We start from the raw sequence: 269,751 nt of genomic DNA on the forward strand, positions 1-269,751 counted from the left end.
TTTAAGCGCACAGCTTGGTGGCATTAAGCACATTCACGTTGTGCAACCATCCCCACCATCACCTCTAGAACTTTCTCATCTTCCCAAACTGAAGCTCTGTCCCCATGAAACCCTGACTCCCCACCCCTCCCCCAGCACCTGGCCCCCACCATCTACTTCCTGTCTCTGTGGATGTGACCCCCCCAGGGACCCCCGTGAGTGGAATCAGACAGTATTTGTCCTGTGTCTGGCTTCTCTCACTGAGCATCATGCCCTCAACGTTCATCCCTGTTGTAGCAGGTGTCAGAATCTCCTTCCTTTTTAAGGCTGAATAATATTCCCTTGTGTGAATGGACCACACTGTTTTATCATCTGTCAATGGCGACTTGGGTTGTCTCCACCTTTGGGCTGTTGTGAATCACATTGCTGTGAACACGAGCGTGCAAACATCTCAAGTCTCTTGCTTTAATTTCTTTGGAGGATGCACTCAGGAGGGGGATTGCTGGAGTGTATGGTGATTCCACATTTAATTTTTTGATGACCCTCCAGACTACTGGCCACAGCGGCTGTACCATTTCACCTTCCCACCAGCAGTGCACAAGGGCTCAGATTTCTCCACCGCCTCCTGACACGTTTTGTTTCTTAAATAGCAGCTGTCCTGGTGGGTGAGAGGCGGTATGCCACTGCGGTTCACATAAACTCAGCACACACGCAGGAGTCATCTGTGAATGCTGGGTGCCGCCTGCACCTGCCCCTCTGGCAGTGATGGACCAGGATTCAGGGTCAGATTGTGCTTCTACAGATTCTTACAGACGGCATTACTGGCCGTGTGCCTGGTGCCTGTGACACACCTGCTCAGCCGCACACCAGCTCCTGAAGGCTCCCCGCAGGCCGAGGTGGTGTACGTTCCCTTTTACAGATGACACGGAGCCTCGGGGCCAGGTGTGGCTTGCCCGGGGCCCCGTAGAGATTTCAGGGAGAGAGGCAAACGGGCTCCAGCCTTCACGGCCCACCAGCAACCTTCTCTGCAACCAGTTCCTGCCAGCTGACCTCCAGTGAACTCCCTCGGCACGGCCCGCGGAAGGGGGACAGGAGACCTTGCAGGCCCGCAAGGACAGGCGGCAGGGACAGCGTGGGCAAAGACGGTTGCGTGTCAACTGGAGGATCTTCCCAGGCCCAGCCAGGCAACCCCCTCTTCAGGGCTGAGTCATTAAAATGACAGCCCCAGGGGTGGGGACCCCACCCAGGGGTGCCTACCCTCACCCCCAGCCATAGGTGTGGCAGGTGAGCCAGGAGGAACCCCAGGACCCAAGGCGGCAGCTGAAGGTCCAAGGCAATGAGAACAATATCCCTGCTCCCCAGGGAAAAACCCAGAGCCCAGGAGGTGGCTGCCAGACATTGGGTGATCTCCAGCCCATCTCCTGGCCACCTGCCAGCTCCTGCCTGGGACTCCACCAGACAAAGAGCAACACCGGGGCCTCAAAAACTGGCATCTCCTTCCAAGCCACTGAATCACGGGGTGAGTGCAGACAGCTGGGGGCGTGGGGCAGCATGCCCCAGGCTCGGCACCAGGGCTGCCAGGGACCCCCCCACCAGGGCCAGGGCACAAGGGGCCCGGGCAGGTGAGGTGGCTCTTGGCCCCAGGGGAATCTCAGCCCAATTCTGAGGCCCTCTCATCATCTTCTGGACCCTCTGGAAACCAAGGGAGTGAGGACGGACTGGGCGCACACTGCAGACAGGAAAACAGCTCTGGGTGCTCTGGGGAGGAGGGCGCAGCTCCAATCCCCAGCTCTGCTCTGACAGGCTGCCTCGCGACCCCCCCCCCCCCCGCCTCACTTCTTGGGATCCACCAGCGGCCCAGGGGCTGCACCTACAACGTGGACCCTATCAGCAAGCAGGACTCCTCACCTGGCAGCTCCCTGGTCAAGGCAGGCCATGAGGGTGGGTGCAGAGCCCCAGCAGGGATGCCCACTAGCTAAAGATATGAACCAGGCGCTGGCCCCCAGCCGAGGTCATTACAGCACCTGCTAAGTCATGCGGATTTTCTGAACCATTAAGCAGACTGTCATTTGGGGGCAGCTTTCTGGAAGGTTCCATGGGCAGCCTCAGGGCCCACCTCTCGGCTGGGCTCCGGGTGCCAGCTGGCGGTGTCCCTGTCTCCCCTGGGCAGTGGGGGTAGGGCCTGGCTTCCCTCCGGCCCCTGACACCAAGAAGGTTCTGGTCAAGATGACCCTGGCCCAGAATTGGCTGCCACCCCAGAGCCAGCTGCCCTGACCCAGGTTGGGGTGACGGGACCAGTGTGACTGCACTGCTGTCCCTGAGTCACTCCTGCCCCTGGGGACCTCGTCCTGCAGCTCCCAGGATGCCCCTGCCCTGTCCCACTGGTGGCATGGTCTCTGGGTCATGGAAAGGCACTGGGGCAGCAGGTGAGTTAAGAGGCGAGAACCAAGGCTTCTCGACGCTAGATCTGAAACTCGGACGCTGTGATGGCTACGGCGAGGCCCCTGAGGCAGGTCCCGCCACCGGGGTCCTGAGCCCGGCGTGGGCACAAGGAGGCCGAGAGGCAGGATTTCAGCTCTTTTGTTAGATGTGGCACAGCACCAACATGACATGGGAGGTCACGGAAGGACAGCGGGTCAGCACTGGACCACGACCACTGGTGGGGGTGGCAAATCCAAATGACAGGACGCTGGCAGAGGATGGGCGCGGGCCTCGGGCTCTGCCAGCCAGTCGGGAGGGTCCCGGGGGGAGCCCAGGGGGCAGGTCCGGGTGCGGGTCCAGGCGCGGGTCCGGGCTGTGTGTGTGCTCACTGGGCCTCCCTTGGCCGGGGTCGGGTGCACGCGCTCACTTGGCCGGCCGAGTGATGATGCGCGTGGAGAAGTCAAAGAGGTCGCGGTTGATCTTGCGCAGGTTCCGCACCTCGTCCTCCAGCTCTGCCACGCGGATCCGCAGCTGGTCCTGGCCACCCAGCACGCTCTGGGGGAGGGGCGGTGGAATGCTCAGAGCGGGAGGGGGCCTCAGACATCCCACTGGCAGGCAGCGGGGCGAGGCTGGCACTGAGGGCCACCGTCCCCACGGTCCATGACGGGGGGTGGGGCGGGGGCACATCCCTTCCAACCCAGGCCCAGGCCCCCTGCCGCCCTTCCCTCCGGACAAGCCCCCATCTTGGGCCCCCGCCCCCATCTTGGGCCCCTCCCCTCCCCCATTTTGGGGCCTCTCCCCTCCCACCTTCTCCAACGTGCTGCACATCACCCCGTGCAGCTGTTCCGCCCGCTCCAGGTAGCTGGGCTCTGATCCCTGGAACAGAAGGGGCCGCATTAGCTGGCCACTCCCATCAAACCTCGAGGGACGTGCAGACAAACGGTCAGCTGGTGCCTCCAGCCCTGGGAGGGCTCAGCCGCCCTGTGAGATGATGGACCCTGCTGCCGCCCAGAGGCCATCCGTCTCTCGCTGGACCCTGTCTGGGCACGCTGCCCTGGGCCAGCAGCCCGGAGCCTGGCACAGCCATCCATCAGGCCGCCGGGAGGGGTGTGGACAGCCCCGCAGGCTCGTGTGACTCCGAGGCGCAGAGACAGCAGACAGAGCCTGGCCTCAGTGGGCAAGGCTGGCCGCGCTGAGGACAGGTAGGGAGGGGCCCCAGGGGCCTGGAGGGGCAGGCAGGCCGTCATGAAGGGGGTCCCATGGGCACTGGGGCTGTGAGCGCTCCCGCCGCCGAGCTGGAGAAGGTGGCTGCCCGTGCACAACCTCTGGGTCCTGATCGGCCCCTGGAACACCACCCTGTTGTTGTTCTCAAAGGGCAGCGTGGCCCGCTCCCTCTCTGGAAGGTTCCAGGGCTTCCTGAGGCCAGGGACCAGCCATCAGACTGGCCTCAACGACAAGGGCAGAGAAACCTCTTCAGCAAAGGAGCATGTGGAAGGTCCCCACCAGGACCCGACCCAAGGGCACCCAAGGCCACACGGCAGAGGCTGAGGCCCAAGGGTGGGGGTCCCTGCTGGGGGTGAGACGTACCTGCTGGTGGAGGCCCAGGCGCAGCGTGAGGCCCCCGTGGCGCGGCTCGTCCCCATGCTCTGCGCCCAGCAGGTGCTTGTTGAAGTGCGGCAAGGGCAGGCTGGGCCTGCAGTCGGAGCTCAGCATGCTGACGGGCGCCAGCACGATACAGGCGTTGGTCACGGGGCCTGGGGCAGGCGGGCAGGCAGCGTCGGGACCCGCCCTCCGCCCCTCCAGCCACCCACCTGGCCCTGACACTCCCGTGCATTCCCGTCCCCACCCTCCACGAGGCAAACCCTGGGGCCTTGCTCCAGCCCCGGGCCGCCCACGTGTGGACAAGGCCCCCCGGGCCCAGGGCCTCCAGGAGGGCTGCGTGCGCCCACCTTTGAGAGCCACCGTCCTGAGGCACTGCTGGCTCTGCACATCCCAGAGGCGCACCGTCTCGTCGTGGGAGCCCGAGAGTAGCACGCTGCCATCCGTGGACACTGACAGGCAGGTCACCTGGTTCCTGGGGACAGACAGGTCACCTGGCGCCCGGGGGAGGGCGGCACAGTGACCCCCCCCCCCCCACCTCCTGGTCGACCCCATCCCTGTACCTGTGCCCTCTGAACACCTTCCCGTGGTCCTGCTCCGGCTGGAAGCTCTTCTCTCTCTGCCCGGGCTGCGGAAGCGGGAGGGCCGGTGAGCACAGGGCACAGCTGCATCTCAGCCCCAAGCCGCGCACACCGCCGCCCCCCACGCCCACTCACCCAGGTACAGAGGTCGACCTGGAAGATGGAGCCGTCACTACCACCGCAGAACATGTGATGCTCAGCCAGGTCCATGGTCACGGCCATGATGCTCACGTCGAAGAGCACAGACAGCAGCAGCTCGCCGGAGGAGACCTCCCACAGCTGGGGGCAGGGACGGGGGCATGGGTCTGAGAGCGGAGTGGAGCGCAGCGGCCCAGCCGGGAGACTCTGGATGCCACAGGAACCTCAGACGGGAGCTGTCACCACGGGGGGCTCGGGGGTTGAGGGACCTGCTTCTCACGCTGGGACCCCTCGCCACCACCGGCTTCAGTTACTGTCAGCCCCCAGGCCACCACCAGGTCAGCCCTGGACTGCCCCAACCAGGGACAAAGACCTGAGGACTCCCTCAAATCCCCTGAGGCTTGGCCAGGAGCTGCCAGGTGCAGTGGCCGAGTGGGAACTTCCAAGCCAACAGAGGCCTGGACTGCCCGCCCCCCGCCCCCGGCCGTCCTTGAGGCCCCAGGCAGCGGGGGATTAAGAGCTGTCTGGAGCCACCAGCCAGCGGGAGGAGATGATGCTCTGGTTCCTATGGGCCAGGAACCCGCCAGCCGCCGGGCTCAGCTCACAGATCCACTGCAGGGGTCAGGGCAGGGCCCTACCTTCACTGTCTGGTCCAGCGAGGAAGTGGCCACCCGGGCCAGGGGCCCACCAAAGCCGCAGTGCAGGTCTGTGATGGGGAGGGTGTGGCGAGACCACACGTGTCGGGGGGCGGGGGTCCGGGAGGGGTCTGCCTGCAGCACGCTTGGGGGGTGGGGAGGAGCCGGACCTCAGCGGGGAGGGCGGCCCACATCTCGACGCCTTTATACCCTGTCTCCGGGCAGCAACCAGGCCCCCTCACCCGAATAAAAGTCCTGGGTAGCTGCCCAGGGCCCCGTCCTCCTGGCACCAGCCTACCTGACCTGGAGCCCCTTCCCACCCCGGGGCCTGGCCTCTCTGCACAGCAGGTTCCCCGCCCTCGTGGTTAAGGCCTCGCCCGGCCAGAGGCTACAGCCGGATGGGGAGCCGCCAGGGCCGGGGCTCTACCTGCAGAGGCTCCAAGCCAGCACCAGGCAGTCCTTGCCCCCCGAGACGAAGTGGCTGCTGTCCCCCGTGAACTGTAGGCACGACACATCCTGGTAGTGGCGGCTCAGGATGACCAGAAGGTTCCCCGTGGAAACCTGGGGAGGCGGAGGGGCACCGGGTCACGGGGAGCCCTGGGGGAGTGGGAGGGGAGAGGGGGGAGGGCCCTCCCCAAGCGGCTCTGAAGTGAACAGGGAGGCTGCGGGGCCGTGCCCCCTTGGATCCTGCGAGCACCTGTTCCCACCCTGTCCCCAGTGAGATGACACAGCCCCAGGGAAGGTGTCAGCAAGGGGACAAGGCCGAGGGGGGCTGGTGAGGGAGGGTCTCTCCAGGATCGGCTGGACCCAGGGGCGATCTTTGCAGCCACAGCTGCAAGTCACCATCTTCCGAACTGGCTGGCGGGGGGCACAGATGCTGCCGCAGGTTGAACTGTGTCCCCCAGACACACGTGTCCACGCCCAACCTCCGGAACCTGTGACCTCCCTTGAACGGGACATAATCTCTGAAGATGTAATCAATTCAGAAGAGGTGACGTGGGAGCGAAGTGGCCATTGTCTCTTTAAGACGGACACCTGGACACAGACACACAGCCGCTCACCCCGCTGCAAAAGGAAGGAGAGAGGCTACACACAGAGGCGGATACAGGCATCAGAAAGGCCCCAGCCTGTGTGCCAGCCTTCGGTTAGCCCCGTGGGGCGCCCCCTCGTGGCCACAGCTCACGCTGGCCAGGAATTCTCCAAGAGGGTGGAGAGCCAGGACCACACAGTGTCCCCCATCAAGGAAGCCAACCACCTGAGACATCTGCTGACGGTGGACGGGCCGCTAACGTCTGCCCACACCCCCTGCACCAGCTTGACAGCGAAAAGAAGGAGTATTTCTACCACAGGGCGACCTGTCTCAGTTTCTCTCCCTGCGCCTGAACAAGGCCTCTTAGTTTCAGAATCACATACTGAGGTTTAAGAGCCCTGGAGTGAGGTTACCAGCTCTCTCTCATATCCTCGGGCCTCACACAGTCCACAGAGAACAGTCGGTTCTCTTTGCTGATCTCTGGGGCAGCCAGGAAGGTCGTTCTGCCGGTGCCGAGGTCAGGAAAGGCCTTGTTCTGTTGCCTCAGATCCTGCACTGTCTACGCAAAAAGTGAGGTGAGCTTCCCCCACAAACGTAACAGACTGTCGGTGACAACTGGGTCAGTGATCTCAGCTGGCAGCCTGCGAGCGGAGCCCGCCACCCCGGTTCTGTGCTCCTATGCTCACCTCCCACAGGTATATGCTCTCTGTGATCCCTGCCAGAACATAGAGGCCATTGGGCGACGTGGTAAGACAGGTGACCGGTCCGGGGCACATGATCTTCTGCTGAAGCTGGTCCTAGAGAAAGAAGCAGCTTCTGAGTTTCATGCCCGATGAGGGAGCAGGGGGAAGCGAGGCGAGTGGGAGCAGCACCCAGACAGCTGGTAAGTCCAAAAGCACCAGAAAGAGGAGTGGGGACAGGGGTGGTTTGACCCAATCCATGGTTCAGGAAGGGGAGTGTTTGCTCCAGCTGAGGCTTTGCAGGGCGGGGGTGGAGGTGGAGGCCTGTGGATTCTCCTCAAAAGCAAGACAGTGCTGCAACTCCCCATGCTCCCAGTGCGGGAAGGTGGGGGGGTATCCAGGTTTGGTCCCCAGGGAACTAGATCCCGCATGCCCCAACTAAAGATCCCGCACGCGGCAACGAAGATCCCATCTGCCACAACTAAGACCTGGCGCAGCCGAATAAACGAATAAATACTTTTTTTTTTTTTTCTAAAAAGCAAGACAGTGAGTCTCTGGACTGGGGGTCAGAGGAACCGTCTGGCCACTAGGCTTTCGCCCCAGTCCTGCATCCCCTGAAGTCTCGCCTGGGATCGTAAGCGTCAGTTTCTAAATGTCTAAAATAAAACAACTTCTCAAGTTTGTGTGTGTACCACACCAGGCAGATCCGGAGCACTGAGCTTGCCGAAAGACATGGCAGCTGGCAAAAACACGTGGCGAGCAGCTTCAGGGGCTGCATTTCGAAGTTTCTGTAGGAGAAACCGTGGGCCCTAATGGCAAAAAGTAAGCGTCTTTTCAGGAGTGATAAATACACGAGTCTCCGGGCTCCCCTTCAGCGGGCTCCCCCAGGCCTCAGACCTTCACCCTCCAAGCCCACGATGCCCACGGAAACCCTACGGCAAACTCCTTTCAATTACACTTCCCGCCCCACGCCGGCTCCAGCGCAGGGCCCCCAGGAGACCCACACCCAGCTCTCCTTGTGCGCGTGCGCACCGCTGGCTGCCCCGAGGCCCGCCCGCCACACCTCCAAGCGGCAGCCCACCCTCAGCTCAGCGCGTGCGCGCAGCGCCCTAACCGCTCCCACCGACGCCGGGCGCGCGGCTCCCTCCCCCCACCAAAAAGCCCCCAGACCCGCGCGTGCGCAGAGCATCCTAATAGGATTCCCCACTTCCCACCGGGGTTCAGGGCCCGTGCGGCCCCCACCGCCCCCTCTCCCGACCCCAGGCCCCTGAGCCCCGCGCATCCCGCCACGGCGCCCAGGCGCGCGCCGCCGAACCTTCCTCTGTAGCTCCCAGGCGCTGATATAGTTCTTGCCCAGCTGCGCCGCCAGCAAGTACTCGCCATTGAGCAGCGCCAGGCCGCGAGGCCCGGCCTGGCCGCCGCGGTATGTGAGCAGATTGGCGCCCGAGTGCAGCTCCCACACGACGCAGCTCCACAGCTGGGCCGCCGAGTCGGTACACACGGCCACCTCCACGGGCGCCGCCATCATGCTTTCTCCACCGCCCAGGACATGCGTCATCACCAGCGAGACGCGGGCGACTGCGCCCTGCCGGCTAGAGCGGTGCCCACGTTGCCCGGCTCCCGGCGGCTGGCCGACGCGAGCGTGCGCACAGGACTCGGGGAGGGGACCCTGTGAATCAGGCGGGCTCTTCTTTCCCGCTCCGCGGAGAATCAAGGGACGCACAGCCTGGTTAGAGATCTTGGAAGGAGATTTCTTTCAAAAATAGATGGAGAAACCCAGGCCGAGGGTCTCCTGAGAGCGGTTAGTAGCTTCAGAGCCTGGAGGTCTGGTTTGGCCATTTCCACTGGGTGCTTTTGGTCAAGCACTCAACCTCTCGGATGATGATGGTGATTATTTTTAACGTGCGTATATTAAATACCGACTTCACAGGCCCGAATGAGACATTGCACGTAAAACAGACTACGCACCTAACATAACAGGTAGCTGGTGTTCAAAACGTAGTTAGACGCATATTCACGGATCCATCGTCCGCCTCCCCCGGACCTCTCTTCTTCGGGGGCCACAAAATCCACATTTTTATTTCGGCAACTTGGTGCGGGTCGAACAAGTCGCGAGCTCTGTCTGGGGAGCACCCAACAATCTCGTGTGAGCGCTCCCGGCCGCAGGCCACGTCTACAAACAGTGCATTTTAAAATGTGGAGTTAGTTGTTAACCTTTGAAAACGGGGAATTTCGCTCAGGAGTCGCGGTCTCATGGCTGTCTTGGGCGGCGTACCCACAAGCAACATTGGGGAGACTGGGTGCGGGGTGCGTCCCCCAATCCCGCTCTGCCATCCGGGAGGGGATGGTGGAGAGGAGAGCGGAGGAGGGGCCTTCCTGGAGGAGGAACGGCGCCCGGAGCCTGGGGCTCCGCAGCCCCAGGCCCGGCCGCCAGGTGGCAGGCTCGAGCCACCGACCGGGATGCCGGTCGGAGTTGCTCCCGGCCCAGGGGCCACAGCAAGAAGCAGCAACCGGGAGGAGGGGCGTCAGGGGGGACCTGCCTGATCTGGAGGAGGGGCTTCCCAGAGCAGGTGTCCTTAGAACGGGAACTAACAACCTGAAGAGAAAGAGGGGCAGAGGTGCGTGCAAAGGCCCTGAGGCAGATCATGGAGGGGGAAGCTGGATATGGGGACCTGGATTTTATTTTATCCCCGGCAGGGTTGGGGGGGAAGGACATGTGAAACTGAAGAACTTTTGTAAACTGGGGAGAGCTGGGTGTCCAAACCTCCAGAAGCTGCCAAAAGGGGACACTGAGGCAAGGACCATCTATTCCAAAGACAGATTGGAGCTAGAACCAACTGTTCCTGATTTCCACCCCCAGAACCAGCTGATGTTCCCTCCCTGCTTCCTCAAACTTTTTTTCTTTTTTTCTTACTGCGAGTAAGAAAAATGAAACACCTTAAATGCTAGTTTACATTTTTCAGATACTGTTTTCCCAAAACCACATCCTTCTTTGAATCCTGAATCCTGGGCATTCTGTGGAGCCCCATTTGAGAATGGGCACACTCTGCGACCCCCGGGGGTGGAACAAGGCAGCCTTCTTCTAGCCACCAACTCAGGGCTTGAACCTGGTCCTGAGCAGCGGAGCAGGTCACTGCACAGCTCTGGGCCTCAGTTTCCCCATGTGCAAATCAGGGATGCTGATTTGAGCCCTGGGTGTGTGTCCTCATCTGCGGAGGTCTGGCCTGGAAGTTTCCAAGCACCCAGGTTCCAGGACGCAGGGTGGGCCCTGCAGGTGCCGGTTGCAGGGGGACCAGTTGTGCAAACAGAAGTCGCTGCTGTGGTCACTCAGGCAGGGGCAGCCCCTGGCTCTGCTGGAGGGCAGGGCAGCTGGAGTGCTGGCCCGGCCCCCTCCCAGGCCTCTCCCTCCACTCCTCCTGTTTCCCCTCTGTCCCTCCGTGGGGGGACGCAGCTCAGCCAGGCTGCTGTGTGAGGTCAGAGGTCACCCCACCCCCAGCCTGGTTCCGGAATGAGGACAGACCAGTTGTGTCAGAAGGGCAGGACAAAAGCCACACTTTGGGGGCCTCTCGGACCACCCAGTCACCAGACCTCCTTGGTGCCAGCCTGGTTCCTGGTCCTAGACCCACTAAATCCTAGGCCTGGAGGGCATGAGGCTGGCGGCAGGAGCAGGATGGGGAAACTGAGGGACAGAGGTCTGCACAACCCCTCCGGGTCTAAGCCCCGCATTCTTCGTTCCCTACACATGTACTGAGAGCCTCCTGTTTGCAGGCCCAGGGTACACTGCCCCATCTCACGCCCTGCCCACCTGGGGCGGCGGGGACCCAGGAACAAACCCAGCAGCCCTGGCCTTTGTGGGGCCGCCCCGTTAAGTGCACTAATGGCGGAGGGGAAGGCGGATGACTCAAGCGAAAACCCTCTTCTTTTTCCGGCGTCCTTTCATCCAAACCTGCCTTTGGCTGCTGGTGGGCTCCCGCAGCTCTGCTGATCAGACATGGTTTTGAGTTTCACCTGGGAGGCTCCCTGGGCCTCCTCACAAGCACAGAGCGGGAGGCCCAGCAGGCGGGAGGCTCCTCGGGGATCTGGGAGGCTGGGGAGGAGGTGGCGGGGCCCGACCCCCTCCCGGCTTCCCCCCTGCCCCAGGGCTGTGTGACCTCAGGGCCTCTTGCCCCATCTCTGGGCCTCTTCAGAGGAGGAATGAAGATGCTGGACAGGCCGATCCAGTTTGCTGAATGGGCCTTTTTAAAACAAAAAAACAAACGAAACAAAAAAACACTTTTCCTTTACCTCCCTGGGGGGGCAGGGGGCTCTGAGGGGCAGGTGGGTTGACCCCTGTCCTCTGACCTCTCCAGGTCCCCCAGGCCCGCAGAGGCTGGAACCACGTGGATGGGCCACAGGGAGGTGTCTCCAACAGGAGTGAGTTGTTTTTCCTCACTCAACACAGACCTGGGGGCTGACCCCGGCGGGAGGGACCAGCCCAGGCCAGCCGTGGCCGGAGCAGGTGGCAGGGGAGCCATGTGGCAGGAGGCCCGCCCTGCCCACCATCCGGCCACGCTGACCTTGAGCCCGTCACGTCCTCTGGGCAGGGGGTGGGGTCAAGACATGGCTGAGGAATAGATGCCCAGAAAATCTTGCTGTGCTGGTTTGCCCGTGTGTGGGGTTTCCCTTCCACGTGTGCTGAGCCCAGGGGTCGCAAACTGCCCCGAGGGCTGAGCCCGCCCCTTGGTCTGCTTTCTTTGCGGCCACAAGTCAAGTGTAAAAATGTGGACTGAACCACAGCAGGAAGGCTGGGGGTTGGGGAGGGGGCAGAGTGGACCCCTGTCACGGCCAAGACTGCTTGGGCTGCTCCCAGTGGGCGTGGGGCAGCTCCGTGCATCTCACCCACATAAGGTCAGGGTGACACCACCCAGCACTGCTGACATGGGGGAGGGTCGTCCTCTGTGGGGCCCCGCCCCCCCCACTCGATGCCAGGAGCGCACACATCCCTGGACGTGGCCCAGTGTCCCCTGGGGGGCACAGTCCCTGCTGGACGCTGTCTGGGTCAGGCCCTGTGCCTTCTGCTGCCAGGACCCAGGGTAGGGGTGGGGCGACGCCCAAAAAACCACCACAGGAGCCATTCTCTGTTAAAAGAAGTGTTTTGTCTTGTTTTAATATTTCATCAGCTTTACAGGGTTACAACTGTCTTAAATATTTCTGAAGTTTAAATACAATCTGCATAATAATGTTATAAAATGTAAACTTTCAGTGTTCTTTTAAATTTCAAAATCACACCTTTTTTTTTCTTTTTTTCTTTTTTTGGTCTTTTTTTTTTTTCCCTCCCTTTTAATACCTGAATGTCCTGCAAAAACTGAAATAAATCGTCACAGGCTGCCCCGCCGCGGCCAGGGTGCGACAGGCTGGGCCCGGCCAGAGGTAGAGAGTAGTTTTACATCTTTTTATTAGAAGTTTTTTTTTTTCCCTTTAACCTGAGTTCAGGCGCGGTCCCCACGCCCTCTGACAAACCCCAGAGAAACTGAAATTTCACATGTCAGGAATGAAAGGCTGAAGTCATGTTTGCCAAGAAAAAATGCAGAAGCAAAATTAAGGGGGGGAAAAAAAAAAAAGGATGGTAGTGGGCAAAAATGCTAACAGTGAGAAAAGTGACTGTACAAACACACAACTATTACAAACCAACCCGCCACCCCGTGCCCCGTCCCGCCCCCCGCCCGCCCCCCAGCCGGACAGCTACAGCCCTGCAGCCGGTTTGGAGGTCACAAGGAAGGTTCTAGAAGCAGCCCTTCCACAAGCATCTCCAGAGCAGGGGAGCCCCTGGAGCCCCTCTCCACCCTGAGTTTGGGGGTCCCCACCCTCAGCATGCTGCTAAGCCCCACCTGTTCTGGAATGAACAGCACTCAGCCCCCATCCCCGTCCCGGTTTGCATAAGGGGTGCTGAGCAGCACCCCAGAAACCCCCACTGACAGGTAGCGGCGGGGTTGGGAGCAGGGGGGGCTGATGGGGGCGCCCCAGTCAGAGGCAGGGCCCCCTGGGGGCTGAGCGCCCACTGGCCCCGGGCCCCCCTCGCGTTTCCACGGCCGGTGGACTCCCCCCATCCTGGGCCCACGCCCCCCCCCATCCCTTACAATCATCAGCGTCGCCCAGCACCGCAGGCACACCCTGAGTTAGACCCGGGGGAAGGCGCCTCTCCTGCAGGACACCCGCTCCCCGAGACACACGTGGATCTCAACAGGACGCACGGGGGTGGGACCCTGAGCTGGGGGCTGGGGGCTAGGGGGGGTGGGCGGCCTGGCGGGGGTTTTGGCATCAAAAGTCAGACCTGAGGTAGAAAGAAACTCGCAGCAGAGACCCCCCCTCCCCCCCACCCACGCGGCCGGCAGAATGGGGGGCGGAGTGGGGGGGGCAGAGGGCAGCCGCCCACGCTGCTGCGGTCAGGTGGGGGGAGAGGAGAGGGAGAAGGGGGGGTGATGGCGAGAGGGGAGCAGATTGTGTCTGGGGACAAAAGGATCCCCCTCCCACAATGATTGTGCCGCTGCAGTGAGAGACGGGAGGGGAGAACCTTCCAGAAGGAAAAGCAGGAAGAAAGCCCCGCGTCCAGCGCTACCCCCTCCTGGAAGGGTGGGGGGCTTCAGCGACCCTGAGATATACCAAAGAAACGGGCTCCCTCCCAAAGACACACATCAGCCCTGCAAGGCAAACCCAAACCCAGAGAGACTGGGGGCGGGGGGAGGGGGGCTGAGGACCACCCTCACGGTCTCCAAGGCAACAAGATGACGCCGGGGTCTGGAGGCTGGAGGCGGGAGGCGGCCGGCGGCGCCCTCCCGCTCCGGGCTCGTTAGGCCGGGCTCCCTGGGCCCATTTAGAGGTTCCAGGCTCACCCTGGGAACAGCTGAGCTCCTCCCACCCCACCCCAGAGGAACGTGAAAGAGCGCTACCTTGTGGGAGCTACGGCCCCACCCAACAGCACCTGGTCCCCAGGGACCCCAAACCGCGCCTGGGCTTAGGACGGATGTGCAGCTCGCCTGGTGGAGACCTTCACCAGCCCTGAACTAATGCCCCCCAGCTGCGCGCCCCCCCGATGCCCACCTTCTGACACGGGGCACAGGGTCGCAGAGGGAGGGGCACGGCCCCTTCTCAGCCTCTATTTAGTTCCTTTAGTTACTGCAGGGACCCCAGGAAGTACGAAGGGACAAAGTGGAGGAGATGAAAATGCTGGGGGGAGGGGTGGTGTTCAGGGTGCCGTGGCCCCACAGAAACCCTGCCCTGAGCTAAGGCCGGCTCACCCGTGTCCCCCGCATGGACAAGTCTCCAAAAGCAGCCCTTTCAGGCAAGGGAGTCCCCAGGCCGTATTCATCCCTGAGACAGGAGCCTGGGGCTGACAGGCGAACCCCCTCCCAGCAATTTCTCCTTTCGAGTTAAGACTTTGGGGTTCCTGACTGAGGAGCCCCGCATGAAGTAAGAACAAGTACGGTGATGTCTACCATTCAGCATTCCTGCTCCCCTTTCCCGCGGACCCCCGGCATGCAGCCCCTACCACAGCACCTGAGTTCATCGGCTCTGCTGACTCTAGCCCAGGGATCCAGTGTCCTGGGCCCGCCAGCTGCCCACTGCGCCACAGGAAATGCACAACCGAACCCAAATCAGTCATGGGAAAAATAAAAAGGGTATTACTTTTTTCTTTTTTTTGCTTTTTTTTTTTTTTTTTTGCTTTTTCAAGTCCAGTTTCCCTGAATGAACACAAATATATAGATATATATATCCTTTTCCTAGGTTTGATTCCTCCCCCAAGAATAAAATAGAATATTTACAAAACAAAACCCCCGAAACCTCTTAAAAACCCTACAGACTTTGAAGTTCACTATTTCTTTAAAAAAAAAAAAAAAGTTCCCGAAAGCAACAAGAAAAAAATTCAACTGCTCTTGGCTCAGGGGTTTCATTCAACTCAAGGAGCTGGGTGTGGTGAGTGTGTGATGAAGAGGGAAAAAAAAAAAAGGGAAAAAAACAGATAAAAATGAAAAAACACAGTGCAGGGATGTATGAGGTAAACAGGATTGGCCTGTCCAAACCAGACACCAGTCCACGTGGGTCCGCTAGGGCTACAGGAAAGCCCTAGGAGACATTTGCCTCTCTTGTTTCTAATTTCCTTTGCTGCTCTCACAATTCATCTCTCTGAATGTCCGAAACCTGAGTAATTCAAGTGTTCCTTGGTTTTCCCCTGTTTTATTAAATTTTCTTTATATATATATATATATATATATATATGTATATATATATTTTCTTTTCTTTTTGGCGTCAGCTGTCGCTCCTTTGTGGATACCTCCCCTCCCCACCCGTATCTCCCGCCATCCCGGCCCCTGCTTGGCCCACCTGGACCCCCTGACCCGTCTGGTGGGCTCCCAGGGTGAGGAGTGTAGCAGTTAAGGCAATGAGTTATTTGAGGTAGAAGATGCGGGGGGTGCAGACAACCCTGCTGGCCCCGCCTGGCTGCCTGCGCTGCTGCTGGTCCCGCTGTTTGCTCCCCGGCTGCTGCCACCTCCGCCTTTGCTGGGAGCTGAGGGTGGCGTGGGGGCCGGCGGCTGGGCGAACAGCACTCCTGGTGCAAGGACAGGAGACAAGTCGTGGAGAATTTAAAAGATCATGTGACAGGTGCAAGGGATTCCTGAGCGCTGACCCCCTGTAAAGAGCGTGCCTGCCCCCCTACCCCCGGCTTGCAGGACACTACCATCTCCTCAGCCTCCCACCATGGGGGTCTTTACAGCCACCGAGCTGTTCTGTGTCAACATCGCCACCTGGTGGTCTATAGGAGCCATGGGTCTGATCACATTTTTTTTAGAAGGAACCTGGAAACATCATTTGCTATAAGATATATAACACAGGATATGTATTTCTGAGCACTTACTCTGTGCTGAGCTCCGTGCTAAGTATAGGACACAGACTATATCACTTGAGTCTCATGAGGGACGAGGTCTGGGCTCAAGAAGGCCACACCCCCGGGGGGTGGGGGTGGGGGCAACCAGGACTCGGGAGGGAGAGATGTGGTCAAGGTGGGCATGGGGGCTGGGTGGTCCTACCTGTGTACATGATTCCATTAATCTCTACTGACATGCTAATACTGTTGCTGCCATTGGTGTTGGTCAGGTTCGCAGCTGAGTCCTGGCGGCTCTCAGAGCCTGCGGGAAGAAGAAAAACCACCCTTTGTAATCATAAACCCACCTATGCAATGATCTGGGTGACGTGGGTCACCCACCAGACGTGAAGCTTCTCGAAGCGCTGGACAGGATCTCTCAGCAGCGCACACAGTAGGTACTCAATAAATACTTATTGAATAAGGATGTATTTGTCTCAAATTTGCTTTTTTCTTGATTAGAAGTATTTTTTCTTTTTTTTTAAATAATTTTTACTGGACTATAGCTGATTTACAGTGTGTTAGTTTCAGGTGTACAGCATGATTACAAGTCTTAAGTGGTGTCCCCACACCCAAATCATGTCATTCTTTTTTTTTTTGGCTGTGCCACACGGCTTGTGGGATCTTAGTTCCCCAACCAGGGATTGGACCTGGGCCCTCGGCAGTGAGAGCGCAAAGTCCTAACCATTGGACCGCCAGGGAATTCCCCATGTTATTCTTTTTTTTTTTTTTTTTTTTTTTTTTGCAGTACACGGGCCTCTCACTGTTGTGGCCTCTTCTGTTGCGGAGCACAGGCTCCACGGCCATGGCTCACGGGCCCAGCCGCTCGGCAGCATGTGGGATCTTCCCGGACCGGGGCACGAACCCATGTCCCCTGCATCGGCAGGCGGACTCTCAACCACTGCGCCACCAGGGAAGCCCTCCATGTTATTCTTTTTAATGACCACAAAGTATTCCAGACTTGATTCAAGAATTCCCCTACTGATGGACACACTAGTGACGTCATGCAAATAACTGCAGTGAACGTCCTTGAAAACCTGTGTTTCCTTGTTTCCCTACATTAGTTCTGCTCTAGATGCCAAGCAGAATCACCCAGTCATGGGGCAAGCACATTTTCTATTTTTAAAAGAGATTGCCAAGTTGTCACCTATTTACGTTCCCACCAGCAGGACCAATGGGGCCCCTTTCCGCACATCCTGACCAACGTTTGATATTATCAAACTCTGACGGGTGAAAAACGGTATCTCCTCGTTAACTTGCAGATCCCCAACTAGATGGAGTTGAACGGTTTTTCCTATGAGTTTACGAGTCAGAGCTGCCCATTTCTTCTACTGGTTTGTCTGCCTTTCTATCTTACTGATCCGTAAGCACTCTTTACACGTGGTGGCTACGGGGCCCTTGTGCGCATGCAGGAAGCACAGAGGGTCTGAGCGCCAGGGTGGTACCTTGGCTGTTGATCCGGATGCTCATAGGCAGCTGGGCCGTCATGGCCAGAAAGTTCTGCTGTAGCGCTCTCTGCATGAGCCGCTGCTGTTCCTCTGCCACCAGGGCCATCTTCTTCTCAGGAGGCTCCCCAGACTCCAGCTTCTCCCGGAGCTGCTCCAGGGCGGCTGCCTGGGCCGCCACGGCTGCCTGGGCCGCTACTGCCTGGGCTGCCACCACGGGGTGACCTGCCAGGGAGACTGGCAGGCGGCCGGGGACCGTGATGGGGATGGCCGAGTCCTCCTCTGGACAGGAGAGAAGAGGGGTTGGTGGCCAGAATGGAACAGAGGTGGCCCAGTCCCCACCTCCCACCCAAGGTAGGAATGTACCCCCTTGAATACCTCCACCGATGGGGTGCTCACTTCCTTTCCAGGGAAGTGTACAGGTTTTTGAATAGACACAAGTGCTATAAGATCCTTTCTAGTATCAGGCTGACATCAGATACCAGCATAATGGTAATATAGGTCACGGAGACAATACTAGTTACAGTGACAGTATCATAGTAGTATTTAGCATTAGTGTTATAGAGAGACCACAATAGCACATGTTACATATAATACTAGTTATGACAAGAGCTCACCACATGTCTTGTCTAAAGCACTTAACGTGAACCGTCTCAACAATCCCATAACCACCAAGTCACCCCTTTCTCCACTTTACCGCTGAGGAAACCAAGGCTCAGAGAGGATGGATAATTTTCCTGAGGCCACAGACCTGGAGAGAGGCTGAGCTGAAATGAAACCCATGCAGCCCAACTCCAGAACCAGCTCCTAACCATTCCCGTCCTGTGGTTGAAACAAACGTCCCCGTGGTTCCCACCCACTGGTCCCACTGTCTCCTCTTCTGACTCTCCCTCCCGTGTCTATCCCTGGTGGCCTGGGGCTGCCTCTCCAGGAGGGTCCCCACTCCAAACTTTGCAGTTGCCAGGCCCTCTGCTCTGGAGTCTCTGCAGCCCTTTCTGGTTGCCTCCCGCTCAGCTGAAAAGAGCCCCTGGGACCCATCAGAACCAGCTTTTCCTGGCCCCCTCGGTAGCTCCATTAGGTCCGAACCTCTCACTTATCCGCCCCCGTCCTCCCTAGCTCCAGCACAGGACCTCGCATGCAGCAGATGCCTAATGACATTCACGGGTATCGCTGCAACTCCCCAAGGCTGGGGGGTAAACTGAGGCTCACAGAGGCCGGAGGGAGCTGTCACTGGTGAGACCCCATTCACCTTAGATCTGACCAGCCCCAAATTTTCAGGGCGCTGTGAGGATCACCTCGGATCCCCGGGCCAAGCTTGGAAAGTAGGGAGTCACAGCTCATGTGGCAAATGAGAAATGGAACCTCGGACAGGTGCACCGACCTGCTTGAGGCTGGGCTGCCACATGTGTTAGCGAGGATTCAGAGACTTGCTGGAAGAGGGGACTGTGATCGGCTGGTGATGTCTGCCATGGATGGGGATTAGGGGTGGGGGGCTGCCAGCTACCTGCAACCTCAGGCCTGTTGCACGCTGGGCATTTTACACACTGCAGGCTCCCCAACACCCCCAAAGAGAAGGCATAATTTCCCCCACTTTACGTGTAAGGAAAGCTGGGCTCAGCAAGGGGCAGTGAGCTGCCCAGGGGCACCTAGCAATAGCTTTAGGGGTGGTTAAAGAGTCCATTTGGGGCTTCCCTGGTGGCGCAGTGGTTGAGAGTCCGCCTGCCGACGCAGAGGACACGGGTTCGTACCCCGGTCCGGGAAGATCCCACATGCCGCGGAGCGGCTGGGCCCGTGAGCCATGGCCGCTGAGCCTGCGCGTCCGGAGCCTGTGCTCCGCAACGGGAGAGGCCACAACAGTGAGAGGCCCGTGTATCGCAAAAAAAAAAAAAAAGTCCATTTGATGACCCACACGACACCCTTGGTGTCTGGTGGGACAGTGTGTTCAGGAGAATTCTAAAGCTCAAAGGGAAAAGAATACAGTGATCAACTAGTAATGTCCGCCATGTGCAAGGGACTAGAGAGAACGACAGCGATGAAAAGCATCAGCCTTGGACTTCCCTGGTGGCACAGTGGTTAAGAATCTGCCTTCCAATGCAGGGGGCCCAGGTTTGATCCCTGGTCAGCAAACTAAAATCTCACATGCTATGTGGCCAAAAAATAAATTAAAAATCAAAAAATTAAAAATTAATTAATTAATTAAATAAAAACACCAGCCACAGGCAAGTGGACTGGGCTACAGTAAAACAGTGATTAATCAGTAATGTCTGCCACGGGTATAGGATGGGAAAATTGGGCTTGATTTGCCATGTCTGCCTTGGCATAGAACTGGAGGAAAAAATTATCGGTTCGTGATGTCTGCTGAGGGCACAGGTTCAGGGGAAATGAATTGATTAGTGATGTCTGCCTGCTACGGGGCCTGGGGCTGGAAAAATGGCAATTGATTAGTAATGTCTGCTACGAGCACAGCATAAGCAGGTTGGCTGCCTTCTTACACACCAACTTTGGGGTCTATCATCCCAGTTACCCAGGGAGGGGAAAAGGCAGTCCCCTCCCTGGGACACACCGCCAGGCTGAAGCTGAGTCAAGATCAGGCCCCAGGCCCCATGCAGCCCTCACCTTTCTTGATCTTGGGGGCTGGGGTGATGGAGCTGCCGTTGGTGCTGGCGGCCAGGCCCAGGGAGGACACAGGGAGCTTGGGTGAGGAGAGCATGCCGTGGGCCCCGCCCGGTGAGTAGGCGAAGAGGGAGCCCCCAAAGCTCTGGCGCCGGCCCTCCCTCCGGTTGCTGTCGATGGCGGCCTGGAGCTCATTGGGGTTGCTGAGGCCACGCTTCTCACACTCGTAGGGGTACAGGTACTTCATGTACCTGCAGGCAGGGGCAAGGGGACAGGATGGCACCTGGGATGCCTCTGGGGTCTGCATAAAGCCAAGCCCCGCTGCAGCACCAGCTCCTCAATCCCCATCCCACATCTCTGCCCGGAAGCAACCGGCAGCCCTCCAAGCCGTGGTCCTTGCCTGTGCTGTTCCCTCTGTCTCAATACCTGTCCTGTGACATGTCCCCAATCCCGTCCCCACATCGACTACCTGCTATTCCTTCAACACTCAATTTGCATAGCCTCAGAGCCAGGACATTCCACCCTCCACCCTGTGGTCTGGCCGCCCCCCGCCCCCCCCCACTCCTCCCTGCCTTGGGTCCTTTCTGCCCGGACGCTGCGGGCGGGCACTCACTGGGTGCGCAGCGTGAAGGCGGCACTGGTGATGGACGTGGGCAGGTTGAGGCCCTTGGTGATCTCCCGCCACAGCTTCTTGTTGATGACCTCCACCAGGCCGCCCTTCTCCGTCACCAGCACGTACAGCATGAACAGGTCGAGCACCTGTTTGGCCATGATGGGGATGCGGTTCACGGGCGTCCCTGCGGGGAGGGGGGGTGCCGTCACCTGGGGTGGTGCCCGACGTGTCGGTGAGCGCAGGTCCCCTCGGCATAGCTGACCTGGGGCGGCTCACTCTCTTGGGGGCCGTCCCGGACGCTGTGAGGGGTGGAGCAGCCTCCCTGCCCCACCCACTGGATGCCAGGAGAGGATGCCAGTGTCCCAGTGTCCCCTGGGGGGGGGGCAGGGTCACCCGGGTGAGACCCCTGCTTGCGAGAGCCCTGAGGAGGCAGCTCTGCCTCAGTCTCTCCATCAGTGATCTGGCCTCATGCTGCTCTCACCTGGGTGGGTGACGGGGGAGCTGCAGGGCCAACCTGGGGGCCCAGCAGGAGAAACACAGCCTTTGTTATTCCTCCTACAGACACGACAGCTGCCAAAACAACTCTGCTGTGTTGGGGGCTTTGCAGTGGGGGAGGGAGGGCTTGATTAATCCACTTTGCAGCTTAGACACTGGGGAGGTGGGCCAGACCTGGGAGGGAGGGAGGGAGGGAGGGGGGGGGTGGCCCAGCCTCGGGAGGGGGCTCCTCCCTACAGACAGCCCTGCTCCCATCTTACACCCACCCCGATGCTCCAAGCCCCTGCACAGCCATCTCCCTGTCACCCAGAAGCCCCAGCCGTGGGAGCCCTTAGGTCTCAGCTTAGCCTGCCTGGCACCATCATGGCTGAGGGTGGAGAAGCCCCCACTTAAACCTCTCTCCCTGGCAGGGAAAGTACGGGTTTACTGTCTGTGGCCCCCACCTGCTGTCCTGCTCACATGGGGTCCCCCGGTGCCCAGCCTGGCATACAGCAGGTGCTCAATAAACAACAGGGAAGGTTGAAGGCCCCCACCCCAGCCCTGGGGGCATGCTTGCCGCCCCTGCAGAGGTGGCAAAGGGAAGCTCCAGGGTGGGTTCCTGCTCCCTGCCCCCACCCTGGACAATGCCCTGTACCCAGGACCCTGCTTCCTGGTCCCCCCTCTACAAGCTGGACATCCCGGAACCACCTCCTGCCAACCTTGGCCACTGCCGGGCCCTTCCTGGGTTGCAAAATCCCCAAGGAATGAAGACCTTCTGGAGGGGGTTGAGGAAGATGGGCCTCAGACCCCCACGCTACCCACTTCATTTTCCAGCCCAGGAAGGATAGAGAAAAGCAACGCCAGGTGTCAGCAGCACACCCAGCCCCACAGATGCGCCCACAGCGCCCACCTGGCCCACCCAGGACACTGGTTTAGGCTCTGCATTGGGAAAAAGAAGGAATCACACCAAAGCTCCTCCTGGGACCCTGCGCCCTGGTCCGGCAGCCTGGCGACGGATGTTTATAGAAGGAGTGGGGCTGGGAGAGCACAGAGAGGCACTGATGGAGGCGGGCGGGGGTGGGGGGGCGATAAGGAAGGGCGGAGAGGTTGTCAAGGAAACCGCAGGAAGGTGGGGTGCAGGCAGGACCCCTCCTCCATGTCCAGCCCCCAGAGAATTCAGAGAGATATCCAGTTGAAGGCTTTTACTTTGTGATGTGCGGGAAAAACTACTTTATTATGGGATGCAGGACATGGTATCCAGATTCTCAGCCCCAAAGCCCCCGACCCCAATTATAGAGGGGAGGATTCAAGAGGAAGGTAGGGAAGAGAGGGCCTTGGAGCTGGGTTTTGAGGGTTGCATAGGAGTTTGTTGCTTCCTGTCCTCCAGGAGCACCTGGCTTGGTGAGGGAGACAGGGCTGGACACAGACCCTTGAAGCCCTGTGTGGCCAGGAGCTGGGGGCCCCAGAGGACCCCAGCCTCATCACTCTGGGGCAGCTCACCATACTTCCTCCGTGCCTCCAGGACACCGGGAGCCCAGTCTGGGGCAAAACGGGTGGGCTCTGGGCCTGGGAGCTTGGAGCCCCGTGGTGGGGGGAGGGGGAGCGGGGGGCTCAGGTAGGTGTGGACGGGATGATAAAGGGTGGGTCGATCTCTCTGACCACATGGGGGGTGGGGGGCGGCGGGGGGTGGGGGGCAGCAGGCCTGGCGGGGTCTGGATTCCTCCACCCCCGGCACAGGAGGAGTTAATGTGGAGGCCGCAGCCCCCTCCCCTTTCATCTCCTTCCCTTCCGGCCTGGGCCTGGTTGGGCCTGTGTTTACAGAAGCTGCTGGCAGGGAGGGGCGGGCAGGGGCCCTGGACAAAGAAGCCGCCTGGCTGGCCCCTGAAACAGTCATAGCGCATGCAGCTCCCCTGCCCGCCCCACCCACCCCCAGCAGCCCCGCCCCAGCCCCGCCCCTTCCTGCTTCTGTGGCTCAGAGGCCCTCTCCCCTCTCCAGGCCTCAGTTTCCTTCCCTGAACAGTGGGGGTCGTGATAACCCTGCTGGGGGTGTGTGGGGGGAGGAGGTATCAAGGAAATGAGCCCCACACGCAGTGGGTGCTCCTGAGACCCCTGGCTGGCTGGCAGCTCTGAGCTGAGGGAAGGCCCTGGGGACCCTCTGGGTGCCCTCCTCCCCCATCCTCCCTGGGCCTGGCTCACGCTGAATGCCCCCGACGCCCCCCCAGCGTCTGGGCCGTCCGTTTCCCCACCTGGACACCCACCCAGACCAGTCCCTGCTCCCCAGGCCTGGCCTCCGTCCCTGGTCGTCTCGCTGTTCTCAAGGCCGCGTCTGGCATCCGCCTCACCCCACACCCCAGGGTGTAGGGGGATACAGGTGGCTTGGGTCTGGTACACTGTTGGCGCATAATAACTGTGGACCTGGCACTCAGCACATCTGGGGCACTGCCACACGGCGGGGAGTGTTGGTGGCCCACCTTACAGATGGGGTAACTGAGGCCCCAGGTGGGAGCAGGGAGGGGCCGGGACCCAAACCTCCCACCAGTGGCGGCAGGAAGGCCAGACTCTAGCCTGTGGGGAGCTTCTGTCCTGCCACCCAGCGTCCGCCCGCCTGCCTGCCTGCCTGGGAACGCAACCCTGCTCCCCAGACAGAGGCCAGCCCCGCTGCGGGGGATCCGGGGAGCCAGGATCTCAGCGCCCGGGTCTCAGCAGCAAGGGAGGAAGCCTGGACTGTCAGTTCCGGGTTGGGGCCCTGAGAGCCCCCCCGCACCCAAGGACTTACCCCTCAGACTCTCACAGCTGTCTCTCCCCCATCAGACCCTCAAGGCTGGGCTGTGTCTCCTGTCAGATACCCAAGGCAGGATGGTGCCTCTTCTCTCAGACCTCCCCCGCCACCATGGCAGGGCTGTGTCTCCCCCCTCAGGCATCTCTTGGATGCCTCCGGCCACGGAGAACTCACTCACAGCCTGGCTGACACACCTGCCCCCGGCAGTGGGCAGCAGGGCCCCCTCTCCTGCGTGCTCATATCTGGGACTTCCCGGCGGGCAGGCCTCACCTCGCTTCTGCATGAAGCTGAACAAGTCATCCAGGAACTCCTTCCTCTTGGGGTCCCCGTCCAGTTCGTAGAGCTGCGACGGCAGGGAGGGGATGGATTAGTTGGTGCCAGAGCTTGGGTGTGGGTGCCACGTCCACATGGCACGGAGGGCCAACCGAGGGGTCCCGGCCCCAGACCCCCGGCCCCCCACAGTCCAAACATCTCCTGAGGCCTGCCCCCACCACTATCAAACAAGGACCGAGACACCTGTCCTGGGGCGGCCGTAACAGCTGACCACACACTTGACTTAAACCAGAGATTTATCCTCTCCTGGCTCTGGAGGCCAGCCGTCTGAGATCAAGGTGCGGCAGGGCTGTGCTCCCTCCAGAGGCTGGGGCGGGGGGCAGCTGGGGGGGGATCCTTCCTGCCTCTTCCAGCTCCTGGGGCTCCAGGTGTCCTGGGCCTGTGGCTGCATCACCCCGGCCTCTGCCTCTGTCTTCACGTGGCTTCTCCCTGTGTCTGTGTGTCCAAATCCCCCTCTTCTTATGGGGCATCACTCACTGGCTTTAGGGCTACCTCATCTCCACCCGTGACTAATCACATATGCAAAGACCTGATTCCCAAATCATGTCCCGTTCACAGGAACCTGAAGCTCAGACTTGAACATGTTCATTTTGGGGGGCACAATTTATCCCACCTAGACCATCGCCACCGTGAGGATGGTGGACGTCCGGTACGGTCCACTGAGTCACACGCATGTGCTCCTGAGAGGTGGCCCATTTTGTAGCTGAGGACAGAGGCAGGCCTGAGCCTGGAGTCAGGACTCTTGGGGACGCTCAGCCCAGGCTCTGTCCTGCGCACCCGCTGCCTGGGTTCACCAGTCACCGGCGTGGGGAGAGGGCCTCGGTCTGGGCTATCAGCGGGGCAGGGGGTCCCCAGCCTCAGCTCCCAGGTGCTGGCAGGCAGGGGAAGCCGGCAGAGATAATTAGAGAGCAAAGTTGGGGGGGGGGATTTACCAAGGGGGGCAGTGCAGATAGCAGGCTTCAAATTAAGCTTTGGGGAATGCAGTCCCCATGGCCACCTGGACACAGAGCAAGCGGGACTGTGTGGGGCCTTGAAACCACCAATTAGCCCCAGCTGAGACAATCGGTCATCAGGGCCCAAGAACACACTGGTGCCCAGCTCCTGCGGTATGGGACATCCCCGGGCCTGGGGAGGCAGGGTCCTCGGGTTGGCTACCCCTCGGCCACCTCGCCCCTCTCTGGGCCTCACTTTCCCCATCTGTGTAATGGAGAGATAGTGGGGCACGCAGGGTACAGGCCGGGGCGGGGGGCGGTGGCGGCTGCCAGGAGCCCAGACCTGGGTGGTCGAGGCCGGGCCTTTGTCTCCACCCTGCCAGAGGCCGGCTGGCCAGCTGCATTCCTGCACTGATTTATGGTGGCCAGGGAGGCCCCGTTTTTCCTCCTGCCTGAGGGGTGTGGGGCCTGCAGGTGGACCTTCCCGTGGGCGTGCACCCGCTTGGGCCGCCTCCACTGCCCCTGCCCCATCCCCATTCCCCCTGCCCGCACAGCCCCCAGCACTGTGTGCGCCCCTCGGCCCCTTCATCAGATCCCCACGATTCACAGCCTGGTCCAGTCTCCTGTCTGTCTGCCCGGCTGGAACGTCGGGGATTTCGTCTGTTCTGTTTTCAAAGTCTAAAATGGGGCTGAGCACACAGCAGCTGCTTAATAGATGCTCGTTGAGTGAACCCTGATTTTCTCGGCCGCAACGTGGGCCAGGCTGGGCACAGAAGATCAGAGAGACTTGTGGGGAATTGCCCTCAAGTTCCCATCTACCCGGAACCTCAGGATGGGACCTGATCTGGAAATAGGGTCTCTGCAGATGACATTAGTTACGATGAGGTCCCACAGTAGGGTGACTGGTGTCCTTATGAGAGGAGGAGAGACGTAGAGACACATGGGGAAATAGAGGCAGAGATTGGGGTGACGCCTGGAGCCCCCAGAAGCTGGAAGAGGCAAGAAGGACCGTCCCCTGGAGCCTGAGTAACGCCCAGCCATCCCCTGGCCCCAGACGTCAGTCCTCCAGAACTAAGAGTAAATCCCTGCTGTTCTAAGCTGCCCAGTCTGTGGTCATTTGTTATGGCCGCTCCAGGAAGCTCACCGGGGACCACCGAACCTCAAGCCCTTCCTGACGAGGGGGCGACATCTCCTCTCTTGAGATCCCGACCCTGGTGGAGGGGGGTCCACCCGGCATGAAGCCCTTCCTGGGCCCAGCTCCCACAAGAGATCACAGTGCCCCTCCTGCCTCAGTTTCCCCATCTTTCAGAGACAGTGGGTGATAAACACAATAGCTTCACCCTGAGCTCCTGGAACCATCAGGACCCCCATATTCCAGGTGGGGAAACTGAGGCTCAGGGCAGAGAACAGCTGCTGGGCAGAGGTGGGCTGGCTTGGTGGGGGGCCGTTAACTCCCAGGCCAAACGGTGGGCGGGCTGCCGTGGCGCGGCCAGCGAGGCCATAAAGGGGGTGGGCAGGCTGCCGACAGAGAAGGAAGAATTAATGGCTGTTGCTGTGGGCAGCCAACAACAAAGACGGGCAGTAAAGGCCGCCCCAGCTATATGGGGCTCTGGGCCCAAGTTCCGCACCCCTGCAGGGTGTGTCCTGCCCTGGCCAGCCAGCTAGGGCTGCCCACCAGGCCTCAGGGATGGGGGAGCTGGGGGCGGTGTCCAGGCCCCCCGTGGTGGTGTCCAGGCTCCCCTCGTGAGCCCCTGGGCCCGTCTGCCTGTCCTCACAAGGCTCTCAAGCCACGCAGCTGGGCCACAACAGATCCTGAGCCACACCCAGGCCTCGGGCCCACCTGGGCCCTCTGGCTGAAACCCTGACCCTTTCTGGACGGACCAGGAGGCACTGTCATACCCCGAGCTGCAAACCCAGGCTGGAGGTTGGGCAAAACCTCAGGAAACACCCCCGCCTTGGGCTGAGGCCCCAGATAAACTGCCCCAGTCTCCCCTCCCCAGAGCCTGATTTCCCCGGGGCCACTGGGCGCTCTGATCACGGGGCCACCTCCACCTCCCGCCAGTTCTGAGGACACCCCGCCTCTCTGCAGCCACGGGTCCCAGAAGACCTGCCAGGGCCGCTCCCAGCTGACCTCTCACCAGCCTTCCCACTGCTTCTCAAACCCGCCAGGGGCCGCAGTCCCCCCTCCAGGCCTTTGACCTGGCAGCTCCTCTCCTGGAATGCCGTCCTGGCTCTGTCCTAGCTCTGTCCCCGCGGGCTTCCCCGTTGTCGCCCAGGTCTCTGTTCCCACGTCGCCCTGGAGAGAAGCCCCGCGTGCCTGTGCTCTCACTTGGAGCACATGCACCGATTACAGGCGACTCTCCTATGTACCCCATTCCCCCGCACCACCAAGCCACATGGGTTGACACACTGGTATGGTCTCCTGTCCACCTGCCCCGGTAGGGTGTTTGGGATTTTGTCTGCTTGGTCGCCAGGATCTAGAATTGGGCGCCCAGCAGCTGCTTCATAAATGCTCGTTAGGTGGACCTTGATTTCTCCGAGCAACGTGGGGGTGGGAACCCCTATCCTTTCCCAAACCCGAGATGTGTCCGTGCACAACCCACACTTCGGGCCACCTGCGTCCTGGCGTCGGGCAGACAAGGGTCTTGGGGGCACTTGGGAGTCTGCCCTGCTGGGTTCACAGCCTGTCCTCCCCAAGCCACATCTGTGAAGGCGGTACAGAACCCCGAGGATGTGGGTGTGGACGTGTGGGCCCGGGCTGGGGGCTCCCACAGAGGCTCCCAAGCACACACCTCCCTTCCCGTTTTCCACCTGCTGGGCGGGGTCACCGGGACAGGCCCCTCCGCCGGTCTCTGCTGTGGCTGGGCCCCTACCCAGTGACGGAGGGCATCCATCCGCTAGTTACCAAGGCTGGACTGCCCGCGTGTCCATCTTCCCCTCCCCGGCACCACCCACTTCACAGACGGGAAACTGAGGCACAGACCAAGCAGAGCCAAGCCCCCACCCCTGCTGAGCAGCCAGAGGGGCCTTCCCGGGCAGCCCGGGAGAGACTCTCCCCCGCCTTACAGTCTCCCATGGCTTCCCATTGCCCCCATCGAGGATCCCACTTCCCCTGCGGTCACTACTGGCCTGTCACCTCCTTGCCCTCACCTCCCTCTGCTCGGCCCCCTTGGGCCTTGTCATGCTTTCTGAGCAAAAGCCACAGGCCCTCACCTCAGGGCCTTTGCACCTGCTGCTCCCTCCTCTGGAATGCACTTCCCCGGATCTCCGCAAGGCTCCCTCCTTCCCCTCCCAGCCCCTCCTCACCCTCTGACCCCGGCCTCTGCCTCAGTTTCCTTTGCAGCAAAGGCGCCACCCAGCCTCATGCCACACATGGATTTCTCAGTGGGCCCTCGACCGCGTCGGGAGGATGATGAGCGCAAAAGGCCACCTGCCTCGCTCTGGGCCCAGCCCAGGTGGGAGGGGGAGGCTGGTGGGGAGAGGAGGGGGTCCCCCGAGGGACCCCGCCACCCACCCCTCCGCAGAGGGTGGAGGGGACAGTCTGCAAGGAGGAAGCAGATAAAGCAGGACAGGCTCCGGGTCAGGGAGTGGGCAGGGGAGGCGGGGGAGGGGCCAGGGAGGCAAAAGTGAGATAACCTCCCCTCCCCCAGGTGCGCGAGGGGCAAACAGGAAATTCTTGTTTGTGGCGAAAGGTGAGCATTTTCACTACCACCAGCTTCGAGGAGCTCCCAGCCAGGTCAGCGGGTTGTGCTGCGGACCAGGCCTCGATGGCCCCCGGGGTGGGGCCCCCTCCCCCGAAGCCGCCCTGCGGGCACAGCGGACCCCTCGGGAGCCAGGGCACCACGCGTGCCCTGGGTCCACCTGCCAGCCTGAAAGAGGAGGACAGGCCCGTGGCCTCCATCAAACCGCGAGGGGGGACCTGGTGCAGGGGGGAGGGGCGCCCCCAGGGCCGCCCACACGCGGGAGACCCCTCCCTGGCACCGTGTCCCCAGCTCCAGCCTGCACGGGCCCAGGGCGGCGACCAGCCCAAGGCCGAGGGGCCCCAGCTGTAAAGAAAGCACCCGCTCCAGGGCCCCCAGGAGGAACTTTGCCCCCTTAATGGTGTCCGCTCAGCCCCCCTCCCGACACCCAGGCGGCTCCAAAGTCCGCGGGGCCCTACCTCGGATGCATGAGGCCACTGGGCGGCAGGGGGACTCCAGGAGTGAGGCCATGTCCTTGGACGGCAGATACAGGGACAAAATCAGGAGAAACCTGGAGCGTTCGGGCGACTGGAGACCCCCCCAGCCCCAGAGAGGGACAACCTTGTCCCTGGCAGCCACCAATGTGGCAGGGAGAGGCCCACAGCTGGGAACAGGTGGAAAAGGCCCCCTCGTGGTTTTTTTCTTTTTTTTGGCCCCACCGTGTGGCCTGTGGGATCCTAGTTCCCCGACCAGGGATTGAACCCGGGGCCCCTGCAGTGGAAGCCCCAAGTCCTAACCACTGGACCGCCAGGGAAGTCCGGAAAAAGGCCCGTTTTTGCACTTGTGTCCAATACGGCTCATATGGGCAACCAGAGAAGGATGGCTCCCCCCACGGCCAGAACGGCAGGAACAGACACCGTCCATATGTGGGGACCATGGGGACCCCGCTGGAACCCTGGCCCTCGGAGGGGGTCTGGGAACGGACAAGGATGAACGGCGGAGTGAGGCGTCAGGCAGGGCTGGCGCCGCCCGGGAGCCTCAGGGCCTTCATCTCACCTACCTGGTCCTGGATCGTTCAAAAAAATATTTACGGAGGTGAAAGTCACGTAACACAGAATTCACCATTTTAAGGTGAACAATTCAGTGGCCTTTGGTGCACTGAACATTGTTCTGCAACCACGACCCCTATCTAGTGCCAGAACCTTCCATCATCCCAAAGGAAGCCCCGTCCCCATCAGGAGTCACCCCCTGCCCCTCCCCAGCCCCTGACAACCAGGAACCCACTCTCTGTCTCTGGGGATCTGCCTGTTCTGGACGTTTCCCATCAGTGGAATCACACCCTGTGTCCTTCTGTGTCTGCCTTCTCTCACTGAGCATCGTGTTCTCAGGGTCCATCCACGTGGTAGCGAGTGTCGGGGCTTCACCCCTTTTCACGGCTGAGTGATGCTCCCGTGTGTGGATGGACCACATTTGTTTATCCATTCACCACAGATGGACATTTGGATTATTTCCATTTTTTGGCTATTATTACCAATCTCACTATTTCTATATTCTTTGGGCTTTGGACAAGAACTGATTCATTGTAACTCCTGTAAGCAAAGTGAAACTGCACTGAAAGAGCAGACAAGCCCGCACAGCTGGTTTTTATCCCTCAACGTCCCCCCACAGAACACCCAAGAACAATAGGATGACACTTCCTCCTTGCAGCCCCCCAGGGTGGAGAGTCTGGGGAGCTTTTAATCTTTACATCGAGATCAGGCTGTGTCTCCCCTGCTCCGAGGAGGCCCCTGGCTCCCTGTTGCTGTCAGAAGAAGCCAGACCTCCTGCCTGCCAGGCTGTGGTCCTGGCCCCCCAGATGCCTGCACCTGGTCCCTCCCCAGCACTGGTCCCTCGCTGCTCCCAGCCTGCTCCTGCCCGGGGCCTCTGCATTGCCGGTCCCCCCACCTGGTTCCCCCTCCTGGCGGCCCCACCCCAGCTGATAAAGCCCCTCCTCACATTATCGGGCCCTGGGAGGCCCTGCGCCCCATGACTCAGCGCTGGCAGCCGTTACCCAGGTGGGCAGGGGCTGGGTCCCTGGGGGCCAACCAGCCTCCCCCATTCACAGAAACGCCCACGCGCAGGGCTGGGGGACGGGACGGGGCAGGGCACGGGTGGGGCGGGGGCGGCACCCACATCCCCCACGGCCCCTCCCCTCGTGCCCACTGAGGCGGCCAGGGGCTTCCGTGCGGGTCTCGGTCCGGCACTGGTGCCGCCCTGCTGTAGCCCCGCTGTAACCATCCTCTTCCGCAGCCCAGCCCAGAGGGTGCGCTCCTGCCCCTTCTCGCCCCCTCCCCAGACACCCCGGGGCAGGGACAAACGGATGGATGGATGGATGGATGGATGGACGGATAGATGAAGTCTGGCGCGGGGAGGCCGGGTGGGGCGGAAGCACCCGGAGTCTGGAACCCTCCCTGTCAAGCCCTCGGGGCTGCGGCCAGGTCAATCCATCTTGCAGCCGTGACTGAGCACCTTCTGTATGCTTTTTTTTTTTCCTGGGCTGCACTAAACTGTTTGCGGTGCACGGCTTGCGGGATCTTAGTTCAAGGGTTGAACCCGGGCCCACAGCAGTGAAAGTGCAGAGTCCTAATAACCACTGGACTGCCAGGGAATTCCCAACCTTCTGTATGTTAAGGCCCGTGTTGGATGCCCAAGAGAGACCCAGACAACCCTTGGGAGCCCCAGGCCTGCGAGGGGGACAGCAGGAGTCACACACGGGCAGGGGGAGGTGGTGAGGGAGGGGGGCGTCTTTGGAGCCGGCCATCCCTGCGGCAGGATGGGGGAAGGGCAGCCTTGCTTGCTGCTGCACACAGTAGGGGCTTAATCAGTGTTCACCGGGCGACCTCAGGCTCTTCCCACAAGTGCCCTCCTGGCGCACCTGACCCCTGAGGCCACCCACCCCCGCCAGACGCAGGGCCACATGGCCCTTTCATTTCCCGTCAGCGCTCCAGGGCTGCAGGGGCCCCCACTGGGCCTGCAGGAAATTGGGGAAGTGATTCTGGGCCAGGCAGAAACATCTGCCAGCTTGGCCAACCCCCACACCCCCAACCAACCAGCATGTGCCCCCTCTCCGAAAAGACACGGCACCCCCCCCCCCCCCCACGGAACAAATACTAATAAAGGTTCCAGAAACAAGTCAGAGAGCCTGACCACGAAGCTGACGATTAAAGGCGCTTCTTCCTGGATTTCCAGGTGGTGAGGTTCCGGGGAAGTGCCCTCGTCTCTGGGTCAACCTTTCATGTAACTGGGGTCTCCTGGAGCCTCAGTCTTCCCACCTGTGAAGTGGGCAGGGTGCACCTGGGTCCTCCAGGTGGGGGACGAGGGAACCATGGGAACAGATTGCGCAGAGAGAAGAGTCTGGCTCCAGGAAAATGGGTGGGGCGTTGGGGGGCAGGGAGGAGGAGCCACCTTGGTGGCAGGACAAGGCTTGTCACCCGCCAGCTCCATGTCACAGCTGGGGATGCCAGCAGGCCCAGCACTGAGGACGCACTCAGGATGGGGAACCATGAGGAGAAACTTCTAGGAAGGCAGCTGCCCTGCGGCATGCAAACGACATGCAAATCCGGGCGGGCCGCCTCCCATCCACCTGGGAGCCCCCACCCACAGGCCTGGCTCTGAGCAGACTGCTATCTGCATGGGAGCCCATTTCACAGACAGGGAAACCGAGGTGCTGAGAGAAGGCCGCAGAGCTGGACTCGAACCCAGTACTGAGCCCCTTGGTGCCTCTGGACCACCTCAGAGCCTTGTGGGGCTGGGGGTGGGACCCTGCCCGAGACCGCCTGGCACTCAGGGGGCACCGGGCAAATGCTTTGGAGTCAGACAGCCAAAAATCCAGAATCTCCTCCCTCTTCATTCCCTCCCTCCCTCCCGCCAGCAATTACGAACCCGATGTTGCATGCTGCTCTCAGGGCGTTTCGTTTGGGGGTTCCAGGCCCCCAAAACCCAAGGACGATTGTCTAGCTGCCACTTAGCTGCTGGCTCAGGGTTCTGAGCCTGGCGCCCGGGGATTAAAACTCCTACCATGGGGTTTCTTCTGAAAGGAAGCAGCCCTGTTTCCCTGCAAAAGAGCCGCCGGCAGCGGGGAAAGCACCAGAAGGGACTCTCCTAGCGGTCCGGCTGTGCGTGAGGATCCACCTGCCCAGGGAGCGAGGGCCCCGTCACTCCCAGCCCGGGTTCGCGGGAAGGAAGTGCAGTAGCATAAGAGAGCTGATTGCTGCCCCTCCCTGGCTGTGCTGACCGGGTCCCCACCGTCCCCGGGCCTCCCCCAGACAGCACAGGAAGGAAGGGGGGTGCTTCCCGCCTCCCGCCCAGGAGTCAAGAGGAAGGGGCCCTGGACGGCTCAGGGCTGGGGGTTCCCGCCCGGCACACCTGCAGGAGCCCCTGCCAGACTCCAGGCCGATGGTAAAACAGAACCTGCCCGCGGCGGCCAGCGGGCTCAGGTTGCCAACAAACCCGCCCGCCGACCGCAAGAGGGGGACTCTGCTCCTGGAACATCCCGCCGCCCAGGGAGCAGCTCCTGCAGGGAATGAGGAGGACAGACGAGACCCACGCTGGGCACCCGGGGGCCGAGCTGGTGCCCACCACGCCTGCTCTCCTCCACCAGGACCCTCGGTGACCGGTAACCGACAGTGATGACAACAGAACACCAGCTCGGACACTGCCCCTGTTTTCCAGACGGGGAAACGGTGCCCAGAAGGAGGGTGTCAGGAGCAGCTACCACCCGCACCCCAGCTTGGCTGGGCTCCCCCCAGACGGCAATGGCATCGAAGAAAAGAATAACCCTCAGGGACTCCCTGGTGGGCCAGCGGTTAGGAACCTGCACTTCCACTGCGAAGGATGCGGGTCCAATACCTGGTCAGGGAACTAAGATCCCGCAAGCCGCGCCCCAGAGGTGCCCTCAGGCCCCACTTCTCGTCCAAGAACTGGGCACCCTGTTGGTGGATGCGTGCGCCAGCTAGAGGACACAGGGAGGGGCCGGGCAGGCCGTCGGCCGGGCAGGGTGCCAGCTGAGGCAGGGGCCGCCAGGCCGGGAGAGGGTGGCAGCCAGGCCCACGCATGCCGTCCGCTGGGCACTCACGGGAAAAGGGCAGCTGGGAGTAATTACAGGGTGATGGGGGCAGGTGGGCAGATGAGGGTGGAGATCGGAAAGAAGAGAGGAAAAGGACAGAGGGTCCGTCTGTCCCCGGCCAAGTTCCAGGCCCGGCTCCCCCATGCCAGGCAGGGTGGCCTGGGGGAGTCACACGAGTTCCAGCCTCCAGCAAGGCCCCAGGCCCAGTCAGAGCCCCGTGGAACAACATAACGGAGCTCGTCCTAAAAGGGGGGATAAAGTAAAGAAGGAAGGGCTTCCCTGCTGGCGCAGCGCTTGCGAGTCCGCCTGCCGATGCAGGGGGCGCGGGTTCGTGCCCCGGTCCGGGAAGATCCCACATGCCGCGGAGCGGCTGGGCCCGTGAGCCACGGCCGCTGAGCCTGCGCGTCCGCAGCCTGTGCTCCGCAACGGGAGAGGCCACAACAGTGAGAGGCCCGCGTACCACAAAAAAAAAAAAAAAAAAAGAAAAAGAGAAGGAGCGGGCGGCCCACCCCGACCAGAGTTGGCAGCCCCTGGGGCTGGGGGCGACCCCCTGGGTAGGGGCCTCACAAGCCCGGAAGACCCACACTGGAAGCCATGGGGTGGTGGGCTGGGGGACATAACCTAACAGGGCAGAGGCTGGGGTGGCCACGGGGACCCTCAGAGACCCCTCACGGGGCAGAAAGAGAATGTGACACAGCCCCAGGGCCCACGGCCACTCCAGCCTGGACAGAGATGCCCCACCTACCCCCAGGGACAGTAGCAGGAGGCACACCCCCGCCTTGAGAGAACCCCGGGCCCCGCCCAGACAGACCACATGGCCCCCCCACCTGGACCTCTACGTGGCATGGACCCGGGTCTGCCCCATGGCTGCACACGGACCCTCCCAGCCCTGTTTGGACGCATGCTCCCACCCCGACACGTGGACCCTCAGCCCTGCCCGGACCCAGCAGGTCCCACCACCTGGCGTGGTCTCCAGGCGCATATGGACACACCCGTCCAGCCAGACTCAGACACACAAACACAGACACACCCTCGTCCGCTGGCTGGCTCTCAGATAATGGCCCCAGACGGCCCGCCCTCGGCCGAGGCACCCACCCGGCCCCCACTGCTACGTGGCCACAAGGGCGGCCACTTCTGTCTGCTTTGTTCACAGGTGCATACCTGGTGCCCAGAATGGGGCTGGTACACAGCAGGCACTCCATACATGCCTGTGGAAGGCCCAGACTCAGACACACACGCACACGGGTGCCCAGCCCGGCCTCTGCGCCGTAGAGCAGTCCCATGACCCCGTGGACCACACGGTCGGGGTCCCCTAAGGAGGCCCCACGGCCGGGCAGGCTCCCTGAGAATCTGCCCGGCATTGCTGAGCCCCAAGGATCAGGGACCCAAAGCCCTCACTGGAGTTTGTACTCATTTCCTGGGGCGGCAACAGGCCGGGGGGCTTGGCACAGGGGTTTTTTCTTACACGGCTCTGGAGCCCAGACATCCAGAATCCAGGTGAGGCAGGGCTGCGCTCCCTCCAGAGGCGCGGGGGAGGGTCCTCCCTTCCTCGCCCAGCTTCTGGGGGCCTCTGGGCTTGTGGCTGCATCACCCCAGTCTCTGCCGCCAACGTCACACGGCCATTTTCTGTCTCTGTGTGTCCCTCCTCTATTTCTAAGGGCACTGGTCACCCTCCTCCACTGTGGCCTCATCTTAACTGCATCACACCTGCAAAGACCCTATTTCCAAGCAAGGTCCCCCTTCTGAGATTTTGGGCAGACGTGCCCATTCGTGCCCCCCGATAGGTTTCTTCCTGGAATTAGGGTTTCATCTGTTTCTTGCTCATTGTCTGGAAGGCGGGGGTGGCGGCAGGCGGCGCTGACTCTGTGTCCGCCACACCCCTCGGCCCCACGAGACCCCCGCCGGCCCTGACGAGGGGCACGGCTGCGTCCCGAGCTGGGGCCTTCAATAGGCAGATTGGTTACCGTTTAACCCCGTGACCCCCAATTGTCCTCTGGCCGAGCGCAACTGGGCGAGCAGAGGAGGGCGGGCCGGCCCCGCCCCCACGTGTGCCCACCCACAGCCCACAACCCCAGCTGCCCCCGGACCCTCCCGGAGCAGTGGATGGCGTCTGCAAACGGGGTCGCTGGGCCTTCCAGAGGGCCCGGAATGCCCCTCCAGGTCACCACAGGGGGTGCTGGCTCAAGATCAGAAGGCTCGGTGGGTTGAAGGGTCTTTGTCTCAGGTGGGGAAACTGAGGCACAGAGCACGTGAGCCCTGCTCGGCACCCCCCGACTGCACCTCTGGATCAGACAGGGCGCACCCCTGTCCGAGATCACACAGCACGTGAGAGGAGGAAGGGATGTAACTTGGCGGTGGGACCCCCTGCAGCCCCTGAGGCCCTGGTCACACCTCGCGGCTCCCTGGGGCTGCGTCAGCAAGGCGGCTCGGGAAGCCACGCGGACGGGCGCGGGCAGCTGACCTGTGCCCGGGCCGCCGATTCAAGCCACTGACTGGGGCAACGTGACTTTCTGGCTAACGGTTAATGGGCCCCACCGCACGCTCAAGATTCCCGAGACACGGGGCCAGCAGGGCCGGCGGGGGGGGACGCAAGGCTCACACACGGGCACATGTGCATGCACACACGTGTGTGCTTGCAGACCCACAAGCATACAGCCACGTGCACGCAAAACAGCCACGGGAAAGGGTCACCTGTCATCCACCGTACAGACGTGTGGAACAAGCAAAGCGCTGGGATCGACACGCTCGGATACACAAGCTCAGCCACCCAGACCTCAGGACACACTCACAACACGTCCACACGTGCCAGGGCCAAGTCGTACGGGGGTGCACGCAGACGTGCACAAACACTCCAGAAACGGGGACACACAAGCAGGCGCCTGAGGGGACAGATACACGAGACACTGCAGATGGGTCCACGTGGCCCCAGACCATGCACACAGACACACGCGTGGCCACGGACACCACAGGGGGGCCCAAGACGCCCCCAGAGCCCCGGCTCTGCAAACAGACACCGACACACACGGGGTCCCTCGAGACGGGAACCCCCAGCCCACAGGGACCCCACGCAGCCACCACGTCCCCACGCACACGCGCTCACCCAGGTCAGCGGGCTGGACCCCCCGTGCACCCCACGCCCGCCGGGCACCACGTCCTCCGGCACCATGTGTGTCATTAGAAAGCGTGGGGAGGGGCTGGGCGCTTGGCGGTGGCCACCGGGGTGGGGAGCAGCGGTGGGCGTGGGGGGCCAGGCCACAGCGGCAGTGACCCCTCGGCGGTGACCGGGCAGCCGGGCGGCGGCGCCAGGGCCAGATAAGGCTCTTCCGGCTGAGTCAGTGTGGTTCCCAGGGCTGGCACGGGTGGGGGCACAGTGCCAGGGCTGCAGGCGGCATCCTCCCCACGCCCGCCACGGCCCATCTGGCTCCACGCCAGCAGCCGCAGTGGCTTTGATGAGGTGGGCGCTGTCCCAGGCGGGCAGAGCTGGGCTCCCGGGGGGTTTCCTGGCACCGGTCCCGCCCCCAGCACGGGGCCCAGGGACCCCGGCGCCCCAGGAAGACGCTCAGCGCCAGAGCTGGCCTGCAGGACCCATGGGCCTGGGCCCAGCCCACGCTGCCCCAAGCAAACCGGCTCAACGTCATTGGGCTCAGAAGCCAGTGCCTGACCTCCAGCCTGTGTGCCTAGAACACACTCCACCAAAAAATTCTCCTCCTCCACCCTGGTCCCACAGGACCGGCTGTAGCGCTGGCCTCTTCCACTCCTGCCTGGACTGTGGAGCCCAGAAGGGTTCTCCCAGCGTCCCTCTCCCTCCCCCAGCACTAAACCATGCTAAGGCCCCCCTCTGAGCCCCCCTTTGCTTTGCCCTAATGTCTGCCCACCCCTACCCCTCCCACTTTATGTTCCAGCCACGCCATTCCAAGATGCAGGCCCTAACCCTTCTCTTTCCATCTGGCCAACTCTTACATGTCCTGCAAAGCCCCAGCTCCAAAGCCCATTCCTCTGGGCAGCCTTCCCTCTGGCTCAGCCCTGACTCTTCAGGGCTGAAGTACGTGTGTCCCTCTCTGGGCCCCCAGCCTCCGGGGGCTCCCAGGTAGGATGAAGAAACCATCTGTCACCTCTTCCCGGAGACCCGGCAATTCCTGCTCCCTAACCCCACCCCATTCAGCCCCAAGCAACCCTCACGAGCCCAGAGATGTTCACTGCAGTGTTGTTTACAACAGGGAAACAGGAAAACAGACCAGCGTGCTGGTGTCAGCTCCACAAGGGAACCCGCAACGGCTAAAAAGAACTCGGCTACTTGAAACACTCTGATGAAACAGACAGATGCAGAGTGAAAATTATGAGAAAAAACGAGAAAAGCAGTACGTCCAGCGCAGCGTCTGGCAGATCCTGGCAGACCCCCAAGAGACCACACTTCGATACCTTACGCGTCACATTTCTGTGTAAACGGACAGAGAAAGGCCTGGGAAAACCGTAGCTGCTGCCAGCTAGGTCACAGAGGGGGCTGGCAGGCCTCAGGCCTCACTGGAATCCCTCCCTTTTTATCCCCCACCGGAATGGTGTCAAGTGTCACTTCTGGCATCAAAAAAGGACTTTAAAAATGTATATATGTGTACCTTCCATAATTTAAAAAAATCGAAGTGAGGCGAAAAGAGCAGAAAAAAAAAAAACCCAAAATGTGACCCCGGCCTCCTGCTGAGGATGCATCTGAGGCCCAGGGCTTCACCCCAAGTTGCTTGAACCCATTTCCGGGGCCACACACTCTGGGGTGGAGGAGGACACCCACGGGAATTCAACAGGCCCCAGGAGGCCCAGGGAGGGGAGAGGGGACGGGCGGGGTCCTTTCCTGCCTGGGGGCCTGTGTGTCCAGGCACCGGGTCCTGACACCCTGCTGTTGGGCCCTGGACCAACCGCCTCCATTTCAGACGAGGAGGGCCACCCGGGCTCCCCCGAAACCTGCAGCCAGGGGGGCGTGCCCCCTGCCCCTCACCATCTGTCCACTCCTCCAGTACACCCTGGGGCCGAATCCCAGCTCTGACACCTCCCCCGTGTGACTGTGGGCAAAGCTGCCTGACGGCTCCGTGCCTCAGCTTCCACCACTGTACGACGGGGCAAACACAGCGCCCCCCGCCTCATCACGAAACCAAGGTACACGAGACACACGCGAGACGCTCCACCTGCCGCCTGCGCACAGTTGGGCGACAAATACCACCTAGAACTGTCATCTCTATACCTCTGAGCTCATTTACAAGTTGTGGGGAGCAGACACGACCTTGGAGAGGAGGGAAGATAATCATCCCGACCTTTAATGCAAATCGGAACCACAGTGAGATTGCACGCCACCCCGCCAGGACGGCTGGAACCAAAGTCCTAACCACAAGCGTCGGAGAGGACGTGGAGAAACTGGAACCTTCGTGTGGCTGGCGGGGATGCAAAATGGAGCGGCCACTGTGAACAACAGCTCCTCAGGAGGTTAAACACAGAGTTACCACATGACGCAGCGCCTCCACTCCTGGGTACGTGCCCGTGAGGACTGAAAGCACGCGTTCACGCACAGACTTGTACACGCACGTTCACAGCAGCCAAAGGGAGAAACGACCCAGTATCCGGGGGTGAAAGAATGGGTAAATAAAGTCCAGGATATACATGCGTAGAATGGAACATCACTCAGCCACAAAGAGGGGTGAAGCCCTGACACTCCCACTACGTGGACGGAGCCCCAGAACACGATGCTCAGGGAGAGAAGCCAGACACAGAAGGACACACAGGGTGTGATTCCACGGATGGGAAACGTCCAGAACAGGCAGATCCACAGAGTCAGAGAGTGGGTTCCTGTTTGTCAGGGGCTAGAAGAGGGGGTGGGGGTAAGAGCTAAAGGGTACATTTTAAAAGGTTTATTTTTGAGGTGATGAACATGTTCTAAAATTGACTGCACAACCCCACGAATGTACGAGAAACCACCAAATCGCGCTTTCGACAGCTGAATTATGTGCTAGGTGAATCTTAAGTCAATAAAGCTGTTAATAAAAACCCCGGCGTTTGAATCATCGAAGCTACAGCTTCAAATGCTTAAGTGGCTGAAGCTCTGCAGTTAAGACTCCGCTTGCTTAAAATCCCACGGTGGCACAGCCCTGCTGGTAACAGGAAACCACCAGGATTTCACCAGGGTGCCATGCCTGGTGGCCGCAGGCTGAGATCCTATTCGCTCCCCATGACACGCGACGATCCCAGCCAGTGCTGGCCTCCACCAGCTTGAGTCCCTGGGGCCCCACGGCAGCGAGGTTCCAGGCTTTCAAGGAAAGATTCCGTGGCCCTGAGCCCGCTGCTCCCGGCCCCTCCCCAGCCTGGCTGCCCCCCAGACCCTGTAGCCGGCGGCAGAATTTCACGGCTGTCGAGGGTTTTCGGGCGGAAGTCAGGCCTGGGCCCTGCCAAGACCGGGGAGGAAGAGGCAGTGATGGTGCCAAGCAGGCGGCCGGCCGGCCCGGCTGCCACGTGCCAGGAAGGGGGTGGGGCAGGCGCCAGAGTCAACACAGCCCCCGACATCTGCTGGGCTGGCTGAGCCCAGGCCACTGTTGACACTGGCCGCACAGATGCCTGGCCAGCTGGGCGGGAGGGCAGTGCTGGCAGCTGGACCTGGCACAAACAGGCAGGCGCAGGATCCTGGCGCTGCAGGGCAGCCCCCCGCCTGCCCACAACTTCCCTCAACCCCCACCGTCTTGGAATCCAATTCCATCCCCCGCAGGGCCCAGCCGGGCGGCGGCATCTGGCCTCCACACACAAGCCAAGCTGCATCCTACCCCGGGGCCTTTGCACGGGCTGTTTCCTCTGCCTGCCGCACCACCATCCCTCAGTGTGAGGGCCCAGCTCCTTCTCCGACCGGGCCTGGAGCAAGTGCCACATCCCGAGAGGCCTCCCCACATCCTCAGCTGGATGCCAGGTCACGTCTCCTCACCCCTTCCTCCCCGTTTGTTTACGGACCTTCTCTGAGTCCAGCAGGGGAGCTGTGTATCCAGTAGGCGCTCTGTAAGCGTGAGACTGACTGTGTGACCTGGGTTCCCTGGGCCCCTTGGGCCTCAGTTTCCCCAACCGTGCCCTGACCCTGGGAGTCCTCGAGACATCATCATCGTGTCCAAAGACTAGCGGGACGATGGCCCCTGGAGGCCCTTTGTTCCTGATGGGCCGAGGGGGCTTTGCGGCCAGGACACCTGATCCCTGGACTCCGCCTGGCCTGGCCACCCAAGCCCCGTCTCCCGCCAGTGTTGGGCCACGCAGCAGAAGCTGCTGGGCGGGGCCGGGGCTACCTGTCGACCCCCAACCCCACAGGGGCTGCGGCCTTGTCCCTTCCTCTGGCCTGGCTGTGACCCTGTGAGGCGGGGGGTGGGAGGTGTCTGGCTCTGGTCCCCAGCCTGGGGCTTCCTGATGGTTGGACTCAGGGCAGATGGCAAATATTCGGCGAGTCCATAAATATAACTCGCCCATGAGGTTCCCGTTTGTGTTATTTTGACACCAGCAGACGTCAAGAGCTCGGTTCTGGGAAACCCGTCCCCCACCCCCAATGCCTCGCCCCTGTTTTCTTATCTGCAGAACTAGACAGACGGCAACCCAGCCACAAGCAGCTCCTCAAGAAGAGGAGGGAAACTGAGGCAGGGAGCAGGGTCGGGGGGACCCCGATCCCAGGCACTGGCTCAGGCTGGGGTCCACACGCAGAGGAAAAGCCTTCAGGCGGGAGGGGGCAGCCGGGGCCACGCGTGGGGAGCGGCCAGCCACGCCCTAAGGAGATGACGTCTGCTGGCTGTCATCCCACCCCTTGGCACTGCCGCCCGCGTGCCAGGACCCAGCCGGAAGCCAGGCAGCCCCACCCATCCCGAGATGCCTGGGCAGGGGATTAACCTTCCTGCCCATTCCTCAGGCTGGCCTCCTGCCTCGGGGCCGCTGCCCTGGCCGTGCCCACCCCGCGGGCACCGTCCCCTTCTGCCTTTATACCTGCCCCGTCCCTCCCGTCACAGCCCCTGGCTTGTTCCTCTCACGCTGTGTGTCCAGTTTCCAGTTCTGTACTTTATCTGAGCTTTCTGAGGGTTGCCAGAATCCCAGTGCCCTTTTCCCACACGGCGGCTGGGCCTCATGGTCCTTCCAGGAGGATCCCACTGCCCATCCTGGAAGCCAGCACGGAGGGAGGGTGCCCCAAGGCCATACACGGCCACCTCCCAGCTCCCATGTGCCTGGCGCGTCCGTAGCCTCAGATGAGGCTCAGGCGCTGGGCCTGGGAGGTTAGGTCCCCACCGTCCACTCTCGGAGGTCGGGGCAGGGCCCAGCTGGCCTCAGGCTGGAATGCAAGCCCAGCCGGCCGCCCCGGCCGCCATCTGGTTTCCATCTGCCCAGCCCAGCGAGGCCCAACTTCAAAGGATCCCCCGCCCGGCCACTTCCTCTGCCCTGGCCGCCCGCGGGGAAGGCACCAGGACGGCCCGCTTCCTCCCCACCCCTCTGGAGCCCCCAGGAGCTGCTCGGCCGTCCACACCGACGCGGCCAACCCCTGCTCACCCCCCTCTCCCCAGCCACAGGCTCAAGAGACCAGACTCGACGCCACGGACGAGGCCTCTGGCCCTGCGCCCCTGAGCCCCCGCCCCTGCCCGCCTGCCAGCCACACCCATGAGCCCCACGGAGCCTCGTCCTTTCCCAGGCCCGGTCCCTCTGCTCAGGACCCCCTCCCTTGCTCTATCTCTCTGCTTGTTCTCTGGTGCAGATGGAGCCCCCTGAACTTCCCCCTCGTGTCCCCACATGCACGCGTTTACCAGCCAGCCCGTCCCACCCACGTACACGACCCCACACCGTGGCTTCCACGAGAACGTCTGACCCCCTGGCAGCGACTGCCCACAGCCCCTGTTAGGACGCGAGGCCCACCTGCTTGAACTGCTCCTCGTACGTCCAGTCCCCGTGGTCCGGCGGCTGCAGCTGTGGCACTGTGTGGGCAGCCCCTCCGGGGAGGGCCGGGCCAGCCCCCGGGCGCTCCTGGCCGCCCAGAGCCCGGGGCCCGCCATCACCGCGGTACGCCTGCAGCGGCTGGGCCTTGCGGGGAAACAAGGATGCGGGGCCTGGGCCGGCGGAGCCGGGGGGCCCGAGCCCCCCCTCGTCCTCGTAGTCCTCGTCCTCGTCCTCGTCCTCGTCTCCCAGATCCTCCTCCAGCTCCTCCTCTTCCTCCTCCCACTTCGGCTTCCTGGGGCAGACACGGGGCGCGGGTCAGGGGAGAGGGCGAGGCCCGTGCCGCCTCCTGCCTCGTTTTCCCTGTCTGGACGTGGGTGAGCAGCCCCACGTGCTCTGGTTGTGAAGAGCGCCCGTGAGGAGGCCAGCTCAGGCCGTGGGCCTTACTCTCCTTGTCCCCAATCAGCTCAGAGCAACTAGAGGTGCTCCTTGGGCATAAACCCCAGCCCCTGCCCACCTGCTAACCCCGTCTCCCCTCCCGTCCCCTCCGTCGCACAGGCTTCCTTGCTGGGCCTTGAAAATACCAACCCAGTTCCTGCCTCGGGGCCTTTGCTGAGGCTGTTCCCTCTGCCAGGCATGCTGTTCCCCGCTCCCCCTTGCCCTTCCCAGAGGCTGTCACCTCCGCAGGAAGACCTCCACCCACCACTGCCTGAAGTTGACCCCGGCCCCAGCCACCCCCCTCCCCAAGACCCCTGCTTTATTTTCTTGGCACCTCCGATCACAGCCTGCAATCGCCCTGCTGCTTTGCTCGTTAAACGTCTTCTCAGAAGGCTCCCACTGGGGTTTTGCCAGCGCCCCGCTCAGGGTCTGCGTCAGACCCCGGGGAGGCACGTCCGGGGGCAAATGGATGCTCACTCTGCGTAGGTTGCACCCGGGCTACGGCCTCTATCATCTGTCCCCGCCACTAAATCTAGTACAGCCTCGCCAGGCGATAGGGGCCATTGGCCACGTGTGAGTAGCTCCATTTAAATTAAGGTGAAATAAAGCTACATGAGGAGATCCCAGCCGCAGTGGCCACACTTCAAGTATCTGTCAGCCTTCTGAGACGGGTGGCCCCGATCCTGGGTGGTGCGGGTGGAGAAATGTCCACCGTCCCCCGGGAAGTTCTAAAGAACGGTATGTCCTGGGTGGACAGCAGGACAGGGGTTTTGTCCTTCCTCTATGGCTGTGTCCCCAGGGCTGAGAGCCGCCGGCACGTGGCAAGTGCTCGGCGTGGGGGGCCCACACACCCCAACTCACAGGTCATCGTCGGAGCCCTCGAAGTGGCCGTCACCTTCGGGGAGGCCGGCCGCCTCCCTGCCTCGGCCGGGTGCGGGGGGAGAGCCTGGTGCCCCCTCTGGGGCCACGTCCTCGTCCTCTGAGCCGGGGGGCCCATCCTCGGAGCTGCCTGGGCTGGGCGCGTGGCCGAGGCCGGCGGCGGCGGCTCGCATGGCGGCCAGCGCGGCCATCTGCGCCCGCTGCATCCGGGCGCTCTCAGGCTCCCTGTCCTCGTCCGGGGCGGCCCTGGCACGGGCCGGGGGCCCGGCCGCAGGCTCGGGGGGTGGCGGCGGCGGCGGCTGCCGGGCCTCCAGCTCCTGGCGTGCCCGCTGCTGCCGCTGCAGGAGCGTCTCCATCACGGCCTGCAGCTTCATGGCCCTGCGGGCCGGGCCGCCCCGGGCACCAGGGCGGGGCGGCGGCGGGGGCGGCCCCTGGGGGGAGGGGGCCCGGCCGCACTGCAGTGTGGGGGCCGCGGGGGAGCCGGGGCAGTGCAGGGTGGCGGGGGGCAGGGGCGGGGGCCGCCGGGCTCAGGCTCAGGGCTGGCGGGGCATGCCAGCGGCAGGCGGGCGACGCCTCCTTCTCACACCGGGAACTGGGGGGCGGCGGCTGGCGGGTGGCTCATTCACGTGTCGGCAGAAACCTGGAGGGGACAGGAGAGACCGTCAGACCACGCCTGGGCTCCTCCCCACTCAGGTCGGACCTCAGAGGCCTCTGGGAAAATTGTTTCCATCCACGCCCATCAGTGTGCAAACCTGGGGGCCTCCCTGGAGGTGGAGGAGCACGTTCGTCCCATCTGCCCCCACTCTGTCCACCCTCCAGAGGGCTGGGAAGCAGGGGCACCCCGCACTGGACTCCCGAGGGCCTCGAGTCGGCCCCCACCCGTCTGGGCCACAGAGAAACACTTAGTGGACGACAGCACCCCAGGGAAAGACCTCGGATTATAGCTTCATAAACAGAAACAGGGGAACAGAGCATTTCTGGCTTCTGATTGGCTACAGCCAGCTACTGGGCACCAGAGTTCTGGGTTCCGGTTCTGAGTTCTAGGTGCTGCTCACGGCCCAGGGGGCTCCGGGCATCTCACAAGCACGATGGCCGACCCAGATTGAGCACCTACTGTATACAGGCTAAAGCTTCCCCACTCATGTTCTCACCCCATCCCTAAACCTCAGTCTCTCTAGGCCTCAGTTTCCCCATCCGCAAAATGGTGCCCGAATGGCACCCACCTCGCTGCGCCCAAGCAGGGATGAAGCGAGTGTGTGATGGTAAAGGCGGGAGCACAGCAGGCACTCGCTGGACTTAGGGAAGGAGGCTGGATGGTCCCCATTTCACGGATGGGGAAAACTGAGACTCGGAGCTGCCCTGCTGGAGGACACACAGCAGGTTCCAGGCAAGGCTGGGAGTTGAACCCAGGTCTGGGTGACGTCAGAGCCTCCCACGCGGCCCCCATGTGCCTTCTGCAGGGAGTTCCCCTGCCCTTTGGGACCCCAAGTGGGGCCAAGGTCCCAGAAGGCAATGCGCTCTACCTCCAGTCCAGGGTCCCTTCGGACCACTGCCAACCTACCTTACCAGGGCCTCAGGCGGGCTCTGGGTACAGATGTCCCAGAGCCCTGCACAGCTGGGCACCACCGAGGACAGGAGGATGCAGGTCCCACCCCAGCCCCACTCACCCAAGCCCAGGCCACACCCCCACCCGCCCAGGCCGCCAATAAAACAGACTAGGCAGAACCCAACAGGCTCGGCAGTGACACCACGGATGGTACATCACAAGAACACAGGAGGGTCCAGGAGCCACTCCAGCCAACAAATGAATCCCCAAAGGCTCCTGAGCAGCTCCTGGGGCAAAGGCGGCCCACACACAGGAGGGCCCAGCGGCCAGAGGCTCCTGGGAGCGGGCGGACACTGGGTCACCAGGCTGGCCGCCCTTCCGGCCCCTCCTGTGACCTGGTAAGAGAAGCCTGACGACCGCCCCCCCCCAGGGGAGTCTTGCAGTGTAGGCCCTCCCAGCCTCCCCAGTCATGGGAGGGGCCCTGTCCCCAGTGCTGGGTCTTCCAGCAGGATGGGTGAAAGGGCAGTGCGGGAGGGGGGGGGCAGGTAGGGGGTCCCTGTGGGAAAGTAGGGAGGGACCTGTCCCCGAAGGGCCTCAGTATCTAGCGGGGCAGGGGTCCCAAAGCACAAAGACCCTCTCAGAGGCCATAGTGCTGGAGAATGACCAGCACAGCCTGCCCTTAGAGGCAGCAGGACAGCACCCAGCCCCCAACCCCCGGGGACAGGCGGTCACGCCCCCCCCACCAGCCCCAAGAAGTGCTGAGGGGACACTTCTCACCCAGTGTCTAGTCTGGTCTGCTGCCCCTCCCCCACCTTTGACAACTTCAAGATGAGCCCCCCCTCCCCACGGAAACGCTCTGGGCAACGCCCCCCCTCTTTGGGGGGCAGAAGGAAGAGGCCAGAGGAAGCCACGCCCCCTCAAGCCACCACCCCCCCCCCCCCCCACACACACACACAGGCCTGCTGGGTTTAATGACCCTTCCGGGTCCACGGATGGGGGAGGGGAGCAGGGCAGGCCACCACGTTGGGGCTGGTAGAGGGGGCAGGTGGGAACCCCGGAGCCCCCCTGGGCTCTAGCCTGGGCACCCCCCCCATGGCCGCCATTAACCCTAAGCTGGTGACGCCCACCCCCTCCAGACCCCTCCCCCCCAAGAGCCCTTTGTCCTCAGGCCCTACCCCCACTTTATGACAACCCTAGGGGAGAGGCATTCCCTGGCAGGGACCGGGCGGGGATGGGGGGGGTGCTGGGTGGCCCTTGGGACCTGGATGGGGGGGCAGGGAGGGATCTGGGGCCACACCCTCCCCCCCCCATGCCTCCCGGAGAGAGAGGTCACCCGCTCGGCCCAGAGCTTGCAAAACACGGTTATTTAAAGAGTTGTGCAAGGCTGGGGCCCACGGGTGGCGAAAGGGGGCCCTCACTTCACGAAGGGAAGAGGAGGGGGAGGGCGGGACAGAAAGCTGGGGAGGGGGCTAGGAGAGTCCGGAGGGGGCGGCCCGGAGGAAGTGAGAAAAGAAACACTGAAAAGGGAGAAGAAATAAGACGACAGAAACCCCAGTCCGATTTCAAAGGCTTCTTGGAAAGCGGCCGATTTGCATGGTGGGGGGGCAACCCCTCCGGGCCGGGCGACTGAAAACGGAAGATTATTGACAAACCGGCCGCCCGGGGTCCGCGGAACGTTGGAATTGACCAACGCGCGCTCCCCGAGCTTCCTGCGCCCGCTTTTGTGTCTGGGGGGGGCACTGAACGGGGCACAGGGCGCTTTTCCCGGGGATCCCCGCCAGAGAGTCAGGGCCCGGGCAGAGCCCACCCCAGCCGCGGGCCCCGTGGTGTCCCCTCCAGGGGCCCCTTTCTGCCCCAGAGCTGACGCTTTATAAATAAACCATCCAGGCTGGGGAGGGTCGCCAGGGAACTGCCCTCCCCACCCGGCGCTCCCACTCTCCTCGGGGCTCCCGAATAAAACACCAATTCCAACGGGAGTAGATGAAACAACCCCGACCACAGCCCCCCGCGCGCGCATAGAGACCACTTCCTTCCGCTGGGAGGGGGCGCACACGCTCGCGACCCCCGGTCACCCCCGCGCCCGCCCCCGTACAATATGGCAGGGGGTGAGATCTCCAATGGAGTCGCAGAGAAAACCACACCAACTCCGACCCACTGGGATCGCCTTTCCGGCCCTGGACCCCCACCCACGTCCCTGACCAACTTTGGGGAGCCCCCTCATTGGCTTCCAGGGCGCGCGGCGCCCACCCGGGAGAGAACGCGCGATTTAAAAGTCCGGCCCACCCCTGCCCCAGCCTCACCGCGCGGGGCCCGCTCGGGGGGCGCAGGGCCCACTCGGGGGGCGCATGCCCCACGTCTGGCGTCTGGCCCTGCCCCGGCCGCGCCTGGCCTCCAGCCCGGGCCGCGAGCTGCGCGCTGTTGGCTCCCGGCCACCGCCGGGTTTGTGCCGCGCGCCGACTCACCGAGTCTCCAGCCGAGTCCGCGTCTACACCCCCCACCGACCCGATTGGTAAAAGTCTCCCCGCGCGCGGCCTCCCCCGCCCCTTCCCTCCCCCCCCCCACCGGCGCGCTCACCGCCCCGCAGACAAATCACCGGGTGACAAATCGCTCTCAGATGCAAATACCTCGCCGGTGATTCAGCGCCGCGGCTCGGAACGCGGGGAGGGGTCTCGTGAGGCCCCCTCCGCCTTCCCGGACGCCCCCTCGCCCCCCGCGCTTCGTCCGACGACGCTCGACTAGCACAGGGGTGCTGGGGAAGGGGAGAGAGTGGACGGAAATTTTCACGTCGCGGCCCCTTTAAATGATAATAAATAATAAAAGGGAAGGGGAACAGGGACGCGGTATACCCCGCCCCCTATCTAGGGACAGTGGGCAAAGTGCGCGCCGCGGGCCCGAGCGTACATGATGCCGAGGGCGCAGGCGGGGCTGGGAGCGCCCCAGGGGGATAGGGAGGGGAGGAGGTTGGGGCTCTGTCTGGATGGGATTTGGGGACGCTAGCCTGGTCCGGGACCCCCCCTCCCCATCTTACCGAGCGCCTAGGATAGACCTACCGGGCTCAGAGTTTCACCCCCGCCCCTTAGACTAAGCAACTCGAGACTTCACCCCCCTAGAGTGGTGCCTCGGTTTCCAAGTCTGTAAAATGGGGATTAGAGACTTGATAAAGGAAGGAGGGAGCTGCGGCGACGGGAAAAGAGAGCGGGGCGGGGTCGGAGGAAGGGAGCGAGGGCCCTGCGATTGGGGCGCTACACGGTGGGGAGGGGTCTGGGAGAGGGCGGGGCTGCCAGGCGCGGGGGCACCGCACTGTCAAAGGCGTGGGGGTGGGGAAGGGCGTCCAAGATACCTAGGAGGGCTCCTCTCGAAATCCTGTTGACCCCTGCCCACCCACCCCCACCTGAGGTTCCCATCACCTCTTGGGAACCTGACTACCCAAACCTTCTAGGAGGAGAGACAAGATTATCTTCTTGGTAATAATAGTTGAACAACAATTTCCACTTTTAGAGCGCTCGGTTGTGCGGCCAGGTGCCCAAGGCATGAGGTTCACATTTTTGTGTAGCAGAGACTCTTAATGTCCCCATTTCAGAGAGCGGGAAACTGAGGCCCAGGGTCGGTTGGGGGAGGTGGGCTTGGGGTTGTGGACTCAGGTGGGAGGTGTGAGCCCCTGAGGCCACGCCTGCGAGCTAATCGCAGGGGCCCAGGCTCCAGCTCAGATAAGAGCCAAGTGGGAGCATTGGAGGGCCGGCGGGGGCCACCCAGAGGGCCCTCACAGGGAGGGGCCAGAGTCCCTGATCTTTAGGGGGGGTTGTGTGCAGCCCCCCCCCCACACACACACACACAACGCACAGCATTGCCATCTTCTGTGGGTAGTCCCCCTCTGGACATCACCCGCCCCCATCCGCTCTCTGGGGAATTCCCAAGCCCAGGGGATGGTGCAAGGGAGCCACCCCCAGCCCAGGGCCAGAGTTCTGCCTGCCCCTTTCATTTACCCAGCCTTCCAGCCCCTGGGCTGCCCTTAGCCTAATGACAGCAGGTGGCAGGGAGGCCTCCACCTTGAGGCTATTAAACTGCCAACCCCAGCTGCCTGCCCCGCCCCTGCCACCAGAGGGGCAACAACTGCCCTGCCCGAGGAGGGGGGAGCGTTTGGAGACCCAGGTGAGCTGGAAGAGGGAAGCCACCCTTTAAGGGCCAGGCCCCAGATCAGTTCCAACGTGCAGGAAAGCCCCCTCTCCACCAAAGGGCCAAACCTCAGAATGCCTCCCCTCCCCCACCCCAGGCACGTGCATGGGCCTCCCTGTGTCTCAGTTTCCCCCTCTCTAAAATGGGCCAATTTAAATTTATTCTTCCTACAGTGGTTTTGAGGATGACATTCCCCTCTGGTCAAAGGGAAGGGGTAGGGAGGGGTCTCCCGAAGGGCAGGAAGTGTGCCACTCTGTCCCCCATTTCCCAGAGGGAAGTGGCTGTCTCTAAGTAGCTGGGTGCAACTTCCCAGAGGTGCCTGGCCCGGAAGAGTGAGGAGCTGCAGGATTCCCAGCTGCCTCTAGTGAAGGGGGTCCTATTTTTAGCCCAGCAGGGAGCTGGGAATTGATACCAGATTTGCTGGCTCTACAAGGGACGGGCAGAAGGCCTGGGCTGCACCTGGGTCCTGGCTGTGTGATTTTGGGTTAGTACAAACCCTGCTCTGGTCTCTGTTTCTCAAGCTGGGAAATGGGAATGCTGCGACCCCCAGCCCTCTAAGGTTTCCTGGCCAGACCAGCTTGTGGGGGTCCTGTAAATACAAGCCTGATTCTCACTTAGCCCCTCAGACAGTCACTCCTCCTGCCCTCCATTCAGGCTGGGGGGTGCAGCATCTTTTTAAAAGTTCTGGGACTTCCCTGGTGGCGCGATGGTTAAGAATCCGACTGCCAATGCAGGGGACAGGGGTTCTATCCCTAGTCCGGGAAGATCCCACATGCCGCGGAGCAACTAAGCCCATGCGCCACAACTACTGAGCCTGTGCTCTAGAGCCCGCGAGCCACAACTACTGAGCCTGCGAGCCACAGCTACTGAAGCCCCCACACCTAGAACCCGTGCGCTCCACAACAGGAGAAGCTACCGCAATGAGAAGCCTGTGCACCGCAATGAAGAGTAGACCCCGCTCAGCCCCGCCCGCCGCAACTAGAGGAAAAAAGCCTGCGCGCAGCAACAAAGACCCAAGGCAGCCATAAATTAATTAATTAATTAAATAAAATAAAAATTCGCCCAGATCACAAACTGCCCTCCTTCCCACATATATTCCCCCTGAAACATATTTCTGCCTCAGGGCCTTTGCCCTGGCCATTCCCCTGCCTGGACCACCCTTCCCCAGCTGTGCTTTTTCATTCAAACTGGAACCTCACATCACCTTGTTTTATCTTCACCCAGGCTCTTCTGTTCAAAACAGCTGCAGTTGTTTAACCTCCTTAGCCTTGATCACGGCTGGTTGCATCTCCAATCCTGAGGTTGGGCCGGACACATAAATGTTGGTTGAACGAATGAATTCATGGGTCCCCTTCTGTCCTCCCTCACCCCATGGTATTTTTGGAGTCTGTCTACACAGAGGTGGAGGGCAAGTTAACTATTCACCATCTCAATCTCAAAAAAAAAAAAGGAAAGAAAAAGAAAGACCTGAAGGGGATGCTGGGCCCAGCCCCAAATCCCAGAACCCCGACTGGCCTCCAGGTTGCCTTGTCCCTGTGAACCGGGGTCTATGAAAATGTAATTATAACTTCTTTTAAAGTAAGAAGAGAAAAGCAAGTATAATTATAAGGAATAGATAGTCATGAATCCAGCCTAAAGTAATTGGTCACTATACCAACACAGCTGCAAAATAGAATTTTTAATATTTTTTCATAGAAGGGGCCCAGAAGACCCAGAACATTCATAGTGCGGCTCTGCTTGACCCATTTTGCAGCAGGGACACTTTGAACCGCTGGTCCAGGTTGCGATACGCATGAGCGACTCCCCCTAGGCCCTGGGGTCCCTCTGTGGGGTGGACCCAGGGAAGCCAGGACCATCCGCGGGGTTCGCGCGCCCCCTGCCGGGAACCTGTGGACTGCAGCCGGGGGCGGGGCTTCCGCCGGAGGCCGCCAGGGGCCGCCGTCTCACCTGTAAACGAACTTCCCGGGTCGGACGGGGAAACGGAGGCCCGCCGAGCCCTTCCTGTGGCTCCTTAGAAATGTTCCGGGGTAGAGTTGCCGGACAAAATACAGGACTTGTAGTTACATATGGATTTCCAATAAACAACGAATAACTTTATTTTTTTTTTTATTTTTTATTTTTTTAACATCTTTATTGGGGTATAATTACTTTACAATGGTGTGTTAGTTTCTGCTTTATAACAAAGTGAATCAGCTATACATATACATGTGTTCCCATATCTCTTCCCTCCTGCGTCTCCCCCCCACGAATAACTTTAAATGTATCCCAAATAAATATTGCACAGGACCTAATGATACTAAAAGTTTTTTCACTGTTTATCTGAAATTGGAATTAACACCTCTCCCGGCCCGCCCGGACCCCCGGGGCTTATCCCCATGCTGTGGCTTCGGGTCCCACCCCCACCTCACCCCCTCCCAGTTCAGCTGCACCAGCTGAGCTCAGGTCACATTTCCTGGTCTCACCTCCTCCAGGAAGCCTTGCTGGAATCACTGCCACCAAGGTCAGGCTCACAGTTACTCACAAAGGGCACACATATCTCCTTCGTAACCTTTCTCACTGCTATTATTTGCATCTCTCTAGGTAGTTCGCCACTCACTGGCCCCTTTGCTAGACAGGGGCTCTGTGTGGGTAGGGGTCAGAGGGTGCCTCGTACATAGAGCCTGGCACGCAGAAGGGGCTCTGAAAACTGCCCAGCTGAACAGACTTGAGGATAAACCAAGGGTCTGCAGTTTTGGAACGATACGTCTTCCTGGATGTCCCTTTAAACCCTTTAACTTCATTTTTAAAAAAACTTTTTCGAGATCATTGTACATTTTTTAAAAATATTTCTTTAGCTGAGCCGGGTCTTAGTTGCGGCACGCAGGATCTTTAGTTGCGGCATGCAAACTCTGAGCTGCAGCATGCATGTGGGATCTAGTTCCCTGGCCAGGGATGGAACCCGGACCCTCTGCATTGCGAGCGCGGCGTGTTAGCCACTGGACCACCAGGGAAATCCCAAGATCATTGTAGATTCTAACGCAGAGATATCTCTCTCATACCCTTCACCAGGCTTCTCCCAACAGTGACATTTTATAAAACTGTAGTACCACATGGAGATCAGGATATTGCAATCGCTACATCCCACCCATGGATTCGTATTTCCCATTTTCCTTGTACTCATGTGTGAGTTTTCTCTGCAATTCTATCAGCTGCGTAGGTTTGTGTCTCCACCACAGTCCAGGGGCAGAGTGGCTCTGTCATAAGTGTCCCTCATGTTGTCCCTTTCCTGTCATCTCCTCCCCTGGCCACCACTCATCTGCTCTCCGTTCCCATATTTCTGTCACCTCAGGGACGTTACAGATGGAATGGTACATCATGTAACCTTCGGGGACTTCCTTCCTACACTCAGCGTCATTCCCAGAGATCCACGCCGGGTGTGTGTGTATCAACAGTGTGTTCACAACTCAGACCTGCTGAGTGGGCGTGGACGGACCACGGGTGCACCTATCGAAGGATGTCTGGGTCATTTCCAGTTTGAGGCTATCACAAATAAAGCTGCTATGATCACATGAGTACACATTTTTGTGTGAACAGAAGTTTTCATTTCTCTGAGATAGGTGCCCAAGAGTCCCTCTGGAACTGTGTTCGGTTGTTTTTGTTTTGCTTTGTTTTTTCGGCCGCACAGCTTGTGGGATCTTAGTTCCCCAACCAGGGATCAAACGTGGGCCCTCAGCAGTGAAATCATGGAGTCCTAACCACTGGACCGCCAGGAAATACCCTGGTTTTTTTTGTTGTTGTTGTTTGTTTCAAATTCCTTTTTCACAGGAAATCCTGCCACTCATTCCCTGAGTCGAGTTTTGCGGGATGAGGCGAGGAGAGGGAGGGAGGTGGGCAGGGCCTGTGGGCAAAGGGGAGATTTCACCCTCATGCCCGGCCTGGTACAGAGACCAGGACTTGAAGACCAGAACAAGCGAGCTTCAGGCCAATGTCTATGTCAGAATGGAATGGCCTCCCCTTCTCACATAACATCTTTGCAAATTTGGGCTCTTTGGAGACCTAGGATGTCCCCAAATAATTTGGAAGGATGGGGGCCCTCCAAGAGATGGGCAGTTGTCCTTCAGGGTGACTAAGACTGAGGCCTGCAGGGCCTCACCCTAACCCTCCCCCTGCCCAGCAGGCACACGCAGCTCAACAGACCCAGAGGTGGGTCTGTTCCCCCCACCTTGAATCTGGGTGTGACACTTACAGCACCCAACAATTCGACGTGGAAGGAGTGAGGCTCTGCGGCTCCCACCTCTACTTGGAAGTTTACGCCAAGGCATAAGCCTGACTTTCCCCAGACTGCCATGTTGGGAGGAAGCCCAGGCAGCCTGTGGAGGAGTGCTTGGCTGCCAGCGTGAGACCAAAGCCTTCTCCGGCCTTCCTGGTCCAGCCGCTAGGTCGGCTACTCACTCAACACCACGTGGGTCACAAAAACCGCCCAGCTGAGCCCGCTCACTCACCGAATCGTGAGTGGTAATACACTGATGCTGTTCTACGCCTCTCTGTTTTGGGGTGGTTTGTTACGTACTGCTGATCCTGTGTCTCCCAGGGACGGCTCTGTGCACTGTGCTCCAGGGAGGCCTTATTTATTCAATGACACCCATTATTTTCCAGCCAGGATTCTGGACGCTCACCTGGTAGCAAGAAGAGCACCTTTCTATCAATTTTAAGATGCACATCGTGTTCACTTTTTAACATCTCTGAAAATGGCATGAATCTTACAATTTTACAGTCAACTGCAAGGCAGTGTCTGAAAATGTCTATCGATACTTCCTTGAAAGTTCCAGAAAGTGCCGTCAGCAAACCATCTTCAACTTCAGGAAACACAGAGATAACGATTACAATATCAATAGTGGCAAAGCTTTACAAGAGCTCAGAACATTCTCACTATGATGAACATGGGCAAAAATAAAGACATTAATAGCAGAATTACAGCAGCTCCTGTTCCAGAGGGGCTCATCTTGATGCCCCCAGAGAGGGCTCAGAGAGGGGCAGCGTGCTCCCTCAGGACACACAGCCTGCGCGGCCCCAGCCCACCGCTGCCTGGCTTCGGGGGCCTGGCGGGGGCCTGGTGGGCGGTCAGGCGGTGCAGCTCGGTTTGGGGGGCGGCCGGGTCCGAGGGTCCCGACCGGCGGGGCCGCCGGGGAGCGCAGGGGCAGACGCGGCGGAAGGCCTGACGGAAGTGGGAGCCCAGGAAGGCGTAGAGCAGGGGGTTCAGCGCCGAGTTGCTGTAGGACATGCAGTGCGCCCAGATCTTGAGCGCGTAAGCTGCGTAGCTGCGCGGATGCCAGGCGCCCGCCGGGCCTAGCGCCTGCAGCACCAGGAACAGCTGGATGGGGCCCCAGCAGGCGGCGAAGAGCAAGACCACGGCCGCCACCAGCCGCGAGACCTTGGCCCGCACAGCGCCCGCTCGCTCCGCCAGCAGCTGCCCCTGGGGAGGGGGGGGAGGGGGTATGAGAGAAGGCGAAGGACCGGCAGGGGCGACACCCAGGGCTCTCCGCTACTTGACCCTCTTAAATTCCGCCGCCCCCGCGCCACCCTCCTCAGATGCACCTCACTCCCCTCTACTGTGCCATCCCCCCATCTCCTGCCCGGCCGCGCCCCCATCCACCCAGCCGCGCACCTGCAGGGCGCTGTCGCCGGGCGCGGGGCGCACGGCGGACCGGCCCAGGTGGCGCAGCATGGCCCCGTAGCAGGCGCAGGTGGCGACCAGCGGCAGCAGGTAGAGCGCCAGCAGGTTGTACAGCGCGAAGGCGCGCTCGAAGGAGCGGCTGGGGAAAGCCTCGCTGCAGTAGGTGCGCGGTCCGGGCGAGAGGCGATGTAGGGCGAGAACCGGCGCGGACACGGCCGCGGAGCCTGCATCACAGGCCCGGCTGAAGGCCTGGCCCGGGGGACGAGGGGCGCGAGGGGGCCCGGGCCCTGGTCTCCCCGGTGCCTCTAACCCCGGTTAGGGTTAGGGTTAGGGCAACGGACATGGAGCGCCTCCCAGGCGCGCGTCTGCCCGGGTCCCCGCCCTCAGTAGCCCTCGCAGGGAATGCCATTGCGTCCATTTCCCGGATGAAGGAGCGAGGTCCGGGGAGAAGCAGTGAGTGTGTGTGTGGAGTGTGAGCCCAGGGCACGAAAACTTGTCCCCCCTACCCCGTGCGGCCTCCGCGCTGCACTCACCCGCCCAGATACTGAGGCTGACAGCCAGCGCCAGGTGGGGCGTGCGGCGGTGCAGGGCGCGCAGCGGGAACACAGTCACGTACCAGCGGTCCACGCTCATGGCGGTTAGGGTGGCGCACGTGGCCTGCACCGAGACCTGGGAGGGACGGGAGCCCAGCGTGTGGCCCCCTGCCTGGTCTGGACCTTTCCCTGTCTGCGCCCTCCTTGCGGGTCCCCCACCGTCCAGCCACTCGAATACAGGCAGGACCTGTCCCGGGAGGGTCTCCAGGGCCCACAAGTTGAAGGGGCAGGAGAGGAGGGGCTGTCAGAGAGGAGCCCAGGGTGGTGGGGGAGGGCGGAGTCATTAGGGGTAGGCTGAGGCCCCCAAGACTGAGACCAGGAGAGGCAGATGCATCCTAGGATCCCGAGACGGGTGGGGCAAGAAGTAGCAGGGCTCCGAGCGCCCGCCACCCCACTCCCCGCCCAACCCCCATTGTCCCCCGTCTTCCTCCCTCCCACCCAGTCCAGGCTCCACCTGCTCCAGCCCCACCCACCCACCCCCAGACTCTGTCCCCGCCCCGCCCACCTCCACGCCCCGCCCACCTCCACGCCCCGCCCACACCGACTCCTCCCCCTGGCTCGCGAGCCCCTTCCCCCAGCCCGCTTGCCCCCAGCCCACGCACCTGTTGGATGTAGTTGAGGAACTTGCACATGAAGTCGCCCAGCACCCAGGCGGGCAGCGGGTAGAGCAGAGCGGTGAAGGGCACGCAGCACAGCAGGAACGTCAAGTCTGTGACTGCCAGGTTGGCTGCAGGCGGGGGACGCGCGGGTGCTAGATGTGGGGTGCATCTGCCTAGCCGCCCCAGCGCCCTGGCCCAGCCCACTGGGCCTCGCCTTTGTCCCAGTGACCAGCAGGGTGGCTCGCGAGGCCCCCAGAGAGGTCCCAATATCCGTGGGCAGAGAAGTTGGGGCACCCTCCTCTCACCCTTTTATGTTTCATACACCCCCCAGCAGGGGCTTCATAGCTGTTCAAGTAGCAATGGACCCTGCTCACCCCTGTGGGGGTTGCGAGTAGGCCCCCGCCCCTCTGAGCCTCAGTTTTCTTACCTGAAAATTGGGTAGAGTGGTGTTGCCCAACAGCCAACATAGAATGGAGAACACTGACTGAGTACTCAGCCGGGTAGGGCACCCCCATCACACAAATGTGTAAACTGAGCCTCTGGGGCAGAGGGCGCAAAGTGGGGGCCCGCGGGCCGCGCGGTCTTTCCCCCACTCCTTTTATTCATCGGACACCATGTTATAAGAACCACATTTCAATCGGACATCTTCCTTGAGTGGCATGGCCAGCGCTCCATGGGCCACACTCTCCAACCTCCCTTTTAACTACTCCGGCCACCGTGGAACCCTCCAACGCCAGAGTTTGCGACCTCCAGCTCAAGGTACAGGGACAATAGGGAAAGGACAGGGAGCCCTGCAGGGGAGAGATCCCTATCTAAGAGGACTCCGACGCACCGCTAGGGGCGCCCCTGGCCACTCCGCCCTCGTGGCGACCCCCGGAACGGCCCGCAGGCACCGCGCGGCGCCTGGGCGCTCACCGATGTAGAAGTTGGTCACCGTCCGCATCTGCTTCTGGCGGCAGATGACGAAGATGACAAGCGAGTTCCCTGCCAGGCCCAGCAGCATCAGCGCGCCAAAGAAGAGCGGCACTAGCCAGGCGTCCACGGGCCACGGCGCCGGCGCCGGGCCGTCCGAGTCGTTGGCGCCACAGCCGGGACAGCTGGATGCGTTGGCCAGCGCCCACCAGGACGCGTTGGGCCCGGACGTGGCCAAGGAGCGCATTGCCGCCCTCTTCCTCCCAGCCACCCTCTGGGATTGCGCCCAGGGATGGGGCAGTGACTCTCCTCCCGGCTGCCCTCCTGGGATGCGCCACAAGGTCTGGAGCGCGGCTTCGCTGGACTCCGTGGATTCTCCGCTGGCGCTCAGCCGCCGCGCGTTTATACCCCGCATCCCACCGTGTCCCCGCCTTCCCGCCTCTCCTGCAGCCGCTGGCCACTCCTGTGCGACCTGCGGTTCACCAGCGCAGCACCCTTCTCTCCCATTCCCTCCTCCCCCCCCCCCACCTTGGGGGTCAGGATAAGAGCACAGGAGGGGGGAGGCTGGAGGAGGGGCTTGGGGCGGAGCAGGGGTGAGGTAGGCTTCCCACAGGCTGCTGTGGACCCGGGAAGGACCGATCCTACCCCAGGGGAGGGAAGGGTAGAGACCCACCAGCAGGAAAAGCAGGGGGACAAAGCTGCAGAGTCTAGGGAACGAGGCAGAGGCCATGACTTTGACCTTCCATGGGGCTGGGGCTCCCGGTGGGTGGGCCCCACCTGGCGGTGAGGTCAGCCCTCAGAGGTCCTCCGTATCTGCTGCCAGGGTTTGCCCCAGGACACTGGCGAGCCATGGAGGTTCAGGGCAACAGAAGGATGCCCGGGATCTTGTGGTTAGAAGATGCCTGTTCTTAACCTCAAACAAAACAAAAGAAGAACAAAAAAGGAACCAAAACTCAACCTCCCCAGGACTTTGCTGCGAATCAGACCCCTTGAGAGTGTCCACCTCCCACCTAACGGGCACTGATTGGCAGATACCAGCACGGGGACACAGACACCTGTGCTGCTGGTAGTGGGAACCAGGTGGAGGGAAGTTTATAAAGGATAATGTTGATCCCCAAACCCACACCCAGAAATGTACCCCAGATACTAGCCTGTGAGGCACGAAACAGGGCACTGGGATGTTCTAAGTAGCAAAAGAAAAGATGATGCCGTCTGTGTAAAAAAGACTAAAAGGGGGAAAAGAAATGAATAAATATGCGTGGGCATCAAAGGGCATCACATATCTCCAGAAGGAAGTACTAGGAGCCTGGGGGGGAGACAGGCTTCGACATCATTCTTGACAATGGCCTAAAAATTCAGAAAAGGAAAAAAAAGTCCCTTTGGGGTGGTAATGAGGGCCAGGTTAGCATGAGGAGACCCAGGGATACTCCACGGGCATGGAGGAACTGTCCTGGGGAGACTGCTGAGTTGAGTGGGCCTGGGAGAGAACTCAGCAGGGGGCTGGACCTTGGAGGGGGCCTCGACGGGGGTGGGGGGGGGTTGGCAGCAACGGCTCATGGACTGGCCCAGGGTCTGGGAGGGTGTTAGGAAGGTGACGACAGGGACTTGGCAGTCCAGTGGTTAAGACTTCCCGCTTCCACTGCAGGGGACACAGGTTCGATGTCGGGTCGGGGATCCCACATGCCAGGCTGCGAGGCCAGGAAAAAAAAAGAAGGCGAGGACAGGAATGAGTGAGGCCCCAGAATCACGGCAAGGCCCAGGCTACGTCCTGTAGAGTTAGCACATCTGTCGAGCAGCTGGTCATCATGGGCCAAAGCCGCAGACCAAACATCCCGGCCCCCAGATCCCCCGCCCAAGCACTCCCCCCAGAGGTACCATCTCCCAAGTTGTATCACCTTGATTTTTTCATATTTATCTACATGAGGTCACACACTGTGTGCTTTCTTGGGTCTTGTAATAGTTCCTCCTCCTTTTTCTTTTTTTATTTTATCCCCTCTTGCTCTTTATACGTTAAAGCAATCGGGTTGTTTGTCCTGTACAATTTCCACCAGGCTGGATCTGGGGGTTGCATCCCTGTGGTGTGTCTTATCGTGGTCCTAGTTCCCCATTTTTCTTTTTTTAAATTTACTTATTTATTTATTTAGTTTTGGCTGCGTTGGGTCTTTGTTGCTGCACGCGGGCTTTCTCTACTTGCGGCGAGCGGGGGGCTACTCTTAGTTGCGGCGCGCGTGCTTCTCACTGCGGTGGCTTCTCTTGTTGTGGAGCACAGGCTATAGGCGCACGGGCTTCAGTAGTTGTGGCACACAGGCTCAGTAGTTGTGGCACACGGGCTTAGTTGCTCCACGGCATGTGGGATCTTCCCGGTCCAGGGCTCGAACCCATGTCCTCTGCATTGGCAGGCGGATTCTTAGCCACCGCGCCACCTGCGAAGTCCTCCCCCCCCCCCCCCCACACACACACTTTTCTTGTAGAATGAAGGGTGGATTCTAGATTCTAGAGCAGGTTTAATTCTCTGTTCTTAACTCTCGGGTCAAAAACCAGGTCTGTCATCAAAGGGCCCCCCCACCCCCGTCTCATCGGTCTGTCCCTTCTCCTCCACCTCTATTCTGCTCCTCCCCCCTTCACCTAGTACCCTGCTCTAGCCATTCTGGATGCCCCAGGGCCTTTGCACTGACTGTTCCCTCTGCCTGGCATACCCCTCCCACTTTTGCAGGCTGCCAGTCCTCTTTCCAAAGGTCTCCACTTCCCTAGCCCAGGGCGGGGAGGTCCTGTTCGATCACCGCTGGATCCGGAAAGCACAGCCCCCACCCCAAGGACTGTGAGCATTTGCTAAATGAATAAACTCTAAAAGTCAGAAGGAGGTGGGGTTAGCTTTGTTCTATTTTTAGAGAAGAGTAGATTGAGGCACCCAGCCAGGACTCCAGAGGCTGCACTTTACAGAGGACAGGGAGGGGTCTGGTGGAAGGAAAGCCCTGTTGGTGCCGGGTGGGGGTAGCATGGGTCATTTCATCTGTCCAAGCCTCTGAAAAGGACGTCCGCTTCCTTCCTCCTTCCCCAGGACTCAATTTCGCCATCTGTCCCCCTAGGGCTGGGTGCCGTGCCCACAGCCCCGCCTGGGCGCAGGACAGGCGCGGTCTTCTGCCCCGGTTTCCCCGGGGCTGGGTGCCGCCCCCTCAGTGTCCCCGTCCGTGCCTCGGGGTTGGGTGTCCCCGGCCCGCAGCTCGGGCTCGGCCGGGACGCGGCCGCGACTCCACCAGGCGCGTCCAGCCTCCAGGCTCCGCCCCGCCCCGCCTCCGGCCTCCCGTCACTTCCTGCCCGGCCCAGAGAAGGCCCTGCCGGGCGGCGGCGACAACAGCACCGGCGTGCAAGCTATGGTGGCGCTGGAGAACCCGGAGGGCGGCCCGGAGGAGGCGGCGGCGGCGGCGGCGGGGGTCGCCCCGGGCGGGCGGCGGACGCTGTGAGCGCGGCCGGCGGGCGGGCGCGGCGCGCTTCCGGGCTCCGGGGTCCCCTCCTCTTACCCCCTCCCGGGCTGCAGCCCCCGGCCCGCCCCGCAGCCCCCGGCCCGCCCCGCCCCCTTTCCTGGGGGGTACCCCACTCGGGTGGAGCGGGGTGGTGGTGGGCTTTGTTGTCAGTGGGTGTTTCCCGGGGAAACCCCATCCCCGTACTTCCGGGCCTTTGCCGGGGCGCAGGGGGCACCCCCGTGTCCGCGTGTGCAGACCCCCGGCGCCCGAGCTTCGGGGGTCCCGGGCGCCGCGTCGGGTGAGGCGGTGCCGCTGCGCGCGGTGTACCCGGAATCCACGCTGGCGGTGTTCTGGGTATTTACCCACTTGCGGCTGTTCCTGTCCCCCAGCTGGGGATTTACCCCCCAGCCAGTCCTGTGTATCCGGCGGGGTTGTGAGCCCCCCACTTTCCGGTGGACGCGCTCTTTGTTTTTCTCCGGGTGAATACCCAAATGAATGGGGGGCTTACAGACCCGGGCCAACACGAGCCTGTGTGTCCTGGGACGTGGACTGGAGGCAGGTGGGCGGCCCCATATGGGTATGCCCCCCTCCCCCAGGTTCGCAGGTCTCTTTCTAACCCGAGTGTTGGTGCAGAAACCCAGGTGGTCCACCCTGGCTGCTGGGGTTTCATTTCTGCTTCTTCGTGTGCCCTTCCTAGTGGCCCCGGGCGGGCTGTTACCCCTTCGGTGCCTCGGTTTCCCCATCTGTAAAATGAAATAACAGCGGTCCTCTATTTAAGGGTCTGGGGTCAGTGACCCTGCACTTGGAGGTGCCCAGCAAAGCGGAGGGTCCATTCTTTAATAATTATCTTAAATAGTTCACTATTGTAGGTGTTTTGTTATTTTAAAATAATTTTCTCATTTTGGTATTTTGTGATTGCTTTATTATTATTATATTTGTTGTTACTTTATTGTTATTATTACCCAGAAGCTGTACTGGTCTCTACAGATGTGGTTATTTAAGGGGCCTTAACCCACTCGAAGTGGGTATTTACCTGCCAGGTGGGTCCCTCCAACCTGCCCCCATCCCCCCTCACCTCCATTCCCGGGGCGGGAGAGGGTGGCTGCTGCTCCTTCTGTCTGCCCATCCCAGCCTGAGTCACCTCCGCTCTGAGCCCTCCTTGGTTTCCTGCTAGAGAAAGTAGGTTCCTCTTTGGCCTGTTCCTGGGGGAGGGGCAGGTGCCAGAGAGAGAGTGTGTTTGCCTAGGAGAGTGGGTGTTAAAGGCCCCATCTCAAAACCCTCAGGGAGAATTGGGGGAGGCAAAGGAACCTGTCCTCCCCAAACCCAACCTGACTTAGCAGCTGTTTCCACTGTCAGGCCTGCCCACCCCTGTTGGACGCTGGCCCCTGCCATGGTGCAGACATTTCCCAAGGCCTGCTGGGTCCAGGAAGCCTCACATGCCCCATCTGGGTGGTCAGTTTCCCCATCTGTAAAGTGGTCTCTTTGGGTGGCTGGGGAAGCAGATGAACTGGCCCTTGGGTGAGTGTGTAAACAGAAGTTCGGGTATTCATTCAACAAACAGCTATTGAGCACGTGCTGTGGGCCAGGTGCTGGGGACACAGGAGCAGCCAAGAGGGACCTTGTCCTTATCGTGCGAGTTAGTGAAGGAGGTGAGAATTCAGGAGTAAACAAGTATGAGGACGGGCTGGTTTCTGATGCTAACCGGTGAAGCCGGAAACGGGGCTGATTGGGCTAGTTGGGGGGTGGGGCAGTTTCTCCCAGGAGGTAACTTTTGAGCTGGGACCAGAAGGAGCCAGAGAAAGGGTTCTTCAGGCAGGAGGCTGAGCACATGCAAAGGCCCTGAGGCGGGCTGTTCCAGGTCAGCTTGCGATGCAGTAAAAGGGCCCTGTGCCTGGAGCAGGGGCAATGAGGCGGAGAGAGATGGGTGTTGATGTTCTGATGTGGATGTATATTATATAAAGTTTATGCTGTCCTCCACCCCTCCTCCCCAGCGTTTATTACAAATCTGCTGCCCGCTCCGCCTGCCCACTCTGTGGCCCCAGGCTCCTGCTGGAATCTCCTGGAATCAGAGAGGGTAGTGAGGCCCCAGGAGGCCGTGGGACCAGGCAGCAGACCTGCAATGCCAGGCCGGGGAGAGGCTGGGCCTTGTCCTGAGGGTGCTGGGGAGCCACAGGTGATGGTGGAGCAGGTCAGGGAGCAGCTGGATCTTTAGTCCAGTGGGCTGTGGTCTGAGGGGTCCAGCGAGACCTGAGTTTGAGCCCCTCTGACCACTGTGGCCCCAGAGGGAAGCAGGAGGCTGAATGGTTCAGGGGAGTGGTCCTGTTCAGACCAGGTTCGAATCCTGGTTCCGCCCGGGTCCCAAGGTGACAGGGAGCCCCATTTCGTGGAGCCCCATGTCCTGAGGGCCCGAGCTCTCTCACTGAGTCCCACCCTGCTCTGAGGTTCCCCGACAGCTCCCCCCGGATGTGGTCCTGTTATCTGCCCCGCCAGGCCACCGTCCTGGCCTCCGTCCATCTGCGGGGTGGAGACACAGGCCCTGGAGCCACAGCGAGGCCGCAGCTGAATCTGGAGCTTGGGGTGGGGGTGCCTGGGCCTCAGGAAGATTGCGTCCAGCCTCAGAATTGTGGGCTCTGTACTGACTTGAGTTGCCCTGCCCTGTCCCAGCTGCCCTCTTTGCAGCTGTGGGGTCTCGGGATAATGACTTTGCTCCTCGGTTTGCAAATCTGTATAACGGGCATCAAAACAATAGTACTTGCCTCCTGGCGTGATGGTGAAGGCAATCGCTTAACCAGGCTGTGATCAATGGTGTGGCCCACGGGGTGAGCTCCCAGTCACAGGAGGAAACCGAACAGGTGGCAGCTTGGGGAAAGGTGTGTGTCCTGGTTCCTCTTGGCTCTGAGTGCCCCCTCCCAGACCAGCAGGGGCCATCGCTATCCCCACTTTGCAGAGAAAGAGCTGAGGCTCCAGGTCACACAGTGGAGCATCCGTCGTAGCTGGGATTCAAACTCAGGGCTGAGCTTCCAGGCTCTACCCCTGCCTGCGTGTCTCCTAGTCTCCTATTTTTTTTTTTTTTTTTTCCTTTGGCTGCACTACGCAGCTTGTGGGATCTTCTTTCCCCGACCAGGGATTGAACCCTGGCCCCGGCAGTGAAAACGCCGAATTCTAACCACCGGTTGTGTGTCTCCTATTGTGCCTGCATGAGTTTACCCATCAGATAATTTTTCATAGATTTTTGCCTGAAGTGTCATCCGTGGAGCCTGCCCCACCCCAATCTAAGACAGGGCTGAGTCTCGTCAGCCTATTTGCTTCGTGATCAAGATGTAACAGCCTTTCTGGCCAGGGCAAAAAACTTAAGGCTGGGGACTCTTTACATATGTATAGACCTTGGTGAGTGTGGGCTTCAATCCTAACTTCTTTGAGGCACCTTGTCCCACTGTCCTAGGACTTCATGGCATTTTCTAGCGCCTGTTTGTGGGGCAGGGGTCATGCTTCTCTGTTTAATTTGTGTCTTAGGAACTTTGAACACTAGGAAAGTTTGAGTGGAATTCTGGACTCTGGGTTCTACTCAGTCTTGGAATCGTGAGATTTTGCTGGAGACCTGATTGGGCAGTTATTTTTTTGAGCATCTACTGTATGCCAGGCAGGGCTACAGTGGACACCAAACTCTGCCCGCATGGAGATCACGGTGGGTGGTGGGCAGGGTGGTGGTAGAACGTGTGGCCATCAGGAGAACAGAGCAGTGAGGGGGCGGGTCCCCCTGAGGAGGTTTGAGCAGAGGCCAAAAGGAGATGGGAGTGAGCCATTCGGAGCCTGGGGTGTGGGCACTGGGCGGGGGCACAGCTGGTGCAGAGGCCCAGAGGCCGGGCTGCCTGGCGGGTTGGAGCGGAGGCGCAGGGGGAGGAGGAGGGGGAATCCTGGCACCCTAGACCCTCTTAGGCTGAGTCCACCACCGGCTCCCCAGCGTGAGGGTTTCTGAGCCGGGTGGGACCCTCCTCTCAGCCTGTGGTCAGGGGCTGACCAGGGAGGAGGCCCTGCAGCTTCTTGCCCGGAAGTTTCCATTCAATATCCCCCCCTCCCTCCCGCGTGGCCGTCTGCTGCCTGGCCCTCGGGTCCCCAGCGGGAGGCCCGCTAATCCACCTCCAGGATTAGTGCTCCGGGTGGGGGTGGGGGGAACCACTCTGTCCACCTCCCCCATCCAGCAAGGGGGCCCCTGGGGCGTGAGTCAGGTGGGCCGGGGCATCACCTTAGCGCCTGGGGGCCGTTTTCTGGGTTATCTTCTGTTGGAAGCGTGGGGTTGGGGGTGAGGGGACGCTGCATCAAATGAAGTCTCGGGAATCTCCCAGAGGAGGGAGACTCGGCCTCACCGGCTTGCAGCTCAGACCTGGAAGCCTGGGGGCGTGGGCAGCAGCTCTCTTGGCCTCCCACCCAATGTGTGGCTCCCCTTCTCTGACCCTCGGTTTACTAACCTGTCCTCAACGGTCCCTGCTTCCCGGGTGATGTGACGATGAGACACAGTGACATTTTAAGGGCTGCACATGTGATAGGGGGTGAGCTTCCCATTGTGGAGGGAAACCAAGCAGGGGATGGCTGTGAGAGAGTGGCGATGGTAGGGTTGTGCCTGGGCGTCCTGGTCTGTCTTGGCCCTGAGGACTGCCCCCTCACACCTGGCCCACAGGCCCCTTCCGGGCTGCCTGCCCGCTCTAGCCAGCTCCCAGGTGAAGAGGCTCTCGGCCTCCAAGAGGAAGCAACACTTCATCAACCAGGCTGTGCGGAACTCAGACCTCGTGCCCAAGGCCAAGGGACGGAAGAGCCTCCAGCGCCTGGAGAACAGTGAGCAAGGGTCGATGGGCGCCTCCTGGGGGCTCCTAGGCCTCAGACAGCAATGGTGTGCATGTTCTGTTATCTGAGCCTGGCCCTGAGCTGGACGAGAGGGAGCTCTGGGCATTGGAGCTGGGGCTTTAAAGGGGGTGTAGGAGTTCAACAAGCCAAGCCAGGGCTAGGTAGGAGGAGTTCTGGAGGCTGGATCGTTCCTGTGCCTTCTGGGAAAGACAGCTGGAGCGTGGAGGAGGGGAGGCTGGTGAGAGTAAAGGCCCTAAATATAGAGGTGTGGGGGAGGAAACATGGTCCTCTGGACCCCGTGGAGCCTGGCGGGGGGGTGGGGGGGGCTCGGGGGGGGGCCTGAATGCAACCCCCAGCCCAGAGACCGTCTGTTTCCATCTAGCCCAGTACCTCCTGACCCTGCTGGAGACAGACGGAGGCACACCTGGCCTGGAGGATGGGGACCTAGCGCCCCCCGCAGCACCCAGCATCTTTGCAGAGGCCTGCAGCAACGAGACCTATGTCGAGGTGGGGCCCAGTATCCTGCCCTGGGTTCCCCCGCCCACCACCAGGCACTGCCTATGCTGGACCCTGTGCCAGGAGCACCCATCCCCTCCCTGGTCCCTTGATGAATACCCTGGGTCTCCTTCCAGCGACCTGAAACCCACCCACCCCAGAACCTTCCAGCACCCGTGGTTCATCTGCTTATCACACTTGGAATTACTGATGGGATTGGGGGCGTGTTTGGTTCATTTCGATTCCCTGCCCCACACAGGTGGGTCCGCAAGTGCCCCACGAACTCCTGGCCGGCCCGGTGGTCACATGTGTGCACAAGGAGTATTTCTGTGCACTTGTGGCCCCCCCAATGTGCATTAGCCAAATGGGGAAACTGAGGCTCGGGGGCTTGCAGTCATTAGTAAGGGCCTGCCTGCCTCTCTTCCAGGTCTGGAACGACTTCATGAACCGCTCTGGGGAGGAGCAGGAGCGGGTTCTCCGCTACCTGGAGAACGAGGGCAGGAGCAAGGCGCGGAGGAGGGGCCGGAGAGGTGGGCCTGGGTCGGGGGTGGGGAGGGCGGGGTCAGGGCAGGTGGGGAGGAGCCTGGCGTGTGGGCGGGGCCTGCGGCTCACTCCCACCTCTGCCCCACTGCATGGACTCTTGCAGAGGACCCGGCCTACACGCCCCGCGAGTGCTTCCAGCGTATCAGCCGGCGTCTACGAGCCGTTCTCAAGCGGAGCCGTATTCCCATGGTGAGTACCAAGCCTGGCCTTGGCCTTGTCTCTTTCCACTTGCTTGGTCTCTTTTGAAGGCCCTTTTTCTCAGCTTCTCAATCGGGCGGGGTGAGGGGAGACCAGTAACCCAGTGAACGTGGTGTGATGGAGCAGACAGGGCAGGATATAGACTAGTGAGATCCGAGTGCAGGACCCAGGGCTGGGCAAGGGTTCTCCTTGAGGGTGGGAGGGACAGGGGCAATGAAGGTGGGTTTTGAAGGATGTGTAGGAGTTCACCAGGCCAAAGACTCAGAGATTCAAAGGTTTGGATGTGTCTTGAGTGCCTGGTATCCTTGGAAACGGTTAAGTAGCCTCATGTAGTGAATCAGAGGCCACATTTGAACCCAGGGCTTTGGGCTCCAGAGGCTGTCATGGATGTGGGGGGCCTGGACATCTTGGCTAGGGCCCTGGGCCTGGGCATCTTGGCTGACCCCTGGGCCTGCTTCTCCTGCAGGAAATGCTGGAGACCTGGGAGGAGCGGCTGCTGAGGTTCTTCTCTGTGTCCCCCCAGGCCGTGTACACGGCCATGCTGGACAACAGGTGACTGGGTGGGTGGGGGTGGGCGCCGTGAGCTACCCTGGTGTCTGGCTCTGGCCACTCAGCATCCATTCCCTGCAGCTTTGAGAGGCTCCTGCTTCATGCCATCTGCCAGTACATGGACCTCATCTCAGCCAGTAAGTGCCTGGCGGCCCCTGGGACCCCAGTTGGCTGATTCAGTCTGGGGGAAACCAAGGCTGGGCTTCCCCGGGGTCTGCTTACTCGGTGGCAGGCTTTGGAAGAGGAGGGACAGCGTGAACACAGAGGGGGCAGTGCGATGCTGCCTTGATTCATCAGAAGCACCTGTACCTCTGGCCCCACAATGGACGATGCTGTGCACATAGACTCCCCTCCACCTGCATCTTCGGGGCTGGGGAGAGAGGGGCCTGTGCGGGGCTGATGAAGCTGGGCCTCCAGGGACCCCAGTGTCTGCAGAGTTCGCATTTAGCTGTAGCCCCCCTCCACTGTGCCACACATGTGACTTCTGGCAAGTCCCTTCTCCAGCCTGTGTGCCCCTTTCACGATGGGAGTGATCTTGGGACACAGCCCACCCCCACCCCTCCATGGAGGGTCCTCGCAGACCCTTGCTGGCCCTCAGCATCCCATCGGGTCCTCTGTCTCCACGCCCGTCTCTCTGCCTCCTGCCTGGAGTTGCTGAGGAGACAGTTTCCATGGCAACCCCAGGATGGTTCCTCTCAGGCTGCCTGGGAGGGAGATGCAGCCCCCACACTTGCTTTTGTTCCCACTGGCTCAGGATGGAGGGGCTGGACTGGGGGTGCCTCTCTGCGGGTGTGGAGCCGTGGCCTGAACATAGGAGGTGGGGCCTGGCAAGATGGGGAGCAGGGGAGAGGGAGCCGCCGGGCCAGAGGCTGGGAGGTGGGCCCAGCTTGGGTTGTGTATAGCTATGGTTCAGGTTTTGGGGTGGTGGGAGGTGGGTGAAGGGAGGTTGGTGGAGCCTGGGCCACCGGGGGCCTAGGTGATTCCCTCTGAGGGCAGGGATGGAGGTGGGAGACCAAGGGTCAGGGCGGGACCCTCGTTCAGTCCCCTTGGCCTCGGGCCAGTGTGTCTCGGTGGTGCGTGCGTCTCTGTGCGCGTAGGACACGGGATAAGTAACGGGAGAGGAAGGAACAGCTTGAGCTGCTCTCAGCGCCTGGCCTGGGACCTGGGGGGTCGGGTCAGCCCAGCTCGTGGGGACCTGGGGCAGGACAGGCCGAGGGCTGGGCTCCTGTGTGCCACAACCCTCGCCTTCCTCCCTGTCTTGCCTGTCCCCCGGCAGGTGATGACCTGGAGGGCAAGCGGCAGATGAAGGTCAGCAATCGGCACCTGGACTTCCTGCCTCCGGGGCTGCTCCTGTCCGCGTACCTGGAGCAGCGCAGCTGATGGCGGCCCTGCCCCCGGCCCCGCCTCCCCAGTGCCAAGACCTCCCGTAACATCACTGAAATATCTTTATTATTTTTGGAATTTTCCCTTGGAAACGTGCTCTTCCCCTTGGGGTGGCTGCCGCACCGCACCCCTTCCCCGCCCAGCTTTCCGGGTTAAAGCTGGCGACTGGGCTGCCCCGCGCGAGCACAATTCACCCTACTCCCGCCCCGGGGCCTGGACTCGGGAGGAGATGCCTGGCCTGGTCACTTCCCTGTCCCTTCCTGGGCCAGCGTTTTTGGCCCTGTGTGAAGCTTAAGCGAGGAGGGAGAGGCTGGGTTTTTATCATTTTTAATGAATTTGGCGTGATTTGTTGTAGATTTTTAAATTTCCCTTTTGCGAAGAAAAACCAAAAACTTGCCCCAAGTGATAAATTGGGGGGCTTCATTCCAGTCCCTGCTTGACCCTCTCCCAGTTTTTGGCTTGGGTGGAGGGTCTCTGGGGCCCTGCCCCTCGCCCTGGGAGCATTACATTTGGTGTGTGTGTGTGTGTGTGCGTGTGCGCGTGTGCATGTGTGTGCCCCGCAGCCCAGGATGGAAGCTGCGTCTTAAAAGCTGGTGTCAGCCTCTTTTTGGAATGTGTGTTGCCCTCGCCACTCGCCTTTGGTGGCTGTTAGGGCCCCGTCTGCTCTGCACACCCCCCTTCCTTCCTACTGAGGATCTGGGACTTCCAGCCAGAAGCCTCTACTCTCAGACTGTCCTGTTCCTCCCTCCATGTCCCCTTGCCCCTGCCCCCAGCCTGGCTCTGGGGTGTCCTCGTGCTGGTCACCCTGGCCTGGCACAGGAAGCAGGGCTGGAGACTGCACCCCTGCCCTGCACCCCCGTGTGTGTGGCTAGTTGTGCTTTGGGAAAGGTGGAGCGTTCAATAAATTTCTGGTGCTCTGGTCTACTGCTGTGGGGTTTTCCTTTGGGGCAGGGCTGGGGGCACGACAGGCACTCACGATGCCCTTGTGTCCTGGTCATTGAGGGATGCAGGCCTCAGGGGATGAAGCTTGGTTCTGAGTGACAACCCCTGTGGAGGCAGGTGTGTGGGGAGACTCTGTTAGGAGTGGCCCGACCCTTGGCTCTGCTGCCCTGGCTGGTCCCCTCCCAGGTGCCCAGGCTCAAACCCCAGCTCTGCCACCTTCCAGCTGTGTGACCTCCAGAAAGGTCACTTGTGGGACTTCCCTGGCGGTGGTCCAGTGGTTAAGACTGCACTTACTTCCACGGCAGGACTGCGGGTTTGATCCCTGGTTGGGGAAATAAGATCCCACGTGCCCCGTGGCATGGCCAAAAAAAAAAAAACAAGTCACTTGTGTGAGCTTCCTGAGTGGCTGAACAAAATACACCACACTGCAGCTTAAAACCACAGGAGTTTATTGTCGCCTGGTTCTGGAGGCCAGAAATGCAAGATCAAGGTGTGGCAAGGCCACACTCCCTCTAGAGGCTCCAGGGAGTGTCCTCCCTGCCTCTTCCAGCTTCTAGGGGCTCCGGCCTCCCCTGGCTTGTGGCTGCATCCCTCCAGCCTCTGTCTCCATCTTCACGTGGCCTCCTTCCTGTGTCTTCCTTCTGTGTGTGTCTGGAAACGGCTGTGCATCCTGCAGGATCCCCCAGCCTGGATTATCTGCTGTTCTCTTGTGATCACGCTGAGGGAAGTTCCCTTCTCACCCGGCCACATCAGGGGTCCCTGCTGCCCACAGGGCTCCTCACTACTGACCTCACCCCTGATCTCCTCCACCTCCCTGAAGGCGGAGTATCTATGTTGATTACTGGAAATTCTACCGGGGAGATTTGTCTCTATTCCCCTGTGTATTTGTTTATTTAACCATTTATATCAGTACGGACGCCTGGGCATTTACTTTCTAGTTTGGGTTATAATCCAATATTCCTTAATTTTATTCGTCAGGTTGTTCCAGATTCGGCTGCTGGGAGCCCTGTCTGGCTCCTGTGTGTCACTGAGGCACTCCCATAGTTGCGGGGTTTTATTTATTTATTTGAGCACCCTCCTTACTTTCTGCCGCTACAAGACGCAGAGGGCTCCTCTGCATATTCTTGCTTCGTCCTAGAACCAGCCCTTTCGCCAAGGAGCCTGGTTCCTTTCCCTGGGGCACCGTTTTAAAAACCAAGATCTGGGCGCTGGGTGTGCTGTCTTCCATTTTAACAGGCATTTTAAAAGTTCTACACATAGATGCTAAATAATGGAAATCCCAAGGGCTCGTACGGAGGACACAAGGAGATACTTGAGTAACCCGCTTCGAGGCTCTCACCTGTGAAGGGGACCAAATTTCCGGCGCCCAGAGAACGGGCTGGGGCTCCGGGCACGGATGTCGGGTCTCTAGGGGAGTTCACAGCCTGCCTCCAGAACTATTAACGCGAACTCCGTCCTGTCCTGGCCTCTGGCTGGTGCGTGGGTTTTTTCCCCCACCCCGCTACTCCAGCCGGGCCCCCAGACAGCCCGGCCCCCGAACCTTTGCCCAGGCGGTGCCGGTCACCCGGTGCACGCTTCCCTGCAATCCTAGGTCTTTCTGGAAAAGACCTTTCAAACTGGGGAGAGTCCAACAGCAATAGAACCAATTTTTGGAAAACGAATTGCGGATGGGGTTTGAATCCAGAGGGACCCTCAAAGTGTTAAGGAACCTCACTTATAGAACCCAGTTATAACACCGCGGATACCAGAAGAGAAAAAGCAAAATATGGAACGCTTCACGAATTTGCGTGTCATCCTTGCGCAGGGGCCATGCTAATCTTCTCTGTATCGTTCCAATTTTAGTATATGTGCTGCCGAAGCGAGCACAGTGGTACGTTTGATCCCAGAACTATTTAGAGGGCATAGAATATGCTCTTTTACACTAAGGGCGAACTCCATTAAAAACCGGTTCAGCCATTCGTCCCTTCTTTTATGATATTTGTGCAACAATACCTTAACCAAATGGGGTCATTCACTGAAATTGAGAAAGTGGTTTTTGTTCCACCAAATATGACTCAGGTGGCTGCTGGGAATCCATGATCGCATGCAAATTATACTGGAAGAGGGGCGGAGCCGGAGCCGCTGCCGTCCCAGAAGTCTCTGGGAAGCGGCTGCGCTGCGCGGGCGAATCTTTGCTCCTGGGAAGATGGCGGCGGCGGAGCCGGGGCATTAGGGCAAGTGCAGGCTGCGGCCACCCGCTCGGCTGGACGCACAGGCCGGCCCGGTGAGTACGGGGTTGGGGGCTCGGGCGGTCGGCCGGCCTCCGGACGGCGCCGCGGCAGCGGGGAGCGCCGGCCGGGGAAGGCGGTAACTAGCGGGCCCGGGGCGGGGCCTGTGGGGTCAGAGGGCGGGCCTGGAGAGCAAAGGGTGCTGGGTACGCGGCCTGAGTGCGCTGGGCGGGGTCTGGGGGTCGTGGCGGAAACTTGGGGGATCCTGAGGCGCCCCGGGGGTTGGGGCATCCGGAGCAGGGGGAAATCGGGGCGGGACCTGGAACGATCGGGGGAGGGGCCTAAGGTTATACCTCCCCGCGGAGGGCCTGAGGTGCGTTGGGTGGGGGGGCTTGGGGGCGCGACCTGAAGGGCCAGGTGTATGGAGGCGAGGCCTATGGGGTGGTTTGGGAGACCCTGAGATGAAAACAGAGTTTGGGCCGGGCCTGGGGACACAAGGGGCAAATTGGGAGTGGGGTGTGGAAAGCAAATACTGTAGGGGGCGGGGCCGGAGGGCTTTGGGGGCAGAGCTTAAAGACTGTTGAAGGGGCTTGTGGGCGAGGCCTCGGTGTTCCCGGGCAGGGCTTGAAGAAGCTTGGGGCCTGGGGGTCGTGATTGAGGAAGACGGGGCCGATCGTACTCCCAGTCTCACTGCGCTTTAGTAAAGGTGAAAAGAAATAAGCTTAATCGATGCCCGGCGCATGGAGCGCGCTGAGGAAACGTTCACCGTTCCCGTTGTTAGTTACCTGTGGAAGCCCTGCACCAAGCTGCTGCCCGGCGCCCTCCCTGCCTCTGTCAAAGGCAGCCCCACCGGTGCTCTTGGGTGTCCGTGGACTCCTCCTTAAGGATAGACCCGTGTCCTGCCCTACCGCTCCTCACAGCTTGCACTGTCCCCAGCTTTGTTCACCTGGACCAGTGCAGTCACCCCCACCCTGTCCCGCAGCCTCGCCCTCCAGACAGCCAGAGTGGCCTGTGAAACATAAACAGGCGTCAGCCCTCCTGGGGCTGCCACCTCCCTCAGGGTGAAACCCCCCAGGCCCTGCACGACCTGTCGCGTCCCCTCCCCACCCTTACTTTGCCCCGCTCCCTCACTCACCCTTTTCCTGCCCCGCAGGGCCCCGTGCCACTCCTTGAGCGCCCAGGCTCAGTCCAGCCTCTGGTCCTTTGCACTGGCTGTTCCCTCCACCTGGCATGCTCTTCCTTCAGGCTGCTTGCCTCGATCCCTCACACCTCCACCGGGGAGGCCTCCCTGGCCATGCATGAGTAAAATGCAGCTCCCCCGCCACATGTGGGGCAGGGGTTGAGTCCACTTTGTCCCCCGCGGTAACCCAGTGTCCAGCACTGCCCTTGGGGTCCTGCAGATGCTGCGTGAACATCGATGACAAGCCAGTCTCCCTGCCGCAGGAGCTGGTGACTGTCCTCCGTGTGTGACCTTGGCAGGTGGGCACAATGGACCTGGCTTACATCTGCGAGTGGGAGAAATGGCCCAAGAGCACCCACTGCCCGTCGGTGCCCCTGGCCTGCACCTGGTCCTGCCGTAACCTCATCGCCTTCACCACGGACCTGCGGAGTGACGACCAGGGTGCGCCAGCCGCTCCCCTGCCCCCCACCCCCCGGCTCCCACAGGGTCTCCTCCTCCAAGACGAGGGGTGGTGAGGGGTGCAGAGGGCCTGGAGCCAGGGGCGCTGGGATCACCCCGTGGGATGGCAGGGCCCAGGGGTGGGTGGCCCCGTGCAGCTCGCTGAGGCTCCTGCCTGAGTTTTCCAGACCAAACGTGTCACCGCCTGACTTTGAGGTGCACTCTGCCAGCCGGGCCTGTGTTGTCTCTGCCACTGAGTGACGTGCACTCGGGAGAGGGAATTAGAAAAACACAGAAACTTAGGGTGAGGGAGAGAACCAGCCGTTAGTTTCCACGGAGAGACGCCCACTGTTAGCATTTGGGGTTCGTTTTCTTCCGGTGCCGTTTTCTACGTCTCCTTTGCCCCACTGGAGGCAGGGTCACGGGCCGCGGGCCGCTCCATCTCTACTCGGGCGGCCGGCGTGTCAGCAGCGGCTCCTGAGTCCCCGTGGCCGGGGCTTTGCTTCTTCCTCCCTGATGCCCCCGGGGTCGTCGGGCACCCGGCTGTTGTTGCCGTGTTGAGCACACCGTCCTTCACAGACCTGACCCGCGTGATCCACATCCTGGACACCGAGCACCCCTGGGACGTGCACTCCATCTGCTCGGGGCACAGCGAGGCCGTCACCTGCCTCGAGTGGGACCAGTCAGGTGAGGGCAGCTCCCCTTGATCTGTGGGTTTGCGGGCCCTGCTGTGCCCACTGCTGCTGTCCAGAGTCCTTTCCGGACTCGCCTGTGCCCCTCCCTGCTCTACTGCCCCCAGGCCGGCCTCTCCCACCCGGGCCCCTGATGGACAGTGGCGGGGGGGGGGGTGTCTTGTGACGCGATTTTGGCCCCTGCCCCGCACAGGCTCGAGGCTGCTGTCTGCTGATGCCGATGGGCAGATCAAGTGCTGGAGCATGGCCGACCACCTGGCCAACAGCTGGGAGAGCCCCGTGGGCAGCCTGGTGGAGGGGGACCCCATCGTGGCCTTGTCGTGGCTGCACAACGGTGTGAAGCTGGCCCTGCACGTGGAAAAGGTGGGTGTCCTGCCTGGGGGCGCGGCTCCTCCTCTTGTGTCACCAGCACCCTTTTGGTCCGCCTCGCCCGGGCCCGGCTCACACCTGCCATGCAGGGTCAGCACCCGTGTGGCCAGCAGCCCCCGTGTGACTGACGTGGTGAGATCCCAGAATTCCTGCCTGTACCCCACGGTTCAGCCCAGCGTCCCCTTGAGAGGGGAGCCGCCTGGGTCCAGGGTGCTGAACTCAGATCGCGATGCCGCGCCTCACCCGTCGCTTTCCTCACCATCAGGTGAGGCTGCCGCTGGCCGTGGTGAGGGTTCAGCACGAGAAGGCTTGGGAGGGCTCGGTGGGGCGGCCAGGGTGCACGTGGCCTGCTCTGCCGGCTGCTCCCCAGAGCCAGGAGCCCCTCCTGGGTTGGTGCTGTGGGAAGTGGCTTTTCTCCCATCCCTTCCCCACGTCTGCTCCCTGTGCCCGGTGCAGGGCCTGGGGACAGTTACTGTCAGCACCTGGCAGCAGCCGCGGGGGAGCGGGGGCAGGGGCTGCGTGCTGCCTTCCCTTTGTCTGTTCTCCTTTGTTATGTAACAGCGCTACTGAGATACAAGTCGCTTAGTATGGTTCACTCACCTGAAGCATACAGATTGGTGGTTTACTTAGTATCTTCACAGACTAGTACAGCCATCACCGCACTCAATTTCAGATCATTCCTTTTTTTTTTAATATTTTCTTTCTTTATTTCTTTTATTTATTTATTTACGGCTGCGTTGGGTCTTCATTGCTGTGCGTGGGCTTTTCTCTAGTTGTGGCGAGCGGGGGCTACTCTTCGTTGCGGTGTGCGGGCTTCTCATTGCGGTGGCTTCTCTTGTTGCAGAGCACGGGCTCTAGGCGCGCAGGTTTTAGTAGTTGTGGCTCGAAGGCTCTAGAGCTCAGGCTCAGTAGCTGTGGTGCATGGGCTTAGTTGCTCCGCGGCATGTGGGATGTGGGATCTTCCCGGACCAGGGCTCAAACCCCTGTCCCCTGCATTGGCAGGCGGATTCTTAACCACTGCGCCACCAGGGAAGCCGCAGACCATTCTTTTCAACTCAAAGGAAGTCTGTCCCCGTTAGCCTCACTCCCCTTCCCCACCTCAGCCCCTGGCAACCATGAACCCACTGTCTGTCCCTGTGGACTTGCCCGTTCTGGACGTTTCCCATCAATGGAATCACACACCGTGTGTCCTTCTGTGTCTGGCTTCTCTCATCAGCGTCGTGGTCTCAAGGTCTGTCCACACTGTTGCGAGCATCAGGGCTACTGTTCGCCTTACCACCAGATACCTTTGTCTCTAAATTATAAGAGACGGATGTGCTCATTTAAAAAGCTCGGGCATGCACGCGGCTCTCGCCCGTGATGTTGCAGTCAGGCGTCTATCCCCTCTTCCCTTGGTAGGAATTCTGACTGCAGGGCTTGCTGCCTAACCTTCTGGACCTTGTTCTCTGTGCGATGTTTCTTTTTCACACTGCCAGCGTCTCTCCTCAGGGGTCATCGGGGGCTTTTGCTTCTTTCTTTCCAACAGTGCCAGCACCTCCACGTCTGGAAGACTCTGTTGGGGCCGTGGTCAGCCCTGCCCTCCCTGGACGCCTGGCCCTGTGGGTCTGCTCCCCAGACAGAGAGGGCACATACTCTCCCACTGCCCAGAGAGCCCTGCTTAGTCTCCAGCTCGTGCTGTTTCAGTGACAGACACGTTGCCCGGATTGAAAGGAACCCGGCGTGCAGGCTGCCCCCGGGCCCGCCCGGGTGGAACGCTGGGAAAGGCCCAGCCAGGGACAGAAACCAGGGCCGGGGCGGGGGTTGGCTGGGGGCCCGAGGGCCCTTCCGAGGGGAGTAGGAACGTTCCTGCCCAGGATCGGAGCGGTTTCCACAATGGGGTGGTTGTCAACTCGAACCGAAAGCCGGGAAGAGGTGAATTTTGCTGTACGTTAATTGTAACCTAGACCAGGTTTGGAAAGGTGACACAGCAGTGGCAGCTGTACTTTGCAGCACAGCCGGAATGCTTTACCTCCAGGGTCTGTAAACTGCAGCCTGCTCGCTCGCCCACCTTGTAAGCAGTCTCACTGGCGGCTGCTTCTCTCTGCTGCAGACGCAGGGAAAGAGCTGAGTGGTTGCAGCAGACCACTTGGCTCGCAAAACTGAAAATACTGAGTGTTTGACCCTGTGAGGAAAACATGGTGAGTCCTGTCCTGCGCGTGTTTAGCCGTGTCATCCTCACCACAGTTCTCGGACATACAGATGGGGATACTGAGGGTCAGAGAGGCCCGTGTCACACAGTGCTTGAGTGGCTGAGGCAGGATCTGAACTCAGGTTCATGCTCTCGTGCCTTCTGCCACATGGTTCCTCCACGTTCCCAAGGGTGTGACTCCCAGAAGGGCGTCCTGGGGTCACAGAGGCAGACCCCTGAAGGCCAAGTGCATGCCCGGGGCCGGGGCTGCCCCGAGCTGACCCCTCCCCCTCCCCCACAGTCGGGCGCCTCCAGCTTTGGCGAGAAGTTCTCCCGAGTCAAGTTCTCGCCGTCGCTCACGCTGTTTGGGGGCAAGCCCATGGAGGGCTGGATTGCGGTGACAGTCAGCGGCCTGGTCACCGTGTCCCTGCTCAAGCCCAGCGGGCAAGTGCTGACCTCGACAGAGAGCCTGTGCCGGCTGCGTGGCCGCGTGGCCCTGGCCGACATCGCCTTCACGGGTGGTGGCAACATCGTGGTGGCCACGGCAGACGGCAGCAGTGCATCCCCAGTGCAGTTCTACAAGGTGTGCGTGAGCGTCGTCAACGAGAAATGCCGCATCGACACCGAGATCCTGCCCTCGCTGTTCATGCGCTGCACCACTGACCTCAACCGCCGGGACCGGCTCCCCGCCATCACCCACCTCAAGTTCCTGGCCCGAGATATGTCAGAGCAGGTGTGCCCGCCCGGCCACCCTGTGGTAGGACCGCTCGGGGCTAAATCCAGGCGTGGGCAGGGCTGGTCCTTCCGGAGGCTCCAGGGCAGCATCGGTTCCCGCCTTTTCCAGCTTCTAGAGGCGCCGCACCCCTGGCTCGCGGCCCCTCCTGCATTCTCACAGCCAGCAGCGCAGCATCTCCCGTCTCTCTCTGCCTCTGACCCTCCCGCCTCCCTCTTATAAGGACCCTGGGATGACGCTGGGCTCCCCGTGAATCCAGGGTCATCCCCGTCTCAGGGGCCTTAACTTAATCCCACCTGCTAAGTCCCCTGTGCCCCGTGAGGTGACATATCCACAGGTCCTGGGACCATGACGGGGACATTTCTGGGGGCGAGGTTCACCCAGCTGCACCGGGGCCCCCTCATAACCTTGCACTGATCAGCACCCAGCTTCATGAAGTCCCAGTACGTTTCCCCGGCCCCCTCGTTTCTCGCCGGGGGTGCCTTGAGCGACTGCCTTCCCCAGGGGAGGCGGGGTCATGGGGGGCAGGTGCGGTGCAGGCTGGGTGTACGTGGGTCGGAGTCCGCAGCGGCTGTGAGGCGGGTGCCGATGTGAGCCCCGTGGAGCAGCCGGCGGCCCGGAGAGGGTCCAGGCCCCTCACCGAGCCGCCCGCCCCCCCAGGTGCTGCTGTGTGCGTCCAGCCAGACCAGCAGCGTGGTGGAGTGCTGGTCTCTGCGCAAGGAGGGGCTCCCCGTGAACAACATCTTCCAGCAGCTCTCGCCCGCCGGTGAGTCCCGCTCCAACCGGCCAGGGACACGCAGCCTCCCAGGAGCCTGGGGTCCTCTGGGAGCCCTCGGGTAGAGTGAGGCACGGGGGTGACCTGAGTTTGCCAAGAACGTGCCCGCCACTCCCTTTCCTCCCTCTCTGTTCCGACACCCACGTGGAGCCCCGAGTCCCCTGCCGGGACTGGCCCCCCTCCTGACACCTGTGTGGCCGGGAAGCCGGGGGTGAACCTGCGGCCACGTGGGGCGTGTTCCCGCTGACGGCAGCGCTGTTGGCCCTGGAGTGGCCGAGCGGCCATGTCAAGAGGCCCCTTGAGGCTCTGTCTGCCCGCAAGGTGGTTGCCTAAGCTGCTCGATGTGGCCTCGGAGGAACTAAATGTGAAGAAGGTCGTGCTGCCTTTCCTGAGTGACGCCGCGGGGCGGCAGGGCCACAAGGGGTCCCAGCCCTTCCCTCGTCCCTCCTCTGTCCTAGTAGCTGTGGGCGCGGCCGTCAGGCGGGTCATGGCCCCCACGCACACCGTGGGACCTTGTCACAAGCGGGCCCACATCTCACGTGAGAGGGTCGTCACCCCCGGCAGCGGGTCGAGCCTTGTCCTGCTGCAGGTGTCCGCGTGCCGAGCTCACCCGCACCTCCTCCCCCCACCCTGCCCCTCGTCCTAGCGTCGCGTGGCCTGCGGGCTCTTGGACCTGCCTCTTCTCCTACCTCCCTGCCTTGGCCCTAAGCGCCCCCCGCCAGCCCATCCTCCCTCTCAGGCCCCCGCTCTGCCAGCCACCGTCCAGCCCGTGCTCCAGGGGTTGGCCTGACTTGGGTGGACACGGGGGTCCAGGTGGACTTGGGCAAGCAGCTCAGCCTCTGACAGCGGCCACTCCCCTCTGTAAGCTAGGAATGGCCGGGGCCGCCAGGCTGGGTGTGGGTGCGGGTGCCTGGCCTGCTCGCCCTCCCTCCCTAGGCATCGCCGTAGCTGTCACCGTTACAGCTGTGCTCAGCGTCGTCCCTCGCTGGGCCTCGGTCTCCCTGTGGGATGACGTTTGCCAAGAGCCCCTTTGCGCTGGGCCGTCCAGGGAAGAGCTCTTAGGGCACAGGGGTAGAGGTGAGCTGTCACAGCCAGCTTTGCCGTGTCACACGCCAGCCCCAAACTCTGGCTCAGAACCACAGCCTGGAGGGCGGTGGGCCAGGCCGCCTCCGCTGCTCCGTCCTGGTTCCCTGTGTCTGCCGTCACCCAGGGCAGCTGGGGTGCTGGCCGCTGGCTGGGCGCCTGGGCTCACCTCATTGTCACCTTGGAGTCCAGGTGCACGGGCGCCACTGAGCCTCTGCTCACATCACGCCCGCAGCACCGGGGGCCAAACCCAGATTGACGGGAACCACCCCACCCCTTGCTGGGGGGCTTCATCATCACACTGAGGGTGTGGGCGCAGGGAGGGGCCCGTCTTGGGCACCTGTCGGTCCAGCTCATGGGGAGAGCTGGGGTTCCACCCAGGACCTCTCAGACCACAGAGACAGAACCCCGTGCAAGCCGGCCGAGTCACTGGGGAGTTTTGGGGTTTGTGTGGCGGCAGGGTCGGGGGTGGGTTCCCCTTCTCAGCACGTTGGCTCCTTTGAGGGGACAAGGTGGAGCTGCCCCCGCCAGCTGACAGCCTTGCGGCCCAGGCGGGTGCCTCCTCCTGTTCCCGTGAAGGCCCAGGACCGGATCCTTTGGGGTCCCCCACCTCTCCCCCGACCCCAGTCACGTGAGCTCGCTGGGTCTCCAGGAGGGGCAGGGTGCTGGGTCAGGTGCACCCTTGTCATGTTTGTCTCGTCTTCATTTTTTTTTTGGTATTTATTTATTTATTTTTGCGGTACGTGGGCCTGTCACCACTGTGGCCTCTCCCGTTGCGGAGCACAGGCTCCGGATGCGCAGGCTCAGCGGCCATGGCTCACGGACCCAGCCACTCCGCGGCATGTGGGATCCTCCCGAACCAGGGCACGAACCCGTGTCCCCTGCATTGGCAGGCGGACTCTCAACCACTGCGCCACCAGGGAAGCCCTGTATTTATTTTTTTATACAGCAGGTGTTCATTATCTATTTAGTATATATTAGTGTATATACGTCAATCTCAATCTCTCAGTTCACCCCACCCCCCCCGTCTTGTCTTCATTTTGTTGCTCTCTGTCCCCCCCACTCCCTTTTAGTTGGTGACAAACAGCCCACGATTCTCAAATGGCGGATCCTGTCAGCCACCAACGACCTGGACCGCGTGTCCGCCGTGGCGCTGCCCAAGCTCCCCATCTCGCTCACCAACACCGACCTGAAGGTGGCCAGCGACACCCAGTTCTACCCCGGCCTCGGTATGGTGTCTCAGAGCCCCCGGGGGAATGGGGTGGGCCCTGAGCTTGGGCTTCCGTCACAGGGTCCCGGGAGCCTAGCCCCCGGCCTCACGTCAGTCCCACTGGGGACGAGGGTACTGCTTTCAGGATCTGATGGGCTCAAAGGGCTGTGAGGCCACCGTCAAACTGTGCTCTTTACTACGTAGAGGGCTGTTAGCAGTCCACAAGGGAGAGGCTGGGAACTTGGGGAAGACTTTCCAGATAAGCTTCCTTCCCATGCCCACCCCCACCCCCGTTGTAGTAGCTCACGTGGCGATTCTGGGTTTGGGCCCTGGCGTCTGTGACCCTGGGTGAATCAGGCTGGCCATGTTGGTGCCGGCCCAGGGCAGCCCCCCAGCCCCCTGCTGTAGATTACGGGCTTTGGGTTCTACAAGCCCCTGAGCTTACTGGCCTCCGTTCCGCCCCGAGGCCCTTTGTGTACATCAGGCCCAGGCCCTTTCCATCTGCTGTCCTCTCCGCCTGCCCCTCCCACTTGTCCCCCTGGAAGTCACCTGTTGCCTCACGTCGGCCAAACTTAGTGCCGGCTGCAGGGGAGCGGGGCAGAGGTGCCCAGACAGGGTGCAGTCTGCTCCACCGATTCGGGGGCCGGTTAGCCAGGACTGGACCCCACTGGGGGGGGTGCACCCCAGTGGCTCAGGGCTCACGCCGCTCCTTAGCACAGCCTCTGCTGGGCGTGGGGGCTGCCCCTTCCCATTGTCCAGAGCTGGGTTCGGCCGCCTGACCCTGCATGTGCCCCCAGGGCTGGCCCTGGCCTTCCATGACGGCAGCGTCCACATCGTGCACCGGCTCTCGCTGCAGACCATGGCCATCTTCTATAGCTCCGCAGCGCCCCGCTCCGTGGACGAGCCGGCTATCAAGCGTCCTCGGACCACGGGCCCCGCCGTCCACTTCAAGGCCATGCAGCTCTCCTGGACTTCCCTGGCCCTCGTGGGCATCGACAACCACGGCAGGGTCAGTGCTGTCCCCGGGGGACTGCTGTCTGTGGCGGGGGGCCGCACTTAGGAAGTGGGGGCCCTTAGGGTGCTGCTCCTGACATCAAGGAGTCCTAGGCCCCCAGTGCGCAGCAGGTGCTCTGCGAGTTGGCCTCCTGGTTCCCAGGGGAACCTGTCCATGGCCTGGCAGGAGGGCGGGCAGCCTCACAGCCACTCTCACACACTCACGCTTTCGCTTACACCCGCCTCTGTGTTTGCACGCTCATTCACACCCTTGCACGCTCACACCTCACGTTTGTCCTACTGGCACGTTCACACACGTGCACACGTTTGCACACTCACCCACGTGCGCGTGCCCCCAGCCCCCCGCAGTGGGCTCCTGCGAGTTGCTCTCGGGCACCCTGTAACTTCTGTTCCAGCCCCATCCTCGGTGTCTCCGGGTGGTGGGTTGGGCTTCTCGGGAGCACGAAGTCTGTGTTCCCAGGGACTACACGGCCCCCAGCTGGACCTGCAGGCCCCGTCACCCGACAGGCGCCCTGCTGGCTAGGAGGCCCTTCAGGCCCTATGTGGGAATCGCCACAGCTATGGAAACCTGGGGCTTGTGGCCCCCGTTCACTCCACGTGGCTGGGCTGTGGCTCTGCAGCCCTCCCGTGTGACAGGACAGCGGGCAGGCCTGGGCCCCGCGCTGGCCGTGCCCTCCCTGCCCCCAGCTGCCCCTCGGGCCCCGCCCCCTCACGCCCCGCCCTCCTCCACAGCTGAGCATGTTGCGCATCTCGCCCTCCATGGGCCACTCGCTGGACGCGGGGCTGGCCCTGCGGCACCTGCTCTTCCTGCTGGAGTACTGCATGGTGACTGGCTACGACTGGTGGGACATCCTGCTGCACGTGCAGCCCAGCATGGTGCAGAGCCTGGTGGAGAAGCTGCATGAGGAGTACACGCGCCAGAAGGCCGAGCTGCAGCAGGTGCCGCCCCCCTTGGCTGCTGCCCCGTCCCTCCGTCCGGGTGACCCGCAGGCCGGACGGCCCACCTCTCGCTGCCACCTCAGCCCAGCAGTGCGTGGCTGTGGGCCTGACGCCACCTGCCTCTGGGTGGCTTTGGAGGCCTTTGCTTCTGTGATGAGAGCACTAAATGGGGGTTTTACAGACGGGTGAGCCAGAGAGAAGTGATCGTTCAGACGCCATGGTGGCGCGCCTGTAAAACCCAGACCCCCCCCCGCTCCGAGTTCAGTGGGGCATGCAGAGGTCAGCGCTGCTAAGCATCTGAAGTTGCCCTCTGTGCCCGCCGTCGAGGAGAAAACAGGAAGGAGAGATCCCATTCCCATTAGCAGCCTGCTGAGATGTGCGAGTGCTGGGCCCGACCCGGGGAACAGCGCAGGACGGAGCTGGGTTCAGAGCCAGGGACGCCAGTAGTGATCAGATCTCTTGTCATCGGGCAGAGCTGTGTGCAAGCATTTTTTTTTTTTTTTGGCTGCACCCTTCATGCCTTGGGAGATCTTAGTTCCCCCGCCAGGGATTGAACCTGGGTCCTCTGCGGTGAGAGTGCAGAATCCTAACCACCGGACCACCAGGGGATTCCCTGTAGGCAAGCATCTTTCTGTTTTAAGTCCTCCACTCATCCTGGGAGACAACAGGTTTCAGGAACTGTGGGGGGTAGAGCGGAATCTGGCCCCACCCACTTCATGCCAGGAGTGCCCCCAGTCGTGAGGTGTCCCAGGTGTGTCCCTTGGGCCCCTGGGGCACACGCGCCCGCAGGTTGAGACCCTGCCATCCTGTGAGGAAGGTCCTCCTACCTGGTTACGCCATGAGGAGGGCAAGGCCCAGAGAGGGTTAGCGGCTTGCCCGGCTGCCCCAGGGCCTCGCTCTCCCCGGCTCCTCAGGCGCGTGCCCCGCCCACTCACATCCTCCGCCCCCCAGGTCCTCTCTACCCGGATCCTGGCCATGAAGGCCTCGCTCTGCAAGCTGTCGCCCTGCGCAGTGACCCGCGTGTGCGAGTACCACGCCAAGCTCTTCCTCATCGCCGCCAGCTCCACGCTCAAGTCGCTGCTGCGCCCGCACGTGCTCAACACGCCCGACAAGAGTCCCGGCGACCGGCTGACGGAGGTCTGCGCCAAGATCACGGATGTCGGTGGGTCCTGCCCCGTCCTGCGGGCCGCCCTGGCTGCTGAGGACCCCTTGGCCGTCGCGCACGTTTGGGGCGTCGGGGACACGCGGTGGGCGTTAACGGGAACAAAGATGACCCAGCCTGGGGATGGCGTCCCCAGGGGCACTGCCTGTGTGGAGGCCTGGAGGCCGGCGGGAGCTGCAGGGTGCCCGGCACAGGGGGTCCGAGGGGCGGGCAGAGCGATCTGAAGGCCAGCGGTGGACACCCAGAGCCCCTCCCTCCAACCCTGCCCTCCAGGTTCCCAGGCTCAGGCAGGCCCGTCCCTCATTTGCTTGTTCACGACGTTGGTGTCGGCCTGTGGGGGCGGGCTCAGCTCACCGTGCGTGCTAATGGGCGCACATGTGAGGTTCTGGCCGCCCCTGCCTGCCTGTCCCCTCCCAGACATTGACAAGGTCATGATCAACCTCAAGACGGAGGAGTTCGTCCTGGACATGAACACGCTTCAGGCGCTGCAGCAGCTCCTGCAGTGGGTGGGCGACTTCGTGCTCTACCTGCTGGCCAGTCTGCCCAACCAGGTGCGCCTGCACTCCTACTTCGGAGCCCCACCCCCCAGGAGCCCCGCCCCTGGCCTTGTCCTCTGAAGCCCCACCTCCCTGACCCCGCCCCTCCCAGGAGACCCCTCCCCCCGGGGCCTGCTGAGGTCCTAGGATGCGGCTCACGCTGAAGTAAGCAACCTGGGCCCTTCTGCCCGTAGGGCTCCCCGCTGCGGCCCGGCCACAGCTTCCTGCGGGACGGCGCGTCGCTGGGCGTGCTGCGGGAGCTGATGGTAGTCATCCGCATCTGGGGCCTGCTGAAGCCCAGCTGCCTGCCTGTGTACACGGCCACCTCCGACACCCAGGACAGCATGTCCCTGCTCTTCCGCCTGCTCACCAAGCTCTGGATCTGCTGTAAGGCGCCCAGCTCTCTACTCCCGTTCCGCCACCAAGATACAAGCCCTGGCCGAGTCCCCCCACCAGAATATAAGCTCCCGCAGGTCAAACTGGCTCTGCCGTGGCCCCCACTGTTCCCCCGGCACCCGACACAGGTCCAGGCACGGTGTGTGCTCATTAAACATCAGCCACTCTCAGGCACCTGTTTGTCTTGTGTCACCAGGTCGTGTGTTTCTGTGGCCAGGCTCTATCGTTGTCACATCCGTGATGCCAGGAAGGGCACCCAGTGTTTGCTGCATATTTTTTAAATGAATAAGTGGGTCCCCATTTTACAGAGGAGAGGACTGAGGCCCGAGAAGGGGAAGGAGCTTCCCAGGGCCACTCAGGAAGTCGGGGCAGGGCTGGGGCCTGCGCCTGGTGCTCTGTGAGCTCTGAGGAGGCCATGATGCCTCCTGGGTGGGCAGCCCTCCGGGCAAGGCTGCTGAGCAAGATATCCCCGTGGTCCCCTCCCCGCAGGCCGCGATGAGGGCCCCACGAGCGAGCCGGATGAGGCGCTCGTTGACGAGTGCTGCCTGCTGCCCAGCCAGCTTCTCATCCCCAGCCTGGACTGGCTGCCCGTCAGCGATGGCCTCGTCAGCCGCCTGCAGCCCAAGCAGCCCCTGCGTCTGCACTTCGGCAAGCCTCCCGCTCTGCCCGGCAGTGCCACCAGCTTGCAGCTGGACGGCCTCATCAGGTGCGTGCCCATCTCTGCCTCGGGGCCTTTGCACGTGCCGTGCCCGCTGCTTCCTTCCAGCCTGACCTTAGCGCTGCTCCAGAGACTCCCCCACCTCCACCCTCTCTCCCCTCCTGGTCACTTCCCTCCATCCAGTCGCCTCGGCCTGTGCTGATCTGTGCCCTCGCTTGTCTGGGTGACATCATCCTCTCTCTGGTCTGTCACCGCCTGCCTGGAGGGCCCCACGTGACTGACCTTGGTTCAGAGTTCGAGCTGACGCCCCAGTCCCCCACGGTAAATCGCACTGCAGCCTGGACTGCCTGGTGGGGCCCAAGGCCCCAGGGAATCAGAAACCTCTCAGGCAGACCTCCCAGGGCTTAGAGGTGACTTCAGGAGCCATTCTTTGGAATGTGTGGGGTCTGGACAGCCCACCCCTGCTGAGTGAACTCACGACTGCCCGGCAGTGCCTTGGGGTGGGCGTTTGTCCCCACTTAACAGACGAGGAAACTGAACCTCAGAGATGCAGTCGGGAGGCAGCTGGCCAGGACCCAAACCCAGCACCCCACGGGCCGCCTGCCTGAAATGGTGCTCGAGCGATGAATCCCCAAGTGGAGGTTCGCGTCCCCGCCTCCCCGGGAAGCGCTCTGGACCTGCCCTCAACACCTTCTGTGTTTTCTTGCACGTCTCGCTGTGGGCGGAACAGCCTGATGAATCACACGCTGTGGTTTGTGCTTGGGTTTCAGAAAAAACTTTACAAGGGGAGGTGGCTGGTCGCACAAGGGGTTTCACGCTCTCAGAAGTTTTCAAACGTGTGATACGAGCGTAACAGGCCGACCCACCCCAGCCCCAGGTCCTCTCTGAGGGGCTCTGGGCGCCAGGCTCTCAGACGTCGTGGCGGTTCTGGGCCGCCACCCCGACCCCCGGGCTAGTGGTCTGTGGGCGGAGGGCGTATAGAAGCCCTGCTTGCAGACTCTCCCTGTTCCCCGGCGAGTGTGCGTCACGCACGCTTTGCCTTTAAGAGATGGAACTGTGCTGGCGTGTGCGTGCGTGCATGCGTGCGTGCGTGCATGCGTGCGTGCGCGTGCGTGTACACCCTCTAGCCCCTTCCATGCTCCTCTCTGTCAGGGCGCCGGGCCAGCCCAAGATGGACCACCTGCGGAGGCTGCACCTGGGCGCCTACCCCACGGAGGCCTGCAAGGCCTGCACCAGGTGAGCGCTGCAGCAGACGCCGGGCCCGCTCTGTCACCGGTGGTTTCCCACCTGGGAACGGGGGTCCCGGAGTGCCTCCCTTGTGGGGCTGCTGAGCGGGGGCCCCTGCGGTCTTCATAAAGGGCCGGGGTGGCCCAGCGGTGAGCGGCTGACCGGAGCCTGCCCTTGAGGGGCTCCCCAGTGACCTGACAAGTGCAGACATGAAGGAGTGACTGCAGCAGTGCTGCGCTTTGCAAACGTGGCCCCGAGTGCTGCCAGATGACCCCAGGGTCACACCACTAGGGACGGGCTGAGCCAGGACTTGGACCCACAACCCCTCCTCTGTCCACTGAGGGAGGTGAGGGGGTGGTATCTGAACTGGGATGGAAGGATGTGGAGGAATTAGATCAGTGTGGGGGGACTGGGGGCTGCAGGGAACAGCATTCCTGGCGTGGAACAGCATGTGCAAAGGCCCTGTGGCCACCACCCAACCTTGCCTAGCGCCCCACCCTCCTGACTCCACCCGCAGGTGCGGCTGTGTCACCATGCTCAAGTCACCCAACAAGACCACAGCCGTCAAACAGTGGGAGCAGCGCTGGATCAAGAACTGCCTGTGTGGGGGGCTCTGGTGGCGGATGCCCCTCAGCTACCCCTGACTGCGCTCAGGCCCCTGTAAGTGGATTCTTTTTCTTTTCTTTTTTTTTCTTGTCTGGTGAATACGGTCTTTAATTATTAGTTGGATAATTTTTCTAAAAATTTCATTGTAGTTGATTTACAAGGTTGTTAGTTTCTGGTATATAACACAGTATATAAATTTATATATATACATATATGTATACACACACGTTCTTTTTCCTACTCTTTTCCGTTATGGTTTATGACAGGATATTGAATATAGTTCTTTGTGCTATACCATAGGACCTTGTCATTTATTTTATATGTGTATCTTCTAATCCCACACTCCTACTATATCCCTCTCTGCTTTGGTACCCATGAGTTTGTGTTCTGTGTCTGTTTCTGTTTTGTAAATAAGTTCATTTGTGTCATATTTTACATTTCACATGTAAATGATATTGTATGATATTTGTCTTTGATTTCACTTAGTATGATAATCTCTGGATCCATCTATGTTGCTGCAAATGTCACTATTTCATTCTTTTTATGGCTGAGTAATAATCTGTTGTGTGTATGTGTGTGTGTGTGTGTATATATATATATATATACATATACCACATTTTCTTTATCCATTCATCTGTCGATGGACACTTAGATTGTTTCCATGTCTTGGTTATTGTGAATAGTGCTGCTGTGAACATTGGGGTGCATGTGTCTTTTTGAATTATAGTTTTGTCTGGACATTTGCCCAGGAATGGATCATATGGTAGTTCTGCTTTTAGTTTTTTGAGGAACTTCCATACTGTTCTCCATAGTGGCTGCGCTGCACCAACTACATTCCCACCAACAGTGCAGGAGGGTTCCCTTTTCTCCACACCTTCTCCAGCATTTGTCATTTGTAGACTTTTAAATGATGGCCATTCTGACTGGTGTGAGGTGATACCTTGTTGTAGTTTTGATTTGCTCTTCTCTAATGTTTAGCGATGTCGTGCATCTTTTCATGTGCCTGTTGGCCATGGGTATGTCTTCTCTGGAAAAATGTCTATTTAGATCTTCTGCCCATTTCTTTGATTGGGTTGTTTGGTTTTTTAATACTGAGTTGTATGAGCTGTGTATTTTGGAAATTAAGCCCTTTTTGGTTGCATCGTTTGCAAATATTTTCTCCTATTCCGTAGGTTGTTTTCGTTTTGTTTGTGGTTTCCTTTGCTGTGCGGAATGTCAGTGGATTCCCAATGGGTTGAAAGGAAAGGCACGCTGTCCCCTTGCTGGTCACAGAGCAGCCACGCACTCCAGACCTTCACTGGGTGCGTGAGACAGTGCCACCCTTGAACTATGCTTTTCGGCCCTTATCAGCTGCGCCAGCACCTCTGTAACCGGCAGGGCAGGTGAGGACATGGCCTGAAGCCTGAAGTTGGCACCCTCGGCCCAGCGGGCCCTGCTCTTTCTTCCTCGGAGCCTACTGGCGGATCCGGGTGGAGGGCCTGGCCGCATGGCCACCGTAACAGGTGGTGACTGAGACCTGGCCCTGCCCTGAGGATCTCACTGGCCCGGGCAGAGCCACGGCTGTGTCCCGACCCCTGGGACCCCAGAGCTCAGTGACCGCCCTGGATTTCCCAGGTCCCAGCTCAGAGGGTCCAGGACAGCTCAGGCCTCTGTCCTTCAGAACATCCCACACGAACCTGCCGGGTGTCCAGTGGCCACTGTGACACCAGCCCGGGTGTCTGCTTCGGGTTCCTCACCTGTACCTGTCACTGCTGAGCCCTCGCGACCACCGTCTCTGACCTGGGCAGGCCCAGTAAACGTCCCCACTGGGTGGCCGGTGTCTTGTCGGTGTCCTGGGTGCCACCCGGCAGCCCCCTCGCCCCCGGAGCCTCCCTCCCCCTCCACAGGCATGTGGTTCCGCCCGTGTGCGCTGCTCTCCTGCTCTGTCAGCATTTATTGAGCACCTAGTGTCTGCCAGGCACAGGGGTCCCTGCGTGGGGTGGGGGGGAGCGGTGGGCTGGACGTGGGTGGGGGCTGCTCCCCGCGCACATGAGTGTCTCTGTCTCTGCTTTCCCTCTGCATCCCTCCCCCTCCCCCCGGGTTTCCTGAGCTCCGCGGCCCCCAGGGGTCCTGCTTCGCCAGCAGCTGCTTCCACCCATTATACCTGGCTCCCTGCGGCCCGTGCACAGCGCCTGCCTGTTAAGTGGTGATTGATTGCTTCTTGTTTTCCTCTGGAGGAGCAAGGGAGGGCGGGCCGGCCCGGCGCCCCGCAGAGGTCGACACGCGGCAGCGGTGTCTGTTGGGCTTTCTGGGGCCGGCAGCGCTCCAGGGGCCCCATTACCTGGGCCAGGGGCCGCTTCCCTGCCGGCCCACCCACCTGCGGCAGCAGCACTTGGCGTCTAGGTCCTGCTGTCCGAGAGGTGCTTCTGCGGGGACTTGTGGGGACCCGGAGCTGCTGGCCATGCCGGGAGGGGTGGAGACACCCTGCCTCGGACTCACCTCCCGTGCTGCTGCCACCGCCTTCTGTCCCCTTGGGGAAAGGGGACCCAGGGCGGCCTCCCTGGTCGAGGGGCATGTGGTCCACAGTCCTACATATTTTTTCTCAGCCTTTTTACCCCATTTGACCATGTTTTTTTAAAGCAACTTGTGTTTCTCAAGTCATTTGAAGTCTTTAAACCAGTTATTTGTCTTAGAAAAATGAACCTGTTTCTTGCACTCATGTTTCATTGGTTAAGGTTAAGTTGTGGGTACTTACACCCCGGCCACCATCTTTGGACGCTCCCTGGAGGGCGGGTCCACATCTCCTCCCCTTGGATCTGGGGCTCGCACCTGTTCCCACCTGTCCTGTGCAGGGGAAGTGACCCCGGGTGACCCTGAGGCTGGTGGGAACCGGCCTGGCTCCTGGGCCATCATCCTGGAGCCTCCAGGCCTCTGGTCATCTAGGTGGTGGGACAGGGACACGCACCCCTCCCCCCCACATCCTTGTGACCCTGACCCACACAAGCTGAGCGCAGTGATTGGCGAACGGGGATGGCTCAGCGTCGCCGAGTTTGGGGCAGTTTGTTACGCAGCAGTGGATAAGCGGAACGCTCCGTGAACTGCCGTGACAAGCCCAGTAGGCATAAGCGGGCCCGGCTGTCCAGAAGCGTCGGGCTCACCTGGGGGCCATGGGGGGGGGCCCTGCTGAGAGCCCTGCTGGAACGTTCCTCCAGGTTGAGAGGGGATTTGTGGGTGGGGATGTGCCCTTGCCCCCCGTCCTGCCCCCACCATGTGTCCACACGGGTCCCCCCCTCTGGGGTCAACAAGGGCAGGTGTTACTGTGACAGGGAGAGGCAAGTCAGTCGGTCGGGCTGCGTGTTCACTGTGCCTCAGCCGCCTCAGAGCCAGGCCCACGGGTCCCAGCTGCAGGTGAGGAGGCCGAGGCCACCATCCTCCGGAAATAGAAGCGAGAAGCTGCTCTTGACTCCCCACGGCAAGCGGGCTCCCGTCTGCAGTGGGGGGGGGGGGGCACGGCCACGTGGGCCACCCTCCCTGCACGCTCCCCCTCCCCCTCCCCCCAGCATCTGGGGGGAAATTGCTAGAAGAGGCCCTGCAGGGTCACAGGGCTCTCAGGCGGCTGTGTCACAGGGACTTCTGAGTTTTCATGTGACTGCAGAAACCCCCCCACGGGGTAGAAAGCATGGAGCCTATGTCTCCTGCCTGGAGACCCCCAGATCCCTCCCCCTCTGCCTGCCCCACCCACTCCATCTGGTCCTGCTCTGACCTCAGGGCCCGCGGCTCACCAACACGGACAGCCTAGTCTGGTCTGTAGCCCCCGCTAGTGGTGCCAGGTAAAATGCAGGACGACAGTTAAATCTGAATTTCAGACGAACAGTGAGTACGCTGAGAGCCCCAGGCCCGTCTTCAGGATGACTCAGGAGTTCCATCCTGTGCAATGGAATATTTGACCCGGTTCCTAGGAGCAGGGCTGGGTCTCAGCTGTGTCTACACAGTAAGCACTCAACAAGTGCTTCCATATGAATGAACGCTCCATAGCGGAAAAGCAAAAACTGGCCATAGGTTCCAATTCCAGTGCCTGGTGGGGCACACGACCACCTCTCAGACCCTCAGTCTCCTCGACCAAAGAGAGGTCAGAGACCCCCTTTGTGGACCAGGCTTAACACCTGGGGCCTAGTAGGTGCTGGGCTTCAGTGGCCCCTCGTCCAAGTGGGAGAGAGGGCACAGGGCCTCAGGACCTGGGTTCTGCCCTGTCACCTCCCAAAGGGGTAAACAGAGCCAGGAGGACAGTGAGTCCCCTGGGCCTCCAATCAGTGGAGCTGCTCTGGGACACCAGTCAGCTTTGCTCAGTGAACCGCGCAGCACCTGGGGCTGGCCTATGAACGCAGGCCCTGTGGCTCTGCGCTCATTTCCAGGCTTTGCTGTGTGACGTCAGGAGAGTCGCACGGCCTCTCTGAGCCTGTTTTCCCATTTGGGACACGGTCCTAAGAACACAACTTCTCTGTGTACCTAGATCTCAGCCCAGAGCAGGGTCTTGCACATAGCAGGCCCTCACTTTCTGCTCGGGAAGCAAGGACCAAGGGGACACCCACCCCCATTCGTGCTCCTCCCTGGGTCTCCGGGCGTCTCTCCAATTTCCAGGGGAGAGTAAGGGCGCCACCGCGTGGCCAAGACGTGAAGCGACTCCTGGCAGCTCCAGCCCGGCTTGCAGGGCGTGGGGTCTCCGGACTTTTGTCCCCGAAGATCCCTGCGCCAGGCACGCCGTCTCTCAGCCTTTGGGTCACCTCCTGGCACCGCATTACCAGGACGCTGCCGCCCCCCTCAGTTTGGCTCGCCTCCATCCGCTCCCTCACGCAGCGTGCAAGCTGTAAAGGCGGACCAGGTGCAGGAGTGGATGACTTTATTGCTCGGGCCCCCGTGACCGCCGCCCCTCAGGTCCTCCTCAGGCAGCTGAGCCCTCAGCCATCACTCCGTCGATCCAGGCCACGTAGCTCGCCACGCGCGTGTAGATGCCGGGCTTCTTGTGGTTGCCACAAACACGTGAGCCCGAGGTGACCACGCCCTCGGCCACGCCGCCGCACACCAGCGGGCCTCCAGAGTCACCCTGCAGGGAGCGATGTCATGAGGTCCGGTGCAGGGCCGCCGTAGGCGTCCGGCCCGCCCTTCGGCGTCCGGTCCGGCTCCACCGGCGCCTGCTGCAATTCCCCTCAGCCCGCCGGTCCCAACAGTTGCCTCGCTCGTCAATCTCAGGCCCCGCCCACCAAGGCCCCACCTCCGCCGGCTTTCGGCTCCGCCCCTCTCCAGGCTCCACTCCGCACTCCGTCCCACGGAAGTGGAACAGCCCCCTCCTCCGACCCTGCCCCACTCCTGGCCCTCTCCAAGCTCGGGCCCCAACTCGTCCGCACCCTCTTCCAGATCCCACCTCTCCTCCCAACCCTGCCTAGACCTCTGGCCAGCCACGCCCACCCAGTCTGAGTCATTGACCCTCCCATCTCAGCCCCCACACCTGCCTCAGGCCACGCCCACTCTCCTGGGGGGGGCACTCTGCGAGCTCCCCCGCGCGCGACCCGCCCTTTCCATCAGCCTCGCCTCCCGTATTCCCGCGCGCCCCGCCCCTTCTGTTGGCTCCGCCCCCAGCTGGCCGCGCCCCCCCCCCCCCCCGCCTCGCCCTCCCGAGGCCTTGGCCCCCACCCCTCTACTGGACCAGCCCCGCCCTTGCACCTTGCAGCTGTCCCGGTGTCTGCTCTCCGCGCACATCATGCTGTTGGTGATGGTGCCGTCATGGTACTTGCGCAGGTTGCAGGTGGCGCGGTCGAGCACCGGCAGGAGTAGGTGCTGCAGGCGGTCTGGCCGCCGGCCAGCGTGGTTAACCACGCCCCAGCCGGCCACGTCGCAGAGCGTGCCGGCCGCCACGTCGCGGTCCTTGCGCTGCCAGGGCAGGGGCTGCACGTAGGGGCCCAGCACAGCCTTCTCAGAGAGCTGGGGGTTGGGGCGGAAGGGGATGTTAGGGTCGGGGCGGGGGCGAGGGCGAGGGCCCCGGGGCAGCAGGGGAGACTGGGGCTAGACTCAGCAGACCTGCAGCAGGAGGAGGTCGTGGTCGATGGTGTCCGGCCGGCTGTCTGGGTGGGGCACTGCGCGTAGCACGTCGTACAGGCGCTTGGAGGGCTCCGGCTGTGACAGGGAGTGCGCGCCCAGGAGCACCTGCACCTTCCCGTCGGCCCTGGGAGTGGGGTGGACCCACCATCAGAGTCACGTTCCCGCCCCACCTCACCCCACCCCACTCCACCCCGTCCCGCTCTTTGCCCCAGGCCACTCACACATCCTCCAGGCAGTGCGCTGCGCTCATTACCCACTGCTCGGCCACCAGGAAGCCTCCGCACACGTGCTTGCCGTTCACTTGCACGGATGCCATGTAGGGCCGCGAGTGGGACATGGCCTCTCGGCCGCCCAGGATCCTGCCGCGGGGCTGAGCCGCTGGAGGTAGGCAGGTCAGCGTGAGGACTTAGGGGGTGACTGCAGCCCCCCCCCCCCCGCTAGGATTCTGTCTCTACCCCGAGGCGGCTCCAGCACGCCTCAGACCTGGAATTCCATCCTTACAATTCTCCCCGACAGAGTTGCAAACTCCGGGGGGGCCCAGGGAGGAATGCCCGAGAAGACAGATGATAGGGAGTGACCGAGTCTGGGGCAAATGCCATACCTACACATTGGGCCTGAGGCTGCAATTTAAACATAAGGAAAGCCGGACTGTCCAAACCCAACACCCCTGCCAGCCATTACCCCTCCAGCTGCCGGTTTTCCAGTGTGTGGAAAGCTAGGTTCAAAGTTTTGAGAATTACCCCCGGTGGTCCAGTGGTTAGGACTCGTTGCTTTCACTGCCGAGTGCACGGGTTCAATCCCTGGTGGGTGATCTAAGATCCCACAAGCTGCACAGCCCGGCCTCCTCCCCACCAAAAAAATAAACCACCAAAATTTTGAGAATTCCTTGGTTTTCAGAGGCTTCTGTTCATGTGAAACCTGCCCCCTCCCTGCCCACTTAGGGGGGTTGGAGGACAGTCCTGTTTGACGGAGCAGGCCCCCTGGCTGACCGCCCTGCAAGCTGGTGGCCCCCAGCGGTCACCGCAGGCCCAGGTTCACTCACCACACACGGTCGCCCCGAGGAGGATCAGAGCCGCCAGGTGCAGGGAGCGGTCCGCCATGATGCTGCAGTGGCCTTGACACTGATCCAGGCCAGGCCCTGGGGGTGCTTTTATGAGGGTGGAAGGGGGCGGGCTCTCGCACAGGCCCTATCAGCTGGGTGGGCAGCAGCCCAGTTGGCATGGGGAAGCCACCTGTCCACCCTCCCCAGGGGCGTGGTTGTCTCCCACGGACTTTGTACCAAGAGTATAGACAGGCTGCTGGGCATGCGTCCCGCCTCTGTGAGCCTGGCCCCAGGCACAGGGGCTCCTGTGGGGAGCAGCCCCTCAGGATGGGCGGCAGGCAGAGCAGAGGGAGGGACCTACACCCAGCCCCACGGCCCCGTCTCTGCAGAGTGCCTTTGCAGCCCCAAGGTTTCACAACAGCAGCTGGGAACCACAGTTTGTAAACAGCCCACTTCCGCATTTTCTGCTTCTTTCTCTTTCTCTTCCTCCTGCAACTTGGAGAGGAGGTCGGGTGGGGGTGGGGGAGAGGTCATCCAACACCCTTGTCCCTGTTGCTGTGGCTCTGGAGCTTGATACCCCAACAAGTAGAATATTGGAAAGGTGGTGTGTATGGGGCAGCTGGAAAGACCATTGGATACAAGTGACAGAAAAACCGAGGCAAACTGGGTGGAGCCTTTTACAAGGAAATTACGTGGAAGGTTCATGGGTCTACCTTCAGGTGTAGCTTGATCCAGTTACATGAACAAGGTCAGGTTTCTGCCTTTGGTTCCTCCTTTCCTCCTTGATGGCTTTTCTCCTCACCAGGCTCCCCTGTTGTGACCCCAGACTCGGCCCAGGAGCTCAGTCAGCCCCTCCGTAAATTCCCCATCACTGTAGCCGGAATCTCAAGCCTGCCTCTGACTGGCCGAGCTTGGATCGCATGCCCCTATACCGTCACTGCGGGCAGGTGATGGCAGGTTCTGAGGAGCAGAACCTGGGTCACATGGCCCTCTATAAGTTGGGGATGGCGGGTCAACATCTCGTGAACCTACTACTAGTGGGAGATGCTGCGTGTGACCAGAAGGGTGGGGAGGACCTCAGGCTGCTCCCAGTGGGAACAGTGCACAATCTTTTCCCCTCTCCTTCTTTTCGTGGTGAAAAGAAAAATAGAGAACAACATAGCAAATGTGACTTGTTAGATCCCAACGTGTTTTCTTACTCAAATCAGAAACTCTGAAACGAAAGCCCATTCGCATGTGGAGTCCAGATTATGTAAGTCAGAGTGTTGGAAATTGCAACAAAATTTGGAAATGACCCAACAAGACAAGATGGTTCAATAAATAACCCTGCTCGTCCCCGGATGTTTTGTTGACATGGAAAGACCGCCAGGGTGTAGTATTTATTAAGTGGAAAAAGTGATTGCAGGGCAGTGGGTCACCTTTCTGAGCCGCTGGCACCCAGGGGGAGGTGTGCCCCGGTGACAACCTGCGGGAAGAGCCGGCAGGCAGAGGGAGCAGCAGACGTTAACGACCTTGAGGTGGGACCCCCCCCCGGGGGGGGTGCTGCAGGGATCGGGTATTTGAGGATTTGGCACGAGGGGACAGAGAGGGAGTGATTTATCCTGGCCCCCTGGTGTGGGGTCCGGGGTGGGGGAAGGGGTGTCACCTGATGTTAACTTCTCTCATTTACTTGCTTGGGTGATTGTTTCCCACGCCATCAGACTGTGAGCCGAGTGATGGCAGAGGCCACATGTGTCGCGGCCCCCACCTGTGGCCCTAGGAGGTTCCTTCTCAGGCTCAGAGGCAGAAGAGGGGTGTAGGCTGGCCGTCTCCCCCAGGGCTGTGACTCCTTCGGGGCTGGGTGTTTCCTTGTGAAACATCTGCGTGGCTTTGCCCCCCGACCCCTGCCAAGGCAGAAGGCTGGGGAGGTGGGGGAGGGATTGTCTCCCCACCCAGTGAGGCCAAGGCTGGCCTGGGACCCCAACCCCTGGCTGGGTCCTTCCCAGATAGTGTGCCTCACTCTTCCCCACAGGGAAACTGAGGCTCAGAGACAGCAAGCAAGTTGCCCAAAGTCACAGAGCCGGGACTCAAACCCAGGCTCCTGAGCGTGGCTTCACAGCTCTCTGCACCTCCACTTCCTCATCTGTAAAGTGGGGCAACTCATAGGACCTGCCTCGAGGGCGGAGAGGACCAGTTGAGTGAATACTTGCAAAGACTCACAATGATTTCTATGCCTTGTAAGCACTCATGAACACTCGCTACAGTGCTTTTCATTATCGCCACCTGCAACATTAGTTTAATTATGCTTGATAGGAGGAAAAACCAGAAATGGCAATCAGTATCCTTTTGTAGAGGGTGGGGAAGGGACTTCTTACCCCAATGCCCTGAATTAGCTGCCACCTGGTGGCAGCGTACTCGTGACATGCCCAAGACATTCTCCTGAGGACTTTCGACACTCGGTGGCACAACCAGCAAACCCCCAGACACATTCTGCAAAACAGAAGGTTTTTATTGTGCTAGGTGCCACATGACGCTGCATGGGAAGGGCCCAGCCAGGGGCGGGTCAGGTGGGGTGACAGGAGAAGCCCCTTCTAGCAGGTCCTGCCCGCAGCGTCCCTAGGGTGGAGGGAGGGGCCGTCATCGTCACCACCGTAGCGGCGGATGATGGAGTTGATCCAGTCTGCAAACTTGGCGACGGAGGCAAAGGCGTCTGGGAAGGTCCCGGAGCCGCAGCCCCCTCGGATGAAGGAATCGATCCCATGGACCAGCCTGTTGCAGACCAGGGGCCCGCCGGAGTCCCCCTGTGGAGCCAGACAAGTTCGGGAGTCTGGGCTTCCAGTCCCCACCCTCACACCCCCACCCACCCCCTTCAGGGTCGGGGACTCCTTCCACGGGTCTGGCTGTAGTCCTAGTTGCTGCAGCCTGGATGGGAGCGCGGTGGTGGCTCGGGGGGACATGGGGTACGTACAAAGCAGATGCCGGCATGCCGGCCTGGCACCAGGGTGCACACGTTGGAGGGGCGGCAGAGGGCTGTCACCACGGTCACGTTGAGCTGCTGCAGGACTGGGGGCGGTGGCCGGTTCGTGTCCAGCCGGCCCCAGCCCATGGCCACACACTGCACCCCTTCTCCCACGCCTTGGTCCTGGGCGGGCAGCTGGGCCACCTGCACATTGGTGTTGATGGTGGCCATCCTGCTGAGCTGCAGCAGGTGGGATGGAGCAGTGGCATGTCACAGAGGGTGGGGAGTGACGACCCTCACCTCTCTGGGCCCTGGTTTCCCCACCATGGTCCTGGAATGTTTCAGAGCAGGACACCCACCCTGCAGGTTGCCTCCCACTTCAAGCCTCAGTTTCCCCGTCCGTAAAGTGGGAGCAGTCACCGTGGCTCAGGGCATCCCTGGATCTGTCTTGAGTGCAATAAACAGTAGGTAATAGGGCTTCCCTGGTGGCATAGTGGTTGAGAATCTGCCTGCTAATGCAGGGGACACGGGTTCGAGCCCTGGTCTGGGAGGATCGCACGTGCCGTGGAGCAACTAGGCCCGTGAGCCACAACTACTGAGCCTGCGCGTCTGGAGCCTGTGGAGTATTTCTCTGTTTTACAGAGGGGGAGACTGAGGCACACAGAGATGGGGGCGACACCGGGTCTGCGCCCGCCAGCCTTGTCCCCCAGGCTCCTGCCCCTCCCCCACCCTCCCCAAGCCTCCCACGGGCCTTTGCACCCGCTCTTCCTGCCCCGCCCCCGGCCACGCACCTGGAGAACCGCGATGTCGTTCTCCAGGCGCAAGGGGTTGAAGCCGTTTTTAAAGACCCGCTGGACCCTGAACGTCTGCCGGGTCCGCTCTTGCCGACGCAGGTTATGTGCCCCCAGCACCACGCGCACCGACCGGTGGTTCCTGGGGCGGGGGGACAGGAGGTGATTGGGGCGCCCGCGGGGTCGGGAGCGGCGGAGAGACCCCGCCCGAGCGTAGGAGGACCTGCAAACCCTCGCGCCTTCGCCGGAAGGCCCCCCCCGGGCCCGCAGCACGGCCCGCGCGACCCTCGCGCGGCGGGCGCACTGGAACCCGAGATGGGAACGCGCGGGGACACTCACATGCCGTTCAGACAGTGCGCGGCCGACAGCACGAAGTTCCGCGCGATCAGGGTGCCGCCGCAGAAGTGGCGTCCGCGCCTCTGCAGGGACGCCATGAAGGGCCACGCGTGCGGCCTGGCCGGCCGGCCCCCCACGATCTCCGAGGCCAGCGCGGGGCCTGGGGGCAAGGGCGGTGGCGGCGGTGAGCGGCGCGGAGGAGCCCCGCCCCCGCCCGGGAAACCCCCCCCCCCAGGACCCCACCGGGTCGGGTTCTTGCCGTGCTTGTCGCCCAGAGAGGGGAGGGGGCCTGCACGGTCCCCCTGCCAGGGCGCAGCTAGATCTGGACTTCACCCGCTGGGAGTCCCCAGAGACCCCGCTGTTCAGACCTCACCACTCAGGACCTCAGCCTTCTCCTTATCCCAGCTGTCACTCCCCATGAGGATGAGGGGGCCGAGAGGGTCCCCAGCAGGTGGAGAGGCAGGACTGGACCCCAGGGACTGACCCGGGCCCCGCTCACCGCCCAGCAGCACAGCCAACAGGACAGCGGCCAGGGCAGGGCTGGAGGGTCTGCAGCTTTGGATCATGGTTGGGCGGGAGCTCTGGCGTCTCTGCCCTTTGTGCCCACCTGCCCCTCTTATAGCCCCCATGCCCCAAGGCCGTTGCAGTTGCCCGTGGGGGGGCCTGGTGCCCCCGCTTCCTCTCTGCCCATCCTGGGACGTGGGGGACGAGGGGGTGATGGGAGAACAGGGGGGAGAGGATGTGTGCAAGGGGCGGGGCTGGCTCCAGGAGGGTCCCCAGATCAAACTCAGGATGCACAATTAAACTGGAACGTCAGATAAGCTTTTTTTTTTTTAGCATAAGTATATCCCAAATATAAGCACAGGATGTACTTACGTACAAAGTTAGTCTTTGTTTATCCGACATTCAAAGTTTGCTGGGAGTACTGTATTTTTGCTAAATCTGACCACTCCGGCCCAGAGGAGTTGGCTGGGACGCCCACGTGCCTCAGTTTACCCAGGGCAACGGCAACCATGTGCACGCAGCCCTGTCCTGACATTTGGGAGCTGCCTACCCAGTGAAATGGTGGGGGGACTGGGCTTTGAACCCAGGTGCCCACAGTGCACAGCTGGAGGGAGACTTGCTGCCTATTCCTCAGCCTTGGGTCTCCCTCTTGGAGCCCGGACTGGTTGCTGTTCCTAACGGGGAACTCAGTCCCACCTGGGACCTGGTCAGTCTCTGGGGGCCCTCAGAGGTTCTGGGAAGGAATCCCTCCCACCCCCACCCCACCCGCACCCCTCTGAGCTTCTCTGAACCCCCTTCCAGCCTGAGGCAGAGGAAAAAATTCCTGCCCAGACCTGGAGGCTGGATCATGGATCTCCAACCAAGTTTGAGAACTTCAGCCTGGACCTTGGATGAACTCAAGCCGAACAATTGAGATGGGGTCCACCAGGGCCAGTTCCCAGCCCCGTGGCCCCAGTTCAACTCCCCCACCCCCACCCCGTCCCAGGCTGCTCCAGCTGCAACTGTTGTAGCCAAGGCTGTCGCAAGAAGCAACGTTCTCCTGGCTCGGAGCAGGGTTCAGGGGAGGGAACCAACGGATCCATCTGCAGGAACAGGCGGGCGGGGGCCCTCAGGGACACCCAGAGGCGGGCTGGGGCTGGAGTCCAGTTTGTCCCTGGGCTCCTCCTTGGTGTGTGGCCACAGGCAAGCAAACCTCCATCTCTCCCCTCTCGGTGGGGTCCCCACCCTGCTGAGTTAAAGTTACCATAGAGCACTTGGTAAGCACCTGCTGTATACATAACCCTGTTTCCAGTGGGGGTGGGAATAATGGAGGAGACCGTGACTCAGGCAGGGAGACCAGATTTAAACAAAAGCTGCATCTATATGGAGCACCACCTGTATGCTATTTCCTCACAGGTCATGGTGGCTAAGCTTGTGGACTCTGGGTTCAGATCCTGGAGTGGCCACTTGCCCACTATGACTTCAGGCTATGGATGTAACCCCTCCATGCCTCAGTTTCCTCATCTGTAAAATGGAAGTTATAGGCTCCCATCTCACAGGATTGTCCTGAGGATTAAATGAATGAACTTTTTGTAAAGTTCTCAGATGAGAAAGTGCCGTCCTTGAGGGCTTGTTAACCATTAACCCTCTTCCAAAGGGCACGGTGCTGGTTGCCTTGGGGAGCGGGGCTGGGCATCTGGGGGAGTTCTGATTCACGATCAGAGCCGTGATGCCACGGGGAGTCTCTCGCTTGATCCCCGTCACACCGCAACAGGAAAATGATGCTCTGCGTGTCCTTCCCACGCTGTTGGGAGCCGCCCTGCTGTCCCCGAGGTCCCCCAGGTCGCATCTGCCCAACATCCTGTTTATGATTCCTGTGGGTCTGTCCCCTGAATCTCAACAACCCCGGCCAACCTCCAGCAAATCAACCCAGGCCCCTATATCCCCCAGCCTCACCTCCCCTTCTTGGATCTGATCTTTGGTGTGCAGAACTTTCCTCTGTCACACACACACGTACACGGGCTCATGGAAAATAGAAAACAGGCTTCCCTGGTGGCACAGTGGTTAAGAATCCGCCTGCCAGTGCAGGGGACACGGGTTCGAGCCCTGGTCCGGGAAGATCCCACATGCCGCGGAACAACTAAGCCCGTGCGCCGCAACTACTGAGCCTGCGCTCTAGAGCCCACGAGCCACAACTACTGAGCCTGAGCTCTAGAGCCCGCGAGCCACAACTACTGAAGCCCGTGAGCCACAACTACTGAGCCCGCACGCCTAGACCCCGTGCTCCACAAGAGAAGCCACCGCAGTGAGAAGCCTGCGCACCCACCCCAATGAAGAGTAGCCCCCTCTCGCGCAACTGGAGAAAGCCTGTGTGCAGCAGCAAAGACCCAAGGCAGCCAAAAAAAAAAAAAGTTAAAAAAAAAGAAAGAAAATAGAAAACACCCGGGGCTGTTTTTTCTGGATCTTTCTGTTCCCATCAATGGGCTCAATCCAACATTCCCTCCAGCAAACCTCATTTACCCCCAGTGCTGGGCACCAAAATCCCTCTGGGCTTTTTATAGAAACCACTTCCCTGCCGCTGGCCCGTGGGAAATGCAGAAAATTCCCGGCGTTCCCTCAACACTTATCAGCTTGCGTTTCCCAGGATTTCGGCTTTGCCTCAGGTCTCAGCACACCCTTGCTCCTGCTGAAGTGGAAAACCAGTCTCATCTCCTCCCCTGGGGTGGTCGGCTGAGGTGTGAAACAGTTAAAAAGGGGGCAGCCCTGGGGGTTCTGGCTCCAGCTTGAATTCGCATGCTGCCACCAGATGGCGGCAGAGTAAATCAGTAACAAAAGAGCTGCCTTCCAACTCTGGTGTGTCCGGTGAGCTGGTTGGCCCCTCTCTCTGAGCCTCCACTGCCTCATTGCCGTGGCCACGTGCCCTCTCCACGGCTGGCCAATGACCCCTACCTCTGCCTGGCCTCAGGCCTCTCCTCTAGACCCCAGTTCATTCTGTGGCCCTGCATGCTCCATCCCTGCCCCCTCCCTGACCTGCTCTCCTTCCCCCACACCCCCAAGCTTGTCCTGATGCAGGGCCCTTACACTGGCTGTGCCTTGCCTGGCGACACTTCTCCTTTTGTTCGTATTCAGGCATTGCTGCCTCCTTCAAGAAGCCTCCCTAATAGCCTTTCTGCCTGCCCCTGACCGGTCAGGAGCCCCACAGGCCCTGGGCACCCCGTGTTATGAGAGCTTGGTCCTCAAGTGGCCCCAGAGCTAGGAGACACAGAACTGGACAGGACACCCCTAGCCCTGAGGGCCAGGGTGGGGCTCCTTGGACACTTGGGAAATGTCTGGAGTGACTCCGTTTTCCAGATGAGGAAACTGAGGCACAGAGAGGGGCGGCAACTTGCCCCGGGTCACACTGGCGGGGCTGGGTTAGAACCCACGTCTGCGGGCATCTGGGGAGTGGGATCCGCTGTGACCTGCGCCCTCTTCCGACTTCCAGGCCTCTGTTCCCACCCCCACCCCGAGCTCGGGGTTTGGGGACTCGGACGCTGAGGACCCTGGGCCACTCTCCCCCACATCTCCCTGTGGGAAGGACACACAGGAGCCAGGGGGACGGTTCAGCTTTTATTGATGCACCGTGGGTCTGCCTGGCTCCCAAGAGCCGGGGGCGCAGGAAGGGGGGCACGGGCGCAGAAGCAGACCCGCCGCGTCTCTCCACAGCATGGCCTCAGTGCCCGGGGGTGGGGGGGGGGCTCAGGGGCCGTCCTCGCCCCCCGCGTTGCTCAGCACTGAGCGGATCCAGTCTACGTAGAGGGAGACGCGAGCAAAGAAGTCCGGGTACTGGCGGGTGGCGCATCCCTGGATCACAAAGGAGTCCATGCCCTGGATGACACCTTCGCAGATCAAGGGGCCGCCCGAGTCTCCCTGGGGAGGGTGCAGGTCGATCAGTCACTCAGGCCAGGCCAGCAGCCAGATGAGGCTACCTCAGGGGAAGGGGCCACGTAGGAGTGAAATGTTTCCAGTCTAGAATTTTCTTTAAAGTATGTGGGTGAGACAAGGAGGGGAGGCCCCTCTGGAGGAGAGAGGGCATTTATTGGCCCCCTGCTATATACCTGGACCCCAGAATTCTGGGTGTGGCCCCAGGAGCGGGGCTGGGGCACCCACCCAAGGGGGGGCTGCGGAGTGGAAAAGCCCCCAGACCCATGAAGGCCCCGTTACCCCCTCACGATGGGTGTGCCCACCTTCCAGATGGTGTGACGGAGGCACCCGCCTGCCTGCCCTCCCTCCCTGTCCCGGCTGTCCCTGCAGCCACCGAGCTGCAGCCCCCAGTACATACAAAACAGATGCCAGCGCTGCGCCGGGGCACAAAGGTGCACACGTTCTGTGGCCGGCACAGGAAAGTGACCACGGTGACGTTGAGCTCCTGCAGGACCTGGGGCAGCGGCTCAGGTGCCCAGGCGGCCCCAGCCCACGGCCAGGCACTGGGTGCCGTGGGGCAGCAGCTGGTTCTGCTGGGGGAGCTGGGCCACCGCAACCTGGGGGTTGAGGGTGGCCGGGCGGTCCAGCTGGGACAGAGGGCGGTTGGTGGGCAGTGAGTCTCCAGGACCCGCAGCCACCCGTGGACGATTATCTCAAAGTGCCTCCTCCAGGCCTTTGCACATGCTGTTCCCTCCGCCTGGCTCTACCTCAGGGGTCACCTCCTCCAGGGAGGCTGCCCTGATCACCCTCCAAACCTGCCAGGGCTCAGTTTCACATTCCCCGAGGCCATGAGACTCCCCTTTGCAGCATTGGTCACTGTTGCGTTCATTCACTTACGAAGCACTTATTGAGCACCAACTGTATGCTTGATCCTGGGCTAAGCCCTGGGGATCCTACCTCTGCCTTCCCGGAGCTGATCTTTGGGGCTGGGAGGGGCCAAGAAGAGAATGGCAGGCGGCAGAGTCAAGGGAAACATAGCCCAGTGACGGAACAGTGTATCGGGGGAGGGGTGGCTGTCACTCAAGTAGGGTGAGGGGAAGCTTCCCTGAGGAGGGGAGGCTGGTGCCAAGGCTGAGGGTATCTGGGAACAGTGCAGGCAGCAGGGAGGGGATGCAGCTGGGCAAAGGCTGGGGGCGGGGCGTGGGGGCATCCCGCTTGCTCAGAAGGTGGTGACTGGCTCTCTCCCCACCAGGCCGTGTCCCACGCCCGCCGGGGCTCCTGTACAGTAGGTGCTGGAAAATGAATGAACGGGGGTCCCTGGGCCCTGCTGGCCCCGCGCACCCGCCTGCAGGAGGAGGACGTCATTCGGCTTCTCCTGTGGGTCGTAGTTGTTCTCAAACAGGCGGCTGATGCTGAACCTCTGCTCGGTGGGCTCGGAGGTCTGCAGGCTGTGCGCCTCGCTGGGACCCCGACCCCCCCACGCGCCCCCCCCCCGTCCTGAGGCCCAGGGTGCAGCCCCTCAGGGACTGCCCGCCGTCCCAGGAGACGCCCCCCCCCCCCCCGCGTCTGCATCTTGCCCCCGAGGGTTGGACCCCTGGCTTGAGCTAATCCTCCTGGGGCTTCAGGGGGTCACGTCGGACTGGGGAGCAGGGCAGGTGCCTGCCTAGTTTGGGATGAGAGGGTTGGGCAGATGGACGGAGGGGCTGAGACCAGGCAAGCGGAGGCAGGCCGCGCCTCGCCCCCTCGGACCCCCGGGGCAGCGCCGCGCCCCCTCCCTCGGAGCACCACCCCCTCCCCGGGCAGGCCCGCACCGCGCAGGCGCACTCGCTCACACGTTGTTCAGGCAGTGGGCTGCGGTCAGCACGAAGCGCGGGTGGATCAAGGTCCCCCCGCAGAAGTGGTTGCTGGGGAACAGCTCCAGCGACGCCATGTAGGGGCGCGAGTGGGGCTGGGCTTCCCGCCCATCCACTATCTCCGCGGCCCGGGCTACACCTGGGGACGCCGGAGTCAGCGGCCGTCGCCTTGCCTAACGCCCTCCGCGGCTCCCTGGACGGGGGACCGGCCCCACCCCACCGCCCCATCCCCCGCCCAGGGAACCCAGACTGGGGTCGGAGGACGAGGGCAGAGCCGCTGTGTGGCCTTCACCAGGCCCGGGACCCCTCAGAGCCTCCGTTTCCCCATGTGCAAATTGGAGGTCCCATAGCAGCACAGGGCGGCTGGGGGCTGTGGAGGGAAGAGGCCCGGGCCCGGGACAGTTAGCGCTGGGGAGAGCCCGGTGGTCATTATCATTATTATTTCTGAAGGCTCCCAGGAAGAAGCGGCGCCCAGTCCTGGAGGTCAGGAGGGGGAAGAAGCTGGCAAGATGACCCATCTTGCAGATGGACAACTGAGGCATGAAAAAGCCTCATCAGGATGAGGGCGGAGGGGTTCCCTCACTCCGGTTTTTCCTCTGACATGTGCGTCGTTCACTCGGTGACACATTCGTTCGTGCGTGCACACTTACTGAGTGCTTGCTGGGTGCCAGGTGCTGTCCAGGGATTCTGGTTATATTGAGTCCCTAGGACACCTCCCTGGGCAGGAAGGACTAGGTTTTGCCCATTTTACAGATGGGGAAAGAGAGCTACGTATCCCAGGCCCCCCCTTTCTCTCCTCTCCTCCCCTTGAGGCATTCATCCCAAGCAGCCAGCTGAGCTGGGTCCTGCTTCACTTTCCCCATCTGAGCCGTGAGGGCATGGGACAGGCAGATGGACGGACGGACGGACTTGGGCCCCACGCACCGCCCAGCAGCACAGCCAGCAGCACCGGGGCGAGGGCAGGGCTGGAGGGTCTGCAGCTTCGGGTCATGGTTGGGCCATGCCCCCTGCCTGCCCACCCCCTCTTATAGCCCCAATTCAGGGAGGCCATTAGGGTTGCCCCACACCTGGACTGGGCGTCCCCACTTCCTCCTTCCAGCTTGAGGGCTGGGGAGCTTGGGGGTCAAAGCTGCACCCCCGGAAGCCTGCAGGGGCTTCAGGCTCAGGCTCGGGGTCCTCAAGAGATGCAGGAAGGTGGCTCCCACCCACCCCATGCGGGAAGTCCTCTGGACAAGGGGGCTTGTGGCCACAGCCCTCACAGTGACATGCACCCCAGCTTCCACACCTCCAAGGGGGCACTGCCTGCCCCCAGAGGGTCCCTGTAGCCCCAGCAAGGTGAGATGTGGCCGACGTGTGCAGGGGTGGGATGAATCCCACTCAGCAGGACAGAAAAGGGGGTGAGGGTCTCAGAGCCCTGCGCCTCCTGAGACCCACAGGATCATCTCTCTGCCCTCACTTTGTCTGGGGGAGTCGCTCTTCCCTCTAAGGCAGAGCTCTCACCTGGGGCGATTCCTCCCCCAGGGACACCTGGAGATATCTGGGGTCACCTGTGGTCGTCACGACTGGGGGGCTCCTGGCATGCAGTGGCTGGGACCAGCGATGCTGCCCCACACGGGAGGGGGCAGGGGGAGACTCTGGTGCCGGGAGACATTTATTTATGTATCTATTTATAACTGACTCATTATTATGAAAAATTTAAACCTACAGAAGCATAGATAGAGGAGCTCACGGAATTTGGGGGCCAAAAAAAAGTTGTTAAGCTTTTCATTTTGAAAGCATTTCACGCTTACAGCAGTCCGCAGAATTCCCGGATGTGCTGCCCCAGCTTCCCCGGGGCCACGTCTTGCACAAAGTTTGCCCCCTCACAGGCCGCCTTGATTTCACAATCAGCCAGTCTCTGGTCCAGGATCCCCCACCCTCGCCTCCCCGAGTCTCCTGGGCTCTGGGGCAGCCCCTCAGCCTCTCCTGGCCCTCATACCGTGTCCTTGGTGGCAACCTGGTGGGTTTTTGGGGGAACGTCCCTCCGAATGGGCTTGTGCGGGGTCCCCACACGGAGATGGGGTCTGCATACCGATCGATGGTCCCCAGGACATGGGGCATCATCTCTGAGGCGCCTGCGTGTCCCTCCCGCCGAGTCACACTTTCCCCTTTGGAATGAATGAACGTCTCTGAGGCAGAAACACCTGCTCTGAGTTTTGCCCACAAAGGACTCCTGGAGCAGCCTGCGTGCCTCACTGCTTCCCGCCCTGCGGGTGGCTGCCCCTCTGCCGATGCGTTTTTATTTTTTATCTTTTAAATTTTATTGAAGTAGAGTTGATTTACAATATTGTGTTAATTTCTACTAAACGGCAAGGTGACTCAGTTATACATATATATATATATATATATATATATATATATATATTCTTTTCTTTTCCCCCCCCAGGCTCTTTTTTTCAAATTAATTAATTTATTTTTTATATTCTTTTCCATTATGGTTTATCACAGGATAGTGAATATAGTTCCCTGTGCTCTACAGTAGGACCTTGCTGTTTATCCATCCTATGTATAATCGTTTGCATCTGCTAACCACAAACTCCCAGTCCATCCCTCCCCCACCCCTCTCCCCCTTGGCAACCATAACTCCGTTCTCTATGTCCATGAGTCTGTTTCTGTTTCGAAGATAAGTTCATTTGTGTCATATTTGAGATTCCACATATAAGTGATATCATATGATATTTGTCTTTCTCTTTCTGACTTACTTCACTTAGTATGATAATCTCTAGGTCCATCCATGTTGCTGCAAATGGCATTATTTCGTTCCTTTTCACGACTGAGTAATATTCCATTGTGTATATATACCACATCTTCTTTATCCATTCCTCTGTCGATGGACATTTAGGTTGTTTCCATGTCTTGGCTATTGTAAATTGTGCTGCAATGAACACTGAGGTGCATGAATCTTTTTGAATTATACTTTTGTCGGGGTATATGCCCAGGAGTGGGATTGCTGGATCATATAGTAACTCTATTTTTAGTTTTTTGAGGAACCTCCACACTGTTCTCCACAGTGGCTGCACCAACTTACATTCCCACCAACAGTGTAGGAGGGTTCCCTTTTCTCCACAACCTCTCCAGCATTTGTAATTTGTAGACTTTTTGATGGTGGCCATTCTGACCCGTGTGAGGTCAGAATTCACACCTCATTGTATTTTTGATTTCCTCTTCTCTAATCACTAGTGATCTTTTCATGTGCCTGTTGGCCATCTGTATTGCCGAAGTGTTTTTAAGTCACACATCAGCCCAGTCACTCGGGAAAGGCCGCCGGGCGTCTGGGACTCCGCAGCCCTGGGTGTGGTCCTGACATGTCTCCACAGAAACCCGGGGCTGCTGTGCCTTTTGCTTTCAGAACTGGTTTTTCTCGTTTGACAAGAACATCTCTTCGGACTGGCACTGTCCGGTCCAGCGGGGCAGGCTGCTTGGTGCCTCGGTTTCCCCACGTGTACAATGGGGTGATCGTAGTCATAGTCCCTCCCCCAGGGCGACAGCTGGAGGATTGGATAAGTTAGAGTATTGGAGTGTGTGGGCGCGCAGTGAGGTGTGGTGAGCACAGGTGCCGGCCCTGTCGCTGTCACCCCACCACTCCCTTCCTTTTTCTGCTGTGCTTCTCCCCGTCTCAGCCTGTCCTCTCGGTGGCTGGGCCGGGTCAGCACGTGCCTCTCTCAGATCCGGGCTCTTCTGGGGCCAGACGCGGGGCGGGTTCACCCCAGGGTCCGGAGTCCCTCGCCTTGGTTCACATTCTGCTGTGCTTTGCGATTCTGGGCTAGAAACGCCACCTCTCTGGGCCTCGGTTTCCCCATCTGTTAATGCTGGGGAGTCATGAGAACAACCCCACCTCAGGGGCTGACTTCCCTAATACAGTTAAGAACTTGATAAAGGGGATACACACAGGGGAACATCACTCAGCCCCGAAAAGGAGAGAGACACTGACACTCGCCACAGCGTGGATGGACCCTGAGAACACGATGCTCAGTGAGAGAAGCCAGACACAGAAGGACACACAGGGTGTGATTCCATTGATGGGAAACGTCCAGAACAGGCAGAGCGTTCCTGGTTGTCAGGGGCTGGGGGAGAGCATGGGGGTGAGTGCTCATGGGGACAGGGCTTCTTTTCAGGGTGGTGAGAATGTTCTGGAATTAGAGGTGGTGGTTGCACAACCCTGTGACTATACTAAACGCCGCTGAATTGTTAAGCGGGTGGGTTGTATGGTAGGAGAAGTACATTTCGATAAAGCTTTAACTGAAAAAGAAAAAGAAACACACACACACAACCTTGCTAGGTAACTGCCCACAGGGTCCTGGCCGGAAGCTCTCACTCCCCAGGGAGCCTCCCGGTGGGTTGGGTGGGGGGTGGGGGGGAGGGGAGTCACAGCATCAGACAAGACAGGGGGATGGCCCGGGGTCCTCCTCGCTGCTTCAGGCCTGGGGTGGGGGCAGGCAGGTGAGTGCAGGGCTGGGGGGCTGCCTGAAGGCAGAGGCTTGGGAAGGCACGGGACTGGGTGGGGAGCTGGGGCCACCGGGAGCCCTGGGGGTTGTAACTGGGAGGGAGGGAACCATCGGGGGCCTCTGGGGGTCGGGCCGGCAGGTGGAGGGGAAGTGAGGCTGGAAGCTGTGGCCTCGGCCCCTTCCCGCTCCAACTGTGGCTGGTGCAACAGGCAACGGCCTCGCCGGGAACGCGGGCTGGGGCGGGGCGAGGGGGCAAGCGGACCCGAGCCGACCCACCCAGGATCGAGGGAAGGAGGGCGGGAGAGGCTCAGCCTCTTTGTCTCTGCCTCTTTTTCCTCTTCTCTCCTGAAAAAGGAAAAACACTCCTTTCTTGAGGGGGCCAGTGTTGGGGGCTCCAAGCTGAGACCATATGCTCTTGGACCGCAACACCCTAGGGCCTCAGTTTCCCCATCTGAACAATCAGCAGGCGGGACCCCTGGGACCCTTCTGGGCTCCTGAGCCGCTGACATTCCTCTCTGGGCCTCAGTTTCCCCTTCTATAAAGCAGGGCCCATTCTGAACCCCCAATTCCACTCCTGGGTACAAATCCATAGCATTGAAAATCGATGTTCAAACAAAACATGTACACAAATGTCCACAGCGACGTGATTCACATTAGCCAGGGTGGAACCAACCCAGAGACCATCGATGGACGATGTGGATATACATCCCTCCACACCCGGGAACATCACTCAGCCGTGAAAAAGTGTGAAGCCCCGACACTCGCTACCACGTGGATGGACCCTGAGAACACGATGCTCAGTGAGCGAAGGCAGACACAGAAGGACACACAGGGTGTGATTCCACTGATGGGAAACGTCCAGGACAGGCCAGTCTACAGGAACAGAGAGTTAGTGGTTAGTGGTTGTCAGGGGCTGGGGGACGGGGAGGAGAGGTGACTGCCGATGGGGACGGAGCTTCTTTTTGGGGTGATGGACAGCGGTGAGGGTTGCACAACCTAGTGAAATACACTAGAAACCACTGAATTGTTCCCTTTAAAAGAGTGAATTTTATGTTATGTGAATTTCACTGCAACAAATTATGAAAAACAAATAAACAGACCCAGGTCCCACAGACCAGGCCTGTAGGATGGGGTGAGGGCCTGGCACACAGCTGGTGCCCAATAAGCGTCAGCAACGCCAGTGGTGATAGGAGCTCCCTGGGCCTCGGGCTCCCCATCTGTAAAATGGCTTAATGGCAACACAGCTAACCTTGGTGGCCGGTGAGTGTGGGCCATCGCTGGGGGCTTCTGGGGCAGTGAGTGGGTGGAGGGTGCACGGTCAGGGCAGGGGGCTCGGGACCGCACAGACCCCAACACCACCCCGCTCGGGGCACAGCGCCGCCCCTTCGAGCCCCTCCCCTCCCCTGCGTGTTGGGGCGTCAGCAGTGCCTCCAGGAGAAGGGCAGAGCTGGGCATCTCCATTTTGGCCCCGACGCCGGCTGGGCTGAGCCCCTTCCACAGCTGTGTGCTACCCGCCCGCCCCGGCCTTCTGTGGTCTCCCCACCGCCAGCCCGGAACACGGGATCCTTTGCAGCCTCTTTCCCTCGAGCCACGTGGCAGGACCTGTCCCCGTCTGTGCAAGGTGACACGTGGGCAGCCCCCAGGGCGGCACCTGTTTCGGATGCCCGACCCGTCCCTGCCACCCCGTCCCCCCAACCCCAGACGAGACACCGCAGACGGCAGGCTTCGTGATCACCCCCCTGGGTGAAAAGCCCACCTCCCAGGCCAGCAGGCATTTCTCATGCACTGGGTGAGGGGCAGTGTTTCCACATCGTCAAGAGCCTTCTGTGTTTCTTTGCTGTGAACTGTTTACATCCGGGACCCACTTATTTTACTACTGGGCTCTAATTGTTTTCCTTACTGATTTTAGGTGCACGTTATATGTATTATATTATAAATATATAAGATAAATATATTATAAATATAGATGTATAATATTTACACAATGGATTTGGTATATTTTATTATGAGTTATTAAGTATATATATATATATATATATATTTTTTTTTTTTTTCGGTACACGGGCGTCTCACCGTTGTGGCCTCTCCCGTTGCGGAGCACAGGCTCCAGACGCGCAGGCTCAGCGGCCATGGCTCACGGGCCCAGCCGCTCCGCGGCATGTGGGATCTTCCTGGACCGGGGCACGAACCCGTGTCCCCTGCATTGGCAGGCGAACTCTCAACCACTGCGCCACCAGGGAAGACCCTAAGTATATATTTTTAAAAATACAAGTACAATATATAATAAATACTAATATGTAATGTAAGGTATGGTTTAATTTTTATTTTAATGAAACAATTTTATTTAGTTTAATAAGCTATATTATGTGTTTTTTGTTTGTTTGTTTGTTTGTTTTTTTCGGTACGCGGGCCTCTCACTGCTGTGGCCTCTCCCGTTGCGGAGCACAGGCTCCGGACGCGCAGGCTCAGCGGCCATGGCTCACGGGCCCAGCCGCTCCGTGGCATGTGGGATCTTCCCGGACCGGGGCACGAACCCGTGTCCCCCGCATCGGCAGGCGGACTCTCAGCCACTGGGCCACCAGGGAAGCCCCTGTGTATTATGTTTTATATATCATTTATATAATTATTTTTATTATGTTTTGTATGTTATTTATACGATTATGTTTGTCATGTTTTATATATCATTTATATAAATATATAAATACATATATATATATATAGTTTGGCTGCACCGCGGGGCATGTGGGATCTTATTTCCCCAACTAGGGATCCAACCTGTGCCCCTTGCAGTGGAAGCGTGGAGTCTTAACCCCTGGACCTCCGGGGAAGTCCCTATAAAATTATATTTATTATTTAACATTTATATTTTAGTTCCTTTCACATAAGGCTCTTTAACCGATTCAAGTGGCAAGTAGTCTAAAGCCAGTTTCTCGGATTCAACCAACAGCAGATCAAAAATATTTGGGAAGGGCTTCCCTGGTGGCGCAGTGCTTGAGAGTCCGCCTGCCAATGCAGGGGACACGGGCTCGTGCCCCGGTCCGGGAAGATCCCACATGCCGCGGAGCGGCTAGACCTATGGCCGCTGAGCCTGCGCGTCCAGAGCCTGTGCTCCGCAACGGGAGAGGCCACAACAGTGAGAGGCCCGCGTACCACAAAAAAAAAAAAAAGTGGGAAAAAAATTTCCAGAAAGTTCTAAAAAGCGAAACTTGAATTTGCTGTAGGCGGGCAACTACATTTACACAGCATTTACATTTTATTAGGTATTTTAAGTCATCTAGAGATGATTTTAAGTGCACTGAAGGATGTGCGTAGGTTACTTGCAAATATTACGGCGTTTGATATAAGGGACTGGAGCATCCGCGGGTTTGGGTATCCACTGGGGTCCTGGAGCCAAGCCCCTGCAGATACTATGGGGTGACTGTATTCTCGACCAAAATGAGAGACGGTTAAGGGGGCCTGGAATCTCACAGATGTGGGTTCAGAGCCCACTCTGGCTGTGTGGCCTCAGGGTAGTCACCCAACCTCTCTGAGCCTTGGCGCCACTTCCGTCAGGTGGAGATAACAAGAGGCCCTGGTCCTCAGGGCTGCGAGCGGATTCTGTGAGTGGAGGCCCCTGGGGTGGATGCCACTCTTGCCGGAAGATGTCCCTGCGCTCGGCCCCCAGCCCCTTCCCGCCCCCGCAAAGCAGAAATCAGGTACTGTGGACAGAACGGGAACAGATCCTTTATTAGAGTCACGACTGCGCGGGCCAGGGTGGGGCTGCGGGATGGGACAGAGGCGTGGGGGGCTGGCTCCGTGGCGGCTCACGCGCGCCCCACCGGCTGGGCTGGGGGTCTGTCAGGCTGGCGCACATCCGACTGGCTGGTTTATAACCGAGTCGATCCAGTCTCTGAAGAGTGCCACGCGGGCGAAGAAGTCGGGGCCCCTGCCGCAGGGCCCCCGGGACCAGGAGGCCACGCCGTGCGCCAGGCCGTCGCAGATGAGGGGGGTGCCCCCGTCCCCCTGCAGGGCGGCAGGAGAGTCAGGGCATCCCAGGCCCAGCCCCGCTACTCTGCTCCCACCCAGAACCACTGCTCACGCCACCCACAAATCCTGTCCCCGCCCCTGGCCCTTGGCACGTGCCGTCCCGCTGCCTGCACGCTTTTCCCTCAACTTTGCTGGGTTAACTCCTACCTGCAACTCAGGTCTCACATGCCCCCAGGAACTTCCTGCTGCCCGGGGCTGGGCCTGTCCCGTGCACGTCTTTGTCTTGACACCTGACTTCCCCACCCACAAGGTCTGGGAGCCCCTGGCTCCACACGGGCAGACCCTACCCTGTCCTGCTCCCTGTTGTGTTTCCAGCCCCCAGCCCAGAGCCTGGCACTTGTCCTTGCTTTTCCCACCACCTGGGGCCCACCCCAGCTCACGCCCAGCCCGTACCAGGCAGATGCCGCCCTGGCGGGTGAGGACGCCGGTGCACACATTGTTCGGGCGACACTGGTCCGACGGGGTCACAGTGACGTTCACGACCCTTGGGACTCGGGAGAGACGCCCTCTCTGCCGTCGGGCGCCCCAGCCTGCGACCTGACAGTTGGTGCCAGCTTCCACCGTGGCATTCTGTGGGGGCAGTGGTACCACTGCCACGGTGCTGCTGGTGAGGTTGGCCTGACGGTCCAGCTGGGGAGGGAAACTGAGTCAGGAGAGGGCGGAGCTGGGGACCAGAGCCTCACGGGGCCCAGCTGGGAGCCAGGGCGGCAGCTACATGAGTTTTGGTCTGTAAGGTGGTTTGGGTCCTGGCCAAGTGACTTTACCTCGCTGGGCCTCTGGTTCCTCCAGAGAAGGGATCAATCGTTCTTATCGCAAAGGGGGTTGAGAGACCCTGAAGGTGAAGCGCTTGCCCAGGAAATGCAGATAAAACAAGGCACCATCCCCCATCACAACTGACAGAAGATTTTAAAAAATCATATTATGCAGTGTCAGTAATGATGCGGAGAAATGGGCAGTTTTAAATTCTGCTGGTGGGAGGGTAAGTGGGCCCAGCTACTGTGTCCAGGATCAGAGGATGGCTGAATAGATGGTGCACTTGGCTGTACGACTTAACCACAGGCTCCGTACACGTGGCTCGTCCCTCCTGAGCCCCCCAGGCCGTCGTCAGCCCCCCACCCCCCACCCCTCTCCCCACCTGCAGCAGCAGCACGTCGTTCAGGTTCTCTTGGGGGTTGTAGCCGTTCTCGCTGATGCTCCTGATGGAGAAAGTCTGCCGGGACCTCTCCCGCCGCCTCAGGTTGTGGGCCCCCAGCACCACAGTGGCAGTCCCGGTGTTGCTAAGGGCAGGTGGGGGCAGACACCAGGCTGGGGCAGTCCTGGGGGCTTGTGGGGAAGTCCCTAACCTTCCACACCCGCCCCAGGGCCCGGGCATTGATGGACAGCAGGTTTGCAAATAAGGCAGGGAATTACTAGCCCGCTGAACCACAGCCCAGGAGCCAAAGGAAGGACAGCAGTGATGGTCAAGCCTCCTTGCTTCCTTCTGCAGCCGTATCTCCCCTCTGTTTCCAGATCGAGACCCTCCTGGGCCCCCTTTCCATCCTGGGTCCCCCCATTTCCCTCTCCAAGCCCCTCAACCCTTCCTAAGACCCCTCCCCCTCGCCAAGACCCTCTCCTTCTCACTTACCAGGCACCGCTCCCCCAGGAATCCCCCGAGCTCTCTCCCTCTCCGAGCCCCCCTCCCCACCCTGTGGCTCCCTCCTCACCGGCTTTGGAAGCAGCTGGCGGCTGTCAGGATGAAGCCGGGGTGGATCAGGGCGCCCCCGCAGAAGTGCCGCCCTTGGGTCTGAATGGAGGCCAGGAATGGGAATTCCTGCCGCCGGGCCTCCCTGCCACCCACGATGTCCGCCAGCGGGGCCGAGCCTGGGGAGAGGGTGCATTGCAGCTCCCCCGGTTTCAGCCCCATCCCTGGGGAGACCCCGGCCTCCCGCCCCCCTGTTCCCTAAAAGGACAGGGGCCCACCCTCCCAGGGCTGGTCAGGGCCAGCCTGGCTGTGCGGCCTGGGCCAGGTCACTTTCCCTCCCTGAGCCTTGAGTCCAGGGAAGCAGGGGCTGGCGCCCGCTGGTCCCTCCCACCAGAGCCGGTCCCCTGCAGCTGGACCCCTGCATGGATGGGGACGTCTGGCCTGGGACAGGCACTCACCAGCCCTGGAGGTCGCCAGCAGGCTGGCCAGCAGGCCCAGCAGTCTGAGTGCCGTCATGACGGGGGCCGATGGGGGTGGCTGGGATGGTGGCGCCCTTATACCTGGCGCCTTGGCCATCGGCACACCCCCGACCCAGGGCCCGGCCCCTCCCGTCAGAAACAGTTGCCCAAGGCCTCCAGAGCCAACCGCTCCTGGGGCCTGCCTGGGCCCTCCAACTGCCCACCCTGTGCCCCGTCCTCCCGTCTGTACGGTGGGCGACCCGTCAGATGTGGGTGAGGCTGACACCCAGCCGTGCCACTCACAATGGGGGCTCCGCTTGGCTTTCCAGCCTGAGTGCTGGAGGTTCCACCACTGCCCTCCTGTCCTGGCTTTTGCATGTGTGTGTGTGTTTTACTGCTTTTTATTTTTTTTAAACAGCTTTATTGAGATATAATTCGAGTACCACACAATTCATCTGTTTAAAGCGTGCAATTCCATTGTTTTTAGTATCTTCTCAGAGTTACGCAGCCACCACCCCAATTTTAGAACATTCCATCACCTCAGAAGAAGCCCCGTCCCCATCAGCAGTCACTCCCCCTCCCCTCCCCGAGCCCCTGACAACCAGGAACCCACTCTCTGTCTGTAGACTGGCCTGTTCTGGACATTTCCCATCAATGGAATCACACACTGTGTGTCTTCTGTGTCCAGCTTCTCACTTACAGGGTTTTTATCTGTGGGCACCTGGCCGGGTCACTCTCCCGCCCTCAGTCTGTGCATCTCTAAAGTGGGCAGGTGCGGCCATGGAGCCCCCAGAGCCAGGTGGTCCTGGAGAGGTTGTCTCCCCTTCTGAAGCAGGGTCTTCAGAGGTTTCAGGCACTCAGAGCCTGGGCAAGAGATGAGGCCAAGGGGAGAGAAAGACAGGGTTGAGTATCCAGAATATATAAAGAACTCTCCCAACTCAACAACAAAAAGACAAAGAATCCACTTAAAAATGGACAAAGGATTTGGATAGACGTTTCTCCCAAGCTACGCAAATGGCCAACATGCCGTGAAAAGATGCTCAAAATTATTAGTCATCAGGGAAATGCACAAATCAAAACCACAGCGAGACACCACTTCACACCCACTAGGATGGCTGGAATGAAAAGGGCAGAAAAAATACAGTGTTGGTGAGGAGGTGGGGAACTGGAACCTCAGACAGGCTGGCAGGGATGTAAAGTGGTGCCGCGGGCCGGGGAAGGCCTGGCGGCTCCTCAAAACGTTAATCACCGAATTATCATATCACTCAGCAGTTCCACGCCTAGGTGCGTGCCCAAGAGGACGAAAGACAGGGCCTCAGAAACCTGCACACGTGTGTTCACAGCGGCCAAATGGTGGACGCAACACAAGTGCCCTTCAACAGACAGACGTGTCCCTCCACACATGGGAGCATCACTCAGCCGTGAAAAGGGGTGAAGCTCTGACACTCGCTACCACGTGGACGGACCCCGAGAACACGATGCTCAGTGAGAGAAGCCAGACACAGAAGGACACACAGGGTGTGACTCTGTTGATGGGAAACGTCCAGAACAGGCAGATCCACAGAGTCAGAGAGTGGGTTCCTGGTTGTCAGGGGCTGGGGGGGTTAGGGGGTTAGGGGAATAATAGCTGAAGGAAATGGGGTTTCTTTGGGGGAGACGGAATGTTCTAGAATTAGCTGGCTGCACAACTCTGTGAATGTTCCTTCCAAAAACCAGCGGATGTGATGCTTTAAGATGGGTGATCTTATGTCATGTGAATTTCACCTCAATTTTTTATTTTTACTTATTTTTGACAGCTCAATTTAAAAAAAATAGGATTTATTTCCAAGGAGACACCAAGAGGTTGGGGCTGGTGGTGGACCCCACGTCTCAGGACACTAGGACACCAGTTCCTGTCTGGGGCCTCGAGGGGGCTCTCGCAAGGCAGGACTGGGGAGGGTGGCGGGAACAGGGGTCAGGGCGGACTTGCAGTCCTCCACCCAGCCTGAATGGTGGGGTTCTGGGGCTCAGGCCTGGTCCCTGCCGAGTCTCACGGTCCCACCGCCCAGCCGTGTCCCCCGCATGGCCTCTGCCTCAGACCAGTGTCCCCCCAAGTTTGCCTCCCGTCTCCACTCTCCCTGGATCTCACCTGGGCATCCTCCCTCCTGAGGGCCCAACTTGCCGCCCACCCTGTCCTTGCCCGTGGACCAGGCTGCTGTCTTGCGCAGAGCACAGCCAGAGAGATGGGTGACTCCAAAGCCCACAGGTCCATCCCTTCCTACTTGGGTGACCTCAAGGGCCCCTCTCTGGCCCTGTTTCCCTGTCTGGGTACCAGGACGTGAACAGTTCCTGCCACACCCCCAGTAGAGCTGTGGTGAGCATCGAGTGGGTTAATACGTGCAGGAGTCTTTGAGCAGCACCTAGCGTGCTCAATCCCTCTTCCCTGCTCTAAACTCTGCCATGGCTCCCTAGTGCCCCAGAAGCAAGTCCAGGCCCTACTGCTGGGCCATGTGCCATCACAGCCGAGCCTCGCTCCTCCACCACTGGGGATCGACAGGAAGAATACCCCCACCTCGGTTCCTGATACTCCCCCAGACCCTCTCCTGTTGCCCTGAGCTGTCAGGAGGGTCTCCCAGGACACCCCTTCCTGCTCCTGCCCCCCCCCCAGGAGGCCCCCAAGAGCGATTGCCCCACTTTCCCCTCCTCCCGCCTCCAGAGGGCTGTTTGTGGTCACCTTTCAACACCGGGATTCCCAACGGCTGCCCAGCCCAGGCTCCGCCCCTGGCTGGCAGGGAAACCGAGGCCCAGTGGGCATCAGGCCTGGGGAGGCAGGACAGAGAGCTCCGGTGTGCCCCATGCGCAAAGCGGCCTTGTTATGCCCATTTCCAGGTGAGCAAATGGAGGCCCCGGTGCGATTCAAACCCTCTGGGCCCCACCCTTAACCGCGCATACAGTCATCTTTGAAGACACATGCAGCTGAGTCTCTTAAAACAAGAAGGGCCACGGCCAGGACCAGGTTGGAGTGTGAACAGCTGCGTGCGAATAAAGCCCAATGGCTGCACACACCGGGTTATCCATCCGTGCAGCCCTCACCCCCGACCTTAACTGGACGCTTAACTGCGGGATTGATTTTGGGGGTCTGTTCCAGTTCTCAGCGGGGCCTGGAGACCGTGGACAGAGATTTAAGTTCCCGGGGGCCTCAGCTTCCCCACTTGTCAAATGACGGTCAGCTGGTCCCACCCCGCATGGCTGTGTGTGGAAAAGAGGAAACACCTGCAAAAGAGCAAGCGCTGCCTAAGTGAGCCTCACGTGAATTCACCACGAGGGCCCCGCCGCCGCCCGCGCATCCCGGGGCATCCAGGGCCGTGCGTCCTGGATGCTGTGGGCCCGGCGAGGGGCCGGGTTTGGACGAGCGGAGAGAGGACCCCGGCGGGGCGCAGGGGACAGGTGGGCGGTGCGCGGTGCGGGGGCCCGGGAGTGAGGGCGGCCCCCCCCCCCCCAGCTTCTTTTGTCTCCCGAAGGCTCGGGCGCCCGGGAGCTCGCCATGGAAACGCGCGCCGGGAAAGGGGGGCAGAGAGGCGAGAAACCCGGAGACCAGGACAGTCTCCCAGCGCCCGGCCTCGATGGGGCTCCCCGGGCCCATCCGAGAGGTCCGGGAGGGGAGGAGCCCGCAAACCCCGGCCCATGCCCGCCCCCGCGGGAGACCGAGACCCCGGAGACCCAGAGACTAAGGGCGCGGGAGCAGGGGGCGCGGGGACGGCGACGGACGCGCGCGGCGCCCCCGACGCGTCGAGACAAAGAGCCCCCGCCCCTAGCGCCGCCTCTAGGCCGCCGGGCGCGGGGTCTCGGGCCGGGCGGGGCCCCTCCCTCCCCGCCTCCCCTCCGCCCCCGCGGGGGAGGGGCCGGCTTTGTGCTAGCCGCGCCGCAGCCCCCGTCGCCGCCAGCTCCGCCCACAGAACGCCGGCGCGCCAGGTGAGGGGCCTTCGGGCTGAGCGAGGACCCCACCGCTCCTCGGGTCCCGAAGGCCCCCGCCCTGACGCGCGGGACGGACCCCGGCCCGGAGGCCCCTCGGCCAGGCCGTCTCCGCCCTCTCTGCCGAGCCCCCTCCCGGCTCCCCATCCGGAGTGGCAGCCGGAGCGTTGGGCAGGGCCGCAGTGCGCGGGGGAGGCCGGGGGCTCCCCTCTCCCCGGCCTCAGTTTCCCTGGGCGGTTCCTGCGCATCCTGGCCCGCCCCTCCTCCGCGGGCGCCGGGCTCCGCGTCCCCCCAGGGCTCAGTCTGCGCCCCTCCCTCCTCCAGCGCGGCTTCGTCCCCTCCCACCACGGCCTGTGGCGCCCCCGGCACCATGATCTCGACCAAGGAGAAGAATAAAAGCCCGAAGGACAGCATGACGCTTCTGCCCTGCTTCTACTTCGTAGAGGTGAGTGGGGTGGGGGGTGGTCGCGCTGGTGGGGGAGGGGCAGAGGCCTCAGTTCCGCCGGTCCTCGGGGACCCCCACGCCGAGGGACGGGCACAGCTAGGGTGCCTGGGGGTGCGGTGGGTCAGAACACTTGGGCTCTGTAGGACGAGTAGGCGTTGCAGAGCCGCAGAAGGCTGTCCTGCAGGAGCTGGGCAGATGCTGGGAGGCGGGGCCTGCAGTCTGGGGTACGGGTCAGCAGCGCAAATGAAGGGGCTGGAGCAAGGCGCTGGGGGCCGTGGGTGGCGGGGCGCGGGGTATGGATGCGGTGTCTTCCTCCAGCGTGAGGACCGGAGGCCTGAAGGTCTGAGTTGAAATCCCTCCTCTGCTAATGTTGGAGGCTCCTGCACTTCGCCAGGCTCTGATAGAACAGGCTGGGCACAGAGTGAAGGCCTCGTGAGTGTCTAAAAAGTAAAAGACGGTAAATGCAGCCACCTGGCACATACTAAGCGCTAATGACCAGACAACGCGTAGCCACACTTAGATGGTTAGCACCTGGGTTACCCACAGTGCACCCTGCTTGCCGTGCCGGGAAACCCAGCTCCAGCGAGGGGCCCAGACAAGGTGCGGGTGGAGGGGGGGGCGGGTCACCAGACCTGAGCAAACAGCATCCCCTGCCACCCTGTGCAGGGTCACCCAGGCTGGTGGGCACGTACCTCCCCAACGGGCAGGAAATCTGATGATTCCTCAGATTTGCATTTGAATCCTCATTACAGTAGGTTGTACCTTCTCAGTGTTCTCCAGGCATCACGGAGACAGCACCCCCACTCCCCAGGCGCCTACCCACCTCCACTTCCCACTACTCTCCCCTGTGTCCCCTCCCAGAAAACCTTTCACACCCATTGAAGTCCACCAAATGTGCAACCTCCCCCCACCACCTTTGCAAACACAAGTTCCTGCCCTTGGCTTTTTTCTAGCGGAGATCTTTGCTTACCATCGTCCCAGGAAATGGTGCCCCATCCTTTTTCACCGCCATGTAGTACTCCAGTGCTGGGCCCCAGCCCCAGGGAGTTGGGCACTCGGGTGCTTCCGAGCCTTTGTGTCTCACAGACATTCCTAGAAGGAGACTCTTTAAGCCCTTTGGCCTGTGTCACCCCACACAAGTGTGCAGAGCTTATCTGCAGGGTACCTCCCTGGGGAGCAGGGTGTGGTCACTCGGGAAAGACCCCAAAGTCCTCCCACGGAGGCGCCCGCGTGCGCGCCTGTTTTCCCGCAGTTGCGTCTACCCCAAGCGTTAGCGGCGTCTGGATTTGACCGACCCAGTGGGTGAAAAACCATATCCCAGTCCCGGTCTGCATTTCCTTTACGGCCAGTGTTCCATTCCTTCTTTTTTTCTTTTCTTTGTTTTTAAACACACACGCCCCCAAAGCAAGCAAGTTGGCTCGACATCGTGGGTGTGTGTGAGTGATCTTCCTTTGGTGCAGAGATACGCGCTGAGGGGTTCCTGGTTTTCAGCCGAGGGTCTTGGGAAGCGGTGAGAGGCGGGTGGTGGGATTCCGGAGGCACTTACAGGCCCTCAGGTGGTGGCGGGCTCTGATGGGGGACCCCCACCACCCAACCTGCCACGCGGGGCCGCCGGTTCTCCCTCCAGTCTGGTCCGGCGGGCAGATGCGGGCAGAGGCTGGAGGAGAAGCAGGGGAGCCGGCCAGGCGTTATAGCCACACGGCTTGGGACTTGGAAGGTCGTGCGGGGTCTTCAGCACGACCCTGTCGCGGAGAGATTTGGTGATTTTAAGGCGCTTCCCAGTCCCCACGTAAACCCTCTTTGTGGCCTGACGCTGTCTGCCCGCCAAGCCAGATGACCCTGACCGTGATCACGGAGGCAGCCGCTAACTGCTGCTAATACCACTACAGGCTCCACGTGCGCCAGACTCTAAGCGCTTTCAGTGTATTTGCTTATCCAGTCCTGCATTGAAGCCCTGGGTGGTGGCCACTTTATTGGTCCTGTTTTCAGCTGGGGAAACTGAGGCGTCAGGAAGAGGTGGAGCCAGGATGCAAGCCCAGGCAGGTGGCTTCATTTAACTGCCTTGGGCCTCATGCCTACATGCAGCAGGCACTCAATAAACGCTCCTTGCACACCAGCCCAGCTCCTGCAATCCCACCTTTGGCACTTCCCCTCTGGGAGCCCCCGGCCAGGGCTGCATGGAGGGCCGAGGCCCCTCTCAAGGCGCCGTACAAATCGAGTGGAGGTGGGGGCTTCCCAAGGCAGCTGGGCGCCGTTAGGGGCCTGCCTACTCTCTGGTCCCCAGATGTGCCAGCCCCACCTGGCCCTGGTGGGGGTTTGAGTTTGAGATCCTTGGACCAGAAGGGGAGGCAGAGGACACCGGGAGGTTCTGCTTCCATAAGAAGGTTCCACTGGAATCTGCTCAGTAGCTTTGCAGCACGAGTGGGTGAGTGAGTGAGGTGTAGATCCTTTCCCCCTGCCCTCCTCGGGCGCCATGTCTGCGACTTGGTCAAACGCAGCTCAGTTTTCCTGAACCTCAGCCTCCTTCCCGTTCGTCACGGCTGCTGTGAGCAGGAGTGTCATGTGTGCTGTGTGCCTGTCACCTGAGGACACATGATCAGGGTGTGCAGAAGGACAGTTGCACAAATGAATGATTCAAAGAATTCGTTCATTTATTCAGCACCTGCCATGGACCAGATGCCCATCTTCTCAGGGCTGAGTGTGAAGTTGGCACATAGAGGTACAGGGTGCAGAGGAAATAAAGCAGCGCAAGGGATGGAGAGGCTGGTGCCAGGGAGGGAGTCTCCGAGGAGGGCCAGACACCCCAGAGGAGTGTCTAAGTGCGTCCTTCTATCCCTGAGAGGAAAGGCCCAGAGGCAGGAACCTGTCTGTTGTTTCTAGGTTGTTCAAGACAGCAAGGGTAGCTGGAGGAGAGAGATGAATGAAGTGGTGAGTGGGTGGATGGATGGACTGTTGGATGGGTGGGTGGTATGATGGGTGGGTGGATGGATGGATGGATGGAAGAAAGGAAGGAGGCAAGCATGAGTGGGTGGATGAATGGATGGTGGATTGGTAGATGGATGATGGAAGATGATGTATGGAGGATGTATGGAGGATGGGTGCTTGGATGGATGGATGGAAGGAAGGGAGGATGGATGGATGGGTGATAGTTGGATGGGGGAAACGGGTGGGTTGATGGATGGATGGGTGGGTGGAAGAAAAGGAAGGAAGTATAGGTGGATGGATGGATGATGGGTGGGTAGATAGACGGATGGGTGGGTGGGTGGGTGCATTGATGGATGGATGGATGAATGGATGATTGATGGATGAGTGGAAGGGTGGGTGGGTTGATGGATGGATGGGTAAGTGAAGCAAGTATGAGTGGACGGATGATGGCAGATGATGGATGGATGATAGATGGATGGGAGGATGGATAGGTGGATGGCTGGATGAATGGAAGGAAGGGTGGGTGGATGAACGGATGGATGGGTGGATGTTGGATGAATGGATGCTTGATGGATGAGTGGATGGGTGGGTTAATGGATGGATGAGTAAGTGGATGGATGGATGGTGGATTTATGGATGGATGATGGCTGGCTGGGTGGTCGGCTGGATGGGAAATGAATAAATGGATAGAAGCATATTGGAAGTTGATGGACAGAGGGATGGGTGTTTGAATGAATGGATGATTGATGGATGAGTGGATGGTTGGGTTGATAGATGGGTAAGTGGATGGATAATTGATTTGTGGATGGATGGAGGGAGGGGTGGATGGAAGGAAGGCTGGGTGGATGGATGAATGGTTGGGTGGAAAGATGAATGGATGCATGGGTGGGTGAGTGGATGGAAGGAAGGAAGGAAGCATGAATTGGTGGATAGATGGATGGATGATGGAAGATGATGGATGGATGGATAGAGGTGGATTGATTGATGGATGATGGAAATTAATGGAGGGATGGATGATGGATGGGTGGATGGATGAACAGATGGGTGGGTGGGCGAGTGGTCAGATGGATGTAAAATGAATAAGTGGTTACATAGATGTTGGAAGTTGATGGATGGAGGGATGGGTGTTTGGATGCATGAATGATTGATGGATGAGTGGATGAATAGATGATGGATGGATAGTGGATTTATGGATGGATGATGGTTGGGAGGAAGGATGGATGAGTGGATGCATGAATGGTGGATTGATGGATGGATAGGTGGGTGGAAGAAAGGAAGGGGGAAAGGAAGGAAGTGTAGATGGATGGATGGATGAATAGGTGATGGATGGATGGGTCGATGGGTGTGTGGGTGGGTGGATTAAAGGATGAAAGGAAGGAAGGATAGGTGAATAGATGGATGGATGTTGATGGATGGGTGGGTTGATGGATGGATGATGGAAGATGGATCAATGGGTGGTAGATGGATGGGAAAATGGATAGGTGGGTGGGTGGATGGATGGATGATGGGAGGATGGGTGGATGGGTGGACAGATGGGTGGGTGGTTGGATGGATGGAAAAAGAATAAATGGATAGATGGATATTGAAGTTGATGATGGATGGGTGTTTGGATGAATAGATGATTGATGAGTGGATGGCTGGATAGACAGATGAGTAAGTGGATGGATGGTGGACTTATGGATGGATAATGGATGAGTGGGTTGATGAATGGATGATGGATGGATGAGAGGATGGGTGGGCTGATGAATGGATGGATGAATAGGTAGGTTGATAGATGGATGCACAGATAGATGGGTGGATGGGAGAGTGGATGGGTGGATGGGTGGGTTGATGGATGGATGGGTGAGTAAGTGAATGGATGTATCGGTAGATAGGTGGAAGGAAGCAAGCAAGCAGGAGTGGATGGATGAATGGATGGTGGATTGATGGATGGATGCTGGAAAATGATGGATGGATGAATTATGAAATGGAAGGAAAGAAGGAGAGGTGGATGGATGGTGGATTGATGGATGGATGATGGATGATGGAAGATGGATAGATGACAGATGGGTGGGTGGATGGATGGAAAGAAGGACGGAAGCAAGCAAACAAGGGTTCATGGATGGGTGGGTGAAAGAGAGGAAGAAGGGAAGGGAGGAAGGAAGTGGAGGTGGGTGGATGGTTGGGTAGGTGGGTGGATGGATGGATAGATGGGTGGGTGGGCAGATGGATGGATAGAAGGAAGGATGGATGAGTGGATGGTAGTTTGATGGATGGATGATGGAAGATGATAGTTGGATGGTTGATATATGAATGGGTGGGTGGCTAGGTGGGTGGGTGAGTGGAAGTAGGAAGTATGGATGGATGGATGATGGAATGGTTGGGTGAGTGGATGGAGGTGGATTGATAGCTGATGGAAGATGATGGAAGGATGGATGATGGATGGATGAATGGGTGGGTGAGTGATGGACAGATGGGTGGGTGGGTGGGTGGATGGATGGGTGGGTGAATCTGTGGATGGGTTGATGGATGGATGAAGGGGAAAAAGGAAGCAAGCATGGGTGGATGGTTGGATGTTGGATAGAAGATTGGGTAGATGGATGGATGGGTGGGTGGATAGATTGTGGATTCATGTATGGATGATGGGAGATGATGGATTGATGGATGACAGATGAATGGTTGGGTAATGAGTGAAAGGAAGGAAAGAAGGAGTGAAGGAAGGAGGTGTAGGTGGATGGATGGAAGGAAGGAAGGATGAGTGGGATGGATGGATGGAAGGAAGGAAGCATAAGTAGGTGAATGAATGGACAGTGGATTGATGAATGAATGATGGAAGATGATTGATGGATGAATGGATGGATGGAAGGAAGGATGAGTGGGTGGATGGATGGTTTGATGTATGGATGATAATGGGAGATGTTGGACAGATGATAGATGCGTGGGTAGATGGAAGGAAGCAAGCAAGCATGGGTGGAAAGATTGGTGGGTGGAAAGATTGGTGGGTGGAAGAAAGGAAGAAGGAAAGGGTGGAAGGAGGCATAGGTGGGTGGACAGATGATGGATGGGTAGGTGGAGGGAAGGATAGGTAGATGGGTGGGTGGGTGGATGCATAGGTGGATGGGTGGGTTGGAGGAAGAATGAGTAGGTGGATGGTGGATTGATGGGTGGATGATGGGAGAGGACGGATAATGACAAATGAATAGATGGATGAACAGGTGGATGGATGGGTAGTGTGTGGATGGATGGAAGGAAGGAATCAAGCAGCATGAATGGGTGGGTGGATGGATGTAGGTTTGATGCATGATGGATGGGAGGATGGATGCGTGAATGGATGGGTGGGCTGATGGAGGGATGGGTGGATGGTTTGATGGGTGTGTGGGTGGGTGGATGGATGGGTGTGTGGGTGAGTGGATTGATGGCAGGATGGATGTATGATGGATGGATGGAAGGAAGGGAGGATAGGTGGATGGATGGACAGATGAGTAGGAAGGTGGTCTGATGGAAAATGAATAACTGGATAGATGGATGTTGCAAGTTGATGGACGGGATAGGTGTTTGGATGAATGGATGATTTGATGGGTGTGTGGGGTGGGTGGATGGATGGGTGTGTGGGTGAGTGGATTGATGGCAGGATGGATGTATGATGGGTGGATGGAAGGAAGGGAGGAAGGGTGGATGGATGGACAGATGAGTAGGAGGGTGGTCTGATGGAAAATGAATAACTGGATAGATGGATCTTGCAAGTTGATGGACGGGATAAGTGTTTGGATGAATGGATGATTGATGGATGAGTGGGATGATGGATGGATGGAAGGAAGGAAGGAAGGATGAGTGGATGGATGGTGGATTGATGGATGGATGATGAAGATGATGGATGGGTGGGCGGAAGGGTGGGTGGGTGTGTGGTTGAATGGGTGGATGGAATATGGATAAGTGGGTGGATGGATGATTGATGGGAGGAAAGATGGGTGGTCAGATGTATAATGAGCAAATGGATGGTTAGATTTTGGAAGGTGATGGACAGAGGGATGGGTGTTTGGATGAAAGGATGATGATTGTTGAATGGGTAGATAGGTGGTGGTTGGATGGATGAGTGGGAGGGTGGGCTGATGGATGAATGGGTGAGTAAGTGGATGGATACACAGGTAGATGGATGGGTCGATGGAAGGAAGGAAGCAAGCATGAGTAGATGGGTGAATGGATGGTGGATTGATGGATGGATGTGCATGGATGGATGGATGGATGGGAGAAAGGAAGGACAAGAGGATGGATGGATGGTGTATTGATAGATACTGGAAGATGATGGGTGAATGGAGGGATGATGGGTGGGTGTGTTGCTGAATGGATGGATAGGTGGGTGGAAGGAAGGAAGGAAGTGTAGATGGATGGATGATGGATGGGTAGATGGATGGATGATGGGTGGGTGGGTGGATGGAGGGTGGATTGATGGGTGGATGATGGATGGGAGGCTGAATGGGTGGGTGGATGGGTGTTCAGATAGATGGATAATGAATAAATGAATGGGTAGATGTTGGAAGCTGATGGATGGGTGTTTGTGGATGAATGGATGATGGGTGGATGGATGGGTGGACGGGTTGATGGGTGTGTGGGTGGGTAGATTGATGGATGGAAGGAAGGATGAAGGGATGGATGGGCGGATCAAAGGAAGGAAGCATGAGTGGATGGATAGATGGATAGAGGTGGATGGATGGATGGATGATGGATGGGTGGGTGGGTAGGTGGATTGATGGATGGATGAGTGGGTTGATGGATAGATGGTTGGGTGGACTGGTGGGTAGATGTATGGATGGGTGAGTAAATGGATGGATAGATGGATGGAAGGAAGGAAGGAAGCATAAGTGGATGAATGAATGGATGGTTGATTGATGAATTGATTTTGGAAGATGGATGGATGGAAGGAAGAATGAGTGGGTGTATGGATGGTGGATTGATGTATGGATGATGGAAGATGATGGATGCATGGATGTGTGGGGTGATGGATGGATGGATGGGTGAGTAGGTGGATGGATGTATGAATAAATGGATGGAAGGAAGAAAGGAAGCAAGCAAGCATGAATAGTAGATGTATGGACGGTAGACCGATGGATGGCGGCTAGATGGAAGGATGAGTGGATGGATGGATGGATGGATGGTGGATTTAGGTTAGGAATAGGTGATGGAAGATGATGAATGGATGGATGGGTGGATGCTGGGTGGATGGATGAATGGAAGGAAGGATGAGTTGACGGATGGTTGGTGGACTGATGGAAGATGATGGGTGGTTGATGGATGGGTGGGTTGGTTGATGGTTGTGTGAATAGATGGATGAAAGGAAGGAGGAAAGCAAGGAAACAAGCATGAGTAGATGGATGAGTGGATGGTGGATTGATGGATGGATGAATTGGTTAATGGATAGATGGAAGAAGGAAGGAAGGAAGGATAAGTGGATGGATGGATGGTGAATTCATGGCTACATTATGGATGAATGGATGGATGAATGATGGATGGGAGGGATGAATGGATGAATGATGGATGGGGTGATGGTTGGATGGGTATGTGGGTTGATGAATAGATGGGTAAGCGGATGGATGGGTGGGTGGGTTGGTAAGTGGAGGGTAGTAAGTGTGGGTGGATGGATGGATGATGCATGGATGGGTGGGTGGATGGATGGAAGGAAACATGAGTGAACGGATGGATGAATGGAGGTGGATTGATGGATGATGGAAGATAATTGAAGGATCGATGATGAATGGATGGATAGTGGATGGATGAATGGGTGGATGGATTATGGATGGATAGATGGGTGGGTGGGTGGATGGGTGGTGAGTGAAGCAAGCATGAATGGATAGATGAATGGATGGTGGATTGATGGATGGATAATTGAAGATGATGGATTGATGGATGGGAGGATTGGTGGATGGATGGAAGGGTGGGTTGGGTAGGTGGGTGGGTGGCCAGATGGATTGAAACTGAATAAATGGATAGGTGGATGTTGTAAGTTGATGGATGGAGGGATGGGTGTTTGGATGAATGGATGAGTGGATGGGTGGGTGGGTGGGTGGATGGATGAATGGGAGGATGGATTGGTGGGTGGGTAGGATGGTTAGCTGGAAGGAAGGAAGGGTGGATCAATGTGTGGGTGGATGGGTGAGTGGTTGGGTGGAAGCATGAATGGATGATGGATGAATGGGGGGGTGGGTGTTGGATAGATGGATGGGTGGTTGGGTTGATGGATCGATGGCTAATGGGTAGGTGTGTTGATGGATGGGTGAAAGGAAAAAAGGATGCAAGCATGGGTTGATGGATGATGAATAGATGGGTGGATGGATGGGTGGGTGGATGGATGGAAGGAAGCATGGGTGGATGGTTGGATGATGGATAGATGAGTGGGTGGATGGATAGATGGGTGGTTGGATTGATGGTGGATTGATGGATGGATGATGGATGGATGGATGGGTGGGTAGGTGAGTGGAAGGGAAGAAGGAGGGAAGGATGGAAATGTAGGTGGATGGACATACGTATGGATGGATGGATGGGTGGGTGGGTGGGTGGATGGATGGATAATAAATAAATGGATGAATGGATGTTGGAAGTTGGATGGATGGATGGATGGTTGTTTGGATAAATGAATGATGGATGGATGAGGGGATGGGTGGGATGATGAATGGATGGTTAGATGTATGGATGGGTGAGTAAATGGATGGATAGGTGGATGGAAGGAAGGAAGCTTAAGTGGATGAATGGATGGTGGATTGATGACTGGATGATGGAAGATGATGGATGGATGGATGGATGGATGGGTGGGTGGGTGGGTGGGTAGGGTTGATGGTCAGATGATGGACTGATGGATGAATAGATGGGTGGGTGGATGGGTGTGTGGGTTGGTTGATTGATGGATGGATAGATGGAAGGAAGGAAGGAAGCATGCGTGAACAGATGGATGACGGATGGATGCATGGAAGGAATGTTGATGGATGGGCTGATTAGTGGATCGATGAGTGAGTTAGGGGTGCAGGAATGGCTCTGTTGGATGGATGGATCTGTGGATGTTACCCAGATGGGTGGTGGGTCACTGGATTGCTGAATGAGCTGATCCGTGGGTGAACGGCAGCAGCACGGACATGTGGATAGGTGGATGAATCAGTGAAGGGACTGAATTCATGGGCGGATGACTCCGTCAGCGAGTGTGGCGTGACCCTGGCCAGTCCCGTTCCTGCAGCTGCCCATAGTGGCGTCCTCCGTCGTGTCTCTCTACTTCCTGGAGCTGACCGACCTCTTCAAGCCGGCCAAGGTGGGCTTCCAGTGCTACGACCGCGCGCTCTCCATGCCCTACGTGGAGACCAGCGAGGAGCTCATCCCACTACTCATGCTCCTCAGCCTGGCCTTCGCTGCGCCTGCGGCCTCGGTGAGTCCTGGTGCGGGGTGGGGCCGGCTGTGGGCACCGCGGCCGGGAGCCCGACTGAGCCACCTCCCCGTCTGGCAGATCATGGTGGGCGAGGGCCTGCTGTACTGCATGCAGTCCCGGCTGTGGGGCCGCAGCGGGGGCCCGGGCGGGCCCGAGGGCAGCATCCACGCCGGCGGCTGCAACTTCAACTCCTTCCTTCGGCGGACGGTGCGCTTTGTAGGTGAGTCCCCCACGGCGTCCGCACGCTGAGGGGGGCGGGTCTGGCCCCAGCTCCCGCGCCCGGCCCTAACCCTCCCACCCCGCAGGCGTCCACGTGTTCGGCCTGTGTGCCACAGCCCTGGTGACCGACGTCATCCAGCTGGCCACGGGCTACCACGCACCCTTCTTCCTGACGGTCTGCAAACCCAACTACACCCTGCTGGGCACATCGTGTGAGGCCAACCCCTACATCACGCAGGACATCTGCTCCGGCCACGACACCCACGCCATCCTGTCTGCACGGTGAGCGTGTCCGGCCCCCGTCCCGTGGAGCATGCAGGGAAACTGAGGCAGGGGCCCAGAGCTGGTGGGGCTCACCCGGGTGCCTCTTGCAGGAAGACCTTCCCATCCCAGCATGCCACTCTGTCTGCCTTCGCTGCTGTCTACGTGTCGGTGAGTCCCGGCCGGCCCAGCCCCATGCCCTGGACACCCCACCAGGACCGGCTGCCCTGACCACCCGGCCTGCCCCCCTGCAGATGTACTTCAACTCGGTCATCTCGGACGCCACCAAGCTGCTGAAGCCCATTCTGGTGTTCTCCTTTGCCATCGCGGCGGGTGTCTGTGGCCTCACCCAGATCACGCAGTACCGCAGCCACCCCGTGGATGTCTATGCCGGCTTCCTTATTGGTGCTGGCATCGCTGCCTACCTGGTGAGGGGCTGAGGGGAGAGGTCTGGGTGCCCAGGGGGAGGTCTGAGGGGGGAGGCCAGCCCCACCCTGGGGGACTCTGCTGAGTTTTGTCCCTTGGTAGCTGGAGGCAGAACCTCACGGGCCCAGACCTGCCCAATGTGCAGAGTGAGCGACCTGAGGCCAGAATTTGTCCCATTGGGAGAAAGGCGGACTTCCCCTCTCGGACTCCCCCTCTCGGACTCCCACGGCAAGTCTGTGGCTTGCTGGGGACCCTGGTCTCTGGCTGCCGGCCCCACGCCCAGCCCGTGTCTCATCCTTAGGCCTGCCACGCTGTGGGCAACTTCCAGGCCCCGCCGGCAGAGAGACCAGCGGCCCCGGCGCCTGCCAAGGATGCGCTGCGGGCGCTGACCCAGCGGGGCCACGACTCGGTGTACCAGCAGAACAAGTCCGTGAGCACCGACGAGCTGGGCCCCCCCGGGCGGCTGGAGGGTGTGCCCCGGCCTGTGGCCCGCGACAAGACCTCACTGGGCAGCCTGAAGCGGGCCAGCGTGGACGTGGACCTGCTGGCCCCACGCAGCCCCATGGGCAAGGAGAACATGGTGACCTTCAGCCACACGCTGCCCCGCGTCAGCACGCCCTCGCTCGATGACCCCGCCCGCCGCCACATGACCATCCACGTGCCTCTGGACGCCTCGCGATCCAAGCAGCTCATCAGCGAGTGGAAGCAGAAGTCGCTGGAGGGCCGCGGCCTGGGGCTGCCGGACGAGGCCAGCTCTGCGCACCTGCGGGCGCCAGCGGAGCCCATGGCTGAGGAGGAAGAGGAGGAGGAGGACGAGGAGGAGGACGAGGACGAGGAGGGGGAAGAAGGGGGTCCAGCCCCGCCTTCACTGTACCCCACAGTCCAGGCACGGCCGGGGCTCGGGCCGCGGGTCATCCTCCCGCCGCGGGCTGGCCCGCAGCCACTGGTGCACATCCCCGAGGAGGGGATCCAGGCTGCGGCAGGCCTGTCCCCCAAGAGCAGCGCAGCCGTGCGGGCCAAATGGCTCATGATGGCAGAGAAGAGCGGCACCGTGGTGGCCACAGCCTCCACGCAGCCCCGCGTGGCCAACCCGCCACGGCTGCTGCAGGTCATCGCCATGTCCAAGGCCCCAGGCGGGCCGGGCCCCAAGGCGGCCGAGACGGCCTCGTCCTCTAGCGCCAGCTCCGACTCCTCCCAGTACAGGTCGCCGTCAGACCGTGACTCCGCCAGCATCGTCACCATCGACGCCCATGCGCCCCACCACCCTGTGGTCCACCTGTCTGCGGGTAACGGGCCCTGGGAGTGGAAGGCGGCGGCGGGCGGTGGGGCCAAGGGGGCTGAGGGGGAGGGCGGCTATGAGCTGGGGGACCTGGCTCGCGGCTTCCGTGGGGGACCAAAGCCCCCGGGCGTGTCCCCAGGCTCCTCTGTTGGTGACGTGGACCAGGAGGAGCCGCGGTTTGGGGCCGTGGCCACCGTCAACCTGGCCACAGGCGAGGGGCTGCCACCGCTGGGTGTGGCCGACGGGGCCCTGGGGCCGGCCAGCCGAGAGTCGACACTGCGGCGCAAAGCGGGCGGCCTGGTGCTGTGTGAGCGGGAGGCCGTGGAGGCAGAGGCGGAGAGCTACTACCGCAAGATGCAGGCGGCCCGCAGGTTCAAGGACTGAGGGTGGGGGCGGGGCCGCGCAGCAGGGGGCGGGGTGGGGGGGTCTGGCCGAACTCAGACGTGGGGCCCCATCAGACAATAAAAGGCGATCGTTGAGCGGGGTGCGGCTTTTTGGAGTGTCATTTCGGTCGCAGGGCCCAGCAGGCAGACCCGGCCTCCGGGGCCCTGCACGCGCAACTGGGGACAGGGATCTGTCTGGTGGAGTGCAGATGTGGGGCCCCATCTCCAGGCCCCCTGAAACCCCCAAGCGAGAAGTGAGGGGAACAACACGGCTGAGTTTACACAGAGGAGGAAACAGCAGTGAAACAAACAGGCCCAATAAAGAGGGAAATCAAGTGCAGGATACAGAGAATTTATTCAGAGTCCAGTACAGACCGGCCAGACCACCTCCTACATGTGGACAGGAAAAAAGAGCCTACAGAAAAGGTAGGAGTTGTTATAAAATTGCTTTAATTCAGTTCTCTCCGCATTACAAGCCGGCAGCGGGCAGTGGCCTGCCATGCTCCTTACAATACTGAGCCTGTAATTGCTGTTATCAAAATATACATCTGTGTCACCATAAAAAAACCGCAATTGCTGCCCCTCACGTCTTACAACAGGTATAAAAAATTATAAATATTTACACCCTTGTTCCACCCCGACATGGAAACTTGAGGCCCAGGCCCTGAAGGAGGGCCGGCCAGCACAGGGCCTGCGCGGGGAGCCCCTTGGACCCGTGAGTGCAGGACAAGGCGGTAAAGACCGGAAGGTTAGGGCTGCTGTCCCACCTCCTGGGGTCCCAGCATTAGAGGCAGACAAAAAAACAGAAACAAAACTTTGGTCCAAAATTTGCAGGAAAAAAGAAACCCTGAAAGTTTAAGAGCACTTGTCCTCCGGGACAGAGGACAGTTGTGAGTAAGGCATCGGCAGGTCGCAGACGTGCCGGCCCCATTGTGTCTGCCCTGGAAATTAGATCCTGCCCTGCGACTCAATGACAAGGAATAAAATAAAAGTACAGTATACAAAGTCATACCACGAGGAGAAAATTTAGGTTACACTCATACCATTTTTATCATCTTGCTATATAAAACGTTATTTAAAACTATTTTTTGCATATAAATGAAAAAGATTAGAATATTTGGTCAACTGGAAATATTGCTAGGCACAGGTGTCTGCAGCTGCATCGAAGCATAATACAGAGATTATGGTGGAAACAAAGCTGAAGAAGCGACGGGGAGGGGCCCTGGGGCTGGGGGGGCAAATGATACAAGGATTGGGGGCGGCCACACCTGGCCACCCACGGTCTCCCACCGCAGCAGGCACACGATCCCATGGGAGGCCGACCCCCCCCCCCCCCAGGCCCCCAAACCCCTACGCGTCTGCTACCCCAAGATAGGCCCTGCCAGAGCAGTGGGTTTAAGGCACAAGAAAGCCGAGTGGAGGTTTGGGAGCGCCCGCCACACAGACTACAGAAGGCACGGGCAAGGGGCCGGGCTGGGCCTCCACGGTCACCAAGAGCCTGAGGTTGGCACCCCACCTCCCCCAGGTGAGCAAGTGAATTCGATTTAATTTCTTTTAAAAACAGGTAAACTGATTTCTCTTTAAAAAAATAAAATCTCTGGTCTTTTTTTAAGGTCACTTCAGCTGCTTTTTAAAGTGGCTTTTTTTCTGGAATGATGGAAGTTGTCGCCGGGTGCCCGGCAGGCTGGTCCTTGGTGGCGGCCTAGATGGTGGACTTGGAGAAGGACACCCGCAGGTGGTGGTTCTCACCCAGGTCGTGGTTGTGCAGGTCGATGAGCGCCTGGATGGCCTCCTCCACGGAGCCCATCTGGATCAGCGCCATTTTGCGGTCCTTCCTGCGGGGAAAACGAGGGGGACACAAGGAGGCGTGAAGGGCCGGGTGGGGCAGGGCAGGCCCAGGGGCAGCGGGGCGAGGGGGTGGGGCTGGGCTCACTGGAAGAACTTGAACCCTTTCACGATCCCGCCGTTGCTGGAGAAGAGAATCTTGAGGTCATCCTCAGAGATGGAAGGCCTGCAGGGAGAGAGAGGGACCTGAGCCACTCCGTGGAAGGTCAAGGCCATTCCCTCAAGACAGCAGCTGAGTGTCCAGGGAAGGGTGGGGTCTCCAGGAGCTTTTTAGGGGCCCCAGAAATAGGTTATCAGAAAATGACCATGAGCATCTGAAAGGTGCACTAGAAGCAGAGAACACACTCGGCTGGGCCTCCAGCAAGGCCTCCCTACGGCCTGTGGAAGCCCCTGGAAGCGGGAGCATCCCAAGAGACCTCTACAGGCACTCACGGGATGTTGGAGAGGTGCAGGGTGCACTCACGGGATGTTGGAGAGGTGCAGGGTGGCCGAGGGCGGGAAGATGTTCTGGAAGTTCTTGGAGCCGGGCTTCTTGAAGCGGTGCAGGGGCGAGTTGCCATAGTCCTTGGTCAGGCCCTGGTCCTCCTGGCCCTCACGGGGCAGCTGCACGTTCTGGTGCTTGGAGAGTGTGATGCGCACCGGCTTCCCGTGCAGCTTGTGCCCATTGAGGTGGCTCATGGCTGGGGGGGAAGACAACACAGGACCCACGTGACCCAAGGCCCCTGGCCGCCGCCGCCGCAGCCCCCCAGCCCCCCGGCCCGGTGGCCCTGCAGCCCTTACTTACCCAGCTGGGCCTGGCTCCCGTCGGCCATCTGCACCAGGGCGTTCTCCTTCTTGTTGAACAGGATCTTCACCCGCTGCACGTCGCCGTACACGCCTTCGAGGGCACAGGGACAGACTGCTGAGCCGCCCGGGCCCCGCGGCCCCTCCCCGCCGGCCCCGCGACCCGCACTCCCGCACAGGGCTGGCTCTCCCCGCAGCTCTGCTATTCTGCCTGAGAAGCTGTCTAGTCACAGGGAGCGTTACCGGGAGGGCTGCCTTCAGCAAAGAAGCCCTGAAATCCAGGAAAGGCCAATTGCCAAGAACCATCCTGCGGCTGCTACCGACACATCTACTCTGCCAATAGCATGCGGGGCCGTAAACCATGCTCTGGAGTCCAAATCAGTAGGCAAAGCGCAGCCCAGACAGCACGCTCGGACGTCTCAGAGCGTGACAACCACCTCAATTACACGAAAACAAGATAATAAAAGTGGGAACGATAACATACCGAAAAGAATAAAGAGGCTTTGGGGTGTGACTCTCTTTAGAGGACAGCAGAGCAAGGCAGCGAGGGACAGGGAAAGGGAGAGGTCAGGGGGCGAGTTGGAATCGTCCACCACGAGGAGGCAGCCCCGCAGGCGTGCAGGTTGATGGATGATGAAGTTGTCAGGATGTTAATATTCAAGGGCAGGTTGGTTTCCGGAGAGCAGGGTTTGAGGGGAAATTTTGTTTTTATTTATTTATGGTTTTGTTTTGTTTCAAGCAACAACAGGAAGCAGAAGTACCGTGCAGTCAGTTGGCAAAGAAATTCCGGATCAGGGCAAGAAAAAAAATTGGGAAAGGGGAAGGGGAGAAAAGAAAAAAAGTAGCAAAAACACAGGTCAGTAAATACATAAGAAAACACGCGGTGTCCCATCAGTCAAGACCACACACACTACGAGCCACGCGCCGGGCGGACAGCAGGAGTGCCCCCCGCGGGGAGGAGACGGCGCCCGCCCGCCCCCCCACTCCCCCAACAGGCCCTCCAGGAACTGTCTCCCCGGGGCCCGCACCAGGGCCTCCAGTCAGGCTCACTGGGGTGGCTGTTAGCAGAGAGCTTGGCTAGAGGAGCTGGGACAGGGCTCGAGAGGCCGCAAGTCACACATGCTCAGACAGGCAAGAGAGCAGCTCATTAAAATAAACAGGAACCCCGTCTCTCAAGAATCAAAATATCTCGAGCCTTTATCATTTCATCCCAGCTCCCTGAGCTGAACTTGGCCACCGAGACAAGCACAGGCCTGGCTGCCACCTCAGGGACCGTGGCTGGTGGCCTTGGCTTGCACCCCCTCCCCAGAGGCGCCCCGCAGGCCCCTGCAGACCGAGGTTGGTTGGGCTCGAAATTGCAAAACTGCTCTCGTGAACACCAAATACTTCAACTCTCAGCATCATGGAATTAGGAACGTACATTGAGATATTAAGGAAAACAGGAGGACTCCAAGCGCTGCGGAAAGGACGCAGCAGTGAGTGACATCAGTGCAGAGAGGAGAACAGCGTGACACCTGCAGGCACTGGCCAGGCCAGGGGACCCGGCTCCAGGGGCCCCAGTGCCTGGGGGAGGGGCTCAGTCTGCACTAGGACCTGAGAGCAAACTCCCAACTCCTACTTCCGAAGTAGGAGTCCGGAAGGACAGCCTAGAAGAGCCACATACCTCGGGGTTGAGGTTGCTGACCAGCAGGACAGCATTTCCTGCCCCTGCCAGGCCTGGGATGGCGATCCGGCCCGCCGCTGCTGCCGCTGCCGCCGCCGACGGGATGGCCAGAGGAGCCAGGGCCCCGTGCACGTTAGGGACGGAGAGGCCTGGAGGGAAGAGGCAGTCAGATAAGCAGCGGCGCCCACCTTGTCTGAGACAAAAACGCGGGTCCTGCCCATCCTCATGCAAATGGAGACACGTAGGGGTGGGGTGGGGGGGGGGCGGCTGGCCCAGCGGCACGGCACGCCTGCGGCTCCTCGCTTCTCGTGGCACAGACCGTGCTGGCTTGACCGTCTACATGCGCCAAATAGCACAGAAAGCTCCAGCTCCTCGGATGCAGGATTGAGCCCAACGGCCTCGGCCGTGCTCGCATGCAGGTGCCCGTCACCATGCAAATGGCACGCCGGGCGGGACAACAGGCTCAGGACTGTCACGTAGGTGGGCGCCTGGCCCCCGGGAGGGATGCTCAGGTGTGCCCACCCAGCTCACGCCGCTCGCTTACCAGGCCACTTAAACGCACCTACTAGGGGCATATCCCTCCAACCACCGTGCGCTGGTCCTCACGGGCGCTTGAAGGGAACCAGACCAGAGACTGTGGGGTCAGCGGGCTCTCTGCACGGCCCTGCCCTACGACTGCCCTGTCCAGGCCCCGTGGGGAACCTGGAGGCCTGTGCCCAGGAAGGTGGGCTCCCCCCGTGACTGCGCCACGTCGGCTGCCGTGGAAGCAGAGCTACGGGAGAGGTGTGGCATGCAGAGGCGGTGGTGGGGACGAGCGTTTGAATACCTGCGGCTTGAGGAATGGCAAAGGTGGGAGGGAAACCAGCTCCTGCGTACGGAGAGGCTGACATTATACCAGGCGCACCTAGAAACAAATGAGACACTAATCATCGCACCCACGGGTGCGAGCCGGCTGCCAGCGCCCCACTCGGTGGGTTCTGGGCTGGTGCTGTGTGGGCATCCGGGAGACGGGCGCCTAGGACCGAGCTACGCGCCCTGCCCCCCACCCCGCCCTGCTGCCATCCCACCACCGGGCATCTTACCGAAGGCTGCGGCCATGGTCTGGTCCAGAGAGGGCTGGCTGTCGCCGGATGGCAGATCGGGGCGTGTATAGTCGCGGCTCTTATCGTTGTTGTACTTGACGTTGAGGCTGGTGAGCTTGGAGAAGTCGATGCGCAGGGTGCAGCAGGCGTTGTAGATGTTCTGGCCGTCCAGCGACTGCGGGGGCAGCAAAAGGGCTGTGAGTGGGGGCCGGCAGCCGGCAGCGCGGCTGCCCCGGGGCCACTCACCAGCTTGGCGTGCTGGGCGCTCGCGGGCTCGGCGAACTGCAGCAGCGCCTGGAACTGACTGTTCTTGGTGAAAGTGATGATCTTTAGGACGGTGCCGAACTTGGAGAAGATCTACGGGAAGAGCACGGCGGAGGGATTGGCCTCAGCCCGGAACCAGCCCCTCCCGCAGGCTGGTGCCACCCCGCCACCCCCCTGCCTCACCTGGTGAAGCACATCCAGGGTCACCGGGTAGAAGAGGTTCTCCACGATGATCCTGAGCACTGGGCTCTGTCCAGCCATTGCCATCCCCGCGTCCACCGCCGCGGCCGACGCAGCCAGGGCCAGGTTTCCCGACTGAACTGAGTTCACCGCCTGCAGGGCCGCCTGGGCCCGCTGTGGGGGCAGAGCCGTGAGTCCCATCAGCCCCAAGGCCACCGCCCACCCCACCCCCCTCCGCCCGCAGCCCAGGGCGCGCACTGCCTGGTTGGGCGAGCTGTCTGTCTTGAGCTCCTTGTGGTTGGAGAACTGGATGTAGATGGGCTGGCCGCGCAGTACGGGCGTCACCGACGTATAGTAGTTCACCATGGTGTTGGCAGCCTCCTCCGTGTTCATCTCGATGAAGGCCTGGGGGGGGGGGGGTCGTGTGTGAGCCAGGCCTGGACCCGGGAGGCCCGGCGACCACCCCAGAGAAGGCCTAGGCCTTGTACCTGGTTCTTCCCTTTCAACATCAGGAGATTGGTGACCTTCCCGAAGGGCAGCCCCAAGGAGATGACCTCCCCCTCAGTGACGTCACTGGGCAGCTTTCGGATGTGGATCACCCTGGAGGGCACGCCTGTGCTCCTGTTGTCCCCTTTGAACTTCTTGCTGTCGTTTCCATTTGCTGCAAAAGGATGGTGTGCATGGCACGAGGCACTTCCTGGCTCCCCTAGAGCAAGGGACCCCTCTCCTGGTATCGGCTTCCTCCCAGCTCTGGGAGGCTGCTGGGACAGGGAGGTCTCCACACCTGGCTCCCGGGGAAGTGAGGCTCAAGGTCACCAAGGCCAGGACCAACCAACCCCAAGTGCGCTCCTCAGAGACACAGAGGAAGTGCTCCCAGGTAAGGCCGCAGTTAGGGTTACCTGTGGAGGCCGAGTTACTGCTCATGATAAAAGGTCCGTTAGTGACACAGGCAGAGAAGAGCTCGTCAGATCCCCGCTGGAAGAGAGGGGCGGGTTGGAACCGAGCCGCATCTTCACCGCAGCGCCCCCCAACCCTCCCTACGGGGGCCCAGTGGTTCTGCACCCAAGACACAGCTCCTTTCCCCACCTGCGGAGCCCCTGGGGGGTCTTTCCCCAAGCAGGGCCAGCGTCTCGTCCCCTACAGGGGCTCTGCGCGGCCCGTCCCCCCACCCCCCATGCCTGGGGTCTGCACGGGCTCAGGCTGGCTACCCCGAGGCTCGGCCGTCGTGCTCTCAATCACCACAGAGCCACTCAAGGCCCACGAGGACAAAGCCCCCTTGTCACACACACTGCAGCCACCCGCTCAGCCGCAGGAGTCTGTCCTACTTTCCAGTCTGAGGAAACCGGAGCCCGATGACCAGAAAGGCCACCTCTCCAGGCGGCGGGCACCTTGGTGACAAACAAGAAGCTCCCCAAGTGCCCAGCCCATTCTCTCTCCAGAAACGACTAGTTGACTCATTAATCTCAATGCAATTGAATCAACTCCCAGAACCAGGTAAGATCGAGCCCAGGGTGAAGAAGCAGACGGGGGCCCTCCTGCCGGGTGAGCACAAAACCCCACCCGAGGGGCAAGGAGACCCCACTGGGTCTGGCTCCCCTCAACAACTTCCGGACACGAAACCGGTGGCCTGAGAAGAATTTCCCTGCCCTAGGTGCCCTGCGGCCTCCCGGCAGAACAGCAAAAACCAGCCTTTCTCAGGGCCAGACCCTCCAACTGCCATTTTCGCCAGCTCGTCCCTCCTCAAGAACACCTTATCTCTGCCCTTCCCTCAGGCCAGCTTAACTGCCACTTACAAACAAAGATGCCAAACACCCAGGGTCCTTCCCACCTTCCTGTGGTCTAGCACCGAAGTTGAGTGGGACACTCACACCCCACCCTGCCCCTCGAGACAAGCCGAAGGAAGCCAGGGAGGTTCAAGGTCTGCCCCTCTGGACAGGAATCGGGCACATGGCAACGCTGCTGGGAGCAAACAGGATGCTCTGGGCCACCCTGGCTGCTAGGCCACCTGCTACGGGCATGACCCTGAACCCAGACCCCACGCCGGGCGGGCGTCTGCTCCCCAGGGCTCAGGGCTGAGATGGATGCGCAGAGGGCCAGCACCTGAGCCCGTGGAGAGGCTGCAAAGGCTCAGACTCCTGCCTGGTCTTAGAGTCCAGAAAAGGACCCAGAACCGCAGACCACTTACGGGCTGGAATTCGTTATAATGAAGCAAAATGTTAAAAACCCCAAGCACTCCAGGCTGACCTGACCCGTCACGCCCCAGCTCACTTTCACCAAGTGGACCTGGGCGCTTCAAGGCTCAGAGCAGTAGACCAGCCCCAGCCGTGAACGAAGGGCCACATGAGAACCCAGGCAGAATGCCCCTGAGCCACCGAGGACAGAGTCTCCCCTGCCTAAGTGGTAGGAATGTGGACTTGGAGCCCTGACCCGCCCCCTGACACACAAAGGGCCCCCGTCCAGAGCTGGACAGGGACGGGGCACCCAGGCAGATCCCACACACCGGCTGCACAACCTTAAAAAGAACATCTCGGCTCCTGTCTCTGACAGGTGACAAGCAGGGCCGGGATTCCCTCAGGAGTGGGGCGTTCTTGGCCCCAACCATGTTCTCACAGCAGACGGCCTGGCACGCCTACATCTGCAGGGTCTGTGGGGCAAGCCCCACCCACTTGGCCGCCCATATCCCCCAGGCCTCCCTCCCAGACGCCGCCCCCTCCCCCAGCACGGGGTGGGGGGGGGGAGGCGGGCAGGCGCACGTGGTAACCAGTGGCTCCACAGGAACAGCCCACTGGGGCACAGCCACTCTGCAGGGTAGAAGCCTGGGGGTACGTGGGCCAGTCCACAGTGTGGGGGAGCTCTTCCCAGCTGCTGCCGTAGGGCCCCTGCCCTGAAGTCAATTCAGCACCAACAGCAAACGACCACCGCGCCAGGAACAGCGCCTAGAGTCCCCTTGCTTCTTCATTGATAGCTTACACACCAACACCCCTGGCGCCTCATTTGGGGCCCAGCTTATCCTGAACCTGAGGGAGAGGACCAGGCTGCCCTCCCGGTGGGTCCCCCGGTGCACGCACCCTACAGGCTCAGGGCCTCTGTCCTGTGCAGCCAAGACCCCCGGGGCATAGGACGGAGGAGACAGCCCCTGGAAGAGGTGCTCCGGCTGAAGCGGCCCCCAGAGAAGCAGGGGGAAGGTCCCCGTGCCAATCACAGCACTCCGGATGAAGTCCCTCTCCCTCCTCCCGCCACCAATCAGGTTTTATCTGCAAGAAGATCGGGACAAGCGGTGTGCAAAGACAGTCCGCCTGGGAAAACCGAAACCAGCCCAGGCACGGCGGCCACCAGACCAGAAACCAGCTGCTACCTGCTCCTCAGGACACCTGGCCACCTACTGGGCTCAGGACACACGGCCCGAGGGGGGACACTCTGCCCCCGCCGTCCTGTTTCTCTGAGCAAAAATTATCTGAACGAGGACAGCCTCAGAAGCAGCCTGGAACTACCCCAGAGCCCCCTGAGATTCTCTGGTCCCGCCCCCCCCCCCCCCCGACTAGCTGCTTGAGGTGCAAACAGACTTCAACTTTACCCACACGAAACCGAGGACAGAAATCCCGTCACCCTGCCGCGCATCCCACCTCCAACCGCAAGCCGTTCTGAGCTTGAGGGCAGGGCAGGGGATCCAGAAATCAGACTGCTGAGGGGCCGCCCACCCCCTGCCCGAGGCAGGCTGTCCAGCCTAGGAGCAGCAAGCCGGGCAGCCCATGGTGGGAGCGGGCGGAAGGAGGAAGCAACGTCTCAAGCGCCTACCTTTGTACCAACTGCTATGTCTGGGACGATGCTGCGGAGAGAAAAAAGGAGACGTCAGCCAGGGCGCCCGCCACATCCCGGCGCCCGAGCCCCCGCTCGAGGCCTTCGTCAGCTAGAAGGCCGGGGCAGGGAAGCGAGCCGTCCGCCCTTTAATCGCCACTTGAAAAGGAGCCATCATTGTCCTCCGGCTCCCTCCCGGCAGGACCCCGGCCCCGCCTCCCGACCCGTCCAAAGACAAAGACACCCCCCTCCACAGGCCCTAGGAGAGACACTTGATGCTGGTTAAGGTTCAGGTGCTGCTGTTTGCTTTCTAGAAACTGGCAGTGCTTGGGGGACGTTTCCAGCAGAAGGCAGGCCAGTAAAAAGGCAACTCAAGGGCCCGAGATCAGAGCTCCGGGCCCCACGGGGCCGAGAAGGGGGCAGCTCGGTGGAAAGGATCAGATAGAGCTGACACGAGTTACTCATCAACCGGGCTCCACGTGAGCGGACTTTCTCCCCCCCCCCCCCCCCGCAGAGCAGGCCCCGCTACGAAAGGCGGGGCCGGGGGAGAGCACAGCTGCCCCGGACTCCTGGGTCCTGCAGCCCAAGCCCCACCCCCCACCCCCGGACAGCAGAACCCTCCGAGGTCGTCTATGTAGTGAACAGAAACTGACAACAAACTAACGACTCCCAAAATATCAGTTCAGGAGAGAACTTAGCCAGCAACGCCCCTCACAAGGTCACCTGGCCTCCAAGGCCTGGCGGTCCCGTGACCAGAGCCTCTCATGATGTCACACAACATGTCCCCCGGCCCAGCCTCGGGCCCGGCAGAGGGCCCCGGGGCCGCCGGCTGCAGAATCCCCCTCGGGCTCTCAGGGAGGGGGCTCCCACCACAGCCTCGGCTCGGGACCTGCCCCATCCTCACCCTCCGCCTCTACGGCGGAACCTCCACCTCTTGCCCTCAAAAACCTCACGGGCCAGCGACAACGACTTTTAAAAATTTTAATGAGTCAAGAAAAAACTTCCCAGAAAGACAAACAATGAAAAGTACGCAGTTTCCCAACTGCTAACCCAGGCCGCCTGGCGGCTTCCTACTCCCAAGCGAGGGCTTCGGACACAGCAAGTATTTTACGTAAAACGGCCTTTCTGGGAAAGATTTTCCGACCTTCCAAAAAGACGGCAGGCCAGTGCTCGCTTCGGCAGCACATATACAAAAAGACGGCAGACCAAAAAGGAGCTGCACCCGGAAACCAGGCCCGGCTGCCTAGGTAACACCACCACCGCCAAAAGACTGCAGATGCGCCCCCAAACCAGATTACGGGGGGCGATGGAAAAGACAAAACTCGAGAATTTGACCAGACGTCCAAGAAAACCGAGCACACGGCCCGCTGGCTCGGGAAAGGGTTCTCTGGGCAAGTCCACCCCAGCCAAAGCGGAAGGCAGACCACGAGGAGATCAAGTTCCTCTTGCTGCAGCAATTTTTCTAAAAGGTTGGCCTCAATTCAGGTTGAAACCTATCATTTCAAACCCGAGACACCGAAGGCACGTGACCCTCCGAGCACTTTTAACCGCCCGCCCCGCCCGGTCGGGCCCAAGAGAGAAAGGAGAGCTGGTTCGAAGCACCCCACCACAAAATACCCGCAACTGCCCCTGAACGCTTCCCACGGGGTGCCAGACGGGAGAGCGCAGTTCCACCGGGTTCCACCCCTTCCCGAGAACAGAGCCCCGGCCGCCGCGCGGCCCGGTCCCCTCCCGCCCCGACACCTCGGCACGCGGGGAGCGGGCTCGGGTCCCGAGCCGCCCCGCCCCCACCGCGCCCGGGGCGCTACCCCGAGACGCTGGGCTGGAACAAAGGGGGCGGCGGAGGGCCCGCGCCCTTCCGGGCAGGAGGGCGGCGTCTCCGGCCGCGCCCGGGCCCGCGGCGGGCGGGGCAGGCCGGGGCAGTCCGCGCGGCGGGAAAGCCCGCGCACGCGCGCCAGAGCTGCCGGGAGCGCGCGAGGCCGCGCACGCGCGCGGAGACCATACGGGGCGCGCGGAGACCATACGGGGCGCCGGAAGGGCCACAAGACTCTCCAAGGGCGGCGCGTGCGCGCAGAACCCGGACGGGAAGCGAGAAGAGCCGCGCGGCCGCCGCGTGCGCACGGGACAGGCCTCGTTGGCACCGGAAGCGGGCAGGGCTCCCCCGGACCCCTGCCGCCTCGCGCCCCTGGCGGCCCCCTCCAGGGCCTCACCCGCGCCCCAGGCCGGGGGGAAGGGAGGGAACCGGGCGGCGCCCCGGGCCCGGGGTGGAGGCGGAGCGGCGCGCCAGGACCGTCGCCCCGAGGAGGCCGCGGCGGCGACGAGAAAGAGACTGGAGCGCGAGAAGGACAGGGGGTAGAGCGAACGAGTACTACTCACCCGTCCATTGCACACACAGGAGACCCGCGGGGGACGGAGTGGAGGCACCGGAATAGCAGGAACCGACCCAACGGCTCTGAGTTATAGACTCACAAAATGGCGGAGACGCCCGAACACGTCCCCCGCGCGCTCTGCCCATTGGCTCCTGCCGCGCAGATGGGCGGGGCGAGCGCCGCGGGACCCCGCCAGCGCCTCCCAATGGCTAGGAAGTCGCTTGAGGGGTGGGGCCACAAACAGTGGCAGGCGGCCATTGGGGAAGATGGCCATCCGTCAGGGCTCGAGGCGGAAACGGCCCGTGGAGTCGGGGGAGGGGCGAAGAGGTGAGGCCACGTGATTGCGCCAGAGCCAGTGAGCGAGCTGCCCTCCTGCGTGGGGCTTTGCTGGAGAAGCCATCTTAGGAGTGGGTACGTGGCGGGTCAGGCGGTGGGAAGCGTGCTTCCCCCAGGCTGCCGCCATCTTGCAAACGGGCAGAGTCCACCTCCACCTCGGGCGTGAGAGCAAAGGGAGGCGCGTCGCCATCTTGAAGTAGGGCAGGAAACCTCCAGGGCGCCACCTTGCTTGTGGGCACCTGGCCGAAGTCCATTTCGAACTTAGACGTTACCCTTAGGTTAGCACGCGAAGTGGCGGCGGCCTAACGCGTCCCAGAGGCGCCGGGGTTGTTTCCACTGCTGGCCACCAAGCTTGTGGCACGATGTGGCCACGGGTCGCCCCTGACTGTCCTTTGTTTGCCCCAGAGCAGCGAAGCCCGACCACGGTCTCCTCGCCTGACTGCAGGAATGGGAAAATTGAAGCCCGGGGGGGGCACGGCGGACGCCGCCCTGCCTGCCTGCCTGCAATGGAAGGAAAATGAGGCCGGGGGCGCACGGACAACACCGCCGTGCCTGCCTGCAATGGGGGGGAACTGAGGCCCGGGGCGCACAGAGCAGACTCCGCCGTCAAAGGACGTTCAGGACTGGACGGGCCTCCATCCCAGCAGCAGAACACTCCAAACTTATCTCGGAGAATGCTGATTCCAAAAAGAGTTGAACAGGGTTGTGGGTGATAGGGGAACCCCGGGAAAGGTGCCGGAAAACAGGGCCAGCTGGGTGGGGCGAGTGGGGGGAGGGGCAGGTGGAGTCAGGGAGGCCGCGGCAGTCCGGTACCCCAGGCTTTTGGAAGCATCCAGGAGATGATGGGCATGCCGGGCTTCCTTGTTCCCAGCGTGGAGCAGACGTTCAATAAATAGAAGAAATTATCCTGAATATTGTTTGCTATACGTCTCGTGCAGAAAAAAGGATTTTTAATTGGCACAAGCCTAAAGAGGGAGAATGACACTTGTTGTTTCCGTAAGTCGAGGTCAGGCCTTTGCTCCCGCCTCTTCGGTCGGTTTTAGCTTGGGCGGAGTCATGGCAACAGCGTCCATTTTAGGGCCGCGCGGGCCTGGACGGAGCCCAGAGACCGGGGCTGCCGAGCCAGAGGGCTTTCTCGGATTAGGGGCGGCTGCCGATTTTCACGGAGGCCTCCGCCTTGCACTCCTTGGCCCCTTCTTTCGCTGAAGGCCATCTGAAGCCCAGGAATGGCTAATCAGGAGTGTCCCGGTGGATTTAGGAGAATCCCCAACGCATTCCTGTGGATTTGCTCCCTCCAGGACTCCTGTCGCGCTCCGCTCTGGGTACCACCAGGGGCAGTTGCTCATCTTTGTTGCCTCGGTTACTGGTGCCAGGGATGGGCCCTCTTGACAGCAGGGAGGATGGTTGGAGACATGGGAGTGTCGCAGCCCAGAGGGAGAATGTTGGTGGACCCTCCACCAGGTTCCTAGCACGGATCTAAATGGTCGCAATCTATTAAAAGCCATTTCTGCTCACTGCCCTCCAGGCTTTGCTCAGAGTCAAAGCCCAAGTCGACCTCGTGGCCCCACAGACCTCTCACCCGCAGCCGCCTTTCTGGTTTCTGACCGCATTTACACAGGCCCCCTTTAAGAGGTTGTTCCCTTCTGGAAGGTTCCTCCCTAAACCCACTCCCTCCTTTTACTCCCTGCCCTGGGGCCTTCGCGCAGAGGCCCCCTCGTCAGTACAGTCTCCCCGACCTCTCCCTTAAAACGGTTGAGGATTTCTTTCTCGCCTTCCACTGGAACACGAGGGAGAGAAGACAGCCCCTGCCCGGATCGGAATCCACGCTGTTACCACCTTTACAAGGGCCACAAACCAGGCGGCGTGAAACAACACAGATTTATTCTCGCTTGGTTCTGGAGGCCAGAAGTCAGAAATTGAGGTGTCAACAAGGCCGAGCTCCCTCCAGAGGCTCCAGGGGAGGGTCCTTCCTGCCTCTTCCGGCTCTGGGGGCCCAGGTGTCCTTGGCTTGTAGACAGGTCCCTCCAGTCCCTGCCTCTATTGTCACATGGTTCTCTTCTCCCTGTTTCTCTGTCTCTCCTGTTTGTGACTCTAAAAAGGACCCTTGCCCTTGGATTTAGAGACCACCGGGATAATCTCATCTCAAGGCCCTTAATCTCACCTGCAAACACCCTTTTCCCAAACAAAGTCATGCTCACGGGTTAGGGGATTAGGATGCAGACACACCGTTTTCGGAGCTGTTCGTCAGCCCAGGACAGCACCTGGACCCTGGACCAGCCATGAAAGACTGCTGGCAGACCTTCCATGTCTGCAAGGGGGGGGGGGTCCAGGGAGCCCCCAGGCCCTGCATCTCAGTTGGATGGATGCCCTGGTTTATTGGAGAAACCCGGCTCCCCTGTCTGTCTGCTCCCTGCTCAACCCTTCTGCCCGGCGGCCAGCTGGCTCCCTCATCAATGATTTAGGGTGAACGTGGGTGTGTGATCCCCTTGCAATTGAGAATTTTGAAAAGGATATCTTCTGTGGCAGGGGCAAGGGAGGTGGGTGGCAGCCAGATGGGGGTGGAGGGCCAGCATCCCAGGCCCTGGCGGGGGCGGGTGGGGGGAAAGGCTGCTGGGTTTTATTTCTCTTTACAGATCTGATGGGGCTGCCTCAGTTTACCCCTTTGTCAAAATAAGGGGCAGGGTTAGGCCAGTGCCCCCTTCCTTCCCACGGGCTTTCACTAGTGTTTCAAATGGAAATGGCTTAATAGTCTCGGAATATTTGTTCCCTGTGTTTGTTTATTCATTGCCTTGATTACAACAGCCGTAGGGCCTGGGTCCAGGGTGGGTGGGGGCCTGGGTTCCACATCTCCCCTCCCCTCAGAGGCCTCCTAGCCTCTTTGACCCATTTTCCAGATATCTGTGGGACTGAGCTGGGGGTAGGGGGTGCCAAAGAGGCTACCCTGCAGCCCCTCCAAGCTGGAGCCCCCCCACCCCAGTCCCCAGCTGAGGGGCAGAACAAAACGGTTGGCTCGGGCCTGGGAATATTCACGTCGGAATCTGTCTCCCGCCCCTTGACGGGGGTCCTTGGGCAACAGCTGACTCCACAGCCTCAGGCCCTCAGGCCAAGAAGCAAACCTTATCTGCCCAAACCAGCAAGCCAGCCTCTCCCGGAAGGACCCACTGTGTCCCCAGGCCCTGCCCGGAGAGGGAGCTGTCTCTCTGCCCTAAGTGCCTCCACACCCACCGCCCGGTCCACACCCTTGGGAGCTCAGCCTGGGCTGGGTACCTCCCTCCAGGCTCCAGTTTTAAGTCTTGGATCCTCTGAGTAGGAAATACTATGTTTCCTTTTCCCAAGCCCAGAGAGGCTGGGTGAGCTGCCTGGGCCTCTCAGCCAGGAAGAGGCCCCCCTGTGGTTTACCCAGGCTGCTCCGCCTTTATGGGGGCACCAAGGAGGGTGAGCAATAGTGTGGCCGGTCCTCAAATGGTCAATGTAGAGTTACCACCTGACCCAGAGATTCTCCTTGGTATCTGCCCAGCAGAAATGAAAACACACGTTCACACAAAACCTGAACATGCACGTCCACAGCGGCACGATTCACAACAGCCCAAAAGCGGAAACAACCCAGGTGACCATCGACAGGTGAAGGATAAACACCACGTGTCCCTCCACACAAGGAAAAGTCACTCAGCCACGCAAAGGGGCGAAACACCGACACTCGCTGCAATGTGGACGGACCCTGAGAACACGATGCTCAGTGAGAGAAGCCAGACGCAGAAGGACACACAGTGTGTGATTCCATTGATGGGAAACGTCCAGAACAGGCAGATCCACAGGGACAGAGAGTGGATTCCTGGTTGTCAGGGGCTGGGAAGTGGTTGCCAACGGCTGGCGTTTCTTCCCCCGTGATGAAATGTTCTAAAATTGATCGTGATGATGGTTGCACAACTCTGTGAATAAACTGAAAAACCACTGAATTGTGCACTTTAAAAATGGATGGGCAGTGTGGTTATGTGAATTATATCTAATAAAGCTGTTTTTAAGAAATCATTAGGATGAAGACCGGAAATGCCAGCTTTGGCAAGGATGGGGCAGGGGGAACTCTAAACGCTGCTGGGGAGGGGGAAGCAGTGCAGCTGCTTTGCAAAACAGCTTGACAGTTTCTTGAAAAGTTGCCTGTATGCCTCCCCTAAGGCCAGGCACTCTCGCTCCTGTGTGTTTACACAAGAGAAACGTGTAGAAATAGTCAACAAAAGCCTGGACAAGAATCTCCATAGCAGCTTTTAAAAAAGTACGGAACAGACAAACACTGGAAAGAACGGAAGTGAGCAGTGCGCAAAGGATGGAGACGTGCTGTGCGGAGGGTCTCCGGCACGGGGGAATCCACGCGGCAATGGAGAAGCACAGAGACCAGCCGGGTAGACCTCTGTTCCAAGTATACAAATGTAGTCCAACAGCAGGCAAAATGCACCGACAGTGCCAGAAATTGGGATAGGGCGCTCTTGGGGGTCAGTGGCTGAGAAGGGCAGGTGGGGGGACCTGGGGACTCATGGGAGTTCAGTTCGCAAAATGCTTTGTGATTGGGGTGCTTTCCTGCATGTAAATCGCAGCTCAGTAGAAAGTCTGCTTAGAAAATCCTGTTGATTCTCATCATTCTCACACTCAGGGTCTGTGAAGTCACAGCAAACACTGGGTCGGGAAGCACGGAACCCCGGCTCCTGGGGGAAATGCGGGTGAGAGTCCTGCCAGCCTTTGGTCACAACAGTGTCACCAACCCGTCACACATACCTGTGTCCCGCGAGTTTCTGTCTGCAGCCTCCTTATTTAACATATATTGATTCAGTAGCCAGCAGGGCTCTAGAGCAACTTACGGCAAATACTCGCATTTTATCCAAAAGGCACATCACGGCTTTCTTGTGCTCAGGGACACTTGGGGGCCAAAATCACCCACAAAAAGCACTAAATGTAAAAACTTTTAGTGCCCACCTGCTCACCGGCCACAGGACATCTCTGTGGTCACAGGAGGGGCCAGCGGGCCAGCCTGGGGGACAGCTGTCTCTGGGTACTTCTTTCTGCTGCACCTCTTTGCGGGGCCAGAGCCCCCCCTTCCCAAATGCCCCTCGCGGCTTCTCAAGCCCCACACATGCTGTGGCCGGCGCTGGGCACAGAGCTGAGATTCAGCCACACTGCGGGTCATCTCCCTGCTTCTGGACGTGCGTGTCGGGAGAGGTAGTAGAGGACGGAGCAGGGCCCTGCAGGGACCGGAGGGGGATCCGGGAGGGCTTCCTGGGGGAGGTGTGTCAGATGTGGTGAGCAGAGGGAATGGCACTGAGGGAGGAGAGGGTCTTAGGGTGAGGCGGGGGCTGGCTGGGCTGCCCATGGATTCAGGGTGGGCAGCCACGCAGCGGGGGTGAAGCACCCAGACACGTCGTGTACCCCTGACCGAGGGAGTGTCCCGGGGGGTCGCCAGGCACTGAAGCTGCCCCAGTGCAGGAACAGGTGGGGATGGGGCCTGGACCACCCTCCCAGGCTCTCTACCTCTGCAGAGCAGCCAGGAAAGCTGCAAACATTAAAACAATTTTCTTTTTTTTTTTTTTGCGGTACGCGGGCCTCTCACTGTTGTGGCCTCTCCCGTTGCGGAGCACAGGCTCCGGACGTGCAGGCTCAGCGGCCATGGCTCAAGGGCCCAGCCGCTCCGCGGCATGTGGGATCTTCCCGGACCGGGGCACGAACCCGTGTCCCCTGCATCGGCAGGCGGACTCTCAACCACTGCGCCACCAGGGAAGCCCAAAACAATTTTTCAATTGAGATAAAATTCATACTATAAAACTATACATTTGAAGAGTCCAATTCAGTGGCATTGAGTGGCCACTGAACAGCCATTGTTGTCTAACCATCACCTCTATCTAATTCCAGAACATTCCATCACCCCAAAAAGAATCCCATCCCCATCAGCAGTCATCCCCACCTCCTCCTCCAGCCCCTGACAACAAGGAGCCCACTGTCTGTTCTCTTTGGACTTGCCTGTCCTGGACGTTTCCCATCAGTGGAATCACACCCTGTGTGTCCTTCTGTGTCTGGCTTCTCTCACTGAGCATCGCGTTCTCAGGGTCCGTCCACGTTGCAGCAAGTGTCAGTGCTTCACCCCTTTTCACGGCTGAGTCATATTCCTGTGTGTGCATATGTGTATACACCACATTTAGTATTCATATGTCAATGGAGAGTCGTTTTCCCCCCCACTTTTCTGCAGTTGTGAGCGTGTGTGTACAGGTTGTTGCATGGACGTACGTTTTCGTTTCTCTTGGATAAATCTGTGCTAGTTTCCAGCAGCTGCCGTAATGAATGATGCAGATGGGGGCCTGAAACAACCAAAGTTTATCCCCCTGCAGTTCTGGAGGCCAGAAGTCCAAGATCAAGGATTCAGCAGGGCTGGTTCCCCAGGCCTCTCTCCTGGGTCTGTCAATGGCCATCTTCTCCCTGTGTCCTCACGTCGTTGTCCCTAATCTCCCCTTTTTATAAGGACACCAGGGATTAGGTAACATGTTGGATTAGGACCCACGCTAATAATCTCATTTTAATTCAGTCACCTCTGTAAAGACCCTGTTTCCAATAAGATCTCATTGACAGGTACTGGAGGTTAGGGCCCCAGGATATCTTATTTTGGGGAGGGGGTGGAGGGCATGACACGATCAGCCAACTATAGACCCTCCGGAGTGGAGTTGCTGGGTCGTATGTATGATGATTCTGAACTTAACCTTTGGAATAAGCATCAGACTGTCCAGAGTGGCTGCCCCAGCCTACGTGTCCAGGGCTCTGATTTCCCACGTTCTCTCCATGTCTGTCTTTATTGGTGAATTTCCTCAGTTTGTCTCCACGTCGTTTGTCTCCTGGTACCCCTGCGGTACCAGGCCCTCCAGGCTGTGCCGGTCTCACGAGCTCTCCTGGAGGGGGCCCCTGAGCAGTCGTGGGGAGTCCGGGCTGGGAGTCCTGCAGGATGTCCCCAGGCTGGGTTTGTGCAGTGTTTTCTTGTGGTTGCACCGGGGCCATGGGTTCCCCGGGGGGAGACGTCAGAAGGGAGGTGCCCTTCTCACCCATCACCCCAGGGGCCCCTGCTGCCGACCTTGACCTGACCTCCTGGCTGCTCTACGGAGAGGGGGGGGTTCCTTCCCCTGCACGCTGTCCTCCTGGGAAGTGTCTCTGTGTGCAGCCCTCACACAGGGCGGGCCTGGGGTCTCTCTATCAAGCCACAGCCCAAAAGGCCCGGGGACTGCTGCCGGGCACCAGGTGTGCCGAAAGCCCGGGCCTCCGGGAAGGTGAATGACAACCCCATGCATGACTGAGGGCAGCAGCAGGAAACGGGGGCGGGTGTGTGGGGGTGGCGCAGGAAGGGGCTGGGACCTCACTCAGGGGCCACATCTAACCCGGGGGGGTGTAGGGGGGGCGACACTTGGAGGGCTGGGCCCAAGTGTGGAGGAGGGACCCACAGAGACCCCATCAGAGGCTGAATCGTGGTCCCCAAAAGCTGTCCACATCCTGACTGCCAGCACCCATGAACACGACCTTATTTGGAACCAGGGTGGCCAGCTGCCGCAGGAAGATGGTCCGTCATAGCCTGCAGAGGAGCCGGCCCGCCCGCACCTTGACCTCACGCTTCCGGCCCCCAAACTGTGAGAGAAGAAATGTGTGCTGTTTTAGGTCACCCGCTGCGGCTCTTGGTGGCGGCAGCCACGGGAAACTCACTCTGCCTCAGGGAGGTGGGGGCTGGGCGGGCGCTTGCAAAATTCATGACAAGGACGATGTCTCGATACGGAGGGAACGTGAGCCGGGCTGTAAGCGATCCCGAGGCCACCTGTTCACCCGCTGCCCGCCTGTCCTTGGGGTCATGGAGCCGCAGGCACCGGCTGGGTCAGGGCTGCCCAGGGGGTCCCGGCCAGGTGCGGGCACAGGGGGTGCTGCAGGAGCACCCAGGAGCAGAGACCCTAGACCCAGCCTGGCAACCCCTGGGGCTGCCGCGTCTGGAGCCTGTTCTGGGAGAGTCCGTCCCCGCCTTGTCCAGACCTTGGCCTCTGACACTGGGCAGGTGTGAGGCGGTTCAAAAGGCCAAACCAAGTTGAAGTCCAGAATTAACTACAGGAAAGCAGCTGCTCTCACCTGCGGAGTTTCTGCCCCAGGGGACACTGGGCCACATCTTTGGGACATCTGTGGTCATCACCATGGGGGGCTCCCGGCATCGCGTGGGTGGGGGCAGGGAGGCCGCTCCACACCCCACAGAGCCCGGGACACCCCACAGAGGATGCTCGGAGCCGAGGAGACTGGCCCAGACCCTTTGGTGCCTTTGCATGTTTTCTGGGACAACGGGGACCTGCAGAGGGATGTCAGCTCAGATAAACGAAACGCTCTGGGGTCTCTGTAGTCCTGCTCCCTGGGGGCAGGGGGTATTCTGGTAAGAAGTTAATTCTGGAAGGATCCAGGAGGGGGGAAGGACCGTGCCCCCCCCTAGGCAGGCCGTGGGACTCCAGGACAGAGGAGCAGCAGCCCTCGGGTTTCACGGTAGGTAACACATGAGACCCGTGAACCTCGCGGGAGTGACATCAGTGGCATCAATAGTTTATAGCGGGAAACGGACACTTGATCCCGTGTTGTGGCCAGCTGGCTCAGGTGCCTCAGGGCCGCCTGCCGGGGAGGCCCCTGATGACCCACCCGGGGGACAGGATGGGCCCCTTCTCAGTCTGAACACCCCAGCCGGCGTTTGGTGCCATGGTTTTCAAAGAACGCTCCCCTTCCTGGAGTGGAGACGTTATGTCACCAATCTGTTCTCGTTTTGACAGGCCACGGGGTGGGGGCTGCTTGGTGCTCACCCAAAGGGGACGGAGCCAGAGCACTGGCTCCGCATTCCTCTGCATCTCTGCGTGGACACTTCTGCAAAGACGGACAACCAACCAACAGGCACATGAAAAGATGCTCAACCTCATGAGGAAAACGCAAGTCAGACCACAGTGACACGACACCTCCCGCCCATGAGGGTGGCCACCACCCACACGGCCATCACCACCCACCCACGAGGATGACCACTGTCCACACGGCGGTCACCTCTGGCCCACAAGGGCGGCCAATGTCCCCACAGCAGTTACAAGTGTGGGCCAGGGTGTGGGGAGGCTGGAACCCTTGTCCACAGCTGGTGGGAGATGAAACGGTGCAGCTGCTGTGGATGACAGTGGCCGTTCCTCCAAAGGGTAAAAATAGAGTTACTGTGTGGCCAGCAATCTCATCGTAGGAATTCCACTCCAGGAAAATGAAAACAAGTCCGCATAAATACCGTACACAAGTGTTCACGGGAACGAGGTGAACGGCAGACAAAAGGTGGACCCAACCCGAGTGTCCATCAAGGGACAGATGTGTCCCTCCACACACGGGAACATCACTCAGCCATGCACGGAAAGGGGTGAAGCTCTGACACTCCCTACCGTGTGGACGGACCCTGAGAACACGATGCTCAGTGAGAGAAGCCAGACACAGAAGGACACACAGGGTGTGATGCCAGTGATGGGAAACGTCCAGAACAGGCAAGTCCACAAAGAGTTAGTGGTGGTCAGGGGCTGGCGAGGGGATGGGGTGACTGCTGATGGGCACGGGGCTTCTTTTTGTTCCTGAGCATTTTGTACGTATTTTTTCTGACTTTAAAATTTATGTATGTTAAATACTTATTCTACACAATTAGACAACCAAACAGAAGAAAACTAAAAATCGTCTGTAACACCCGGCCCCTCCCCAAGTCAACAATAATTGCCTTTAACATCAGAGGTTTTCCCTTCAGAATATTTCCTGGATCTATTTATGCTGTACGGGAAACGTGTACGTGTGTAAACATAGATGTGCAGATATTTACATATCTGTACGTATGTATGTATATATACAATACATATACACCGTATACATATGTATATATAAAATTGGGATCACGCTAATATTTTCCAAAACTTGCCTAAAAATTACTAAGTGTCATTGTAGCAAGTTCACACAACCCTGGAAGAATAAAAGATAAGCGTGCAAAGCTCTTCTTCTCTCCTGGTCCTGGCAGATTCCTGCTGCTCCAAGCCCACGCTGCTCACTTCCAGGCATTTTCCACATCCCAGGATCTGAGGGAATCATACGATCGTTTTTCTATTTTATAAGGTGGCACCATGTTCCTGGCTGGTAGGCAGTTTCTCTCCTGTGGTTTTTAAATGGTCCTCAAGTCTTTCGTATCCATTTCTCATTGATACATTTAAAAACCAGCTCAGGGAGGGGGTCTCCCAAGCTTAGGCAGGAAAACATTTAAAAATAGAGTTGTAGGGGACACGGGTTCGTGTCCCACTCCGGGAAGATTCCCACATGCCGCGGAGCGGCTGGGCCCGTGAGCCATGGCCGCTGGGCCTGTGCGTCTGGAGCCTGTGCTCCGCAACGGGACAGGCCACAACAGTGAGAGGCCCGCTACCGCAAAAAAAAATAAAATAAAATAAAAATAGAGTTGATGCAGAGAGGGAAACAAATATCCCAGGAATCTGGAGGTAAAACTGTTAACTGTTGTTACATGGAGCAGGGTTTTTTTTTTTTTTTTGCGGTATGTGGGCCTCTCACTGCTGTGGTCTCTCCCACTGTGGAGCACAGCACCGGCAGCTCGGCGGCATGTGGGATCTTCCCAGACCGGGGCACGAACCCGCGTCCCCTGCATTGGCAGGCAGACTCCCAACCACTGAGCCACGAGGGAAGCCCGTGGAGCAGGTTTTTAAATTCTTACTTGGTACTTTTATTCTGTTAACCAAGGAGAGAGATATGTCTCCTTGTTAAGATGGTTCCCCTTCATTTTCCTTTCCACTTATTTGATACCCTGAAACTTTCCGGATGATACTAACATGTCTTCTGAAACATCGTTTTTGTTGTTTTAATGATGGTAAAAGAGACAGAACATGAAATTCACCATCTTAACCATCGTTAAGCGCACAGTTCAGTGGTACTAAGCATATTCACATTGTGGGGCAGCCATCCCCACCATCCATCCCCAGAACTTTCCGGAAACATCTTTTTTTTTTTTTTTTGCCGCACCCTGTGGCTTGCAGGATCCCCGTTCCCCGACCAGGGATAGAACCCAGGCCATGGCACTGAAAGTGCCGAATCCTAACCACTAGGCTGCCAGGGAATTCCCTGGAAACATCATCTTTAACTAGAGCTGGATCATGGTTGAGATGCCGAACGACCTTGGCCAGCCCCTGCCGAGGCCACGCCCCTCACGTCCTTCCCTGGCCCCTCACGAGGGTGGCTGAGCTGGTTACTCTGAACTCACTCGGGACTTGCGGGTGGGCCCAGGTCTGCGCACTCTGGCTCTGTGCTCCCCAGTCCCCCAGCCCTGCTGACCTGGGACCTGCTGCCTCCCCCGGGGTCCTCAGCGGCACCCTGCAGCCAGCCCACTGCCCCTGGGCCTTCCTATCAGAGCATCAGAGCTGGACAAACAACCAGAAAAACCCAGAAGGCCTGGGGTGATCACCTTTCCTTCCCTACGATCCAACATTCTTAGCTTTTTTTTTTTTTTTTAAAGAAATTCACATTTTGCAACCCACCCCCACCCCAAGCCTCTCTGTGGAGCCAACAGGGTTTAAATTCCCGCCCATTATCCTGGAGGAACATTCTAGAAGCAGTTGGGCCAAGGAAAGCCCCACCAGCTTCCATCACCCCTGTTTTCTTGGCGATTTCCTTTTTGCTGAAGATAAAATAGGTCCCAATAATAAAAACAAACGTACCGAGAGGCTTGTATTTATCTCCAAAGCACGGCCTCTGGACTCCGGAATGTTCTTGTGTCATTTCCAGATATTGTATAGGGTTCCGGCAGAGACACGGGGACACAGCCGGGACAGACCAGGCCAAGGCTCTAATAGAAACACAGCTTTTAAATCCCTGTATGCCACTGACAACCTGCGAAGTTCACGGTTATTTCTCCCTGTGAAAATCTGTCTCTGGAACCTTCCACGGGGGTTCTCCTACGCCCCAGACCTTGAAGAATTCAAACCACCAAGGACTCCCCGCCCAGACCCCCAGGTCCCCTTACAGGGAGGCCGGCGGGATCACAGAGATCTTGACCCCAGACAAGGAAGGAAAAGTCCTTTGGTTCCCCAGCACTGTCTTTGATAATTTTCCCCTTTTTACTTCCGGTTGAGGAATGAGGTATTAAGCCAAAGAATGAAAGAAAACCAGGGGGAGGGTTTACGGCAGTTTTAATTGCTTTTCCAAGGTTGTTAATAATTGTCTTGGTTGCCTCGTGGAGCGCAGAGGCTGGGGGGAGCCGGGGTGGGCCGGGGGTGGCCTCCATCCCTCAGCGGGTCCTGGACTGGAGGATGCAGGCCCAGGGCCCCACCCGCGAGGGGGAATGGCCGCATTCCTAGCATTCCTTCTCTCCTTCCCACATTGTTTGTTTGTTTGTTTTAAATTAGAAGCCGCCAGGAACTCCTTTTGCCTTTTGGATTCTGCTGTCCTAGAACCACCGCCTGGCCGAGCCACAGAACCTTCTAGCGCCCTCCCAGGCCCACCCCCCCCCCCCAGAGACACCCACGCTGTGGGTTATCCTGCATCTCAGTGTGCGCGGGGACCCGCAGGACCTCAGGCCCACGGAGCAGGCTGCCTCCCCCGCCCGCCCCGATCTCCCCGTCAGGACCTCAGCGCTCCAGCCTGGACTGCTCTGCCGCCTCCCCCCACCCGTTACGCCCCCCACGTGGCTGTGGGCGGGAGGAAGATGGAAAGGAGATTCTGCCGCTTGCAGAGCAGGCTGGGTCACGGAGGACACCAAGGCCTGGACAAAGGGAGGGGGCAGAATTTCAGACGCCAGGTAGTCAGCTGACATCCAGCTTGCCGGCGAGGAAACCGAGGCAGGGGTTACCACCTTCAGTCCGGCGGCCCCTGCAGCCCCTCCACTGAGTCCAGGCTCTATCCCCAGCACCCAGTGGGCACCTAAAGAGGGCCAGGCTGACGGCGGTGGGGCCGTGGGGCCGGCGGGCGGTTTGGGGAGCTGTTTCACTGCCCTGAGCCTCAGTGGTGTCACCTCTAAAAGGGGGGCAAGGTTCGCCCCTCGTGGGGCTGCGGTGCTCTTGTCTGCAGACCCCGGCCCGTGCAGTGAGCAGAAGCCCCGCCTGTGTGACCCTGACCTCCTGACCTCCTCTTGGAAGGAACAGTAAGACCAAACCGGATAACACCTGTCAGGCCTCGGGGGCTCCGGCCCTCAGGTGGGACACCAGCAGAGTCAGCGACTGCTGTAGTAGAAATGGGATTGTTTCCACGAAATTGGAGAATTCTGGGCAGGTTCACGCGCACAGCAGGTGCTCATGCTTGGGGCCTTTATTATTGCCCCGAGCCTATCACCTCTGCCCAGCACAGGGCGGGCACACAGCCAACGGAACTCTGACACTGAACAAAGGAAACCTCATTTACAGTGGAGGTTTCCCTACCCCTACCCCTCACCCCCACCCCTGCAGACTCCAAACATGAGGAAGGTTATTTCTTCTCACCAGCAGGAGAAGGAGGCATTTCTCCCCGCACGGCAACAGCCCAGCCCAGCCAGCCACAGACTTCACAGCTTAGCCAATGAGAGACCATCACAACTCAGCCAATGAGAGACCACCATAGCCCAGCCAATGAGAGACCATCACAACTCAGCCAATGAAAAGCCACCACACTCCCAGCTCCGAGTTTCCTCCAATGGGCTCTTTGTTTACAACAGCCCCCCCTCACAACTCCCTATTCTCTATAAAAGTTTCCTCAGGTTTGTTCTACAGACTAGCCTGTGGCTTCCTGGATCGTGTATCCAGAATTGTACCTGTTTGCCGTTCCCGAATAAACCCGTTTTGCTGTTAAGATATCTGGTTGTTTTAGATTTAAGGTCAAGTTTATGATCATGGAGATCCCATCTGGGAGTAAAGTTGTTTTGAGCATTTTTAGTCTTTTTTTTTTTTTTGCCACTCCGTGCTTCTTGTGGAATCCTAGTTCCCTGACCAGGGATCAAACCCAGGCCGTGGCAGTGAAAGCTAACCTAACTACAGGACCTGGCGGTCCTAACACTGGACCGCCAGGGAATTCCCAGAATTGACCATTTTTAAGTGCACAATTCAGTGGCAGTACATTTGCAATGCTGTACAATCATTACCTCTAATTCCAAAACATTCCATCTCCCCAAAAGGAACCTGGTCCCCATCAGCAGTGTCTCTCTACCCCCTCCCCAGCCCCTGACAACCACCAACCCACTCTCTGTGGATTGGCGTGTTCTGGACGTTTCCCATCAGTGGAATCACACCCTGTGTATCCTGTCTCTGGCTTCTCTCACTGAGCATCGTGTTCTCAGGGTCCATCCATGTGGGAAGGGGTGTCAGGGTTTCACCCCTTTACATGGCTGAGGGACGCTCCTGTGTGTGGAGGGACCACATTCGTGAACCTGTCCATCCATCGATGGACACTTGGGTTGTTTTCACTTTGGGGCTGCTGTGAACAGTTGTGAACACATCTTTGTTGGAACACCTGTTTTCAGTCATTTGCGGGAAAGGCCTGGGACTGGCGTTACTGGAATGGACGGCAACTTATGTCTTACTTCCGGAGGAAGTGTTTTCCACAGGGGCTGCCCCGCTTTACTTCCTTCCCACCGGGGAGCAGGATTCTTCATCTTGTGGACAGAACATGAGCCCCGGGGCTCAAAACAGCAGACGCTGGCTTCTCCCGGTGGCCCCCGAGGCTGCGCTGGGGTGGCGTCAGGACATGGGAAGGTACGTGTCAGACCACATGGGAGTTTCCATCATTTGAGGGCTGTGTGCACAGGAGAGAAATTGGGAAATTTGGACAAGTTCAGGCAGCCCGACGGTGAGTTACCACCTTGGACTCCGTGGGCCAGAAAAACCTGCTGGGGACGTTTGGTGCCCCACTTTCCCGAGTCTGGAGGCTCCCGTCCCCGAGAAGCAAGGATTCGGGGGGCAGTAGCTGTCCACTGTGGCTGCCCCACTGGCTGCTCCCCAGCATCTTCTGCCTGGAGCAGGGGAAGATGAAGGGGGAGCGGGGAGAGGGAGGGGAGGGGGGAGGGGAGGCCCGTGCCGGCAACCCCCTTTGCGACCTCCCTCCAGGCCTCATGAAGCTGGGGAGACTGAGGCTCAGGGAAGTCTCTGGGGTCACTCAGCTTGGTGGGACTTGGAGCGGGCTCTGCCTAGCCCCTGCCTCCAGCCGGCCCCAGGCTCAGCTCCGGGACCAGCAGGGGCAGTAGGCCATCGTCCCCGCCCTCACGCGGTTGCTGGTGGCGGTGGACATCGGTCCAGAGCTCCAGAATTCAATGAGACCCTTGCATCGAGTGGCCTGAGCTCTGAAGAGGTAAAAGCAGGTGATGCCATCCACACAGAAACTTGCACACCAGTGTTTATAGCAGCTTCATCCATAACTGCCCAGACAGAAAGCAACAAACATGCCGTCCAGCAGGTGGATGGATGGATAAACGCTGGACGTCCAGACGATGGAATGTGACTTGGCGCTAAGAAGAAATGAGCCATGAAGCCACGAAAAGACTCGGAGGAACCTTAAACGCACACGACTAAGTAGAAGAAGCCAGTCTGAAAAGGCTACACACACACTGTGATTCCAACTCTGGGACGTTCTGGAAAAGACAGGATTCTGGAGCCGGGAGAAGGATCAGTGGTGCGGGGCTTGGGGGGAGGAGGAATGGATAGGTGGGGACCAGAGGGGTTTAGGGCAGTGAAACGATGCCGTGTGATGCTGTAACGGTGGATATGGGTCAGTGTACATTTGTCCAAACCCACAGAACATCCAACACCAAGAGTGAACCTGAGTGTCATTACAGCCTTTAATTAATAATAAAGTATTGATAATGCTCATGGATTGAAACTCTTGTAACACACCAACACCAGACATTCATGGCCAGGGAGGAAACAGCAGGGAAACGAGGGTGAGGCTGTGCACGCAGGAACTCTCTGCAATTTCTGCTCAATTTTTCTGTAAACCTAAACCTGCTCAAAAACCTAAATCTAGTGTTTAAAAAGGGGCGGATGCATGTAAGGGCAGAGCAAGGGAGGTCCAGATGCGACAACAAAATAACAAACAACCTGTTTTTTTTTAAAAAAAAAACGGGCAGAGGATCTGAATAGACATTTTTCCAACAGGTACATGAAAAGATGCCCAAGATCGCTAATCATCAGATAAATGCAAACCAAAACCACAGTGAGATATCACCTCCCACCACTCAGAATGGCCATGATGAAACAAATAATAAGTGTTGGTGAGGATGTGAAAAAAGGGAGCCCTTGTGCACTGTCAGTGGGAATGTAAACTAGTGCAGCTACTGTGGAAAACAGCATGGAGTTTCCTCAAAACATTAAAAATAGAATTATCATATCATCCTGCAATTCTACTGCTGGGTTTTTATCTGAAGAAAACAAAAACACTAATTCAAAAAGATATGCGCACCCCCGTGTCCACTGCAGCATTAGTTACAATAGCCAAGACATGGAAACAACCTAAGTGTCCGTCGATGGATGAATGCGTAAAGAAGACGTGGTACCTATATATACAATGAAATATTATTCAACCTTAAAAAAGAAGGAAATCCTGCCATTTGTGACAACGTGGATGGACACAGAGGCCATTATACTAGGAGACAGAAGTCAGATGGAGAAGGACCTACGGCGTGATCTCACTTAAATGTGTACTCAAAAACACATCAAGCTCATGGAAGCAGAGAGCAGAACGGTGGTTACCAGGGGCTGGGGGGTGTGGGTGGTGGGCAGTGGGGAGATGCTCCTCAAAGGGAAGAAGCTTTCAGTTATAAGATGAATAGGTCCTGGGGGTCTGAAGTGCAGCACGGTGATGATAGTTAATAATATTGCATTGGTACTTGACAGCTGCTAAGAAAGCAGGTCGTAAAAATGTTCTCATCACAAAAGCACAGGTACCCACTTGAGGCGATGGCTGTGTTAATTAGCTTGATCGGGGTCATCGTTTCACAATGTAAACATATATCAAACCATCACATGCTGCACGTTAAATGTACACAATTTTTATTTGCCAATCATACCTCAGTGAAGCTGAGGGGAGAAAGTGTTTGCTCCTAGAGACATGGCTTGATGGAATTACGTGAAATGATGAGCTGGGACAGGCTTTTAGAAAAAAATATACCCTGCTGTATTGTATAAATTAATTTGTGCAAAAAACTAGTAAAGATATTTTTAAATTATGCAGAGAAAGATTAATTATACAATTATACAATTCAATGCTTTCTTGCATATTCAGAGTTGTGGGACCATCACCTCCATCCAATTCCAGAACATTCCATCACCCTAAAAAAAAAGCCCCGTCCCCATCAGCAGTCACCCCATCCCCCTCCCCAGCCCCTGACAGCCAGGAACCCACTCTCTGTCTGTGGATTTGCCTGTTCTGGACGTTTCCCATCAATGGAATCACACCCTGTGTGTCCTTCTGTGCCTGGCTTCTCTCACTGAGCATCGTGGTCTCAGGGTCCGTCCACGCTGTAGCGGGTGTCAGGGCTTCCCTCCTTTTCGTGGCTGAGCGATGTTCCCTTGTGTGGAGGGACCACGTCGCAATCACCCGTCGTTGGTGGATGGGCATCTGGGTGCGTCCGCCTCTTCCCGTAGTGCTCCGGATGTGGGTGAATTTGTGTGGACTCATGCTTTCACTTTATTTCCACCCAGGAGGGAGACTTCCGGGTCACATGGAAATTCCACATTTGACCTTTTTTAAAAATAAATTTATTTATTTATGGCTGTGTCGGGTGTTTGTTGCTGCGCGCGGGCTTTCTCTAGTTGCAGCGAGCGGGGGCTACTCTTTGTTGTGGTGGGCTGGCTTCTTATGGTGGTGGCCTCTCTTGTTGCGGAGCATGGGCCTAGGCGCACTGGTTTCAGTAGTTGTGGCATGTGGGCTCAGTAGTTGTGGCTCGCGGGCTCCAGAGCGCAGGCCCAGCAGCCATGGTGCATGGGTTTAGTTGCTGCGCGGCATGTGGGATCCTCCCGGACCAGGGCTTGAACCGGTGTCCCCTGCATTGGCAGGCGGACTCCCAACCACTGCGCCACTAGGGAAGCCCCTCACATCTGACCTTTTGAGGAACAGCTGGCCAGCAGTTTTAACGTCCAAGACCCGTTCAGGGCTGGGAGGGGGTGAGGCGGAGCCTCCTCGCCGCTCCCTGGGGTGGAATCTTCATCCTGGCAACGACTTATAGATGAGAGCAGCTCGGTGAAGCCAGGAGAACTTTCCATGGGTTCCCATTATAAATAGGGCTGGTGTGCCGGCCGGCCACCCTCTCCCGAGACTCAGAACCAGGTATCCCGCTCAGACCAGCCGCCTGGGTGTGGTCAGGGCCACTTTGGTCCTCAGCCCCCAGCCTCCCCAGCGCTAGTCCCTCTGAGGGGCTGGAGCCAGCCACCGGCCTCTGGACAGATGCCCTGTGGGATGCTGCCCACCTGCTCCCACCCCCCACGCTCCTTCGGGCCCCCCGCTGTCCAGCTCTTCCTTCTTTCCTTGTCCTGAACCGTCCGTCCCCAAGCTCAGGGCGGGGCCTCCATCCCGGCAGGGCGTCCCTCACTGGAGCCCCCAGCAGAGCCCTGTCCCTCCCAGCCCCGAGCCCCTGGGGGCTGCGGGCATCCGGGTCCCCCTGGGTCTCCTCCGGGCCTGGGGGGCCTGTCCTGTCTGCCTTCCGGGGAGGTTTATAAAGACCAGCGCCCACGGTCAGAGTGTCTGTTCTCTCCGGTCAGACTCCACCTCCGTTCCCCTGTGCCCACCTGGTCCATTCCCTCCTGGCTCCTCAGCAGCGGACGTGGGACCCCAGCGCAGCTCCGCCCCGTCCATTTTACAGGCAGACACACTGAGGCCACGGGGGGTGGGGGCGGGATGCTCCTGGGGGGCTGCGTCTGCGGGGAGGGGTCAGGCAGACTGGGGGACGCCCCCCCGCCCGGGGAGACCTTTCCACAACACTCTTAGGCAGCAGCCACGGGGTCTGTGGGGCGGCTGGGCAGCCCTGGGGGAGAGGGCAGGGACACGGAGTGGATGCCCCGTGCTCCGGGATGGGGGGCGGCATTGAGGCCATGAGGCCGGGGGCGCCCGCAGGGACCCATTGAACGCTCGGTGGCCGCTGGCCAGGGGGACCGAGGCCCTGCGGCGACTCTTGCCCACCAGTGACTCTACCACCGTCCAAGGGGCCAGACTGTCACCCACATCCCTACATGGACAGTCTCGTGAGGATTCAGCGCCCTAGGGCGCCCGCTCCCCCTCCTCGGTTTCCCCGGCGCGTCCCCGGGAAGGGCAGGTGGAGGTCCGGTTCCAGCAGGGCTCTGAGCCCCAAGGCAGCCAGCGGAGCCACCAGAACCAAAGCAGGTCATAGCTGCACGTGTGTTACGTCCATCCAAACCCTCGCATGTGTACGATGCGTAATTACTTCTCGAAGGATCCCGAGGTCCGCGGGGGGTCCTGGGGATGAGGGCCCCGAGGCGGGCGGGGGATGGGAGACACTGCAGATTCTGGGCCGGTTAAGCCACGTGTGTGGCAGGTTTATCCTATGACGCATTGCAAAATCCCGATTCTAGCATAGGGACCTATATTCAATACCTTGTAATAACCTAAATGGAAAGCAATCTGGAAAAAATATATATATATATATAACTGAATGACTTTGCTGTACACCTGAAACTAACACAGTATTGTCAATCAACTAAACTTCCAAAAAAAAAAAAAGTCCTGATTCTGCTCTGCTCTTGTGACCACGATGTCACGGGCAGGCCCATGGGAACATCGCAGGGCCGCTTCCAATGTGGGCGCCCAGCTGAAGTCACTCATACCCGACAAAGCAGCTTAAAAATACATATAATAACTCCAAATAAAAAAGAGAGAGCGAGGGAGAGAAATGAAAGAAAAGGAGGAAAAACCGGTGCCCTGCGCGGGTGTGGGGATGTGTCTGGCTGGGAAGCACCTGGGCTGGGGCTGAGGCTTGGGGAGGGGCCTGGACCGCCCTCCCAGGCTTTCTACGCCTGCGGAGTTGACCTGACACTAACACAACCTTGTAAATCAACTACACTCCAATATAAAATTAAAATTTAAATTTAAAAAATACTGAGATAAAATTCACATAAAATTGTACATTTAAAAAGTACTATTCAGCAGCATTTAGTGCATTTACACTGTTGTATAACCATCACTTCTATCTGATTCCAGAACATTCCATCACCCCAAAAAGAAGTCCCATCCTCATCTGCAGTCACTCCCCCTTCCCCTCCCCAGCCCCTGACAACCATGAGCCCTCTCTCTCTCTCTCTCTGTGGATTTGCCTGTTCTGAACGTTTCACGTAAATGGAATCACACACTATGTGTCCTTCTGTGTCTGGCTTCTCTCACTGAGCATCGTGTTCTCAGGGTCCACCCACGTGGTAGCCAGTGCCAGGGCGTCACACCTTCTCGTGGCTGAGTGATGTTCCCACGTGTGGAGGGACCACATGGTGTTTATCCGTCACCTGTGGATGGATATTTGGTTGGTTTCCACCTTTTGGCTGTTGTGAATGGTGCTGCTGTGAGCGTACGTGTACAAGTTTTTCTCTGAATACCTATTTTCAATTATTTGGGGTATATATATCCAGGAGCAGACTTTCCAGACCCCAAATGTTTAATGCCCAGAGAGGCAGGGCGCCTATCACTCAGTGCCTCCTGGCTGCCCACTCTGGCTCCTCCCAGCAACCCCCCCAGGAGAGGAGCAAAGAGGACCCAGCGCTGGACATGGAGACCCCGTGTGGGGGATGGGCCCCAGCCGCAGCGTCCAGCTCAGGCCAGGTGACCGAGGTCCTCCACAACCCCTGCGTGTGGCCACGTCCTCACTCCACACCATGTAGTTACATGACTGACCCATGAGGGTGGCCAGCCGGAGTGGACGAGACATAAACAGTGGCCTCTCCGTCCCCAGCCTTTTCTATTTGCCTTGGCAGGAAATGAGGTTTTGTAACTTGAAATTGAGGGTTTCATGCCAAACCTGCAAATCTGCTCAGAAATACCCTCACGTGGGCCAAGAGGTGTGTCTTCTGGAAACATCCCTCCCGAAGCAAGGGCAGAAGCGGACAGCTGGGGCTGCTGCCCCAGGTGACCCAGGACGAGTCAGGGTGCTTCTGGGAACCTCCGTCTCTTCATCTGTGAATGAAGCCGATCTCATTCCCTCTGCCCTCTGCGTGGAAAAGCTAATGCTACTGTTGGTAAACTCTCTCCCCCGTGACTCATGAGCTGAGCCTCCTTGCATATAAAATTTATTTCTAATTAAAACATTTAGTCTTTTATTTTAAACAAGTGAGTCTGTCCAATTACACCATTAGGAGAGTCAAAAGGCAAAGTGCAGAGTGGGGGGAGATGCTTGCAGTGTATAATCCAGCGAAAGACTAGGGTCTACAATATGTAAAGAACTCTTGCAAAAAAAAAAAAGAACTCTTGCAAATCAATGACAAAAACCAAACTACCCAACTGAAGAAAAATGGGCCAAAGACCTCAAAGGTCAGGTCCTGAAGGACACCCCAATGGCCAATGAGCTTGAACCCCATGTGGCCTGCCTGCAGCGTAAGACCTCAGTGAGGGGCCACCTCACTCCATGAGAACCACTGGAACCAAAAATACGGACAATGCTGAGTGTTGGCCTGGACCAAGAGCAATAGGAACTTTCTGATACCTCCGACAGGAAGGTGAGAGGGGGCAGCCGCTTTTGGAAAAGCTCTGGAAGCGTCTTCTTTTAATTGAGATGTAATCACATACCATAAAGTTCATTATTTTAAAGTGGACCATCCAGGGATGTGTAGTACATTCTGTAGAGTTGTGCGACCGTCACCACGGTCTGAGTCCTGAGTACTTTCATCACCTCAGAAGGAAGCCCCGTCCCCATTAGGGGTCACCCCACCCCCTCTCCTGCAGCCCCTGGTGACCGCTATTTACTTTCTTCCTCTGTGAATCTGCCTTTTCTAAGGACTTCATATAAATTGACTCATAATATTTGTCCTTCTGTGTCTCGTTTCTTTCACTCAACATTATGTTTTCAAGGTTCACCCACACTGTAGCAAGAATCAGTGTTTCAATTTTCAATGGCCAAATAACATTCCATTGTACAGATGGACCACAGTGTGTGTATCCAGTCATCAGCTGATGGATATCTGAGCTGTGTCCACTCTGTTGTGCACTGTGCTGCTGTGAACATGTGTGTACAAGGGTTTGTCTACATACCTGTTCCAGTTCTTTGGGGCACGTACCCAGGAGTGGAAGTGCTGGACCACATGATCATTTTTTTAAGAACGTCCAGACTGTTTTCCTCTTGTCGCATTTTACAGATGAGGAAACTGCAGCTCAGAGAAGCTAAGCTACAAGCCACACAGCCGGGACCCAGACTCCTCCCTCGCCAACTCTCCTCCTCTCCATACTAATTCCTGCCTCATCCATGAGATACCAGACACGGGGCAGGCTGATGGCGTGGTCCAGATGTGGAGCCTGAGGGTGAGAGAAGAGACCAGGCCTGGGGACCCACAGTCAGCCTGTGGGGCAGGAAGAGTCCTCACCAGCTCCAGGCCACCTCTTGAGCCACTCACCTCCCCAGCTGGGTGCTTCGTTTTATGAGAAGCTCCCAGTGGGCTTCCCTGGTGGTGCAGTGGTTAAGAATCTGTCAGCCAATGCAGGGGACACGGGTTCAATCCCTGGTCTGGGAAGATCCAACATGTCATGGAGCAGCTAAGCCCGTGCATCACAACTACTGAGCCCGTGTGCTGCAACTACTGAAGCCCGTGCTCTGCAACAAAGAGAAGCCACAGCAACGAGAAGCCCGCTCACCGCAACAAAGAGTAGCCCCCGCTCGCCACAACTGGAGAAAGCCCACGTGCAACAACAAAGACCCAACGCGGCCAAAAATAAATTAAAAAAATAAATTTATTAAAAAAAAGAAGCAGCAGCAGCTCCCACTGCAGAAATCAGACGCTTGTCCATGGCTGGTGGGATGTAAAATGGTGCAACAGCTGTGGAAAATAGGCAGCGGTTCCTCAAAAAGTTAAACATAAAATTACTGTATGATCCAGCAATTCCACTCCTAGGTATATGCCCAAATGTATACATACATACACACACACAAACCTACACGCATCTTCATAGGAGAACGATTCATAACAGTCAGAGTGGAAACAACCCAAATGTCCATCAACAGTTGATGGATACACAAATGTGGTCCCTCCACACACAGGAACATCACTCAGCCATGAAAAGGAGAAAAGCACTGACACTCACTACAACGTGGACAGGCCTTGAGAACACGATGCTCAGTGTGAGAAACCAGACGGAGAAGGACACAGTGTGTGATTCCATTGATGGGAAACGTCCAGAACAGGCAGATCCACAGACACAGAGTGGGTTCAGGGTTGTCAGGGGCTGGCGGAAGGGGTGGGTGTGAGTGCTGATGGGGACGGGGGCTCCTTTTGGGGTGATGGAATGTTCTGGAATTAGATAGAGGTGGTGGTTATGCAACCTTGTGACTGCACTAAAAAGACACTGAATTGTATATTTAAGGTGGTGAGGGGTTTGTTTTCTGTTATGTGACTTTTACCTCAATTTTTTTTTTTTTTTTTTTTTTTTTTTTTTTTGCAGTACACGGGCCTCTCACTGCTGTGGCCTCTCCCGTTGCAGAGCACAGACTCTGGACGCACAGGCTCAGCGGCCATGGCTTACGGGCCCAGCCGCTCCGCGGCATGTGGGATCTTCCCGGACCGGGGCACAAACCTGTGTCCCCTGAGTCGGCAAGCGGACTCTCAACCACTGCGCCACCAGGGAAGCCCCCTTACCTCAATTTTTAAACAATGGGGACAGCGAAAGCGCTTTGCTGATAATGTTCAGGACCCCGCGAGCTGGGGCTTGTACACGGAGAAGCACGGTGTCCGGATCGCAGTGAGTCCTTCCCAAGGGCTGGCCCATGTCGGCCAGCATCCCGTGCGTTCTTTTCAGCACCAAAGCTCTGGGAGCCTATGGTACAGTCACCTCATGACCACCCAACCACTTTCCAAATGAGGAGACCGAGGCAAAGAGGGGGTGAGCAAGGTACCCAAGGTGACCAGCTTAGCAGGAGGGAATCTGGGCTTGAACCCAAGCCTGGGGGCGGGGTGTCACAGCGCCTCTCTTTCCCAGCAGCTTCCAGGCTTCCCCTTGGTCTGCCCCTGGGACCAGTGCTGTGTCACCTGGACTCCACATCAGAACCCGCCACCACTGGCCTGCGCCACTGGGGTGCCCCCACTGCCCAGCCCCCCCGCTGCGGGCTGGAAACCCGACTCCCATAAACAGACAAGGGGGAGACCCAGGCCAGGCAGGTGGCAGCCCTAGGGAGCCCCCTCCTCCGGGCATCAGCCAGCAGACATTTATTCAGCACCTACTGTGTGCCGGGACCTGGGCACTTGACCAGATGGCCTCATTTCGCCCCGTGAGGTCGGCGCAGGAGGGGACCTGAGCCCAGAGAGGAGCTCTCCCCTCCCCACCCCAGCCCCCGGCCCGTGGCCGCCTGGCGCCCCCCCAGGGGCCTCGGACAGCCAGGCTGCGTGACGGGGGCCTGTCGGCGCTTCCCGCTGGGCCTGGGAGTCCTCGTCTGTTCCTGACTCACAGGCTGAGGGTGCAGCCTCCGTGGGCGCAGTTGTTCACGCAGTATTTACTGAGCAAATAGCACATGGCGGGGGGCAAGACGCGCAGCGGGGAGGAACCGCGTGCAGGGGCATTTGAGGACGAGTGTACCTGGGGGTTCTGGCATGTGCAAAGGCGCCGGGACGGGTGTGTTGCGCACACACCCACAAGGAGGCCCACGCGGCTGGAGCTCAGGGAAGGCCGTGCAGGACCCGGGGGCGCGGAGGTCTCGGCTCTCACCCGGAGGGACGCGCGAGCCCCCAGCGCGGCTGGCAGAGCAGGGACGCGCCCCGCTCGCTGCTCACAAGTGTCCTCTGGCGGCTTCGGGGAGAACAGGCCGTGGGCGGCACCGGGAGACGGGGGCGGGGGGAGTGGACTGCGGGGGTCCGGGAGGGGTGGATGGGGTGGGGTAGGGTATATGTTGGAGGAATGGCGGGGGGATGGGGGGATAGGGGGAGGGAATGTTTGCGGGGGAAGGTGGGGGAAGCGGTGGAGGATGTGGGGTGGGGGATGGTAGGGGGATGGGGGAGGGGTGCTGGAATCCAGCCTGGGTGGGGGTCGCGGAGGGCGAGCAGTGGGTGGGTTCTATTTCCGAGGCCTAAAGACCGCAATGATTTAGAACGGTTTCCCTAAGCGCACACAAAGGTGGGCTGCTGTGATTTCCTGCCGCTGGTCTGACCAGCACTTGGAGACTTGAATGAATGAATGAGCGAATGGCTTGGAGACTGTGCTGTCTGTGGACTTCGGCCTTCGGCCACGTGGAGCCCCAGCAGGTTGTGGAGGGAGAGAGGAGTGCATGGGGTCTCTCTCAGAAGCCCCTGGGCCCCACCCCACCCTGCCTTGCTCCGAATCCCACCTGACAACGTGCCCATAGTGGGGACCTGGCCAACGAGCCCCCCCAATATTACCTCCACGTCTCTAAGAGTTCTCTCGAGATGCCAGAGGCTCTTTGCTATCCAGACACTCAGCTGGTCCCAAGCAGGAAACCAAGGCAGGAAACACCCTTTGCAGGGACAGGACTGTGGACAAAAGCATAATTTCTGTTTGGAATATAAATAAAATGTACGTATTTAAGCCTCAAATAACGCCGTTTCAATATGCCCACTTTTCAATTTTTCGACTTTGTTCAACTAGTGTTCCAGGAAAAAAATAAATAAAAGATTTTTAAATACATAGAAACACATATAGAAGGCAACTCTTTTCCTCTAATAGGGCTCCGTGCTGCTTTGCCCACACCCCTCTTTCTTACCTCCACCAGCTCGGGTCGTTCTCTGGGTTGGGGGCTGCGTTTTCTCCAACCTGGGCCCTCGGGGATTCTGGGAAAACGCCAGCCAATTAGAGGAGTGGGAAGCAGGTTTCTCGTGCTGGGTGAAAGCGACTGCTGCGTTGTTGGTGTTTTTCCGCCCTCTGGTGGCAGCGTGCATTTGCTCCCCTAGGCCTTGATAACAAGAAGTTGCACCTGAGTCCCTGATTATCTGGCGAGGATTCCTTTACTTGGTCCGTAAAGCAACAAGAGCTAACATTTATGCAGCCCTGACTGTGTGCCAGATGCCTGGTAACCCTCATAACCACTCACCTTGGGAGGGGTCACTGAGACTACCTCTCCTTACAGATGAGGAAACTGAGGCCGGCAGAGCTGGGACTTGAACCTGGGGCTCTCAACAGTGAAGAGGGACCCAAATACCCTGTTTGGGGGCTGGAACCAGCTGAGCCGGAAGCTGTCCTACTTTGACTGTTCACTTACGCGAACCAGTAGATCCCAGTATTACCAAAGCCAATTTGAGTTGACTTTGCTTCAGCCTTTTTTTTTTCTTGCAATCCAAAGACCTTTAGTCAATCGACCCAATCCCCAGGTGAGGTCACATTCTGAGCTTTCACTGAACATGAATTTGGGGAGGGGGACCTTATTTAACCCACAACAGCAACTGCCTTTGAAAAGTGGGGTGCTGGGGCCCTGCAAACAGCCTCAGAGCTCAGACCCCGTTTCTACCCCGAAATTCAATCCCGCTGGAAGGCACTGCCTGGAAATTTGCCGCTGGGTATAGGCATAGCCCTGTGTGAGAGGCAGATGGAGTGGGGGAGCGTGGCAGGGACTGGAAAGTTAAAAAAGATGTAAAGGAGGATTTATTTTTAAAGAAACTTCTCTCAGCAAGGCCCTCGCTAATTTTTATCCAATTATAGTTTCTTCTCTTGTGGAAGAGGGATGTGGTGAAACACAGTGGGAGGGGCTCTCCCCACAGGATCTGCTCGTAGCTGCCCATACACAGCCATGCACAGCTTTCTCAAGAAAAGCAAGAAATCCAGATCTTTATTAAAATTTCCTGATTTTTAAAAAAAATTATTATTTTTTAAAAATTTATTTACTTTTGGCTGCGTTGGGTCTTCGTTGCTGTGCGTGGGCTTCCTCTAGTTACGGTGAGCAGGGGCCTTTCTTGTTGTGGAGCGCGAGCTCAGTAGTTGTGGCATACGAGCTCAGTAGTTGTGGCGCACGGGCTTAGCCGCTCTGTGGCATGTGGGATCCTCCCTGGCCAGGGCTTGAACCCGTGTCCCCTGCGTTGGCAGGCGGCTTCTTAACCACTGCGCCACCGGGGAAGCCCTCCTGATTTTTAAACATTGCAAATTCTTTAAAAGAGAAAAAAAAATTTTAATGTTGATGGCCAAGAGAGGCCTGTGTTCTGAATCCAGCCCCCTGCCGCCCGTTTGAGATGTCGAGGGCGAAGAGGAGGAACTGGGGATGAGGTTCAGACCCAACTTCTCCCACCAGAGCCCACGCCCTAAACCCCATGCTAGGTCCCCCCAAAATGGCCCGAATTCTGAATTGTCCTCGTGTACACACCGTGCGCAACCCCCTTGAGTGTGGGTGAGACATTATTTGGTAAAGGTGAAGGGCTTTTTCAGAGGCAATCAAGGTCCCCAAATCAGCTGACTTTGAGTTGATTGAAAGAGAGATCTTCCTGGGTGGGCCTGGCCTAATCAGGTGAGGCGTTCATAAAAGTCTGGGGAGCAGCAAACAGCCATGTGCTGAACCGCTGGTGGAGGGGGCCGTGTGGCAGGGACCTGGGGTGGCCAGCAAGGAAACTGGACCTTAGTCCTACAAATGTAGAATAGTAATTCTGCCAACACCCGAAGGGGCCTGGAAGCAGATGCTTACAGATGAGAACGCAACCCAGCCAACGTCTTGATTACAGCCCGGTGGGACCCTGAGAAGAGGACCCAGCCACCCTGTGCTGGCCTTCTGACCCTCAGAAACTGTGGGGAAATACATAACTGTTTTTAAAGCAGCTAAGTCGGTTCGTTTGTTCCACAGCAAATGCTAAGTAATACAGCCAATCTGCCCAAAGTCCCTTTTCTGCAGTAATCAATACCCAGTCTCTAAGCTACCCACTCACACAGCCTAGTGATTGAAAATTAAATTTTCAGGCAAGGCCAAAGAGCCCCTTTCATCCTTCCCTGCGTGCCATCTCACTGCTGTGCTGACTCACGTGTGCTATTTTTATTTATTTATTTTATTTTTGGCTGCGTTGGGTCTTCGTTGCTGCACGCGGGCTTTCTCTAGTTGCGGCGAGCGGGGGCTACTCTTCGTTGCGGTGCGCGGGCTTCTCACTGCGGTGGCTTCTCTTGTTGTGGAGCACGGGCTCTAGGTGCGCGGGCTTCAGTAGTTGTGGCACATGGGCTCAGTAGTCGTGGCTCACGGGCTCTAGAGAGCAGGCTCACTAGTTGTGACGCACGGGCTTAGTTGCTCCACGGCATGTGGGATATTCCCGGACCAGGGCTCGGACCCGTGTCCCCTGCATTGCCAGGCAGATTCTTAACCACTGTGCCACCAGGGAAGTCCACGTGTGCTATTTTTGACCTGCCTTTATGAACGTGGGCACATCTGTGACCTAAGACAGTAGGGGGGATTCTCTGTGACTTTTGCCTTGGACATTGTCCCCTCAACAATCAGGGCCTTTGATGGATTCCCCCTATACCAGGGCAGGACCTGCCTCTTTCCCGGGAGGGCACTGGGTGCCCCATACTCTGTGAGGACACTTCTGCTGGATGTCAGGCACGGAGGCGCCGCCGCTTTCTCCCTCATACACGAGCCTGCTTGTCCAGGAGCACCGATGGGGCCCCAAGTGTCACAGCTGGCCCTGTAGCCGCTAAGTGGGTGTCTGCACATCTTCCAGCCCAGTACGTACAGCCCGTCACCTCCAAGGGGCAGCGTGACTGACGTAGGGTCCACCTGCCCCTCCAGGTGGAGGAAGTGCCCGTGGCCACCCAGCCTTGCAGTCCCCATCTGTCCTGACTCAGGGCTGGTCACACCCGTGGCGTCGCCAGAGGGACAGCGGCCAGTGTGACACAAGCATCATGCTAATGCTAGTGCTTTGGAACCTGCCTCTCCTGCTGTGCCCGGGGCTCCTGTGAGCACCTTGGGGATGAGCCCGCCAGTCTGACCGAGATCCGGCCGTGGCGCCCTGTCCAGGGCGGCCAGATTCAGCCAATACAAACCCAGGACGTCCACTTACATTTGACCTTCAAAGAGACAATGAGTGATTTTTATTTAGCGTAAAGATGTCCCAAATATTGCACGGGATATACTTATACTGGAAAAGTCATTCATCATTGGCCTGATTTTCAAATGGAACCGGGTGTCTGAATGTTATCTCCCATCCCTCCCCCTGCCACCCTGGGCGATAGACGTGTGGGTGAGCGTTCCCTCAGGCCAGGCAGCACCTCCATAGCTGACCACAGGATCATGAGCTCGTAGCAGCTGCTGTTGGAGCACTGAGGGCTGGGATGGTTGTCACACAGCAGAAGTTGACGGATACACACAGGGAGTGAGCCCCAGAGCCCGGAGTGGCAGCCCGGCTCCTGGACCCTGATCCCCACGTGGTCCCGCAGGAGTTAACTAAGTAAGAGCGATGCTGCCAGAGAAGGTGAAAAACGCTGAGAGTGAGCAAGGGTTCTGGCTTTTCAGTTGGAAACTCGGCTTGTGTTTCAGCCTTTCTAATGGCCTTCGAGAAAACTCCCTCCCTCCCCGGCTCATATACCCCAAGCTGGGAGGAAACCAGGAAAGACTGAACAGCGGCGGGACCCGCAGACCCAGGCTTTGTCCCCACTTCGGCCCCCATCCAGACAGAACCCCCCCCCCCCTTGGGAATTGCACTAAGACTTCATTTAAACCTCTCGCCCAGAGCCTTGTGGGACGGCAGCCTGGCAGGTGGATAGAATTCTCTCTTCGTTCCTTAAGGGCAGAGGCCGGTGAGAAGAATTAAACGAAAAGTGAATCATCAAAACAAGACCTTCCCACCAGCCTCATCGAATCAAGAACTTCAAGGACGCTGCACTTTTCAGGACACTCCTCATCTTTTTAAGCCAGTACGTGCATCATTCCTGGATTGTTCCCAAGGGGCTTCTGAGGTCTTCAAGCGAGAGAATACTTTTCTCTCTCTCTTTTCAAAAACTTGTGGTGAAATACACGGCACATAAAATTCACCATCTTAACCATTTTCAAGCGCACAGCCCGGTGGCATTAAGCACATTCACGTTGGGCAACCATCCCACCATCACCTCTAGAACTTTCTCACCTTCCCAAACTGAAGCTCTGTCCCCATGAAACCCTGACTCCCCACCCCTCTCCCGGCCCCTGGCCCCCCACCATCTACTTCCTGTCTCTGTGGATCTGACTCCCCCAGGGCCCCCCTGTGAGTGGAACCACACACTGTGTGTCCTTCTGTGTCTGGTCAGCAGAATAACGGCCCCATGACGTCCCCGTCCTGGTCCCGGGAACTGCAGACGTGTCATGGGGCAGAGGAGACTTTGCAGGTGGGATTGAGTTAAGACCCCTGAGATGGGGAGGACCCTGAATGCCCCGAGGGGCCCAGCGTCATCCCAGGGTCCTTATAAGAGGGAGGCGGGATGGTCAGAGGCAGAGAGAGACGGGAGATGCTGCGCTGCTGGCTGTGAGGATGCAGGAGGGGCCGCGAGCCAGGGATGCGGCACCTCTAGAAGCTGGAAAGGCAGGAACCACTGCTCCCCTGGAGCCTCCGGAAGGACCAGCCCTGCCCACACCTGGATTTAGCCCCGTGAGACCCGAGTCGGACTCCTGACCCCCAGGACTGTCAGAGAACCAATCTGTGCTGGTTTAAGCCCCCTGTTCACGATGACTTGTTCCAGTCACCCCAGGAGACTCACATCCTCAGAGCAGGGGGACCAGGGGGACCGACCCATGGACACCAGGGTGAGGATGTGCTGGGACATGGGGGAGGACCTGGCGAGACTCAGGCAGGTTGTATCTAAAGCCCCAAAATGCTTTCCTGAAGGGCGGGGGCCCACATTTGGTTCCTGGGGCTGGAACCCCAGAGAAGAGCTGACCTTGGCCACCGAGGGGCACGCCGCCGGGCCCAGGCGCTCCCCATGAGGACAGATGCCCTCCTGCCTCAGATGGCCTGTTCTGCCCGAAGCAGCCCCCCTCGACCTCAGCTACCCCTGCCCCGGGCACCCTTGGAGACCCGCAGCCTCAGCTATTTCAGGCCACAGAGCCTCCCTGGCCCGCGTGGGCCGCTTTCAAGATGCAGCTCTTAGAATAGCTGTGGCCGTTTTCCCTGCGGCGACTGCAGGGGAAGGAGTTTTAAGGAGGAGAGGGGCCGGGGGCAGCAGGAGGGGACAGGCCCTGCTGGCTGGTTGCCACCAGTTGCTCCTAGCCTCTGGAGGCCCAGGCCGGTGGGAGGAGGGGGCTGCCATCGGGGTCATTCTGGGGTCAAGGCCAGGGGTCCCATCACCATCCCCGTGGGTGGGGGCGGGAAACAGAGGCAGGGCAGGTGGAGGGGCCCCTTGGCCACACAGAGGGGCAGCAGAGCCAGGTTTGAGTCCGCTGCCCATGGCCTTGCCCACGATGATCTTCTCTGCGGGGGTTGTGCCCCCGGTACACACGCGGAGCCTAACTAAAGACCCCTCCACCGGTACACACGCGGAGCCTAACTAAAGACCCCTCCAACTTCCCCTGAAGCCAGAAGGGCTGGGGACTCCGCAAGCGCTTAATAAGTGCTCCGAGCATGACTGACGGGGCCACGTGGGAGAACTGAGACGGTCACTTGCTCACTGAACAAGCACTGCTTGAGCACCTTCTGTATACTACACTCAGGGATGTGGGGGACAGCCCGGGTGGGGTAGGGGCAGAGGCAGGAAGCAGCAGCCCTGGGGGCAGTGACATCACCCAGAGAAGTGAAGCAGGCAGAGGGGGAGGGAGAGGTCCAGGGCGGCCGACCACACCAGGCGGGGGACGGCCCCGCAGCTGCTTTATTTCATGGGGGGACAGAAGGACCCCCTTCACACCCCACGTCGAGCGCTTTTCTCTGTCCGGGGCTGGCCCTCAGACTGGAGGTTTCCCAGGGCTGGAGCAGGGCAGGTCTCCCCTGTTAGATTGGGATGTCCCAGAAGACGGAGCTGAGCGTCTCCCCTCTCAGACTAGCGGGAACAATTACATCTGGAGGTGGGGGATTTGGTCTCCTTCTTCCCCGGACCCAAGAGCGTTTGGCAACATCATAGGGGCAGAAGGAGTCATCCCCAGCTTTTGACCCAGAAAGCACAACGATTTCTGCAGGAAAAGAAAAGCGGAAAAGAAAAACCTCAAGCCCAAAAGTGCGTCCACCCCTGGGCTTGGCAGCATGAGATTTGAGGTTCTTGGATCTGGATTTAAAGAGGAACCTATGTCCTAAGGCGGGGGCTCAGGACGGTCCGCAGTTCCCAGGGCCCAGGGCCCAGGGCCCAGGGCAGGGCAGGGCAGGGGGTGGGCGCCCGGCCCCAGGCTCAATCCTCATCCTCGCTGGCATAGATCTGGGCTTCCCAGCGCTCCGCCATGGCGTTCTTGTGACGGGTTACCCGTGTGGCCTCCAAGACCTGCAAGAGGAGGCACGAAGTCCCCATCGGGGTCCTAACGCCCCCAAAAGGGGGTCCCAAAAGGTCCTAGCTCCCCTCGCTGCTAACCCATAGGAGAGGCCTAGAGCAGGGGTAAAGCAGGACCATCCCCTCCTCTGTTCCAGACCCTCTACTCCTGGTAATAGTGCCAAGGAATGTGTTAACTCATGCTGAGCTCCACGGTAGGGAAATGCCCGGGTCTGGCATTTTGGACTCAGCTCAAAGAGGGTCACAAATGTATTCCACAAATCCACTGAGGTAGCTGGCCTTCTACGCATCTCAGATGAAATGCCTCCCTCAAAGAAAATGCCCCTGTCTTGGGCCGAGTCAGCCCCAAAACCATCTGGTAAAGAGGCGGCACATGGAACCTCTTTCCACAATCTATGCTCATGACAGGCATCAAAAGCAGGTCACAGAAAAATCCACCTCAGGCAGACACTATCAATCAAGAAGGTATCCAGGGAAATCCCCACACCCAGAAGAAGGGCTTCTGAGGGCCCTGACGCAATAGGGCAGGGGGCACAGATGTGGGAGGGAAAGGCTCAGGTCCTCGCCCCCAGGAGCACACTCACCTCCGAGTTGACTTGGTCAGTGGGGTTGAGGCCGGCATACTACAGGAAAGGAACATATGTCAGCCCCCAGGGCCCTCTAGCCCTGCCCACCCCAGAGCCCCCCTGGACTCAATACACAGCCCCCTCAGTCACCACTTGGGGCAGAAGGGAAGGTGTTCCCTGCCCACCGTGGTCCCCCCAATCACCCCAAACTCAAAGCCATCCACCATGCTGCTCTCCTCAGTGAAGCCTCGGTCCGTCATTTGCACCTGTTTTCTCTTTGTAAACATCATCGTAATAAAGACAGTTGACATTTATGGAGCTCTTGCCGTGGCCAGGCCCTACTCTAAGGTTGGAAGGGCGCTGTTCTTATTATCATGCTCATTTTACAGAGGAGGAGACTGAGGGTCAGAGAGGAGTAGGGTCTTGCCCATCACACCGCTGGCAAGCTGCAGGGCTGGGCCTTGAACCCAGGCCCCTGGGCTCCACTCTGCCCCAAACCTCTGGGCCAGTCTCTGAGCACCAGATTGGCGAGGCTGGAGCTGGTGTTATTCTCCATGGTGTCAACAGTACCCGCCCAGGGAGGAGAGGGCCTCACGGTTAGGAATGTGGGGTTTGGAGTCAGGCCTGGGTTCAAGTCCTGGCTTGGGAGCTCAGACTGTATGACCCTGGGCATAGGCGACTACGGCTTTCTCCAGAGAACGGGCCACAGGACATCCCTCCAGGGTGTTAAAAGCACAGTGCGTGCAGAGCTCTGAGATATCCCTCATGAGGTGTGGATAATAATCAGAAATAACAATGATGATAATAAACACATGAAAATAATAAGGGTGATTTTGATAGATTGCCACAGCTCTCCTCCTCCAAGCGGAGCTGCCTCTCAGCCTTTGGCTCAGGGGGACAACCTCATGGTGGGGACCCTGCTTATGTGGCCCAGACATGAAGAGAGGCCCAGTTTACCCATCGTGCACCACACGTGTGGGGGACACAGGCGCACAGTCATGGGCAGGGCAGTGAGGGAGGCAGGTGTCAAACCCAGCTCACCCTTGAGCCTTACCTGACCTTCCCTGGCCCTAATGGGGAGCGTCAGACCTTGTCCAGGCCTCCAAGTGCATGGCAGGGCTCGAGACTCACCCACTGCTCATTCTTCTTTCTCTGCCTGGGGGCATCCTCAGGTGAGGCCTCTGCCGTCCACACCAGGCCGGAGTGCAGGTGGATGGGGGTGAAAAAGTGTGACTCAGACACCGAGTAGCTGTCCGTGATGCCTGGGGTAGGGAAGGAAAGAAAGGGCATCAGGGAGGATCCCGGGGTCTCCTGAGGGCAGAAAATTCGTCAGACCCCAGCCCAAGGGACACAGAGTCTGGCTAAGAGGCTGGACCAGTTAAGGAGATGGGTGAATGGACAGACAGAGCAGACAGCAGGTTGCAAAAACTGATAGAGTGACCAACATAGCCAGTTAGGAGAAACTGGATCGACAGATGAGCCGACCACACAAGGAGAAAAACATTAAAAGTCACACGGGGGGTATTTTGCCTTGACAGAAAAGGAGCAATCGACCAAGAGGCTAGGACATCTGTAAACCTTTATGCACCTAACAACAAAGTGTCCAAATGCATAAAGAAAAAGCCCAAGGCCAAGTTATTTCTCCAAAAGCTACTGCTTAAGCAGACAGACCAGCCGACCGGGGTAGTAGACGAAGTCCCCCAGATGCCCCCCAACCCCCAGCCTCTCCTGGCACCCTCACACTCCTCATGCCACCCTCCTCTGCTCCAACCTTTGAGACTCTGAGCAAAGCAGCCCTTCCCAGGACCCTGCCTCACCAGATGCGCGGGAGGAGCTCCTGGAATCTTCGTCATAGCACTCGTCCGGAGGCAGGGAGAAGACCTCAGGGTACAGAGCGCTCCGCCGCTCGTCAGCCACCTCCCGCTCCCGCCGCAGGACACTCTCCACCTCCCTCTCCAGCAGCTCTGATGACTGGGACTTCTGTAGCCTCAGTGCCGGGGCCCCAGCCACCTCCCAGCCCCAAACTCGGGGGGCCTCAGCTTTCTCAGGCTCATCCGGGACCCCGAACCTCAAGGGACGCAGGCGGAAGTACTCCCATCGCACGACACCCCTGTTGGCACACAGGGGTCCCTGGGGAGGCTCCTGCTTTGTGCTTGCAGGCTTTGCAGAGGATCCCGAGGGATGCCTCTGAGACCCCGTGGCCTTTGGAGAGCCTACAGGCCTGGCCTCATCGGCAGAGAGACCGCTGGGCTTGCGGTAGGTGTGGAAGGCTGGGGGTTCTCCCGGGGGCGTCCGGGGGCTCAGGAATGGCTGGTAGGCATCAGGTGGGATGCGGTTCACCTTCCTCACCTCTGGTGTGGGGCTGGCTGCGCTGGCATCTGGGGTCGCGCTGAGGATGGAGTCTGCGCTGTGGACTCTCCTGAGGATGGGCTGGGGGCCTTCGGAGAACCAGTCGGATGTGGACGCCCGGCCCACCTGCAGGCCCTCGCGCCGGTGGTCCTCCTCGCGCTGCGACCCCTGAGCAATGTCCCGCTGCACGTAGAGCGACGGGCGCCCCCTGTGCGGCCGCGGGGCCGTGGCCGGGCTCGCCCTGCTCAGCAGCGGCCTGGCCGGGATCTCCAGCAGCTCCTGCTGGCTGGCCGCCCGTTGCAGCCCCCGCTGCTCCCGGAGGTCTGCCTCCCGCTGCTGGGCCAGCCGGATCTCCCGCTCAATGGGCGTCTCCTTGGTGGGTTCCGGGGACCCCTCTTGGGACCAGGAACCAGGGTCATCCGAGGCTTGGGCACCAGAGCTGGCGGGTAAACCGTGGACCCTCTTCTCCTCCGTGACCACCTCCTTCTCCTGAGGCTTGACTGGGACGACATACCCATTGACCAGGGGTGGCCCGTTCAGGGCCTTGGAGGCCTGGCTGGCCCCAGGTGGTGGGATCCGAGGAACCCCCGCACGGGCGTGGGCCGCCCCGGGTGGAGCGCTCCTCTGCTCCAGGCTCAGGAACTGCCGCCTGGCTGCCAGGAAGTCGATCTGCTCTGTGTCAATCACGTTCTCCTCCAGGGGCGTGGACTGCGGGCGGCCGGGGCTCCTGGGCTCCCCGTGGTCAGAGGTGCCATGGAGCATGGCCACCGTGTCACTCTTCCTGACCGCCTGGTCCTGAATGACCGCCCGGCGTTCCCACTCCAGGTCACGTGGCCGCCAGGGCGGGGTGTCCCCAGCCTCCAGGTGGTAGGCCTTCATCTCCGTCTCATCGTCCTCCGGGCAGGGCAGCTGTGGGGCCAGCCGGCCGGGGAAGACATGCAGGCTGAGGGGTGTCCCCGTCTGCACCATTTCCAGAGAGGCCTCGTGGTCAGCAGGCCAGGCCACTGGCTCATCCTGGCCCCAGCCTCTGGCCACGGACCTCACGTCCACCAGCTCAAACGAGTAGCTGGTGTCGCCTTTGAAGGCCATGCCGGCCACACGGGGTGAGTGGGGGATGCTGAAGATGGGGTATCTGGTCACTCGGTCCATGTTCTTGGGGTCTCTGCCCACCAGAGGATCCCAGGGTGGAGAAGATCTGGGCTCACTGAGGGAAGAGAAAGACATGTCAGCCACCAGGTCAGAGCACCTGGGGGGAGGTGCAATCCCACTCCCTTCAAGGGCAAAGTCCTGGCCAAGTGGCCTCTGTGACTGGCCCAGGGAAGGGTAGGTGACCCAGCCCTGCCAATCAGAACATTCCACCCTTTGGCCTCTGCGATTGCTTCAGGGATGGACATGTGACGCAACCTGGCCAATGACGTGAAATTCTGGGACTTTGCAATTAACGTGGAAAATTGGACCCTCTTCCCGCTGGGCTTATTAGGCTGGTTGGATGAGGCCGAGAGCTGTTGGGGGGCCATATGTGTCCTCCTGTGGACGCACCTTGCTTAAGAGCACCCCCAATCCCAACACAGCATCCTAAAAACTTTGTTTGAGCTCCTGGATCCAGCCACACCTGAATCCCTAGGTGCCCCCGTACTGACCCAACGACTCGGCCCCTGTGTGTCTAACATTTGCAGGTACCCCTCCCACCTCCTCTGCCAGACACTGCACACCCTGCAGGGTAAGCCTTCCACCCAGTTCACCGCTTCCAGACCCAGGGCCACCCCTAGACAGCCTCTCTCCCAGGGCACACACACCCTGAGGTTCCTTCTGTGATTTTTTCCATCTGACCTTTACAGATGAGCCCAGTGGGCCTGCCCCTCTCTTGGGGATGTCAAGTGGGGAAACTGAGACCCAGAGAGGGGTGGTGACGAGCAGACTCCCACACCCTCGTTCTCTCTCCTGCACCTGTCCAGCAGGACACCTTGTCCCATCCCAGACAATCCTTCTCAGCACCATAAAGCCAGGTTGGGCTAAGGAGCGCCTCGGACCTTGTCCCGCTGGGCCGGGCGACACCCTGACCCAGTGCTCCAGGGGGCCCAGCCCCCCTCCCAGGAGTCCCGGCTCCCTCTGAGCACAGCTCCAGGAGCCGTCGTGAAGGCCCGGCACTTGCTCTCACACCTCTGTGACTCCTGGCACCCTCACACCCTGCCCAGGGCTCTCAAGACCGCCATCCGGCCTCAGGCCAAACCCCCAAAACTCTGCAGGCACCAGACCCCAAGGTCGACCCTCTTCCTCCTCCCTGTGCCAGAACGACCCTTATTTTTGTTCCTCCACAGCCTTATTAGCTACAGCCTACAGGACACCTCCTCCAGGGAGCCCCCCGCCCGCCAGATTGTCCCCACCCTCAGAACCTGTGGCCTGATCATCCTGTGTGTACCCAGCCCGGCACAGTGCGGAGCCACCGTTTTACAGCTGAGGAGAGGAACTCAACACCTCAAGCGACCATGGTCCCCCGGCCTTGGCCCCCCGGTGCCACCAGAGCTATTGGGTCCATCGCTGCATTTTTACACCAACTTGCTTGTGAAAGCTAAACATGGTTTTAAAAAGAAAAATGCAGACCCTCCCTGAACATGAAGTCGATCATGGGGAACCATGTTACACCTAACGCAGTATCACGCAATCTTTCAAATATTGAGACTATAATTAAGAAAACAATATTAAAAAACAAGCAGGCTTGGGTAATACATCCCAGTCAAGCGGGCAGAGCCTCTGTCCCAATGATGAAAGTGGCTGGGGGTGCACATCTCTCTGAAGGGAGAGGGTTCTATTTAAGGCCTGTCACCTCCCACCTGAAGCCATCAGCCAGGACCCTCTCGCCCTCCCAGTGGGCCAGGTGAGCACCCCCTCCCCCAGCCCGGAGCTGGTACACAGCAGGTACACAGTGGCTGGCTCTCACTCCGGGTGCTCAGGGCCCAGGGTTTGGGCTCATTCTAGCCCAGACCCGGATGCCCCTCCAAAACAACCCTCCAGCCCCAGCCCACCCTGGACGGCAGGTCTGGTGCCCGCGCCCTGCAGCTCCCCTCGGGGGGCAGGTGTGGCAGGACTGACTCAGAACCATTTGCCTAGTGCGGGGCCAGAGGCTCACCCAGCAGGATTTATAAGCCACATTCCGGGAAAAAGAACCGCACGCCCAGAGGGTGGCAAGTCTGCCTGTGGGTGGGGCAGTGTGGGGGACTGCTCCTTCCTCAGCCCATTCCTTCTGGGTGATTCACTGAGGTCAGCGGGGCGGGGTCCCCCTCGCCTGCGTCCTTGGGCAAGTCTCCCTTCCGACCTCAGTGTCCACACCTGGACAGTAGGCAGAGTCCAGAGCACGCAGCTGCCACCACGAAGGGCTGCCGTGAAGACTCGGCGCCCTGTCCCTGGTATACAGTAGGCGCTCGATAAATGCTTTCACGGCAGTGGCTGATGTTATTATTTATACCCTGGATCCACCACCGATCTCAAAGTGACCTTGGGGCAGGCATTCCCTCTCAAAAAGCCTCAGTCTCCCTGTCTGTAAAGTGGGACGTTGCTGACCCCACCGCCGGGTGTGGGGAGGATCAAGGAGGCCTGAGTGGGTGCCTGGCGCAGAGAAACCCTCGGGGAGAAACGCCCTCTTGGAGGCTTCGTGGACTCTGTGCAAATGAGTAGCAATAGCGCTCAGAGCCTCCCAGCTCCTGGTGGGGGTCCTCGTAATTGGGCATCTCACACCGGCAGCTTTTTTGCCTCTCATAAGAGCCTGTGACGAGGGGAACCATTCTTCTCCCCAACATATAGTAGAGGAAACCGAGGCCCAGAGAAGGGTCACACCAGGGAGTGACAGAGCAACAGGTTCTGAAGCCAGGGAGTCTCCACCTCCTCCTCCAGGAAGCCCCCCTGGATGGCTCCTCCCCAGCCCCAGCTTTGTACCCTGTTGATACCAAAACTGAAACTGGGTTTATGGTCCCTGGTGCCACACATCTGCTTCCTCATCACCACGACTGGCCTCCTGCCCTTGGGCAAAGGCCTGCTGGAGGGGCCTGGGGCTCAGCAGGGATGGGCTCCTGGGCTTCTTCTGTCCCTCGGGGCTACGGTCTCCGGGACCCTGGCTGGCAGAGGCCCAACCCCTGGACACACCTGGACACTGGGCCAAGTCTCTGAACCGGCCCCACAGGATCCCAGCTGCCCTCCCAGAGGCTGCACACCTCCCCACGCTGACTGCCCCATCCCCCTCCCAGGAGCCCTCCGATCCCACGGGAGGGTTGTAGGCTGTTCAAGGCCTCCCCAAGCAGGGCGCTGGCTGGGGCTAAGCATCTCCCCAGAAAGCTCCAGAATTCCCAGAACCAGTGGGGGGCCCTGTGCCTCTGGCCCTGGGGGTGCCGGTCAGGCCCCTCACTTAGAGGGTCAGAGATCAAGGCCCCTTGGATTTGGGGTCCTGAAGCCCGGGGTGGAGACTGGGGACCTGGCAAAGTTCAGGGATGGGGCTCTGCTCCCCTGGGCGGGTGCAGCGTGGGAAGGGCACAGACCTGGCCTCAGAGCCAGCCAGCGGGTACAGAGCGAGGGGAGGCCCCCGCCAGCCCCTGGGACCCCACTGAGTCTGGAGGGGGCTGAGGGTGGGGCTGGGGGCTCCCTCCCTGTACCCTGAAGGCCCCGCCGGTGAGCAGAGGGTGCCGCTGGCACACAAACGCCCATGCCCAAAGAAGAGCCCACCCCACTCAGGACCCCCGCCCCCCCATTTCCCCAGACTCACCTCTCGGCTCTGAGCCGCAGCAGCCTCCAAGCCCGGCTCTGACTCTGTGGACGGCACAGGGGCCTCCCAGCCCCGCCCTGCCCCAGGTTGCCAGGGGACAGAGCCCCGCCCCGTGAAGCAGGTGCACCCCCTCCTCCCAGGCCCCACCTGGGCTCAAGAAACAAAGTCCAGAGGAGGAGGAGAAAGACGACACCACAGAGTAGAGGGCAGGCACCACGCCCATGGTGCACGGCCCCTCGGGCCCCAGGGGCCCCTCGGGCCCCAGGGGCCCCCAGCCCACAAAGTTGCAGCCAGAACTCACCCAGAAACCTTCCAGCTGCCGTCTGGCTTTCCCATCACCTCTCAGCATAGCTCAGAGAGACGCTGTCCCTTGCCCGGGGTCACATGGCTGGTCCACGAACCAGCTGCTGTTTCTCGGGGTGGGGGGTGGGGGTTCAAGTCCAAACCCCCACTGTGCCACCTGGCTTAACCCACCCTTTGGGGCCATTTCCCCAGAGAGCTCCTTTCTGGGACCAGCCCAGCTCCCTAGTCTCTGGGGGCGTTAAGCTGGGCCTGGGTTCAAATCCCACTTAACCATTCTGAGCCTCTGTTTCCTCCTCCGGGAAATGGGGACATCACAGGGCTGGGAGATGCCCCCAGCCCACTTCTACATAAAGGGCCAAATGAGGACATAAAGGCACCAGAAAGCGTTGGGATGGGCAGGGCCCGGGCCCCACTGACAGAGGGAGGCACGGAGGCTCGAAGAGGGTGGTGGGTGTCCCAGGTGCTTGGCTGTCCTGATTCTTGGTCGAGGTGCAGAGGACCTGCCAGAGCCACGGAACCCAGTGTCTGCGGGAAAGTCAGGCCACTGGGCACAGTGGTCAGTCAACGGGGGAGGGGACACAGTGGATGGGGCTTCTGTCCCCCGGGCTAGGGCTCTGTCCTGACCTGCCCCTTGGCTGACTGTGGGACCCCTCTGAACCTCAGTCTCTTCTTCCATCCAGTGGGCCCCCAGCTCCAAATCTGGCAGGGCTGCTCACGGGGGGAAAGGGCAGACTGGGTCATCCAGCATGTTGAGGGGCACATGTTGAGAGGTGAGGACTCACTCTCCTGCTCCCAGACTGGGGTGGCCTCCCCCTCAGGGTTCACACAGCCCACTGTACAGGTGGGCAAACCGAGGCCCAGAGGGAGCAGCCACTCCTCCCACCCAGATCACATAGTGATAGAAGCAGGGGTGGCAGCCCCCATAAATGCTTCCTCCCCGTGTCCCCACCCATTTCCCAGGGGCTGACTTCTTGGCAGAGCTTAGGGGTGTCGGCCCCCCGGGGGCTGTGAGCCCAGCAAGGGGCAGCCTCAAAGCCAAAGGATGGGGTGGACCAGGTGTGGAACCCGAGGACTCCACAGGAAACAGAAAGGAAGGCCTGCCACCGGAAGCTGCCCCCTTACCTCCAGGCCTTACCTGCCCAGGTGCAGCTCAGATGCCCACAGGTGCCGGTGGGAACTCCACCAACTCCCTCACCCACAGCACTGGGGTGAGTCTGAGGGATGCGTGGGCCGCAGACAGGAGAAACCAGCTCCCTGGGCTCTGTGAGCCTCACACCGGCGGCGCCCTACCCGCTGGCCTGGCCATACCCTCCCCACGCAGGTGAAATCCAAGAACTCCAGGCCCTGGGGCTGTTCACACTGTTTATTTGCGTCTCTGGGAAAGTCAAGAACATTGGGGCCTCATCACACATTGAAAGCAGAGCGGGCAGCAAGGGCACTTCAGCGGAGGCTCACAGCTCGAGGACTCAGGTGGAGTCGAGGAGGAAGGGGGGGTTCCATGGCCACTGCTCAGGGTCACCTCAGAGAGGGCCTCTCATCCCAGCCACCCAGGGGCAGAGCCGAGATGGGGACCCAGGCTGAGGTCCAGGGCGGCCCCTGCACCCACCCTGCTGAGGTGGGAGGCGGCCTGGGCCCTGGGCACCAGGCTGCAGGTCCCTAGGGGAGGGGCCGAGATGGGGCCTGGTCATCCACAGCCCACACGAGAGGGCCTGTGAGCATGTGCACTAATGTGCCTCTGGGGACGAGTGTGGCTGCAACCAGGGAGATGTGTCTGTACATCTAGGTGTCAGCTGCCCCCAGGAGGGGAGCCCCTCGCCCCTCACCGCTTCCAGTGAGAGGGGGGCAGGCGCACATCAGGCTGGGAAGCAAATGGGGGTCTCCAGCTGCAACCCAGGGGAAGCTCCCTGTCCCAGGTGGTGTGCCCCCCTCCACTGCCCAGAATGAGCCAAGCCCAGCAGAGCTGGCGGTGGGCCTGATCTCTGGGGTACGGGTGGGGAGACCCAGGACCCTGGTCCAAGCAGGCTGGAGAAGGGGCCAGGCCAGGGGCAGTCCCCCAGGGTCCCTGAATTAGCACCAGGAGGAAGGAGGGCCCAGAGGGGGTGGGAGCTCAGGACATAAAGGGGCTCACGTGGCCCTGCCTTGTTCAGGAGGCAGCTCGAAGACCCCCGGCCCAGCCCGGCCAGAAGACAGCACAGCGGTCACGGCCCTCCTGAGTGGGTGGCATATCCTCAGGGCTCCCCCTTCCCAGGTTGCATCGTCCACTGGCTGCGCCCACATAGAGCATTGGGGGGAGGGGCACATCAGGCTGGGGTGTCCAGCGGGGCCCGTACTCCATTCCGAGACCTCGAGCTTGGGCTCCCCAAAGAGGCACAGCCTCAGCCCAACTGCCCGAGATCTGGACCCAGCGCCTTGGCCAGGGAACGCCCCCCCACTTCCAGAGGCTGAGCGGAGACAGAGCAGGCCCCCAGAACCCCTGGCTCCCGGGACCCCTCTCCGGCAGGGTGTCCCCTCAGGGACCTCATTGGAGGTGGCAGGAAGGCACAGGCAGGAGGCCCAGAGGGAGGTGGGCTGGCCTGGGGCTGCTTGGAGGCTCCAGGTCACACCAGCCAGGACCGCTGTGGGCAAGAGCCGCATCTGTGGAGCTGCCGTGACATGGGGGGGCCCTCGTTTGGGGAGAAGCGGGTGTGTCCGTGTCTCTCCTACCAGGCGTGGGTACACGGCTCAGTGGTTTAGGGTGTGTGGGGGGGTGACGGGAGGGGGGAACCCCTGTCCCTCTCTTTCCGGTGAAAGAAAACTCAGAAGGAACGTGTGAAGACACAGCATGTCCTGGGCCCGTGACTGTGGGTGGAGGGTGGACGGGCGCCAGGAGGGCCGGGCCGTGTGGGTGTCTGGTGTGGAGGGCGGGGCCGGGGTCTGGGGGTCCGGGTGGGTCACATAATGGAGCAGCATTTGCAGCGCTGCTTCTTCATGTCGAGGTCCTGGGGGTCGCTGGCAGGGGCCTCGAGCCCCACCTGGTTCTCTTCCCTGGAGCCCTCGGTGGCAGGGGGCTCGGCCGCACTGCCGTTGGGCGGGGCGGGCTCCTTGGGCTCGGCCGCGTCCTCAATGACCACCAGCTCTGCGGTGATGGTGTCCTGCAAGCCCAGCACCTTCTGGGTCTCAGCCTCATCCTCCACATTCTGGTAGCCCATGAAGATCATGGTGACCGGGGGCTCCTGGCCCGGCTGGATGCCAGGAGGGCCTGACGTGGCCTCGCCGGGCTGGGCCTGAACTCCAGTGATCTCCCGCCTGGACGGCGTGGTCCGGACTGCCTCCTCCGACGGCCCCCGGGGCTCTGCTGACCCGGCCGCAGACCCTGCCTCGCTCAGCGTGACCTCGTCCGCCTTGTGGATGAGTTCGTCCACCTCCGAGGAGCTCAGCGGGTGAATCCCATTCTCCGCCGTGCCGTCCACGGCGTGGACCACTGGCATGTGGGGGGAGAGAAGGAGAGAGTGAGCTGGTTCCCAGACAGGAGGGGAGGCCTGGCAAGGCTAAGAGCCACCTCTAGGCTCAAGGGGAATCATAAACTAAATTACACCTTTGGAACCAATTGACAATCAAAGCTCCTACGGGCATCTGTGGGCACAGGCAAATTGGTGCACAGAGGAAAATGTATAGGCACAAAAGCATGTTAGAAACCAAGCAAGAATAAATGAATCGGGATTTTATTGTCTCGCAGTTTGAAGCATTTCCCTATTCCCCAGTCAACTTGCTCCCAGGTGATTACCTTGCAAAGTAGGTCTGTTTTTTTCCGTCGCAAAGACGGAGAAAATGGAGTTCGGAGAAGGGTAGTTAACGAGCCCCACGTCACACAGCCGGCTGCGGCCGGACCCTGCTCTTTCTACCGGTCTAGGCATTCCTTTCATGAGGACTTGCGGGGATTCTGATTTCCTCCTTCCTTGAGCTCATGTGGACGATCTTGAATTAAAGTTTAGTTCATTCACCCATCTTTCCTGTTTTCTAGTCAATGCCCCAAAGGCTATGCATTTTCCTCTGAGCTCTGTTTCGGCTGCAGTTCATGGATTACTTTACGTCATTCTGTTTCAAGTGTAAATATCTTATAATTTCCATTTTGACTGATTGCCTCTTTAAGCCAAGATTTATTTAGAAGAGCGTTTTTCAATTTGGGGGAGCGGGGGACTGTGGTCCAGGAAAACAGAGTGTAAGACACAACCTTGTAACAGGACATGGTCACTTTCCGAAAATGCTCCACCCTTGTTTGAAAAGAATGTGTATTCTCCACTGGGCAGAGTTTTATGTGTGCAGTCAAGCTTGCTAAGTGTATTTTCCAATCTCTCCAGCTTTTGTCCCCCGTGTCCCGCTGATGTGTCATTTTCTAACCTGTGTTACAGTCTCTGAGGACCGCACTTCGGCACCCGGGAGGAGTCCCAGCTGTGGTCTGATGCCAGCCTCAGATCACAGCCCTTCTAGAAACACAGCTGCCCAGCTGCTCAGCATGGAGGGAGGGACACACTGGACACCCCGGGGACTCGCCTCCTCCCAGGCCAAGGTTCAGGCTTGGCCAGTCTCTGGCTTCTGGCCAGAAGGAAAGTGCTTTCCACTCTCAGTTTCCAAATCCCTGGGGAGGGGCGTCCATGCATCAAGGCCTTGCAGTGACTTCGGGCTCGAGGCCCAGAGGGTGGGGTGTGCCCAGGTCACACAGACCCAAGCTAGGTATTTCCCACTGGCCACTGCCCCAGGGTAGGAATCCGAGCCCTTGGTTGCCATGGAAACGGATCACCTTCCCATTGCTAAGCAACAGAGTCCAGTCTGGCGGGTCCTGAATCCCCAGGGGTTGGGCCAGGCGGGGCTCAGCGGCCAAGGTGAGGACCTTCTGTGAGCACAGACATCTCTGCTCCTTGGCCCTGTGCGGTCTCACCCTTGTCCAGGAAATGGGGCAGCTGGGACGTGCCCGGGAACCACACAGCCCGTGAGAACTGGAGCTGGGATTCTACTTGGGTCGATGCCCCCAAATTACAGCAGAGCTGGGCTGTGACAAGACCCCTTTGATAGCATCCTGGATATCCCAGAGGCCTGAAGCTCTAAGAACACGGGGCTTTGGGAATCAAAACCACAGTGAGATACCACTTCACACCCACTAGGATGGCAATAATAATAATAACAATTTAAAAATGGTCAATGATGAGGGTTGTTGAGGATGTGGAGAAATTGGAACCCTAACGCACGGCTGGTGGGAAAGTAAAATGGTGCAGCCACTGTGGAAAACACCTCAGCAGTTCCTCAGATGGTTAAACCTAGAGTCCCCACGTGACCCAGCAGTTCCGTGCCTAGGTATCACCCGAGAGAAGCGAAGACATACGCCCCCACGAAAACTTGTACAGCATAAAACCGAAAGGTGGAAACATTCCAAACATCCATCAGCTGATGACTCGATAAACAAAATGGGGTCCATCCATACTCTGGAATATTACTCGGCCATAAAATATAAACATGGATGAACCCTGAAAACGTAATGCTCAGTAAGAGTGGCCAGACATAAAAGGCCACACGGTGTGTGATTCCATAGACGGCAAAGGTCCGGAACAGGCAAATCCACGGATGGAGAGTGGATTCGTGGTTGCCGTGGTGGGGATGGGGCAGGGGTGGAGGGGTGGGGCTTCTATTTGGGGAACAGAAATGTTCTGGAATCAGCTAGTGACGGTGTACAACATGGTGAATATTCCAAAACCCACTGAGTTGTATGCTGAATTGTACGGGTGTCCTGCATCCTCTCTCTCCAAATTCCATAGCCTCATGAGGGCAGCATGTACAGACTCACTAATGGACCCTGAGGCTGAGCTGTGCTAATTCTATACTTGACTCAAGGGACCAGCTCTGGGGACCCCATGTCCTGAAGAAAGCAAATGTTTGCCTTGACTTCAAATGTACTTTTAACATCTTCTTAAAATGTTATCTTTACTAAGGTAGGTTTGCCTCTATCCCTGGCATCACAGCAAACGTTGCCCCAGATTTCCCCTCCCCCGCCAGGTCATGCCGAAAGTAAACAAAAGTTTAAGTGCCAAGATGTTTACGAGATGGCTGTCTAAATTCTGACAGATTTCACAGTTTAAAGGAAAGTTTTCCTTAGTTAAAAAAAAAAAAAGTGAATTTTACGTTCTGTGAATTATATAGAGAGAGAGGCAGGCACTCAGGAGCTTCTGCGGAAGGCTGCCCTCTCCTGCCGTTCCCAGCTTCCTTGTGGGTATTTCCCACAGCCTGCTCCCCTCCCAGCCGCTAGAGGGAACCCTAAAAACCAAACCAGATCTCAGCACCGTGGCCCCTGCCACCCCCGCCAAGGCTCACCATCCCCCTCCACACTCCGCATCAGCCGCATGGGCTCCTCTCGATTCCCCAGCCCAGCAAACTCCATCCCACCTCAGGGCCTTTGCACATGCTGTGTCCTCACCAGGCGCACTGCTCCCCCACGCCCACTGTGCCCCTTCTCACCTCCTCTGCCCCCTCCCCGCACTGCTGGACCCTCACTCGGCCCCCTCCGCACCTCTGGGGTTTTTTTTTTTTTTTGTAGCCTTTACTACAACAGTAACTATTTAAATGAGTTATCTGTGAAATCGGGGTTGAAGGGCTGGGCCCTCTGGCCGGGAAGCACCCAGGACAGCAGGCGCCACTCAGGATGGGCCTCCCCAGCCCAGCCTGGCGCTGGCCACGCCTCCAGGTGGGTCCTTGGATGGAGGGAGGACTGGGCCTCAGGCTCTGGCGGGGCGGTGGCGGGGCGGGGGAGGGGCGCGTACCTTTGGTCTCGTCCTCGTAGACCTTGATGCCCTGAGGGAGGCGCTCCCGGGGGAGCACGGTGGTGCTGGACAGCACCCGGGTCTCCCCTGTCACCTTGTCCTTCTCCACCGTGATCTCCACCGAGTACATGGCTGGCACGAGAGGCACGGGTCACGCCGCGGCCCACCTGCCCATGTGCCCCCCGCCGGGCTGCAGCGAAGCCAGGAAGGGGAGCCGGCAGCGCACAGCCAAGCAGCAGGTGCCCTCGACGCGGCCCCCCCCCCCCAGCTCAGCGTCCTTCCCTAGCTCCCCAGTCCCGTGGGCGAGGGGTCTGAATTCCTGTGCTGGTGATCCGAGGACACCCCGGCCACCCCGCCCCGTCTGCAAAGTCTTGAACTGTCCCAGTGACTCAGGGGCGTCCCTGGCCCACTCCAGCCAGGGCTGGAACGCGGGTGAGCAAGCTCGCGCCCCACAATGTTCTGGACTGCCGCGTTCTCTGTGCTGCACGTCTAAGTCGACTACTGATATAGCGATATTCTCATCTGCTCCACTGTGCAGAGGGGATGATTCCCTCTGGACGCGAATGCAGTCACAACCCGTTAAGGCCATCGCTCAACAGCCAGCATCTGACCCCGTTGTGCAGACATCGTCTGCCTGGGGTCCCCAGCCCTCCTCCATGAAGGGGCCCACATCACCACGGCCAAGACCCCTCCCAACCTGCCCCTCCCAGGTCCTCCCATTTCTCACAAGGACACCTCCGTTCTCCCTCCTCCCTCTCTCACCACTCCCACACCCCCTCCTCGGTCCATCTGCAAATTCCTGGGTGCTGCCTTGAGGACTCCCAGAACCCGCCCACTTTTCGTGCCTCCGCAGCCCCTGCGCGGGGGGGGGGGGGGAGAAGAGCTGCATCCGCCCCCACCATTCCCCAGCCCTCCCCCATCTCCCCACTGTCCCCCACAGTCCTCCTGGACCATCTGCCCCACCATTTCCTCCTTCATCCCTTCCCTTCATCCCCCCACCATCCTTCCCCCTCCCCGCCATGCCTACCACTTCCCCCCACCATCCCTCGCCATCATCCCCCCATCCCCCACACAATAACCCGCCATCCTCCACCATTTACGCCCCACCTTCACGCCCCCCCCACCCCTCCCGGACCCCCGCCGTCCCCTCCGCCCTGTCTCCCGCCGCCGCCCACGGCCTGTTCTCCCCGAAGCCGCCAGGGGGCGCCTGTGAAAACGCAGCGGGGCGCGTCCCTGCTCTGCCAGCCGCCCTGAGGGCTCACACGCCACCCCCCACCCCCACCCCTGGCCCTGCATGGCCTGACCCGCCCGGTCCCCTCCTCGCCCTCATCTCCTCCCCCTCCCCGCCTCACTCAGGCTGCTCCAACCAGCACTGGCCTCCGCGCGGTCCTACCCACCCGCCAGGCGCAGTGCTGTCCCAGAGCCTTTGCACTGGCGGTGACCCCTCCTGGTGTGACCTCCGCCCCACCTGCATGCCTCGCGCCCTCACTTCGAGTCCTTGTTCAAATGTCACCTCCTAAGTTAGGCCTCCCCTGAGCCCTTTAATTCAAATGGTCCCCTCTCCAGCTCCCCGTGCTCTGCTGTATCCTCTGTAAGTTAACCATACAGGCTCTCACTCCCGTCAGAACCCCTGCTCTCCTGGCTGCGTCTCTCCTGCCTGGCTCACAGCAGGTGCTCAGCAAGCATCATAGAATGAATAAGTGGGTGAAGGATGCTCTGTAATCCCACATCCCTCTGAAGCCTGACACCCCACCATCAGACATACAGTTGGGCAGGTTGTGCACTGCTCAAGGTCACCGGCTGGGGGCCTCTGGCTTTGCTCTTGGGCAGGGCTGCTCTAACTGGCACACCCCCTTCTGTCGGCCACCCCCGGTGTCATCACGCCCTGGTCTTCGCTGCCCCCCTTGGTTCTGTGCCTCCAAACTAACTTCGGGGACAGCAGCAACAAGGTTCTGCCGTTCGTCCTGACTTCTGCTCACTCTCGTTACTGGGTTTGTGCTGGGCCCTGGGCACGAGGTCACTACAATCCCCCCCCCCAACCCGGTGCCAGCCGTCATGTGATCAAGCAGGGATGTGAACCTGACCTTGTAGAGCGCTGAGCACTAATTCGGACTGCCCTGCTTGGTTACTTCCAGGGACAGGGTGCTCACTCCCTCTCCCAAGGTGGGCCAACGATGATGAAGGAGGGAAGGTTTGCAGTGAGCGTGCGAGCCTGTGCCCGCCTCCCTCCTCCCGGGTCCCAGGAGCGAGCGGCGAGGTTGGGGGATGGAAGCCAGGAGGGGCATCAGGTTAGAAATGCCATGCGAGGGGGCCCATCTTCTCGGGGAAGCTGAGCTGGCTTGTGACGGATGTGCCAAAGCAGAGGGGGCGCCCGGTCCCACCCAGGCTCAGAGCTGCGGCCTTGGTCCAGCCACCCACCCATAACCACAGCCCCCACCAGGTACTGCTGAGGAAGCGTCTGCATCCGACCTGGCCCCCTGACCTGGACCCCCAGGCCCCCCAGGGCTGACACTCAGCCCAGGACAGTGGCTGGACATGGGTCTGAGCCTGGGGCCAACCCACCGGCCTTCATCATGGTGGAGCCTTCAACCGTCCTCAGGGGGGTGTTGGAGATTCGCTTCTCTGCTCGGGGGGGCAAAAGGGAGAGAGAGAGACAGATTCAGATGAGAAAACACACAGATTTCCCCCCCTGCAAGACATGTGGACACCCCCCGGATACATGGACTCCCCCCACGCACGTGGTAATCCCCCCAGGCACATGGACACACCCCAGACACGTGGACACGCTCAGGCATGTGGAGACACCCCCAGACACTGAGACCACCCTCCCACACACTCACCCAGACACCTGGATCCTCCCCCTAACACGTGCATGCACCTGGACCCCTCCGCACATGTGTGCATGCCCAGAACCCCCGAACACACATGGGATCGCTCCCCCCAAAGAAAACACACTTCAGCCCCACAGTCCGTTGCCCATCTCTTTGACCCAAATGATTTTCACAAAATCCCTGAGAAGCCTGCATGGATTTTTTTTTTTAATTATTAATTTTTAATTCCACAGTAAGACAAGGAGACATTCTCTCCTCATGAATAATTAACTCATGACAAATCAGGCCAAAGACACTTCTGGCTACCACCTCCAATCCTGGCTGGTGGCGCTCTTTCCATGCCTTTACACACAGAAATAGAGATGCTCAATATATATTTTAAAATATAACATGTTAAAGAAATTTAATATACTTAGTAATATAGTTAATAAACTGTTACAGCTAACTGTATGTATTTAAATGTCATGTGAACATGTGAAGTGTTTGTAGATGTATACACTATATACCTGTAATAAATCGGGGGGGGGGCTTTTTTCTTTGTTTCCTGGACGGCAGTCTTCTGCACCTGTGTGTGTGGGACCACTGTCTTTTTATTTTATTTTACATTTTGTTTTATTTATGGACGGCAGTCTTCTGCACCTGTGTGTGTGGGACCACTGTCTTTTTATTTTATTTTACATTTTGTTTTATTTATTTTTTAAGGCTGTGCCACGCAGCTTGCAGAGTCTTAGTTCCCTGACCAGGGACTGAACCCGGGCTCCATCAGTGAAAGTGCTGAGTCCTAAACACTGGACCGCCAGGGAAGTCCCAGGACCCTTGTCCTTTTAAATAACGTGCTATCTCCAGGACAGCCAGGACCCTGGTGTCTCAGCCCCACCAATCCAGTTTTACAGATGCGAAAACTGAAGCCCACCCACCTGCCCTGGAGCCCAGAGCAAGGGGGTGTGGAACAGGGGCAGGGCCGGCCAAGGCCAGGCACCCCGCGTGGACAGGATGGACCCACCCCAGGGCTAAGACCTCAGCCAGACACGCCCCGGCAAAGCCAGTTTCCTCACCTGTAACACAGGTGCTGCAGCAGCCCCACCCAGGGATGTTGTGAAAATTCGATGAAATGATATTAAGGGGCACTGGGCCGGCTCAAAGTCGGGGCTCGCTGAGAACAATGACAATGCGAGTCATTGTGCTATTATTTTTACTTTTTAGCAACAATAGCACCTTAAAGTCACCCTCCCCTGCCTGCCATCCCCCATCTGGCCAGCAGAGGGCGCCGGGGCTCGGCCCGCCCCTTCCCGAAGACGTACCTTTGGGCGTGCCCACCGGGGCCTGCAAAAAAGAACGGAGAGGTCAGGGGTGCCGGCGCCCCCTCCCACATGACCAGTGTCCCACCTGCCGAGGCCGGAGCCTGGGGAGGGCCTGGCTGAGAGGTGACCCCATCACAGGGGCTGTCTCCTCCTGGACCGATCCCCCAGACAGCCAGAAAGGTCCCAGCCTGCTCAGAAGCCTCCCGGGGCTCCCAGAGCTCCCAGAACAAAGTCCAACCCTTCCTGGTGAGCCCCAGGGCTTGTGCCAGCGGAGACCTACCCACCGGCCTCTCCTGCCTCCTCCCATCCCTGGCCAGCGTCCCTGGTCTCCTCGCTGTTACATGAGCAGTGTCCCTCCGCTTCGAAGGCCCTTCCTGGATTTCCACTTGGCTGGCTGCTCGCTCAGCCCCCTGACCACCCAACCTAAAGGTGGCTCCCCGACCCCATCCTGGACTGTCCCTCAGGTTACCATGTTACTTACCTAGCCAGGAGGTGGGCATCGTGAGGGCAGAGACCACTCCAGCACGCAGTCTGTGCTCAATCAACCTCACGGAAAACCCCCTCTCGAGTCCGAGCCTGGAGAACTCCTACTCAACCTTCAAAACCCATCTCTGGGAAGCCTGCCCAGCCCTCCCATGAATCAGACACCTCACTGGGGACTCCACAGCACCCCATGCTCCCCCACAATAGGTCCGACCACCTTCCTGTGCTTGCAGTTGCCTGATCATGCCCGTCTGCCCACTCAGCAACAGCTCAGGGAGGCCAGGGCCTGGGTCTACGTCCTCTTGGTCTGCCCCAACCAAGCCTTGGGAAACAGTGAGGGTAGGTCTGTAGGCTCCAGACTGAAGCTATCAGAGCAGCAGCTGGAGAAGGACTGGGGCACACAGCAGGGATGTCTCCCCAGCTGCAGCTCATCTGGGGTGGGGGTAACAAGGGTGGATGGGGGCAGAGGAGGCGTGTCCCACAGCCCCGAGTCCTGAAGACAACAAAGGTGGTTGGGAGACTTCTACATTTGCCTTAACACACTGTGGCAACCACGAGCTCGGGGTCCAGAGTTCCAGGGTCTGGTTTCACCTGAACCTGGTTGGATGTCACACCCGGGAATCAATGGCTGAGCCCAGGAAAGACCACTCCTCAGCTGTGCGGCCTTAAGCCAGTCTCTCAACCCCTCTGGGCCTCAGTCTTTCATTTATTTTATTTTTTCTGGCTGCACTACGTGGCATGTGGGATCTTAGTTCCCTGACCAGGGATCAAACCCGTGCCCCCTGCAGTGGAAGCGCTGCACTGGACCGCCAGGGAATTCCCCGGGCCTCAGTCTTTGCCTTCCATCTAATGGGGACGCTGCTCGCACCTGAAAGGGCTGTTGTGGGGATTAGACAGGTGATGCCTGCTGTGCTCACGAACGTGAGAAAGATGCCAAGCAGGGAAAGACCCTTTACCCGTGAAATGCTGGTTTTCCACTGACTCACTGACCCCCCCAGGACACCCCCGCACGGCAGGGAAACCGAGGCCCAGGGAGGCAAAGCAAAGCATGCTGGTCACGCAGCTGGGAAGTGGCCAGGCTGGGATCTGGATGCGCCACTGGCCACAGCCCCAGAGGCGGCGAGGGCGTCTGGATCTGGGCCAGCAGGGCGGCGCCCCGGGAACCTCTTACCTGCTGAGAATTCAGCACAGCCTCGGCCCTCTGGTCCTCCTGGGCGGGGCGTGGGGCCGTGGCGGGGGCGGGGGTACGGGCAGGGCTCGGGGCTGCCGGGCTCTCCTTGGCGGCAGCCGGCAGCGCATCCGCGTTCTCCAGCTCCTCGATCTCCTGCTCCAGCCTGGGGAGGGCGCACGAGGTGAACACCCTGCCAGGCACTTACGGTGCCTAGCACCGCCCGGCACATCCCAGAAGGGCTTCCTTAACTTGGATGTTTTCTAACGACCTTGCGAGGTGTCCTCCTTCCCGCTCATGGCAGGGGAAATGGAGTCCTGGAGCAGTGCCAGCAGGCCGCAGAGCGGGGACCCGAACCCAGGGGCCGGCTGGTCCCTGGATCCCTGCACCGCCCGTGCCACTGGTTACTCCTGTTTTTGCTTCCAACAGACTCTCCTTTTTCCCACTCAAATACATTTATTTTTACAGGAATCTTCATCTCTCCAGGGAAACTGGAAAAACCATGTTACTTTCCAAGTATTAGAAGATAATGGTGCACATAAACCCAGTGAAAACAAGACAGGCATATTCAATCCCGCCTGAAGTGTCACCTGCCTGAGCCTTTGGGCTGCAGACGTCAAAGGCACTCAGCACCCGGGGTCACGTTCTCCTTGAAGACTCAGGACAGACCGCGGGTCAGTCTGCAGTCCCCTAACAAAGTGAGCCCAGGTTGGCAGGCTAGACACAGCTGGGGTCAGCCTGGAGGGCTTCCAGGAGGAGGTGTCCAGTGGGGACACTGAGCAGGCAAAATGCAGGTGATGGAACCACCCGAGGAGTGGGTTGCCCCGTCAGGAAGAAAGCCAAGGCCCCCGAAAGCCAGCCACACAGTAGGGCTCAAGGGCAGGCCCTCCCCTGGCACAGGGCTGTACCCAGCAGGATGGGAGGGGCAGGAGACCACCTGGCCCAGCCCCCGGTGGCCGGTGATTCCCATCCACCTTCCATCCCACCCGCAAGAGCCTTCGGCCTGCTCAGTCCCTACCACCTCTCCCGGGCCCATTTCAGCCCCGCCTCCATCTGGGCACACAGGTCACAGGTGGGAAAACTGAGGCCTGGGGAAGGGAGTCCCAGCCAATACTCTCCCACTTTCTTCCAGATGAAACACATCCAGACAGGATCCCAAGGTCCCCGCTGCGGGGCCCGCCTCAGCGTCCGCTGGCTGGCGGGCTGGCCCATGCCTCTAGGGCCTTCCCTGGCCCAGCGGACACTGGAATTTTGGCTGTCACTTCCCTCCGCATGACCCCGCTGCCCCGGGAGCTGAGCCTGGGCCGCCGGCCTGCCTGCCCGGAAACTCCTCCGGGCCTTTTGTCCCAGCCCAGGGCGATGGTCACTTTCCCCGGCCTGCCCCCTCCCCCGGCTTCCTGCAGGCCCAGCTGCAGTGCCTCCGCGGCTCCATCAGCGCCGGGAAGAGCCAGCTGGGCTGGCGCCAGGAAGCCCAGGGGGAGGCCGCATCTCCCACGCTCAGAGATGCACCGTCGCCCTGCCTCCTCACGCCCCGCTGCAGGGTGGAGAGGAGGAGGGGTCACACAGGCAGCACACCCCCCTTCCCCGAGCCTGGGTGGGAGGCTCCTCCCACAGCGCCCCCTCCACCCGGGCACAGGGGCCCGCGGGTGGATCCCACTCCTTGGGCATCTCACCGAGCCCTCCGCGGCTGCCGCGGCCCCACCCACCTGGAGATGGATTCTTCCAGCAGTCGCGCCTTCTGCTCGTCCTCCTGCATCTGTCTCCTCATGTCCTCGTCCCCCTCCGAGGCTGAGGACGGCGTCCCCGCCAGCAGCCAGCGTTCCCGCAGCGCCTTGGACTGGGACAGTGGGGACCAAGGTCAAAGTCAGGGTCGGGGCTGGGGTCAGGTTGAGGTGGCGGTCAGGGTCAGGTTAGGGTCTGAGTCAGGACTGGGATCAGAATAGGGGTCACCTCAGCCTTCCTGCCCCCCTGCTCCGGCCAAGGCCGGGGTCCCTGGACGCTGCCGCCCCCTCCCTGGCCGAGGCTCCGCCCGGACCTTCAGGTGCTGCAGCTGCCGCCGGTCGTCCTCCAGCTGCCGGCGCCTGTTCTCGATCTCCGCCTGCCTCCGCCGCTTCTCCTGCCAGACGGACCACGCGGTCAGGGCGGGCGTGGGGCGCGGAGACCCCACAAACGCCCAGTCTTTGCCCACACGGATCCCGCTTTTTCTGTAAATGGCATCCCACTGGCCCCCCCACCTATGCCCCAGACTGTGCCATCTACCTGCCCCCCTCCTGTCCCCCTCCACCTCCCCGCAGCTTGTCCCCCCACCTTCCCCCCCCCACATGCCAGCACAGTCTCTCCCCTGCAGGTGGGCTGCCCAGGGGCTCTGAGAGGGCTCTCGGCCTAAGAGTCCACGTTCTGAAGACTAAGGGGATCTCAACATTTTCATTTTGTGGGGAAGTACCAGCAGGCGCTCAAGTTTCCCACTGCACACTGGGGTTCTGCGTCCTGGAGCCCCAGGCTGGGTGTGGGGAGCCCCTGAGACCCCAGGTCCCCCCAGCCTGCCCCCACTGGCCACACCATCCTCGGGACCAGGAAAAACTCACTGCAATGGCCTGGAGCCGCTCCTGCTGGGACGTGGTCTCTGCCACCAGGACCCTGGGGGGACAGAAAAGGTCAAGTGAGGTAGGGGGTCCACCCCAACCCTGCTTTTGGCAGATCCAGTTCCAATCCCCACCCTGTGTCTTCCTGCTGGGTGAGCCGGAGTTTCCCATCCGCAGCATAGGGCCATTACCCACCCCCCTCAGAGGCACCAGCCTCCTCTCCCTGCAGCCTTTTTTTTTTTTTTTTTAAGTCTTTATTGAATTTGTTACAATATTGCTTCTGTTTTACGTTTTGGTTTTTTGGCCAGGAGGTAAGTGGGATCTTAGTGCCCCAACCAGGGATGGAACCCTCACCCCCTGCATCGTGTTGACTTAAAAAAATATATATGCACAATGTGAGAGTTGCAAGTTTTGGTTTTTTTTTTCTTCCCGGACCGGGGCACGAACCCGTGTTCCCTGCATCGGCAGGCGGACTCTCAACCACTGCGCCACCAGGGAAGCCCGGGAATTAGGTTTTATTGGGGGCAAAATGAGGACTGCAGCCCGGGAGACAGAGCTTCAGATAACTCTGAGAAACGGCTCCGAGGAGGCGAGGGGGGAAGCCAGGACATCTAGGAGTTTTGCAACAAGGGCAGGTAGTCGGGAACGTCAAAAGATTATAGTTAATTACAGAAAACCAGGACTTCCCTGGTGACACAGTGGTTAAGAACCCACCTGCAAATGCAAGGGTCACGGGTTCAAGCCCTGGTCCAGGAAGATCCCACATGCTGCGGAGCAACTCAGCCTGTGCACCACAACTACTGAGCCCGCGCACCTAGAGCCCGTGCTCCGCAGCAAGAGAGGCCACCGCAATGAGAAGCCCGCGCACCGCGATGAAGAGTAGCTGCTCCCGCAACTAGAGAAAGCCCGCGCGCAGCAACGAAGACCCAACGCAGCCAAAGATAAATTTTAAAAAAACCTACGTGTCGTAAAATAACCTTTAAAAAAATAAAAGATAAAGAAAATCAGATATCTCAAGTTAAGGAGTTTAGCGCTTTTCCGTGTATGGGAAGATGCAACAGTCTGGGCTCACTGAAACCATTCCTTTGATGTGCACGTCAGCTCTCTGGGGCCAGTATCCTGCCACATCCTGAGCTTCCTCAGGGCTCACCGCAGGGAGCGGCTGCAGTCTGACGGCTGCTAGATGGCAGGTATTCTTTTTAGCCCTGAGTTTCCTGAGGGCTCACCGGCTCACGCTGGAGGGCTGCGATCGTTGATGACTGTGACATCCTTTGTTTATTGATATGGCAGGAAATATTCCATTTATACGTATTCCATTCCATTTATAAATATTCCACTTATCAATTGGAAGGAGGGAGTCCCAACCACCGGACCACCAGGGAAGTCCCCTCCAAGCAGCCTTATTCCCGCATTAATTCCTCCCAACAAACCCTCCTGCCACCCCTCGGGGCAGGGCCAAGGGACATGAGGAGTGAGGCCCAGTCTAGAGACCTAGGAAGGGCATTGAAGCTGGGCTTCTGAGGATTCATAGGAGTTCCCTGGGAATCAAAGCCTGGAGAAGAGTGTCTCAGGAAGAGCAGTATCACCTTTCTGCTCAGACGGAGAGCCTGACCGAGACCGCCCCCTCCTCAGCCTCAGCATTCTCCAGCCCTGGGAGGGACACTTGGGGGAGGAAGGACCCTGAAGCCCCACCCCACAACCTTTGGCCGGCAAAGTCCTCGATGCTGTCCTGGGATTTCTGGCGCTTCTCACACTCGCCTCACCTGGAGTCTCTCAGGACTCCAAAAGGCCCAGAGACAGCTGTGAGCCTCCCAAAAACACACAGCAAAAAAGCAGCAAAGCTGAAATTCAACCCCAGGCTCCCTTCTCATCCCATCCACGTTTTGTTTGTTTGATTTTTTTGCTGCGCCGCACAGCTCGCGGGACCTTAGCTCCCTGACCATGAATTGAACCTGGACCCTGGCAGTGAAAGTGCTGAGTCCTAACCACCGGACCACCGGGGAATTGCCCCATCCATGTGCAGTTTTAGCCTTAAACTGGTATGCAGTAGGAGCTGGATAAATGTCAGGTGCCCTTAAAGGGACAGGACCTCACGCTGTTGAGGCTCTGGGGCCTTCTGTGGGGGCACGGGGCCAGCAGGAGGCCCAGGACCTGGAGGATGAGTCATCCCTGCTCTCCTGCATCCCCCCTCCCCACCTGGTGGGGGAAGAGGAGCTTTCAGAGCCTGACACTTCCCTTCCCAGTCTCCGGTCTGGAAGCTGCACACAGTAGGTGCAGTGAAATGACTGGACCCCTGAAGCCCAGAACATCCTCTCCAACGGGCCTCAGAATCACCTCACGCGTCCAGGGCCGCTGTGACAATGCAAAAGGGGGGTGGGGGGCGGAGGGTCTCAAGCCCAAGCGGGGGGCTTTGGGACCGTCCGCCTCAAATCCCCAATGACCACAGGGCCACTCTTGGACGCCCCGTCTCATGGGCGAGGGCCTGGCGGGCACGAAGGGGTTCTGAGCATGGGAGCCACAACCCCCCACCTGTCCCCCCATTTGCCCCGAGCCCCTTATCTTCACGGGCACGGCAGGCACTGAAATTACAGACCGTGTTTGGGCCCCACCCACTCCTTGGCCTTGTATCAGGGCCACCCCGAGGCCTCCACAGACCCTGTGGGTCTGGCCTCGGTTTCTCCATCAGCACACCCCAGCTCCGGACGCTCCTGTATGTCTCCCGCCCGCTGTGGCTCGGAAGGGAAACAGGCCCCAAGTCGCAGAGCGCTCGGGGTCTACCCCGACCCAAGCCCCCGCCCCCGCCCTCCCCCCCCACCCCCCGCCGGGCGGCTGCCAGGTGGACATCCATCCCGGGCTGCAGTGCCCCAGCCGGCCGCCCCACTAGGGTTCGGTGGTTTCCTGGCCTTGCTGAGACCGGTGAAGTCATCAGGCTCCCACGCCCCAGCCAGGTGACCCCACCCAGCTCCTCCCTCCCGAGGAGGCACCTCCTCCCCTCCCAGGGGCCCAGCAGCACCAGCTGCACCCTCTGCAGTTTCCCCCGTCCTTCCTCAGGGAGGCTGGGTTCAGCTGGGTGGAGTTCAAGACAGGCTTGATCCAGCTATCTGACTCAGTTGCCCTTCCTGAAGGGCCAGGCCAGCTGGATTTCTGGGTCTGCCCCTTCACCCTGTGTGACGCCGGCAGGGTGCCACCCCCTGAGCTCCCCACACAGGCCTGTTTCCTCAACTCTTGCAGACGCCACACTTCCCACCCCAGCCCAGGCCTCCACCATCACCTGCCACCTCCCTGCCCCCCTGACAGCCCACAGCCAGAGGCAGCTTCTCCAAATGAGAATCCAAACCGGTCGCTCTCCTGCTCTCAAGTCCCCCAGGCTCCCACCACCCTTTGCAAAACACCACAAGGCCCAGCCCGCACCCCCTTCCCTGCCCTGGCGCCCTCCACTCTCCCTCCCGCTCACTCTGTTCCGGCCACCAGGACCTGCTGGCTATGCCTGCCCTGCACCAAGTTCATCCCTACCTCAGGGCCTTTGCACTTGATGTTCCCTCTGCCTGCTACACGCTTCCCATAGCTGGAAACTGAGGCCCACAGAGGGCGAGTCACTTGCCCAAAGTCACACAGCTAGGAAGTGAGAGCTGGGGTTCAAACTACAACTGCCCAGCTCCAGGCCACACCACAGGGCTTCCCCTTTCCCAGCCTCAGCGCGGCCTCCAGGGACCCACTCAAGCAGGAGGCAGAGTTGGGGGAGGGGGCATAGCCGCTGAGACCCTAGTGCAAATAGGGCCATGGCGGGCAGAGTTACCAAGCCGCCTAATGCCGGGTCCCCACCCTGACAGGCAGGTGGCCATTCGGGCCAGACACAGGGACACAGGGATGGCTGTGAGGTCAGCTTTCCAGGTTGGAGACAAGGCGGGCAGTGTCCTCGCTAGGGCGGCCAGTCCCTGCCGGGCCAAGCGAGGGCAGGGGAAGGTCAGGCGGACACACGAAGGAGAGGCGCCGGACCAGGCAGAGAATTTCTATCCCTCCCCATCCGCCTGGCTGTCTCAGCCCAGACAGCCCGAGGGGCGCAGGCTGTGAGCCCCACTCAGGTGCCCTTCCCCGGGCCTGGGGGCGCCAGAGCCGCCCCGGGCGCGGCCGCCGCCTCTGGTGATGGATGGCTAGGCCCACGGGAGGCGGTCGCCCTGGCAACCGCGCCATCCCCATGGCAACGCCGAGGCCTGCAGGCGCGCGGGGGTGGGGCCGGCGCCAAGCATCTCCAGTCCCCAGCCCTGCGCTGGGGGCCTGAGGGGCTTCCGGCCTCGGGCGTCAGGGGCTGCCTAAACAGGGTGGGACTTGGATGGATAACAGGGTCTCCCCGACCCCTCCTGCAGCGGGGAGGGCTCCCCGTTCTGGTTTTAGGTGCGTCTGCCCAGGGAGGGGCTTCTACCCGGGAAGGGTCTGAACCCGCCCTCGGTGTGAGGCAGCCGAGGTCAAGCGAAGATAATGTTCAGCATCATAAATCCGAAAAGTAAAACAAAATAGGACGATGGAACCCTAATAAAACAGCAATACAATAGGAACACCTTCCCCAGCGCTAACCATCTTCCGCGGGCGGGTCTCAGCCCCACTTTACAGAAGGGAAAACTGAGTCTGGGGAGGAGCGAGGTCTGTACACATTTGCTCAGCGTCCAGTCTCCTGAAGATCCTGTGAGGCACGTGGGATAATTATGGCTGTTTTATCAATGAATGGACTAAAGCATCTAAATGGTGAAGTGGGGACCTGGACCCAGGCAGGGTCGGGCACACGGAGCGCAGGGTCTCCCTGAGGTCTGGCGCGGGTAGGGGTGGTCAGTGGGATGGTTGAGATGCTCACTTGGGCTCAGTGAGGGAAGCAGAGGCCAGATTACAAAAGATTTTACAAGCTGGGCGCAGAAGCTGAATTTTGGCTAAAACGCATGGGGAGGGTTTAGCGCAGCATGGCGGCTGCCTCCGCTGGCTGTGTGACCCGGGGCAAGCCACGAGCGTCTCTGAGCCTGCACCGGCTCCTCTGGGCAATGGGCCGCAGCTCGCAGCTGCTGGTGGAGGGACATGCCCTCCGTCAGGACGCCCACCATCAGCACGCGCAGGTGTCTGGTCCTTGCGCGATTATTTTTATGGCGCGTGGAGAAAATTCTGGGCTCAAGCAGCCTTGTGGGCGGCTCAGGACTCGGCGAGGGCGTCGGCTGGGAGCGCGTGAGATAATCCTGCTCCAGGAGATGAGCTAATGAGACCCAAACCCAGCGAGCCAGGCAGAGGCCTCAGCGTTTCGGGCGTTTATTTTTTAAAGGCCCAGAGAGGTTACACAACCGGCTCAAGGTCACCCAGCGGGCAGGAGGGACCAGGGGAGGGAGGTGGGAGGCCGGTGTGTGTGTGGGTGACACTTGTCTTTCCAGAGCCCACTCCTGGGCAGCTCCAGCAGGAATGAGGGGGTCCCAGCCCAGACAGGCGAGGAGCCCAGCGCTGGAACATTCCTGTGCTGATTGAAAGGAAACAGCTGACAACGACCTTGGCCACAGGTGGGGGGGTGGGGGAGAGGCAGAGTCACGCGGTGCCGGGTGTGGGGGGTGAGAGGGAGCCCAGCGGCCCCTTCCCCCATTGGGTGGGGGATGGAGTGGGGGGAGGCTGGTTCCCAGCCCCAGACTGGGTTCCTCCTAAGCGCCAGCACCTTCCTCGCTCCAGACCCTCCCGCAGTCCTGTCACCCTGAGTGAACCTCAGCCTCTCAGCACGCAGTTCAAGCCCCTGTGTTTGTCCCTCACCCTTCCCCAGTTCCCTGCCTTCCCCTTTCTCTCCTCCACCTCCAATCTCAGCTCAAACACAGCTGCCTCTTTCAGGAAGCCTTCCTAGGTCTCTCCCCTCATCAGGAAGGAATCCCCCTTCTCGAAGCCCCTCAGCACTCAGCACGAGTGGGCCCCCGGGAACACAGCTGTCATTGGTGAGGTGAACAGCCCATGAGGCGTGGGCTTTCTAGAAGCTTCAAGGCAGAGAGACATCTCCACTCCCATGGTGGGGACCAAGGTTGGAGCAGGTCCCAGACCCAGGGGAGCAAATCTGTTGCCTATTAACCTGGGATGGGGAGGGGTGAGCTGGACCCTGCCCTGGGCCCTCACAACAGGATGGGGCAGCAGGGAATGAATGCGGGCCCTTCTCCGGCTTCAGGCAAATCCAGCAGCAGAGACCAGCCCCAAAGTCCCAAGGTCCCTCCCACCCCTCACTTGGCTGCTCCCACCACCTCAAACATTCCAGGCACGATCCCACCTCAGGGCCTTTGCACTGACCGTGTCCCCGGGCCTGGGGCACTTCTCTGCCAGGTCTCCAAGGGGCTCACTGACTCCCTCGGGCCTGTCTTCAGATGTCACCTCCTCACTCAGGCCTCCTCTGACCCTAATTAACCCCAGCACCTCCCAACACCGCCCCCTAGCCCTCACCATCAGGAAACACCTAATAATTTAACTTATTCTGTTGATTTCTCCACAATGACAGTGACTGTCTCTTTTTGTCCCTGCCGTGTCCCCAACAGTTGGTACACAGCAAGTACTCAATAAATGTCCACTGGGCCAGCACATCAATTAGGGTCCTTCCATTTCCAGTGGAGGAACCCACCTAAGGGTTCCCCACCCTTGTCACATTCCTGCCACCCCCAGGGACCATCTGTACTGTGATCACTTCCTTTTTTTAAAGAAACTCACTGTCACATCTTACATTTATCTAAAACAGGACCTGGGCGCCTCACATCCAAGAAAGGACAGAGGACATGCCCCAACCACCTCGGACGTGACTTACAAATTAATATATAAAGCGATCCAAATGCCCATCAACGGATGATGGATAAACACAATGTGGTCCCTCCAAACATGGGAGCACCACTCAGCCCTGAAAACGGGCAAAGCCCTGACACTCGCTACAACGTGATGGACCCTGAGAACACGATGCTCAGTGAGAGAAGCCAGACACAGAAGGACACACAGTGTGTGATTCCATTGATGGGAAACGTCCAGAACAGGCCAGTCCACAGACACAGAGTGGATTCGTGGTTGTCAGGGGCTGGGGAGGGGGTGGGGAGTGACTGCTGACGGGGACGGGGTTTTCTGGGGCTGATGGAACGTTCTGGAATTAGCAGTGATGGCTGTACAACTCTGAATGTGCTGAAAAACACTGAATTGTACACTTTAAATAGGTGAATTGTGTGGTGTGTGAATGATATCTCAAAAAAGCTGGTAAGAATAAAGATATACATAGATACAGCAGAAATGCTGGCCCTCTCACCAAGGGCCTTGCTGGGGCCAGAGCTGGGGTCCTGCCCACCCCACGGGGCATTGTAAGGCCCTGCCAGCCATGCCCCGAGGCTCTCCAGGGTCAGAAGGATCTGAACACAAACTGACCTGGTCATCACCTGCCCGCTCCCTGACAAGTGTTACCAGAAGCCTCCCGCCAAGCCAGCTGCCCTCCCCCCACCGCCCAGGCTGGGCTCCCAGGCCTGCCCTCACTCTGGTCCTCGTGTGTCTTGCCCACCACGGGGCTTGGCTTGGGCTTCGCCTCCCAGTACCTGTCCCAGTCCAGTCTGGTCCAGTGATGGGCTCTGACTTGCCCTGAGTTTCTGCTTGAAACCTGTCTGGCAGGAGACAGACGCCACAGCCCAGTTCTCCACTCCTCAGGCACCATGACCTCCACCCAGCCATCTCGTGCCGCGTGGAGACCCCTCTGAAGCATGGCCAGGGTGCACTCTAGCCTCCCAGCACATGCAGGGGCTGGGCCATCTTGCCCTGACCAGGACACCGTCCCTGTGGGCAGCTCTGACCACCACAAAGTTCTGAAGTCAGCGGACGCCGACCCAGACATCAGGTCCTGCCGCCCCTCCCCCGGCTCTCGCTTTTCTCCCCAAGTTGCTCACACTGTCCCTGTCCAGGCTGAGGTCTGACTTGCTTCTCCCTGCTCTGGACCCTCTGCTGCCAGAACCTCTTTCTGGTGCCTGGGTAAGAACCTCACTCCTCCCCTGCTCAGATACCATCCATGGCTCCCTGGGGCTCCCCAGCTGGGCACTGTAGGCCCAGAAGGACCTGGCCCCAAGAGCACAAACCAAAGAACACTGCCTTCTCCCAACACATTTCCCACCTCTGGTCCTTTGCACAGACCAGTCTCTCCACCAGGAACACCCTTCTGCCTGCCTGGGTAAGCCCTTAAATATATTTCTCAGAAAAGGTCCATGACAGAATGGACAGGAAACCTTCCCCACACCTCAGAGAAGACCCTCCATGGGCTCCTCCAGACCCAGACCCCTCTGATCCTGCACAGGACTAGGGTGATCAGCAGGGTCTGTTTCTTTTCTTTTCTTTTTTTTTTTTTTTTGCAGTACGCGGGCCTCTCACCGCTGCGGCCTCTCCCGTTGCGGAGCCCAGGCTCCGGACGCGCAGGCTCAGCGGCCGTGGCTCACGGGCCCAGCCGCTCCGCGGCACGGGGGATCTTCCCGGACCGGGGCACGAACCCGTGTCCCCTGCATCGGCAGGTGGACTCTCAACCACTGCGCCACCAGGGAAGCCCAGGGAGTGTTTCTTAAAGGAACAGAGGAGGAAATTCCCTTGTGGGACAGTGGTTAGGACTCGGCCCTTTCACTGCTGGGCCCCAGGTTTGATCCCTGGTCGAGGAACTAAGATCCTGCAAGCTGTACGTTGTGGCCAAAACCAACCAACCAACCAAACAAACAAACAAAAACCCAAAACAGATGACAGGCTTCCTGGGTAGAGACAGGATGGAGGGAATAGGGTCCCAGACTTGGAAAAAGGTGACGTGATACTCTTTAAGAAAATCAACCCATTTTCCTGCATCAAAGCCCGAAGCCCTTGAAGATGGGCCCTCCCCATGGGGCTGGGACAGAGCTGTGAGTGGTCCTTACAGGGCCCGATCCCTACAGCACCCACCCTCCCCTAGCTGCACCCCACCCAGGAGGGGCCTGGGTGGGCTCGTGTCTCCATTCACCAGATGAGAAAAGTGAGGCCCAGAGAAGGGGGGTGGTATGACCGAGGCCCATGGGGGGTGAGAAACCCCCTCTCCATGCCCCACTCCAAAGTCAGCAGTCACAGAAGGGGTCCCTGGGGTGGATGCAAGGGCAGATGGCCCCTGGAGCCCAGACCACAACAAAGGCCACCTTCTGTGTAGCCCAGCCAGCCAACCAGGCTGAAAAGCCGATGTCAGGATACCTGGGAGCCCCACAGCCCACAGCCCCCGGATACAGGAATGTGCAAAGACCCCCTCCCCAGCCTTCCCTGGCACCTAAGAGGATGGCCCAGGAGCAAATGCCAACATCACCCCTTTCTGGCTGTGTGGCCTCAGGCATGTCGCGTCACCTCTCTGTGCCTCAGTTTCCCCACCTCACAGGGCTGCTATAAGGACCAAGCATGTCCCCGTGGACAAAGCACTCAGAACAGGGCCTGGTATACAGCAAGCGCTCAATGACTGTTAAGTAAAGAAATCACACCTGCACATCTCAGACCACCTTCCCGCATTCCTGCCACCACCTCTAGTATCAGCTGCCTGTCCCTTCCCTTCAAATCCACTCACTGTTTAAATCCAACCCCTTTGTTTTCAAAGGCAACAAAGTCACATCGTTACCCAGACTGAGAAAACCAGAAGCCACTACCACACACATCAGAGTAAAAACATAAAAAAAAAAAAAAAATAGATACATGATGAAAAGAAAAACTTGTTATTAAGTTCAATTATCACTGGGTACTGCTGCCTTTTAACTGGTTCTGCTTCTCATTAAAGGGAGATTGGCAAGTGTGAAAGCAGCGTTAAGAACCCACTTAGCACCCAGTGGAGACGGTCTCCTTGAAACTGTCCAGGCCTCAGGGCGGTCAGGGCTCTGGGAAGGTCCCGACCCAACTCTGCTCTCCTGCTCTGCTCTCCTGCTCCGTCCCGGGGTCTGAGCCTTCCCCTCACCCGGGAGAGGGGTTTGGACATCTGAGGTGGCTGCTCCCAGCTAAAATATCTTTATTTACCAGCCGGGGCCTGAGGGTCCCAGAGGGGAAGCACCTCACTCTCACGTGGGCCACACAGCAAATCCTCCCCATAGCACATGCACCCAGCTCCGGATCCCCCACCCAGGCCCCACCCTTGTCCCACCTTCAGAGCACCACCCAGCGCCCACGCGGCCTGCCTCGTAAGAATCCTTTCATTCTTAAGTTAATGAAAATTCGTTTAATCCTTAAATTAACGAAAAATTGTCAGAGTCGTAAACGTCTCTTTAAAAGAAACTTTCCAGCACCACCATAAGCCGCCACCATCTCCCGCGATGGCAAAATCCATGGAAACGGAAGGAGGTGGACGATTGCGTCCTAGCGGCTGCTGCCTCCGCGCCTGGAGCCTGCTCTGCCCTCGTGGAGAAGGACGGAGAGCCTGGGCAGGTGTTCACGTAGGGCGGCACCAGATGGAGCCTCTCCCCACCCATCGTCACCCCGGAGTGCTGGGGACTGGAGATCTCGCACGGCTATTTAGGCGGTTAACGCCAAGTCCTGTCCCACGCCTGCACCCAGAAAAGCCAGCGACCTGCCTAACGGTGGACCCACAGCACCATATCTGACCCATGACCAAGAAGGCCTGGGGGCAGGGCAGCAAGCACCGGGGGCCCTCCGTGAGCTGTGTGACCATGGGCCAGCAGCTGCCCCTCTCTGGGCCTCCATAACCTCATCGAGAATGAAAGGGGGGCTCGAAAGGAAACAATGGGGTCCATCCGGAATATCTCACTCCTCTGCTCTGAGTGGGCGTTTCCTCCCTCTTCACCCCTCCTCCCCCAGGCAGCCCCCTCCCCGGGGCCACACCCTGCCTAGGGCCTGCTGTGGGCAGGCCCACAGGCTCCCCTTGGGCCCCAAGAGCAGATAAACAAGTGAGGGGAACGCAGCAGACTGGTCTGGGCCCCGGCTCCCCTGAGCCCCTGGCTGGGCTCCCGGGGCCGGGCTGGGCCTTTGTCTGGGTTTTCAAAAGCAGAGGACACAGGGTGTCGCCTTCCTGGGAGGGGGGCAGGCAGGAGGCAGCGGCTCCCACCCAGCTGAGGGTGTGGCGGGTCACGGGTGAATCCCTGGAGGAAAGTTGCAGGCTCAGAAAACACACCCAGTGGGAAGGGCAGAGGAGCCGGGCCGGGTGGGCTGGCTGGACCTCCATGTCCGGCCCCAGGCAGGGTGGGGACCCGGCCCACAGTGGGGCAGCTGCTGGCCCTGGGACAGGGTAGGTGGGCTGCGGGACACCAGACACCCCCTTCCCAGCCCCCTGCCCACGTAAACGCACCCCACAACCTCCCTGCATCCACCTGTGGGAGTGGGGGTGTGGGGGGATGCCCTGACGCCAGGAAGAGACGACCTGCGTGGGAAGCGACCAGGCACACTCACTGGGCACCTCCTGGTGCAGGACCGGCTGCCCGGCAGCTCCTCACCCAAGCCCCCAGACCCAGGCTGCCCACCGCATTCGCACGGGGGCCAGCGGGCTCTTGGCTACATCATTTGGGGCCCCACCTCGGGGGACACTTTCCCCAGGAAGACATGAGACCCAAGCTCCCCTGCTGGAAAGCACCTGGTCCTCTGGTCTCACACACATCCCAGACCCGGAAGCCTGGAGAAAAGCCCCCTACAAGCCGGGACTTCGGGCGGGTGGATCCCCGCCTTAGCAGGGGCTCCGGACAGCACTTGAGGCCCTTGGGGAGGGCAGCCAGGCGAGGGAGGACCGGCCGGTGCGCATGCAGGGTGCAGGGCACGGCGAGCTCAGGCTGGGGGTGGGGGAGTGAGCTCACGGCCGGCCGGGGCAGTGGGGAGGGTCGCCCCATCGCCCCAAGTGGACGAGGGCCTGCCCCGGGGGCGCGGGCCGAGCGCGGGCGGAGACACAGCGCATCCCCTCCCCACCCGCGCGCGCGTCCCGGGCCGCCCCCAGCCGCTGCCGCCCGAGTCCCCAGGAACCCGTGGGCCGCCGGGGCCGAATCGTGGGGAGGCCTGGGTCGGGCACGACCCAGCCCGAGTCCCTCCCGGGCTGAGCGGGGATCCCGGAAGCCCCGTGTCACCTCCCTGCCCGCGCGGTGGCGGCGGGAGTGGGGGCCTCAGCCTCCCCGGCGCCCCCGGCCCGAGCGCGTTACTCACTCCATCTCCCCGCCGAGGTCCGTGGGTCCGCGAGGCCGGGCGGCGGGGGCGCGCGGGGAGTACCGGCGGGCCGGCGGGCTAAGGCCTGGCGGCCTGGGCAGAACGGCGCGGGGGCGGCTGCACCGGCGCGGGCATCGCCCCGCGCGCGGCTGTTTATTGTCCGCGCGGCGGCGGGCGCGGGGGGTGGGCTGGGCGCGCGCGCCGCCGCCGCCGCGTTTCGCTCGCGCCCCCTCCCGCCGGCTCCCGCCTCCCGCCGCCGCCCGCCTGCGCCTCCTGCCGGCCGCCGCCGCCGCCGCCGCGCCCCGGTCGCCAGGCGTCTGCCCGCCCGGCCCGCCGGAACCTCCGGCCGCTCCGACCCATTCATTCCATCTCGGCGCGGGGCTGATTCTCCGGCCGAGCCAGTCCGGAGTCGGCCTGGGACGCGGCCTGGGACGCAGCCTGGCCGCCATCCATCCCACCCCTGCCCGGCTCCTGGTCCGGAGGGTGAGCGAATGGGGACAAATAGCCCGGGGGAAGTCCAGGAGGCCGCTCCGAGGACCACGGCCCAACTGCGGGCGGAAGGACCCGCAGACTGCCTGCGGGAGTAACTGGGGAAGAGCATCAGGGTAGCGGGCACTGCAAGCGCAAAAGGCCGGCGGTGGGACCGAGCCAGGCCCGTTTGAGGAGAAATAATCATAATAGAGCAATTGCTGGTCTTCTGAGCAGTGGCTGGGCTCTGGGGACGGCCCTACAGTTGGATGAGGGTTAAGGAATTGAATCTGCTCCCACGGGGCAAACAGGCCTGCGTGCTCAGAGTGAGAGGGGTCCGTAGAGGGGGCAGGGAGAACTTAGACTTTGTCTTGAGGGCACTGGGGAGCCACAGCAGAGTTTAGAGCAGGAGAGGGGTCACCCCGGTTTATGTTTGTGAAGGCCGCTCGAGCTGCCAGGTGGGGAGTGGATGAAAAGGGGCTAAGGGGGCGGGGGGGGCTTGGGGGCCAGAAAAGGCTGAACTGGGGCCCCCAGGGACATGGCAGAGGCTGGACCAGCGTGAGAACCAGGTGGATTCTGCATGGATCTTGAAGGGGGAGGCTGCAGGATTGCTGCGGGATGGGATGAGGGGTGACAGGCATCAGGGTTCCCCTCTCCAGCCTGAGCTCCTAGAAGGACATGCGGACATGAACGGGGCCTGGGAGATGACAAAGGGGCCTTGGTCGGGCAGCTGGATGCCCAGGTTGGAGTTTGGGGTCAGGCCCAGCCTGGGCTAGACGGGGGGCTCCCCAGGGTGGGGAGCAGGTTCAGGCAGCAGAAAGAGCAGACTCGCTCCCCTGCCGTCCCCTCGATTCCCTGTAGTCCATCTTGGATCCTTCATCTGTGCAGACCCCACAGAGCAGGAGGGAGGCAGGAGCTGTCCCCACCAACGTGTTCTTAGAAGGACACTAGCCACCGGGCCCCGAACACACTTATTCCATGGGGTGGGGGAGGGGGGGTGCAGAGAGGGAGGTTCTTCCACAGCCCTTAGGGTTTCTGTAAAACTGTTCTGCTCAGCTGGTGCTCAGTAAATGGGTGTGTAAAGGGAAAGAGGCTTGGATGAGCTCTGGAGAAAAATGGGGCACGATGCACCCCAGACGGGGGAGGGCGTGGCTGCCTTTCCTCTCACAGGCCTTTGCACCCTCCTTTTACAATGAACATGTACCCATTTAGCAGGAAAACGATGAGATAAATTAGCAAACAGAACAAAGAAAAAGACTCAGAAACATCAGGGGGCCTGGGTTCCAGTTCCAGCTCAGCTCTGTAGGTGCTGTGTGACGCTGGGTCTGTTTCTTAACCTCTCTGAGCCTCACTTCCCTACCTCCTAGGGCTACTGGAAGGGTTGACAGAGCAAACATACACGAAGGACTTGAAACAGGGCCCAGCATACACTCGCTCAGGGGTTGGCAAACTTTTTCTGTAAAGGGCCAGATGGTAAACATTTTCAACATCGCGGGCCGGCCGCTCTCCGTGGCAAGGACTCAGCTCTGCCATTGCGGTGCAAAAGTGGCCGGAGGCAGTACATGGCCACATCGTGTGGCCATGTGCCAATAAAACTTTAGTTATAGGGACTTCCCTGGTTGGCGCAGTGGTTAAGAATCCGCCCGCCAATGTAGGAGACACCGGTTCAATCCCTGGTGTAGGAAGATCCCACATGCCGTGGACCAACTAAGCCCGTGCGCCAGAACTACTGAGCCTGCGCTCTAGAACCCGCGAGCCGCAACTACTGAGCCCGCGTACTGCAACCACTGAAGCCCGCGTGCCTAGAGCCCGTGCTCTGCAACAAGAGAAGCCACCGCAATGAGAAGCCCGCGCACCGCAACGAAGAGTAGCACCTGCTCGCTGCAACTAGAGAAAAGCCCGCGCGCAGCAACCAAGACCCAACGCAGTGAAAAGTAAATATAAAATAAATAAATAAAATTTATTTAAAAAAAACAAAAAAAACTTTATTTACAGCAGCTCCGGCTGCTCCCGGACATCCTCTGGGCGCTTGGACTCCAGGGGGGTCTGACACTGGGCTCTGTGTGGGCCCCAAGAGCCCACTCCTCCCCTGTCCCTGAGTCGCAAACCCCCTCACCTCTCCCAGCCCTGACTCTAGCTCAGGCCTTGTGTCCCCCACTCCAGCTCAACCACAGCCTCCCTGTCTCCCCACCTCCTCTCTCCTCTCCACTCTCACCAGAGGATCTGCCCCCACCTGCCCTGCTCAAGCACCTTCTATGGCTCCCCAGTGCCCTGCAGTCTGGCTCTCGAGGCCCAGGTGAACACTGAAAGCACCCTTCCTTCCCCTGCCCCTGCCGCACACCCCGCTGGGCTGTCCAGACACCTTCTCCGCACCCACCCTGGGCTCCTCCTGGATTCCCCTCCTCACTCTACCAGGGTTACTGGGTTTCCTTCTTGCCCTAAAATCCTACCCCCTCCCTATGCTTCTTGCCGACTCCGGTCACTCCTTCCCCACTTAATTCTGCTGCAGACGATGTCAATTCACTGTCTCTCCACCAGGGCAGGGGTCTGTGTCTTCCTGCTGCTGTGTCCCCTGCCCCCCCTTGCACTCATGCAGTGCCCGCACGCAGCAGGCACTCAATAAACACTCATGGAATGAAGGGCTGCATACCTCTCTCCATCTCCTTTGACGTGCCCCGCAGGAAGAGTGGCGCTGGCGTCCAGTTTGCAGACGAGGGGCGCCCAGGGCACCCAGCCCCCCGCTGAGATCTCGCCACACCCTCAGAGATGCTCTGGGGTCACCTGTTTCCCAGAGGAGGAGACCGAGGCCCAGACAACAGTGGCCAAGCCACATCCCCACACCCATCCTCCCCCTGTGGAAATCCTGGAGGCTGCAAGGGCAGACGACGTGGAGAGCAGTGGTGACGCTCTGCCCACCACCTCAGTTCACCCATCTGTGGAATGGGCTTGCTCAGGGCCCCCACATGCCAGCCACTCACACCTACTTGTCGCTTCCTCCGTTCTCTGCCAGGCCTTTGGATGCGGGTCCAGGAGAAAGTCTGTGAAGGGCAGTGATGTCTGTCACCACCCCACACTGGCCAGGGCTGGCATCCAGAGGAAACCTGGCTGGGATGCAGGATGCAGGATTGGGCTGTTTATTCTGTTTTTTTAGAGATTTATTTGCTTCCTTTGGTTTTTTTTTTTTTTAATTTTTGGCTGCGTTGGGTCTTCGTTGCTGCACCTGAGCTTTCTCTAGTTGTGGCGAGTGGGGGTATTCTTTGTTGCGGTGCGTGGGTTTCCCATTGCAGTGGCTTCTCTTGTTGCAGAGCACGGGCTCTAGGCACACAGGCTCAGTAGTTGTGGCTCGCGGGCCCTAGAGCACAGGCTCAGTAGTTGTGGCGCACGGGCTTAGTTGCTCCGCGACATATGGGATCTTCCTGCACCAGAGATCAAACCCGTGTTCCCTGCATTGGCAGGCGGATTCTTTTTTTTTTTTTTAACATCTTTATTGGAGTATAATTGCTTTACAATGTTGTGTTAGTTTCTGCTGTATAACAAAGTGAATCAGCTATACGTATGGCAGGCGGATTCTTAACGACTATGCCACCAGGGAAGTCCTGGACTGTTTACTTTTAAGGCAGTTCCGTCCACTCAAGAAATAAGAAGCTGGGACTTCCCTGGCGGTCCAGTGGTTAAGACTCTGTGCTTCCATTGCAGGGGGCACGGGTTTGATACCTGGTGGAGGAACTAAGATCACGCATGCTGTGCAGCGCAGCCAAAAAATAATAAAAAATAAAAAGGAAGAAAGAAAGAAAGAAGAAGTGATTTCCTTGGAATGTGAGTTAACGAGGTTAAAAAGTAAAGTGTGGGGTGTAAGGGAGAGCGTCACCAGCTGACACCTGCCGGGCCTATGCCCCATTCCAAGGACCAACCCTATTCACAGATGAGGACACTGAGACACACAGGGGCCAAGTGGGGTGGGCTCCCTGGGCTCCAACACTGAGCCCGGCGGGTTTCCTGGGAAGATTTTGAGCTTTTCTCAAATTCTCAGGGGCTCCTGACCAAGCCCCATAACCTCTCCTGACTTCTTGAACCTCTGCTGCTGCTTTGGGCTAGGGAAGAGGCTGTGCACTTTCTGAGCGCCGACTGCATGCCCCACTCAGGGCTGGGTGATGAGCACCGACTGCATGCATACCCCACTCAGATGCTCAGGAACTGTGAGCTAATCTCCTCAATATGTAAAGAGCTCTAACAAATCAATAACAAAAGTAAGAGTTCAGTAAAGGGAGCTATTATTATCATCGTCATCAGAAGCAACATTATTATTGTTGAGTTGCTCTGACTTGGAAAGCCACCCAAATCCTCCATGGAAAGACCCTTCAAGGATGACAGTCCCGGAGTTCTGGGTTCAAGACCGTCTGCTGTGCAGCCCCAGACCAGCCAAGCTCCACTCTCTGGGCTTCAGTTTGGGAAGTGGAAACACTGAGCTCCACACAGTCCGTTCCTCAGGACTTGGTTACTTGGATCCTTGAAGGACAGTTGCTGGTTTCACAACTGCTTGCCAGACAAGAAGGAAAATACAACGGGCTGTGGGAGGAATCGGCCCTCGGCAGAGGCAACAGGAGCTGGCCTGAGGCTGCAACCCTGGCCCCATTTCCCCCTCGCTGTGCAGCCTTAGTCAAGGTACTTAAACTTTCTGTGCCTCTGTTTCCCCATAGGGACAGAAACAGTACCTACAGCCTTGGTTTGCTCTAGGACTGCACGAGTTCCACACATCTGCAGCTTCGGGTAATACCAACCCCCAGGGGCATGTGGCTGGGGGAAGTGACTGAGGCCTTGGGGCACAGACGAGACAGGACAGCCCCAGGGAGCCAGAGTGGACAGGAGCCACCAAAGTCTCCCGAAGAATCATCTGCTACCGCCTGCATTGACTTCCGAGGGAAATGCGGGGTCCAGCTCTGGCCGAGACCCCAGAAACGACTTTCGCATGGACGTTTCCCACTTGCCTCCATGTTCAGGGCCTGATGGTTTCCCGCAGCTGCAGTAATACATCACTGCAAACTTAGTGGCTTAGAATGACCTTCTCTTACCTGATCAGTGGGCCTATCCGGGCTGAGATCTAGGAGTCTGCATGCCAGCACGGCCGGTTCCTTCCAAACCAGCTGGTTCTACCCCCACCCTGCAGCTTTCAAGGCTGTGCCTCAGTTTCCTTGTCTGTGAAATGGGTGTGATAACAACATAGCAAACTAATTAACACAGGGGACTGAGGTTGGCTAAATACGGCCCCACAGCCTCCGCATCCTGGTCCTGGGACCTGTGGGTATGTCACCTGATGGGGCAGAAGGGACCTTGCAGGTGGGATTGAGTTAAGAGAGATGGGAACGACTCTGGATTCCCGGGGGCCCAGCGTCATCACAGCGTCCTTATAAGAGGGAGGCGGGAGGGTCAGACGCAGAGAGAGACGGGAGATGCTGCGCTGCTGGCTGTGAGGATGCAGGAGGGGCCGCGAGCCAGGGATGCGGCGCCTCTGGAAGCTGGAAAAGGCAGGAACCGATGCTCCCCTGGAGGCTCCGGAGGGACCAGCCCTGCCCACGCCTGGATTTAGCCCCATGAGACCCATGTTAGAGTCCTGTCCTGCCTCTATCTCTCTGTCTCCCTCTGTCTCTGTGTCTATCTCTCTGTCTCTGCCTCTCTTCCATGTCTCTGCCACTGGGTCTCTCCCACCTCCACCTCACCTTCTCCGTCCATCCCACGCCCTCACACCCTTGTCGCAATGCTGAGTGATGGGCTGGGAGGACCACCCTCCCCCGCCCCGGCACTGATGGAGCCCACCCTGGTCCTCCGGGCTGGGCACTGCGTTCTGGCGAGGTACCCTCTGTGCCTCCGAGGCGTGTGTGGGGTGAGCCTACTGTGAGCAGCGGCCACTGAGCCTCCGTTCCCCTTCCTGTGACACTGGCCCCCTCTCTGCACAGGGCTGCCCCTAGCCCCAGTCGCTCTCCTCCATGCTGTGCGGGGTCCCCTGCCTCCCAGATGTCCCTCTGCGTCTCCACTTTAGTGACTGATGGCGGACGGGCACGGGGTCTCAGCAAAGCCTCCGCAAGGCAGCACAGGGCCTCTGACCTGTGTGTCCCCTGTGTGTGGCCCCTCACCAAGGCCCTGCTGCCCCTTCCCTGCTCTGAAGCCTCCATGGCTCCCCGCTACCCACAGGAGAAGCCCCCGCCTTCCAGGCCCTGAACTGACCTGACAAGCTCGCTGTTCTCTGGCCACCAGAGCCTGCGATTCAGCCATGAAGCCGGATCACCTCATCTGTACCCACAACCCCGAGAAACGCCAGCACCGCGAGGGTGGGTGCCTTTGTCACATTGGGCTCCATCTCCAGCACTTACCGGAGGCTGGTAATGCCGTAGGCACTCAATACCTCAATACATGCAACCAAGGCAGCAGCAGTCACAAGGCTTTCTGGAGGCTGGGGTTGCAGACGGGGAAACTGAGGTTTGAGGCAGTGACGGGCAGGGCTGGACCCGGACCCCCTTCAGCTGGAGAGCTGGTCCCCAGCCCTGAGGGGCAGCGAGGGCTGTTGTGCTGCCAGCTGCGTACCTGGGAGATGCTGGGTAAGCCGGGGCATGGCACGCATTAGGGACCTCTGGGGTCACATGTCTTGGCAGAGCCAGGAGCCCCCCAGAGCCCCCGCGCCCACTCCACTGCCCTGGCTCCTGGCTTCCCGTGCCATTACGATTATCATCAACGACCCCGATGCAGGAGAATCATCAGGCTTTCCGAAGCACGGGCTCAGAACTGGGCTGGTGGGGCCTCTGACCACAGGCCACAGCCCAGTTCCCCATTTCCGGGCCGTTGGGCGGTGGGTGGACCATGGCCCGCAGAGCTCTCCAGGGAGAGGCTGACCTGCAGCAGCCATGAGGCCCGGGGAGGGGAGCTGGGCCTGCCTGCTGCTGACTCTGACCGCCTTCCAGATGCTGCCCATGAGGCCCCCAGGTGAGGACCCCCGAGTAGCCCAACCAAGCCCATCAGAGCCCTGTACAGGGGCCCCACCCAGGAAGCTCCAGGTAGCACCACGTGGTCAGTTACTCAGCCCCCTGCATGGCTGTTCCTCTCGGGTCTCTGCTGGGAGGCGGGCATGAGGCCCAGCTGGGGTCTCGGCCAGGCCCGGACCCAGCTTTTAGTGCACCCGGCCCCTCTCCCGGCAAACTCCACGTCCTTCTCTGGGCATCTCTGTGTCTGTCTATCCTGCCCAGCCTGACCCCTACCCCACACTGCCTCGTCCCTGACTCGCTGCCCACCCTGCCTGCAGGCTCCTGGGCGTCCCGAATCATCGGGGGCCACAAGGTGACCCCCCACTCCCGGCCCTACATGGCGTCCGTGAGTTTCCAGGGCCAGCACCACTGCGGGGGCTTCCTGCTGCGGACCCGCTGGGTTGTGTCGGCCGCCCACTGCTTCAGAGACAGGTGAGCCAGGATGAGGGGGTGCCCTGGTGTGGGTGGGGTGAGGGCTCGTGCAGACAGGCCTCTCAGCTGGGGGGTTTATCAGGGATGGGGGGGCGGCAGGAGAAGTAGGGAACGAGCAGCCGCCGTGACCATAAGCCGATGTTATAACCGTTACGCTTGTCCTGAGCATATTGTTATAACGATTACTAACCTTCATATTGAAATTATTGGAGGCGATACTATAATCGAGGTGGGAATTAGAATGAATATAATGAGTATTATATTCATTCTAAGTATATTTTTATAAGTATTAAAATTAATATTGCAGGGGCTTCCCTGGTGGCGCAGTGGTTAAGAATCCGCCTGCCAATGCAGGGGACACGGGTTCAAGCCCTGGTCCGGGAAGATCCCACAGGCCGCGGAGCAACTAAGCCCGGGCGCCACAACTACGGAGCCTGCGCTCTAGAACCCACGAGCCACAACTACTGAGCCCGCGTGCCTAGAGCCCGTGCTCCGCAACAAGAGAAGCCACCGCAATGAGAAGCCCGCAGGCACCCCAACGAAGTGTAGCCCCCGCTCGCTGAAACTAGAGAAAGTCCGAGCGCAGCAATGAAGACCCAATGCAGCCGAAAATTAATTAATTAATTAATTAAATTTTTTTTAAAAAGTACTGCAGTGGGAATTCCCTGGTGGTCCAGTCGTTAGGACTTCATGGTCTCTCTGCAGGGGGAGCGAGTTCAATCCCTGGACGGGGAACTAGGATTCTGCAGGTCACGCGGCGTGGCCAAAAAAAAATTAAATTCAATTCATACTGCTGCGATCGGAGTTAATACCATAATTGAGGTGGAACGGTAATAAACGTGACGCTTATTATCACGGGCTGGCGTGAGGGTGACATGGATTTGCTTGGCCCGTGCCGGGTGGCCCTCACCCCAGCCTCGCTCACAACCACCCTCCCCACCCCGCAGAGACCCCCAGACGGGCCTGGTGGTGCTAGGGGCCCACGACCTGCGCACCGCAGAGGCCACGCAGCAGGTGTTCAGCATCTCGGCTGTCTTCACGCACCCCGACTACCATCTGGCCACCCACACCAGTGACATCTGTCTGCTGCGGGTGAGACGCTGCGTGGGGGACGAGGGCCAGACGCGGGTCCCAGGCCCCCCCACACCAACGATGGCCTGATTTGTTTAAAATCAGCTGTTGGGATCCTGTGAGCACCCGTGCTCAGAGCAGGGAAGGAGAGGCTCGTTAGAAAGACCCTTTGGGCAGCTGAGGGGTTGAGACTCGAGGCCTGGAGGCTGGGGAAGACCAGAGTCCTGGTCTGAGGCAGTTGAGGCCTGACGGGCGGTGGCGCGTGGTGGCCTTCCGACAGCCTAATGACGGCTGCCACTGACTTCTCTCCATGAGGCCAAGAAGAAACCCAGAAAGGTGAACAGGCAGGAGCAGTGGTGGGTGGCTGCGGTGGGGGGGGCCTAACCTCAGTGCTCCCCCTGCAGCTGAACAGCTCTGCCATCCTGGGTCCTGCAGTGGGGCTGCTGGGGCTGCCACGGAGGCCACCCAGGGCCGGGGCACGGTGCCAGGTGGCCGGCTGGGGCTCCGTGTCCGACTTCGAGGAGCTGCCGCCTGTGTTGATGGAGGCCGAGGTCCGCGTGCTGGGCCTGGACATCTGCAACAGCTCCTGGAAGGGGCGGCTGAGCCCTGCCATGCTCTGCACCCGCAGTGGGGACCGCCGGCGACGTGGCTTCTGCTCGGTGAGACACTCAGTCTCTGTCCTGCCTGCTTACTGCGTGGGGAAACTGAGGCCCACAGAGAGGGTCAGAGCTGGGCAGAGCCTTGGGAACTAAGTCCCAGCTCACCTTTGACCAGATGGGCCTCGCCTAAGGCCCTGGAAGGGCACGGAGTTGCCCAGGGTCACAGGGATGCCATGTATGGCTGTGCGGGTTGCGCACTGCACAAACAGCTACAGATTTGTGTCTTTAAAAGCAGTGTCAAAAAAAAAAAAAAAAAGCAAGGTCCAGATCTCAAGGAAGAAGCTCCTGCTCCTAAGCCCTTGTATGGATTAATGGCAAATTTGGCCCCGGTGCCAAGGAAGAAACTCAGCCCAGGTGTGGGGTGGGGGTGGGGGACGGTGTCTTTTGTTCCAGCCACGAGAGTGCAGTGGTTCAGATTCTGGAGCCCAACTGCTTGGGGTCCAGGTCCAGACTGAGCCACTTCCCAGATGTGTGGTCTTAGAAAACTCACCTCACTTCTCGGGACCTCACTTTCTCCATCTGTAAAACTGTCACACAAATAGGACCTACTTCTTAGGGTCAGAGCTGATTCCAGGTGACAATTAGGGTGATAGGTGTGGGGAGGTGAGGGGAGAGGAGGAAGCAGGAGTTTTACGGTATTCCGGGAGGTCTCTCTGAGGAAAGTACTTTTGAGAGTTGGCGGGGCCTTGAGAAGATCTGAGGGGAGGCATGCCAGGCAGAGAGACCAGTCACAGAGCTGCTGTGTACAGCTGCGCAAGTTGTGCACTGCACAAGGTGCTGCCGACTTGTGTATTTATACAAGCAGTGTCCAGCAGGGGGCAGTAACGGGTCTCAAGAATATGCAAAAGCCTAGAGGTTGGAGCTTGCTTTGCTGCAGGAAGAGCAAGGTAGGCTGGCATGGCTGGAACCAAGCAAGTCGGGGGAGAGGAGGGCAGACAGGTGGGTGGAGGCTGGATCCTCTAGGCCTTCAAGGCTGAGGTGAGGAGCTTAGTCTTTGCTGTAAAAGCTCTAGGGAGCCATGGAAGGATTTTGAGGCAGGGAGGGTCCTTCTCAGATTCACCCGTATGAGCTCCTTTAAGGAAAGTGAGGCCCAGAGAGGGACCCCTGGCCTCACCTTTGCCTCCACCTCCAGGCAGACTCTGGGGGGCCCCTGGTTTGCAGAAATCGGGCCCATGGCGTCGTCTCCTTCTCCGGCCTCTGGTGCGGCGACCCCAAGACCCCCGACGTGTACACACTGGTGTCCGCCTTCGTGACCTGGATCTGGGATGTGGTTCGGCGGGGCCCGCACGGCCCCCAGCCCAGCCCCCCACCCAGGACCACTGGGGGCCCAGCAGGAGTTGCCTGAACCACAGCAGCGCACAAGATGAGGTTAGCTCCGGCCTGGAAAATTCCGTGGCTGGGGCAGAGGGTCCATGGGCCCCCAAACCCCAGGAAGCCTGGTGTGTGTGGGATGGCAGGTGGGATAGGGGGGAATCAGTTCCAAACAAAAAGGGCAAAATAACACAATAAAGTGTTAACTGGCTCACCAGACACGATGGTCTGCCTCCAGGGTCCACGCATGTCTTTGAGCTTCTCCTTGGCCTCAGCGTGGCCGAGGGTCCAGTTCCACCACTCCCTCCCGGAAGGACCTTGAGCCATAGGACCTGGGCCCCTCTCCACCCTCCCACACCCTCCCCGCGCTGACCCCTCTGGAGTTTCCCACCCTGCCTCACAGCCCGAGCTTGGGACGGCCTCCCCGCCTTGGTCCCTACCTGGACCGCCACTCCTCTGCCCTCCAGCCAACCCCACACAGATGGGGAAACCGAGGCCGGGAGAGGGTAGGGTCTCAGGTTGGCCTGGCTCACCCTCTGAAAAGCGCTTTGAATGAATGGTGCCCGGCTGGCGGCAAGGCTGGGCGAGTCCCAGCCGGTACTTTTACTAATCGTGTTAGTGTCACTATGGTACCTCCAACCCTTCCAGGCCAGGCCTCCGTTTCTGGACCCTAAACCAGGTGGCCTCTTGGGGCTGCCCTAAGCCATCTTGACCCCCCTCTTCCCCTCCCCTGCCCCATAAAGGCCAAGACTCTCCCACCCACCCTCACCCCACCTGCCCCAGTTCTACCTCGGCTGCCGCCCACGGCCTGAAGGTGGGCACTGAGGCCCCGAGTCGGGCAGTGGCCGCCCCAAGGACATACACCTGTGTTTCTGCGCTGGATGCTTCCAGAACACACTATGCACCAGCATCACAGCACCCCAGGACCCAGGCTGGTAACCCCCTACCAAAGTGGGCGGCGCAGAGGCTCAGAGAGGTGGCGGGCAAACCGAGGCCTGGACATCCAAAGTGGCTTTTTCAGTGTTTATTTCTTTGGCAGGCGAGGCAGGACCCCAGGGCGGGGGAGGTTGCCTTGTCGGGGGCTCGGGCGAACCCACTGCTCAAGGGCACTTTTCCAGGTGTCACAGGTAAGGCACTTCCTGGAGGCTGGGAAGGACACGGACGAGCCCCACTGCCCTGTGCTCCTCGCTCCAAACTCGGGGAGCTGGGCTCCTGCCCCGCTGGGCCCCCACCCTGGTCTGAACCTCCAGTCTACACACAGGCACAGGGAGGTGACAAAGAGCAACAGCCCAGGAAGATGGAGGGAACCCGGCTGGCAGGCAGGGGGGGCTCAGCTGGGAACAGGGCTAAGAGGCGTGGCCAGGGCAGGATGCGGGGGACAGAGGGTCCCGGGTCTGGACCTCACTTTTGCACGGGGCAGCAGGCACTGGGGTGCCCCTCAGACACACGGCTCCAGGATGCCAGGTGTGCAGTGGGTCTGGGTGTCTATTCTCCGTCCTGGGCCAGTGGGTGAGCAGGGACCCCACCGGGTCCCACCCTAAGTGGGCCGGGCACCACCGGACATGATGCCCTGTTCTGGGCAGATACGGCCTCTCCATGCCCAAGTCCTGTGTCCAGAGGCCCAGATGGCACCCTATCCCTGGGGACAAGCTGGGCTTTTCTCAGGGGCCTTCACAGAACACACTGGGAGCTGGAGGGAGAGGGAAGGTAAGCCCTTTGGTTACCCTGGGGCTGATGGGGGACAGTGGTTGCTTCCTTGGCCTGTCTGGGGTCTGGGCATGTTCTGAGGCTCATCTCTACACACCCAGGCCGTGGACCCCCTCTCACCCCCTGGTCCCTGTTCTATCAATAGAGGCCAGGGTGCCTCTTCATTAGTTGCTGGCAGGAAGTCCCCAGCCCTCTCGGTGGCAGCGACAATGAATAGAGTTATCCCCGAGGAAGGAGAAGCGTGGGGTCCTCCTGGGCAGTAGGGTACCTAGGTCTGGGGTGGCACCCCACCCACCAGCCCTGCTCCCAGGCCTCCTTCCCCCAGTCCTTCCAAGGTATCGTCGGGGGGCAACAGGGCTCCCAAAATGGTCCCGGTCCAGGCTCTGAGGAGTGTCCGTGGGACATAAATTAGACTCTGCTGTGGCAATAAATAAAACGGGGCTGCCTTGAACGCCAGGCCCAGGCCGGTCCCTCAGGCTCACACAAAGTTCTCCTCGTCCTCCTCCGACTCAGCATCTAGCGGCTCGGGGGTGCCTGCAGAGTGGGAGGGACCAAAAGAGAAATGCGGGCGCGGAGAGGGGCTGGGGGCTAGACCCCGCCGCTGCTCCCCGCCCCTCGCCGCACCTGCACAACTGCCCGGGTGGCGCACGCCGATGGAGCGGCCCAGGAAGCAGGTGGCCTGGCGGAGGTGGCACGAGGACATGTAGGTGACGTTGTTGTTGCCACAGAGCTCCTGGCCGGGGCTGGAGGGCGCGGGGCAGGGCGCCGCGCGGCACACCACGCAGTGCGCGCTGCCGGTCTGGTCCACCACGCATGACTGCGGCCGCAGGCACACAACGTGCGCGCACGATTCTGCCGGTGGGGCGTCGGGGAGGGTCAGGGGCGCTCCTCTGCCGGTGGGGCGTCGGGGAGGGTCAGGGGCGCTCCTCCCGTCCCCGCCGCGAGCCCGCCCTCAGGGTCCCACCCTCAGACGCGGCCCCCTTGTTGCACTAGAAGCCACACCCCTTCCACGAACCGCGCCCACACTCCAGATCCACCCTCAATCCCTCCCCCCTTTGATTGCACCAGTAAGCTTCTCTGACACACACTCGTATCTCTCACCCCATATGAGCCCCAGAACCCCCTTTCCAAACCTGCACCCAACTCTTTCTCATTCATGACCCCACAAAAGACCTAATCCAGTGACACTCTCGCGGGACAATAGACTCCCTCCGCTAGGCCCCGCCCACGAGCTCCCATCTAAGCCCCGCCTAGCACAAGGCCTGGGAGCAGGGCTGGTGGGTGGGGTGCCACCCCGCCTAGCCCGCCCAAATCCGTAAGACATAATAGGACACCCTGGATTTCAGACCCCGCCCCTTCCTGCCAAGACCCCGCCCCCACGCGTTGCGGCAGCGGCCTTACAGGATGCTCAGGCCCGGTGGCCCCGCCCCTCCCCCAGGCCCCGCCCCTACGTACTGCGGCAGCGGCCCCGGTACATGACGCGCAGGTCTGGGTGGCCGCGGCAGCGCGCGGCGCGCAATTCGCACTCGTCGCGGTAGGTGGCGCCGTCCGAGCCGCAGACCTGAAGGCGCGCTGGGAGCCCCGAGCAGTCGGGCGCGCACTCGCAGCGCGGACGGCCCCCCAGCATGCGGCAGGCCTTGCCTGGGCCGCACGCCACGCCCTCGCACGAATCTGTGGACAGAGGACACACACGTGTGGGCTGGGGCGCGTGGCCGAGGCCGGAGGCCCTCAGAGCCCCCCGCGCCCTCGCCCCCTCCCTGTTCCGAGGGATAGAGGCCGGGCCGGAGTCGGGGCCCACAGGGGAGGAGACTGATTTGGGGGTCTGGGGGCGGGACCGTTAGGGACGAGATTCAGCCACGGCCCGGGTGGACACGGACTCGACGCTGCTCGTGGGGCGGGCTTCTGTCGGGGGGCGGGGCTCAGTGTGGGCGGGAGGGGGGGGTCTCTGCCCGGAATCTGGGGGTCCGGGAGGAACGGGCTTCCGCCCCCGGTCCAGCTCTCGCTCCGCAGCTGGGCCACCCGCTCGGGCTGACGTCTGTTCCCTGATTTACGCGCGTTTCTGGGAAGGCCGGCGGGGGATCGGCTGCGTCAGCCCGCGGGGGGAGCGGGGGGCTCCACCCCGTCCAGGCGCGGGTATGGGGAGGACGGGCAGCGTCTGTTCCCCGTGCCTGCCAGGACCTCCCCGGAGGAGGTGTCAGGGAGGGCGGGGCGTCGGCCTGGTCTGAGCCTCATTTCCTGAGGAGGGGGCCTCCCACAGCCCGAGCCCTCCGAACCAGGGGTTACCGCCCCCCGCAGCCCCATTTCTCAGGTAGGGAGACAAGTCTCTCTCTGAGATCCCCGCCCCCATTCGGGCCCGGCTAACGGCTGCTTCTGGCCTCCCAGGCCCAGTGCAGCCTCCCATCTACCCCCACAAGGTGGTGCCGTTTTGTCGTCATTTTACAAAAGGGGGAAACGGTCACAGCTGTGAGTTGGAGACAGCCAGGGCACTTCGGCGTGAGAACTCCAGGCCGGACCCGATGGACCCCCCAGCTCTGTGGCTTGTGGGTCTGGAGGGCCGTCTCTGAGCTCGAGTTGATGTTTCAGCTTCAGTTTCCCTGTGTGTAAAGTGGGGCTGATGGGGAAACCCACCTTACAGGGTGAGCAGAAAATGATGGATGCTCCTAAGAGACTAGCTGGCGTGCCCCACGTCCCTGTGCCAGGGCATGTGGGCTGCACCTGGGCGCCTCCCATGCTGCCCGCCCACACGCACATCTGGAAACGCTCTCCCGGGTGGCTTCACGCAAGCAAGAACAGAAGTGGCAGGGCTGAGTTCCTGTCCCCAAGGCCAGACAAGGTTGGGGGGCGGGGGGGAGGGGGTCCTGGACCGTCTCATGCCCAGGCCAGGCACTTTTTGAAGTCTGTCCTCCTCCCAGAAGCCAGAGGGGCTTCTGGAGGGAGCCAGGGCACATGGCAGTTGAGTCTGGGACCACCCAGCCAGGCTGATCTGGGATTAATCACACCCCAGCGGCCAGTCAGGCTCCTCAGTTTGGCCTGCAGGTCTGCAGCCCTCAGCTCCAGCCTCCTCCCTGTGCCCCTGTCCTGACTCCACCCACCAGGGTCTGATCCCAGGCCATGGTCTCTGCTGATGCTCTCCCCCATGCTTTCTCCAGCTGGCGAACTCCTAATCATCCGCCAGCACCCTGGCTCTAGAGCCCACCTCCTTCAAGTCATGCCCCCCTGCGCCCTCTGGGTCCTTGCAGGTTCAGCCTTGCACAGGGGGCTGGGAAAGTCCCCAACCCCTTCTCCAGGGCAGAGACGATGTCTTGACTTAGTCATTCACTCATTCTGCCTTCAGAGAGCCCCTAGTCTGATGGGGGAGGCAGCATTTCGCAGAGCATGGTGCAGAGGCACACGCTTGTTTAACATGCAGCTGTTTAACCACAGCTAAGCCCAACCCCAGACCCTGGACTCTGCGGGGTCAAGGGCAGATAAGTGTCTGGAAACACTGAGTGTGGGGTCACGAACCCTAATGGCCAGTCGGGGAAAATCCACCTTCCTAGGAGCTAGGTGTGAGCACATCCACCAGGTGCAGGGCAAGTGGGAAAGGCCACCCTGGCAGAGGGCTCCTCGTGAGCAAGGGCCTAGAGGCTGGAATCCAAACTGGGGACTCCTTGGAGCTTCCTGAACCCTCACCTGCAGGTGGCTAAGCTGGGAGCCTGAAGGCCCGCAACCCCTCTCTGAGCCTGGGATCCCCGTGCCGGCAGCCTCAAGCTTCTGCCTGCCCCCAAGACGGGGGGCTCACTCTCGGCTGTCCCGCCTCTGACCCTGTGACCCTGGCCTGCGGCCGACACCCAGGGTCTCACCTTTGCAGGGGAGGCAGTGGACGAGGCCCAGGAAGCCCAGGAGGCTGATCTTGTTCCCCGGGTGCGTGAAGTTGGACCAGGCGGTGTCGATGTTACCAGACGCACAGCACTCAGCCTGGCTCACGTCCGTCCTCAGCACCAGGCTGCAGGTAGCCTCTCGGCCCTGCTGGAGCCAGCAGACACCACCTGCGGACGAGCGGGCCAGTCCCCACGTGGCCAGAGGCGCCCTCCGGTGCCCCCCCCCCACACCCAGGCCTTGGCCTTCCAGCCAGCTGCCGGCCCATGGCGATGCATACAGTTGGTGCTCAGTAATTATGGAGGGGATAATCTGCCCCTGACCTGGGAAGGAGGGGCAGAGAACCGCACAGGTGTCCCCACCCTGGCTGCAGATTCTTTGGGGACCCTTCCTCTCTGGGCTCCAGCCCCAACACTGCTCCAGCACCCACCCCACCCCCTCCTGGGAACCTCTCCCCCCCGGGTCCAGGCCCCCAGCCCGGGCCTGGCATCCTGCCCGAGCAGGCAAACGCCCGGAGCTGGACGTGTCAGGGTCAGCGGGCCCTGGAGCCGCCTCTCCCGCCTCTGCCCTCTGTCTAGACAGCGCCCGAGGGCACGCGGAGCCCCCTCGCCCAGCAGCCCCCCCTCGCCTGGCCCGCCTCTTACTCACTCCAACTCGGGAACATTCCCCTCGCATGAGCTCACTGTCTCCCCGGGGATGCGGCCTTCGGGGAGGGGGCTTGGCTCTCCCCTCACTGCGGGGCTGGGGTGGGGCTGCAGGGTGGGGTGGGGGGCAGATGGCCCTCGGTTTCTGCACCGTTAAGTGGGGGCGGGGGTGGCCACGGCCCCCATTCCATGGAGCTCCCAGGCTCTGTGCTGAGCGCCTCCCAGGGACCAGCTCTGGGCAGCCCAGCACATTGGCACCCCGTATAAAAGGGGAAACTGAGGCCAGGAGTGGGGATGTGACTTCCCCGGCACCTCCGCAAGTGGCAGGTGTGAGATTCCAATGACCTGTCTGCCTGAACCAGACCCAGGGAAAATCTGAGACCCCAGCTGGAGGTCCTGAGTCCAGCCACCCAGCCCTGCCTTTCTGGAGCATTGGGACCCGGATGGTCGAGGTTCAAATCCCCGCTTTGCCACTTACAAGCTGTGTGACCCTGTGCCTCAGTTTCCCCACCTGGAAACCGGGCAGAAGAGTGCCCACACTACTGGGCTGTTGCGTGGATTCCAGGACGGAAGAGGCAGACACTAGGCGCCCAATAATTGTCAGCAGCTCTTGTGACTAGATTCTTGATAAATAAATTGTGAAGGAGTCACATCTGCTCTCCTGACCTCCTGGTGACCCTCCTTTGGGCCTTTTGGGGCTGGGGGAGGGGAGCCTCAAGCCCTCCCAGATTCAACCTGCAGCGGCCACGGGTCACCACGGGTCACCGCTCTCTGCCAGCGCCGCCGCGCCCCCCGACCTCGCCCCCAGGCCCGCATTCCGGGCAGGCCCACGTGGGTGGCCCGCCCCGCCCGCCCCTTCCGGCCGCCCCACTCACCGGGCGCGGGGTCCCCAGAGCCCACGGAGCCAACGAAGCCCACGGCCCACGCCAGGGCCCCCCAGGGCAGCGGCCACAGTGGCCCCGGCGCCCCGGGACGCATGGCGGACGCAGACACGGCGGCGGCCCCCGCGTCGGACGCGCGGGCGGCGGGCGGGCGGGCGGGCGGGCTGCAGGGAGGGCGGCGGCGGCACCACTTCCAGCGCGCGGCCGGCGCGCCCTATAAAGGTCCCGCGGGCTGCGGGCGGGGCGGGGCGGGGCGGGCCGGCCGGGGCGGGGCGCGGGGACGGCGGGGCGCGGGGCAGTGTCGCGCGCGATGTGGGCGGCAGCTGGTCGGGGGCGGGGGCACGACCCGGGAGCCGGGCTCGTGGCTGTGAGTTCGAGGTGTCGCCGTGCGTTTGGGGGACTGGCCGGTGAACCAAGGGGAGCGCGTCTGCGGATCCGTGCGCGTCGTGTTCTGCATGTGGTCGCTGGGGTGGCCCCAGTGTGCTCTGGACTCCTGGCCTGTCCTCCCCGTCCCTACACGCCCCAGGGACCTCAGCCCCAGCCAGTTCCCTAATCACACACCCCCGGCCATCCGCCTGGCCACTTGGCCCCTAGAGCCGGTGGGCACGGCTGGGTGTGAGCGCGTGGAGGGATGGGGAGGCTGGTGGGGTGGGAAACAGAGGCAGAGAGGTGTGGCAGAGACAGACCCCAGAGACACGATGGTCCTGACAACATCGCTGACAGCAATAATCATACCACAAGAGTTACACTGTGGTAAAGTGCCCACTGTGCCTGGCCTTTGCCCCTCACAGCTGAGGTTGCACCAAACACCCCAGGCCTTTGCAAACCGTGCCCCCAGGCCACATCAACAACCTGCTGACTTCTCTCCTCCAAGGGTCAGTGCTCCCTGTCCTGGGACACCCTGGAATCCTGGGTTTTCCACAATTTATGATGGCCACATCAGCGTGGGCCTGGGAAGCACTGAGTCCGCTGGGGCCTCAGTGCAGCAGGATGCTTTTCCTTTTTTTTTTTTTTTTTTTTTTTGCGGTACGCGGGCCTCTCACTGTTGTGGCCTCTCCCGTTGCGGAGCACAGGCTCTGGACGCGCAGGCTCAGCGGCCATGGCTCACGGGCCCAGCCGCTCTGCGGCATGTGGGATCTTCCCGGACCAGGGCACGAACCCGTGTCCCCTGCATCGGTAGGCGGACTCTCAACCACTGTGCCACCAGGGAAGCCCCTGCTTTTCCTATTTTGGAGCTGATCTCTTCAATCTTGGGGGCCTCCCAAATTGTTAGGGCACCCCAACAGGCTCATGGGTCCTGTGCAGCCCCTCTGTGTTTGTGCTTCTGGGAAATAATTAGTGACAATCTGCTGGTAGCAGGGACCTTTGGGGGATGCTGGAGCCTCAGGTTGACCAAGGCAGACCCAGTCCCGTCCTCGCTGAGCTCATGGTTTGTCAGAGTCATAGACAAGAAAACACATAGAAAAACAAACTAATGTATAACTTTTAAGAGTGCAAAATGCTTTTAGGAAAAAACAAAAATGATTGAGGGCAGTTGGTCATCTCCCAGGGCCACCTATGCCTCATCGCCCCCCATCCCTGCATCTGCCCCCACCCCGGGTGTAGAAACAGGATCCCTGAAGGCACAGCCCTTCCTCTGCATGCACGAGATCTGCTGCTGGCCGACACCATGCCCAGACCACTTACTCCACCTTAGCTGCCCAGCCTGACCCGTGTCCCCAGGGCAGTGCCAAGGGCCGCATTACTTCCTAGCAGCACTGAGGGAGGGCACCCAGCTGTCTCTACCTGGCCTTGGCCTCTGACAGTCCAAGGAGATTCTCCCCTGTTGGGAAATGGGGCAGGAATGAGACCCTGTGTTCTCAGCAAGGGTGTGCGGGGGCTGGACAGGGTGACCTTGGCCGAGACCTGACCCTACCATGGCTCAGCCACCCCGTCCTGAGCTGTGCAAATAAAAGGGCCATTGTCGGCCTGGCGTGGGTTCGAAACTGAGGCCAGCGGCCAGTGGCCTTCTGCTCCCCAGCCTGGCGTGTCTCCCCAGCCCAGAGGCTCTGCACTGGGTGACCTCAAAAAAGTCATGGCCCTCTTTGGGGAGCCCTCTTCTGAGTATCTCCCATTTGTGCGCTCCTCACCACCCCGACCCAGCCTGCAGCCTGCTTCCTACCCCAGGCGCCTGCCATAACGTTCCCCTAGCCCATACCCATCATGACTCCCCAAGGTCCCTGCTCACCACCCCAGGGAAACCGACAGTGACAGTCCAACATAAACAGAGCTGTGATGGAGGATGCTGGACCTGACCCAGCCTGGGGAGATCAAGGCAGACTTCTCAGAAGAGGAGGACATTTACATTGTTAGATTGAACAGTGGGGGAGGGAAGGAGGGATGGGAAAAGAAGTCATGGGATGTGTGTGCTACAAGTAAGAGAAAGCCCGAATACAGCCCCCTGAGACATGTGGGTCCCTGGACCCTGTGAATATGTCACCTCCCACGGCAAAAGGACTTTGCAGATAGGATTAAGTTGAGGCCCTTGGGATGGGAGATGATCCTGGGCTATCCAGGTGGGCCCAGTGTCATCACAGGATCCTTGAAAGTGGAGAGCTTCCCCACTGTGTTTGGAGAGATGCAACATGAGAAGGACTTGATCTGCTGTTTTTGGCTTTAAAGAGGGAGGAGGGGGCCTCCGGCCAAGGAATGTGGGCAGCCTCTAGAAGCTGGAAAAGGCAAGGAACAGATTCTCCCCTGGAGTCTCCAGAAAGGAATGCAGCTCTGTCAGTACCTTGATTTTAGCTCAGAGAAACCCACGTTGGACTTCTGACCTCCAGAACTAGAAGAGAAAAATTTGTGTTGTTTTAAGGCCCCAAGTTTGTGTCGATTTGTGACAGCAGCTAATACAAAGGGGTTCGGTGTCGCAGTGACATGGTCCCTGCCTGGCTGGAGACAAACGAGGGAGTGAGCCCTGGTGGAAAACGGTCGCAGGACAGAGACCCTAGGAGCAGGAAGGTTTCCAAGGAGGTGACTGAGGCCTGGAGGGAGAAGGAGGCATCTGATGGAAGCCCGGTCCAGTTTGTGCCACCCTGGCCAAGCCACATGTGACATCTCCATGCCTCCATTCTCTCATCTGTAAAATGGGCACAGATCCTAGTACTGCAGATTTCAGCCAGGACACCAGGGACAATGCCTGGTGCAAGGTAGGGGCATGACATGGTGCAGAGATTCTTATTAATTAAGAATGGGTAAGTATTTTGCCGTTCCCCACAATGCTGTAAGGCAGGCATCCATTTTACAGAAGGGGGAAACTGAGGCTGGAGGAAGGAAAGTGACTTTCGGGTGGATGCGTTACAAAGCCCCACAAGGTCGGGAATGGAGCCAATACCAGGTAAGCAAGGTTCCAGGACCCATGTGCTGAGCCCCGAGCAATCAGGGTGAGCCCCCAGGTTGTGGCTGGCATCCCTGCTCCGGTTCCAGCACCAGATTTTCCTTTGGGAGATCATCTCCTGCAATCCCAGCTCAAATGTCCCCAAGAGTGGGCACCAACCAAGGCCCAACCACTTAGAATCATCGGACATTCAGCAAACCAGGAAGAGTCAGCTCTGAGACTTCTGCTGGGAAAGGGACACCCACTTCTTGCCTGAGCTAGAGGGGTGTGAGCCTGGAGCTGCAGGTGGCTCCTGCCAATGGCCAGGGAGAGGCCGGTGCAGTGGGACACTGAGCCAAGAGAGGCAGCAGCAATGCCCTGTGCTGTTCTTGGAGGTCCTGGATCCAGCTGTGCCTGAACTCCGCCTCCCCAATTAGATAAAGCTGGTTTAAGAGGCGTTTCTATCACTTGCTGTGGACAAAACCAGCTTACAATAAGCCCGTTTACATTTTATTCAAGCGGAGCCTTTAGAATCCAGAGCAGCGGGTTCTGCAGGGGCTGTAGGAATCACACACACCCTGATGTGCCACTGCGTCCAGGACGCAGGTCATGCGTGGCCTGGTCCGGAACGCTCAGGGTCACCCGATCCCATATTACTCAAGCCAGAAGAATGCTTGTGATAGACTCCACATGAACTTAGCATCTGCAGCCCTTGGACTAGACGTGAAACGCTCCAGGCTGTGGGAAGCAAGGCCTTGCTTGTTCCCTAATGGGGCATATGATGATAACCAAGGCAGCACTGAAGACTCGGCCACGGTACATAGCATGGGAGATCTCTGAACAGAGCTGGGCATTATAACGCCCCCATCGTACGTACGGTCCCTGCTCCAAACGCCACCCATGGCTCCCCATAGCCCCTGGATGGAGTCCAGGCTTGCCGGCCTGGGTTTGAAGCCCTTGCTTCTGAGCCTGCTCACTTCATGCCCCTTCCCGCAGCTACTTTACCGCGTTACCCCCGAATGTCCCCACCCCATCCCCTTCCCTACAGCAGATAACGGGATTTTACGCAGGAATCTGGCGGCCACGTTTGCTGCAGAAGGTAGGGCCCGCCCTCAGCGCAGAGGTGAATTCTGATTGGTTGAACAGAGTTGACGGGCTGTCAGGCACAACCATGTGATACAGCACTGGCCAATGGCCTGTTGGGGGTGGGGTTTCAAGGAAAGTCACAAATGCCCAGGCGGACTGTGTCTGGAGGTGACCCAGTATAGCTTGACGTATGAGTTTCCTGTTTGCTGCTTTAACAAAGTGCCGTAAATTTAGCTGCTGAAAATAGCACACATTTATTACTTCTGGAGATCAGGAGTCCGACAGGAGCTGAAATCAGACGTATTTGGGGGCCTTTATTCTGCGCATCACGGCGCTCAGTATTGTTGAGAGCGTGGCTAGTTTCGCAGACATTTGTTGCTGCATCCCGGTTGTGTTCTTGCTCCTGGCTCACAGTCGATCCTCCACCAGCATCTTGATTGAGGGATTGCATGGTGGTCTCTGTCCCTGCCAGGCTGAGAGGTGGAGGGGCCCCACCCCCTTTTCCGGGGGTGGGTGCGGGTGTGGGGCAGCCTTGGTAAAGCCCTGAAAGCTGATTACCCAATTTGGTAAACGTGCTACTGTTTCAGGTAAGAGAGAGGCCTGCTTTTGGAAGTACGCCTGGTCGTGTTTGGGATAAAGGGGCGTGGGGGCAGTAACGTTGCCTGAAATTCCACACAGACACAGAGAGAGAGCAAAAAATGTCAACCACTGGGGCGTCTGGGTCAAGGACGCCCGGGTCAATAATACCCTTTGTATTATTCTTGAAACTTTTCTGCAAGTTAGAAATTGTTTAAAGTAACAACTTTTGAGCAGCGCTCAAGGGACATTCATCAGGAGAGAGAGAATGGAGGCATCCATCGTCCCCACTGGCTTCCCCGTCCCTGTTCTGACGGCTTATTCCTGAAAGATTCTTTGAGCAGCTAGAAATGAAGGAAGTTTGATCTAACATGATGGTGACTACCCTCCTGGGGAATAGCTTGGGGAATATCGGAGGTTCTCGGGCTGCAGGGTCCTGGGTCCTGGTCTGGGTATGGGTGACTCAGGGGTCCACGTCAGACCATTTGAACAGAACTCTGAGGAATTACTGTGTGTTTATATCTCCAAACCAACAAATAAAAAACAAAGTTAAAAAACAAACCCATTCCACAAACTAAAACATATGAATTAAAAAGTGGGGCTTCCCTGGTGGCGCAGTGGTAGAGAGTCCGCCTGCCGATGCAGGGGATTCGGGTTCATGCCCTGGTCCGGGAGGATCCCACATGCCACGGAGCGGCTGGGCCCGTGAGCCATGGCCGCTGAGCCTGCGCGTCCGGAGCCTGTGCTCCGCAACGGGAGAGGCCACAGCAGTGAGAGGCCCGCGTACCGCAAAAAAAACCCCAAAAAAGTGAAAAAAAGGAAAAAGCACAACTCAAAAAGTATCAACAGAAATGAAAATCAAACAAACAAAAAAGCAAATGGGGCTTCCCTGGCGGCGCAGTGGTTAAGAATCTGCCTGCCAATGCAGGGAACACAGGTTCGCACCCTGGTCCGGGAAGATCCCACATGCCGCGGACCAACTAAGCCCGTGCGCTTGCACTCTAGAGCCTGCGAGCCACAACTACTGAAGCCCGCGCACCTAGAGCCTGTGCTCCGCAACAAGAGAAGCCACCGCAATGAGAGGCCTGCGCACCACAACAGAGTAGCCTCCGCTCGCCGCAACTAGAGAAAGCCCGCGTGCAGCAACGAAGACCGAATGCAGCCAAAAATAAATTAATTTTTAAAAAGCAAATGAAAAATAGAAATAAAAAACACAAACCAACAAATATAAAGAAAAAAAGGACATAAGAAAATATTTAAATAAAAGAATAGAAAGCAAACCCCCAAATGCATGAGCAGATAGCAGTGTACTCATACCTGTTGAAATAATGCTCGGTGGAGCGGTGGCCTGCCTGCAAGGTGGGTAACAGCACTGCTTTCTCCAGCTCCAAAGCCTCCAAAGGTCCCTCCCAGAGGCTTGATTTGAACCCAAGTCAGTGACTTGGGCGGGGGGTGTGTGTGACATGGTTCTGTCCTGAGGGGTTACCTCATAATCCACTTTCAAAGACTTTTCAAGAAAATACTGAGAACCCATCAGGAGGCACCTGTGTCTCGCTGCACCCCGCAATCAGAGAGCCCTGGGGTGGCCAGGGCACCCCTCACAAGTCTGTCCCATCAGTGGCAGCAGCAAGGTGGCCACCAGTCACAAATGGATGCCTGAGGCCCAAGAACCTCAGGAACACTGGATCACATGCAGACAGTGGCCCGATTTCTTGAATTCAAATGCCCCAGTCCCAGGGTGACCAGCAGGGCAAGTAGCCCAGACCCAGAGGTCCAATGGTGGAGTCTGCTATATGACCATGTTTGAGCCTCAGTCTCCTCATCTGTAAAATGGGAGTCTTCATTTTTCCCACATCATGGTGCTTGTGTGAGGATTAAACTTCAGGCCTGGCACATCCTGAGCTCTTAGTTTTATTATATACAAAACCCCATATTCTTGTTCCCACTGTATCCCCAGCACCCTGTGCAGGCCTGGCGCTGAGGTGCTTTTGAGCACCTACTATATGCAGGGTATTGGCTTCACATATTGGGAGACACCACTGATAACTCCTGGATCCAGGAGTGGCCGTGGCAGGGGGAGAGGGAAGAAGGCACTGGACAGCCTGGTGCAGCAGGAGATGTGGGCTCCCCGAGGATAGGGTAGGGGCAGCCTCATGAGAAGCAGGTAAAGAGAAGGGAAGGTAGGAATGGCACTCCCAGCAGAGGGCATGACCAGGCAAATGCCCTGAGGTGGGATACAGATTGGCCTACCCATGGGGGCCAATGAGACTGGGCTGGGGAGGGGTGGGAGAGGGGCAGATAAACTCAGGGCAGGCAGCAGGGCCCAGTGAGGAGGTGTTTTGGGTACCCACAGGTGCCCCAAGCCTAATCCAATCTCACAACCCTGAGAGGCAGTTTCTGCCGCCTGCCCAGAGAGGTTAAGCGAGTTGCCCAGGACCACAGAGCCAGTGTGACTTGGTGGGATTTGAACGCATGCCCGCTAACTCCAAGGCCTCTTGGGCAGTACCTCATAAACTTCTGCAGGATGGGGAATGCCCTGGCAGTCTAGTGGTTAGGACTATGTGCTCTCACTGCCGAGGGCCCAGGGTTCAATCCCTGGTTGGGGAGTTAAGACTCCACAAGCTGCGTGGCAAAACAAACAAACAAACAAACAAGAAAACCCACACTAAAAAAACAAACTTCTTTAGGATGAATGAATGAATATATGTCTTCGGTGCGAAAAAAGCCCAGGGCTAGGCATTAACGGCCTGAGGCAAAAGGCCCATCCTGGGGGGCGGGGCAGGGGTGGGTGGGTGTTGCCTGGTTTCCCAGCAACAGGGTTGGGGCGCTCTCTGGTGGTCAGAGCAGGAATGGCTTGGAATCACTGAGCCTTGAGGGGTACAAAATGGTGGCTGGCAGACAAGTCCCTGTTCCTAGTCTCTTGACATTCAAAATCGTTTATACACAGGCTCCAATTTGTAATTCCTTGACACTCGTGCTCCAATGCTCCCTTCAGCAGGAAGCGCAACTCCAACCAACTCCTATTCGTTCTTCAAAGCCCTGGCTCCAATGTCCTCTCGCCTGGGAAGTCCTGTCTGTCTCCCCAGGCTGAACCAAGTCTACTCTAGGGACTCATCCTCCGGCTCAACCTCACGGGGCTGGAGGGTATCTGCAACCAGCTCTGTCTCCTCCAGACATGGAGTACTTCAGAAAACCGCTTTTATTGCCTGTTGAGTCTGTGATTGCCCCTGCTGTGTCCTTGCACCCAGCAAAGGGTCTGGCATACTACAGGAGCTCAATGAAAGTTTGTCGAGTGGATAAAGAAATAAGTGCATGATTGGCCTAGAACTAACCTCAGAAATGACCCTGGCCTGCTGATTAATTTTTTGGGGGGTTTAGGTTTTCTGCCCTCTTCTCACCCGAAGACATCATGGAAACAAGGCCATACCTGGCAGGCCTCAGACTCTCTTATCCCATGTGCCACACTGAGACATGGGAGGGCAGCTCTCCTTGATTCAGGAATGGGTCTCCTGTCTGTATGCATTCAACGAATGTTTATGGATTGCCTGTGTGCCAGGCACTGTTCTGAGTCCAGCTGGGAACAAGATACAAAAATCCCTTCTGTTGTGGAGCTGACCCTACAGTTTATCAGGCGGAAATGAGTGCTATTGCGGAGGGCGCCTCAATAGATGGACATTTGAGCAAAGACTTGAAACGTGTGGGTTAGGAAGCCACGCAGGTGTCTTGGGAACGGTGCACCGGGTAGGGGCACAGCCAGTGCAAAGGCCCGGAGGTGAGAGCGCTCAAGAGCGTCCCAGGTACAGTGAGGACAGAAAGGTAAGAGAAAGGTGGGACTTGGCAGTAAGAGCAATAATGAGGGAAGCGGGGACCTTTGTAGATTTGTAGAAGAGGAGGGGCTCGGACCCGCCCAAGACCCGCCTTCGGCCTTTCCCGCAGCCTTCGGCCCCGCCCCCAACCCCACCCCGGGCCCTGATCCAGGTTTGCCAAGGGTACTCGGCCTCGCCCCCTCAGGACCCGCCCCCCTGCCATCCCCACAGCCTGGCCCCGCCCCGGCCCTGCGCCCGCCCCTAGTTTGCCCCTCGGCAGCCACCGTCGCCCGGGCCACCGCCCGCCGCGTGCGCCGCCTGCACCGCTTCCGCCGCCCTTCCCTGTCTCACGCCGTGCGTGCCCTGCGTGCCTTGCGTGAGCGTGCGCGGGAGCGTCGGCCGGCGAGGGAGCAGCAAACGGCCGGCGGCGGGCGGCGAGTGCCGCGCGGGGGGCGGGCGGCGCGGAGGAGGCGGCGGTGGCCATGGCCGAGGCGTCACCGCAGCCCGGACGGTACTTCTGTCACTGCTGCTCGGTCGAGATCGTGCCGCGCCTGCCGGTGAGGCCCAGGCCAGGCGGGCGGGGGCCTTTGCCTCAGCCCGAGGCGAGCTGGCTCGGACGGGGAAACTGAGGTCCCCGCGGAGGGCCCGGAAGCGGGCGGCCCTGGTGGCGCAGCTGGGCCGGCGGCCGGGAGGGAACGGGGCCGGCCCCGAGCGCGGTCGGCGCCGCGGCCGCCTCGTGGGAGGGAGTCGCCGCTCTCCCGGGCCCGACGGCGGCCCAATCCTGCGTTCTTCTGCCTCCCGGGGGTGGGGGCCTGCACCCAGGTGGGCCCTGCGCCCTCGCCCGGGTGGAGGCCGCGGGAGGGCTGCTCGTGAAAGGCTCGGTTTCCAGACCTCTCAGCCCGGAAGTTCCGAGTCGGTAGGTCCAGGATGGGATCAGTGCCCCAGCTCCCGGCCGACCCTCCCCCGCTGCACGGGTGGAAGACTGAAGGCACGGCGGCCCCGCTCCCGGCATTTGCCGCTCGGCTAGCTCCCGGGGAGCAAGAAGCGGGCGGTGCGGTTGACCAGGGGAAGGAGCTGCAGGTGGCAACGATTGATAGAGTACCAGCTCTCCTTGGTCACCTGGTTGATTTTAGAGCCAGGCTCTTAGTCCTGCCTTTGCAGCTGTGGGCTTTCGTGGGGGAGGCAGGAGGAGTTGGTGGACATAATCCCAGCTTCAGAGGAGACTGAGCTAGAGTCAGGGTTTGGAGGGGAGAGGAGTGCCTGGGCCCAGGAGGAGAGAAAGGGTAGAGGTGGTGTGGCTTCCAGAGGCAAGGGGCTTGGCGGGGGTGCATAAATCGAAACCCTGGGTGCATGAGCAGACTTGAGGAGCTGAGACTTGCCCCACTCCCCCACTCCAGCGTCCCGGAAGAAGTCCTCCTTCTGCGTCTTCCGGCTCCCTGCACGCCCCAGCAATGGGTCTGGTTTCCTCGACTGGCAGGAAGGGGCTGGTCGCAGGACAGTCCCCAGCCTGGAGGAGCTGCACACAGCCCCTCGCAGCTGTTGTGAGCCGTGGACAGGCCCTGGGTCTCAGGCTTACCCCAGAGTGGCCTGTCCAGAGCCATCGGAAGCCTGGGGCCGAGCAGTCTGTGTTGCTAGCTGTTTTGGCCTCCCCTCCTGGGGCCAGCCTGGGGCCCGGGTCCTGGCCCCGAAGGACCCTGATCTTTTCCGACTGTCACTGGGCTAGCGAGGTTTTTCCTAGTCACAGGATCCAGTGGTGACAAGGTAGCCATGACCTTTGCCCTCCCAGTTTATAGGGAGCCAACGCTGAACAAGCGATTGGCAAATATTTGATCGGGAACTTGGTAAATTCTGTTAAGCGCAAATAATGGCAGGGAGGGGACCGGCGTGGAGTTTGGGACGGGATTGGAAGAGGCCCAGTAGAGTGGGTGTCTGTTTATGAGTAAGGGGCGCACTTGGTGTTCTCGGGGGCAGGAAGGTGGGCTCTTAACGTGGTGACGTTGGAAGTGCCCCACCAGCAATTGCGCTCCCCGCCACCACCACCACCCCTGCCCCCCAGCCCCGGCTGCCCGCCAGCACGGACCTCTGTTCACGGGAAACCGGCCCGAGGTTGGTGTGCAGTGAGACGCTGGCTGGTGTTGAGCTGCTCCTCCTGACCTGCTGTCGCGGCCCTCTGCCCGCAGGCTTCCTCCCAGCAGCCCAGACGCCCTGGGCCTCGGTCTCCTCGCCTGTCAGACGGGTTGGCGGGGGCACCCCTGTGCTTGACGGGCACGCGTGGGCAGGGGGGGCCCGGGAAGCCGGGGAGGGGCTGGTGCCTGCCTGGAGCGGGCGTGTGGGAGCAGGAACCGGACCGGCTGGCAGATCCGGAGGCCTCTGCGCAGGTGCGCAGGCCCAGACTCGATTCCCCCAGGAAACGGGAGCACCAGGGACGAGGTGGACATGGGGCGTCCGCGGGCGGGCCCCGCGGGTGGGCGGACCAGGTGGTGTTCGGGGTTTGGCCCACCACCACGGGTGGCCTTGTTGAGGCCTGCTGTCCTGTGGATGACCCCTGTCTTCCTCTCAGAAGTGTCCCTGAGCAGGGTCGGAGGACGGGGACAGGACCTGGCAGCTGCCTCGGAGGGCCATCAGGGTGAGGAGAGAAGGCCCGTGTGTGTCCCCAGCCTTGTGCACCCGCACCTTGTCCTCCACACAGAGCCGCTGGGGAGCAGGCTGGGCCCCCACCCACCCGGCGTGCTGTGCTGCTGCCGAGGGCGCCCATTTCCCCCGCTGCTGCCGAGGCCCAGGGAGGCTCAGCCCTGCGCCTGGAGTTGAGACCCAGGGGCCCAGAGATGAGGGCTGCCCCACAGGGCGGGAGTCTGGGGGTGCAGCAGGGGGCTGAGCCCCGGAGGGGCGGCTGGACGAGGGGTGCCAGACAGAGCCACACTGTGGGGCTCCCCGGCTGCACCTCCAAGCCTCCCGGCGCCGTTGGAGGCTGAAGTGAGGCGCACCCCCGGCAGGGTGGGCCCATGTGTCACGTCGATGGGTGCTTGCCGGCACTTAGCGGGCCCCAGGTGATGCGAGGCCCCGGGACGGTGCTGCACCCCGGCATTCAGCAGCATGCGTGGGGCTCACAGACGCTGGGGAGGACAGAGGGGCGTGAATGCGCTTTGTGTGGCAGCTGCTAAGACGCAGAAGAGAGTGCTGCGGGGCAGGGGCACTTGCCCACGGGGTCTGGGTGGGCCCAGTGACATCTGAGGAGGGTTGCCCCTGGGGTCTGTGGGCTGGTGAGGTCAGGCTGGGAGCACGAGGGGCTGCAGGGGCGTGGGGAGTCTCGTCAGGTCTGTATCTGGACCTGAGCTCACATACCCCCCGCAGCTCTGCGCCCCAACCCTTTCTGGGGGCCCTGGGCCCGCCGAGGCCAGCATCTCTCCAGCTCCCACCTCAGCGTCCCCGGCTTCACCACACGCGCCTGGCCGGGGACCCTGGGTCTGCACGTGGTGTGAAAGGGCGCGTGAAGGGTGAGGCCTGTCTCTGAGGGCCCCAGCTGGCCGAGCACAGGGAGCAAACGCTCAGTAAACGTAGCACTGTAGCACTCGTCTGCCGGTCGGCGGCTGTTGCCGTGGTGATGATGACTGGATGGCCCTCTTGCCGGCCATCTCCTCAAGATGAGGAGTCTTCGGCTAGGAACAGGTGCTCACGAGCTAGGGTTCTGCGAGGGAGACAGGCCCTGCCCTGTGGGGGGCGAGCACTCCATCCCAGGGTTTCCACCGCTTTTATTACACAGTGATGTAATAAAAATCTCAGGGACACGCCCTTGGAGGAGAGCATTGGAAGATCAGGGTCTGGGCCTTCCCCACCGCCTGCGAGCAGAGCCCGGGGCCCTGCCTGAATCCCTGGGTGCGGGGCGAGCACTGCTCAGCCAGGCCACTCAGTCTCTGGGCGTGGGGCTCTCCAAGGATGGAGGGCGCAGAGCAGGGCCTGACCACAGCCAGCACTGAGCTGCAGGACAGCCGCGGCTGCCGGATTCCAGAGCCTGGGGTTGAGGCCACCCTCCATTTGCAGATGGGGAGACCGAGGCTTGCAGCCGGGAGGTGATGTTTGAGCAGACCCAGCTTCCAAGAGGGAGCAAGCCAGGTAGATATCTGCTCGGATCGAGGGGACACAGGGGACAGGGGATGGCAGAGGCCCAGAGATGGGCGGAGCTGGGAGTGGGCGTGGCCGGGCTGGGTTGTTCTGGGGCTGCAAGGTGAGGTGGGGAGCACTTGGGCTCAGGGAGACACAGGGACTCCAGAGAATGGCGAGGTGACAGGCTCTCAGGCACCCAGGAGCAGTGGCGAGCCTCAAGAGTGGAAGAGGGGGTGCCCGATCTCCAGCAGGGTGTGGCGCCGGCCCCGCCCTGGCTCTTCCAGGCTCACCCTGGGGCAGGGTGCGGGCCTGGGGCAGGCAGGGTCCCCAGGAGAGAGAGAGAGATGCTTCTCACGGAGGTTCTGCCAGGCTCCAGTGAGGTTCTGGATCTGCCTGCTGACCTAGATCAGACCCTGGTGGTGTGGGCAGGCCAGAGTCCTAGCTTGCCTGTGAGCTTGTGTTCAGGGGCCGTCTGGTTCCCAGCTTCCTAACCTCGGTCACCACAGACTCACCTGCAGCCACGTTTGCCTGTGTCCATTGCCCTCCCCCCGGGGGCTGGGCAGAGGGGGTGAGAACCCTGGTCACCCATCACAAAGCCTCCTGTGGCCACGTTTTGCACCCTGTGAAACGTTGAAATAAACAACAGGTTGAGGGCTGGCTGGGGGGCCTTAGGAGGAGCCCCTGAGTGATGTCCCCGCCGGCCCTGGAAATCCCACGCCAGTGACTACTGTCATGGCCACTCACTGTGTAGGGGAGCCTCCCCTGGGCCCCTCGCCCCTGCTCAGGAGGGCAGAGCACTGCCATCCCTGTTGTTTCTGGCTCAGCATTATTGCGATACACCACCCACTTAAAGCATACACGTTGGTGTGTTCAGTCCACTCAGAGTCCTGAAGCCAGCAGTCACCTCTGTCCAAGTCCAGAACATTCCATCACCCCAAACAGAAGCCCTGTGCCCATCAGCTGTCACCACGGCCCCTGACAACCACTAGTCCACTCTCTGTGTCTGTGGATTGGCCTGTTCTGGACGTTTCCCATCAATGGATCACACAACGTGGGTCCTTCTGTGTCTGGCTTCTCTCACTGAGCATCGTGTTCTCAGGGTCCATCCACGTGGTAGTGAGTGTCGAGGCTTCACCCCTTTACGTGGCCGAGTGATGCTCCCGTGTGTGGAGGGACCATGTGGTGTTTGTCCGTCATCCGCTGGTGGACACTTAGGTTGTGTCCACCTTTGGCTGCTGTGGACGTGCGTCTCCGTTGCCTCTGGTGGGCACCTGGCTGTGGAATCAGGGTCGTGGGGTGACTGTGGCTGTTTTCTGAGGACGCTGCCCCGTTTCACGCCCCCACCGGCCATGTAGGGGCTCCGATTCCTCCAGCTCCTCCCTGCACTGGTCCCTGCTGGCTTTGTGGGTCCAGCCGTCCGGGGCGGGTGTGAAGTGTGTCCTGCTGGTTTCGGGTTGCGTTTCCCTGTTGCCTGTGTTGTGTGTCTGTTCTTGGCTTGTTGCCACTTGTCTATCTTGGGAGAAACGTCTGTTCTGATCCTCTGTCCGGTTTTTGTGTTTGTTTTGAAGTTTTGAATTTTATTTTTATTTTTTTATGCAGCAGGTTCCTATCAGTTATCCATTTTATACATGTTAGTGTACGTATGTCAATCCCGATCTTCCAGTTCATCACACTGCCATTCTGTCTGGCCGTTTTTTAACCAGGGTGTTTGTCTTTTCGTTGTTGAATTGTGAGAGTTCTGTAGGTATTCTGGATACAAGTCCCCATCACCTGTGCAGCTCCAGCCGCCCTCCCCGTGGCTCAGACAGCGTCCTCTGATCCTCGACCTTCCTTTGCTTTCTGGAGCGGGGCACGTGGGGGGACACGGTATGCACCGTGATGGTCCCGCCGTCCGCAGGGTGGGCCGTGCCCGCTGCACCCCGGCGTCGCTCCCTGCAGAGGGTGGCAAGGCCAGCGGTGCCCTCTGCCCCCAGGAACCGCGCCTCTCCCCGTGGGTACGCGGCTGGCCTCGGGTGGAAGGACCTCACGCTCGCGGCTCAGCGCCCTGTTTGCGTGGCTTTGGGACATGTGTGGCCTGGGCCCGGTTCTGGGCCAGAGTGGCGGCTTTGGTGCTCAGACGTCTTGCTGTCCCTGGGGCAGGTCCCCCTCTCCGCTGCCTTGGAACATCATGGTCTCTGCCCGCTGGCTGTCCGGCCTGGGGAAAGCAAGGGCTGGGAGGGCAGGTGGCCGGTGTGGATGGAGTCGAGCTCCAGCCTGGTGTCATGGGCTGCATGCTGGGGCTGCCAGAATGTTCCGCAGGCCGGTCCCTCTGCCTGGGTGGTGCCTCCCGCCCTTGGTGGCCACCTTCCTGGGAGCAGATCTGCTCCGAGGCCCAGATAGTCCTGGAGCCCCGCTAGTCACTCTCCCCGCCCTCCTTTTTGTGCGAGTGTGGGTGAGGGTGTCACAGAACACTCTCGTGTCCCCCAAGTTGGGAGAGTTTGCTGAACCCACATCAACTAGCTTGTTGATGGATGCGGCTGACTGGAGGCCCTGAAACTGTGACTTCTGTCACTGTGGGGAGCACCGGCTGATGGACTTGGGGACATGGGAGGTCGAGGAGGCCACCTGCGAGGGGAGCATCGGAGGCCGTAGCCAAGGGCAAGGGCGTCTGTGCGCCAGCCCTGCCCGGGGCGGCCCGGCCGGACCTGGCGGGTTCACACCCAGGGCCTTGAGATGACGCCCATGCTGGCCCTACCACAGCCCAGAGATCACGCTCGCTGCCCTCTCCTCCTGCAGGATTACATCTGCCCAAGATGCGAGTCTGGCTTTATCGAGGAGCTTCCAGAAGAGACCAGGTAAGGCTGCCCCCGGCCCAGACCCCTGGCCCGAGGGTGCGCTGGCCGAACCTGGTAGGGGGGACGGGGGGGGGCCGTGACGAGGGCCAGCGGCTGGACCTGGGTGGGGGTTGGGCTGGACCTCCGCCCTTAGGTTCCTCAGCCTCCTGCCTCGGGCCCTGGGCAGGGGCTGTGGAAGGCGGCCTGAGGCCCATGGGTAGGGGGGGTCCTGCTTTTGTCCCACTGCTGACGGCGCCTGTCCTCCCAGGAGTGCAGAGAATGGCTCGGCCCCCTCCACAGCCCCCACGGACCAGAGCCGGCAGCCGTTCGAGGTGAGCGGTGAGCAGTGGCCTCTCTCCCTGCCCCCGCCCCCTCCGCGCCCCCATCCACGCGGTCACGGCCCTCCTCTCCGCAGAACGTGGACCAGCCCCTGTTCACGCTGCCGCAGGGCTACGGGCACTTTGCTTTCGGCATCTTTGATGACAGCTTCGAGATTCCCACCTTCCCCCCCGGGGCACAGGCCGACGACGGCAGGGACCCCGAGAGCCGGCGGGAGAGAGAGCAGCACTCCCGGCACCGGTACGGCGCCCGGCAGCCCCGCGCCCGCCTCACCGCGAGGCGGACCACCGGCCGGCACGAAGGCGTCCCCACGCTGGAAGGGTGAGGGGGCCCGGGGGCGGCCGCGGGCGGGACGCTCGGGGCTTCGAGCCCGCCCCACCCCGCTCAGGCAGAGCAGCCAGCTATCCTTCCAGGAGGTTCTGTGGGCACGGAGGTGTGGGTGCTGGCTCAGGGGCTGTCCCCTGGGCAGGGCAGTTCCCCGGTGGGTCCGGCTGGCCCGAGGAGCTGTGTGCCCACTGCCTGCCTGCCCTCCCCCACCGCCCCCGCCCCCAATCGTCCTTCTCAGAGGGGCCTCCGCCCCATGGGCATCTTCATCTGCTGAGATGCGCTGGTCCACGCCCAGACGAGCCGTCCCGGGTGCAGGCGAGCAGTGGTATGCGGTGTCCGGTGTCCCTGCCCCTCCCGCGTGCGGGGTCATGAGGACAGGAGGACCTAGTAGGCCCGTCCCAGCCCTGCAGGAGTCGGGGCTGAGCTTTCGTGGGTCTTTGTAGATGGAACTTGACTGCAGGTAGGCCGAGGCCTGTCCAGCTCAGGACACAGCCTTGGCTCACTGTGACCTCAGCCGGCACGTTTCAGGGCCGCCGCGAACAGCCGGGCTGATCCCACGGTTCCTCAAGCCCCTGGGATCCCCCACGGTGCTTTCCCCAGGTTGCAAAATGAGAGTTGGATGCAGTCGTGCATTGACAGGTGCCATGCAGCCCTCAAGGAGACACTGCCTTTGGGCGCCTTTCGTGTTTGGTTCTTATTATTACCAATTGGAAAGCCAGCCCCTTGACGCCGGCCCCTCCCTGGGAGGGCGCTAACCTTGGGCCTGGCTGCTCTGTTCCAGGATCATCCAGCAGCTGGTCAACGGCATCATCACCCCGGCCACCATCCCCAACCTGGGCCTGGGCCCCTGGTGAGTAGGTGGGGGGGTCCCCCTGTGCCCTGTCCGGCCCCTCTGCCACTTGAACCCCAGACTTCTTTGACCAGGGGCGTCCTGCATTCAAACCCAATGGACTACGCCTGGGGGGCCAACGGCCTGGATGCGATCATCACGCAGGTACAGGGGCCTCCCTGGGGCTGGCACTGGGCACGACGACTTTATAGGCCCGTGCTCCCTGGAGGACGGGGTGTCGTCTCCCACGTCCGCGTCCCTGGTGGCACTTGTGAGGTGGGGACGTGACCACCTTGGGGCCTTCCACTGAGCATTTTTGTCACTGGCGCCTGGTCCCCTGGTTGTAGCCGCGCGAGGATTTGGGGAGGTGCCTCGGCCGTGGGAGGTGCCTGCCGGCCCCGGCTGTGAAGTGACGCTCACTAGATGAGAAGAGTGGGCAGAAGCCTGGGGCTGGGCCTCCTGGGGGCAGCTGACCTCTGACCCCTGAGGGGGTCGGGCCAGGACAAACGGGGCCTCGGTGCTTTTGCAGGTAACCCAGACTTGCATTTCAGAGCCCCGTGGGGCGAGGGCCCTGCCCGCCCGCCAACAAGCTCCCGGCACTCTGGCCTCTTGTGTTTCAGCTCCTCAATCAGTTTGAAAACACGGGTCCCCCACCCGCAGACAAAGAGAAAATCCAGGCCCTCCCCACCATCCCCGTGACCGAGGAGCACGTAGGTACGCGCCTGTGCCCAGCCTTCTCAGTGGTCCGGAGGCCAGTGTGCCCTCCATCCCCTGGGACACCTCTGGCGGGGGCTGCAGAGAAGCCCCCCTGAGAGCCCCATGGCCTGCCCGCTCCCACAGGCTCCGGGCTGGAGTGCCCCGTGTGCAAGGACGACTACGGGTTGGGCGAGCGCGTGCGGCAGCTGCCCTGCAACCACCTCTTCCACGACGGCTGCATCGTGCCCTGGCTGGAGCAGGTGAGCGGCGGACCGGCCCGGGACCCTCCCCGCCCCGCCCACCTCTGAACAGCTCCCCTCTCCCCTCTGTTCCCACAAAGCACGACAGCTGCCCCGTCTGCCGAAAGAGCCTCACAGGACAGAACACGGCCACCGACCCCCCGGGCCTGGCGGGCGTGAGCTTCTCCTCCTCCTCGTCGTCCTCCTCCAGCTCGCCCGGTAACGAGAACCCAGCCAGCAGCTCCTGAGCGTCCCAGCCGACCCCCAGGGCGAGCACCGGGCTGCGGGTCGGGACTGCGGATGCCGCGGACTCCCGCACCCCTCGCGCCCACGGACTGCGGTGCCGCCGGGGGGGCCCCCCCCCCCGCGGCACAGGCTTGGAGGACCCGCCCCTCCCGGCTGCTGAGGGAGCCCGGCCTCCCCAGGGCCGGGCGGGCCAGGCTAGGCACATGCCGCCTGGGGCGTCTGACTCCCTTCCTGTTTGTCTCTGACCTCACCCTCTACGTGTTCGACGGCAGAAAGGTTTTTATAATTTTAAATTATTACTGCTTTGAAATAAATGGACGTTTGAGCTCACTCGCGGCCCTGCATGATCTGTGGAGAGACAGGGTGGAGTCGCTCGGCTGGGGTCCCAACCGCGTGGACAGGCCGTTGCGCCCCACTCCAAGCTCGGGGCCCCGGGACCACCAGGATGACCAGCAAAACAAGGACGAAACTGCTCTGACAGACGTTTTTTAAAGGAGAAAATATGTGTATCTTGAAAGCTATTTAAAAATACATCTACTTAGAAAGAAAAGCAGGTGGTTGGCGTGTTACTTGTGTGCGTCGGGGGGCGCAGCCCCGGGCCGGGGAGGTGAGCCGGCCGAGCCCCCGCAGCTGGCGTGTCATCCACAGGCTGTCCCCCATCAGGGTCACACGGCTGCCTCGGCCGGTGAGTGTCCAGCCTGCGCCCTGGGAAGTGCCCCCCATATTGGTCTTCTGTCTCTGAAGTGGAAGCTGGCTGCTGGGAGGGGTGGGAGCCTCCCCTGCACCCTCTTGGCTCCACCCCTGCAACTCGGAGGAAGATCAACCCCCAGGAGGCTGATCACGCCCCATCCCCACCCCAGCCTGTACACCCTGCCGGATCTGAGGGGCTCTGAGGACACCGTGTTCGCGTCTCCAAGGGCAGCTGTGACAACTCACCAAAACTTGGTGACTTAAAACAACACGCTTATCATATCAGTCCTGGGGTCACAATTTGCATCTTAGGGGCTAAATGCAGGCGTGGGCAGGGCTGGTTCCTCCAGAGGCTCCAGGGCAGCATCGGTTCCGCCTTTTCCAGCTTCTAGAGGCGCCGCACCCCTGGCTCGCGGCCCCTCCTGCATCCTCACAGCCAGCAGTGCAGCATCTCCCGTCTCTCTCTGCCTCTGACCCTCCAGCCAGCCTCCCTCTAATAAGGACCCTGGGATGATGCTGGGCCCCTCAGGGAATCCAGGGTCGTCCCCATCTCAGGGGCCTTAATTTAATCCCACCTGCGAAGTCCCCTCTGCCTCATGAGGTGACACGTGCTCGGTGGCCCAGGACCAGGCCCTGCCAGTCTGTGGCGGGTCGGTGTTCCCCAGGCTCCCTCACCTCCTCGCTGCCCCAGGCACCCCAATGAGTTCCCAGGTCCGAGCCTTTGCTTGGCTGTGCCCAGCCTGCAGTGCCCTCCCAGACCCGGCCCCCGCGTGGCCGAGTCCCCGTCTCCCGCCTGGCAGGTGCTTTTGTCGAAGCCTCCCTGACCCCAGCTTGTGACTGGACTCCTATGGCCCCTGCTCAGCTCAGTGTCCCCTCAGACTCAGGGGCTCCCTGAGGGCCGGCCGCGTCTGTGGGGTCCGGCGGTGTCCCCAGTGCCCAGCACAGCAGGCGCTCAACGCATGTGAAACCACTGAGTAACCAGACGCGGGCTCGCCCGGATCGGGCCTTCCCCGGCCACGGTCTTCAGCTGCCCGCCCGGCTCGCGCGCCTCCTGGAATCTCGGTCCAGGCGTCACTCATGGATCCTGGGCCTCAGGAGACCAGGACGGGCAGGAAGTGCGTGGACGGGTGGTGTCGCTGCGTGCGGACCCCGCGCCCCGGGGCCCCCCGCCCGTCCAACGCCAGGAACATGGGCCGGCCGCGGTGGCGCCAGGGCACGGACTCGTAGGTGTAGCCCTTCTCCTCGATGCGCTCCCGGAACTTAGCGCAGACCCGCTCACAGCGGCCCTGGCCACGCCCCTGGCCACGCCCCCACTCGGGCGCGCCCCACGCACCCCAGCCCGCCCCGCGCACTTGCACTCACCGACCCGGAGTGGCGGCCGCGGCGGTTCATGGCCACATAAAAGCCGGTGTTCACGGCCTTGAGCGCCACGACGCCCACGCGGATGGAGCGCATCTCGAAGAAGAGGCCTGCGGGGAGGGGCTGGGTCAGGGCCCGCCCACCACCCACTTGCCCACTCACCCCGCTCTTCATTCATTCATTCGTGTGGGGAACATTCCCCAAGTACCTACCGTGCTCCTGGTCCTGTGCTGGGCGTGGGGATGCACCAGGGACCACGCAGGTCCGTGGGAGTGACAGGGTGGGGGAGGAAGGACACCAGGCCTGGGGGAAGGCCTGAGGCAGGACTGGCCCTGATGGGTCGGGGGAAGTCATTGGGGAGAGCTCAGGGTTTTCTCTGAAGGGCAACGGGGAGCCCAGGGGAGGGCCCCGTTAGTCAGGGATGAGAAAACCAAGCCAGAGGAGGTGAGTGCCTGCCAGGTGAGCTGCTGCTATCAGATGTAGACCCCCGGCAACGACCCTGACAGCTCGGCTAGCCACGGCCGTGGCCAGTTATGGGGGAGACAATTCCAGACAGGAGGTATGGCCCAGGCAACGGCCTGGGGGTGGGACACAGGGTGTTTAAAGCACAGTGTGTTCGCATCCATGATACCCGCTAACACTGCTTGAGTGCCAACTGTATGCCAGGCATTGTACCCCACCAAGCCCACACAGCAGCCCCTGGAGGGAGGTGTGGACCGTGCCCACAGGGGAAAACTGAGGCCTGAGAAGTGGCAGAGCCAGTTTCTCGGGCCCTGTCTGTGGATGGATGACCCTGGGCGAGCCCTGCCCCATCTGAGCTGATGTTTCCTATCCAGTGAAGCAGAGCTGGGGGACAAGCCCCAGCCCACACTCTCTGAGCCACACCCAGGCACTGGGGCCTAATCTGGAGTCAAGGCCTTGCCCTCTGGTGTTCACTCTGGACTTGGATGCCTCAGGTGACGGGCAGCTCAGCTCATGTCCCACAGGACATTTGCACCTGCTATTTCCTGGGTCAGGCACTCAGCTCCTTTTGTGCATGGCCAGCTCCTTCTTTATGAGGCTCAACTCAAGCCCACCTCCTCATTGTCACCCTTATCGCTGCCCAGATGGGGAAACCGAGGCTCAGAGAGAAGCACTGACTGTCCCAGGTCACCCAGCAGAGCCAGACCTCACCCCCAGCCCGAGGCCACCCTTCCTGGCCAGGCCCAGCACTGAGCAACCGGCCCAGCCACTCCCCCTGACCTTGCCCTCGTCCAGTTAGCCTCATGAGGGCCTTGAGAGCCCCAGATGAAAGCAGGTGGGAAGGGCAGGGGTGATTATCTGCCCTAATGGTGGTGATTCAGGCAGTGGCCGGCAATGGCTCAGCTCCCCCGCTCCCCTGCCCAGCCTCAAAAATGTGGGGAGACTGAGACAAGCCTGGGGTCACCGACCGCCCTGGTCTCCCACTTATCACCAACCTCCTCCTCCTTCTTTGTCCCTTCATCTCCTCTTGCCTCATACATTCCACAAACACTTATTGAGCACCTACTGCTTGCTGGGCAGGGCAGCAGGGATATGACTCCAACTCGATGAGGTTCTGGGCACTTTGGAGCCCTAGCTCCATGCCCCCACCTCCCACCTCAGGCAGGTCATTTGCCCTCTCTGTGCCTCAGTTTCCTCATCTGCCAAATGGGTGTCTAGGAAGACATAGAGGGGTCCCCAACTCTGGCAGGTCCTGAGTTTTGTTTTGCAGGGTGGGGAGTTCAGAGTTCAAACCCAGCTCTGCCCCCATCTCATTATGTACTGGGCCCACGGGGGCCCTTCCGGGAGCCTCAGCTTCCCCTCTGTAAATGGGTCCTGTGACCCCAACGTCAATTATCTCACAAAGACCCTTCTGCTGAGCCAGGACCAGAGTTGGGAGCTTCCCCTGTGACCTTCACCCCAACTGTCCAACCCTCCTTCCAAGTGAGTTGGACCCCATTTTACAGTTGAGGAAACTGAGGCCCCAGTCAGGAAATGACTTGGCTGACGCCACACGGCCAGAGAAGCCTCCGGACCCTCCCTCAAGTGAGAGAGGGCCCAGTTCACTGCTGCTACTACTGCTGCCTTTGCTGTTATTGTCCGCCTATCTGCCCTGTACCCCTGCCCCCGCGCAGCGCCCCCGGCTACTCACTGTCAGGGCTGTCGCGCCAGCGGGTGCCCTGCACGTGGCCGCTGGGGTCCACACACAGGAAGAAGTGGGTGGAGGAGAAGAGGCGCCGTCAGCGCACGTCGCCCTCGAGATGCATGTAGCTGCGTGGTCTCCGCGGACTGTTTGGGGTCCCCGCGGCGCCGGGCGCCCGTGCCAGCAGTAGCCACGCCAGGCCCAGCCACAGGCGGCCGCGTATGGCCCCGCGCCCCGCTCGCCACCGCCTGGTCTTGACTCCCCGCGCGCGTCCGCGGCTCTGCCATTGCGAGATGGGGGGCAGAGTGCCCGACGGGGCCAATAGGGCGCCTCGGGGGCGGGGCCAGAGCCACAGTGGGTGGGCCAGGATGCGGGGCGGGGCCGTGGTCAGGGCGGCCTGACCGCCCTGCAGAGTCTGGGACAGGCCAATGCGGCTCCTGGGGGGCGGGGCCAGAGCCGCAGGGGGCGGGATGACTCCCCACGGGGGTGGGGCCAGTACAAGGGCGGGGCCCATTCGGGAAAACACTCCGGCCTCCACGCGTGTTTGTTTGCCTTGCGGGGCGGGGAGGGCGGTGCTTGTCCGTGAGTAGCCAGATTGGCCTGCAGGGGCTGCGGGAGTGTGAGAGAGGCGGGCCACAGAGACACGGCGGGAGTCAGAGCCAAAGAGAGGGAGAGACAGAGCCAGAGACAGAGAGATATAAAGACAGAGCCAGTGGGCTTCCCTGGTGGCGCAGTGGTTGAGAGTCCGCCTGCCGATGCAGGGGAGACGGCTTCGTGCCCCGGTCCGGGAGGATCCCACACGCCGCGGAGCGGCTGGGCCCGTGAGTCGTGGCCGCGGAGCCTGCGCGTCTGGAGCCTGTGCTCCACAGCGGGAGAGGCCACAACAGTGAGAGGCCCGTGTACCGCAAAAAAAAAAAAAAAAAAAAAAGAGCCAGGTGTACAGCACAGGCCTTGTAATAACCTATAATGGAAAAGAATCCAAAACAGAATAGTATATATGTATAACTGAATCACTTTGCGGTATGCCTGAAACTAACACAACATTGTAAATTAACTACACATCAATTTTTTAAAAGGGTAAAAAAAAAAGAGCCAGAAACAGAGAAAGACAGAGACAAGAGACTGAGAGGCAGAGATAGACAGAGACTAAGATGGAGGGACAGAGTCTATGAGACTGCACAGGCAGAGATGGCTGAGACAGAGACAGAGACAGACAGATGTGTGAGAGACAGAGAGACAGGGAGAGACGGAACTGCCCAGGGGTCAGAGGTTGGGATGGAAGTTCTGGCCCGAGTGCCTGTCCTTGCCAGCCAGGCCCCTGAACAGGGAATGCCCCGGGGGGCTTGTCTACCCTTCCAACTAGAGCTTCCTGAGAGCCAGGTCCAGGGGGCATGCGGCTTTGCTGAGGGGTGGGCCTGGGGGAAAGTGTGGGTGGAGGGGCAGGGGAACTGTTGGAGCATATGCTGTGCACACAGGTGTTGGGCAGCAAGGTGGCCGATGGGAGGATGGACAGTTGGGCATGTTCGAGGCCAGCTGATGGGGACCGGGTTGATGACCAAGGCCAGCACCCTGTCCCCAGCATCCGTCTCTGCACGTCCAAGGTGGTAGGAATGGGGCCACCCTGTTACAGACACACCCACCCAGTGCCCTGGGCCCTGCGAGGTGAGTGCAGTAAACCTTCACAGACTCAGAGCCAAGCGACATCATTGACAGGTGGGGGAGCCAAGGCCCAGGAGGGGCAGGGATTTCCCCAAGGCCCCACACAGGACACATCCCAGGCTCCCTGCCTTTTGGCTCCTGGTGGCTCAATTCTACAGCCATGGATGCAGGTGGCACCTTTAAGTAGCACCGGGGTGAGGACAAGGTGACAACCCTGCCCTGATGGACTGCTGGGGGGCCAACCGGTCCAGCCAGACGGTGTCGCTGGGATGCCTTCCTGGTGGCTCCAGGGATTCCCCGATCCCTCTTCCTGGCCCCAGGAGGGCCACGCAGGGGGTGTGGCAGACATCCAAGCCCAGGACCCCAGGACTGAGATAGGGATCCAGCCCGGACTGTCTCCCCACACTCAGAGCCCTGAGGCCAGCACCCAGGGGACTGGCCTGCAGACATCACCTCCCCAAGCCTTGCCTCCTCCTGTGGAAAATAGGCCAGGAGAGGGAAGGCTGGAAGGATGCAATGAGATAATCCACAACCTCACTGGGTACTCGGAATAACACCTCCACTCCCACCAGCTAGAAGCTTGGTCTTCCCTTCATAGACTGTCCCCACCCCACCTGCCAGGAGGACAAGATCCAGGGCCCTGTATGACCGGAGGGGACCCACGCCTGAGGAGAGAGCTGCGCCCCAGGTGCTTTTCGCAACAGCTTCACTGAAATATAATTCACATGCCACCCAGTTCACCCAGGAAATTGTGCAATTAATGCTTTCAGTACAGAGTTGTCAATGCTTACCTCTGTCTAGTTCCAGAACATTCCATCACCCCAAAGAGAAGCCCCGTCCCCATCAGCAGTTACCCTCATCCCCTCCCCAGCCCCTGACAACCACGAATCTACTCTCTGTCTCCGTGGATTTGCCTGTTCTGGACGTTTCCCATCAATGGACTCACACCCTTTGTGTCCTTCTGTGTCTGGCTTCTCTCACTGAGCATTGTGTTCAACTTCCATCCACATTGTATCAAGTGTCAATGCTTCACCCCTTCGCATGACTGAGTGATGCTCCCATGTGTGGAGGGACCATATTCTGTTTACCCATCATCCATTGCTGGACACGTGGTTGTTGCTGCCTTTTGGCTGTCGTGAATCATGCTACTGCGGACGTGTACGAGTTTAAGTGTGAACATAAGTCGCCATTTCTCTCATGTATATACCCAAGAGTGGAACTGCTGGGTCACATAGTGATTCTATGGTTGGCTTTTTTTTTTTTTTTTTTTTTTTTTTTGCGGTAAGCGGGCCTCTCACTGTTGTGGTCTCTCCCGTTGCGGAGCACAGGCTCCGGATACGCAGGCTCAGTGGCCATGGCTCACGGGCCCAGCCGCTCCGCGGCATGTGGGATCCTCCCGGACCGGGGCACTAACCCGTGTCCCCTGCATCGGCAGGCAGACTCCCAACCACTGTGCCCCAGGGAAGCCCGGTTGGCTTTTTGAGGAGCTGCCAGAACGTCTTCCACAACAGCTGCCCCATCTCACATTCTCACCAGCTGTGCACGAGTGCTCCAGTGTTCCCACCTCTTCACCAGCAGCTGTGATTGGCCATCGTTTTGACTGCAGCCATCCTAGTTGGGTACAGAGGTATCTCCCTGTGGTTTTCTGGAAGACGTCAAGCCTACAGACAAGTTGTGAGAACAGCACAATTAACGCCCTGTTGCGGGAGTCCCCAGTTCTACATATTATTTTTGATTTCCGTCAGCTGGAGGATGGGTAAATACACTGCAGCAAACTCACGGGGGAGTACTATGCAGCCATGAAAAAGAGTAACCCACTGAATACACAACAATGTGGATGACTGAGACAGAATGAGGAGAAGCAGTCAGACACAATAGATGTCCATCTATGGGACATTCTGGAAAACCAACCCATGGTGTGAACTGTCCGATGGGTGTCGCCCTCAGGGGCAATGATAGGAGACATGAGGGGGTTTCAGGGGCTGGGTGTTCTTTGGAACACTCCTGTGTCCTGGAAAATGAATTGAACTGTATTCTTTCTTTCTTTTTTTTTTGGCCGCGCCCACGCGGCCTTGTGGGATCTTAGTTCCCTGACCAGGGATGGAACCGCGCCCCCTGCATTGGATACGCAGAGTCTTAACCACTGGACCGCCAGGGAAGTCCCGTGAACTGTATTCTTGATGTGTGCACTGTCCATGTTCTACCTGAAAAATACACACGTGTGGTCTTTTTATGTATGTGAGTATTTGAGAGGCAGCCTCAGAAATGGTCGGACTAGTATTTTTTTTTTTCTTTGGCTGTGCCATGCCGCTGGGGATCACATTTCACCGACCAGGGATCGAACCCGGACCCTTGGCAGTGAAATCGAGGGGTCTTAACCACTGGACCGCCAGGGAATTCCCGGACGAGTCTTCTAATGTCAAGGTCCTCCGTCATAGCCAAGCGGCAACCTCATTCCTCATCCACGCTCAAATGCCCCCTCTTGTCACCGTTATGTCCTTGAATACATTTTTTTCTCATGCCAAACCTGGGTAGGGCACATGCAGTGCCTTCTGTTCTCCCTTTGTCTCTGTGATTGGCTGAATAAAGACCCACAAACATGTGTCCACGTTCTAATCCCCAGAACCTGTGAATCTGACCTTATTTGGATAAAGAGTCTTGGCAGCGGCCATTACATTAAGATTTTCAAATGAGATCATCCTAGGGGCCCTAAATGCAGTCACAAGTACCCTTATGAGAGACACAGACACGGAGGAGAGGCCACGTGAAGGCGAAGGCAGAGACGGGAGGGACATGGCCACAAGCCCAGGACGCCTGGAGCCCCAGAAGCTGGAAGAGGCAGTAAGGACCTTCCCTGGGAGCCTCCAGATGGGGCACGGCTCTGTGCACACCCTGATTTCATCCTAGTGATACTAATTTTGGATGTCTTGTCTCCAGAAATATGAGAGGATTAATTTCTGTTGTTAGGCACCAAGTTTGTGGTCGTTTGTTACGGCGGCCCCCAGAATCTGATGCCGTGTCTTTCCATTTAGAGAGCATTCCTTGCCTTCCTCAACACGTCTCCTTTTTTTTATTATTATTAATTTTTTCTTGGAGTATAATTGATTTACAATGCTGTGTTAGTTTCAGGTGTAGAGCAAACTGAATCAGCTATACATATATATATACCCACTCTTTTCTAGATTCTTTTCCCGTATAGGTCATTACAGAGTACTGAGTAGAGTTCCCTGTGCTACATGGTAGGTCCTTACTAGTTTTCTGTTTTATGTATGGTAGTGTGTGTATGTCCATCCCAGTCTCCCAGTTTATCCCTCCCCTCCCCCCAACATTTCTGAAGTCTCACAGAATGTCTAAGTTCACCCGATCGTCTCTTGGTTCAATTTGGGTGAAAAGTTTTGGGGAAGAACCCAGCACACGCGAACAGCTTCTGAAACACAGTCTTGCCCAAACCCCAACGTCTCGATGCCATGACCCCCTCTTAAGGACATCTGTCTCCACTTGTCTCGTGTGTTATTCGTATTTTCATGCTTAAGTTTTACAAGGAAATTTGATATCCCCATCAGGAGTGGAAAACCAGTGCCATACGTTGACACATTGACAATAAGCTGCAAGAAGAAATACAAAGAGAAGAGACCATGTGACAAAAGTCTCCGATTGGCAGGACCCCAGCCCGGGAGCTGAAACGGGGTAACACGCAGGTGGCACCAATTGAGACCGCCTGTGTTTGAGCAGGGACTGAAAGGAGAATGGCTTCCTCACCGTCAAGATCCAGGATCCAGCTCTTGGGAGATACTGGTTTAGGGAATCTGATGTCCCAGAGAGTAAAAGAGGAAACTGAGGCAAAAGAATTCAGAAGTCTTGGCTTCCAGTCCAGGCTCCTGGCTCCGCCAGACTGCAGGGATACGAGGGGATGTCTCTAGGTCTTGGGGGAGCCAGGGCCAGCTGATTCAGTGACCCCCCTCCCCCACCAGGAAGGAAACCCTAGATATGAGCCAGGTCTGAGGTCACGGCCCCCCGGGGCATCTTGGGGTGGATTGGGGCGGTTTCGGGAGGATGCTGCTGTCTGTTGAAAACATTCCCAGCTCGTGGCATCACAGTGCACAGGCCCGCGTGGGCAGCTGCATCTGGAATGTGCTGGCGAGAGGCGTCCAGACCTAGGAGTCTGGCCCTTCCAGAGTACAGGTCCGGCCTCCACTCTGGGTAGTGGGGAGACTGAAGTCTGAGCAACTGGGGACAGGTGGCAGCTTGAGCTGAGGCCCCTAAGGCCCGCCGTGGTCTGGCCCCTGAGCACCCTTCCACCTTTGTCTCTGCTTCCTCTCTCCCAAACACTGCTCCAATTCCAACTTTCCTGTCTCTCAGGCCTTTGTACTCACTTTGATTGCTGCCTGGAGCGCAGTTACATCATGTGTGCCTATTCTCACCCTTCACATACCAGCCGATCCCAGAGAAGACGTTCCCTCCCCTGACCTCAGTTTCCCCAACTGAACGATAAGGTGAGGCATGCCTTCCAGGTCTGATTCTAAAGTTCTGGCCCTGCTTACTCCTGAGTGGGATCTCCCTGGAGACCAGGGCTGAGATGCTCCAGGCATTATTTCGTTCCATTTGTCATCAAGTCAACTTAGTTAGAGGTGAGTCTGCGCTCTCTGCCCCACTCCGTCCCTGGCCTTGGGAACTAGTGGGTAAACTGAGGCCAGAAAGAGTGAATGAGGGAAATGTCCAGGAAACACAATGATCCAGCTGACCGTTGGCTCTGCGGCTTTGAGTCAGACGGTTGTGGGCCTTCATTCCAGTCTCTCTGACATTCGTGCTGTGTGTCTTTGGGGAACCTGATTGACCTCTCTGAACCTCAGCTTCCTCCACAATAAACCGGAGATAGTAATAGTTCCCTCCCCAGAGCTATCTTTGGATCAATGAAGATCGCGGATAGGAATCTCTAAATTGCAGAACGCTGTCCTAATTATTTGGCGCCTATTCCTTAAACAACAACAACAACAAAACCCAGGTTCCGGGTCCTCCCAAAGATGGCTTAGATTCTCGCAGTGTTGCCCAAGCAACGGCTCTGTCCCGCCCCACCTCGACAGGGAACAGCCAATCAACGGGCACCACCGGCGCATGCCTCCCGCCTCCGGCGCCCCGATGCCCCCTGGGAATTGTGGTTCCTCCCGCGCTCTCCAGGCGCGTGGTCCCTTCGCGGCCGCCGTAGGCCATAGGACTACAACTCCCGGCGGGCGCGGGCGGCGCATGTGCGTTGCGGCGGCGCGGTGGTTCCGCGTGCTGGCGGCATGTCAGCTGTACGCTGGGGCCGCGGCGCGGCGGGGTTCGGGAGGGCCCTGTGGCCGGCGGGAACCCCCGGCCTCCTGGCCGAGGAAGGTAATGAAGGGGAGTCCCGGAACCGCTGCCCTGCCGCCCCCACCCGCGGCCGTGACCTCTGGCTTCTCGACCCTCGGGATCCAGCTTCCTCCGACACTTGCCCTTTGATCTTGGGAGTTCTGGGGAACCCAGTGACTCGACCCCGCTTTCACGCGCCCTTGGCCCACTCTCCGGACAGGGGTCGGCGGGGCACTTTGATCTTCGACCCTTGATTTCTTTTGGAGCCCCATGACCCACTATTTACGGTTTAGGGTTTTTAGCCTTTGAATTGTCTGTGCCTTAGTTCGACGAACCTTTTATCCTCTACCCCACGCCCCACTTTTCCTTTTTCCTTTGCCCGTGGTGTCCCCTTCACTTTTGTCCTGTTAGTTTCTTTCCAGTGTGAGACCGGTGACCACTGACAGTTCCCACTGCCTTTAGGGTTCCTTTGCCCCTGTCAGGGCCCTCCCTCCCCCACCCCTGATGCCCGCCTCCTTCAGCCTCCCTGGTCTCTCCTGCAGGGGCTCTTGGTGGCGTCTGGGGCCGTAAGAGGAGCTCGACTGCCAGCCCTTGTGAGCAGGACCGCCGGAAGGACTGGGGCCATGCCGAGCTGCTGGAGGGTGAGCCTGACCCCCGAGGTTTGGGGCCTGAAGCCCCTTCCTCGCTGTCCCCCCGTCGGCAGCGCTGCTGGGAGCCGCCTCCCTGGTTCCCCACAGGGACCCCGGTGAGAAGGGATGTCAGTCTGTAAGGTGGGGTGACTCATGGGGTCCCGCTCTCTGGTGGTCCGAGGGCTCCCACGGTGAAGCGAGTGCTGTACACAGCGAGCTCTTGTAGTTCCCTCGTCCCAGCAGGGGCTCCCCCTTTCCAGATGAGACAGTCGAGGCCCAGATCTGTGGCTGGAGAGACTGGCTCAAGGCCACCCACCGCTGCACGTGCAGAGCTGGGCTTTGAGCTGTGACATGACCAAGCTCAGTGGTCCTGGCTCAGCTTCCTGGGCTTGGGCGCACGATGGGGTCTGCTCGTGGTCCTTGTCACCTGGGATGGACAGCCAGGTCCTGGCGGTCTCTGTAGCAAGTGGGGGGGCATCTGTCCTTCTCGCCGCCTCACTGTCCTCTCCCTCCCAGACGTCCAGTGCCTCCTGCTTCCCCTCCTGTCCCTTGTCCAGTGTGTGTCCAGCAGCCAGGAGTGGGGTGGGGGAGGCTTTGAAAAACAACACCTAATTTCAGAAAACCCCAAACACGCAGATCTGAAGCCACAGGTCCCATGGGCTTCAAGAGCAACCTTCTTTCGTTTCTCACCCATCTCATTATTTTAAAGCTAAGCCCAGGGTCTGGAAATCTGAATCACTTCACCTCACTCCCCAGCCTTGAACCATCCAACTGTTTCCTCTCTCACAGAATAATCTCCAGACCCCCACTGAGGGCCGTAGACCTCCAGGCCTTTGCCTACCTCCTCGGCTTCTGGCATCAGGAGCTTTGCACCTGCCTGTCCTGGGTCAGCCCCCAGGTGGCTTGGATGCGGCCGCCTCCAAGGGAAACCTGTGCCCACATCCTGCTTCTGCCTCGTGTCCTGCCCGACGCTTTGCCGCCGGCCACTGTCCCACACGTGCAGAAAGGGTCTGCTGAGTCTCCGGACACGGAGGCTAGGGCTGCGCCTGTGTTTCTGCTCTGGGCCAGCTCTCTCTGGGGCCAATGTTGTAGTGAGACAGGTGCAGGCAGGAGATGGATACCCTTGGTCCTCACGTTCGCGGATTCTGTGTTTGCAAAGTCTCCTACCAGCTGAACTTGTAACCCCAAAGCCGATGCACACCTTCCCAGCTGAGGTGGAGCCGGGCGAAGCCCTGTCAACAGGCATCCTTTTCAGGGTGTATCTGGTGCCACGTTTTTGCATTTTGTGCTGTTCGTTGGTGTTTCTGCAGTTTAAAATGGCCCCAGACCTGGTGCTGGGGTGCTGTCTAGTTTCCTCAGCTCAACGGGGCTGTGACGTGCCTTTTGTAGAAAATCTGCATGTTCGACAAGCTTTGTTGAGGGGTGAGATGTAGGAGTGTTGGCTGTGAGTTCAATGTTAGTGAATTAGCAATACATAGGAAATAAGATATCTCAGATGAGAACTCACAAAACAGTGTTATGTGTGGACCTGTTGGTGGAAATATGACCACGGGCTCTCAGGAGCCCCGTGTTTGCCTGGGAGTGGTGGTTCCCTGTTCACCAGCTCAGTGGCCTGAAACTCTGTAGAACAGAACTGCCCCAGGTCCTGAGAGCTGACTGTCCTTGAAGTGGCGCAGGGCGGCGGCGGGCTGTGAATTGTCTGTGTGTGGGGTGGTGGGGTGTGGGGGTAATGGCACGTGCGTGCAAAGGCCTGAGGCCATTACGGATGGAGTGGGGGTGGGAGGGGCAGGGAGGCGCCGGCACCCGGGTGGATTTTGAAGGCAGAGCCCTGAGGAGGCGCTCACGGGCTGCATGTAGAGGGGGAGAGTCACAGACGACCTGTGACTTTTGTTCAGGCTGGGAAGGACAGAGCTTGGCGGGGGTGGGGGAAGACGCAGAGAGGCAGGTTGTGGGCAACACCGGGAGCCTGTTCGGGACGTTGGGTTTGAGTGGCTCGGGTGGATGGGTGCTGGTTGGGTGGGCGGGGCGTGCGTGGCCAACGAGGTAAGTCTAGGGACGTTGTCGGTGGTCAGCAGACACACGGGGCTGAGGTCTGTCGCCTCCTGGGCAGCGGGGTCCCCTGACGTCTCGCCCTCTGCCCCACAGTGCTCAAGGCGCGGGTGCGGCAGCTGCAGGCCGAGGGCATGGCAGAGGTGACGGTGAAGAGGGTGGCCAAGAGGGTGGCCGTGGCTCGAGCCCCGGAGGCTGGCGGCGCCCAGCCACCCAGGCAGGCCCCGGCCGGGGCCAAGGGGGCCGGGGCCAAGGGCGCCGCCGCCACACTCAGCAGCCGCTGGGCGCAGAAACTGGACAGCGATCAGCAGCTGATGGAGAAGCGCAAGCAGCGGCTGGAGGGGAAACTGCAGAAGCGTGTGGAGAAGGGGGCCTGGCAAAAGCAGCTGCGCCTGGAGCCCCGGCTGCTGAGCAGGAAGCTGGCGAGCCAGCTGCAGCACTGGGAGCAGGGGGCACCCCGGAGCCCGTGGGAGGAGCAGCTGGCACAGCTGCTGCAGGAGGCCCCACACAGGCTGAGCAGCGAGGCGGCGGCGGCTCCGGCGGACAGAGGCCCCGAGTCGCGTCTGGAGGGCCAGCAGCAGAGGCTCCTGTCCTTCTTTGAGTGCTGCCTGCTCACGGGCCACCTGCCCCTGGCCCACCACGTGCTGGTCACCCACCACAGCAAGTCCCAGCAGCAGCGGCTGCTCACGCTCTCCATGTACAACATGGTCATGCTCGGCTGGGCTCGCCAGGTGAGTGACTGGGCCCAGGGAGCGAGTGCCCCAGGGTCGGAGGCAGAAGCCAACTTGAGGGCACTTAGATTCGAACCCTTGTCTTTTAGCTCCAGGGCTCAGGCCTTTGTCCTTTATTGTTTTAATAATTCTTTAGGCTTGTCGATTATGAGTCACACGTGGCCTTCAAAGCAAAGTGTGAAAATGACCAAAAGGGCAGGAAGAAGCTGTGCTCTGGTTCAGAGCATTTCCTTCTGGTTACTTGACCACGGCTCTAGTGCTAGGGGTGCTGCAGACCCTCCCTGGGGCTGCGACCTCAGTGCTTTCCATCTGGCTTGTTCTCGTCTCGAGGTTCCTAGGTGGGCTCCTTCTTTTTAATGCAGACATTCACAGCTGTGAATTTCCCTCTGGGAACAACTTTAGCTGCTTCCCTCTCCCACGTCTTCTGTTTTCACCTGCGACTTCTCCTCTGACCTGTGGCTGCTTAGGAGTGTTGCTTAAGCGCCCTTGCTGTGAAAACTTCCCCAACGCCCTCCCTCCCGTGGGTCTGCGACCTCATTTGAGGAGCAGCAGGGAAAGCGTTAGTGCCGGGCAATCAAGGGAAACAGTTGTGTGGAGACACAGGTGCAACTCACTAAGGCAGGTTGGCGGCAGGGACTTCGCTGTGCTGACTCACGCACAGAACGCGGCCCAGAGCTGCCTGATAGCGCTGGGAGGCTCCCAAGGCCTCCACAGCGACAGTCACGGGGGGCTTCTTGCCTGCATTGTCTTTGCAGGAGGGCACTCAGTTCCAGGAGTTAGTCTGCCTTCCCAGGTCTCTGGCCTCTGCCGTCCCCCCCACAAAGCGTCCTGTTACAGCAGCATATTTCTGATTAGATGAGCTTCCTGGGGCTGCCGAACAAATGAACAAACTGGGAGGCTTAAAGTAGCAGAAGTTTGTTTTCTTTTAGTCCCAGCGGCCAGACGTCCGAGGTCAGGGCGTGGCAGGGCCCCACTCCCTCTGGAGGCTCCAGGGGAGGGCGCTTCGTGCCTCTGCCAGCTCCTGGGTCTGCGATGTCCCTTGGGCTGTGACCGCGTCCCTCTGATCTCTGCCTCAGTGCTCACACGGCCTCCTCCAGTGTGACCTCATCCTAACTGCACCTGACCTCATCTAACTGACCTCATCCTAACTGCACCCTGCACCTGCAGGGACCCGGCTTCCAAATAAGGCCCTTTTCTGAGGTTCCAGGTGGATGTGAGTTTGGGGGGCCCTAGGCAGCCAGCCTATGTCGGGCAGGCCTGGCTGCCACCCAGACCTGAGTTTAGTCCCGTTCTGCCACGTGCTCCCTGTGGCCACACCCCCCCCTTCCCTCTGAGCCTTGGGTTTCCCATCTTGGGAGGAGTGAGGGCTGTAATCCAGGGCTCCAACCTCATGTATGTGTGTGCTTAACACTGTGAAGGTTCGAATGCATGTTTTCATGGTGGTGGTGACGTTACTGTGAGTTTTTTTTTCTTTTTTTTAATAAAAGTTGTTTCCACTTTTTATTTATTTATTGGGCTGCATCAGGTCTTAGTTGTGGCTCGCGGGATCTAGAGCGCAGGCTCAGTAGTTGTGGTGCACAGGCTTAGTTGCTCCGCGGCACGTGGGATCCTCTCGGACCAGGGCTCGAACCCATGTCCCCTGCGTTGGCAGGAGGATCCTTAACCACTGCGCCACCAGGGAAGTCCTCCTACTGTGAGTGTTTAGAGGTAGGATAGATGGGCTGAATCTGGACCAGCAGCGTCCGGTAGGCCTTTCTGTGACTTTGCCAGTGTTCCTCACCTGCTCCAGCGTCCTGTCGCTGCTGAAGCGAGTGTTTAATTTAAACTAAGCTAAGTGGCCGCTGTGGTTGGTGACTACCGGACTGAGCAGCCCCCGCTTCCTGCCCCCCACCCCGGGCCGTGCAGGCAGGCACCTAGGACCCAGTTGCTGGCACGTGGTCTGGGGTGGCAGCACCTGTCAGACAGGGTGCAGGACACATGGCGGGGTGCTGGGAATGCCTCTCTCTGGAAGGGTCTGTGCCATCTCTCCTGAGCCACCAGTGGGCTGGAGGAGAAACCACAGGGGAAGTTAGCGGCGAGGCCTGTGTGGAGGGAGGCCCGGTCGCCGGGAAACTGGGTAGAGGAGTGGGCGGGCAGTAGGGAGCACTGTGGGCCGAGCTGGGGCCTCCCTTCTGTCCACACCCGGCCCCCCCGCAGGCCCTCACCCCTCTTGGTTCCCCCAGGGCTCCTTCAAAGAGCTGACGTACGTGTTCTTCATGCTGAAAGACGCCGGCCTCGCCCCGGACCTGCAGTCCTACGCGGCTGCCCTGCAGTGCATGGGGCGCCTGGACCAGGATGCTGGTACCATCCGAAGGTGGGTGGATCGGTGTAGGGTGGCCTGGCTGAGCTGGGGGCTGGGATCCCTGGGGCTCCCCGGGCACTGGCGCTGTGAGCCGGGTGTGTGTGCCCTGCAGGTGCCTGAAGCAGATGGCGCAGGACGGGCTACAGCTGCAGGGGCTCTTCACGGCTGTGCCGCTGAGCGCCGAGGAGCGGGCTGAGCTCCTGCGGGCCGTGCGCAAGGCCAAGCCCACCTTCACCCCCCCGCGGCCGCCCGTGCCCCCGCCCCAGGTCAACACCTCGCCGCTGCTCCGGGAGATATACGCCAAGGTGAGCTGGGGCCTGTGGCCTGGCACCTGCCGGGGGCGGGGGGCGGGGGGGGGTTGTCGTCTCCGGGTGCCTTGGCCCCTTCCCGTCTCTCCTGGCGGGGTCGGCCCCACCCACCCCCATGCTGGCGGGAGGGAGGCTGCTGTGGGGGGCCCATGCCGCACCGTCCTCGGTTTCCACGTGGCGATGCAGCTGTGGGCCGAGTGTCGGGGTGTCGCAGGGCCTGTGTGCCCTCTCTAAGACTGGACAGCTACCTCCGCAGGCGGCAGGCAGCGGGCAAGGCCACACCTACCTCCCAGGGTGGAGTAGGGCATGACATCTTGAGGCACTGGGTTTTTTATTTTTACTGGGACATAGTTCTCCTATTCTACAGTTCACCTTTTAAAGTGTAATTCAGTATTTTTTTTTTTTTACTATATTGATCTCTATGTAATTCCAGAACATTCCATTATCCCAAAAGGAAGCCCGTCCCCATCAGCAGTCAGTGCCCATTCCCCCCGCCAACCCCTGACAACCACTAACCACTAACTCTCTGTGGATCGGCCTGTTCTGGACGTTTCCCATCAGTGGAATCACACACCGTATGTCCTTCTGTGTCTGGCTTCTCTCACTGAGCATCGTGTTCTCAGGGTCCGTCCACGCTGTAGCGAGTGTCAGGGCTTTCACCCCTTCTCAGGGTTGAGTGATGTTCCCGTGTGTGGAGGGACCACATTGTGTTTATCTATCATCTGTTGACGGACACTTTGGTCGTTTCTAGCTTTTAAGCATCGTGAACCGCGTTGCTGTGGCTGTGGACAGGTCTTTGTGCAGATGTATGTTTTGGATTCTCAGTGTGTGTGTTGGGTTTCGCTATTTTTAATTTGTCTATTTTGGGAAGGGTCACACGCTCACACAGTGGCGAGTTTACAGAGAAAACGGCAGCACCCGGGGACTCGCACTGGCTTCCTGGGCACCCTGCCCGCCTGGCAAGGCCAGCAGATGCTGTTACACCAGCATCGTTGTCTTACTGTCCTGGGCCCTGCTCCCCCCGCAGCGTTAAGGATGGATGGTTTTCAGAAGACTTGGGGAAATGACTGTGATTCTGCCGGGGGGGCGGGCGGGGTCCTGGCATGTGTACGGTGGACAGCTGCTCTTCTTGACCTCGGGTGTGGATGGAACCCTGGGGGACTCAGGTCGAGAGGTCAGGCACCGGCACCTCACCACCAGCCTGTTGCCACCAGCAGGATCCCGCTGTGTCCTACCCGAGGCTGCACTTGTCCCTGAAGGAGCTGCAGGGCCTCTTCCAACAGCAGCTTCGCGTGGAGATGGCCACCACCATCACCGTGGAGTCCGTGGAGAAGGTTCCACTGCTGACCAAGGAGGTCCTGCATGCGGTAAGGGGCTGGGGGGTGGTCCGCTCCGGCTGAGCTGGGCGTCCCCTGCCTGGGCAGGGTCGCGTGGGGGAGGCCGGCTGCACGGCAACCACCCCCCCCCACCCCCCCACTGAGCCAGGCACTGCCAGGCATAGGGCTGGGGCCTCGCGGGCTGCAGGGTTGGGTGGGCACGGTGATGACTCCTTGTGTACCCCCTCCCCCCAGCGGAAGACCCTGGCAGGCCTGCGCACCCGATGGAGGACGGCGCTGTACCGGGAGCTGCAAGAGACCAAGGAGAGCGAGGCCCACGCTGCTCGAGAAGGCCGCCTCTCACTCTTCCCGTACCTGTGCCTGCTCAGTGAGAAGGAGGTTGTGAGGATGCTGCTGCAGGTGCGCGCGGGGCCGGGGGGAGGGGCTGCTGCGGGTGTGCCTGCGGGTTCCACACGGAGTGCGGGGCTCACGGCGCTCGCTGCCCTCCAGACCCTCCAGGCGCTGCCCGCGCAGGGAGAGTCACTTCTCTTCTTGGCACACGAGCTGGGTCTGCGTGTCTTCAAGAGGAAGCAGCTCAGAAACGAGGTGCAGGAACTGGAGCAGCGCTACTCCAAGTACCTGCACCTGCTGGCCTCCGACACCCAGGTGAGGCCCAGGGAGCCCGGGTGGGGAAACCCAGGCGTTGAGCGGAGGTCCCCTCCCCTCTCTCCTCTCCCCTTTCCTGAGGCGGCTGGATTTGCCCCCAGACTCCACCTCATTTTCCTCACCTAACCCTGGGATAGCAGTCAGCTCACCCCTCCCTGGGGGTGGGTGGGGGTCTCCAGCTCTGTACCCAGACTCTCCTCCCCCTGAGCCACCCTCCCGCTCGCAGGTGGCGGAACCGTGCCTGCCACGGCAGCATTGGGAGGCACTGGGGGTGCCTGAGGCCCCCCACGAGCAGCCCTGGCCCATGTCAGTGGTGGTGCAGCTGGGCAAGCAGCTGGCGGAGGTGCTGGTGCGGGCCGCGCAGATGCCCAGCAGCCTGGCAGCGCCCCGGAGCCCCGGCACGCTCATCCCTGTGCTCTACCATGTGTACTCCTTCCGCAGCTTCCGCCAGGTGGGCCACTGTGGGGACGGGCGTGCGAGGAGGCCGTGGGCTCTGGGTGGTGCAGGGCCCCTGGGCCACGGTGGGATCCTGCCAGAATTGTGCTGTGGCCTCAGACCTGGTCTCAGGGTCAGGGCGTCTGAGGGGACCCCGGGGCCCTCCTCCACGGCCTTTGGGGCAGCCCCCTGACCTTCTCTGCCTGCCCCGCCCCCAGATCGGCATCCTGAAGCCTCACCCCGCCTTCACGCAGCTGCTGGAGACGGCGGCAGAGCGCACACTGACCTTTGAGTCGACGGACGTGCCCATGCTGTGCCCACCGCTGCCCTGGACGTCGCCCCACTCGGGCGCCTTTCTGCTGAGCCCCACCAAGATGATGCGCTCAGTGGAGGGCAGCCAGCAGCACCAGCTCCTGCTGGAGCGCTGCCCGCCTGCCGAGCTGCACGGTGCCCTGGATGCCCTCACCCAGCTGGGCAACTGTGCCTGGCGGGTCAACGGGCGCGTGCTGGACCTGGTGCTGCAGCTCTTCGCTGACAAGGGCTGCCCTCGCCTGGGTGTGCCCGCCCCGCCCTCCGAGGCCCCCCGGCCACCCGAGGGCCGTCGGGCTCCCAACCGCTGCTTGCTGCCCGAGGTCTCGCCTGCTGAAAAGGCTGAGATGCGGCGGGAGCTGGCCCGGCGCCTCAAGGTGGCACGGGAGATGCAGAGCCTGCGCGCCGATGCGCTGTACCGCCTGTCGCTGGCCCGGCACCTGCGGCACCGTGTCTTC

The 269,751-nt window shown here is 59.8% G+C and overlaps 17 protein-coding genes, 2 long non-coding RNA genes and 1 other non-coding gene across 80 annotated transcripts in view; 7 read left to right on the forward strand and 13 right to left on the reverse strand.

Annotated features, from left to right (window-relative positions):
- Positions 1–2,543: 2,543 nt before the first annotated feature.
- On the reverse strand, positions 2,544–9,254 carry WDR18 (WD repeat domain 18). Of its 3 annotated transcripts, none has more exons than XM_033854973.2 (10): positions 8,379–9,013; positions 7,070–7,180; positions 5,781–5,914; positions 5,357–5,498; positions 4,716–4,859; positions 4,563–4,627; positions 4,350–4,474; positions 3,988–4,154; positions 3,208–3,276; positions 2,544–2,955 (listed from the first exon to the last, which is right to left on the reverse strand). In XM_033854973.2, exons 1-10 carry the CDS (start codon positions 8,619–8,621, stop codon positions 2,824–2,826), a joined length of 1,332 nt encoding a protein of 443 aa, XP_033710864.1. In that variant the 5' UTR covers positions 8,622–9,013; the 3' UTR covers positions 2,544–2,823. The 3 variants fall into 3 exon arrangements, 1 of the variants encoding a protein (XP_033710864.1); XR_004526109.2 differs by having other exon boundaries at positions 2,876–2,955; positions 3,208–3,841; positions 8,379–9,254; XR_012331174.1 differs by having other exon boundaries at positions 2,876–2,955; positions 3,208–3,846; positions 8,379–9,243.
- A 3,511-nt stretch (positions 9,255–12,765) lies between these two features.
- On the reverse strand, positions 12,766–48,486 carry ARID3A (AT-rich interaction domain 3A). Of its 4 annotated transcripts, none has more exons than XM_033854977.2 (9): positions 48,333–48,486; positions 44,145–44,802; positions 42,828–43,140; positions 24,154–24,226; positions 20,631–20,814; positions 20,021–20,268; positions 17,405–17,686; positions 16,126–16,224; positions 12,766–15,647 (listed from the first exon to the last, which is right to left on the reverse strand). In XM_033854977.2, the coding sequence occupies exons 2-9, from the start codon at positions 44,534–44,536 to the stop codon at positions 15,472–15,474; spliced, it is 1,767 nt and encodes a 588-aa protein (XP_033710868.1). In that variant the 5' UTR covers positions 44,537–44,802; positions 48,333–48,486; the 3' UTR covers positions 12,766–15,471. The 4 variants fall into 4 exon arrangements, with proteins under 4 accessions (XP_033710868.1, XP_033710869.1, XP_033710867.1 ...); XM_033854978.2 differs by lacking the exon at positions 48,333–48,486 and adding an exon at positions 48,171–48,193; XM_033854976.2 differs by lacking the exon at positions 48,333–48,486 and adding an exon at positions 48,009–48,157.
- Positions 48,487–54,417: 5,931 nt separating this feature from the next.
- On the reverse strand, positions 54,418–58,066 carry KISS1R (KISS1 receptor). Its single transcript, XM_033855189.2, has 5 exons — positions 57,642–58,066; positions 56,730–56,854; positions 56,068–56,203; positions 55,526–55,758; positions 54,418–55,333 (listed from the first exon to the last, which is right to left on the reverse strand). Exons 1-5 carry the CDS (start codon positions 58,051–58,053, stop codon positions 54,884–54,886), a joined length of 1,356 nt encoding a protein of 451 aa, XP_033711080.2. The 5' UTR covers positions 58,054–58,066; the 3' UTR covers positions 54,418–54,883.
- A 2,872-nt stretch (positions 58,067–60,938) lies between these two features.
- R3HDM4 (R3H domain containing 4) lies at positions 60,939–70,030 on the forward strand. Of its 6 annotated transcripts, XM_033854993.2 has the most exons (10): positions 60,977–61,095; positions 62,066–62,139; positions 64,328–64,486; positions 65,775–65,929; positions 66,300–66,445; positions 66,861–66,963; positions 67,080–67,165; positions 67,641–67,726; positions 67,805–67,860; positions 69,000–70,030. In XM_033854993.2, exons 3-10 carry the CDS (start codon positions 64,473–64,475, stop codon positions 69,101–69,103), a joined length of 750 nt encoding a protein of 249 aa, XP_033710884.1. In that variant the 5' UTR covers positions 60,977–61,095; positions 62,066–62,139; positions 64,328–64,472; the 3' UTR covers positions 69,104–70,030. The 6 variants fall into 6 exon arrangements, with proteins under 6 accessions (XP_033710881.1, XP_033710882.1, XP_033710884.1 ...); XM_033854990.2 differs by lacking the exons at positions 62,066–62,139; positions 64,328–64,486 and having other exon boundaries at positions 60,939–61,095; XM_033854991.2 differs by lacking the exons at positions 62,066–62,139; positions 64,328–64,486 and having other exon boundaries at positions 60,939–61,095; positions 66,321–66,445.
- A 117-nt stretch (positions 70,031–70,147) lies between these two features.
- MED16 (mediator complex subunit 16) lies at positions 70,148–110,002 on the forward strand. 11 transcript variants are annotated; one of them, XR_012331175.1, is made up of 18 exons: positions 70,148–72,311; positions 73,735–73,876; positions 74,453–74,560; positions 74,759–74,928; positions 77,403–77,858; positions 78,495–78,600; positions 80,766–80,921; positions 81,700–81,911; positions 82,649–82,855; positions 83,807–84,017; positions 84,435–84,568; positions 84,748–84,940; positions 85,439–85,655; positions 86,338–86,358; positions 86,760–86,843; positions 87,352–87,494; positions 88,613–88,822; positions 89,055–90,134. XR_012331175.1 is itself a non-coding variant. In XM_073803595.1 (18 exons), exons 3-17 carry the CDS (start codon positions 73,744–73,746, stop codon positions 87,476–87,478), a joined length of 2,535 nt encoding a protein of 844 aa, XP_073659696.1. In that variant the 5' UTR covers positions 70,148–71,523; positions 72,107–72,311; positions 73,735–73,743; the 3' UTR covers positions 87,479–87,494; positions 88,613–90,134. The 11 variants fall into 11 exon arrangements, 9 of the variants coding, with proteins under 9 accessions (XP_073659696.1, XP_073659697.1, XP_073659695.1 ...); XR_012331176.1 differs by having other exon boundaries at positions 89,101–90,134; XM_073803595.1 differs by having other exon boundaries at positions 70,148–71,523; positions 72,107–72,311; positions 88,613–90,134.
- Positions 71,808–71,914, reverse strand: LOC117312053 (U6 spliceosomal RNA). The gene has a single exon (XR_004526221.1). It is a non-coding gene; the product is annotated as a U6 spliceosomal RNA (small nuclear RNA).
- On the reverse strand, positions 92,300–94,809 carry CFD (complement factor D). The gene is made up of 5 exons (XM_033854995.2): positions 94,555–94,809; positions 93,734–93,890; positions 93,492–93,636; positions 93,138–93,395; positions 92,300–92,520 (listed from the first exon to the last, which is right to left on the reverse strand). The coding sequence occupies exons 1-5, from the start codon at positions 94,610–94,612 to the stop codon at positions 92,359–92,361; spliced, it is 780 nt and encodes a 259-aa protein (XP_033710886.1). The 5' UTR covers positions 94,613–94,809; the 3' UTR covers positions 92,300–92,358.
- LOC117311856 (neutrophil elastase-like) lies at positions 97,040–99,185 on the reverse strand. Its single transcript, XM_033854996.2, has 5 exons — positions 99,119–99,185; positions 98,623–98,779; positions 98,284–98,425; positions 97,502–97,732; positions 97,040–97,334 (listed from the first exon to the last, which is right to left on the reverse strand). Exons 1-5 carry the CDS (start codon positions 99,183–99,185, stop codon positions 97,125–97,127), a joined length of 807 nt encoding a protein of 268 aa, XP_033710887.1. The 3' UTR covers positions 97,040–97,124.
- Positions 102,841–115,661, reverse strand: AZU1 (azurocidin 1). The gene is made up of 10 exons (XM_033855117.2): positions 115,508–115,661; positions 115,072–115,228; positions 114,504–114,645; positions 113,762–113,998; positions 113,194–113,344; positions 104,838–104,997; positions 104,351–104,465; positions 103,560–103,652; positions 103,424–103,510; positions 102,841–103,011 (listed from the first exon to the last, which is right to left on the reverse strand). Exons 1-10 carry the CDS (start codon positions 115,623–115,625, stop codon positions 102,841–102,843), a joined length of 1,431 nt encoding a protein of 476 aa, XP_033711008.2. The 5' UTR covers positions 115,626–115,661.
- Positions 115,662–117,136: 1,475 nt separating this feature from the next.
- PLPPR3 (phospholipid phosphatase related 3) lies at positions 117,137–132,818 on the forward strand. Of its 2 annotated transcripts, XM_073803593.1 has the most exons (11): positions 117,137–118,784; positions 119,008–119,458; positions 119,783–119,903; positions 122,784–122,831; positions 130,027–130,212; positions 130,291–130,432; positions 130,518–130,713; positions 130,806–130,863; positions 130,947–131,120; positions 131,420–132,404; positions 132,537–132,818. In XM_073803593.1, exons 1-11 carry the CDS (start codon positions 118,706–118,708, stop codon positions 132,779–132,781), a joined length of 2,685 nt encoding a protein of 894 aa, XP_073659694.1. In that variant the 5' UTR covers positions 117,137–118,705; the 3' UTR covers positions 132,782–132,818. The 2 variants fall into 2 exon arrangements, with proteins under 2 accessions (XP_073659694.1, XP_073659693.1); XM_073803592.1 differs by lacking the exon at positions 122,784–122,831 and having other exon boundaries at positions 131,420–132,817.
- Positions 132,819–133,116: 298 nt separating this feature from the next.
- PTBP1 (polypyrimidine tract binding protein 1) lies at positions 133,117–144,896 on the reverse strand. 6 transcript variants are annotated; one of them, XM_033854985.2, is made up of 15 exons: positions 144,769–144,896; positions 142,393–142,423; positions 139,497–139,572; positions 139,086–139,258; positions 138,856–139,002; positions 138,601–138,771; positions 138,400–138,510; positions 138,154–138,328; positions 137,898–137,975; positions 137,072–137,220; positions 135,893–135,926; positions 135,410–135,502; positions 135,089–135,305; positions 134,714–134,791; positions 133,117–134,615 (listed from the first exon to the last, which is right to left on the reverse strand). In XM_033854985.2, exons 1-15 carry the CDS (start codon positions 144,774–144,776, stop codon positions 134,483–134,485), a joined length of 1,674 nt encoding a protein of 557 aa, XP_033710876.1. In that variant the 5' UTR covers positions 144,777–144,896; the 3' UTR covers positions 133,117–134,482. The 6 variants fall into 6 exon arrangements, 5 of the variants coding, with proteins under 5 accessions (XP_033710876.1, XP_073659702.1, XP_033710880.1 ...); XM_073803601.1 differs by lacking the exon at positions 144,769–144,896 and adding an exon at positions 144,201–144,409; XM_033854989.2 differs by lacking the exon at positions 144,769–144,896 and adding an exon at positions 144,010–144,114.
- A 20,485-nt stretch (positions 144,897–165,381) lies between these two features.
- On the reverse strand, positions 165,382–171,984 carry LOC141278417 (uncharacterized). Of its 2 annotated transcripts, none has more exons than XR_012331179.1 (3): positions 170,998–171,984; positions 168,926–170,767; positions 165,382–168,580 (listed from the first exon to the last, which is right to left on the reverse strand). It is a non-coding gene; the product is annotated as an uncharacterized lncRNA (long non-coding RNA). The 2 variants fall into 2 exon arrangements; XR_012331178.1 differs by having other exon boundaries at positions 165,382–168,690.
- A 137-nt stretch (positions 171,985–172,121) lies between these two features.
- On the reverse strand, positions 172,122–185,215 carry MISP (mitotic spindle positioning). Of its 2 annotated transcripts, none has more exons than XM_033854997.2 (4): positions 180,019–185,215; positions 179,333–179,463; positions 178,220–178,258; positions 172,122–177,327 (listed from the first exon to the last, which is right to left on the reverse strand). In XM_033854997.2, exons 1-4 carry the CDS (start codon positions 181,772–181,774, stop codon positions 177,211–177,213), a joined length of 2,043 nt encoding a protein of 680 aa, XP_033710888.1. In that variant the 5' UTR covers positions 181,775–185,215; the 3' UTR covers positions 172,122–177,210. The 2 variants fall into 2 exon arrangements, with proteins under 2 accessions (XP_033710888.1, XP_033710889.1); XM_033854998.2 differs by having other exon boundaries at positions 172,122–177,629.
- Positions 185,216–186,951: 1,736 nt separating this feature from the next.
- Positions 186,952–213,343, reverse strand: PALM (paralemmin). 3 transcript variants are annotated; one of them, XM_033854999.2, is made up of 10 exons: positions 212,880–213,343; positions 201,716–201,730; positions 200,757–200,808; positions 200,207–200,287; positions 199,878–200,008; positions 198,175–198,337; positions 196,521–196,542; positions 194,951–195,010; positions 192,389–192,520; positions 186,952–189,063 (listed from the first exon to the last, which is right to left on the reverse strand). In XM_033854999.2, the coding sequence occupies exons 1-10, from the start codon at positions 213,326–213,328 to the stop codon at positions 188,534–188,536; spliced, it is 1,635 nt and encodes a 544-aa protein (XP_033710890.1). In that variant the 5' UTR covers positions 213,329–213,343; the 3' UTR covers positions 186,952–188,533. The 3 variants fall into 3 exon arrangements, with proteins under 3 accessions (XP_033710890.1, XP_033710892.1, XP_033710893.1); XM_033855001.2 differs by lacking the exon at positions 201,716–201,730; XM_033855002.2 differs by lacking the exon at positions 192,389–192,520.
- Positions 205,057–207,811, forward strand: LOC141278418 (uncharacterized). The gene is made up of 3 exons (XR_012331180.1): positions 205,057–205,145; positions 206,159–206,281; positions 207,481–207,811. It is a non-coding gene; the product is annotated as an uncharacterized lncRNA (long non-coding RNA).
- On the forward strand, positions 213,147–224,217 carry PRSS57 (serine protease 57). 5 transcript variants are annotated; one of them, XM_073803607.1, is made up of 7 exons: positions 213,147–213,362; positions 217,044–217,163; positions 219,534–219,670; positions 220,636–220,789; positions 221,737–221,881; positions 222,265–222,519; positions 223,652–224,202. In XM_073803607.1, the coding sequence occupies exons 3-7, from the start codon at positions 219,613–219,615 to the stop codon at positions 223,862–223,864; spliced, it is 825 nt and encodes a 274-aa protein (XP_073659708.1). In that variant the 5' UTR covers positions 213,147–213,362; positions 217,044–217,163; positions 219,534–219,612; the 3' UTR covers positions 223,865–224,202. The 5 variants fall into 5 exon arrangements, with proteins under 5 accessions (XP_073659708.1, XP_073659709.1, XP_033710898.1 ...); XM_073803608.1 differs by lacking the exon at positions 217,044–217,163; XM_033855007.2 differs by lacking the exons at positions 213,147–213,362; positions 217,044–217,163 and adding an exon at positions 220,298–220,390 and having other exon boundaries at positions 219,556–219,670; positions 223,652–224,199.
- A 622-nt stretch (positions 224,218–224,839) lies between these two features.
- FSTL3 (follistatin like 3) lies at positions 224,840–231,111 on the reverse strand. 4 transcript variants are annotated; one of them, XM_033855003.2, is made up of 6 exons: positions 230,915–231,108; positions 229,380–229,565; positions 227,978–228,131; positions 226,993–227,208; positions 226,162–226,427; positions 224,840–226,071 (listed from the first exon to the last, which is right to left on the reverse strand). In XM_033855003.2, exons 1-6 carry the CDS (start codon positions 231,015–231,017, stop codon positions 226,016–226,018), a joined length of 981 nt encoding a protein of 326 aa, XP_033710894.1. In that variant the 5' UTR covers positions 231,018–231,108; the 3' UTR covers positions 224,840–226,015. The 4 variants fall into 4 exon arrangements, with proteins under 4 accessions (XP_033710894.1, XP_073659710.1, XP_033710895.1 ...); XM_073803609.1 differs by having other exon boundaries at positions 224,840–226,427; positions 230,915–231,111; XM_033855004.2 differs by lacking the exon at positions 227,978–228,131 and having other exon boundaries at positions 226,162–226,389; positions 230,915–231,100.
- An 8,984-nt stretch (positions 231,112–240,095) lies between these two features.
- Positions 240,096–249,660, forward strand: RNF126 (ring finger protein 126). 13 transcript variants are annotated; one of them, XM_033855012.1, is made up of 10 exons: positions 241,508–243,406; positions 243,779–243,850; positions 246,617–246,675; positions 246,923–246,993; positions 247,103–247,645; positions 248,102–248,170; positions 248,245–248,314; positions 248,770–248,863; positions 248,990–249,105; positions 249,186–249,660. In XM_033855012.1, the coding sequence occupies exons 1-10, from the start codon at positions 243,382–243,384 to the stop codon at positions 249,330–249,332; spliced, it is 1,266 nt and encodes a 421-aa protein (XP_033710903.1). In that variant the 5' UTR covers positions 241,508–243,381; the 3' UTR covers positions 249,333–249,660. The 13 variants fall into 13 exon arrangements, with proteins under 13 accessions (XP_073659713.1, XP_033710907.1, XP_033710906.1 ...); XM_033855008.1 differs by having other exon boundaries at positions 241,508–242,366; XM_033855011.1 differs by having other exon boundaries at positions 241,508–242,366; positions 247,175–247,645.
- Positions 249,370–254,036, reverse strand: FGF22 (fibroblast growth factor 22). The gene is given in 3 exon segments (XM_033855119.2): positions 249,370–251,294; positions 251,383–251,489; positions 253,532–254,036. Coding segments are annotated over 3 exon segments (795 nt in total). The 3' UTR covers positions 249,370–251,111.
- Positions 254,037–260,418: 6,382 nt separating this feature from the next.
- POLRMT (RNA polymerase mitochondrial) overlaps positions 260,419–269,751 on the forward strand; it is a 20,644-nt gene continuing 11,311 nt past the window's right edge. For 8 of the 12 annotated variants that reach the window (XR_004526113.2, XR_004526114.2, XR_004526115.2 and 5 more), the window contains exons 1-10: positions 260,419–260,551; positions 261,052–261,150; positions 263,284–263,918; positions 266,141–266,271; positions 266,372–266,564; positions 267,782–267,934; positions 268,139–268,303; positions 268,394–268,549; positions 268,776–269,000; positions 269,203–269,751. The exon at positions 269,203–269,751 is cut by the window's right edge and continues 258 nt beyond it. Coding sequence is in view for 7 of the 12 variants with exons in the window: in XM_033855018.2 (XP_033710909.1) it covers positions 260,464–260,551; positions 261,052–261,150; positions 263,284–263,918; positions 266,141–266,271; positions 266,372–266,564; positions 267,782–267,934; positions 268,139–268,303; positions 268,394–268,549; positions 268,776–269,000; positions 269,203–269,751 (2,394 nt within the window). In the remaining 5 variants the exon portion in view is untranslated. Of the gene's footprint in view, positions 260,552–261,051; positions 261,255–263,283; positions 263,919–266,140; positions 266,272–266,371; positions 266,565–267,781; positions 267,935–268,138; positions 268,304–268,393; positions 268,550–268,775; positions 269,001–269,202 lie in introns of those variants that run through there. The other 4 variants (XM_033855021.2, XM_073803617.1, XM_073803616.1 and 1 more) reach the window with 3 other exon arrangements.

This window comes from Tursiops truncatus, chromosome 3 (genome assembly GCF_011762595.2).
Source record: "Tursiops truncatus isolate mTurTru1 chromosome 3, mTurTru1.mat.Y, whole genome shotgun sequence".
NCBI lineage: Eukaryota > Metazoa > Chordata > Mammalia > Artiodactyla > Delphinidae > Tursiops > Tursiops truncatus.

Coding starts and splice junctions, on each gene's coding strand:
- WDR18 (XM_033854973.2), bottom strand. CDS start 8,621: ATGACGCATGTCCTGGGCGGTGGAGAAAGCATGATGGCGGCGCCCGTG. Junction 5,915..7,069: donor AGAGCATATACCTGTGGGAG/GTGAGCATAGGA, acceptor CCGCCTCCCCAG/GTTTCCACGGGGAACCTTCT. Junction 3,277..3,987: donor GCCTGGGCCTCCACCAGCAG/GTACGTCTCACC, acceptor CTTCTGTTCCAG/GGATCAGAGCCCAGCTACCT.
- ARID3A (XM_033854977.2), bottom strand. CDS start 44,536: ATGAAGCTGCAGGCCGTGATGGAGACGCTCCTGCAGCGGCAGCAGCGG. Junction 24,227..42,827: donor ACGAGGAGCAGTTCAAGCAG/GTGGGCCTCGCG, acceptor CTGCCGTCGCAG/CTCTACGAACTGGACGGGGA. Junction 20,815..24,153: donor CAGCTTCATGCAGAAGCGAG/GTGAGGCCTGCC, acceptor CCCTCCCCGCAG/GGACGCCCGTGAACCGCATC.
- KISS1R (XM_033855189.2), bottom strand. CDS start 58,053: ATGCGGGGTATAAACGCGCGGCGGCTGAGCGCCAGCGGAGAATCCACG. Junction 56,204..56,729: donor TCCTCAACTACATCCAACAG/GTGCGTGGGCTG, acceptor CGTCCCTCCCAG/GTCTCGGTGCAGGCCACGTG. Junction 55,334..55,525: donor CCGGCGACAGCGCCCTGCAG/GTGCGCGGCTGG, acceptor CCCCCTCCCCAG/GGGCAGCTGCTGGCGGAGCG.
- R3HDM4 (XM_073803603.1), top strand. CDS start 65,604: ATGAGACACAGTGACATTTTAAGGGCTGCACATGTGATAGGGGGTGAG. Junction 65,930..66,294: donor CCTCCAGCGCCTGGAGAACA/GTGAGCAAGGGT, acceptor TGCAACCCCCAG/CCCAGAGACCGTCTGTTTCC. Junction 67,166..67,640: donor AGCGGAGCCGTATTCCCATG/GTGAGTACCAAG, acceptor CTTCTCCTGCAG/GAAATGCTGGAGACCTGGGA.
- MED16 (XM_073803596.1), top strand. CDS start 73,744: ATGGACCTGGCTTACATCTGCGAGTGGGAGAAATGGCCCAAGAGCACC. Junction 84,569..84,747: donor TGGCCAGTCTGCCCAACCAG/GTGCGCCTGCAC, acceptor TTCTGCCCGTAG/GGCTCCCCGCTGCGGCCCGG. Junction 86,359..86,759: donor CTGATGAATCACACGCTGTG/GTTTGTGCTTGG, acceptor CCTCTCTGTCAG/GGCGCCGGGCCAGCCCAAGA.
- CFD (XM_033854995.2), bottom strand. CDS start 94,612: ATGGCGGACCGCTCCCTGCACCTGGCGGCTCTGATCCTCCTCGGGGCG. Junction 93,891..94,554: donor CCTCGGGGCGACCGTGTGTG/GTGAGTGAACCT, acceptor GCCTACCTCCAG/CGGCTCAGCCCCGCGGCAGG. Junction 93,396..93,491: donor ACGACCTCCTCCTGCTGCAG/GTCTGCTGAGTC, acceptor CCCAACCCCCAG/CTCTCTGAGAAGGCTGTGCT.
- LOC117311856 (XM_033854996.2), bottom strand. CDS start 99,185: ATGATCCAAAGCTGCAGACCCTCCAGCCCTGCCCTGGCCGCTGTCCTG. Junction 98,780..99,118: donor GTTGGCTGTGCTGCTGGGCG/GTGAGCGGGGCC, acceptor CCTTGCCCCCAG/GCCCCGCGCTGGCCTCGGAG. Junction 98,426..98,622: donor GCGCACTGTCTGAACGGCAT/GTGAGTGTCCCC, acceptor CCCCCGCCCCAG/GAACCACCGGTCGGTGCGCG.
- AZU1 (XM_033855117.2), bottom strand. CDS start 115,625: ATGGCCAAGGCGCCAGGTATAAGGGCGCCACCATCCCAGCCACCCCCA. Junction 113,345..113,761: donor GCCAGGGCGGCATCTGCCTG/GTACGGGCTGGG, acceptor GCCGCCCTGCAG/GGGGACGGGGGCACCCCCCT. Junction 103,511..103,559: donor ACGGCACCCAGTGCCTGGCC/GTGGGCTGGGGC, acceptor CAGGTCCTGCAG/GAGCTCAACGTCACCGTGGT.
- PLPPR3 (XM_073803592.1), top strand. CDS start 118,706: ATGACGGTCAGCTGGTCCCACCCCGCATGGCTGTGTGTGGAAAAGAGG. Junction 118,785..119,007: donor AAAGAGCAAGCGCTGCCTAA/GTGAGCCTCACG, acceptor TGTCTCCCGAAG/GCTCGGGCGCCCGGGAGCTC. Junction 119,904..130,026: donor CCTGCTTCTACTTCGTAGAG/GTGAGTGGGGTG, acceptor CCGTTCCTGCAG/CTGCCCATAGTGGCGTCCTC.
- PTBP1 (XM_073803601.1), bottom strand. CDS start 144,394: ATGGTCTCCGCGCGCGTGCGCGGCCTCGCGCGCTCCCGGCAGCTCTGG. Junction 137,221..137,897: donor TGCCATTCCTCAAGCCGCAG/GTATTCAAACGC, acceptor TCTTCCCTCCAG/GCCTCTCCGTCCCTAACGTG. Junction 135,927..137,071: donor TCAGCAACCTCAACCCCGAG/GTATGTGGCTCT, acceptor TGTCCTCTAAAG/AGAGTCACACCCCAAAGCCT.
- MISP (XM_033854997.2), bottom strand. CDS start 181,774: ATGTCTTTCTCTTCCCTCAGTGAGCCCAGATCTTCTCCACCCTGGGAT. Junction 179,464..180,018: donor GAGCTCCTCCCGCGCATCTG/GTGAGGCAGGGT, acceptor TCCCTACCCCAG/GCATCACGGACAGCTACTCG. Junction 177,328..178,219: donor CTGACCAAGTCAACTCGGAG/GTGAGTGTGCTC, acceptor CTTTTCCTGCAG/AAATCGTTGTGCTTTCTGGG.
- PALM (XM_033854999.2), bottom strand. CDS start 213,328: ATGGCGGCCAGGCTGCGTCCCAGGCCGCGTCCCAGGCCGACTCCGGAC. Junction 200,009..200,206: donor GGCAGCTGCAGCACCTGAAG/GTCCGGGCGGAG, acceptor CCACTGTCCCAG/TCCAAGGCGCTGCGGGAACG. Junction 195,011..196,520: donor CCCGGTGGGCACGCCCAAAG/GTACGTCTTCGG, acceptor CCCCCCGAGCAG/AGAAGCGAATCTCCAACACC.
- PRSS57 (XM_033855005.2), top strand. CDS start 220,241: ATGAGGCCCGGGGAGGGGAGCTGGGCCTGCCTGCTGCTGACTCTGACC. Junction 220,790..221,736: donor GCCCACTGCTTCAGAGACAG/GTGAGCCAGGAT, acceptor CCCACCCCGCAG/AGACCCCCAGACGGGCCTGG. Junction 222,520..223,651: donor GGCGACGTGGCTTCTGCTCG/GTGAGACACTCA, acceptor CTCCACCTCCAG/GCAGACTCTGGGGGGCCCCT.
- FSTL3 (XM_073803609.1), bottom strand. CDS start 231,017: ATGCGTCCCGGGGCGCCGGGGCCACTGTGGCCGCTGCCCTGGGGGGCC. Junction 229,566..230,914: donor CTCTGGGGACCCCGCGCCCG/GTGAGTGGGGCG, acceptor GCTCGTCCGCAG/GTGGTGTCTGCTGGCTCCAG. Junction 227,209..227,977: donor TGTGACCGTTTCCCCCTTTT/GTAAAATGACGA, acceptor CTCTGTCCACAG/ATTCGTGCGAGGGCGTGGCG.
- RNF126 (XM_033855008.1), top strand. CDS start 242,177: ATGGGGCGTCCGCGGGCGGGCCCCGCGGGTGGGCGGACCAGGTGGTGT. Junction 242,367..243,778: donor TGCCTCGGAGGGCCATCAGG/GTGAGGAGAGAA, acceptor CTCCATTTGCAG/ATGGGGAGACCGAGGCTTGC. Junction 249,106..249,185: donor TCGTGCCCTGGCTGGAGCAG/GTGAGCGGCGGA, acceptor GTTCCCACAAAG/CACGACAGCTGCCCCGTCTG.